This window comes from Loxodonta africana, chromosome 8, assembly GCF_030014295.1.
Source record: "Loxodonta africana isolate mLoxAfr1 chromosome 8, mLoxAfr1.hap2, whole genome shotgun sequence".
NCBI classification, from domain to species: Eukaryota; Metazoa; Chordata; class Mammalia; order Proboscidea; family Elephantidae; genus Loxodonta; species Loxodonta africana.
The window spans coordinates 90,844,435-91,057,925 of record NC_087349.1 but is presented as its reverse complement, the minus strand read 5'-3'; the positions used below and the strand labels follow the sequence as shown (position 1 = coordinate 91,057,925).

Genomic DNA, 213,491 nt, shown 5'->3' with positions numbered 1-213,491 from the left:
CACCAGCCGCTCCTTGGAAACCCTACGGGGCACTTCTACTCTGTCCTATAGGGTGGCTGAGTCGGAATTGACTTGATGGCAACAGATTTAACCAGAAAGGGAGGGCAGATAGGAGCTAGTAACGGGGTCTGAGGACACTGAACTCCAAAGGCCAGTGTGTCAGAAGCTTCCGTGGAATCAGCGGCCCAGGATTGGCGGACAGGCCCTGTGAGGGCTTCACGAACCCGTCCCCACCCCATCAGTGATCATGAAATCGTAGAACCTGATGGAGGGCAGTGAGAATTCACCAAAGATTCTTTTACAAAGAGAGTGGTCACGCAAGAGGCCTTGTGGTTCCAGGATCTCTGCGACTCTGAGAATAGGCGACCGGGGGCTAGATGTGTAGATGTAGTTCTAGATGCAGAAACCTGGGTAGCTTTATTAGAACAGTGGACCCCAATCTCCCACCACTGTATGGGGGGACACCGGGCATCTTTCTGCCCCTTGGCTGCCCTGCTAGAACAGGACAGTTTCCCTTAGAGAGCAGCACCAGCCAGCAGTGAGCACTCTTGTGCCTAGGGCAGCCGATTCTAGGTTGGAAATTGTACAGAAAGGAGGGGTCCACAGCATATTCTCTGCCTTCCCACCAGGAGGCATTTAGGGCTGCACCGCTCCGGGGTTTTCCCATCTGCTGCAGGTACTTCCTGGAAGGTCATGTAGAGACCATGAAGTGGGAGACACAGAGACTACCCACCCAGCGACTCCTGTTCCCATTCCCCAGTAAACTCGAGAAGTCTCGGAGACTTACCAACAGCATTCCCAACTCCTGGATACAGAGAGTTTCCCTGAGACAGGAGGACAAAGCAGGGCCCTGGGATATAACTTGTGTCTTGCATGCAATGTAATTCCAGAGCCTGGCACTGAACATGTGAACGAATGAGAGCAGGTGACTGTGGAGTGATGCTGGTGCCCCACCCTCCCGGCAGAAAAAATAACAGTGCTTTTCTTCCCCTCCACGCCTCATTCATTCCTTCATTCCACAAAGCTTTGTTGAAAGCCTACTATGCACCAGTACTGTGCCAAGCATGGGGGATACAGTGGAGAACAAGACAGCATCTTTGTCCTTGTGCAGCTCAAGATCCAGTGGGGTGGTCAGGCAATAAACAAGTGAACAAAGAAATGAGTGCAATAATTACATATTTAAATGATGGAGTCTCCTGCCCTGTGCCCTCTGCTGGTAAGGGTCATCTTCAGCTGGCCAGCCTGAAGGCACAATTACACCATGGGCAGTGTAGTAAATCTCAGGGGTCCTCTGATTCAATCTTATGCTTGCCAGTCCCTTTGAAATACTTTCAGTTCTTTCCTGTTGGGGCTGATGAATGTACTGAGACACTTTAGTAGTTTTTAGCTGTAATAAAGCACAATTGCCAAATACATCTTGGCCTCGGCCCATTATTGTTCCCCAAATGCCATCAGAGCTACGGGGTGTCCCGTGATGAGAGACCAGGCTGCGGAGTCAGCAGATCACACTTCTACTCCCAGTTCTGTTCCCATATGAGCTTAGAGGAAATACTTTCTCTCCTCCAAGTCTTGGGGTTTTAACTCATTAAAATGGGGATAATTGTGGGAACTCAGTAAGGATTTTTCTTTTTGTGGAATAAGATGTTTTAAGATCATGAAGGCATTTTGCCCAGCATCATCTACATGGTAACAGCATAATAAATCTTGGTTCCTTTTCTAACGTGACAAATGGTTTCTAGCCTGGAGGCAGGCTCAGTCCCAGGGTTTCTCAGAGTGTGGTCCATGGACCACCTGCATCAGGACCACCTGGAGTATTTGTAAACACACAGCTTCCTGTGTCCAGTAGGCCTCTGGGGTAGGGCCCAAGGATCTGCATGTGTCACAGGCTCCTCGGGTGGTTACTTTTCTTTTAATTTTATTATGGTAAAATATGTATAACAAAACATTGGCCACTGTGGTGTGATGGATCACTTTCATGTGGCCTTTCTAGCTATGATCTTGTAACTCCCACCCAAGTGATTTGGTGGGACTGTGCAGATATGGTAATTGTGGCCCACCAAAGGATTGGTCAGTTTTGCCACCCTGCTGGGCTTGAGGTGGGCCATCCCAGAGCCAGGAAAGAGAATAAATAATACTACCACCAAGGAAGAAGAGCCAGCACATCCTTTGGACTTGGGATCCCTGCTCTGAGCTCTTGGAAGCAGGAGGGCAAGCTGTAACCCTGAATACAGTGAGAAGCGGTGGCAAGAGAGACAAGGCAGGAGAGACCCAGCAGCAGGAGACGGCACAGTGGGCTTCCCAGCCCATGGAGAGAGAAAGCTGAGGGCCTTTGGGCAGAGGCCTAGCGCCAGGGAGAGGCATGCCTGTGAGCACGGCTGGGAAAAGGCCGTCCTGGTGGACGAACTGTATCCTTGAATGTTCCTGAGCCTGAATTGTAATCTGTTACTTCCCTAATATGCCCCATAATCATGAGTATGGTCTGTGCATTCTGTGTGGCCACTGCAACGAATTATCAAACCCAGCAGAAAAGTAGAGAGTGCCGTGGGAGGGACGGTTGGTGTCAGAGTTGGTAAAAACAGCAGAGAGAGGAGACATGTTTAACCTCGACCTCACGAGACTCAGACTTGGGCTGTTGATCTTGATTCTCTGTCCCCCTTGTGAAGTTAGAGGAGGTCAGACCCTGCCTCCATGCCATTTTTACAGCTACTTTAACTATTTTTAAGTGTGCAATTGAGTAACACTAATTACACCCTCCATGTTGTGCAAGCATCCACAAACCAAACCCGTTGCTCTCCAGTTGATTCCAACTCATAGCGATCCTATGGGACAGAGTAGAACCGCCCCATAGGGTTTCCAAGCAGCAGCTGGTGGAATCGAACTGCCGACATTTTGGCTAGCAGCTGAGCTCTTAACCACTGTACCACCAGGGCACCGTGCAAGCCTCATCACTATTTCCGAAACTTTTACATTACCGTAAACAGAAACTCAGTTACCCTTCAGCAATAACTTCCCAGCCCCCTTTCCTCCCAGCCTCTGGTAACCATTACTAAACTTGGTCTCTATGCATTTGCCTGTTCTAGATATTTCACAGAAGTGGAATCATACAATATTTGTCCTTTTGTGCCTGATTATTTCACTCAGCATAATGTTTCCAAGGTTCATCCAAATCATAGCATATAATAGGACTTCATTTCTTTTTATGGCTGAGTAATATTCCGTTGCATGCATGTACCACATATTGTTTATCCACTCGTTCACTCATGGACACTTGGCTTGTTTGGGCTCTTGTGAATAGGCTGCAATGAACATTGGTGGACAAGTAACTGCTTGAGTTCTTGCCTTCAAGTCTTTTGGGTAGATACCAAGGAATGGAGTTTCTGGGTCATATAACAATTCTATGTTTAACTTTTTGAGGAGCCGCCAAACTGTCTTCTACAGCAGCTGCACCATTTTACATTCCCAGTGGCGATGGATGAGGATTCCAATTTTCCCACATCCGTCCAAGAGCTATATCCACCCTATTTCAGGAGGATGGCAAATCTTAGCTTACGCCATTTCTGGACATATTACGAGGACAGGAAGGTGGACCTGCCAGGAGCTTGTTTACAGGAGGGTCTGTGGAGCCTCCTAGGACAGAACCCATTTAAGAAAAGCGTCAGGCTCACAAGTTGGATTCAAGGATGACACTGGGCAAGGTTGAATGAAAAGGTGATTCTGAGTCTGTCACTCAGGGCATTGCCTAGCTTTTTGCAGCGGCTAGAATAAGACTAAACACTGCAAGAGCATCACAGGGCACATCCGCATCGCTGCAGGCAGCCTCTGAAGTCACTGGCCATGGCGCCCTGGCCCAGACACCCTGGTCCTCACCGTCTCACACCGCAGCCTCAGGACCAGCACTGGCAGTGGTAGTACCTTTGGTGGATGACAACTGTTCCCATCTGTGGGCCCTGGCAACACAGCTGCCGTTCTGGAGTCCTGCAGCATTGGCAGGGACTGCTGTGAGTGAAATCCATGAAGGAGGAAAACACCAGATGCCACAGGGTGCCTGAGAAGATGAGTTTGTGAAACACAGAGGAGGCACCGCCTGAGGACCACAGCTAGAACATGAGGAGGAATATGAGGGGGACTCGGAACCCCCAAAGGGGGTGTTACCAAAACCTAAACCAAACCTGTTGCCATTGAGTTGATTCCATAGGGGTTTCTTGGCTGTAATCTTTACAGAAGCAGTTCACCAGGCCGCTCTTCTGTGGCACCACTGGGTGCATTTGAACCATATACCTTTAACTGAATGCAAACTGTTTGCACAACTAAGGGACCTTAAAGGGGGTGTCAGAGCCAAAGAAATGTGAGTCTGTGACTGCTGGTGTAATTCTTTTTACCCCAGGCTGGTGGGGGTTGGGGAAGAGGGATGACATCAGTAATGGAATTAGTCACCCTGCTGCTCAAGAGAATGAATTCCCTAGTTCCTGGCTCCTTGGTGACATCACTTCTCCAAATGTAGCACACTGTGGTGCCAGAGGAAAAGTCTATTTCTAGAGGAGTCACCGAACTGCTGTTACTTGATGGTGGGCTAAAAACAGGCTAAGGTCACCATGTCCCCAGCAGCCGCCCTGCTCATCTCCACATCTGTAACCCTCTCCCGTAGCAGCCGGCCAGACTGTGCTGGGAGACCAACCCTAAGTAGCAGGCGGCACACCTGACTCAGCGTTTGCGTTCTTTTCTCAACATTCCATCTAGAGTCATCAACGCTAACTTCCAAAATGAATTTTTTAAGAGCTTGTTGACGATTTTGTTTGTGCCCTCCCAGAGTTTAAGAGTGCAGGGTTTGTCGTTCCCTGCTCCTCCCAGAGCAAAATTTGAAGTACACCAGGGGGAATATTCTTTCATGTATCAAACAGCTTGGCCCTAGTTCTACAGAGACTAGACTACAAGATGGGTCTGATCAGTTCATTAGCATCGAGCTAGATGTCGTCCTGGGCTTGCTTCTGGGTAACAGATCTTTTTCAAAGGCTTGAGAGGTGTTTGTGAAGGTGCTTCCCACCCACCACGAGAAAGGGACTGGGTTGTTTCCAGCACAGCAATAGCTTTAGACAAACCACTCTGATTATCTCACGTCTTATAACCAATTAGAGGAAGGAGGCATTTGGGAGCAGGCTAGGTCGGAGATAGGATCTTTGAAGAAAGGAGAAATAAAAAGTTTTAAATTATAATTTTAAAAAATTAAATTAAAAAAATACAATCGATAATTTTAAAACACACATAGAGGTCAGGGTAGTTTAGCTCTACTACCATGCATAACCTACCCTTCAGCCAATGACTAGGTTTTTTTCTTTTTTTTTTTTTAATTGTGGTAAATATACATGTACCAAAACATCTGCCATTCTAACATTTTTTACATGTACAATTTAGTGACACAAATCACCTGTTTTAATTAGGGAGAGTGGATGGGCAGGAAAGCGGGAGAGAGAATGGAGGAAGGGTGGGGAGTGGGCAAAAGAAAGCAGACCTGATAACAGCCCTCATTTGTTATCAGGATTTTGGGCAACTTTAATCATAATTGGCCAAAAGTAAGCAGTAAAAAAAAAAAAAAAAAATGGCTGAAGCTCCTCTCCTCCTTTACCCAGAAAACTTGGCAAGGTGAGTGCCAGACTCCATCCAAGTAAGCTGGTTGGCTGGCCTAAGGCCCCCGGAGCTGAAATCTCCACAAAACACTGGAGAAACAATGCGAATTAACTGATGCCTTCATTCATCCCTTCCCTGACTTTTCAACACCCTCTTCCTCACTCTTCCCAGGATTCTGCATGGAAAAAAAGGATGGTTAATGTTAGTCCTGAAGGAGTCCCTAGGGGTGAAAACAGCTCAGCAGCTAACCAAAAGGTTGGCGTTTCAAGTCCACCCATAAGCACTTCATAAGAAAGGCCTGGCGATCTACTTCCAAAAAATCAGCCATTGAAGATCCTATGGAGCACAGTTCTGCTCTGACACACACGGGGTCACCATGAGTTGGAGTCAACTTGATGGCAACTGGTTATGTTACTGCTCAGTACTGTTTCCGACCATGCCGGGAGCTCTCAGGTATAAGCCAGCTCACAAATGGCATGGCGTCAATAACAGGATCCCTGGTGTTGCAGTGGTTAAGCGCTCAGCTGCTAATCAAACAGCTAGCAGTTTGAACCCACCAGAGAAAGATGTAGCAGTCTGCTTCCATAAAGATTTATACCTTGGAAACCCTATGGGGCAGTTCTACTCTATCCTATATGGTCGCTATAAGTCGGAATCGACTCAATGACAGTGGGTTTAAATGATGGCCCTTTTTCACTAAGGGATTTCTGAGTACAGTTTGGAATCTAGGACCACTTGCAACAGGAAGGACATGCTTCTGTAGTGCAAATGTTGCCTAGTAAAGAGTTTAACTGTATCTCCGTATTAAATTTTTTTTTAATTGTACTTTAGATGAAGGATTACAGAGCAAATTAACAAATGAGTTTCTCATTAAACAATACACATACTGTTTTGTGACTTTGGTTGCCAACCCCGCGACATGTCAACACTGTCCTCCTCTCAACCTTGGGTTCCCTGTTAGCGGCTTTCCTGTCCCCTCCTGCCTTCTCGACCCTGCCCCTGAGCTGGGTGCCTATTTAGTCTCATTTTGTTTTATTCCCCATATTACATTTAGGCGATAAACCCTGAATTGTAAAGGGCTCAACGTGAGGCAAGGTGGGAGAGGATGGAATGGAGGGAGAATGGGGTGTGGCAGGAAATACAGACAGCTGAGGACAGCCCTAATGAGATGTCCCCTGATGAGAGGAAGAATTCAACTTGAAATCATACTGCACAGTGCGATTTGAGGGGGGACTATATATTCCGCATCCTTTTCTGTTAACAGATTTCCATTTCTGACCACGGGGAATATTTAAGTCAGTTAATCTTAAAATTCGGACACTTTCCCGACCCACTCTAAAGCAGACTGCCCACAGCAGTTTGTATTGTTATAGCTCCTCATAGCCCGAGGCTCAAAGTGCTCCCTAACATTTCAGAGTGAAGAAATGGACGATCTAAAAGAACAAAGGTCATTTGGGAAGCAAAGGTCAGATCCAGAAAACTGGTCTTTCTTCATCACCACGGACACTGTTTCCTCATCTTTCTAAAACTGTGTAGCTTTATAATCCTTGGAGTGTTTATATTTTTCGAAGGTTTATTTTCATCTCACTTGCATTTCAAATTTCATGTCCTTTTTGTTTTTCATTTTCTCACCTGTGCATCATTGGAAAAAAGCAGAATGCACTGGCCCTGAGGTTTACCGTGTTCTCCCTGTAGCCACTCACACTCACGTCCCCGAGGGTCATGCAATCATAAGGGATCGACGTGATGACACTCAGAATCTCCTTGTCGTTAGCTGCTGTGGAGTCAGCCCTGACTCACCGCGACCCCATGCAAAACAGAATGACACTGCCCGGTCCTGCACCATCACCATGATCGGTTGCAGATCAGACCGTTGCAACCCACAGGGTTTTCACTGTAGATCACTGGGCTCTTCTTCCTCGTCTTAGTCTGGAAGCTCCACGGAGACCTGCTCAGCATCATAGCAACACACCAGCCTCCACCGACAGACAAGTGGTGACTGCACATGAGGTACATTGGCTGGGAACCGAACCCAGGTCTCCTGCATTTTTTTTTTTTCAATTGCCAGGGCAAGGCTGAGGAAACCACCAGCTTACCTACCTTTTCTGGACCTTTCTTCTTAGATCTTACTACCTGAAAAGCCCTTTATGAGAGCCTTACAGACTACTACGTGTCTCCTTCCTCATAAAAAAAGGGCTTTTACCCAAACTTAAGCTGAAACAACCAGCAGCAGGAGTTTACCCTCTAGTCAAGCCAGGGCCTGAGAGCAGGAAGAAAGCGCTCCTCTGCTGATCCCGAATAGAGCACAATTGAGTCACCGTTACACACACTGGGGATTTCAGCCTCCATGTGCCTTCCTCGCATAATCCAAACATACTTCCAGCCTGCCTTCCAACCCTTTCCTTTCCCACCTCCGCGCAGATACAACAACGTGGGCACGTAATGTCAATACCACCACTGCTACGTAATTGCCACATTTGTCTATAAAATGCTGTGCAGAGGGAATGAACGGGAATTAAAAAATGCATTTCAAAGGCAAATTCAATTCCCGTTTAAGCTCATCTGCTTGTGTAGATGATCTCAGCCATTGTTACCTCCACTGATGCAAGGGAAGTCCATCCATATTAGTATCCAAGAAGAAATGCTGTTGGTGCACCAAACCTGCTTTCCTTGCTTCTGAGATTCCGAGTGGGGGCAGTGGTGGCGTAGCGGTTAAGAGCTATGGCTGCTAACCAGAAGGTCTGCTGTTGGAATCCACCAAACACTCCTTGGAAACTATGGGGCAGTTCTACTCTGTCCTGTATGGTCACCGTGAGTCAGAATTGACTTGACGGTAATGGGTTTGGGTTTGGTTACATAAACATTTGTTAAATAAAATAATGTTATATATGTAACAGCATATACATTTTGCGTATATCCACTCGGATTCAGGACAAAACAATGGAAAAGTCACCAGGCTGTTCTGTACTGGCAAAGGATATGGCCAACAACAGGGACACAGTAACGTAGAACTTTTGTCCGTATTCACCAGGATCTACAACCAACATTTCAAAATCTAATGTAGCAGTGACGCCACTGTTGAGCCTGCTGAGTGTTAGGATGTTTTTCCACGGAGTCTGGGCTTCTGCTGTGCTGGTGCCATGTTTGTTGTTCTCTCTACCAACAGCAGTGGGTGGGTGGTACCAATATTCTTTCTCAGCGAGTGGGCCCTAGGCTCATCCCGATCACCCAGCAAAGACTGATCTTCAATGTCGTCTGATTGTGGTGCGGATCGGACAGGAACCATAAAAACGCTGAACACAAGGGGCAATGGAGAGTGAGGGGAAGAAGGCCTTTGTGTGGTTTCTCCTTCCTGTTCCTTGTTGGGAAACCCTGGTGGCATAGTGATTAAGTGCTAGGGCTGCTAACCAAAAGGTCAGCAGTTCAAATCTACCAGGTGCTCCTTGGAAACCCCGTGGGGCAGCTCTACTCTGTCCTTTAGGGTCGCTATGAGTCAGAATTGACTCAACGGCAATGGGTTTGGTTTTTTTTTTAGATTTGGTTCCTTGTTAGGCTAAAAGGAAACCGCGGGGCAACTCTAGGAGCCTTTGGGAACTCCCAGGGCTGCCTTTGGCCTCTGGTGGTCTGCAAGGCCTGTGGCCATTCCTGCAAGGTGCTCTTGAGTTTGTACCTCAGAGGCCCCAGGAGAGCTGACCAGTTTTTAGGGGCTCCCAGCTACCTCAATTCTGGCCAGAACTCCTATGGATCACCAAGCCCCCCCACCACTACGACCACCTACCTAGGCCTTACGGAACCCGATCTGGGCTCCAAGTAGAAATCTCTGGTCCCAGTGCTGTCTACCACACCTACGTGTGATTGGAAGCTGCACGATTTAACAAAACCTGTTGGCTAATAAAGAGGAAGGTCTCAGAGCAGAGTAGCTTTCACCCTGCTCAAAGCAAAATGAAATGTGCCTTCCGATGTCATCTTTGGCATTTTCCCCGGCCCTTCTTACAGCGAGTTAAATGCCACGCTTCATCGATTGGTCAATAAGTCGTGTTTATTGAGCTGACAGCGTGTGCGCACACGGGCATGAGAGCTGCAGAGAAAGATAGATGAGAAAGAAAAAAATCAACCCGAGCCAAGTATTACGTATTTGGGTATAAGGGAAAGGACTCTCCATCTTCATGTCCTGTGCACAGCAGAGCTATTTACTACTCTTTTCCCACTTTGGGAGTTGCTAGCCCTCATTTCCCAAAGGCTCTGTACAGACAGGGCGGCTAGACTACCCTGAACTCGGAGCCCTTTCTTTATGTACTGCTGACCTCTAGAGGCTTCCAATTAAAAAGCATCCCAAAGGACCAGCTTAATTTTACTGCCCGTTTTTGGGTTTTTTGTTTGTTTCTGACATACAATGTTGTTGCCGTATTTTCCTAGAAAATCTGTCTGCTACTTTAAAGGTTCCTTATTGGGAAATGCCTACTTTGTTCTTTGACTGTTTAATTACAGCTCGTCGAGATTTTTATAAATTACATTGTTTTCTTCTCCAAAAAAAAAAAAAAAAAGTAGGTCAGAGATAAAGTATTAATAGTTTAATACTTACTAGCTGAGAGTTTCTTGTGGTAGTTGTGAGATGAAATAAAACCATGAAGAAAATCTTGTGTAAATAAGAAACCAAAGGCTAAATCTTCGGGAAACATACCTATATGTACATGTGTAATTAGAGAAAGCCAGTCAGCTGATGGGACAGAGAGTCAGGACAAAATGCGAGAGAGAGATGGGATAATAGCTTTAGAAAAGAAAAAAAAATTGAACAAGACCTTTTAAATGACAGATGGGGTTATGCATGTTTGTGAAATGAGCTATTTGCCTACTTCAATATTAAGAAAAAGCACCAACCAACCAACCGGCTGCTGTCGAGTCGATTCTGACTCATAGCGACCCTACAGGACAAAGTAGGACTGCCCCATAGAGTTTCTGAGGAGCAGCTGGTGAATTCGAACTGCCGACCTTTGGGTTAGCAGCCACATCTCTTAACCACTACACCATCAGGATTTCCAAGAAAGAGCACAGTGCCAGCTATCTCAGGACACGCATCTTGAGTTTCCAAAGTTCCAGATGGCCGGGCTTGTCAAATGGAGAGAGGACTGTTCACTCACCCCATCAGCAGGCACCAGGCAAAACTATCCGCCAGATACTCCTGCACACACATGCACCACTGTTTGCTCCCACCCTGCTGCAGGTTCAAACACTGGGTAGTGGGGTTTTGTTTTGCTTATTTTAATTCAACCCATACACATTCACAATGAAGAGTAGGGAAATGTGTGCCCTACCCAGCCTGACTTTACCACATAAAAGAGTCTCATTTCTAAAGGAAATGAGATTTATCTCATATGCCTAAGCAAAGGGTCCCAAAACTTCCTATTTTGTGTAGGTTTTTATATCTATTATTGATTACAAAGAGAAGGGAAGTGTAGGAAGAAAGGAGAAAGCACTCAGGGACAACCTAGTTGGGCTCATATATATTTACTACAGTATTTTTTTTAAAAAAATAACATGCCCACATAAATAACACGCCCACATGTATAGTGTGCAGAAATGATGAAATTAAATTAGTTACCACTCATGTCTCATGACCTTTCCAGAAGTGAACTTCTGCTTCATTCACCCGTCCTCACATATTACAAGTAAATCATTGTTACTTTTGATGATAAACGTAAAGGTATTTTTTTAAAGGTATAAGCTATGGTCGAGAAGTCATGGATCAAGTCTGGTAGTCCCCCTAGTGTTACGGATTGAACTGTGTCCCCTAAAAATATGTGTTGTAAATCCTAACCTGCATGCCTGTGGTTATAAAATCCCATTTTGGGAAAGAGTTGTCTTTGTTATGTTAATGAGGCAGGATCAGTGTAGGGTGCATCTGAGTCAATCTCTTTTGAGATATAAAAAGATTAAACAAGCAAGCCAGTAAGCAGAGATGGGGAAAGAGAGATGACAAACCATGTGAAGATCATCCAGAAACAGGCTCCGAAGAGACAAGGACTTTTCTCCAGAAATGACAGAGAGAGAAAGCCTTCCCCCCTAGAGCTAGCACCCTGAATTTGGACTTCAAACCTCCTAAACTGTGAGAAAATGAATTTGTTTGTTAAAGCCACCCATTCGTGGTATTTGTTATAGCAGTACCAGGTAACTACCACACCTGGTCATCGGAAAATAAACAACCAAAACTGTGTGTTTGTGTCTACTGATTTAAGTTGGTATTATAGCTCATTAGCTCAAGTTGATCTACACGTGAACACCTTTGGCTTACATTTCAAGGAATATATAATCAATACCTACCTTAAGTGAAGTTTCCATGTGAGCAGAATTAAAAACTGAAGGCAGCAACATGCAAAAAACAAACCGGCACAGCATGCTTACAAAGGTAATGTGTAGAGGAAAGGAGTTGTGTAGTTGACAAAATACATGTAACACATACATTGTTTGATAAAAATACGGTATATCAACTGGGACCTTTGTTTCTAAAAGTAAAAGGCAGAGGGGTTCAAAATCAGAGAATACCATTTTGCCAATACCAGTCGCCCAGCCCTGGTTTGGTGAAACAGGGTTTCCCTCAAAAACTACGCTCTTCATCCTCCACACCAACTCTACTAGTCAAGATGAGATACATTCCCAAAATGCCAGTGCCAGAGGGGATAAGGGCCACACAGCTGGTTTGTACAGATTAGGAAATAAAGACCAGGGAGCCACGTGCCTACCATCAGTCAGTGAGGGAGGAGTCTGGCCTGGGCTAGAATCTCTGCCTCTTTCCCAGCCAACTGACCAAGTGATTTCAGAAAGATTAATTGGACAGGTGTCGGTATTTCTAAAACCTGTCCCTATACTTAAAGAAGCCAATCCGCACTGTAGAAAATAAACCTATAAGAGTGCTCAACTAACAGTTACAAAGGCATTGTCCCATAAGAAAGGCTTTGTTTGGGGAAGAACACACCACCAAGGAGCAGTCAGCCTCCTAGGTCCAGAGTGAGGTTTGGAAAGGTGCATACTGTCCCCCCACTTCAGTACACTGACCACAGCTGTACTGAAAACCAAGAACCACAGTTTATCTAAAATGTACACACTGCGCCCACTAAACCGATCTCTAAAATCTAATTTAACAATCTATGGAGAATCATTTGTTTAAGAAACATCTCTTCAACAAATAATACACTTACCAACAACTTCCAGATTTATTCTTTAAATGCTATTTTTGTAAAGTGAATAACAATACCTGAGAGGAACGAGGTGGGGAAATGGTGTCATGTCATCCATAGAATGACCGTAAGATATAGATTTCTAATTGGTGCCACAAAAGGTTCCTGACATCAGTTGCTGTCAATTCTGACTCACGGCAACCTCATGTGTGTCAGAGTAGAACTCTGCTCCATAGAGTGTGATCTTTTGGAAGTAGATCACCAGGCCTTTCTTCCAAGGCACCTCTGGGTGGGCTTAGCTACCAACCTTTCAGTTAGGAGCTAAGCGCATAACCATTTGTGCCACCCAGGGACTCCTGATTCCTGACTAAAAAAAACCCAAACTCATTACCACTGAGTCGATTCCAGTGTATTACGGAGCAGAATCACAGGGTTTTCCTGGCTGTAATCTTTAAAAAAGCAGATCACCAGGCCTTTCTTTTGCAGTGCTGTTGAGTGGGTTCGAACCGACAATTTTCTGGTTAGCAGCTGAGCACAAACTGTTTGCACCACCCAGAGATTTTGGGTCCTCACGTACAAAACTAAAGTACTAGTTTAAAGGAGAAATGGAAGATTACTAAATGACAGCTATGGCATCAGCACAGATATATTAATATCCCAAAACACATGAATTATTAACATTTGAGTCTACATTAATGTTTTATGTAGCCTCCTTCCTCCTCCTCTGTCTCCCAGCTGTTCCCCTTACCCCAAGCAGCAACCACAAAACTAGCTGATGCTCCTTACTCCTCATTTATAAACCACATTAGATTTTCTTTAGAACCAAACATTGTGGATGGAGTAAAAAAGAGACAAACATCACAGGATTTTGGAAGGCTCTTTAATAGCAAGCGTATGGTAATTACATCATTGGATGAGATCCTCACTCTCAGGAGGGAGGAGGGCGCAGATGTGGACAGGGTTCAGTACAGGATTTACACTGTTTAAAGCATCTAACAAAGGGCAATAGTTTTTGGCAACCCATTTCACAGTTTTGTAATTTACAAGAGATTTCTCCGAAAGGAAATATAAAGGCAAAGAAAGCACAGACACCCTACATGAAACAGTTCTTGCCTAAAAAAAGCTGCTCCGTGCTTTTGCGTCTCATGTAGATGGCTGAATCTTGCTCCCATCCACAAATGAAGGCTGGATCACCAAGAATTTCAGATTTCCCCTAGAACTGAAGATTTACTTTCTCTAAAAAGCTGACATCTGTACACAGTACTGCTCTCATCTTTACCTACCTAGATATCAGAGGGTACTTAGTAAAAACTAATCTTTAATAAGGCAAAGCAAAACAAACAAAAAAAACCAGGAAAATGTATTTTTACAAAGAACAGACTGTAGGCTTTCTCTGCGGTACCAAATACCTCTAATATGTTTTTAAGCAAATTAAAAGTTTATTTTTACGTGGCCTGACAAAGCTTTAACTGCCTGTGCCTGTTCAGCTTAACAGTGCTTAAATGGGGTACTGAGCATGAAATGCTCATAGGCCCTCTACTTTTGTAACCTGAATTTAAATAAAAATATAAAGGACAACATGTTATTTAACAGTTCGCCCAATGAGCATAAGCTATAGATATTTTCCCCTGGACACCATATTGCCATGGACACCACATGCTACTGGCATCCTGGCAAGGTGTAGAACTATTCTGTATAAAATCTATAAGACTTCAGCTTTTCATGTCATATCTGGTATCATAAGACCAAGGTAAGTGATTGGGTCTTTATGAAAGAGAATTGTTTTATTTTATTTTTAATTTAGGCTTCTCTGGTAATCTGAAGAATAAGCCATCAGCAATGGCCGCTCTTTGGAGTCACCACTCACTATAGGGAGGAGGGATCTGTGAACCACTTTTTACATTGTGCTCTTCCTACAACCCTGAAGCAAGCTGGAATAGGCGGGCTCTGCCCCTGCCTCGCTGGCCACTGGGTTATTCCTGACCCATGGCCTCCTTGGCAGCTGCCAGTGAGACCAAGACCCGAGTTTGGCTCATGTTCTACCTGCCAGATGATTGGACTGTCTCTTGGATCTATTAAAACTCAAAAAAAAAAAAAAAAAAAAAACCGTCGCCATTGAGTTGATTCCAACACATACCGTGTCTACAGGACACAGTAGGACTGCCCTGTAGGGTTTCCAAAGAAAAATGCCTCATGGATATGAACTGCCAACCTTTTGGTTAGCAGCCATAGCTCTTAACCACTACGCCACCAGGGTTTCCTTGGATCTATTAGCACTTCGTAAAGACAGGCTTCTCTGGCTGGCAGCTTGTTTAATGGAAGAAAAAAAAACTCCACCATATCTGCAGAATACCTGCTGTCTCCTTGAGCTGGGGGGCACTTTCAAAGTCACAAGGCCATCACCAACACAAGACCTTGCTTCTCAACATCTAGTCATCCCTCTGAGGAAAGCAGGCCTCTAGCAAGACGGCCATGGAAAGTTTTTCTGCACATTACATGAGAATTTGGTCTCAGCTGGTCTTTCCAAGTCAGAAGCTAACTTTGCCATCTCCCTTACTCACCTCCACCCAGCCCAAATGAAGTCCTGGCTCTTCCTGGTCTGCCTCTCAGGCCAGGGTACATAAGAGTTGTTCCTTCCACAGTTCCCACCTTGTGGATTTTATGTGCAAGGCAGCTTCCTAGGATATAAAGTCTGATGGCACCCTGGTATCACAGCTCCCCTGGGTCCATACGCTTTGTGCTCTTATGAAACAAACAATATTCAGAGATGGAATTGTGCTAGACAATGGTTTCTGTGTAGATGTGAAAAACGACAGGAACTATCAAAGGAGAGAGGTTTTCACTTACATCCACTAGAAACTTAACTCTGGCACCAGGGCACAAGGAGAATCCCTAAATGAGACTTTTCAAGTACTAGTTGTGGTGAAAGAAAAAAAAAAAAAATACTATGTGCTCCATGGGCCCGGGAGACATGAGTGGACGCCTCAGTATAACTGAATCCATGGTGGAGACAGGTATTGCATGGGGGGGCGGTGGGGGGCGGGGCGTGGATCATAGCTTACTCTCTGATTCCCAAAGTCAGCTTGCTCTGATTATTAGGCAGAGGGAAGTAATCAGGTAACCACAGAGAAATGTCACCATGACCCAAACCCAGGACCAAGATTTTGTAACATTACCTTGAACATGGTTGCACAGCTGGCCCACAGTGATTAACAATTAACCAATCAATCATCGCTCCCTCTCCCTCATTCTCTCTCTCTCTCACACACACACACACTCATTTACTCTCTTTAACTCTCACTTCTGTTTACTGGATGACATGGCAAAAAAATGAAAGTGCTCATCTTTCACTCGCTTCCAGCTATTCTTCCTATAAAACCTTTCTTTTCAGTTATGTTAAACTTAGACCACGTCCAAAGCCCCAATCTGTCAGGGCATAAAAGAAACCTGTCTTCCATAGGCAGGGCATGTACAATTGGACAAGGACATTTTCTATAAGCTTTATCTTACCCTCCATCCAGCTAAGGAACAAAATTTCACCAGCCCCACAGGATCGAGCACGAGAGCACATGGACCCTAACACACCAACAGAAACACGTTTTAAGGTAGCTGTCGTGTGGCTGGGACCCTAAGGAAAGCATGTTGGCAAGGTTCAATTGTCTCCCCTTTTCATTCCCCTAAAAGTTTCCTTGATTGTTGCTCTTTACACACACACATATCATAAGGCAGTTAGAGAAGCATAGTGTTAAGCTAGAAGGGCAGATACCCCTTGATTCACAGGGTAGTTGAGTGACTTGCCCAAGGTCACGCAGTCATTGGCAGAGTCAGGACTAGAACCCAGGTCTCTCTCCTAACTCCCAGTTCAATACTCCTTCCACAACACCATGCCACCTCCCAGGGAGTATGTTTATAGATTTGTGGAAGGTCAGGAACCTGTCTAGCCATGGAACCGTTTCCATGACAAAAATCACAGGTTGCCTGACCTCTCTGACCAGGTGAAGCTTCATCCCATCCAGGACGCATGACTCTGTTAGAACACCCACAGTTTGGGAGGGAGTGTGTGTGTGTGAGTGTAGGAGTGTGTGTGTCTGTAAATGTGTGTGAGAGATTATGTGTGAACAGTGAGTAAATGCGAGGTATGAGTGTGAATGTATGTGTGAGTGAATATGTGTGTACGAGTACGTGGGGTGTGTGTATGTGAATTTGTGTGTGTGAGTGTATGTGGTGTGTGCGGTATGAGAGTAAGTGTGAGCGTGCAGTGGGAGCACTGGGAGGGATATGCACACAATAAGAGAAAAAGCACGTTTTAGAGGGAACAATCCGGATTTGCTAATGCCTTTTGGGGTTTTGCCATGAAAGTAAATAACATACAGCGGTTTTATCCCTTACCCCTGGGGCGGAACAAAGACCAGAATTCTTATCAGCCCACTGATGGCTGACTCTCTCTCAGCTTGGATTTTTATAAACAGAGAGCACTAACCTAATAATACAGAAATGTATTTGGTCAAAGTCTAAACACTTTTTTGATAAAATACATTTTATATTAACGTCCACTCCATTTTCAAACATATGTAAATTTAAATTTTAAGCCTCTCTCTATAAAATTCCAGTTCACCTTCAAATGGAGCAAGCTAGTTAAGTTTCTTGATTTCAGTCGCAGGAGTCCCTCTTACAGCCTATTGTGTTTACACGGAGGTGACCACACCTGGGCGATATCTACAGAATTTACAGCTCACAACTGTTTCAGCTCCTGAAGAGAGCCAGTTAAAACACAGCCAAGGCAGCCAAGCGGAATACGCTCGCCCCACTGGATGAAACACTAAGTTTTGTTTTGTTAATAGGCTACGCTGAAAGACATTCATTTCACTTGAAATCAACCTTTAATACGTTTTCTCATGAAAAGAACAAACGTGGGTAGTGAAGCACGGGTGGAAACCACTGTATTACTTTACCCGATGACTTAAAACCGCGGACACTGTTTTACCACGAGCAGCTGCACTCCTCACAGCACCAATCAATTAAAACAGAAAACAGTGAGACAATCAGGTTTACACTGACATGCCTGGAAGATATACAAGGCTCCCGTTCGCTCTACGCCCTCTGCTTTTCACCCCTCCTTAACTCAAAACTGACAATCTAACAGGCATGTGTGTGTGCATGTTAACGCACTCCCACCCCAGATGCTAGGCAAGGGTTGGACAAAAGGCATTCTGCATCCTACGTTATTAGGACCAGAGATGGGAAGGCGTCCAAGAAAATGAACGTTTCAAATAATTCCATTTTAGCATTAGAATTTCCCCAGTAAGAATCTGACGGCCAGATGACAACAGCAGTGTTTCCTGTTATTACAGCAGGTGTTTCTGTGAGTTGTCCAATTTTGATTAAAACTTTTCCTTTTAACCAAGCTAACCTACGATAAAGGATTCCTACTTTTGTATCGCTTTAAAACTTTACAGAAATTAGGTTCTTTGAAGAACTTGATTACAAATTTTTAATAAATTATACAATGGGATCTTTTTTTTTTTTGTAAAGAATAAAAGTTGAAGAAAGGCTTCCATCATATATATTTTTTTAAATTATCCTGGTTTATCTTCCTATTAAATTTATCTACGGCTTCAAAATTTAAGCGGCACTTGGATTTTGGAAGCTTTCATGATTTCACAAGTTGCCATCTCGTTATAAAGAAAATAAAAGTTTCACTTCACATGAGGGATGGTTTATAAATATATCTAAGAAATAATTTGTCTTTCACCCCATTTTCCATGATTAGACTTTTAAAACAGCTTTGGACTTAGCACATTTTGAAAGAACTGAACACATCGGTAATGTTTACACTTAACCACAAACCAGTTGCTACATTTCCAGGTAATTTAGCAATTTAGGCAGAACGCTTGTTTGAACAAAGGCTTCTCCGCCTCTCTAACCCTCTTAATCCAAAACGAAGTGATTATCCTCCTCTGTCCTGGTATTCGCACTTGTGCAGTTTAACGACTAGATACTAAAACTCATGCTTTATAAGCAAAACCTTTCACTTATGGACACTGAAAAGGTACCTCAAAAGTGCAGACTGCCACTTCTCTTCTGCCACGCTTCCCCTCAGGAGGGTCACCTGTGAGGACTCGAAACATATCCTTGGTACACTCAGAGTTCTCTACATTCAGGTCAGCGAAGGTGAATTCTCCAGCATAAACTCGAGAGAGAAGAGTCAGCCACAAAATGGACTCTAAATTTAAAATGGCAAAGGCTACCGAGACAACTCCATAGAAACCCCACTGAAGCAGGAGTGAAATTCAGGTCACTTGTGAGCAAAGCTCATCACAGATATTTTGTGGTCATCAAAAAGGTATTTCATTTTAATTTGGATGCCAGGAGTCAGACATCCTGTTTTGAAGCACTAACGCAAAATGCTAACCCGGAGCACACGACCCCACCTAGGGCACCACCGGGCTTACTCTTCTCAGGTACAAGCCCTCGGAGGTTTACTGCTGACTGACCCCCATCTGGGGGTGGTCCGCCTCTGGCTCCTCTTCTTCCACGTCTGCGTTGTACTCTTCAAATGCATCATCGTCCGCATCCGGAAGCCCCAGTAACTACAGGGGAGAAAACCAGAATCAGCCGTGAGTGCCAGATGGACCACGAGCAGGAAGACGACCGAGGGTACCTGATCCAAATTAAACAGGACTTAACACAACAGCTAAGGATTTCCCACTTGAGTCAAGTACCTACAATGGTTTTTATACTCTGGTTTGACAGAACTGTCAATCTTTTCAAAGGATCAGGTTCCAAAGGAGCCTGGAGATCCTCTATTTTTAAGTATCAGAACATGGAACCACATACAACATATGAACAATCTTAAAGTCGTCCAAAAAGTAATTCCACACACTCCTGGGATGTTAGCAGTAGTACAGCTGAACAGTGCTGTCTCAATCAAAAGATCTGAAATCTATTCCCTACTATATTTTCCCCCTAAAAATACACAATGCCATTATTTATAACACACTTATAAAAATGTGGAAACTACTAAAATGTTCAACAAGAAAATTGGTTAAATAAATTTAGGTGCATAAGTCAGATGGAATCTTATATATCCACTTAAAATAGCATTTTACAATAATTTAATGATATAAATATACACTCATAAGAGTAAAGAGGGCACGATGAAATTGCATTTTCATTACCATACAGTTTTTCTAAAATATTTACACATACATGCATAGAAAAAAAGACTTCGATGAGATACATCCCAAATTTAAGAGTTCTTTTTTAGACACTGATGTAACGGGGAATTTTTTTTTTCTTTTTGTATTATCCAAATATTCTACAAGTATCGTGAGAGAAATTCACAATCAATTCGCAATAAACACTACTTTTTAAAGGACTGACTGATCTCTGGTTAGAAGTGGCACGCCATTTGCTGAGTCTGATCAGTAAGAGCAACATGAAGCCACGGCCTTCAGGGTTCCTGGTCCTTGTCAGTGACAACAGGCTCCATCTACAGCACCATGATGAGATCTACAGTCTGCATGCGGCCAAAGAGCTTTCTCACATAGTGGCCCCTTGGTTGGCCACTTTCAGGTGACTTCACTAAATGGCCCCAATGACCCAAACACTAACGACATTAAAAAAAAAAAAATTTTTTTTTTTTTACTGCATTAGAACACTAAAATAAGACAGACCTGTTTACTCTGCAGTGCCTTTCTGGTCCCCTGCTGCCCCCTTCCTCCCCCTCCCTCCCACCTGCTTAAATGAGGAAAAGTTAAGCAGAATCTCTCATCAAAGTAATGCCTTTACTTTGAAGTTCTTGAACCACAACTTTTCTAGGTCTTACAGAGTCCTATGAGCACACTCAGGCCAAAGTCACCTGCTAAGCATTACTGGTCACATTGTGCATGTGGCCTGCCAGGGTGGATGCGGCTGGCTGCAGACACGTGCTGTCCCTTAGAGCTCCGTGTGCTGCAGCTGTCTCAAAGAGGGCACTGTTCGCCTGGAGGGAGGGACAGGAAGAGCATATTACAGCTTGTATGGACACCCATTTAGTGTGTGCACGCGGGAGGAGGGAGAAGCCCCTTTCTCCTACTACTGTCTCCCTTCCAGGTTGTGGGGGATGGAATAAAAGAAGAACTTTGCCTCTAAAGGGAGGGAGGATGGGTGATCACAATGAACATGATTAATATTCTGGTGTTCAGTTTTTATTTGAGGAGCTGCTCATGACACAGAAAGATGAGAAGTGTCAAATGAGCAGTAACATTTAAATACCTGGTAAGATATAAATGGAGTCTTTTTTGGGTGCTGCACACAGTTAATGCACTTGGCTGCTAACCAAAAAGTTGGAGGTTCAGGTCCACTCAGGTGGCTCGGAAGAATGGTGTGGTGATCTCCTTCCCCAAACCAGCTACTACAAACCTTCTAGGGCACAGTTTTACTCTGACACACATGAGGTTGCCATGAGTCAGAATCAACTTGATGGCAGCTCTTTTTTTTTAAAAGATATATATACATATATATACCCACACATGCGCGCACACACACACATACATATATATATATAGTTGCCACCACCAGGAACTTAAAAAATCACCTAAACTCCAGAAGACAATGCATTAATTCAACAACAGATGTAACTGCTCATTGCACTGAAGGAATACCCCTAAAAGGGGAATGACCAGAGGGTGTCCTCTCACTTAACAAGTCTGACTGGTAACGGCTGCCTGAAACCCTGGGTTCAGGGGGATTCTGAGGCTCAGTGGGAAAGGTCATGGTCAATTAGCTATGTCTACCATGGGTAAAGAGGAGGCAACTCAGGCATGCATCTACATGTGCCATCCTTGTCCTAGAGAGATGTGCCATCGATTCTTCTTCACAATATACTTACGTGATTCACACTGACCCAAACCAGAGGTCGCATTTAACACCCTCCCTCTCAGCTTCGGGTAGCTTAAAGAAGGGGATCCTGCCAGCCAAGCCTAAGAAAGCTACCCTCCATCCCCTCCTTGTTCTAGTTCCCTACCTTACCTTACATTGGCATCCAAAACACCTTGCTAAAGGTCCTACAGCATCAATCACATGGGAGCCTTCCCTTTGGCGGGAAGTATTTTGTCTATTTCAAGAGCTTCTCTCCCCTTTCCTTTCAGAAGCGGTAAAAAGAGAAGTAGTTCTCTATAGTCTTCCAGACTCGAGGGTACCTGAGTACAGGGTCTGCAAAATCACTGAGAGGCTGTGTGGAAATGGTACTGGATCTGAAGCCAGGCAGCCAGGGCTCTAGTTAGTTTGGGGACCTTTGTCAAGCCACCACCTTTGCAGAGCCTCAGCATCCTCATCTGTAAAAGTGGGAACCATGACACCTGTTTTACCTCACACAGGAACTACGGAGAATAAAGAAGAAAATGAATGTGGCCATGGTCTGCAAACTGCAGAGTCTTCTATCAGTGTATTTAGTTATTTTATCTTGCTTCTCAGACGTAAGTCAGTTTTAAAGCGAAGCACTCAGCTGCTAACTGAAAGGATTGCGGTTCGAACCCACCCAGCAGCTCTTCAAGAGGAAGCCCTGGCGAATTGCTCCCTTAAAGACTGAAGCCTAGAAAACCCCAGGGGGCAGTTCTACTCTGTCACATGGGTGGCTATGAGTAGAAATCAACTGGGCACCTAACAACAGTTCAATTATTCAAGAGGAATTACTGCTGCGTTAGTAGGTGCCTCTGGTTCCTGATGCTCCTCCTCTCTTCTGCTTACTGTGCTTTTGGACCCCTCTGTTAATTAGTACTGCAGGAAGTGAGAAGAGGTGAAACTCCATTCTCTCACTCTCCTAATTTGATTTATTAGTCCGTTTAACCAAGCAATTTTGTCTTATTTCAGGATTTAATAATAGTAGTTAACATTCATTAGCTTATCATTTGCTGGGCACTGTCTTAAGCAGCTTTGTACATATTAACTCTTCAGTTCTCAAAAAACCCTACGGGGTAAGGCATTATTATGATTACCATTTTACAGGTAAGGTCTAGAGAGATCAAGTACATTGCCCAGAGCTACTCATTAAACAGTAGAGCCAGGATTCAAACCCAGGCCATCTGCTACGCAGGAAATTCCTTTCTAACTCTCAATGCTATTCCTATTAGTTGCAGGTTTCACCGTTTTCGACTGGATAGTGCACCTTTTAATAAATATGTAATTGCTAGTGTCTACATTTATGAATATGTATGATTTGGAAACGTGTAAGAGATCAAAGCACTAGAGTTGGAATTTGCCTGTAATTTCAAAGGACATCATGACATGTAATAATCTAGTGTCATCACTTCTCTCCCCACTCCCATCTATGGTGGGCAAATCCACATTTAACTTCTGGATCTAAATTTGCAACACTCAGGAAGGGGTATCAGTCACAGGAGTAAAAACAGACTGGTTCGAATCCTGGAGTCCTTGCTTTTATTGCACCTACACATTCTTACATGGAAAAGGAGACAGTCTAAAAAAATCTGAACCAAACCAAAACCAAACCCATTGCCGTCGAGTTAATTCTAACTCATAGCGACCCTACAGGACAGGATAGAACTGCCCCGTAGGGTTTCCAAAGAGTGCCTCGTGGATTTGAACTGCTGACCTTTTGGTTAGCAACCAAGCTCTTAACCACTGCTCCGCCAGGGTTTCCAAAAAATCTGAACAGCCTGGTATATTTAAGTGATTCCCGATAATTACAATCATTGGTTCCTATTTTGATAACATTTTTTTCAGCTGACTGGAAAGAAAAATGCATATGCTCACTCTAGACAAAGGCTTGGGATTTGCCATGTCTTGCTGGCCACCAAGACTCCTTTGCAGAATCTGTGATCACATAAGAACTGCTGGGCCCGCTTGTCCTAACAAGGCTGCACTGGGAAGTTAGAGCTGCCAACCCTTGAAAATTAAGGTTTTCAGACCAAGAGAGTATCAGTTTTCTGAAGGACCAAATCAATGTCTTCTTTAGTATCTGCTGTTTCTGAAGGTGGAGCTCACTGGGCCCAGTGGGCTAGATGCCTTTATAAAAACAGAGGAGGAGGTATCTATGCCCTGGAGGAGCTCAATCAGTTATGGCTTGGGGTGTCCAGCAAGCACCCTGTGGCTTCAGAGGCCCCTGGAAGCTCTTTTCAGAGAATTCCTTGAAACAGCCCCTCTCCCACTTTACCTAAAATGCAGATTTGGACTCGATGGGTCTTGGGTGGGCCCTGAGATTCTGCATTTCTAACAAGCCCCAGGTGATGGTGGTATTGCTGGCCTGTGGACCATACTCGTAGTGAGATTCTAAAGCATTTGGGGGATTTGACACTATTTATTTTAATTTATTTATGATGCTGGTGGTACCAAGAAACCCATGAAAGGGATCTTGGTCAGTCTGTCTTTTTGACAGAAAGATGGATCTAAGACTCAAATACAATTTACTGCTAAATTGGGCTAAGAGTAGTAGGGCCTCTCTTTTAGGGACTATTTTACTTTCTAAAAAGATAAGGGTTTGAATGTTCACAACATGAGTAAAAAACAAAAGCAATGATAAATTATCAACATTCAGTGTCTTTTATTAACACCCACGTTTGTGCATGGGAATCCCTGAGTGGTGCAAACAGTTAACGCGCTCAGCTGCTAACCAAAAGGTTGGAGGTTTGAGTCCACCTAGAGGGGCCTTGGAAGAAAGTCTGGCAATCTATTTCCAAAAAATCAGCCACCAAAAACCCTGCGGATCACAGTCCTATTCTGACACACACGGAGTCCTTGTGAGTCGTAGTCGACTCAACGGCAACCAGTAACTGATATGTACATTATCTTGGCTTATCGGACATTCTGACCCACTGAGGTGGCTTCCCACAGGTGGGTTCTTCCCCTTCTTCCAGGCTCTTGGTAAGGCTACAAGAGCAGAAGCAAGAACTGTTCTTTTTCTGTGCCACAAAGGGTTTTCCTGTGGGGGTTACTTCCCGGCACTCCAGCCATCAGTGGCAGACCAAAAATATCAATCTTGCTCATACTGGTGAGCTACAATTAGGCAAATTTTTCTGGCAGAACTGTCTCTGGTTCTTAAAGGAAGAAATGTAGAATCACATAACCAGCAACCCCAGGGAGGGGGCCAGGATCAACCAAAGTGAAACTACAGAGAAATCACGGGCTCTAACTCCAGGTTGGGCCATCAAAGAAACGTCAACCCAAACGGCAAACAAAACTGTAAAATCAACAGGTGCCTTGTGACCCTCACGCTAGCAAAGGGGAGAAGAGTAATTCTAGGAAAACAAGAATTCCCTCTTATGTTTACAAAACCCTGAGAGAATCGGAACGGGCAAAGTTAAGGTTTAGCTTTATAGCTAAATTGGACATATTAGACCATCTCTTCTCTTGTGAACTGCTTTTCAAGCAGGGGTAAGTCTGTCAATCATCACTAAATAAAAAATATAAAAACACTGAGAAAAAACGAGTAACATGACCATCACTATTCAGATCCATAACCACTATTTTATTATCTAGCTCAATCATGAGATGACCAGCAACTGTCAACCAAGAGTCACTTAAACAAGAAAAATGTGGTCTCCAACGATTATCCAATTCATATATTCTAAAGCTATTGATCGGTATCTTGGAAGCCATTGTCGGTAGTAGTACACGGATAAATCTACCTACTCAGGGATGGTAACCGTAGTCTGCTGGGCGTTATTACTTGCATACATATACCATCGGGTATGGCAGTCCAGCAAGAGGGAAGGTAACTAGGTAAAGATCATACCTGATAGAACATCCTCTGCGAGACAGAGGGCCGCTGGAGTGAGACAGAATGTGGGTCACTCTAGGAGGGAAATCAGCCAGGCACATCCACTGTCATTTTTTCATCTAATAAGCATTCTCTGAATACCAGTTATAGGCCAGAAATTGAGGCTAAACTCAGCATGGTGGCTGGACTCTGACAGTCCCTTGTGTTCTCAGTCTGATCTTGAAGCTCCCCATGAATTCATGAGATAAACAGGCATTACCCCATTTTGGAGATGTGGACACTGAGGCTGTATGATCTGCTTGAGGCCACATGGCATGGAAGCACAGCAGGCCAGTGCAGGGCTGATCCACCCCCACCCAGCGACAGCTCTAAGGACTCTTTCAGCTAAGGGGACCAAGATGGGTCCTTCCAGGACTTGCTCCTTAGCCAGTCCTCCTCCTTGTCTGAGCTTATCTAAATCCTGCTAATCCCTGTAGTCCCACCTCTTCATGAAGCTGTCACCCAGCACTTTACATTCCACAATGAGACTATTATGTCTGATAATTCTTCCCCTTCTGATATATTGTAAACAATACAGCTCCTTTAAGAAAAAAAACAAAAAGCCAACATATTTTTGTATTATAAATGTTTTCTGTATTCATCATAGAAAATCTGGAAAACATGGAAAAGAAGAAAATAAAAATCACTCATCACCCATTACCCGGAGCTTCTTTGGTCATATGCAGACCCTGCCCCTTGGGGGAGAGAAGCATCCGTTCACCCTCCTCGTAGTCCTAGCATCAAACACAGTTAGTTGTACGATTAGGTACTCAATGAATGTTTATTATTTTGCTAAAATCAATGTTGATAAACTTTTGGCTTATCCCTCCAGTACCTTTTAGCCAGATGTTTCTGTTAGCATGTGTTGAAATCATTTAGTAAACTTTCCTCTCTACCAAAATTCTAAGGGTGCCATAAAAGGTTTCCTTAAATACGGCTCACTTCTCAACAGCCTAGGGCCCCCATCTTGTTCACATTAATGCTAACATTTATGGAGAGCTTACCGTGTATAATGCGCTGCACTGAGTCCTCAACAAGAATGGCATCATTCAATCTTCACAGAAACCCTAAATAAGTATTGCCACTAGTTTCCTGATTTTACAAATGGGGAATGTGAGAGACAGAGAGGTTAAGGAACTTGTCTGAGATCACACAGCCAGTGGCAGAGCTGGGACTTGAACCCAGGCAACCTGTCCACAGAGCTTCAGTTCTTCATCACTGTAATATACTGACTCCACACACTGGGATAAGAGACTACAGATGACATCTAATTCACATGCACAATGTTCTCTCAGGAAATAGTTCCCCAAAGAACCAGCAAAGCTGTATAAGCAGAGAAGAGAATGGGATTCCTTCATTTGCTCTACACAGCATCTGGATCAAAATAAATGCTCTGCCTTTTAACGCAGGGTTTCTCGGTAGGCCTATGTGTCTGCCTCTTCTACTAGGGAGTCAGCTCCTTGAGGGCAAGCATGGGGCACTTCATGCCCTGCCCCTTATCCTCCAAAGCAGTGCTCTGGCAAATAGCAGACGACCAAAGCATTTTGTTGAAAACGTGATGAAGAAGTGCAGGAAAAAGAAGAAGTGTAAGATGGTGAAAAAAAGAAAAAAAGACAATATTTTTCTTCTTTTCAAACCTAACAAGCGATTTCTTTAGGGGAGTCTGTGAGGTGTTTCAGCGGGAGAGAGGCAAACACGAGGCAAGGGGGAAAAGTACGCAGTCTACAAAGTTTATATGTTGACATAGTAGCGCTAAAGTGGCATGGCCTTGGCCTTGCGGGCAGGATCACCGAGGAAGGCCTGGACCCTGGCCTGGCCTGTGGAGGTAGAAGTGCACCAGTTTCAGCAACGTTAATTGAATCTGCTTGGCTGGTGCCCACAGGGCAGCAGACGGCTGTCAACAGATAGGTAGTTATCTCTCTGGAGAGACTGCACAGGGCAGGGGCAAGCAATGAGGGGGCCAAGGGAAAGCAAGGATTCAAAGCCAGTGATGGGAATTGTTCTACAGTGAACACAAAAAATATTCCTCCCGTGGCTTCCGCACTAGAAACAAAAAGCAGCTGCGTGAATTGATCACATCACCACAGATTTTCAGGGAAACGATATGCTGAAGTTTTACCCACTTGATAACCTTATAGCGCCTGGGTATCTGTTTTTTCAGCAAACACTTTCAACTACAACAGCAGCAATGAAACCCTTTCCCATTTCTTATTTCTAAAGTAAAAGCTCCTTTATATAAAACAAAAAGCTAAACAGCACCACTGGGAAGAAACGCACTATTGAGCGGAGGCGGAGCAGGTAAAAGTTTCCCAGGTGATCTCCAGCAGTCCTTTATTCAAGCTTATAACACTCCTCATCCAAACTGGGGCACATCCCGACTGGAGAAATCCAAAGCCCCAGTCCGGTGTGCTACCTTCACTAACCCTGAGAAGGCGCCTCTCACCGGCCTTTCCCTGAGGTGCAGACAGGCCCAGCCAGGGGGCGCCCCAGCACTTAAACCCTTCTCCACCAACAGGGGGGCTGTACCAGGCCACGCCCGCCTCACCTCAGCAGCAACAGTCCCTGCCCACAACTAAGGCCCCACATTAGAAACAAAACCTGGAAGCCCAACAACATTAAATCAAATCGGTGTGTCTCTGTGACACACAGCAGCTTGATCTGAAAGAAAACAGTCAACCAATCTGACCGCTCTCAGCTATGCACCTGGATTTTCTGGGCCGCATTTTTTGTCCATTTACACATGGCTGCCTCATTACTGGAAATACAGCCATAGACTTAGTGGAGAAAAACAGCAAAATGAGTTCTGGCCGGAGCTTACCTACTTCAGTGGAGCCAAGTCTGCATGTATTTTGCTTTCTACCAGTGATTTCCACGTAAAGAGAACCAGGTGGCTGGCTAATGAATGGAGCGCCTGTGAGCAAACCAGCTGCAAGGTGAGTAGCATTTGCTTATCTGTATTTTTCTGGCTAAGATTTGTGGGAATACATTTTTCAACAATGTTGCCTAACTTGATAGCTCCACTTGAACATTTAATGGGTATTTAAAACACTAACATGCCCAAAACTAAGCTCCTGATAGTATTACTTCTTCCCCGTCTCAGCAAATGATGACAGACAAGAAATGTTGGCACCATACTTGTGTTCTCTCTTTTTCTCACACCCCACTTCTGATCCATCAGCAAGTCCTGTTAGATCTACTTTCAAAATATATCCAGCATCAGATCCCTTCTTACCAGCTCCACTATGACTATCCTAGGCCAAGCCACCATTGTTTCTCACCTGGGTAACAGCACTAGCCCCCTCCATGGTCTCCCTGCTTCTACCTTCCCCCCTTACAGCCTATTCTCAACAGTCATCAGAGGGAGTCTTTCAAAGTATGAAGTCAGGCCACACCATTCTGCTGCTCAAACTCCTCCAGTGGCTTGCCATCACACCAGAGTCCTTACTGTGACCTACATGGCCCGTTATTCCTCTGACTCATCTCTCACACTTCCCCACCTCCCCTCTACTCCAGCCACACGGGCCCCTGTTGCTCCCTGAACACCAGGCATCCACCCACCTATGGCATCCGTACTTGCTTTTCCGTCCACTTAGAATGTTCTTCCCCCCAGATTTCCTCATGGCCTACTTCTTACTTCAAGTGTTTATTCAAATGTTACCTTCTCAGTGAAGCCTTCCCTGTTTCCCTTATCAAAGCTGTCAGTATCCCTGACACTTCTTACCCCCTTTCCCAGATTAATTTTTTTCTTTTTGGCACTTATCACTGTCTAACACATCACATGTTAGAATTATTTATCTTGTTTCCCCACCACTATAGGGAAGCTCAATCAGGTCTGGGATTTTCATGTATTTTATTCAAGTGCTAGCGAACAGTGCTGAACACCTAGTGGCTACTCAATAAATATTTACAGAACGAGTAGATTACAGTGGGGGAGACTGTACTTTTCAATCAAACATCTATTTGAATGACACAAACTGGCTTAGAAAATTAACAAGCAAAAAGTGAATTCTTGTTGTTGCTGTGTACTGTTGAGTCCATTCTGACTCATAGCAACCCTACAGGTCAGAGCAGAACTGCCCCACAGGGTTTCCTCGGCTGTAATCTTTTTTAATTTTTCACTGTGCATTAGGTGAAAGCTTACATAGCAAATTAGTTTCCTATTCAATAGTTTGTACACACAGTGTTCCATGACATTGGTTCCATTCCCCACAATGTACCTGCCCTGCCCCCATTTCCGCCCTAGGTGCCCTGTTTCCTTTTGTCCTGAATTGCTTACCTTCCTGCCTTCTCATCTTTGCTTTTGGGCACATGTTGCCCTTTTGATCTCATATAACACATTGTTCTAAAGAATACGTTCCTCTCAAGGCCTGTCATTTATTTTATGGGCCTGTGTATGGTTTGGTTGGTGGGTTGTCTCTGGAAATGGCTTCAGTTCCAGTTCAGAAGGGTGTCTTAGCGCCATAGTCTCGGGGGTTCCTCCAGTCTCTTTCAGACCAGGAAGTCTGGTCTTTTTTGTGAATTTGTTTTTTTGTTCTGCTAGGCTATAATCTATACAGGAGCAGATTGTCAGGCCTTTTTTCCCGCAGAACAGGTGGTGCGTTCAAACCACCGACCCTCTCGGTTATCAGCCACCAAGCACTTAACCACTGTATCACCCGAATGATACAAATCAGAGAGTATGGCAAAAGCCACTGAAATTCCATTTCCTATAATGGTGGACTAAGTGACTGGAACTAACTCTTCAGAAAAATTTAAAAAGCTGGATTAAATATGAACAAAAAAATATGAACAACACCTTAAATATATCGAAAATCAGAACAAGCGAGGTAAGCCTAACATAAAAAGCTCCTTTGTCCTGAGGGCATTTGCTGATCTGACAGAAACAGCTAGAAACTTTACTGCATTCTTGGCCTACTCAAGGAGGTAGGGGGACAAAAGTTAAAGCCCAGGGTTTTCCAAAGGAGAAGCAGCAAACAAAAACGCTCTCTAGATGAAGATGCCATCATCTTAGGCCTCAATTTATTCCTACAAATAAATTCTCAAATTGTACAATAACCAGCACACAGCCAGAGATAATTCAACACACAAGAAAACAAGATACCAAGAGTGAGAACCAGCAGAAACAAAAGACAAAACAGACTTTCAAAGACTGGAGATATTGGAATGTCAGACACCATCTATTATGCAAACAAGCCTACTATGTTCCAAGAAACGAAAGCTTGAAAATTTCAACAGAGATGTAGACATCATAAAAAAATTTTTTTTGGAAAAGAACAGAAATTCTAGAACAAATACCACAGAATATGTAGAGTATTTATGGTGGCAGGGAACTGGCCCTGGGGGAGGTGGCAGGACATTAGTAATCTGACTCTGTTTTCCAATAAAGATATAGGAAAATGGGTGATCTTCAAAATAGGGGTGGGTATTCATTTTATATGTTTAGCAGCTATGAAAGAAACTGTCAGCTAGCCACAGACATACAGATTCCTAAATCCCAAGAGAGAAGGGGGGTGGAGGAAGTAAGAGAAAAAAAGCAGGCTCTCTCCAAGAGAGTTTGTATAAAGAAAAAAGAACTGGCTCAATGTCCAATTTCATCTTTCTCCACACCCACAGACATAGAGATAGATCCTTTATATAGCCTTCTCCCAGCTCCCCAAATATAGGTTCCACTACTGTAAGACAAGGGGTCCTGGTGGTGCAATGGTTAAGCACTAGGCTGCTAACCAAAAGGTCAGTGGTTTGAACCCACCAGCAACTCCATGCGAGAGAAAAGACCTGGTGATCTGCTCCTATAGAGATTACAGCCTAGGAAACCCTATGGGGCTGTTCTGCTCTGTCCTATAGGGTTGCTGTAAGTCAGAACCAACTCCATGGCACACAGAAACAACAGTAACATTATAAGAGAACTTCAATAGCACTTCCAAGCATTTTGGTGTTAAGCCTACTGGGTGAGAAGAGGAACACTCAGCTGTCTCACAAAGGATCTGTTTGCTTCCCACCCTATCAGGGATTCTCAAGTGATGCTAGAAATAACCATCACCCCTGCAACAAACAGCTGTGTCACATCCTTTCCTTCCCCTCTCCGCCCCGCTCCCATCCTCCCAGCACTAGCTGCTATCTTTAAGCCACAGGGCAGACAAGAGAAAAACAATTAGTCATCCCAGGTTTTGCCCACTTTCCCCACAATCCACGTGATTCAAAAACGCAATGGCTGTGGCAAGCAAGCCATCTTTAGAAGCCAAGTAGGCACCTACGGGTCTGAAAGACTTGAAGACTTTTTCCAAGACTTCCTGGAGCGTCTTCTTGCCGCAGGAGGAGATGTAATCCTGAGCTAGCTGCAAGAAAGGCAGGCAGTCCTCGCTCTCACTCCACACGTGCTAGTGCCCACAGGAAGGGAAAGGAGAAAACAGAGACACACACGTCATTACACTCAGTGGGAAATACACAAAGCCAAGCAGATTTTTTTTTAATTAACATGAATTTGAAGACAACCTTCATTCCAGAGTAAAACCCACACATTTGTTTTTGATTCATTTGCACTGAAAAGCATCAGAAAATGTATAACGTACAGAAAACCTGCACATTTGGGGTCCATCATCTCACCTGCTGAATTCGCCATCAGATCTAGGTAGCAAAAAGGGCAGGGGGACTGATATTCTACCACCCATGGTTTCCGCTCTTCACCTCTAGTGCAGGTTAGTGATGTCTCCACAACAGGAGGGAGGAGAAACCACCAGCCTGCACAATCCTTTTAACTGGAAGGATTCATTAAGAGTAGTTTGTAGCCATTAACTCAGAACCTGGCATTCTTTACCCGGGTCAGTCTGTGAGTGGAGGTGATGGTAAATTTACTTCAAAATGAAAAGAATTTAGGGGAACACAAAGTCACTAAATCATTGGGAAACGAAGGCTTTCAAAAAGCTCATCTTCACTTAAAATGCTCTAAGAGGACAATACACCCAAGCATTGTTTCACAATGTAACACGTACTGAGAAAATAGTTTCAGGTTTTTTTTTTTCTTAAGGCTAGGCAAGTTTTTTTAAACGTACGGATATCGTTTTAGCATAGCTTTAAGACTAGGCAAGCCTCTCCCATAAATGTTCAAGGATCTGGAATAAACCCAAGAAACAGGCTTGAGAGACCTAGCTGCAGAAGCCCCCTGCTCTGTATAGCTGCACATATGCTCTGCGCATGGGGCTAACCCAGATTATCGGGTTTCTGTCAGGTTCCATGAATCACAATTTAGAGGGGATGGATGACAGCCCAACACTGGTGAAAACGGGCTCAAGCCTGGAGGAAGGAAGACAATTAGCAGACTGAGGGAGACACAGAGATTCGGCAGCAGGAAACCAGGTCTATTTGGAGAAGTGGTCCGTGTGGAGCACACACTTGCTCCTGTTAACACAACTGATCAGGGCATCTTACCAGAAAGTTACACGCCTGCCACTTAACACACTTCACCTCCTTTTTTCTCCCTGCATAATTCCTGAGAACTAGCTCTATAAACTTAAAGTGCTGCTCAGATCTAAGACAGACAAGGTGCTCATGTGCCATCTTTTCACCCCAATTATCTGTGTTTCATGAATGGAAAGTCCCATTTCTGACAACTGCTGCTCTAATTCCAGCAGACTTTTACAGTGGCTTTTTCCTCGACCTAATAAAGACAACTTCTAGATTGTCTAACTTTAGAGAACAGCTCAAATGCTATTCCCTATTAATTAGAGACCCTTACAGTTGTAACACCATTGAAATGTTTATGTAACAGCCTCTTACATGGTACCAAAGTATAACAGCACAAAACACTTTTATATCTATATCCATTATCTCACTTGATTCTTACTGGGGATTCAGTAAGAACATCAAAGTCCTACTTTAATAAAAGTTCTGCTCAGCATCCACTTTCGTGCTAAATTTTTTTTTTCATACTCAAATTTTTTAAAGTTGCAGTATATTTCAAATTATTACCCAAATTAAAGATGGGATTAAGATAGTGCAACACAAACTAGAGCCTTGCCTAGACTCGTAAAGATTAGGCAAAAAGCCAAAAGTTCATCAGATGCCTGGCTGGTGCGTAGGAATACTCAATAAACGGTGGGCACAAGTACACTCTTTCCCCTGATGCATCTGTGGAGGGGTGAGAAATGGCGACGGGGCGGGGATCCCACAGGCCCTCCTGCCACAGGCTAAGGTCACACACCAAGCCAATCAGGCACCCAGTGTGACTTTACGGAGAACATTAGCCAATGCAACGTGGGTTGAGGTTAATTCAGAAGTAGGTAGATCTATGAAAAACTTGAATATCTACTTTTTTAAAACTGTGAGAGTGTTTTAAATTAAAAAGTAAACCAAGCAAAGTATATCACTCAAACAGTTACAGAACTGCAATGTATTTACTACCATTTGGTAATCAGACAGGTTCTTTAGCTAAGGGTTTCTGGGGCATCCCCAATATCAGGAGCAAATTGTTCTTGCCATAATTTAATTATTCCACTTTTAGAGCTGTTGATTTATGGACAAATATCTTAGAAAAGGATGATTTAACACCTATTAAAAGGTCTTCTGTCCTGTCTATCTTAAATGTCCCCATCTGGCTGTCTACATCACCCTGAATTCTCACTTTGTTGGTTTTCTGAGTTTTAAAAAAGTTTAACTGAATCCGTGCCCACATGGTACAGAGAAGAAGCCTGGGATTTGGAGTCAGGCAGACCTTTGTATAAACAGCCACTTAAAAGACATCATCTACTAAATGCTAATTGTTTTATATTTTATATCAAAACAAAAAATAATGAATTTTATTTAAATTTCTTCTTTACGAAATGAGTCAGTACATTTGACAAAGGTTCGTAGAATACAATATAAGACAGACTAAAAAAAAAGTCTATAGTTGGGAAAATAAGGTCAAAGAGAAAACAATGGAAGGAAAATATGATAAAACCAAGAGTGAGATTAGGTCAAACAGAATAAGGGCCTAGCCATGTAGTAGCTTGCATGTTGCTATCATGTTGGAAGCTTTGCCACCAGTATTTCAAATATTAGAAGGGGTCACCCATGGTGGACAGGTTTCAGTAGAGCTTCCAGACTAAGACAGACTATGTTATGGACTGAATTGTGTTCCCCCCTAAAACATGCATTTTTTCCCCCCTAAAACATGCGTTTTAAATCTTAATCCCTATACTTGTGGTTATAATCCCATTTGGGAATGGGTTTTCTTTGCCATGTTAAAGAGGCAGTATTAGTGTAGGGTATGTTTTAAATCAATCTCTTTTGAAACAAAAAAGAGCAGATTAAGCAAGCACAGACAAAGGGGAGGATACATACCACATAATCACTAAGTAACCTAGGAATAGAAGCTAAAAAGAGACAAGGACCTTCCCCCAGAGAGGGCAGAGAAAGAGAGCCCTCCCCTAGAGCTGGTGTCCTAAATTTGGACTTCTAGCTTCCTAAACTGTCAGGAAAACTAATTCCTGTCTGTTAAAACCACCCACTTGTGGTATTTGAGTTACAGCAGCACTAGATAACTAAGACGACTAGGAAGAAAGGCCTGGTGATCTACATCCAAAAATTAGCCAATGAAAACCTCATGATCACAACAGGACACTGTCCAACTTCCTTGCTTTAGACACATCATCAGAAGGGATCAACTGCTGGAGAAGGACATCATGTTTGGTGAAACGGAGGGCCAGTGAGACCGAGGGAGACCCTCGGTGAGACGGATTCAAACCTGGTGATTGTGAAAATGATGCAGGACTGATCAACATTTTGTTCTGTTGCATATAAGGCTGCCATGCATCAGAGGCAGCTAACAACAACAACACGCAAAGAAGCATTGACAGTCACATGAGGTGGTGTCCACCAGATAAAAACAGACCAGCTGCTCAGGAGAATTAACAGGAAAGGAGCTGGGGGCAGGTTGGCAGTTCTCTTAATGTGACCATGCGCCAGAGAGCATGGTCACAATAACCTCAACTTGGAAAATATTTTAAGCATGTGTAACCAAACACCCACTTTAACCATGAAAAAAACTACAGCACACATCAGAGAACCTCATGCCTTGAACAATGTAACTTCCTGGTAAGTATAAACCCAGGTACAGAATGTATTGACTTTCCAGTAGGGTGGTTACAGCAAAGGCAGATTACAGACCTTCGTGTTCTAATAGAAGAAACGCCAAGGAAGGCCCAGGAAAGACTTCATGGGGGAGAGGAATGCAGAGCCCACTGGTTCCCAAGCTTCAGTAGGCATCAGAATCACCTGAAGTTAAAAACACAGATGGCTGGGCCCTACCGCTACAGTTTCTGTTCCAGCAGATCTGGGGTGGGGCCTAGGAATCTGCATTTCTAACACACTCCCAGGTGATGCTCATGCTGATTGTTCTAGGACTACATTTGGTAAACTACCAGCAGAGCTAGAATTTGGGCTAACTCCATATTTGGGGAGTGTGGGGGCAGGGGGGACGGACAAGTGCTACATTTAAAAATATTTCCAGAAGAACTTGAGCAATACCATTACCAACTATCTTAGTCACCTAGTGCTGCTGTAACAGAAATACTACAAGTGGATGGCTTTAACAAAGAGAAATTTATTTTCCCACAGTCCAGTAGGCTAGAAGTCCAAATTCAGGGTGGCAGCTCCAGGGGAACGCTCTGTCTGTCAGCTCTGGAGGAAAGTCCTTGTCATCAATCTTCCCCGGGAATAGGAGCTTCTCTGCGCAGGAACCCCGGGTCCAAAGGACTCGCTCTGCTCCTGGCACCGCTTTCTTGATGGTATGAAGTCCCCTACTCTCTGCTTGCTTCCCTTTCCTTTTATGTCTTTAAGATAAAAAGTGGTGCAGGCCACACCTCAGGGGAACTCCCTTTATTTTGGATCAGGGATGTGATCTTAGAAAGGGTGTTACTCCCACCCTAATCCTCTTTAACACAAAATTACAATCACAAAATGGAGGACAACTACACAATACTGGGAATCATAGCGCAGCCAAATCGATACATATTTTGGGGGGCACAATTCAATCCACGACACCAACTAAAAGCAGCCCCAAATCTCAGGGCAGCATGAGTTTCAGTGAAGTGGCCCTCCTTGTCCCTACTCTTCCCTGGCTGTTAAAAGTTGAAAATCCCTTGTGAGAACCTGACTTGTAGAACAGGCCATCTGTGGCTCTTCTTTCTGTTATTAAGTTGGGCCAGGGTTTATTATAAAAACTCCCCAGCTTAAGACAATACAATCATGTCATCTTAAGTAGGAAAGTGAGCACCTTTCTGTCTTCTATACTGTAGATGAGAATACCCAGGTTATCAAAAAATGGTATTAGATCATTAAAATGATTCAATTCTACACATATTTTTTAAGCACTTTCTGTGTGGCCCTACTGCTCCAAGCACTGGAGGGTACTATGGTGAGCAAAACAAGCTCAGTGCCTGACTTCTTGGTGCTTAAGCAGGATGGGAAGTAGGAGGAGAGTAAGAACACAGCCCTGTTTCTCAATTTGGACACAGTTACTTGCTCTGTCAAAGGGCCATTCTTACTCTCCCTGTGGTATTGAGGTGTGGGTGCCGTGCTGTCATCTGTACTGGAGAAGTCCATCTTGAATTGGTGTGGCTTAATTCAAAACTGACTCCTGTCCACAGAATTGACACTATAAGAAGATAAAAGCCATAAACCACCTCATGCCACTAACAGATGTCTGCACTGGATGGGAAGAGCATGGTTGGCCATACCTACATCAATCTACTCATTGTGTTGTCTGTTGACCTGTTTTACCAATGAGGAAACTAACGCTCAAAGAGATTAAACAATTTGCCTATGGCCACACAGACAGCAAGGGGCAGGGCCAGGACACCAACCTAGGTATGTACGCTAGGTACTCAACTCTACCCTGTGCAAGATGTTTAACCTGAGCCTCAACATCTTTGTAAATCTGAGAAAATAAACTACTCATACGGTGGTTATAAAGATTATAGAAGATTACCTGTAGGCTGCCTCTCACCATAGCTTTACTCTCTTCAGGATTTCAGGAATCTACAAAAGCCTTTTCTTTTTCCCTGAAATAATCTCTATATGAATAATGCACAGCCATTGCGGAAAGCTTCACAGTTCACCAAGCACATCCACATACACTATTCCTCATTTAATCCTCATAATAGTAATATGATTATGCCCATTTGACAGATGAGGAAACTGAGGAGTTTAAATCAGATAAGAAAGTGCTTTCTCTTTACTATACCACCAGTAAACATGATTTGACCTCATTTAAACATGTTATATTTACTTTCTCCAAAATGACAAAGGGTGTCATTTGGTTACCTAGTTAAGAACAGCGACATGCCTAGCTACAAATATGGAAACACACACATACACACATTACACCACACAGTCCTTCCATAAGTAAAAACTGTTTTCTTAACCATGGCAATTGCTGTCTTTTTTGTATTGAAGAGTGATCATAAAAAATTTCAGATCCAAACATGTTTTTGGGGGGTTGGCAGAAAAGATATGACAATAAATGAGCCTTCCCCCCCCCCCGCAAAAAAAAACATTAGCACCCAGGCACCACTAAGTGACAGCTGGTGCTCCCGTGCCCAGTGGCAAGTGCACACACACACGCGCGCGCTCCTCTGTCTGTCCAGCATGCCTGCCTGCACTCTACTCCCCAAGCTAACAGAGCCCCAGGACCTCCGACTGGCAGAAGGGTGGAAAGAGCCAGCCTGTCTGCGAACTCACAGGCCCCTCCTGCCTGGCCCCAGAAGGCAGTGGAGCCCACCCTGTCACACCTGTAGGCAGGTGTAGCTCGGCCCCTGAGCTCTTGCCACAGACAGGACACTCTGTCCTAGGACTGTGGGCTGTACAGAGAGAGGCGCCCGAGTTAGGGCAGGAGTTTGGAAAGGGATGGCATGGATGGGTGGCCTGTGAAGCAAGAAGGGGAAAAAGTGCTCAAGGGACTCAGGAGCCACCAAAGTGGAGGAAAAATAAAAAGAAGTCCTTGTTTCTGGGCCCCTGGAGCTACTGGGCTGATCCTGCCTGTGGGACATTCTGCATGGTGGAAAGAACAAATCTGAGGCCTGGACTCAAGTCCTAGCTCAGTCAGTCACCTTTTGGTGATGCAGTCCTGGATGAGTCCTTGAACACTCCTTGAGCCTCGGTTTCCTCACCTATACTTCACTGATAAAATGGAGATAATAATGCCTACCTCGGAGTTTCTGCAAGGCCGGGTAAGAAGCTGCCCTTGAACCCACAGGCTGGCTTGGGTCACCCGCCACTACTCCTGCGATACTATGTACTCGGTATAGGGCTACGGTTCAAGTCGCTCTACACTAACTGCTCTCACTGAGTCTCTGTTCCTTCATTTGTAAAATAGGGGTAATCATACAGCATTCCTTGTGAGATTACCACTAAGATTAAACGAGCTCACATATACAAAGTGCTGAGAAGACTGATACAGAGTAAGGTGCACATAAGTAGTAGTTATGTTGTTATTCTTTGCAGCTATTATTCTTGAAATTTAACATGTCTCCTACACTAGTCTGTAATTCATTCATTATTACAAACCCGTATTGAGTGTTATCACATCCTAAGACTGTTCCAGGCATTGGGATACAGTGATGAATAACACAGATGAATAAGGTCCCTGTTCTCATGGAGCTCATAGGCTAGTGGGTAAGGTAGAAAATAACCAATAGCAAGTACTAATGAATGCTATGACAGGGATAAAAGAGGGTGAAGTGTGGAGTGTGTGGTCAGAAAGGCTTCTCTTAGGCCTGAGTTACCATGTGAAGATCTGTGGGAAAAGTGTTCTAGGCAAAGGGAACAGCAAGCGCAAAAGCCCTGAGATGGGAATGAGCTTGGCATGTCTGAGGACCAGAAAGGCCAACGTGGCAGGAAGAAAGTTCCAAGATGATGCCAGAGAGGTGGCAGGAGACAGCTTATACGGGGGCCTTGAGGCCAGGGCAAGGGTTTAGGTTTTATTGTACCAGTAACAGGAAGTCAGTTCAGACAAGGTGGGGCGTGGTGGTGAAATGACCTAGATTGTATTTTAAACAGGCCCAGGGTGTTGTGTGGGGATGGGTTTTGGGTGGCAGGAGGTGAGGGTAGGGGAGATTATAAGTAAAGAGACAGAAAAATTAGAAGATACCATTAAAAGTACTCATGGCTTAGGCTAGTCTGACAACACAGGGGTGAAAAAAAATAGATGGATATTGGATATAATTTGCAGGTGACATTGGCAGAATTTTGAATTGGATGCAAGAAGTGGTAAAGAGTGAAGTCAAGAACATCACCTAGATTTTTGACTTGAGTTAGATAGGTATTTACAAAGATAATTACAGTAACTTTTTTTTTGAGCATTTAATACAAACTAGACACTGTTCTCAACTCTAGAGGGAAGCACTAGGATTAACATCCCCATTTTACAGATGTGGAAACTATGGCACAAGGAGGTTAAATAACTTCCCCCAAAGCATACAGTTAGAATGGGCTGTTGAGGTACAAAGCCAAGTAGTCTGACCCCAGAACCTGTGCTCCTAACTACCTACCACACTGGCTCTGTGATGGATAAAATGGCCCCAAGACGAGGAGGGCAAAGACCCTACTTTTATTCTAGAAAGTCCTGGCCTGGCACAGAGTAAGCCCTCAATACATGCTTGCTGAATGAATAAATGACGTGAGAACACTTTGCAAATTGAGAAACGCTATGCAAATATTAATTCTTATTGTTAACAAATCCTTCAAATAACAGGTATTCCCCTCACCTCAAATCTTTGAAAGCTTAACAGATTCTCCTGGAAAAAAAAAAAAAAGAACTGAGGTAGGACACTTGCTTCATCCTGTTAACTAGAGGTAAACAATAGGTTCACAAACCTGGCCTGGGACAGGTTTGAGGAGAGAGTTGAGCCAAGAATCCCACGGTTGGATCTCATCCACTATGGCTTCCAGAAAGTTTGAGAAAGTTCCAGTCTACCCAAGAAATTATTTCCTCCCCCATCTTCTATCTTCCTTATCTGTTTTCACTTAATTCTGAGCAAATGAATACTTTCAAGCATTTTACTCATTGCTTGGGAAATATTTAAACTATAATACGGTGCCCTCAAAAAAAGGCCTAATATAAATAATGTTTGAGAATGACGGCTTGATATACATATTTAAGGCAAGAGAACAGCTCCATGTTTTCCTCTGTCCACCTACAGTATTCTCCTCGGAGTCATTTCTTTGAAAACCCTACGGAGCAGTACTCTGTAATGGGGTCGCCGTGAGTCCGAACAAGCTGGACGGCAACGGGTTTAGTTTTGCTGCGCTTCTGGGCTGTTAGATGCCCTATCCACCTGATTACCTGGGCGCTAGCATTTTTTTTTATATTATTGCATCCATTTTTTGGATGTGGAAATCGCGCTCAGGGGAAGGCATTTGCTCAGAGTCACACACAGCCAGAACTCAAACCTGGCTGTCACTCATCCCTCTTCTAGAGTGCCGCTCGGCTGAGGCCCAGGTGGGTTCTTCCTTTCCGAGGGGGTGGGTGGGAGGGGAATGCTTTATGGCCAGTCATACGCAAACCTTAACCTGTCCAGTATCAAGAAAGACAATCTTGCAGTCTAACTCCCTTGCGAACTTCCCGGGGGTAACTGGGGGCGCGCGGTGGCCGGGATCACGGCCTGGCTTCGTCTCACCCCCACCTGAGGAGCCAGCTCAGAGGCCGCGCCTCCGCGCCGCCCGGCCCCGCCCGCGTCCGCAGGGGCAGCAGCAGCAGCAGCGCCAGGCTCAGGCCGGCGACCACACGGTAACCCGAGCCCACAGCCGTCTCCATCTTACATTTGGGGACCATTATTTTCCCCTGTCCTTACAGGCACCTGAGGAAGGGCCTCCCACTCCAACTCCCTTGCTTTCCGCATCCCCTTCCTAAACTGCCAGCACCAAGATCCCAAGTGGGCGCAGAAAGCAAAGTCGAAGGTGTGGACACCGCAGTTCAAGGTCCCGGTCCCTCCGAGCCCAGGGTAGATAGCTGGTGAGTGAATTCCCCCTCATTCGGAAAAACGAAGGGTTTTGGCATGGCCGTGGCCACCACCTTGACCGGACAGAACCCATCTGGGTCACACACACCTCGCTAGCAGCTCCAGAGAGCGGTGGAATCACGGAGGGGGGAGGTGACAGGCGTGCCCGTGTGTGTGTGTGTGTGTTGTGTATGTGCGTGTTGAGGTGTGTGCGCACGCGCGCGTGTGGTTTTAAGATCCGGGGTGTAATTCCGCTAAGAAGGTCCAGGAGATCGGGCATCGCTAGCGTGGACAGAGGCTTTGTGTCCAATCACGCAGTGCTGGCAATAACCCGGGGGGTGTGTGGAGGGGAGGGGGTGTCTCCCCGGCGGGGAAATTCGGGGAGTTGTGTCTGTGCCTTGGGAGGGGAATGGGATTCCCTGTCCCAGACGGGACGCTGGGTGTTGGAAGCTCCGGACTCCGGATGCTGTGGGAGGGGCCGTGCGCCCCGGCCACGGCGGATGGGACGCGGGGACATGCCCTGCATGCTCGGGGCCAAGCACCATGCACTGGCCGCGGGGTCGCGTTACCGAAAGATCGTCCACAGGAGGCAGGGGGTGCACTCCATGGGACGCGACGCCTCCCGCCCCAGCCCAGCTCCCCGGCCTCAAAGTGCGCCCCGCGCGCCTCCCCCCGCCGCGCCCCTGCCCGCCGCCCACCGGGCCCCACCCGGGGCCTCTGGCGGAGCGAGAAGCGGAGGGCGCGGCGTCAAGCCGGTTACGCCCCCCCCCCCCCACTTGTGCCCCACAACCTCCCCACCGCCCGGGAGCTCGGGCGCGGAATAGCCGGTGCGGCGCTCCGGAGCGTCCCCACTCCCGCCGGCTCCAGCGGTCCCTCCACCCGGCACTCACAAAATTGTCCCCGCAGCCGTTGTCCGGACACAGCACGTAGAAGGAGACGCCGGGGTCGGCGTAGAAATCCATCCTGCGCTCGGTCTCCTCGGTGGCGATGAGATCGAAGGGTGTGTTGGAGCACCATTTCTCCGCAACGTCAGCCAGCTGCTGGAAATCCATCCTGGCCGCCGCGCCCGCGCTGCCTCGGCTCCGCGCTCGCTGCCTGCCTGCCTGCCTGCCCGCCTCCCTCCGCCCCTCTCCCTCCTTTCCGGCTCGGGCGCCCTCCTCCCGGGCGCGGGCGGGTGGGCGAGCGGGCGGCGCGGGCTCTCCGGGCGGGCAGCGGGCCGGGCGCGGCCTCGGGCCGGGCAGCTCCGCTCCCTCCGGGTCCCTGGGCACCTCCCGGTGGGGACTGTTTACATGCTGGGTGCAGCGAGGCGGCGGGCGCGGCGGGGTCGATGCGGCGCCTTGGCCGCGGCTCCTCCTTCTCCCCGCCTCCCCGCCCGCCCCCTTGGGCCGCCCGGGAGGCTGGCGCGGCCGGGACGGGCACCAGCTGGCGGCGGGCGCGGGGCGCGGCGGGAGGGAGCTGCCGGCACCTCTCGGGCTCCTCTCCCCGCCTCTCTCCCCACTTTCTTTTCAACGCGCCCGAAGGTTCCCCGAGCCCTGGCGCGCGCAGAAACGCCCCGGCTGGTGACGTCATAGCCCCCAGCCAATGGCCGGAGCCCGGAACCTGCGCCGCGGCTGCGAGCCGGGTGACGTCATGGCCCGAGCCAGAATTTAGCGGCGCCGCACCTACCTCCGCAGGTTGCGGTGAAGTGGGGGAGCGCGGGGCTACCTCGCAGTGTTTATCTAGAGCTAGGAGGCAGGGGTAAGCATTTTTTCCGAATGTGTTTTAAGTGCACTGGGCGCCCACATAATTGCAGATCACTTGTACTTTGAGGTTAGCAGTGGAGGAGCTGAGGAAATCTAAGGGAAATTGAGCTTTAATTTTTCCAGAAATCAAAGCTCTGTTCCTGCTGGGATGTAAAAAAAAAAAAAAAATCATTTTTACCCTCAATACGTTTACTAGACACCTGTAGGTATGTCTGTTTGGAAAGGAAGATGGAAGAGTAATTTCTTTCCATTAACAAAAAGCTGAGTGTTTCTTAGAAATAAGCCTTATGTCGCTAGCATTAATATTCAGCTTTAGTTCATGTTGCATAGCCTAAAATGATCAACTGCTAGTTTGGAAGAGCAGAAAGTACATTTTAAAACGTGAGTACATGGCCTAATGATTCCACCTGTTGAATGCTCGCTGGTTGCCTGGTGCGAACAGGCATAACTCGATTGTAGAAAATGCGTTCAAGTTCTTGCTCGCAGGACTGGAATGACTACGTTAAATAACATTCACTGTACAAACATTCAATCAGCTTTTATTTTTAAAGCGTGTCCTCGGAACCAGGCACCGCTCTAGCCCTGGGGATATAAATATGAGTAATATGTGACCCCACCCTCAAAGAGCTGGCACATTAGCCAACAGAAGCTTATGACACGATGAACGCACTGCACATACCCTTTACTCAATGGAACAGATGTGATTTCGGAAAATTGTCTGTTTTTAAATTTCTGGGATAAGAATTATTTTTCCTTTGACTTCCCTTAATAAAGCTGCATTCCCATAGTGAAAATAGAAACTCCACCTAACCTTTGGTAAAAGAAGAGGTTAGTTAGTTTAGTGATTAGCCTAAAAATCATCCTGGGCATTGCTTCTTAACTGAATCTTTTTTCTGCTGGGAATTGTTTATACCTAGAAGTTTATGCTCCCGTGTAGCAATTTCTTGGGAGTCCCTGAGTGGTTCAAGCAGTTAACCTGCTCAGCTGCTAACCAGAAGGTTGGAAGTTCCGATCCAAATGTGCCTTGAAAGAAAGGCCTGGCAATCTACTTTTGAAAAATCAGCCATTGAAAACCCTATGGAGCACATTTCTACTCTAACACACATGGGGTCGCCAGAAGTTGGAATGGACTCCATGACAACTTTTTTTTTTTTTTTTTAACAATTTCCTAATGTCAGAATGTCCCATATTCCTTTAGAACAATTCCATTCAGTGAGTATCGTGAAGCGTCTGTTGTATACCAGGCATAAGATACAATTTTTGCCATTGAAGAATTAGAGACTGTAAACTAGGCAGAATTCTAAGATGTCCTCCAAGATCCCTTCTTACTGGTATACACCACACACGTTCTCCCAGTTACTCAATCAAATACTCATCTAGGTGATGTGTGAGGAATTTAAAATAGGGAGATTGTCCTCAGTGGGCCTGACTTAATTACGTAAGTCCTTAAAAGCGAGTGGGCTGTTCCTGGAGAGAGATTCAAAGCATGAGGGGGATTTGGTTTGCCAGTGGTTCTCCACTGCTGGCTTTGGAAATGGAGGGAGCCACGTGGCAAAGACCAGACAGAGAGCAGTCTGTAGGAGCTGAGCACAATCCCCAGCCAACTGCCAGGAGGGAAACAGAAGCTTCAGTCCTACAACTGCAAGGAACTGAATTCTGCCAACACCCTGCATGATCTTGAAAGCAGATTTTTCCTCAAAGCCTCTAGATGAGAACTCAGTCTGACTGACGTCATGATTTCAGCCTCGGGAGACTGGGTGCCCAGACTTCTGATTTACAGAACTGTGTGCTAAGGAATGGGTATAGTTTCAAGGTGCTAAATTTGTATTAATTTGTTGCACAGCAGTAAAAAGGGAACACACAGGACAATGAAGGAGACAGTTACATGAACATAAAAATGCAGCCTGCTGTTGTAAATGATACAGATGTTCCTATTTTCTTTTCTTTTTAAATATGGGTTCCTCGAGTGAGTGATAAAGCCACCTTCCTTGCAATTATACCTACTTCCATCATTTAAAGCATAGTATGTGTTGGTCTGAATATTTCAAAAATAAACATTTCTTAACTTTGAGACTAAAATATGTAAATTGTTTTTCCCCTCTTTGATTAAATACATTTTAAAAATCCATGTATCAAGTTTATTCTAAGTGATGGATGACCATAATTACAAAGATATATTTATTTAACAAATACGTTTTGTCAGAGATGAAAAACTCTCATAATGAAAAATAGGATTTGGGGTACAAAGCAATTGCTCAATGAATTAACTGAACAGCAGCTTTGGGGTTAGATAACTGGGTTGATTCCCACCTCTGTGATTATAAGACTTATGTATACATGCAATGTACTTAATCACTCTGAGCTTCTGTTTCCTCTTCTGGAAATGGGAACAACAGCGATATAATGTAGGTGAAGTAATGAGAACAATAGCGATACAATGTAGGTAAAACCCTATGCCAGGACCCAGCACATAGTAAGAACTCAGTAAATGCCATTGTTAGTCTTAATCTGCTTTTATGGAGGATTTATAGTACGATCAGCAGATGAATTGCAAAAGTAAAATCCAGGAGTGATATGAGAAATGACATGACGAGTACTGGTCACAGATGAAGCCAAATCTCATTTTTTCCAAGTGTTTAGAGCAGTTTCTCAACAGCAGCACTGTCGATATTTGGCACCAGATGGTTCTTTATTGTGGGGGACTGTCCTGTGCATTGTAGGATGCTTAGCACATCACTGGCCTCTACCCACTAGGTGCCAGTAGCACCCCCTTCGCCGGGGTGGAGGTGGGGAATAGCCCCTAGTGGAGAACCACAGATTTAGAGAGAAAAGTTTTGCAGCAGTTCTGTTCCAGTCACTCTTATTAACTAATGGAAAGGGTGTGCACATAAAGCAGCCAGAGTTAGTCCTGGAAAGCTCATCCACAGAAGATGTTTGAACCATGGTTTCCGTAATGCAACTGAAAATTCACCAGTTGCTTAGACAAGAAGATGATAAATCCTTACTCTGCCTCTCCCCTGCTGTGATCGTTGATTTTATGTGTCGCCTTGGCTAGGCTATGGTCCTACTGGTTTGGCCAAACACTATGCTAATTGCTCTTCCATAATGTAAACTAATGAAATGTATGTAATCACCTTTTGTAATATAATCAGTCAATCAGCTGAAAGGGGAGCTCTTTAGGAGGTAGTCTGCCTCCAGACTATAAATAGGTAGGCTGGTAGAACTTGCTCTCTCTCTTGACTCTGCACTGTTCCCATCATCTGACCTACAGACCTTGGGACTCAAGCCTGCAGAAGTCTCCAGCCTGCTACCTGAACTGTGGAATTTGGACTTGCCAGCCAATCCCTTGGTGTAAATGTCTCTCTCTAAATATACATATGTTGTTGTTAGGTGCCCTCAGGTCAGTTCCAACTCATAGCAATCCCATGTACAACAGAATGAAACATTGCCTGGTCCTCCGCCATGCTCACAATTGTTGTTATGCTTGAGCCCATTGTTGCAGCTACTGTATCAATCCATCTTGTTGAAGATCTTCCTCTTTTTCACTATTTTACTGTACTTCCTCCAAGACAGATTTCTTCGCTCTTCTGGCAGTCCCGTGGTATATTCAATATTCTTCACCAACACCATAATTCAAAGGCATCAATTCCTCTTCGGTCTTCCTTATTCATTGTCCACCTCTTGGCATGTATACGAGGCTGTTGAAAACACCATGGCTTGGGCCAGGCGCACCTTAGTCCTCAAAGGGGTATCTTTGATTTTTAACACTTTAAGGAGGTCTTTTGCAGCAGACCTGCCCAATGCAACATGTCGTTTGATTTCCTGACTGCTGCCTCCATGGGCACTGACCATGGGTCGAAGTAAAACGAAATCCTTGACAACCCCAATCTTTTCTCCGTTTATCATGATGTTGCCTATTGGTCCAGCCTCGAGGACTCCTGTCTTCTCTGTGTTAAGGTGTAATGCACACTGAAGGCTGTAGTCACTTAATCCCCATCAATAAGTGCTTCAAGTCCTTTTCACTTTCAACAAGTAAAGATGTGTCATCTGCATATCATAGGTTGTTAATGAGTCTTTCTCCAAACCTGATGCTGAGCTCTTCTTCATATAGCCCAGCCTCTGGTTATTTGCTCAGCATACAGATTGAATAAGTATGGTGAAAAGATACAATCCTGATGCACACGTTTCCTGACTTTAAGCCACATAGTATCCTCCCCTCCCCATTCTGTTCGAATGACTGCCTCCTGGTCTATGTACAGGTTCCGCATGAGCACAATTAAGTGTTTTGGAATTCCAATTCTTTGCAATGTTATCCATAATTTGTTATGATCCACACAGTTGAATGCCTTTGCATAGTCAATAAAACACAGGCAAGAATCTGTCTGGTATTTGATGCCTTCAGCCAAGACCCATCTGACATCAGCAATGATATCCCTTACTCCATGTACTCTTCTGAATCTGGCTTGAACCTCTGGCAGTTCCCTGTTGATGAACCACTGCAATGGCCCTCAAATGATCTTCAGCAAAATTTTACCTGTGTGCAATATCAATGATACTGTTCAATAATTTCCACGTTCTGTTGGATCACTTTCTTAGGAATGGGCACAAATATGGATTTCTTCCAGTCGGTTTGCCATAGATGAGTGTTTCCAGTGTTGCATCTGTTTGTTAAAACATCTCATTTGGTATTCCCTCAATTCCTGGAGCCTTGTTTTTCACCAGTACCTTCAGTGCAGCTTGGACTTATTCCTTCAGTACCATCAGTTCTTGATCATATGCTACCTTCTGAAATGGTTGAACATCAACCAATTCTTTTTGGTACAGTGACACTATATATTCCTTCCATTTTCTTTGATGCTTCCTGTGTCATTTAATACTTTCCCTGTAGAATCCTTTGATATTGCAACTTGAGGCTTGAATTTTCAGTTCTTTCGGCTTGAGAAATCCAGAGCATGTTCTTCCCTTTTGGTTTTCTAACTCTAGGTCTTTGCACATTTCATTTATAATACTTTACTTTGTCTTCCTGAGCCACCCTTTGAAATCTTCTATTCAGCTCTTTTACTTCACCATTTCTTCCTTTCACTTTAGCTACTCTATGTTCAAGAGCAACTCAGGGTCTCTTCTGACATTCATTTTGGTCTTTTCTTTCTTTCCTGACTTTTAATGACCTCTTGCTTTCTTCATGTATGTCCTTGATGTCAGTCCACAACCCGTCTGCCCTCCAATCCTTAGTGTTTAATGAGTCAAATCTAATCTTGAAATAGTCTCTAAACTCAGGTGGAATATATTCAAGGTCGAATTTTGGCTCTGTGGACTTGTTCTAATTTTCTTCAGCTTCACCTTGCACTTGCATATGAGCAATTGATGGCCCCTGGCCTTGTTCTGACTGATGATATTGAGCTTTTCCACTGTCTCTTTCCACGGATGTAGCCAGTCTGATTGCTGTGTATTCCATCCGGCAAAGTCCATGTGTATATCACCATTTATGTTGGTGAAAAAAGTATTTACAATGAAGAAGTCATCGGTTGTGCAAAATTCTATCATGTGATCTCTGGTGTTGTTTCTATCGCCAAGACCATATTTTCTAACTACTGTTCCTTCTTTGTTTCCAACTTTCACATTCCAATCACCAGTAATTATCAATGCATCTTGATGCATTGTTTGATCAATTTCTGACTTTAGAAGTTCGTAAATATCTTCAGTTTCCTCACCTTTGGCATTAGTGGTTGATAGGTAAATTTGAATAATAGTCGTATTAACTGGTCTTCCTTGTAGTCGTATGGATATTATCTTATCACTGACAGCTTTGTACTTCAAGAGAGATCTTGAAATGTTCTTTTTGATGATGAATGTGATGCTATTCCTCTTCAATTTGTCATTTCTGCATAGTAGACCATATGGTTGTCCAATTCAGAATGGCCAATACTAGTCCATTTCAGCTCACCAATGCCTAGGATATCAATGTTTATGCATTCCATTTCATTTTTGACAACTTCCAATTTTCCTGGATTCATACTTCATACATTCCATGTTCTGATTATTAATGGATGTTTGCAGCTGTTTCTTCTCATTTTGAGTCATGACACATCATCAAATGAAGGCCCCAAAAGCTTGACTCCATCCACGTCATTAAGGTTGACTCTATTTGAGGAGGCATCTCTTCCCCAGTCATATTTTGAGTACCTCCCAACCTAAGGGGCTCATCTTATGGCACTATATCAGACAATATTTTGCTGCTATTCATAAGGTTTTCACTGGCTAATTTTCTCAGAAGTAGACTGCCAGGCCCTTCTTCCTAGCCTGTCTTAGTCTGGAAGCTCTGCTGAAACCTGTCCGCCATGGTGACCTTGCTGGTATTTGAAATACTGGTGGCATAGCTTCTAGCATCACAGCAATGTGCAAGCCACCACAGAACAACAAACTGACAGATGCGTGGGGTAAGTATATATCTATTAAAAAAAAAAAACAAAAAACCATTGCTGTCGAGTCGATTTTGTCTCATAGCAATCCTGTAGGACAGAGTCAAACTGCCCTATAGGGTTTCCAAGGAACGCCTGGTAGACATGAACTGCTGACCTTTTGGTTAGCAGCTGAACTCTTAACCATTATGCCACCAGAGTTTCCCAATATATATATGTATGTATGTGTGTATGTGTGTGTGTACATATATGTATATATGTACTCAGACACCTGCTTCTGGAGAGTCCTGTGAGGCACCCCTTACAGGGATGTATTCAGGCCCCAGGTATAGGACAATGGTCATTTCAGAGTTTCAGCCAGGTATTTGTGCAGCCGAATATGAAGGAATATCAGGGGCTCCTGAACCCCATTTCTAAGCCTTTTTCCATGGTTTGGAAATAAAAGGAAAATTCAAATGTTATCCCCATTTGTGGGCAGAGAGTTGTGCAGTCTTTACTGCTTAGAGAATTGTTTCTCTTCCTTTATAGAGTCTAGACTTTTCCCTCTCTGAGGGCCATTGTTTGTCCTTGGCAGATGTGTGTTGGGAAGAAGAGAAAATATGTCTAAACCCCACAGTGGAAGAAAGATCTCAGGAGCCCACCCTACACTCTGCTGCAAGCTGACTCACCCACGCACCCTTCTTCCCAAAGTTCTCTGTGGTTTTCATTCTAGCCTGAATAATGTTGACTTTAACATGTAATTTTACCTTTTATTCACTCCTACACTGTAAGTTCATTTAATTAGCCCTGCCTTTTGGTAAATCGGCTTCATCCACACAGCCTTGTGGTTATATGGTATGAGGAATTAGGCAGAAAGGAAGTGTGGCTGGTTCCACGTTTATCCTTCAGCAGAGCCTGAGGAGTAGCATTGTATCAAGGGGGACTGTAGACCCCAAGATCTAGGAGGTGATGGTTAGTAGAGAAGTATATGGTTTGTCATAGTGGTTCTAGGGAAGGTGTAAGGACAACAGGACATAGAGAAACAACACCCAAGAGAACAACATAGGAAGGATAAGAGCCACTTCTCAACACACTCAAGAGGGGTGACACCTCAGAAGTGGGGTGGGGAAGATAGTATGGGGGATAGTACAGGGCAGACTTGTGAGTTAAGCTTATGCCAAAGTTTATGTTTTCATCGTACCTGGAGTTTGAAAAGAAAAATGAAATTGCAAAAACCCAAAAACCGACATAAATGAGTTGTGTGATTTACCCCAAATGCCCGATAAAGCTCAGGAGAAGGATTTCCTGCCCTGTGGCCAGGAAAATTCATTTTGAATTTTGTTTCTGAATCTGTCAACCTTAGTTTTTTGTTTTTTTTTTAAGTATTTATTTTTTATCCCTCTAAAAGGCTTCTATAATTTCAGGGAGCTTATGGGTTACATGGTTTGGCTACATTTGCCTTCAAAACATGTCTATCTGATTAAATTCATCTGGTGAACATTTTTCTTTTATATATGTCAAAGAAATTCAGTTATGATTTGGTTTTTTATTTCTTTTTATTCATTTAAACATTTCAATATTCTTTGTCTTTCCATCGTTCCTCCTCTAGCCCTTATTTTCAACTCAGATAGTTTCTTAGGCTTCCTATTTCTAAACATTTTCCTTGCCTTTCTTCAAAAAAGTACAACACATAAAACTTTCTTTTCAGCAATATCTCATGGGTGGTGCTGAGAGGCAAACACAGACTTCAGGGGGAAGAAACAGTTGTTTTAACAGTTTTCCCTTTCTGGTAATAGTTATAGTTCTGCCTCTATTCTGTTTGTCTGCTGAGGCATGTTGGGAATATGGTAGCACTGAAAAAGGACCCAGTTCTATTAGCTCATCCTCTAGAGAGGTGTCCCAAGAGAATACTTCAGTACTCTTATGAGGATGTGGAATTTCTTCTAGGAAAAGGCATGTATCCAGGTAATTTGCAAAAAAAGGAGTTGCTGTCATTGTATTAGCAATGAATCTCTTTTGACACAGCCACTCAGTAAGATCAGATGACCTGAGTGAAAGCACAGGTGCTTCCCCTTAGCCTCTCCTGAGCGTGTGTAATCAGCATTGTGGGGAAAGGAGCTGACAGAAGGGTTGCAGCTGAGAGTTGTGATGCAGTGTGAAGGGTTTTGGTGTTAGAAAGATTTCAGATCATGACTTTTCCACTTATTAATTGTGTGACCTTGGATAACCCCTTATCTAACCCCTGTGAACCCCAGTTTTCTTATCTGTGAAAATGAAATAGTAGTATATATCTTGATGAACTTGTTATGAAGATTTGAGAAAATAACTATGCGAATATATATCCATGGCTCCTGCATTTGCAGTTTCTTCCTCTTGGAGGAAAACTCAGAAAAGTAGTTTTTCAGCAAGGCATGTTTTCCAGAGTTTTGTTACTAAAGAATAAATTGCCTGGTGCAATCCTTGTGTTGTAGGCGGAAAAATTAATCAGTAAACCAAAGCAACAGCCCATCAAAATTAGGCAAACTTTGCTAAGACTTTAACACACTACATAGCTACTTTTCAGGCTCAAGTATTATAAACCAATCCAAATGAAGTTCATTTCCCAAGTTTTGCCCTCCATTATACCCTTTCATATTTATTTTTACTTTACTAATATTTTACGTTAGAACGCATCTCAGGGGGTCTGCAAGGTCAAATCTAATTTTATAATACTACTAAGATGTTATTTATGTTAACATGCACTGTATTCATCATTGCTACTTCAAATGAATCAGTAAGATTTTTCTCAGTCTCTATTTTTAATACAGTAAATATTAGTAGTTATAAGCCACATAAACAAAAGTTCTTTGGGGTCCTCAGTAAATCCTAAGAGTGTAAAAGGGGTCCAAAAACTAAAAAACAAAAAAAGTCTGAGAACTACTGCTTTGGGACAAAACTACACTTTTTCCTCAAAGAACAAGAACACATTTCTTTGTCATTGTTGCTCCTAATGTAGTCTCAGCAACTCATACTAGTTATAACTATTAATCAAAATAACTAACCTATTTGAAATCATTTTACCTGAACACTTTAGCAGATAAGCCAAGCTTATAAAACAGCTTTCTTTAGTCACATATCCATTTTGTACTTTTTAAGGTGGAAAAATGAGCCTAGTCATTACCATGACCCAAAGCTATAGTCTCTCTGTAGCATATAAACAGAAGAAGCCTAAATATATAAACTTAAAATTATGGTTAATAATGAATGTTCTGGAATTCTACCTTAATTGGTTTTATATACTAGGAACCCAACTCAAACTAGCCTAATTAACCAAAAAAAAAAAAGAAAGAAAAGGAAAAGAAAATGCACTGGGTCAGAAAACTAAGAGGTTTAGAAATTGGATAACTTCAGGGATGGTTGAATCTAGGTGCTCAAATAAAGTTGACAGGCATCTGTCTCTGTGTCTCTTGGTTCTGTTTACTCTGTGCTAGTCCTGTTCTTCAGCAGGGTGTCTTATGCTAGAAAGACAACGCCTAGCAGTTCCAGGCTCACATGGTCCTTAGTGTCTCAGAACTCAGAAAATGAAAGATTCATATTGAACCTACCTGCCTACCTATCTAACTACCTAGGGCTCTGGTGGTACAGTGGTTAGGCATTTGGCTGCTAACCAAAAGACTGGCAGTTCTTTAGGTGAAGGGAAAGAAAACACACAATATAGGTGAGGTCAGCACAACTGGACTAAACCAAAAGCAGAGAAGTTTCCTGAATAAACTGAATGCTTCGAAGTCCAGCGTAGCAGGGGCAGGGGTTTGGGAACCATGGTTTCAGGGGACATCTAAGTCAATTGGCATAATAAAATCTATTAAGAAAATACTCTGCATCCCACTTTGGAGGTTGGTGTCTGGGGTCTTAAATGCTAGCAAGAGGCCATCTAAGATGCATCAATTGGTCTCAACCCACCTGGACCAAAGGAGAATGAAGAACAGCAAGGACACAAGGTAATTACAAGCCTAAGAGACAGAAAGAGCCACATAAACCAGAGACTACATCAGCCTGAGACCAGAAGAACTAGATGGTGCCCAGCTACAACTGATGACTGCCCTGACAGGGAACACAATAGAGAACCCCTGAAGGAGCAGGAGAGCAGTGGGCTGCAGACCCCAAAATCTCATAGAAAGACCAGACTTAATGATCTGACTGAGACTAGAAGGACCCTGGTGGTCATGGCCCCCAGACCTTCTGTTAGCTCAGGACAGGAACCATTCCCCAAGCTAACTCCTCAGACAGGGATTGGACTGGACAATGGGATAGAAAAACATGCTGGTGAAGAACGAGCTTCTTGGATCAGGTGGACACTTGAGACTATGTTGGCATCTCCTATCTGGAGGGGAGATGAGAGGGCAGAGGGGGTTAGAAGCTGGAGGAATGGACACAAAATGAGAGAGTGGAGGGAAGGAGTAGGCTGTCTCATTAGGGGGAGAGCAATTAGGAGTATATAGCAAGGCGTATATGAATTTTTGTATGAGAGACTGACTTGATTTGTAAACTTTCACTTAAAGCACAATAAAAAAAAAATCGGCAGTTCGAATTCAACAGTCACTCCTGAGAAACCGTATGGGGCAGTTCTACTTGTCCTATACACTCACTATGAGTTGGAATCAACTCGATGGCAACTTTTTTTTTTTTTTTTAAATCTATCTATGAATCATTTATCTAACTAATTCCCTAAAAAAAAATCCTTAAACAGCTCTTCTTGGAGCCAAACCCATCCGTGGGCCAATCTCTGCCACCAGAGCTCTGGGATACTCTAGATGGCCAACTTGGATCACCTATTGCACCCTTGTGTTTGGCGAACAGGGCTGGCTCCTTGATGGCCAGGCCTGCCACATCATTCAGAATAGGGAGTAGGTGTTCTCTGCACCAAGAGTGATGCTAAATATTTTCATGAGAAGGCAGTCTTGTTTAGTGGGAAGGCCATCAGACTGGCATTCAAAAGTCCCAAGTTTTAGTTCTGACTCTGCCACCTCCTGTGTAACCTTTGACAAATCATTTCACTTCCTTGGACACCATTGTTTCATCTACAAAATGAATGGGCTGGATTAGATGATTCCAGATGTAAACGTATATAACAGTGATTTATTAATTCAGAAAGAATCAAGATTAATTCTTCTGCATGTTTGTGATTTACGACCCAGCTCTCCTAGCCAGGAATGGACACCTGGCCCAAGATGTGCCAGGCAGATCCAAGTTGAGATTCAGAGCCGATAGAATTGCCCTATTAGTGGGAATGAGTGTTATGGAAGCTGATGAACCAAAGCCACCATCTTGAAAAATCATTCTCATCCATGTGCCTGGAGAAGCAGAGGAAGCATACATTTAAGGAGAGGAATGGAGCTGATGTGCAAAGTAAAGGAAAGATTAATAATAATAAATAATAATAATACTATGGCCAGAGAGAGAGAGAGAGGAGGAGAGATAAATCAGGACCAAATCAAAGCCATAGCCATAGAGTGGATTCCCACTCATAGTAACCCTATTAAAAAAAAAAAAAAAAAACCATCCCCCCGCCCCCCTTCCCGTTGAGAGGATTCCAACTCATAGCGGCACTGTAAGACAGAGACCTGCCCTATAGGGTTTCCAGGGAGTGGCTGGTGGATTCAGACTGCCAACCTTTTGGTTAGCAGCTGTAGCTCTTAACCACTATGACACCAGGCCTCCTTTGGGCCCAATAAGGTGGAGAAATAGGCTTTAGTCATCTTAGTCAATGGTCATCTGATTGTAAATAACAGAAGCCTGTTCAAGCTAGCTTAGGCCTGGAAGAAAAAAAAAAAAGGCCGTGAGAAACAACCTAAATGTCCATCAACAGATGAATGGATAAACAAAAGGTGGTATAGACAGACAATGGAATGTTATCTATCGTGAAGAGAAATGAGGTCCTGATACATCTGACAACGTGGATGAAACTTGAAAACATTATGGTCACCCACAAAAGAACAAATATTGTAAAAATCTCACACATATGAAATAGGCAAATGTATAGAGACCAAAGCTTATGGGGGGGGGGCAGTGCTTAGGAAACATTGAGTTTCTGTTAAAAGTGGTTGAATAATTTGGAAAGGAATAGTGGCTCTGACTGCACAATACGATGAACATAATCAACATCATTGAATTGTACATGTAAAAATTGTTGACCTGGCAAAAGTTAAAAGCTATTTAAAAAAAAAAAAAAAAAGCCAGGCAACTTTGTGTAAAAATCCAGATTGTCTCACAGAGCCCAAGTACAAGTGTGAGCCTCATGAGAACTTAGAACCAGGAACTTCTTTTCTTCTATCTTTCCTCCTCTGTCTCTGGCCATATTATTATTATTTTAATCTTTACTTTTTACATCAGCTCCATTCTTCTCCTTAAATGTACACTTCCTCTGCTTCTCCAGGCGGATGGATGAGAATGGTTTTTCAAGACGGCAGTTTTGGTTTATCAGTTTCCCTAACCCTCATTCCCCCTAACAGGGAATGTCTATTAGCTCTGAGTCCCAACACCAACCTGATTAGCTCATCTTGGGCCACGTGTCCATTCCTGGCCAAGAGAGCCTGGTCCTTCAGTCACAAACATGGCTGCCCTATGCAGATGGAAATTCTCAATGGAGGGCATATTGAGCTGGGAAGACACCCCAAAAGTTATATATTTCAATAGTTTGGGTAATTTTTCTATGCAGATAAGTGCAAGGTACTACCGTAAATAAAGAACTTTACAATTATAAGGTTCTTAGACAAAAACAAGCCAAAAACCAAACCCACTGCCACCAAGTTGATTCTAACTCGTAGAACTGCCCCATAGGGTTTCCAAGGCTGTAATCATTACAGAGGCAGACAGCTACATCTTTTTCCCTTGGAGCAGCTGGTGAGTTAGAACCACTGACCTTTTAGATTAGCAGCCAAGTGCTTAACCACAGCACCACCAGGCTCCTCTTAGGAAGATGAGCATGATAAAAATAAAACAAAACAAAAAAACCTCCTTGGAAGGGGGTAAGTTGATAGAGTACAGGAAGCTGAAGATGAGTCATAGTAACACTGTTTTAAAAACACAATGGGAAGTGTATCCAAAAGTAAAACACATAAACAGTTTTAGTGTCTCATCATACAATCCATGTATATTTGGCAGTGAGGACACTGAGAGCTCCATATGTGGATGACATGGTGTTTCTTTTTGGAATCCAACGAGAATAGCCAGATGGACCAACTTCCAACAGCAGCTCCTAGGATAAAGTGTTTTGACTCCACCTCTTAGAAGAAAGGCCCTTTGATGGAGGCCCAGGGAGAATCATGAGGAGTTTCATATTGGAGCTTTCATCTTTTTGATCATAACTCTTATGTTCTTTATATTAAAAAAATCCTAGGCCTATTGCCTTCCTTTATAGGTCTGTAAGGCCCACCTGGAATCCCTGGGTGGTACAAATGGCTAACATGCTCGGTTGCTAACCAAAAAGGTTGGAGGTTTGAGTCCACCCAGAGGCACCTCACAACGAAGGCCTGGTGATCTACTTTTGAAAAATCTTGAAAACCCTATGGTGCACAGTTCTACTTTGACGCACATGGGATTACCATGAGTAGGAATTGACACAATGGCAACTAGTTTTTTGGTTTTAAGGCCCACCTATTTGGGGCCTTCCTCAAAAATCCTTGGGGCCTTCCTCAAAAATCCTTTGTGGCAGTCATTGCAAGCTAGATGGATGGAACTTCATCTGTAGAATAACTCCAAACTCTAGACCTGAGAAGGAAAAGTGAAACACCCTGGTACATGGAGGGAAGAGTGATGTTAACAAGGCCAACTTATTTTCCTGAAATTGTTACAGACTAGTTTGGTATCTTTGACCCTGTTTACTTATTGATTTGGCATTTTAAATAGCATCCTCTTGAAAATGTATCTCTGGGCAAAGATACAAAGATTAAAAGTCACAAATGAATGCAGCCACTCATTTTCCATAGAAAGCAAGGGTAAGGAAGTTAATAAAAAGTTTTGTAAGCTCTTTATCCCTTTGGCTGCCCCTCTTTTACCAAGGTGGCCCAAGTCCCTCCCTTGGTCTGTTTCTGACATCCTTCCTGACTTTTTGACTAACCTCTTATGGAAGGAAATGGCAGCATGTTATCGGTAAGAGAAAACACAGGCCTAAAAAAGACGAAAAGATATATGTATTTTTATGTTGTTGTTGTTGTTGTTAGGTGCCGTCGAGTCAGTTCTGACTCACAGTGACCCTATGCACAACAATGAAACACTGCCCGGTCCTGAGCCATCCTTACAGTCGTTGTTATGCTTGAGCTCATCGTTGCAGCCTCTGTGTCAATCCACCTCATTGAGGGTCTTCCTCTTTTCCGCTGACCCTGTACTCTGTCAAGCATGATTTCTGTCTCCAGGGACTGATCCCTCCTGACAACATGTTCAAAGTATGTAAGACGCAGTCTCGCCATCCTTGCTTCTAAGGAGCATTCTGGTTGTACTTCTTCTAAGACAGATTTGTTCGTTCTTTTGGCAGTCCATGGTATATTCAATATTCTTTGCCAACACTGCAATTCAAAGGTGTCAATTCTTCTTCGGTTTTCCTTATCCGTTGTCCAGCTTTCACATGCATATGATGCGATTGAAAATACCATGGCTTGGGTCAGGTGCACCTTAGTCTTCAAGATGACATCTTCGCTCTTCAACACTTTGAAGAGGTCCTTTGCAGCAGATTTACCCAATGCAGTGTGTCTTTTGATTTCTTGACTGCTGCTTCCGTGGCTGTTGATTGTGGATCCAAGTAAAATGAAATCCTTGACAACTTCAAACTTTTCTCCGTTTATCATGATGTTCCTCATTGGTCCGGTTGTGAGGATTTTTGTTTTCTTTATGTTGAGGTGCAACCAATACTGAAGGCTGTGGTCTTTGATCTTCATTAGTAGTAAGTGCTTCAAGTCCTCTTCACTTTCAGCAAGCAAGGTTGTGTCATCTGCATAACACACGTTGTTAAAGAGTCTTCCTCCAATCCTGATGCCCCGTTCTTCTTCATATAGTCCAGCTTCTTGGATTATTTGCTCAGCATACACATTGAATAGATATGGTGAAAGGATACAACCCCGACGCACACCTTTCCTGACTTTAAGCCAATCAGTAGCCCATTGTTCTGTCCGAACAATTGCCTTTTGATCTATGTAAAGGTTCCTCATGAGCACAATTAAGTGTTCTGGAATTCCCATTCTTTGCAATGTTATCCATAGTTTGTTATGATCCACACAGTCGAATGTCTTTGCATAGTCAATAAAACACAGGTAAACGTCCTTCTGGTATTCTCTGCTTTCAGCCAGGATCCACCTGACATCAGCAATGATGTCCCTGGTTCCACGTCCTCTTCTGAAACTGGCCTGAATTTCTGGCAGTTCCCCGTCAATATACTCCTGCAGCGGTTTTTTGAAAGATCTTCAGCAAAATTTTGCTTGCATGTGATATTAATGATTTTGTTCTATAATTTCCACATTCAGTTGGATCATCTTTCTTGGGAATAGGCATAAATATGGATCTCTTTCAGTCAGTTGGCCAGGAAGCTGTCTTCCATATTTCTTGGCATAGACAAGTGAGCACCTCCAGTGCTGCATCCGTTTGTTGGAACATCTCAATTTGATATTACATCAATTCCTGGAGCCTTGTTTTTTGCCAGTGCCTTCAGAGCAGCTTGGACTTCTTCCTTCAGTACCATCGGTTCCTGATCATATGCCACCTCTTGAAATGGTTGAACATCGACTAATTCTTTTTGGTATAATGACTCTGTGAATTCCTTCCATCTTCTTTTGATGTTTCCTGCATCATTTAATATTTTCTCCATGGAATCCTTCACTATTGCAACTCGATGCTTGAATTTTTTCTTCAATTCTTTCAGCTTGAGAAACACTGAGCGTGTTTTTCCCTTTTGGTTTTCCATCTCCAGCTCTTTGCACATGTCGTTATAATACTTTGTCTCCTTGGGACACCCTTTGAAATCTTCTGTTCAGTTCTTTTACTTCATGAATTCTTCCTTTTGCTTTAGCTGCTTGATGTTCTAGAGCAAGTTTCAGAGTCTCCTCTGACATCCATCTTGGTCTTTTCTTTCTTTCCTGTCTTTTCAGTGACCTTTTGCTTTCTTCATGTATAATGTCCATGATGTCATTCCGCAACTCATCTGGTCTTCAGTCACTAGTGTTCAATGCATCAAATCTATTCTTCAGATGGTCTCTAAATTCAGATGGGATGTACTCAAGGTCATATTTTGGCTCTTGTGGACTTGCTATGATTTTCTTCAGTTTCAGTCTGAACTTGCATATGAGCAATTGATGGTCTATTCCACAGTCGGCCCCGGCCTTGTTCAGACTGATGATATTGAGCTTTTCCATCATCTCTTTCTACAGATGTAGTCAATGTGATTTCTGTGTGTTCCGTCTGGCGAGGTCCATGTGTATAGTCACTGTTTCTATTGGTGAAAGAAGGTATTTGCAATGAAGAAGTCGTTGGTCTTGCAAAATTCTATCATTCCATCTCCGGCATTATTTCTATCACCAAGGCCATATTTTCCAACTACTGATCCTTCTTCTTTGTTTCCAACTTTCACATTCCGATCGCCAGTAATTATCAATGCACCTTGATTGCATGTTCGATCAATTTCAAACTGCAGCAGCAGATAAAAATCTATTTTTCCATCTTCGGCTCTAGTGGTTAGTGGGTAAATTTGAAGAATAGTCGTATTAACTGGTCTTCCTTGTAGGCGTATGGATATTATCCTATCACTGACAGCATTGTACTTCAGGATAGATCTTGAAACATTCTTTTTGATGATGAATGCAATACCATTCCTCTTCAAGTTGTCATTCCCAGCATAGTAGACTATATGATTGTCTAATTCAAAATGGCCAATACCAGTCCATTTCAGCTCACTAATTCCTAGGATATTGATGTTTATGCATTCCACTTCATTTTTGACAATTTCCCATTTTCCTAGATTCATACTTCATACATTCCATGTTCTGATTGTCAATGGATTTGCAGCTGTTTCTTCTCATTTTGAGTCGTGCCACATCAGCAAATGAAGGTCTAGAAAGCTTGACTCCATCCATGCCATTAAGGTTGACTCTACTTTGAGGAGGCAGTTCTTCCCCAATCGTCTTTTGAGTGCCTTCCAACCTGGGGGGCTCATCTTCTGGCACTATTTCAGACAATGTCCTGCTGCTATTCGTAAGGTTTTCACTGGCTAATTTTTTTCAGAAGTAGACTGCCAGGTCCTTCTTCCTAGTCTGTCTTAATCTGTAAGCTCAGCTGAAACCTGTCCTCCATGGGTGACCCTGCTGGTATCTGAATACCAGTGGCATAGCTTCTAGCATCATAGCAACATACACTCCCCCACAGCCTGACAAACTGACAGACATGTGGGGGATTTTTTAAGTTACATATATATAATTCAATCATATACTCAGGAAAAAGAAAACCGCTGGTGATGATTTTTTCAGTGAGTCTTAGTCCCAAACCTGCCATGAACTTTTGAGGGATAGTTCTCTGGCTGCCAATTTCTCACTCAGTGTTCCCCTGGCAACTGCGACCATGGCCATAGGAATAGCTGGGCCCGTTGTCCTGGCTTATGCCTACTATCTGGTATCCTTTCTGTTTAGCGTTTGACTTGGATAAAAACTGTTCAAGTTTGGATGATCAATTACATGATCACCGTACCTGTGCTACTAATGTTGGAGAAATAGTAGATTGGAAACCCACTAACATTGTGTTGGAAGTCACTTATTTTATCCTATTATCTTTAACCAAAGCAAGTCTGCTACCAACCAAGCCGGTCTGGATTGTAGGAGAGGTTTCAACTAATGTCCTCAAGTGAACATGATTAATTTCACCCAAGCTAGACTTGACTGGTGATTTTAAAGTCAATCCTTAGGTGTTTTATTTGTTTATTTTAATTGTGGTAAAATACACATAACATAAAATTTGTCATTAGTGACATTTCATACATCTACAATGTTGTGCAGCCATCAGCACTATCTAGTTCTGGAACATTCTCATCGGTCCGTACCTATTAAACACTCATTCTCCATACCCTCCTCTACTCCCCAGCCTTTGGTAAACACTAAGCTTCTTTCTATCTCTATGGATTATCAATACTGGATATTTCATATAAATGGAATCATAACAATATGTGACCTTTTGTGTCTGGCTTCTTTCACTTAGCATAATGTTTTCCAGGTTCATTCATGTTACAGCATGCATCAATACTTCATTCCTTTTATGGCTGAATAATATTTCATTGTATGGATATACCATATCTTATAATGCATTCATCAGATGACGGACATTTGGGTTGTTTCCACCTTTTGGTTGTTGTGAATAATGCTGCAATGAATAGTTGTTATGAGTTTTGTTTGAACACCTATCCTCAGTTCTTTTGGATATATGCCCAGGAGTGGAATTGCTGGGCCATATGGTAATTCTATGTTTAACTTATTAAGGAACTGTCAGCCGCTTCACATCCTTGCCAACACTTGTTATTTTCTTTCTTTCTCTCTGTTTTTATTATTATTATTACAGCCATCCTAGTGGGTGTAAAGTGGTATCATGTGATCTTGATTTGCATTTTCCTGATGTCTAGGTTCTCAGGATTTGGATGGCACAGAAAAGACTGTTTGCTCTCAGAGGCATGGATTGTGTCTTAGAGGTATTTTGTCTCAGGGCTGAGATACGGTAGGTGATTAATCATTACCCGTTGACAAATAACTCATTTGTCTAACACTTGTAGACAGAGTCTGAGATTTGTGTATCAGCTCAGTACCAACCAAAAACAGTTATATTTAGCTTCAGGAGGTCAGCAGATCAGAGCACATATATACATTCTAAAAGACTGTAACAAAAGCTCAGCTCCTGAGCTGGCAAATCGACACCTCTGCATGAAGCAGGATGGAAGCTTTGGAAACTCCCTAATCCATTGCACCAAATGGTGGCTGAAGGTCAGTTACCTTTAAAACTGGCATTGGCTGCTGTTTTCATCTCCCCCTCTCCACTTTTCATTTTTAATAAAACGTATCTTGGCAAAAACCTCTTGAGGAAGATGTGTGCCAACTTCTAGGAGGTGTTTGGTGGATTAATGTGAGCAAAACACTCTGTGATGATAAGACTTCTGCTGTAATTGAAGGGTGAGGTGCTTTTATTAATAAGACTTTCAATTCTGAGCATTTACTACATGCAAGATACTGTCCCAGGCAATTTATTAATAGCTGAGTATGTAATGCACAGCTCTCAGACATTATCTCAATCTTAATAATAGCTCTTTCCCCTGCTGTAGCACCAAGTTCTGTCTGGGTTCAGATCTGAGTTCTGCCACTTACTAGCTATGAGATTTTATCTCCGTGAGCATCAATTTCCTCATCTATAAAGATGGAAATTAATATGCCCACCTCTTAGGGTTGTTTTCAGCATGAGCTAAAATAAGATAACCTGGTTAACTTTCTACAATGCCTGGTGCATAGAAAGAAGCCAATCTATGTTAGTTTCCTTTTATTGTTATTGTTAGCTGCCATTGAGTCGATTGTTGTTGTTGGGTGCCATGGTGTTGGTTCCGGCTCATACAGACCCTATGTAAAACAGAACAAAATGCTGCCTGATCCTGGGCCATGCTCACAATCATTGTTATGCTTAAGCCCATTGTTGCAGCCACTGTGTCAGTTCATCTTGTTGAGGGTCTTCCTCTTTTTCACTGACCCTGTACTTTACCAAGCATGATGTTCTTCTCCAGGGACTGGTCCCTCCTGATAACATGTCCAAAGTACATGAAACAAAGTCTCACCATCCTTGCTTCTAAGGAGCATTCTGGCTGTACTTCTTCCAAGACAGATTTGTTTGTTCTTTTGGCAGTCCATGGTATGTTCAATATTCTTCCACCAGCACAATAATTCAAAGGCTTCAATTCCTCTTTGGTCTTCTGTATTCATTGTCCAGCTCTTGCATGCATATGTGAGGCAATTGAAAATATCATGGCTTGGGTCAGGTGCACCTTAGTGCCACCTTTCCTTTTCAACACTTTAAAGAGGTCCTTTGCAGCAGATTTGCCCAGTGCAACATGTCATTTGATTTCCTGACCACTGCTTCCATGAGCATTGATTGAGGACCCAAGTAAAATGAAATCCTTGACAACTTCAATCTTTTCACCGTTTATCATGTTGTTACTTATTGGTCCAGTTGTGATGACTTTTGTTTATGTTGAAGTGCAATCCATACTAAAGGCTGTAGTCTTTGATCTTCATCAGTAAGTGCTTCAAGTCCTCTTCAGTTTAACTTTCCCTTTAACTTCCCTTAAAGGTAGGGAAATTATAGATATTATTCCTCCTGCTTTGTAGGTAGGAAAAGTGAGGCACAAGCTCCACAGTGAATTAGGATTCAAACTTTTGGTGTGTCTTCCCAGCTCAAGACCATTTCCAATTCCCTGTGAATTGCACTGGTCCAAGGTGATGGGCCTACAGCAGCCATGTCTGTACCACGTGCCACTGTCCTCAGGCTACCTGTCTTAGTCATCTAGTGCTGCTGTAACAGAAATACCACAAGTGGATGGTTTTAACAAAGAGAAATTTATTCTCTCATGAAATAGTAGGCTAGAAGTCCAAATTGAGGGCACTGGCTCCAGGGGAAGGCTTTCTCTCTCTGTCGGTTCTGGAGGAAGGTCCTTGTCATTGGTCTTCCCTTGGTCTGGGAGCATCTCAGTGTGGGAACTTCAGGTCCAAAGGACATTCTCTGCCCTCGGAACTGCTTTCTTGGTGGTATGAGGTCCCGAACTCTCTGCTTGCTTCCCTTCCTTTTATTTCTTGTAACATAAAAGGTGGTGCAGGCCACACCCCAGGGAAACTACCTTTACATTGGATTGGGGATATAACCTTAGAAAGTGTGTTACAATCCCACCCTAATCCTCTATAACATAAAATTACAATCACAAAATGGAGGACAACCAAACAATACTGGGAATCATAAAAAAAAAAACATGGCCCAGCCAAATTGATACACACATTTTTGGGGGGACATAATCCAGGACACCACATTTGCTTGAATGGAGAGAGACAGACATGTGACTAATGTGGGCCAATCAGATTCTTGCCCAAGGATTTGGAATTGAAACCAAGAAATAGAAGGTTAGAATCTGTAGGTGGCTACATTATGCCAGGTAATTTAGGATCTTGATGACATTATATTCTGGTATCTGGATGCGGAAAGTGGAAAAAGGCTGGTCCTCAGTGAAGAAGGAAGCATATATGCAGAGAGAAGCAGCAGTGAGAGCTGAGATCCCAGTGGCTTTCCAGTTCTTGGTTATAGCCTTTTCTAAGCTGAGTCTACACTTTTTCCCTTGGATTCTGTGAGATACCCCACTTGTGCTCTTATAATAAATCCCCTCCTTTTTCCTTTTGTTAGTTTGTTAGGCAAGATTTTCATAAACTACAGATTCAAGTGGGCAAGCAATTGAACTTTAGTTCCCTGCAACAGAATTTAATTTCTCCTTGGAGTGTCCATTTCACCTACTGACAGAAGAACAACCAAGAGTAAGCTCCAAGTAAAGGCAGTCATTTCAGCATTTGCTTAGGCATTTTAGGTTTCCCTCAATTCAGGATATTCTCACATGCTTCTTTTTCTTCAGGCTGGCATTTTGGGGCTTGCCGGGTATCCTGGCCTCAGGGACGTATTTCGTCCATGCTCATTCCCTGGATAGAGGTTGCGTCCTGTTTGGTCTCAGGTCCCCATGTCCTTATGGACACTCTCCACCTATTGTATTCTGAGTTAGAGCCCTCCACAGACCTCTGGCCGTTCCCAGGCATTTTTGTGCCCCTTTAGAAAATTTTTTTTTTTTTTTAGAAACTCACCAGACTCTTAATTTTTTTTTAATAAAAAGGTTTATTCTTTTCATTTTCTTCAGTGGAAAAAAATAGTCTTTCAACAAATGGTGTTGAAACAATAGGACATCTACAGGCAAACAAATGAATCTAGACACAGAGCTTACATCTTTCACAAAAACTAACTCAAAGTGGATCACAGACCTAAATGTAAAATGCAAAACCATACAATTGCTAGAAAATAACATAGGAGAAAATCTAGGTGACGTTGGCTTTGGCAATGACTTTTTAGATACCATCCATAAAAGAAAAAAAATGACAAGCTGGACTTTATTAAAATTAAAAACTTATGCTTTGTGAAAGGCATTTTTGTGATAAGGAAAAGACAAGCCACAGTCTGGGAGAAAATACTTGCAAAACATATATTTGATAAAGGACTTGCACCCAAAATATACAATGAACTCTTAAAGCTTGACAATAAGAAAAAAAACAACCCAATGGCAAAATGGGCAAAAGATCTGAACAGACAGCTCACCATAAAGGATATAAAGACAGCAAATAAGCATATGAGAAGATGCTCAAAATCATATGTCATTCTCATTGCCATCAAGTCAGTTCGGCCTCATACCAACCCTATGGGACAGAGTAGAACTGCCCCACGAGGTTTTCTAGGCTGTAATCTTTATTGCAGCAGATTGACAGGTCTTTTCTCCTGCAGAGTAGCTGGTGGGTTTGAACCTCTGACCTTTCAGTTAGCAGCTGAAAGCTTAACCACGGCACCACCAGGGCTCCTTCATATGGCATTAGGGAATTGCAAATTCAAACAACAATGAGATGCCACTACACGCTTATTAGAATAGCTAAAATCCAAAACACTGGCAACATCAAATGCTAGTGAGGATGTGGAGCAACATGGTAAGAAACTGCCAAAGCTAAACATAGACTTACCATAGGATCAGTCATCGTGCTCCTAGGTATTTATCCGGATGAGTTGAAAACATATGTCCACATAAAAGCCTGCACACAGATGTTTACAGCAGCTTTAGTCATTATTGCCAAAAGATGTTCTTCAAACAAACTGTGGTATATCCATATAAAGCAGCTGAACTTTAGTTCCCTGCATCACTAAACATCCACGATATGTTCTGTGAACCAACATGAGATTGGATGTTCTGCCTACAAGTCGAAGCATACACTGTTATATGGAAAACTTTTATTTGTAAATAGGGAAAGTTCACATTAAAATAACTATAGAAAGTACAGTACAGTGAATACATAAGCCAGTAACATAGGTGTTTATTATGACTATGCACACATACGTATTATAGGTTATATATGCACTGTACCATTATACGCCTGACAGTGCAATCGCTCTGTATACCAAGAGACATGAGATACATGTGTCGCGTGCAGGAAGCTGTTGCGTTTGCTACATCTGCTACCTCCCATTCTCTGATCAAGATTTCTGAACTCTATTATAACCTTATGGGACCACAAATGTACACGTAGTCAGATATTGCCCAAATGGACGTTATGCAGCACATGACTGTATTTATTATTCAATGATAAAAAGAAATGAGCTGTCAAGCTGTGAGAAGACATGGAGGAGCCTTACACGTATATTGCTAAGTGAAAGAAGTCAGTCTGAAAAAGCTACATGCTGTATGATTCCGACTATATGACATTCTGGAAAAGACAATACTATACCAAAACAAACAAACAAAACCCGTTGCCACCCAGTTGATTCCGATTCATAGTGAGCCTCCAGGACAGAGTAGAACTGCTCCCCAGTGTTTCCAAGGCTATAAATCTTTACAGAAGCAGACTGCCCCATCTTTCTTCTGTGGCGCAGCTGGTGGGTTCAAAACGCTGACCTTTTGGTTAGCAGCTACCACTCTGCCACCAGGGCTCCTTGGCTATACTCTAGAGACAGTAAAAGAATGGTAACCAAGGGTTTAGGAGAAGAAGGGGAGGGGTGAATATATGGAACTCAGGATTTTTAGGGCAGTGAAACTGTTCTGTATGATACTGTCATAGACACATGACTTTATGCATTTGTTAAAACTCATAGGACTGTACAACACAAATTGTGAACCTCAGTGGGGCCCTGGTGGTGCAACAGTTAAGCGCTCTTCTGCTAACTGAAAAGTCAGCTGTTTGAACCCGCCAGTTGCTCTGAGGATGAAAAGACCTGGCAATCTGCTCTTGTAAAGATTTCAGCCTAGGAAACATTATGGGGTGGTTCAACTCTATCCTATGAGTCAAAATGACTTCAGGGCACACAACAACAACAAGATAAACTATGGACTTTAGTTAATGTATCAATGTTGGTTCATCAATTAAATGTACCACAGGGATGTAAGATGTTAATAATGGGGGAAACAGCATGTGGGGGGAAGGGACATATGGGAACTCTGTACTTTCTGTACAATTTTTCTGTAAATCTAAAACATCTCTAAAAAATAGTCCATTAAAAAAAGGCATTTGAATAAAAGTTGAGTAACCTTTAACTACTAATCTGCAAGAAGTAGAATTGTCTAATTCTTCTAATTTCTGGTTTACAACATAAAATTTGTGCATTGATTCTTTTAAGGTGCAGCCTTTGAAACGAAAAATTACTTTTTCTCTCCTAAATCCTGGCTGTTGTAAATCAAAAGTGTTGGATTTCTGCCATAAATTTCAAGCCCTGATGTATAACTAATTTAAGTCTCAAACATCTAATTTGGAACGTGGGGGCAGTGGTGGTTCGGTGCTTGGATTCTTGTCTTCCATGTGAGAGACCCAGGTTTGATTTCCAGCCAGTACACTTGATGTGCAGCCAACACCTGTCTGTCAGTAGAGGCTTGTGTGTTGCTATGACGCTAAATGGGCTTCAGTGGAGCTTCCAGAGTAAGACAGACTAGGAAGAAAGGCCTGATGATCTACTTTCAAGAAATCAGCCAATGAAAACCCTATAGATTACAATGGGGTTGCCATGAGTCAGGGGCCAACTGGATGGCAGCTAACAACAAGAACAATAATTTGGAACTCAAATCCACATGACTGTGTAGGGCCTGTCTGAGGCATCGCATAGTGCTGATTTAACAGGGGAGAGACGTGGAGTAACTTACAGAAAACACACAGGCACAATATCACAATGCTGCATGTGTTTGAGTTGATTTCTTGGTTCCTGGGAGCTGAGAACCCAAGTCTCCCAAGCATACTTTTCATCTTTCAGCCCTGCCTGCCCCTTGCAATTTCGAGGAGTCCCTGGGTAATGTAAACAGTTAAGCGCTCAACTACTAGTCAAAACGTTGGCAGTTCAAACCCACCCAGAGGCTCCTCAGAAGACAGGATGGGCGATCCCTATGGAGCAGTTCTACTCAGCACACATGGGATCACCACAAGCTAGAATCGGCTTGTTGGCAAATTACAACCCCTCTCTAATGTCCAATCTGTCTTCTCCAAGCCTTATGCCCATTGGGGCGTGGATGCTGGAGAACAGATGGAAAGAAGGACTGTGCCAAAAATGACATTTGCAAGACCAAGTAAAATGCAACACTCATTCTTTTGAAGCCAAGCTGCTTTTAGAAGGCAAGAGGGGAGTGCCATCCTGTCAGGCATACTTGTCATTCCCAAGCTTGATTTCAGATCATCTTTATACTCTGTCCAGTGGAGAGAATTGCTATTACATTCTGTTCCTTCACAGCCCTTACATAGCAACTGTGTTGGGGGATAACTCAGACATATCAGCTTCACCAAGAGAGCAGTGTTCAACAAGAAAGCTAGAATTGGGCGTATCTAAGATTTGGTTGCAGCAAATGGGATCAAATTATTCAGAATAGTTGATGAAAATTAGATCTGTGGGAGGCATACAACTTTATCCTTCTTTAAACGTAAGGCATCTGTCAGCGGCCCAAATTACTTAGTGTACTTCAAATGGCACCATCAAGAAAGTGAAAAAACAACCCACAGGATGGGAGAAAATATTGCAAATCATATAACTGATAAGGGACTTGTATCCAGAACATATAAAGAACTCCTACAACTCAATAGTAAGACAAATAACTGAGTTTAAAAGTGAGCAAGGGGTTTGAATAGACCTTTCTCTAACAATGATACACATATTGCCAATAAGCCCATGAAAAGATGCTTAACATCATTAGTCATAGGGAAAGGCAAATCAAAACTACACGGAGATACCATGTCACACCTACCAAGATGGCTCTCCTAGTTATCTAGTGTGGCTACAACAGAAATACCACAAATGGGTGGCTTTAACAAACAGAAATTTATTTTCTCACAGTTTAGGAGGCTAGAAGTTTAAATTCAGAATGCCAGTTTTAGGCAAAGGCTTTCTCTGTCAGCTCTGGAGGAAGGTCCTTATCTCTTCAGCTTCTGCTTCCTGGTTCCTTGGAGATCTCCATGTTTCTTGGCATCTATCTTACCCCATCTTAGCTTCTCTCACTTGCTTGTTTAACCTCTTTTATATCTAAAAAGAGATTGACTCAAGATATACCTTACACTTAATCCTGTCTCATTAACATAACAAAGACAACCATTCCCAAATGGCATTATAACTACAGGCAAAGAGGCTAGGATTTACAACACATATTTTTCAGGGACACAATTCAATCCATAGTAAGGGCAAGGATGTAGAGAATTTTGAACCCTCAAACATTGCTAGTACATTGTAAAACGGTGTAGTCACTTTAGAAAACTGTTTGGCAGTTCCACAAAATGTTAAACATAGTTACCATATGACCAAGCACTTCTACTCCTATGTATATACCGAAAACATATGTCCACACAAAGACTTGTATACATTCATAAAGTGCTATTCATAATAACCCAAAAATGGAAACAATCCAAATGCCCATCAACTAGTGAATGGCTAACCAAAATGTGGTGTATCCATATAATGGAATACCGTTTCACAATCAAAGGAATGAAGTATTGATACATACTACAGATGAAACTTGAAAGCATGTTAAGTGAAAGAAGTCAGTCATAATAGACATATCTAGTATGATTTCATTTATATGAAATGCCAAAAATAGACAAGTATATAGAGAAAGAAAGCAGATTAGTGGTGGCCTAGGGCTGGAGGAGGAAGGAGTGGGAAGTGACTGCTAATGGGTATGGGGTTTCTTTCTGGAGTGATGAAGAGTCTAAGATTAGATTATGGTAAGAACTGTACAACTCTGTAAATATTGCAAAAACCATTGAACGGTACACTTTACAAAGGGTGAATTTTGTGGTATGTAAATTTCACTCAACAAAGCTGTTTTGAAAAAATAAATTAAAATGACATTAAATGCAATGCAGTATCCTGGATTGGATCCTAGAACAGAAAAAGGACGTTAGTGACAGAACTGCTGACATCCGAATGGTGTCTGTAGCTTAGTTAATAGTATTGTACTAATGTTAATGTCTTAATTTTAACGAATGTACACGGTTATGTAAGATTAGGGTAAGCTGGGTGTGGTAATACTGAAATTCTGTACTATCCCTGCAGTTTTACTATGAATCTAAAATTATTCCAAACTAAAACTTAATAAAAACACACATGACAAACCTTTAGTATCCTTGATCAACAGAAGAGAGAGAGGGCACAAATAAATGATTAACAAAAAAAAAAAAAAAAAGTTACCGTCGAGTCAATTTCAACTCACAGTGACCCTATAGGACACAGTAGAACTGCCCCTATAGGGTTTCTGGGGAGCAGCTAGTGGATTCGAACTGCCGACATTTTGGTTAGCAGTCGAGCTCTTAACCACTGTGTCACCAGGGCCCCAAATAAATGATTAGGAATGACAAATGGGAAATAAACTACAAAACAGTAGAGACATAATCGTAATATTAAGAATAAGTATACATCAGTGTTGTGCAAGATAGTTTCCTTCATTGTTCCACCTGTCAGGGCTCAGGATGAATTCCACAATGTGACACGGTTTGAGAAAAGGAAAAGGCTCTCTTGGTGGAAACTTACGACACAGGATCAGCCAGAAGGGAAAAGGTAGGTGATCCACTGTCCTTCCATCACTGCATGGAGATTCAGGTCAGGACCTGGGCGATGAGCTGGACGTTCGGCGGGTTTGCATTTTATGGGAAGTCATTAGGCCCTGGCTACTCTATCTTCTTACAGTGCAAGTACAGAGTTAACCTTGTCAGCGGGGAGCAAACAGACTGCTCTGGATGTAAGTGCTTGCTGCTTGTAGGAGTTGCTGAGAAAGCCAGTTGCCCAACATCTAGAGACCTGGGGGACTGTGGGGAGCCACAGGCTTTCCAGTGGAGCTACTGGTCCTATGGGGAGCTGAGTTTGGGTGCAGCTCGTCCCTCTAGGAGAAGGGGCCAGTCCTAGCTGGCTTCTTATCCAGACTACAAGAGTAAGATCTCAGGGTCATTTGTGCATAGTTCTACTTGCCCAAACCAGTTAATTCAAAACACAGACAAAACATACAATATCTTAGAAAAACATAACAAAATGACTCAAGAAGAGAGAGAATTTTTTAAACTAGATTTATAACTTCAATCAGGAGTTAAAAAATCTACCTTCCTCGCCCTTCAAATAGGAAACAAAACCATTCGTTAGGCCCGAGAGGTTTTACCAGTTAGACCCAACTTCAAAGAACAGATTCTCATTATCTTAGACAAACTGTTCTAGTGAAAATAAGGTGAGGGAACACTGCCCACCCCGTTTCATCAGGTATGATAATTCTGATGGCCCAACCAGATAAGGAGAGCATGAAAAAGTAAAAATTAAAGACCAATCTTCTAAATATAGATGCTACATTCCTAAAGAAAACTTCAGTCAGCTGAATCCAGACATGCCTGTTAAAAATAAAATATATCATTACCAAGTTGGAGTCATCCTAGGAATGCATGCAGGTTAAAATGAGAAAATGTATGAACGAAATTTACCTTATTAATTGGTTAAAGGAGAAAATCACACAATCATCTCAATTAAGGTAGAAAAACATTTGATAATATTCAACATTGTTTCATAACTAATATTCCTAGCAAACTAGAAACAGAAAGCAACTCCCTTGGTCTGGTAAGTGGTACCAGTACCAGTTGCCATCAAGTCAATTCTGACCCACGGGGTCGCCCTGCTAAACGGTAGCTACTAAAAAAGTCTATAGCAGAAATTACACTTAACAGTGAAATACTGAAAGCATTCCCTTTAAGATCGGGAACACAATGAGAATGCTTCTGTCATCACTTCCATTCAACATTGTACTGGAACTTTTATAAGTGTAATAAGACAAGAAAAAGAAATAAAAGTTATAAAGATTGGAAAGAAACAAAATAAGAAATATAGAGGAATCTACAAACTATTTGAAATAAGAGTTTATTAAGGTTGTTGAATGCAAAACAAACACATAAAAGCAATAGCACTGCTATTCACCAGCAGCAAAAATCAGAAAACATAATTTAAAAAAGATATCTTTTTCAATGTAAAGAATAAAATATAAGGTGCCTAGGAATAAATCTAAAAAAGATGCACAAGACTTTCACTGATAAAAAAAAATATTCATTGATGGGAAGATGAAATATTGTTGAGACAGCAGTTTTCCCAAAATTAGTCTATAAATTCCATATAATTCCAATAAAAATTCTAACAGAATATTTTTCAGAATGTGACAAGGCGATCCTTAAATTCATATAGAAGACTAAAGGGTCAAGAATAGGCAAAACAATTTTTAAGAGGAAAAGTAAAATATGTGTGTGTCTCAACTCAAACCTCACTGCTGTTAAGTCAAATTCCATCATATATCAAGACTTTCTTTAAAAATAGTGCAGTGTTGGCCCAGAGATAGACAATTAGGCAAATGAATAGAACAGAAAACCTAGAATTAACCCATTTATATGATAGTACCTCAGAAGAAAGATCTGGCAATCTATGTCCAAAAGATAGCAAAAAAAAAAAAAGAAAAAGAAAAGAAAAAAAGATAGCAGCTATTGAAAACTCTATGGAGTGCAGTTCTACTCTGATGCACATGGGGTGACCATGAGTCAGAATCTACCTGATGGCAACTGGTTTGGTTTTGATTTTTATACATGTTAGTGGTGGCATTTAAAATCATTGGAAAACGACAGCCCCAATGGTGCTGAGAAAAGTGGCTATCCCTAAGAGAAAAGAGAAAATTATATTCAAACTACACTTGATACACAAATAATTTCCAGGTGGTTTAAAGACTTAGCTCATTGCAACCTTCTAGGACAGAGTAGAACTGCCCTCATAGGGTTTCCAAGGATGTAAATCTTACAGAAGAAGACTGCCACATCTTTCTCCCGAGGAGTGGTTGGTGGGTTCGAACTGCTGACCTTCCGGTTAGCAGCTGAGTGCTTAACCACTGCACCACCAGGGCTGCTATGAGTTGGAATCAACTGGATAGCAATGGATTTAAAGACCTAAAGGTAAAAAAAAAAAAAAAAAAAAAAAATTAAAGAAAAAAGTGTTATGTGAGATTTTAATAAAAAACTTTTTTTTCTTAAACCCAACAAAGGAAAAATATTGATGTATTTGGCTATATTAAAATTCAAAATTTCTGTGTAACAAAAGACATGAGATACAAAGTGAAGAGACAAGCCAGCATTTAAGAGATGATGTTTGCTACTCATATAACTGTTGTTGTTAGGTGCCCTTGAGTTGATTTCGACCTATAGCGACCCCAAGCGACAAAGTAGAGCTGCTGCATAGATTTTTCTAGGCTGTGATCTTTACCCGAGCAGACTGCCAGGTCCTTCTCCCACGGAGTCATTGAGTGGGTTCAAACTGCCAATCTTTCGGTTAACAGCCAAGAGCTTCACTGTTGCACCACCAGGGCTCCTATACATGTAACTGGAATTTTTTAAAAAGATAAGCAACCAAGAGAAAAATGTTAATATATATATATATATATATACATGAACAAGCAAATCCCAGAGGAAGAATTCTGAATAGCCAGTAAACATACGAAACAATGCTCAAACCCTCGCCCTTTTTTGTAGCCATTTGTATTTCTTTGTGAGTTTAGTCATATCCTTTGTATGTTTTTCTGTCGTGTTTTGTGTATTTTCTAACCAGGGTTTTTGAACAGGTTCCCTCTGTTGGAACCTCTCCTGGGAATCAGAATTTCTAACCAGTTCCCAGGCGATGCTAATGCTGCTGGTTAGGGACCAATTCTGAGAACCACTAGTAGAGCAGTGGTTCTCAAACTTTATTACACATAAGAATCACCTGGAGATCTTGTGAAATGGAGATTCTGAGTCAGTATATCTGGGGTTGGAAACCCTGTTTCTAACTTACCAGTTGCTTTGGCTCGTGGTGACCCCATGTGTGTCAGAGTAGAACTGTGTTCCACAGGGCTTTCAATGGCTGATTTTTCAGAAGTAGATCACCAAGCTTTCTTTCTAAAGCACCTTTGGGTGGACTGGAACCTCCAACCTTTTGGTTAATGGCCAAGGGCATTAACCATTTGCCCCACCTGGAGACTCCATTTCCTATTTGATTTGTAGGAATTCTTTATGTTTAGAACTTACTGTCTGATCTGGTTATTCTGACCTTGAAATATTGACCTTGTGTTAACCACACTGTTCTTGGGAATGTGTTTTTTTACTTAATGTTTTAAATTCAGATATAATTTACATAGAGGGAAGTGAGCAGATCTTAAGTGGGCAGTTTGATAAGTTTTAACAAATGCCCGTATCCATGTAACCCACATCACTAGCAAGATATAGAACGTTCCCATCATCCCAGAAAGAACCTTGGTGCCTCTCCTCACGCAACACCCCACCCTTATCACCCAGACAACCATTGTTCTGATGTCTTTTACTGTGGATTAGTCTTGTCTCTTCTGGAATTTCACATAAACGGAATGACATAACACTTACTCTATTGTGCCTGGTTTCTTTGCTCGGGATAATGCTTCTGAGGTCCATCCACGTCGTTGCATATGTCAGTAGTTTGCTTCTTCTTATTGCTGAATAGTATTTCACTGTTTGGCTACATCAAAATTTGTCTACTCACTAACGAAGTGAAGAGAAAAGCCAAGATCTAGGAGAAGATGGATCATTTTGGGGCTATTTTTTTAAAAAAGTTTTTATGAACATAAAAATGAAAATGAAACAAGGGTGTCATTTATCCTGCTTAAATACCTAGTGGTGTTATTGCTGAGTCATAAGGTAGGTGCTGTAGTCTTTGATCTTTGTCAGTAAGTGCTTCAAGTCCTCTTCTCTTTCAGCAAGCAAGGTGTTGTCAACTGCATAGCACAGGTTGTTAATGAGTCTTCCTCCAATCCTGATGCTGAGCTCTTCATATAGTCCAGCTTCTCAGGTTACTTGCTCAGCATACAGATTGAATAAACATGGTGAAAGGATACAACCCTGACACACACTTTGCCTGCTTTTAAACCAAATCATTCTAGGTAAAGTAGGGGGTCAGAGGAAAAAGAGAAAGACTCTCAGTGAGATGGATTGACATAGTGGCTGCAACAATAGGTTCAAACACGGCAAAGATGGTAAGGATGGCGCAGGACCAGGCAGTGTTTCATTCTGTCACACGTAGGGCTGCCATGATTCAGAACTGACTCAATGGAGCCTGACAACAACAAACGCGGTAGGTAGGTGTGTGTGTTTAACTTTGTGAGAAACTGCCAAACGGAAACAGCCAGACTGATTTCCGAAGTGGTTATACCATTTCATACTCAGACTAGCAATGTGTGAGCATTTCAGTTGCCAATATTTGGTGGTTTTTGTCTTTTTAATGTGAATCATGCTAGTGGATGAGTAGTGGTATCTCAGTGTCAATTTGCATTTCTCTGATGACTAATGATGCTGAGTCCTGTTTCATATTCACTGGCATTTGTATGTAATCCTTTGTAAAATACCTGCTCAAATCTGCTGTGCATTTAAAATTGCTTTTTGTCCGCTTTTTATTATTGAGTTGTAGACATTGTTTATATATTCTGGATACAGTCTTTTGTCAGAAATATACTACATATATTTTCTGTAAATATTTTATTCCATCTATGGCTTGCCTAAAAGTGTATTTCTTATGAGCAAAAGTGCTTTGATGAAGTCCAATATATATTTTTTTCTTTTATAGTTAGTGCTTTTTGTGTCCTGTCTAAAAAATGTACCCCAAGTTCACAATTGAATTTGCCTGATGTTTTCTTGTAGGAGCCTTGGAGTTCTCACTTTTACATTAGCTATGATTCATCTCAAATAATTGTGTGTGGTGTCAGGTATGTTTCGAGGTTTTTTTTTTTCCATAGAGATAGTTGCTCCTGTACCATTCGTTGAAAAGGTCTCCCTCTCCCCATTGAATTCTTTTAAGATGTTGATCAAAAATCAATTGACCTTTTAAGTGTGTCTATCTCAAAATTGTTTTGGCTCTTTTAGGTCTTTTACATTTCCATATGAATTTTGGAATTAACTTAATCAGTTTCTACGAAAAAGCCAACTGGTATTTTGATTAGGATTGCACTGAATGCCTAGATCAATTTGGGAAGAATTCACATCTTATCACATTGGATCTTCTAATCCTCCATGAACATCATATATGTCTTCATTTATTTTAGCTTTTCTTTAACCTGTTGCAGACATGTTTTATAGTTTTTAGTGTAGGGATTTTGTACTTATTTTATTAAATTTATTCCTGATTAAAGGCAGTTTTATTTCTTCCTTTTCAATCTGTATACCTTTTATTTCCTTTTCTTGACTTACGGCACTGGCTAGGAGCTCAAGTTCAATCATGAATAAAAGTGGTGTGTTGAGAGCAGACATCTTTACCTTGTTCCTGATCTTGATAGGGAAATATTCATTATAATATTGTTAAGTATAATGCCACCTTGTTTTGTACTAAATGCGGTTCATAAGTGTTTGGTTTTGCTATCAAGTTGCCCCGTTTTTATCCAGAAATTGGCAAAGACTGAAAAATTATGCTGCTGCTGCTGCCATCTTCTCAGAACCCTTCTTCAGATTAATGATTTTAAGCTTGGAAAAAAAAAAAAAATTTTTTTTTTTTTTTTATGGTCTAGCCTATGACTTAATTTGGTGAATGTTCCCTGTATACTTGAAGAGAATGTATATTCTGCAAATGATGTAGTGTTCTATAAATGTCAGTTAGGTTAGGTTGGTTGACAGTGTTGCTCAGGTCTTCGATCACTTGCAACCAAAAGAGTCCTAATTGGTACACCATTTCTTATGCCCAAGGTTCATTACCACCCCCTCCAGGGTGCCTTTGTCCTATGCCCTCAACTAAAAGGACATACTCCCTACTCTGGGTTCCCAAAGCATTTTGTTTATACTTCTTGTAGAGTTTGTATTACATTCTGTTTTATAGCACAATTATTCAAGAACGTGTCTTATCTCCCTTGCTAGATTGCAAATTCCTGGAGAGCATGGAGTGTATCTGATTCATTCTGTGTCTGCAAGGCCCCCAGCATAATGCCTTGCATAGTTGTTTTCATTTGTTTGTAGTGTTTTGTTTCTAGCCTGGTTGTGAGGCACTTATGCTAACAGAACTCAGTCTTATAATGTTAGAAACTAGCAAGCAATTAGGTAGATAGTACTCTGCTTTAGTGTTTGATTGAGCATCTTATTTTCTGAAATTTGAGAGGTTTTAAATAATTTTCTTTTAATAGAAACTTGCTTTCCTATCAATCCTGACTATTTAGCAGACTCAATGAAATAACTAAATTGAAGTTGAAAGAAAAACCCTTACGTCTAATATAAGTGATGACATGTAGGCTCTGAGGAGCCAAGGGAAGGCAGGTTGCAGATGCTTCATTCTGATGCCATCCCAATTTGGTAACCCTAGAGGAAAGGGTCACCCTCTCTCCGTGTCCAAACACGCAGTCCCAGGGAAGGCTTATAATGGCCCTTTCTGGGTCGCATGCCCACTGCTGTGGCCAAAGGGCTAGTTGCTGTGATTGGCAGCCTAGCCAGAACTCAAGAAGTGGGGAAGGGGTAGTTCACTCAAGGAAATGAGAGTGTGTTCCAGAATAAGGGGAGAGAGAGGGACAGGAAAAGATATCAGGTGTTCTGTGGATTGGACGTTAGGGAGGGGTCCTATGGAAAGTGCCGGATCGACCCCAATGCCCAATTAGCCATTCCTTTGGAACCCACTAACTGGGATATGGCTGTGAAGCATCATAGCCGGCAAGAAAGAGGAAGTGCCGCAGTCCACCTGGAGAAACGATTAGCCGAGGGTCTCTTCCTTGAAGGTAGTGGGGCATTTAGCACAGAGGGAGGAGACCTGTGCTGATGGCAGCAGTGAACCCTCTTTAAGAGCTGGGGCAACTGGTCCAAATAAGAAAAGACTTACTCAGCCAGGAAAACTCCAAGCATGATGAAGCCACACTTCCTTTTAAAATAATAACTATTACTATTACCATCACCATTTATGGAGCTCTTGCTCTGTGCTAGGAGTCCGTGGGTGGTGCAAACAGTTAATGTGCTCCACTGTTAACTGAAAGGCTGGAGGGCTGAGTCCACATGGAGGCACGCTGGAAGAAAAGGTTGGAGATCTTTTTCTGAAAAATCAGCCATTGAAAACCCTGTGGAGCACAGTTCAGCTCTGATACACCTAGGGTGGCCATGAGTCAGAATCAACTCAATGGTAACTGATTTTGCTCTGTGCTGGGCTCTATGCTATTTATGTGCTTTATGCACAGTTCCCTATTTGATCCGTAACAATCTTTTGCCATAGCTATGATCACCCCCGCTTTACAGGTGAAGGAGCCTTCCAGCTCTGTGATCCTGTGATCATTTTTTCATACTAATCAACTTAAGAATGTGGGATTTTATAAAACTCTTTGTATGATGCAGAGGGAGAGAGAGAGGGTCTAGAGTTGTTCTCACGCATGCCACCATAGAACATAAGGTTTCCACAAACATAATGCCAAATGGTCCTTAAAACAAGCTCTTACTGAATAAAGCTTACTGCTCCATTCTCTCATCAGCCACCACTGGCTGGCTGAGTTTGATCAGCATAAGCTAACACTGCCCAGCAATTTCACTAGGGCCGAGAAAGGGTTGACATTTCATTTTCAAACTCGCACAAGCACAAAGAAAGAAAACCTTTCAGTTCCTCCGGTGGACTGCAGCCAATTCATGTGCAAAATTCCCATATTGCTAAGAGTCTTTCTGGCTTCTTCCTGTAAGATGACTTGTCAGCTACTCCCAATGGCTTCTTTTTCCATTTTTTCATTTGCTTTTGATGTACTGGGCAAATCCTTAGGTATCACGCTGGTGTTCAGTTTTTTCCTTTACCCCTGAAAGAGTGTCACGACACTTACATTTGTATAAAATGGGATATTTAGATGAGTAACAATGTTTGTGGCAACCACAGTGGCATAGTGGTTAAGAGCTATGGCTGCTAACCAAAACGTCGGCAGCTCAAATTCACCAGGCGCTCCTTGGAAATCCTGTGGGGCAGTTCTACTCTGTCCTATAGGGTCGCTATGAATCACAATTAACTCGGTGGTAACGGGTTTTTGGAACATTATTTGTGTTGGTAAAGGGATTGCAGCTTATGAGTAAAAAATAACCGGTGGAAAAAAAGACGTGTGGTGAGATAAAGTTAGAATTTTCAAGTATTTTGATAGGGGTTATAAAGCAAACATCCTAAGTAGCAACATTTACCAAGATTCTGCCCAAAATATGTTGTTGTTGTTAGGTGCCGTCGAGTCGGTTCCGACTCATAGCGACCCTATGCACAACAGAACAAAACACTGCCCGGTCCTGTGCCATCCTAACGATCGTTGTTAGCTTGAGCTCATTGTTGCAGCCACTGTGTCAATCCACTTTGTTGAGGGTCCTCCTCTTTTCCGCTCACCCTGTACTTTACCAAGCATGATATCCTTCTCCAGGGACTGATCCCTCCTGACAACATGTCCAAAGTATGTGAGACGCAGTCTCGCCATCCTTGCTTCTAAGGGGCATTCTGGTTGTACTTCTTCTAAGACAAATTTGTTCGTTCTTTTGGCAGTCCATGGTATATTCAATATTCTTCGCCAACTCCACAATTGAAAGGCATCAATTCTTCTTCGGTCTTCCTTATTCATGGTCCAGCTTTCACATGTATATGATGCGATTGAAAATACCATGGCTTGGGTTAGGCACACCTTAGTCTTCGAGGTGACATCTTTGCTTTTCAACACTTTAAAAGAGGTCCTTTGCAGCAGATTTACCCAATGCAATGCATCGTTTGATTTCTTGACTGCTGCTTCCATGGCTGTTGATTGTGGATCCAAGTAAAAATGAAATCCTTGACAACTTCAATCTTTTCCCTGTTTATCACGATGTCACTTATTGGCCCAGTTGTGAGGATTTTTGTTTTCTTTATGCTGAGGTGCAATCCATACTGAAGGCTGTAGTCTTTGATCTTCATTAGTAAGTGCTTCAAGTCCTCTTCACTTTCAGCAAGCGAAATTGTGTCATCTGCATAACACAGGTTGTTAATGAGTCTTCCTCCAATCCTGACGCCCCATTCTTCTTCATATAGTCTAGCTTCTTGGATTATTTGCTCAGCATACAGATTGAACAGGTATGGTGAAAGGATACAACCCCGACTCACACCTTTCCTGACTTTAAGCCAATCAGTAGCCCATTGTTCTGTCCGAACAATTGCCTTTTGATCTATGTAAAGGTTCCTCATGAGCACAATTAAGTGTTCTGGAATTCCCATTCTTTGCAATGTTATCCATAGTTTGTTATGATCCACACAGTCGAATGCCTTTGCATAGTCAATAAAACACAGGTAAACATCCTTCTGGTATTCTCTGCTTTCAGCCAGGATCCATCTGACATCAGCAATGATATCCCTGGTTCCACGTCCTCTTCTGTAACCAGCCTGAATTTCTGGCAGTTCCCTGTCGATGTATTGCTGCAGCCGTTTTTGAATGATGAACAGAAAAATTTTGCTTGCGTGTGATATTAATGATATTGTTCTATAACTTTTGCATCACCTTTCTTGGGAGTAGGCATAAATATGCATAAATATGGATCTTTTCCAGTCAGTTTATGCCCACAATATATGATGCTTTAATTCTCTGTTTTTACAGTAATTCCTGGCCCCCTCCCTGTAAAATAAAATAGTAGCATGGTTATCAAGGAAAAGTCAAGCAATATAGTAGAGTACAAAGAAAAGAGTAAAACAAAATCAAAACAAAATCAATACCCACCTAATAATAACCATGACATCATTCACTTTAGGAGAATATCATTCCTTACTTTCACTTTTTTCCACAAGGATACAGATAGAAGGATAGATGTTTTTGTTTTTTCATGTTCTTTTGTATTAACAAACATTTATATGTTTCCAGATACCTATGCTTATTTCTTATAAACATAGAATCATACTTTCATTTATCATAATTATTTGTCATATTTATTTGTAAATAAATAGCATTAAGTTTAATTTCCTTGTATTTAAGGTAAGAAACTAAACAGAAGCAATTGCTGAACTTTAAATATTTCTTTATCTTAACAAGTATTTCTTTAAAAATCCAAGTTTATTTAAAGATTAAAGATTACAGATTACCAAAAAACATTGAGGTTAGTCATGTGTTTTTTCTTTCAGTTTTAGAGAGTATCAATTCCCTGCTATGAAAATAAGAGATTAACACTCTCATATTTATTCTATCTCTCTTCTTCTATTCCTGATTTATTATATTACTAAGGTTTATATTTGCCATCTGTATCTACAATGTAACTATAATTTCTGGTTGGGTCCTGGTTCTTTATATAAATTCAATGCCCACTTTCAGTCCTTTTACTATAAACCCCTCTCTTATTGAGTTACTTGATTCATCTCACCTATGAAGTAGTTTCCTTAAGAAAGGCTCATGGCGTTGTGTGCCCTGAGTTCTTGTATGCTTAAGAGTACCTGACATTATGTTTGACAACCTGGCTGGGTATAATATAGATAAGTCACTCTTTTTTTTCCCCCTACTCAGAACTTTGGAAATACTCCTTCATTTTCTCCTGTCATTGGATGTTGTGGTAAAGAAGTTTGAGACCCTTTGGTGACTTGCTTTTTCTGCCTGAGTGGTAAAGAATTCTTTCTTAATTCTTGAAGGTCAGTGACTTAATCAGGATTGGTTTTGGTGTCAAGTGTTTTCTGTCAGATATCCTAGAACATGTTTCAGTCATTCCGTCTGCAGATTTATTCTTTTATTTCAAGAAAAAGTTTTCTGTGTTATATCTTTCAATACTTTTTTAGTTCCATCTTTTTTGGGTCACCAAGTACCCTCAAAGAGCCCTGGTGGTGCAATGGTTAAGCACTAAGCTGATAACTGAAAAATTTGCATTTTGAACCCACCAGCTCTCCACAGGAGAAAAGACCTGGCAATCTGCTCCCATAAAGATTTAACCTGTTGCCTTGGAGTTGATTCTGACTCACAGTGATCCTATAGGACAGCAGAGCCACCCCACAGGGCTCAGAAGGCTGTAATCTTTATGGAAGGAGACTGCCACACCTTTTGGTTAGCACTTAATCACTGTGCCACTAGTTTGCTGACAGATTTGCAGCCTAGGAAACCCTGTGAGGCAATTTTACCCTCTCCTGTAGGATCACTAGAAGTCATAATTGACTCCATAGTACACAATAATTACCCTTATGTTAGAATAACTTTATCCTCCTACAATTCTCTAATTTTTTTTTTTGGTTTAAAAATATTTTGCCAAAAATATTTGCCAATTCAGCATTTTTCATATGTACAATTTAGTGATATCAATTACATTAATCATATTGTGCAATCACCGTCCACAATCATTGCCAAGTTTCCCGTCACCATAAACAAATACTGTTTCCTAAACAATGTCCCCCCCACTGCCCGCCCCCAGTAAACCAAAACCAAATCTGTTGCAGTTGAGTCAAACCACTAATAAGCTTTGGTCTGTATACACTTGCCTATTCTTGTTAGTCCACATAAGTGAGATCATACAGCACTAGTCCTTTTGTGATAGGCTTTCACTGAGCATAAAGTTTTCTGGGTCTAAATAATGTTTTAATCTTTGTTTAAACCCTTCATTCACTGCCATCATCTCAAGCCTTTTCTTGTTACCAATTCAGTTTACAATCATGTTTCTTGCTATTTCTAATTTATTTATTTGTTCTGTAATAGTGTTATTTTTGTCAAGTTTCCTTCGCTCTGCAATCTTTTTTTTTCTTTTAATCTCCTGTGTTTCCTCACCTCACATTCAAATGTGTTTTATTGAATTCATGTTTTTTTTTTTTTTAAGCTCTTTTACAGTACAATACACTTGGAGGAACTTGTGTTTCTTAGATTATCTTTTCTTCCAAATTGGTGTTATCTGCTCCCCACCCCATTGCCCTTTCTGGCTGTGGTATATTTTGCATAGTTGCCAGGTCATTTCAATTTGCTTGTGCTTAAGGTGAGCAGCTCTGTTCAGACCATCCTTTTGCTTTGATATAGTGTCACCGTGTTCTCCTAGACGTACCTGCCATCTTATCTGATAGCTATTTCTCTTCCCCTCTGAGCTTGTATTCTATGTGCTTCCCTGCATGGGTGATATTCAAAATATTCAACAACCAACATGATACACTGAACGAGCAGAACAAAGGTTGGCCATGGCTCTGGAGCAGGGGCCTGAAGGTTTGTTGCTGAGCCATATGTTACTCCTTTAGTTGCTGGGTTGTGGGGCGATCCAGGGGGGAGTTCTTGGGTGTCAGAGCAGCATGGGACGCTTCAAATAATGGTTATTTACTTTCTGGTATGGACATGTTTCATCATTTTAATAACCAACACAGCCATACCAGTATGCATCAGCCAAATATCAGCCCTGCTTATTTGTGTCTTTGTATGGGGGAGGGAGGAACTGGGCTCTGCTTTGTTTTCCCATACTAGCATTAAATCCTGCACTGGGGTTAATTCCAAATGAGGAGACACCCTTGGGATGTGGATTTTTCCTCTTAATTTAGGGATGAACCAGTTGTTTCTATCCCTCGTTTCATCCATCTCTCCCTATCAACACTCTTCCCTCCAACCCCACTCAGATGAAGTAAGAGACAGAGCTACCCACCCTGACCTAACCCACTGATCAATTTTTTTCCAAAATCTGAGATTTTAATGAGATTCTAGATTTTGCAAGTTTCTCAATGGTGGTGGGATTAGGAGCTCTTCTCATTCTGTCCAGAAAATCTGGTCTCTTTCTTTGGCAATCATCTGTTGAAGTTTATGGCACAAGGACAAAGTTAGGCTTGCAATTGCTGGTGATATTTTTTGAAATTGGTTTTTACTTTTTTAACTTCTTTTTTGGTAGTTTTTTTTTTTTTTTTTTTTTTAGCCTTTAGGGTATAGAGGTTCTGTGACCTGGCCGTATTTATCCTGAGATCCTAAAGTTCAATTTTTAAAGGACTAACCCAGTAGCTCTGGGGTTCTCAATCTGGGCTGCATATTAGAATCACTGGGGAGATTTTTACAATACAGGTAGTCCCCGATTTATGATGTATTCAAGTTACAACAAATTGCACTTACAACTGTCAGGTTTTTTTTTTTTTTTTTTTTTGGGTACATCTTACCGTTAGCAATATGTTGCAGCATGTAATCTGCTGTTATCATTCTCAGATGTTCACTTGCAGATGTCCAATTTTAAGATATACTGTTCAAAACACTGCTGGATTTATAAAGTTACTGACAATAAAAGGCAATCATAATGAAAATTAAAAAAAAAAAAATGACGTATTTGACTCAAGCCAGAATCGACTTAGGATGGAGTCATTGGAATAGAACCCCTTCTTAAGTTGGGGACTAACTGCACCCATAACACTCCCCATCCCAGAGACTTTTTTTGTGCATTAGGTGAAAGTTTATAGAACAAAGTAGTTTCCCATTCAATAGTTTGTACTTAAAGTGTTCCTTGACTTTGGTTTCATTCCCTACAATGTATCAGCACTCCCCCCATTCCCATCCTCGTCTCCCTGTTTCCTTTTGTCCTTGTATTCTATTCCTTTCTTCCTGCCTTCTCATCTGAGCTTTTGGTTAAATGTTGTCCTTTTGATCTTGTATAATTGATTGTTCTAAGGAGCACGTTCCTCTTAACTGTTACTGTTTATTTTACGGGCCTGTCTATGGCTGGCCTGAAAGGTGGTCTCCAGGAATGGCTTCAGTTCCAGGTCAGAAGGGTGTCTTAGGGCCATAGTCTCAGGAGTTCTTCCAGTCCCTGTTAGACCAGCAGATCTGGTCTTTTTTGTGAATTCGATTTTTTTGTTCTATAATTTTTCTCTTGCTCTGTCTGGGACCCACTGTTGTGATCCCAGTCAGAGTGGTCAATAGTGGTAGCGACCACTCTTGTTCTAGACAGAGTTCTAGCTTGTTCTTCGGGTCTCAGGGTTCCCAGAGACTCTTGATTAGCCTGGGTGAAGCCCAGGCATCAGTGGTTTTTAAGGCCTCCAGCGATTTGCAAGTGCAAACAGGGCCGAGAACCATAAACTGGACTTTGCTCTCTAATTGTTCATAGTTTAGATACATTATAAGTATCTGTGATACAAAGATTTTATACTTGCACTGACAAAGCCAAAATATAAAAGAACACATACATTATTTATACTGAGTAGTCAGTCACTCAATTTCTTGTGTAGCCACGGAAGTAGGAGGGAATATAAAAGATATGTATGGTTTTGCTTCGAAAATATTTTTCGTAGCTCGGTAACAGAACCCACTCATCTGCAAGAAGCAAGGACTGCCACCTGAGGTAACACCCAGCTCCTGAGACAGGTATGGAACTTCTACTATGCACAAGGCAGGCACTGCCAGGTGCTGGGTGCACTGACTTGAATAAAGTGAAGTTAATGATTTAGTGAGGGAGGCGGCTAGCCAATAACTAAACACCAATACTAATACACCAAATAATTTGTCTATTCACCTTGGAATCATGCTTCTACTCTCGAATTCTAAGTAACATGGTATAGTCTAGAAATGTAGTAGGTGTTTAGAAATTAAAGAGATGGCTTGGATTTACTGTATCTGATTTGAGGAGAGACTCAATCGAGGCAGATTTCCAAACATGCTCTCTTTCTGAGTGATCTCAGTTCATCCTCCAGGAAGCTTATTTTTTCACGGTCCTCAGTACCCCAGAGGGCAGAGCAGAAAGACAGAAACTGACTCCCTTCACACAACTTCCTCCAGAGCATACTGGCATGGAGACGGCAGTACTGATGTTTATGATTTAAAAGAAAAGAGCAATTACACAAAGGATCCTGGTGTTTAGTGGGGGGAATTGTCCATAACTTAGAATAAGCAAAGCTCACCCAGGCAGACTCCGGGTCTGAATAGATACTCGCATTTTACACCATGAGGATGACAGTTGTGGTGACTCTTCAAGGTAGGCCATTTTGGTTTTTCTTTAAGGTTTGCCCATATTCAGTGTGGAACAATGATGCAGGTACTTGTCATAGTGATAGCTTCAAGGGGCAGAAGTTCACTAAAACTAATGTAAGGAAAAGGTCAGGGCAGGGTATTGTAAAGGTACAGATATCTCAAGAAAACAAATCCTAGGGCATAAAACAAGACTTCCTGAGATCTGGAACTAGGAAACGGGAAGTCAGCATACAAGGAAACTGCTGGGGCACCCCTGGCGACTACCCGATCGACCCATCCTTGCTTCTTTGTGCCTGCATCCTTTCTCTCTCACCAGCTTTCTCTTCTTCCTCCTCTTGGCCCACACTTGGCCACTCCAGCTGGACTCCACATGACCCTTTTGTTCTAGCACCTAGCATACTTGACTCCAGTTTCTCTCTCTTCCTTCCAATTTCCCAGAAATCCTAATAGGCCCAGCTCATGTGCTTAAAAGGCTGGAAAGGAGGGGTCAAGAGGGCAATAGGTGGGAAGAGTCTCTGAGAAGGGGGTGTACACGGGCTAGCATCCCAATACAAGTTATACATATCTATACTTCTACATATATCTTAACATCCACTGGGAGGACTGAATTGTATCTATCTCCTAAAAATATGTGTTGTAAATCCTAAGCCCCTGTACCTGTGGATGCAATCCCATTTGGGAATAGGACTTTCTTTGTTATGTTAATGAGATCATATCAGTGTAGGGTGTGTTTTAAGCCCATCACTTTTGAGCTCTAAAAGAGTAGATTAGGCAGAGAAGCAACCACAGATGGGGAAAGACAGATGCTACACCACCTGAAGATCACCAAGAAATTGAGGAACAATTTCTGTTATTGCAGCACTAGATACCTAAGACATCCATGAAGTATATTAAGAGAGAAAACCTGACAAGTTCAACCTACTCTGGTATCCCATGACAGGCAAAAAGTATCTGCTATTGAATGTAAACTGACGTAGCACACAGCCAGGCAAACATACTATTCTCAGCAAATCTATCTCCCACCTGTTCAGCAAATGTTTTCTTTGAAAACAAGGAAACCAGGCCAAAGAGGAGCACGTCACCTGTGGAAGAAGCTAGTCTCCCTAGAGTCCTTACAACACCCAGAGTAGGGCAATTACATAGGTTGTTTGATGCTTCAAAATTAACTTTTGTTTAGGTTTTAAAAAGGTTCTGTAAGGATTTTGGAGCTTGGCTGCCTGGGTTTGTAGCCTGGCTCTACTCTTCTTTAGCTATGGGACCTTGGGTGAGAGGCATGCCCTTTCCGTGCCTCAGTTTTCTCCTTCATAACACGAGGATAACAATAGCTCCCACCCTACAGAGGTATTAGGATCAAACATGCTAATACTGGTGAAGGCTTAGAACCGTGCCTGGCAGATAGCACTCGTTCCATAAATTATACTTATTATTGACATATTTCATTAAGCAGAAACATACACACACATACACTTGACCAAATACTTGAAAAATAAGTTTATTATAACGAACAAATATAAAATCTGACAGATGTCTTCAGACATTTTTGCAAAAAAAGTAAAGCCCTCCCCGGTTACCCTCCCCACAAAATACAGAGTAAGAACCTTGGCAGAGAAACAATGCAAACCTAAACATGAAATTATCATTCATTGCTTGGTCCTGAAAGGTTCCAACATTATATTCTAAGTAAAGGTCCATTATAATTAAGAAATCGACAAGCCACTTGACATTTCTGTAGTTTAACTTGCCTTCTACTGTCATTATGATGCTCATTCGAAATGCTGAGGGACGACAACAGGTAAGACCGTGTGACAGATACTCAAAGTGCATGGATCTATGAAACCACAAACATTTGAGGTAAGAACACTGGGTGTGGAATTAAATGCTGACTTAAAAAAATTAATCCAATGACATCTTTCTATGTACATTTTAGCCTTTGGCATCTGGTCTCACATATTCCTTCTCTATATAGACTTCATTTTGCTCAATCTCTAATCAGGTTAAATTTATCTTAACACATTTCTCATCTCACACAGATTGTCCACAGCCAATTCATATGAGGTAGTTGGGCTGTTTAATGACATTCTTCTGCAATTCTCATGACACATGGGAATCATACATTAAACATGTCATGGAACTATCTTGTTAACCTATTAGGAAGCAAAAGAATTACTTCTAGATCCCCTTCTTAGCGTCACTGATTCCACATACATCTATAAACAGACACACCTACGCAGGAGTCTGTGTGGATGAGATCGGCTTTGCAAGGGGTACTGACCATGCCAGGGTGCTTTCTTTTATAATGTATCAGGAAGAAATACTGACCACATGTTAAAATATGCAAATATTTAAAACAAGCAGGATTTCCTTCTTACATTCTTATATAGATCAGCTGAAAACATTGGTTCACTCTGAAAAAGTAATTATTAAGGGTAACCAAAGACTTCTTTAAACTTTCATATTACAGAGTAGTAGTGTTTTTTCCTTTCAATTAAGGGCTCTAAAAAAGCAGCGGAGGAAAAAGATCGACACATGCTTCCACTGTTCCCGAGAGGTACTGTCAATGATCATTTCAGTCATGCTCTGGAGTGCCTTGATGCAGCGGTGCAACGAGAACCCATGCAAACAGGACTACAGATGGGGACAGGATGGGAGCTGCGAGTGTTTACAGGGAAAGTCTAGTGAACAGTATGCTTATGGACTTGTTGAAAGGTCTCCTAACGATTTTGTAATAGAAGCAGTCTTAAAATACCATTAGACAGCTAAGTGAATTTTTTTTTATATCATTACTATGAAACCCCTGAGTAAGCAACTGCAGATTACAAAGGGACACACAGAAGCAGAACATATTTCTAAATAAAGCATTCTATGTGCATTTCACAGGGATACAGGCTTATTGTGTACAGGCTACACAAGACCACAAAGAGCATCTGATATCAGGCCCTCTAAGACCAAACACATGAGCTCCGCTAACAGAAAAATGGCTTAAAATAGATTGTATTTACTTAGAAATTCTAAATCTAAAAAATTTTAAATTTAAAAAAGGTTGATGGGTCACTTTTTAAAAAGAAACATTACGGTGGGTCAGCTAGTTTTAAAACCTCTGACTAAAATCAGGAGCAGCTGATTTTAATCGATGATTCAGAAATGCACCATTATGTAACCAACTTCTTGTAGGACATGGTAATTTAGTAGGAAAAAAAGTAAAAAGAGTTTTCCTCCAGAAAGTTTCCAAAATGCCTCACAGCATTGTACATCGCTCACGACCCTCTGGCTTTCTCTAGTGCCTCACCTAAGATTTCTCTACATGTATGATTTTCACAATCAGGTGAAATTTCCTGAATAAGAATTCTCTTACCTTAGTGGTTTCCTTCACCTCAGGGCGAATGAAATGTACTTTATGTATTGGTCCCCTACCACATATTTTTCATAATTAAAGACACTGTTCTGAAAATATAAACTTGAAAGCATTAACCTTTTGGACATATATGTGCAATTAGTAATCCAAGAGAAGACGGCCAAGGTTTGAGCAGCTCTCATTTCCTCACGAACCGCCGTTCTCACCTTGTGACGCTCCCCTACTTTACAACTACAGATGGGAACAGGACTCTCTAAGATGCTCTTGCAATCTGACATGGGAGGGGAGTGGAATCCCTAACCCTGGGCTAGGTGTGGACCACATGCTCTCTGTATGTGTAGAAGACGCTGCTGAGGAACGAGGCAGAAAGAACAGCTAAAAGGGGGCTAGATCTGGTGCTCTGATGGGGGCAGTGCCGGCAATCTTCAGTGGCAGAGGGGAGGAAGAGAGAGGAGCAAGGCTGAACTATGGAGTTACCCAGAACCCTGTATCCCTTCTTGTAGAGTTTGGAATCCACCAGGCACTCCTTGGAAACCCCATGGGGCAGTTTTACTCTGTCCTATAGGGCTGCTATGATTTGGAATCGACTCAACGGCAACGGGTTTGGTTTGGTTTTGCTTATTGTGGAATATTATATTTGGGAAGCTTCATGTTCAGAATGGCACACAAATAATGGTGACGGGGCTTCTTGAACCACTACTTACATCCTAATGAGTACTGCCCTTCAAGGTAGATTTCCTGGGGACTGACACTCTCCGCTTTGTGACAGCCCCTCTTCTGGAACTCGTTTAGAAGTTGTATCAAGAGCTGATGAGAAAATCATCTCTGCTTGATAGTTAAAAGTTGGTTTTGCAACAGGTGTCCCTCCAACTTAACATTTTCCCCCAGGATTACGTTTAATAAATCAAATGTGCCTTCAAATGACAAAAGACTTGCCATCATCGAAAGGACTTTGTTCAGTTCAACAAACAACTAGTATGTGTGAGGCCTTGCTTCTACCAGGGGAGACATGCAAGCATGATGAAGTAATGTGCGTGAAGCACTCTGTAAGGAGTCATCTACATGTTGCTTATTGCCTTCTTCTAATACATAGAAGACACATTACCTTTTTCTTCAGGTATTCTCTAAAGGTTACTCTAGAAAAGGAATCCTAAAAATATTTTCAGCAATGAGAGCAAAGTGATTACTCAGGCAACAAACATACTAGATTTTTCTTATCTCCTCTTAATGTCAGGGTAAAAGAAAGCTTAGGTGTCCCAGAAACCTTGGAGGATTATGGAGAAAAAACTTCAAGTATCTTTTCTCATTGCCCCCCTCTTAGAAAGTAACTGCAAATTAGCACAAATTACTACCTTAACTAAAATGGGGAAGCAAATAACGCAGATTCAGGCGGAAGCTCTGACTCTGCCAAGCTTCATTCAGGTCAAGTTGAATTTATAGTAGAGTATTAGACTCAATTTCTAATTATTTTGTTTTAAGAGCTTCATATATCTTAGGTAAAGCAAACAGGCTCTAGTGAGGAAAATGCCTATCAAAAAATATTATCCCTTTTGATTAGAAAATATAAACTTAATCGGGTTAGTCAATTATTCTGATCTGGGTTTCCAATGATCTGAGGTAATATCAAATGCTTCTTTCCCAGAAAGCGGAGTCGAATACATCTAGGCAGTACCTACACTGCGAAGTGGCCAGGCGGAGCAGCTTTCTTTTTGGCTGCAGTCAGAGCAGCAGCTGCAAATCTGAGGAATTTTCAGTGTGCCCACCTCCTCTCCCAGAGATTCCATGAGTTCAGCTGAGGTGACTGGGAGAACCAACAGTTTCTAGAACTGTCATGTTTCAGAACACTTATAATCTCCTGCTATCATACCCTCCAAAGGGCACGATACCTAAAGTACCTTCATTCAAAGTACAAGAAAAAGACTAGCTGCTTTCTCTTTTCCCCCACAGGAGGCTATGTCAAATGCAGAAGTCTCAATTATCCCCTCATCCCACCATCATACACATGAGCCAGAGAAGGAGCACCACAATAGATACTCAAGGGAGTGGGGAGAAAAACAACACACAACACACACATCTCAGCAGCTGCCAACAGCAAATGGTAAAATACAAAATAATCGACATCATTCTAGCACCCCAGTCTTAAAACATTTGATGTTGCTTTTCTAAATTTAAGTATTTTCCAGAAGACCTTATGTGGGCAGAGTACCTGCTCCATTAATTTGAGCGAAATAAATGCCTATTTGTTTAGAGACAGACAAAAGACAAAATCTGCACCCCTCCCTACAAGAGCCTCTCTGCCTAAGAGGGGGGACTCTCTTTGCCCCCCAGGGATTTGCAGCCTAACAGCTGCCTCAGGAGCTGCTCAGGTGGCCTCCACCTGTGCCCCCTGGAGAACTCACCTGCCTGGGGAACACTCTCAAGCTGGAACCTCCATCCTGTGGCTAGAAGGAAGTCGTGTCTAATGGGGGAAGGCACCCGTGGCTCTTCTCCTATGCACACTCCTGGCAGAGTGGCCTGCTACAGAGCAGGGCCACAATTTTGGCATCGCACTTTTGAAGAGACTGCCTATTCAAGGTTGTTTGATGAAATATTCAAGTCCCATCTTTAAACTCTGACACTGTCCTAAAGCTTTCTGAGATTGCTAAGCAGCTGCATTTCATTTGCTTTGCTCTGGTACTGAGTCGAAGCCAAGATTTATCAGAGTGCACACTCAGAACCGTGGTCCCTGATGCAGTGCCAAGCTTGCTGGCTGGGCCCGATGCTGCGTCAATTAAAAATGCTGCCAAGTCAACTCGCACCCCTTCTCGTTCTCCTTTTGATTATTTTATTTAAAGGACAGCCTTTGGAACAAAAGGGCACATAATTTAGTTCCTGCAGAAGACTGGGGAGTCTGTACACTAGAATTTAATCTAGTGGTTCTTCAACTCTGGTTGTGGAAGAATCACCTGGGAAGTTTGTTAAAATGCAGATTCCTGAGTTCTACCCCTAAGGTCCTGGTTCTTCAGGTCAGGGTAAGGCCTGGGAATCTACTTTTTAAACAAGCACTCCATATGATTTTGATGCAGAGGTGGTCCACAGACCACAATGAGAAAAACACACAACATTAAAAAAAAACAAACAAACACTGGCTTTCCTGAAATTTCTTTCCACTTTGAAATCTTTGGAGACATGTGTTTAAGTCCTGGTTCCTCTATTTAGAGGCTGTGTGACTGAGCAAATCACTTAGCCTCTAAGCCTTACTTCTGAAATAGGGTAATGGTCCCTTTGGATGTCACATTTTTGCTGTGATGCCCAAATGAGCTCATGCGTGAGAAAGCACTAGATGTGTGTCATCTCAGATTGTGTGCCCCACCTCTCCTGGCCTGGTGTGAGGGCATGCCAGTCATCTCTAGGGAGTCACAGTCTCCCAGTTGGAAACAGGGATGGTACTCCTTGTCACTGTCTTATTCACCTCCCACAATCACATGATCACACCTGTGACTGTGATCTCAACACCTTGACTACACAGGCTCTACTCGCCAACAGAACCCTAGAGAAGAGAACCCACTGAAGAACCAAGAATAACAGCAAACTCTACCTTTCAATAGTTTCAACAAAAGGGCTTACACTCCCTCTGAGTGTTGAGTCTAAGCTGGTTTAAACACTGGCTATAAATTATACTCACTGATAGAGAATTTGTTCATTTTCAGCTTGGGTTTGGGTGGCCCATTAAAAATAAAACAAAACACAATGTTAACAAATTCATTTGTCAAATCTGCTCCTGTAACTTGCTGTTGAAGTCTGTAATAGCAAAACAGAGCTTAGCTATATGATTTTGGTTTCCAGTTGGCCCTTTGAACTGAAATATATAGCACCTTGATTTTTAAACACACAAAACACATACGCATTTTTAAAAATTATATATAAAAGCACTGAGTTTTGCCTCCTGCTCTCCATCCCCCAAAGGAAGGGGTTGGAGAGGATAGAAGGTGTTGCTGAAAATTAAGTGGGGCAACAAAACACTTTAGCAAACTTTATTCCCTGAAGTTAGGAGGAGGCGCTGTCCTGCAGACGTCATACCACCTCGTCAGACTCTAGTCCATGGACCTCGTATAAAGTGTCCAGTATTGCCAGCTGCTTTTCCATGGCAGGGAGGTAAAGGCTGAGGTCCCTCTGCATCCCAATACTGAAGGCTTCTTTCTGGTGGTCACCTTCCTTTATGGTTAATGCAGCCACAAAATCTTCATAAGATGGAGCTGCCCTCAGAGCTAACTGCAAAAGAACTGCCCGTGAGAATCTGCAGCGTTTGTGTCTCTCTTGCACATTCATTCTTGAGTGTGTACAAACACACACACACACACACAGACGCAATGCTAAGGGTGAAGAAATAGGAATATACTCCTCTAATTGCTAGACTCTAAAATTATGTGTCTAGCACCAAGTCAAACACCTTTAAGGCCAGAAGAGGCAAGTGTGCACTAGGGCCATTTTAAAGAATAATGCCCTGAAGTCAGGGAATGCTGAGAGAGAGCTTGAGCAAAGTTCCCTTCTTATTTACAGTATAATCTTGGACCCTTAAGTTCATCTACATGCGTGCTACTATCACAATCTTTGTTCCCACACGGCCAGCCTCCTAGGGCACCTAGTTCTCCAATCTGCATCTCATCTCTACATATGCTTCTCTGTACATCTCCTACTTCCCTCTGCACCGATAATACTTTCTTTGTACCCCTGAATATTTTCTAAAAGGGAAGGGAGCTAACATTTGTTGTTTGCTTGTGTACTGTTTTTTTTTTTTTTTTAACATTATATAGATTATATAAAAACCCTGAAAAATAGATGTTATTACATCTCCATTTTACAGATAAGGTCACCCAGCTTATGAGTGCCAGAACTGGGATCTGAATTTGGAATCATTTCTGTGCATTTTCAGCTTGACCATGTTTCTTCCCTGATGGAGGATTTCCTAGGCTCCTTATACTCCTCTTCCCTCTACTGGCCAACTGTTATTCCCTAACCTTGCTAAATCCTGCTTTCTGACATTCACCAGTTTGGCTCTGCTGAGATCTCTGGATGCTTTTTGTATTATCTTGAATTATCATTTCCAGTTGCTTCCCTGAGCTTTCTTATGCTTTGGAAGGCTTTGAGAATCAGTCTAACTCTTCTTGCAGTAAGAGAGTGATGGTGTTATCATACACCGGCTAAAGTACAGGCTTAAGTCAAGCAGACCTAGATTCGGATCCCAGAATTTTCATGTATTTTTTTGAGAAATATGAGCAAAGTACTTAAACACCTAGAACCTCAGTTTCTTCATGGGTAGACAAGGACTAACATCACTTTCCTTATTTTAAGGATTAATGGAAAATGTATAGTGTCTAGCCTATTGCCTGATGCATAATAAAATATTCAAATAATGTTTGGTACTCAAGACAGAGAGAGAACAAAAAACGAAGGGATGACAATTATCTAAGAATGTAACATGAGAAAACCTCTCAGAACTGAAGGATGTGAATCTCTAGGTTTAAAGACCTAACCAAGAGCTCAGCACGATGACTGATAAGACCAAAAGGGTACATCATGAAATTTTAGAACACGGGGATAAAGCAAAGATCATTAAAGCATCCAGAACTGGGGGTGAGGAACAGTTTATATACAATGGAGCAGGAAATTGAATGACACTGGATTTTATAATTGTATCACTGGAAGCTGGAAGACAGTGGAGTAATGACTTCAAAACTGTGAGGGAAAATTATTATTAACCTAGAATTCTATACATAACTGAACTATCACTATAGAAAAAGAGGCAGAATACAGACATTTTCAAATGTGCAGGAACTAAAAAATCTAGTTCCCTTGAACCTTTTCTTAGGAAGTTACTGCAGGATGGACGTCACTGAAATGAAGACTTAAGTCAAAATAGTAAGTTGTAGAACCTAGGAAATGATATTGGGATTGGGTAGGGAATCTAATGTAGAGTAAGTTGTGAGGGAGAGTCCTAGGCCAATAGCAGTACATCAGGCCAGAAGAACAATTAATTCAGAGTGGACTAAAAGTGTAGAACTTTCTGGAAGGGATATTGGGGAGGGGGGAAAGGGAGGAAGAACAGACAATCTGATATATTTGCAAGCTCTGAATGATGGTCATTTTAGAGATCTGATAGTAAGGGGGAAAATATAAAAACTGTGTAAGAAAAAAATCATAGAATTTTGGCGCATCATAATAACGTTAACACTGACAACTGACTGAACCAAAATTTGTGATACACCTGTACTGGGAAGGTGGGACAGGGGACGTGGGCTAGGGGCAGGGAGGTCTAAGAGGGCTAAATTCTAATCTATTGTAACAGAAAGTCAACATTAGTGACTAAAATTAACAAAGCTACCAAGAACAGGGAACAGTTTTAGAAATGCAGAAGCAAATACTGGAAGAAATAGCTATGTTGTTGAAAGTGGTAGCATTTGTGGAGTAAGTCTGGGAAGTAGGGATGCTGTTTTTGTTAAAAACCTTTTTTGCACTTTTATTTTGAAAAAAATCCCATGTATATGTGTTTAAGGAGAATAAAACATTTTTAAGTTTCTCCAGAGTGGGGCCCAGAACTATGTACTTCTCAAAGGCGCCTAGGGGACTGTGATACAGCCAAGTCCACTTGGGAACCAATGACAGAACTCAACTCTCTGGTTTGACTGAAGAGGAAAGTAAAGGCCAAAAGGGTCACATGAGGGCTGGTTAGAGACCAGGCTGGAGGCAGAGCCTGGACCAGGTGTCAGTTCAGTAGATTACAACTGCTTCAAGATAAAAGTTCATTATTTGGCTGGCAAGTAAGTCAAATTTCCTTGTGCAACTTAGATCAGCTGAACTGAATTTGGCTCTGCTAACTGGCACATGTTGGGACACCCAAAAGAACCTTCCAAAGTAGCGATTATTTGTAGAATAATAGTAGAGAAGCTGAAAGGGCCAATCTAACTACAGATTTAACTCCTTATTCATAACTCTGTTGCCAAATGCCTGACGTAATCTATCTTCTTAAAAAGCAGCAACCATGGCCAAAATGGCAGAATAGACAGACACTTCTGGAGAGCCCTCTTACAACAAAGACCTGAAAAAACAAGTGAAACGAGTATATTTATGTCAAGCTTGGAGCCGTGAACATCAAAGGCCAGGCCAGAAAATGAACTGAGGGGCAGGGGGAAGAAGAGACGGTTCAGAGGCAGAGAGGAGTTACCGGACCTGAATCGCAGGGAGCCCTCAGGCACCATCCCCAGGAGCGGCGGCAGGCTGGAACTAGCCTTCAGCTGCAGTTTCATCAGGGAGAAGCAGCCAGCCACACAGCCTACTCACATGCCTCCGGAACCTGAGTGCTCTCGGCAAAAGCTAAGGGCTTGCGTATATCTTCCCGTGCCTCCCCCCCACAAGCAGGCTTCAGCGGCTGATTTCCCTGGGCCTAAGATAGGTCCTGTTGAGCACCTAGAGCCATCTTCCCGGCCTTGGAGAAGGAATAAATTTGCAATTTGGGGAAAAGATAATTTGCCAGCTCCACTAACTGGGGGAGCTCAGGACAAGCGGCTCCTGTCCAGGCATAAATGGACTTTGAGTACCTTTCCCCTCTGTATGGACCTGTGTGGGCCTATTTCAGAACAATAGGCCCTTGTTGGTAGACTACAACTGTTTTAGCTGTGTGGTGGAGAGGTGGGTGTTTGATGTTTGACATTGTTTTGCCTATTAAACAGGGTCCTCACCTACCCACACCAGGGGCCTAAGGGCTGGTGGCTCCATTCAGGTCACCCAGCCACCTGCGACAGGGGTCCAAAGATAACTGGTACCTCCTAGTCCTTATAACCAAAAACACTGGGTGCCCATGGTCTGTCTGCAGAACCCACCCACCTGTACGCTGTAGGGAACAGGGACACGCTTTCCTCAGAGACACGTGAGGGACAATTCTCAGCTCCCTGCCTTGTTCAGATTGTGACCCCCTGCTGCAACCAGATACTGGTACATACACCAATCACCCCTGCCCCTCTAAGACTGTAGGACAGAGCCTGTACCACACTCTTGGTGATCAGCTACCTGGAAACCTGAGCTGAAGTCATACAAGAAAAGTGAATGGACTCCTAGACTGATACACCTGGTAACAGGTCTAGCCATCTGGGGACAGGACGTCAGAGCTCCAAAGGCAAAAATAATCAAGCTAGCTCACTCAAGCAACCCATTTGGGCATACCAAAACAAAGCAAAGCAAGAAGCTACGACACAGTAAGCAACCATAAACTAATACAGTAACTTATAGATGGCTTGGCGACAACAGTCAATATCAAGTCACATAAAGAAACAGAACATGATCACCTCAACAAGCTCTCAAAACAAAGAATCAAGGGATCTTCTCGATGAAAGTGCTTCCTGGAATTACCAGAGGCAGAATACAAAACATTAATATACAGACTTAATTGTCTGACTGAGACTAGAAGGACCCCAGTGGTCACGACCCCCAGACCTTCTGTTGGCCCAGGACAGGAACCATTCCCACAGCCAAATCTTCAGACAGAGATTGGACTGGACAAAGGGATGGAGAGGGATGCTGGTGAGGAGTGAGCATCTTGGTCAGGTGGACATTTGAGACTATGCTGGCATCTTCTGTCTGAAGGGTAGAGGGGGTTAGAAGTTGGGAGAATGGACACAAAAGGAGAGAGTGGAGGGAGGGAACGGGCTGTCTCATTTGAGGGAGAGCAATTGGGAGTATGTAGGTTTTCGTGTGAGAGACTGAAACTTGATTTGTAAACTTTCACTTAAAGCACAATAAAAAAAAAAAAAAAGCAGCAACCTAAAAACAGTTATTGGCAATACTATCAAGAGTCTTCAAAACGTGCTTACTCTATAACCTTGAGTATATTACCTCATCTCTGTGTCTCAGATTTTTTCATCTATATACAGAGAAAATAAGAGAATCCATCTCAGAGTTATGAGATCAATAACTTTATGCATATAAAGTGCTTAACACAATGTCTAGTAATGGAAAAATATATAAAAAAATTATATATGTATGTTTTTTTATAAATTACTCAAAAATACAAGTTGTTGTGGCTTTTGGTATCAGACACAGCAATTCTTTTAGGAATTTATTTTGGGGAAATAAAAATTTTAGTCAAAGATGCATATAAACAAATGCTGTTCTATTTGTAATAACCAATTTAGAAGCGGCTTAAATTTCCAACACAGATTAGGCAAGGAGTCCCTGGGTGACAGAAACCGTTAAGTGTTTGATGACTAGCTGAAAGGTTGGTGGTTCAAACCCACCCCCATCCAACAATAATCAATCGTTATGAAAATCTAGGATCGTTTTCATTGGGGTGAGAGTCTAGGTCTGTGCTGAGTCCCTGGGTGGTGCAACTGGTTAAGCACTCAACTACTAGTCAAATGACTGGCGGTTTGAATCCACCCATAGGTACCTCAGAAATCAGGCCTGGCGATCTACTTCTGTAAGGTCACAGCCCTGAAAACCCTATGGAGCAGTCCTACCCTGCACACGTGGGGGTTGCTACGAGTCAGAATTAGCTTGACAGCAACTAAGAACAACAGATTAGGAAAATAAATTATGATACCTCAATATTAGGGAAGTATTATGCAGCCACTAAAAAATAATGATTTTCAAAGACTCTCATGGCATTTTAAAAATGGTCATGATGTATTAAGTGGGCGGGGAAGAACGTAAAATTATACCACAAGGTAAATGTGGGAGAAAACGTGGAAATCACATATATACAGTGTACATATGCAGATATATACAATAAACATGTGTATAGATAGATGGAAACCCTGGTGGCGCAGTGGTTAATAGGGTCGCTGTGAGTCAGGATTGACTCGGTGGCAATGGGTTTTTTTAATAGGCAGATGTTCACGTAAATACATCAAATCAAACAGATCAACATTTAAAAGACTTCATAAATAAAAAAATATAGATATAAAAGCTAAGAAGGTAAAACACAAAAAAGTTAAAAATGGTTATTCCTGGGTGGTAAACATCTGGACAGTTTTAATTTTTTCCTTTTCTATTCTTCCATGATTTCCAAAACATTTCGCAGTGAGTCTAAAAATCACTATAAATCTGGGATGCCGTAATTAAAAAATTCTTCTTAAAGACTCACGCCAATGGTAACTTCCCTACTAAGCTGCGTTTCTGTTGGCAGCATCTCTTGGATCATCAATATTTCAGGATTAAACTTTGCCTTCTATACTGAAAAAACACATTACACTTTTTTTAAACAGGGCAACTCAATGTCTGTACTTGGTCATCTCACCGAGGGAACTCGGGCATCAGCACGTGCAAGCAAGCACGCCATTCACTCAGAGACCTCAACAAATGTAGCAAGCTTCCATTCCACTGCCAAACAACTCACCATCGACTTCTCAATTATTCTACTTTCACTGCAGAGAGCTGAGATGTGGGGGGATATGCACTAGCCTGGGAGACAAAAGATCTGGGTTCAGATCTGGGCTTTGCCATAGTCTCTCTCAGGGACTTCAGGAAAGTGAATGAATGAACCTTTCTGAACCTATAAAATGGTGGGAGGTTAATCCTGAGGATTAACACAGACAGTGAACATGAAGCATCTGGTACACAACAGGTGTCCAATAGCTATGTGGCAGCTATTATGTATTATGGTTATTAAATATGCACTAAAGCTGAATGTGCACAGGTATTAGCCCCAGTTGGTCTGGCTCCTATTCCACTGCACAGGTGGATTAGGAGATAGTCATCTTCACGCTTTCAAATATTTGATTTCTTGAACTATAAATTCTTTTCACTTTCTTAACTTCCTAATATATCATGACCTAAAGAGCTCTTACCACCTTAGGCAAATGATGTCTCCTATCCTTTAAATTAGTAGAAGATATTACCTGCAAGGCTATCTTTATCCCCCAACCTTTGAAAGAACGCTCACATTCTATGACGTTTCCTAGTGCGCCACTACATTTGACTAACACTGACCTTTCCCCTGATGGAAAGAACCACAGAATATTACCGCTAACCCTAAAGGGGCCATGTACTCCTTCTGCTATTTCACAAAACAGGCTAAGTGATCTGTCCCAGAGACTTCACTCCCAGACTCGTTTCTTCCTAGTTCAACATGCTGGAGAGGAGGGGGTGGTGGGTAACAAGCACTCAAACACATAAAGACAAACACCCTCACAATGAAAATAACCGGGTAAGAAAAGATTTCTAGCCCTAGCTGCTGGCACAGTCAATTTAGTTAATATTCCAACAGAAAATCCAAGTAAGATCTGAGCATTAGCTAGACTGAATGCCATGGTCAGCAGAGGGAGCTATTGGCTTAAAGGCATCACTGGCTTTCATCAAGGGCAAGTATTTGGGCCCACTGCTTCCTGTCTGCCTCTGCCCTGATACTACTTTCTAGGCAACCGTTTCTGGGTACATCTCAACAAGGTCACTGGAATTAGAAGAGGGCAAAGCACACTCTTTAACGGAGTTTCTAGACACTTTCTATTATTGACACTTCCACACACCAAAGGCCTACAGACTTAAAGGAAAGAAGCAATATTTTTTTTTTTTTTTTCTTAAAAATAAACCACACACACACACACACACACACAAAACAAAAACATGCTTGTAACCAGGAAAACTTCAGGAAGCTGACAGGTTACTTACCGCAAAAACCCCTCGCACTACCCAGCCGTGGTGTTGCCGTAAAGTCTTACCATAGGCGTTATCTTGAAAAGAAGAAAGGAAAACTCCATGAGGAGCAATTTCATCAAAATTTGAAGTATCATTTGTATTAGGAACTCTGAAGATTTTGTACCCAAAAAGACTTAAACTGGGAAAAATGCCCATATAGAATTTTTTCTTTTTAAGAATAATAGACACTACTGCAATAGACAGCTGCAAACATCCACTAATAATTGGAACACGGAATGTATGAAGTACAAATCTAGGAAAATCGAAGTCAGCAAAAATGAAATGGAATGCAAAGATTGATATCCTAGGCATTTAAAAAACAAGCAAACCCACTGCCGTCGAGTTGATTCTAACTCATAACGACCCCATAGGGTTTCCAAGGCTATAAATCTCTAGGAAGCTGACTACCACGTCTTTCTCCCTCAGAGCTGCTGGTGGTTTTGAATCGCCAACCTTTCTGTTAGCAGTGCAGCTGAAATGGACTGGTATAGGCCAGGAATGACAAATTGAAGAGGAATGGCATCACATTCATCGTCAAGAAGAACATTTCAAGATATATCCCAAAGTACAACACTGTTAGTGATAGAATAATACCCATATGCCTATAAGGAAGACCAGTTAATACGACTAGTATTCAAATTTATGCACCAACCACTAATGCCAAAGATGAAGAAATTGAAGCTTTTTACCAACTTCTGGAGTCTGAAATTGATCAAACAGGCAATCAACATGCATTGATAATTACTGAGTATTGGAATGTGAAATTTGGAAACAAAGAACAATCGGTAGTTGGTAAATGTGGCCTTGGTGACAGAAATGACACCAGAGAGTGCATGACAGAATTTTGCAAGACTGATGACTTATTTATTGCAAATTCATTTTCTCAACAATATATACAGTGACTATACACATGGATCTTGCCAGATGGAATACACAAGAATCAAATCAACTACATCTGTGGAAAGAGATGCTGGAGAAGCTCAATATCATCAGCCAGAACAATGCCAGGGGCTGTCTGTGGAACACATCAGTTGAGCATATGCAAGTTCAAGTTGAAGTTGAAGAAAATTAAAACAAGTCCACAAAAGACCCTGAGTATCTCCCACCTGAATTGGGACCATCTCAAGAATAGATTTGACACATTGAACACTAATGGCTGAACACCAGAGGAGTTGTGGGATGACATCAAGGACATCACACATGACGAAATCAAAAGGTCATTAAAAAGACAGAAAAGAAAGACCAAAATAGATGTCAGAAGAGATGCTGAAACCTGCTCTTGAACGTAGAGTAGCTAAAGGGAATGGAACAGATGATGAAGTAAAACAGCTGAATGGAAGATTTCAAAGGGCGGCTTGAGAAGACAAAGTAAAGTATTACAATGGGATGTACAAAGACCTGGAGTTAGAAATCCGAAAGGGAAGAACACACCTAAGCATTTCTCAAACTGAAAGAACTGAAGAAAAAATTTAAGCCTTGAGTTGTGACACTGAAGGGGATTCTATGGGCAAAATATTGAATGACATAGGAAGCATCAGAAGAAGATGGAAGGAATACACAGTCACTCTACCAAAAAGAACTGGTCAACATTCAACCATTTCAGGAGGGAGTGTATGATCAAGAAACGATGGTACTGAAATAAGAAGTCCAAGCTGCACTGAAGGCACTGGCAAATAAAAAAAAGGCTTCAGGAATTGACCGAATACCATTTGAGATGTTTCAACAAACAGGTGCAGCACTGCAGGTGCTCACTTGTCTATACCAAAAAATCTGGAAGACAGCTACCTGGCCAACCAACTGGAAGAGATCCATATTTGTGCCCATTCCAAAAAACAGGTGATCCAACAGAATGTGGAAATTATCGAACCTCATTAATATCACACACAACTAAAATTTTGCTGAAGATAATTCAAAAACGGTTCCAGTAGTACATCAACAGGTAACTGCTAGAAATTCAAGCTGGATTCAGAAGAGGACCTGGAATGAGGGATATATCATTCCTGATGTCAGATGGATCTTGGCTGAAAGCAAAGAATACCAGAAAGATGTTTACCTGTGTTTTACTGACTATGCAGAGGCATTCTACTGTGCGGATCATAACAAATTATGGATAACATTGCGAAGAATGGGAATTTCAGGACAATTAAATTTAAAAAAAAAAAATTTTTTTTTATATTTAATTGTGCTCATGTGAAACCTGTACCAAGACCAAGAGGCAGTCATTCAAATAGAACACGGGAATGAGTGGTTTAAAGTCAGAAAAGATGTGTGTAGGGTTGTATCCTTTCACCATACTTATTCAACCTGTATGCTGAGCAAATAATCGAAGAAGCTGGACTATATGAAGAAGAATAGGGGCATTAGGATTGGAGGAAGACACATTAACAACCTGCATTATGCAGATGACACAACCTTGCTTGCTGAAAGTGAAGAGGACTTAAAGCACTTACTGATGAAGATCAAAGATTATAGCCCCAGTATGGATTACACCTCAACATAAAACAAAAATCCTCACAACTGGACCAATAAGCAACATCATGATAAATGGAGAAAATACTGAAGTTGCCAAGGATTTCATTTTATGTGGATCCACAATCAACATCCATGGAAGCAGCAGTCAAGAAATCAAACAACGTACTGCATTGTGAAAATCTGCAAAAGACCTCTTCAAAGTAAAATGGACTATGGTATGCCCGATCCAAGCCATGATATTTTCAAATGACTCAAATGTATGCGAAAGTTGGACAATGAATAAGGAAGACGGAAGAACTGATGCAACTGAATTATGGTGTTGGTGAAGAATATTGATATACCATGGACCGCCAGAAGAACAAACAAATCTGTCCTGGAAAAAGTACAGCCAGAATGCTCCTTAGAAGTGAGGATGGTGAGGCTTCATCTCATGTACTTTGGACATGTTATCAGGAGATGCCAGTCCCTGGAGAAGGACATCCTGCTTGGTAAACTAGAGTGTCAGAGAAAAAGAGGAAGACCCTTGATGAGACGGATTAACACAGTGGCTGCAACAGTGATTTCAAACATAGGAAGGACTGTGAGGATGGCCTGGGACCAGGCAGTATTTAGTTTTGTTGTACAAAGGGTCTCTATGAGTTGGAACAAACTAGATAGCACCTAACAACAACAGATACTTCTACCCCTTACCCGGTGTCAATGGATCTGAACTTCAGCTATTTTCATTGCAATAAAAGTTCAATACATATAAGGTAATAAAGACAGAGGAAAGGATATTGCAAAATTGAAATGAAATACAATTGGAAATACACTATAAAATATAAAACTGCAGTTGAAATTTGCATGCCCCTGAGCTGGTCACTTACCTGCCCTTTCCAACTAACCGCTTTTTCTCCCTTTGTAAAATGATCTCTAAGGTGCTTTCTAATTCTGACATTCTATTCTGGAATGTAAAATGTTTGTCCTAAATGTCTCTATGACCTTGAATATACAGCATTAAAGCTAGAAACCTTTAAAAAAAAATTCTGGGAAGAATGGCCTGAAGTTAAGCTGGTTGTAAAGTAACAGGTGAGGCCTATTCATAAACATCACTCATATTGTATAGTTTAAAGACCACAACCTATTATTTCGGTCTCCAAGTGCTCTGTTTTGTTGGCCCCAAAGTATTTTAAAATGAGATTTTAAAACTGGTATATGATAATTTTATTTACAAACACAAACTCCCCAAATGCCCCAAGAATAAGACGGTTGCATGTTATGCACGGATGTGGCCACAAAGACTTTCAATAATTCAATATCCGCAAAAGTCAAAACTAATTTTCCTATAGGAATAAATACATTCTCAGGGGGCACAGATCTGTATCACCAACCACAGTGGATTTTTATTTCAATGCTCCATTTTATTTTCTAGGTATTATCTCTGGTAGTTTCCAGAGTTCTCACTCTTAAATGAACAGCACAGTATATTTGGGGGTTTTATCTTCATCATGTTTTATCACATCTAAATTCCATTCCAAACTTATTTATTTTCATGTGCTACCTTCTGTATTGACCCTTTACTCTGCCAAGCATGATGTCCTTCTCCAGGGCAGAGTACAGGGTCAGCGGAAAAGAAGACGACCCTCAAAGAGGTGGACTGACACAGTGGCTGCAACAATGAGCTCAAGCATAACCACGATTTTAAGGATGGCGCAGGACCGGGCAGTGTTTCGCTCTGTTGTGCACAGGGTCGCTATGAGTCAGAACCGACTCGACGGCACCTAACAACAACAACAACCACCTTCTGTACTACTCCAAGTACCGTCACCATTTAATGACTGCTTGGGTGATATTACAATAGGATACAAAAGATACTTTAAATTATAAAAATGCAGATATTAAAATAACAGAAAAACAAGACACCAAAACCACAAGCTTAAGTTCCTACGCAGTAAAGAGCAATGGTGGCCACAGAAAATGCCCAAGGATGTTGGGTACCTGTGTTCACTGACAAAATGGCACTGCCATGAGGCTGCAGCTTAAAAACAGTTTACTTATTCAAGCCCTCCAACTTTGAAATGATGCAATTCTTCTCGACTTTTCTTTGAAAAGTTAGGGTGAGGCTTCATTAATACTGTTAATATATCCTACTATTTTAATTTTACAAAATTCAAATCAGCATTAAAAAAAACCCATATTTTGTATAAAAGAATGCTGTACAATCGAAACACAACAGATTTCCTTCACTATTTAAAGTTTGGGGAACAGGGTGAAAATGTCAGCTTCCAGTGTGGTAAAACTAAAGCAGAAATGGTAAAGAATTAGTGTATTCCAATACAGAGAATTTAATTTTTTTCTTAGGGGAACAGTCTGAGTAGACTAGGATATGCTCAAAGATATAAGTCTATAGTGTAAGCCACATCTAAAATCTAGCTGGTTCTCTGTAAGGGGACATCATGGTATCAGGGAATTTTAGATGGTATATGAGGCCTTTGTGAAGATATGTTGAGAAACATGAAGAAAAGGGTTCCTGGCTCCCAAAGTGTGTAGCACAAAAAGATGGCCAGAGAATGCTGCGCACAGTCTCTGAGGTAAACTGTAAAGACAACCAAATTTTCAACCATGTAAGGAGCTATCTGGGCTGACAAAATCTGGTACAGGTCCACAGAAAACATCCTGAGGTGAGTTACTGAGGTAAAATAGTTAAGATGCTTTCTTTTTTATGACCCTAACCCAAGCAGGGCAGGGGCTATTTAATACTGTTAAAATCTGCTGGTAAAACTCAGGACTAAAACCATTCCTGAAGCCCACTCTTCAGACAAAGATTAGACTGGACTATAAAACATAAAATAATACTTGTGAAGAGCATACTTCTTAGTTCAAGCAGATACATGACACCAAATGGGCAGCTCCTGTCCAGAGGCAGGATGAGGAGGCAGGAAGGGACTGGAACTGACTGAATGGACACGAGATACCTGGGGTGGAAAGGGGGACTGTGCTGTCACATTACAGGCATTGCAACTAATGTCACATAACAATATGTGTATAAATTTTTGTATGAGAAATTAACTTGACCTGTAAACTTTTACCTAAAGCACGAAAAAAAAAAAAAAAACCTCTGCTGATGGACAGCACAGTAGAACTACTGCTCCAGTCAATAAGATTCACTAAGAGCCAACTATACTCCCATATACTGTGCGAGGCAGTGGAGGCCTTCTGGTAATTGACCTCAGTCCCCTGCCTCAAGAAGTTTATGGTTTGATAGGGGAGCAAGCCATTTAAGAAATCGTTACTATACAAATCACTCACTGCTACATAGAGATTTGTGCACAGTGCTCCAGAAGAAGAAAGGAGAGAGAGTCTCATCCAGCCTTGGGGGAGTATGGGCAGAGAGAATTCTCAGGAGTCCTGAAGGCTGGGTAGGGCAGACAGAAGGGCAGTGGATGGTGCTCCATGCAGAGAAGAACCACGGAGTTGTGAAAGATCGTGGCATGTTTGGCAATGGGGAGAAATTCACTAGGGCTGAAAAACACTGAGGCCAAATTTTGAAGGCCTTTCTGCCCACGGATTCTGAACTTTCACGTGAGGAAGAGCAGCAGGCTTTCTTTTGTTGGTTAAATTTTTAATTATACAAGTGATACACAATTTTATTTTTAAAAATCCATGCAATACCTCCTTCCCATTACTACCTCTCCCCGGCCTTCTCCTGGTGGTAACTACAGTTAGGGGTTTGGTGTGGACCCTTATAGACTGCCTTCTTATGCATTTTACAAACAGAAAAATGTAGGGTCTTTTGTCTGTTTTTTTAAAATAAATGATAAAATATGGTATATATGGCTTATACTTTGCACTTTGCACTTTATAGTATAAATTGGAGAGATTTCAATTTTACTACCTATAGATCTACCTCATTTTTCACTGCTAAACAATATTCCATGATGTATGTAAGAATGCGTGTGTGTGTACACACATATATATGTTTAACCGTTTTCCTTTCTTGGACATCTGGGTTGATTACATTTTTTTGCTGTTGCAAACAACATAAAAAACAATTTCATCCAAGCTTTTCTGTACATGAGTGTTTCTCTAGGAAACATACCTAGAAGTGACATTCCTGGCTCAAGGGTAGGCACGTATTTGATTTGAATAAATACTGCTTTGCCAATTTATATTCCCAAAAGCAGTGCTTGAGACTTCTCCCATTTCCCCAATACCCCCTTGAACAATGGATATCATCACTATTTAAATTTTTTGTCAAAATAAATTATTTTATATGAATTTCCCTGATTTCTAGTAAGCATTTTATATATGTCCACTGCTCATTTATATTTCCTCTTCTATGAACTGAGTGCCAATGGGCTCAAACGTAGCAACAATTGTGAGGATGGCACAGGACTGGGCAACATTTCCTTCTGTTATACAAAAGGTGGCTATGAGTCGGAACTGACTCGAGGCACCTAACAACAATGTGAATTACTGGTTCAATTTTTTTGCCTATTCTTATCATTTTGATATTTATACATATATATATATAAAAAAAAAATTTTTTTTTTTTTTTATATATAAAATATGACACTTTTTTTCTGATTTCTCAAGTAGGGTATGTTCAGTCAAATATACAGAAAATATAAAAAAGGAGGAAACTAAGGAAACCCAATCATGCCTCCCATTATTATTTTCTTCTGATATATCAGAATGTAACCAGAACATTCTATTACATGGGAGCAGGATCATTCTGATACGGAATTGTGGAAGGGAAGGAACATGCTGAGAGTCCCATCTCTTTACAATATGCAGCAGATGTAGCTGGCCTGGCCCCTGAGCCTTCAAGCCCAAAGCCCACAGTCAGCCAGGCAAACTGTCTGTATTAAAGGGCCTGGATTCAGTGCTAAGCCAACCTCAGAGACCTTATACCTTTCCCACATTTTACTGTTCAAGGCAATATTCATAAAACCCTACAAACCCTTCTCCATAACCTCCTTCTACAGGACAGCAAGAAGACAAGGTTTCCATGAGGCCTAGGCCAAATAACACGGATAGCATGGCTGGTGGACGGGTGAGGGGAAGTTTGTACAGCAGCATAATCTGTGCCCTCGTACTTGTCCTACTAGAGGAGGCAGCTCTTCCCTGCTGCACTGCACCTTGCCAGAGGAAAGTCCCACCCAGCAAAACATGGGCCAGTCTACTGGGAGGAGGGGGAGGCAGAGAATTTTGACTGGGTCCTGATTCAGTCCCAGGAAGACCACTGCTGCAATTTAAAAACAATGAATGAAATAAAACTTATTAAAAAAAAAAACAAAAACAGACCTGCCAGAAGTCCTTAGCTGACTTCTGGGGCTACAAATATCCCTGCCATGTGAGACTGCATTAAAATAAGATGAAGTCTAAGCCTGACCTATTTTAGTTACCTAGAGAAGATTAGATAATGAGATACATTAATCTTCACTGTAATACCCATTCATTATCATAATGCATGTTCTATAATCTGAGAGTATTTTTGGTCCCTGAAAGACATAAATGATACCCTTCTTCCAGTTCTTTGAGATGTCAGTTCCCCAGAGAGAATGAGTCAAAATTTCCGAGTAGGACGATCTGACAATTATTTTGTCCTATTCTCTTCCTTTTACAAAAATGAAGAAACAGATGACCCCAGTAGGCAGTGACTTGCCCAAAGTCACAAAGCTAAAAGCAATAAAAACTCATAAAACTCTCTGCCAAGAATTTAACGTTGATTTTTTTGTGAAACAAAATAATGAAAATGAAAGCTGTGCCTCTTCCAGCCATCTCCTGAATGAATCAGCACCTTATCATGATTATGGTAACAGCACAGATCTGAATTATTTACTAGTAACATCAGACACTTGCTATGAAGTATTTAGAGACTATGCCTAAACCTTTTATAGCACCTGAGAGACAATAACTTTTCCATTACTATTGAGGGGCAACTATTCTGTCCAGCAACTGTATATATGAATGCTTTTCTACTGTAATGTAATTGGTAAGAATTTGTTTGGATCGTGGAGAGTACACCAGAGAAAGGTGAGTCCAAGTCTTAAGAGGCAGCCGGAGAAGTAGATAACAAAAGTCAGGAAAGGTGGAACCACTCTCTGAGCTCAGGAAATGACAATCATTTCATCTCTGCAAATGAGCTAAACTAGACACTCCTTAGACAAGAATCAGGAAGTAGGAGAGGCTCACATAAGGTAGTTAAGTTTGGCAGGAGGCTGGTGGGAAACATATAGGCATTAAGGAAGTGTACCTGCTCTGAGGTCCTATGACTACTAGAGAGATTAAGTCCAGTTGTTCACTTAGAGCAGTAAGAACCTTTGCCCTATGAGAAATCATGTCTTATTATAAAGCACTGGAATAGACAAATAAACCAATGGATCTGAACATGGCACCCAGAAACAGATCCATACGTATGTAAGTCAAAGGTGGTATTACATACAAGTGGGGGAAATGATGGATGATCCAATAAATACTGCTAATGCTAAAGGGTTTTCTGAACAGAAAAAATAAAATTATATCCCTCCCCTACAATATTCTCAGAGCCCTGGTGGTACAGTGGTTAAGAGCTCGGCACTGTTGGCAGTTCAAATCTACCAGTTGCTTCTTGGAAACCCTTTGGGGCAGTTCTACTCTGTCCTATAGAGTAGCTATGAGTAGGAATCGACTCCACAGCAAAGGGTTTGGTTTTTGGCTAAGCCATTTTTTTATTCCCAAAAATAAATTCCAGGAGGGTTAAAGGCATGAACATGAGAAGCATACCTATAAAACTTAGAGAAGAAAACATCAGAGAATATCTTTGTGACCTAAAGGTAGAAAGGATTTTTTAAACAAGATACAAAAAGCACAAACTACAAAGGAAAAGAATGACATGACTGACTAAAAACTGAAACTTCCATTTACCAGAAGGCAACATAAATAGAAGAGAAATAAATTTAAAAAAAAACAGCATTAAGATATTTATAACCCATCATTGAAAAATAAACTTAACATCCAGAATGTATAAAGAACTCTAGTGCATTGAAAAAAAAAAAAAAAAAACTAACAGAAAAATAGTTAAAGAACAGAACAGGAAATCCAAATTTCCAGTAAGAATAGGAATCTAAGAACGTAGACTATGGCAATATTATATCATTTCACAACCATCAGAAAGGCAAAAATTAAAAAGTCTGACAATGACAAGTGCCAACAAAGGAGGTGGAACATTGGGAACTCTCCCTACTCTGCTGGTAATTACACACTTTGAAGAACAATTTGACAATATGGGAATACATCCAAGATATTGCAGGTTCGGTTCCAGACCACTGCAATAAAGTGAGTTACAAAAATATTTTGGTTTCCCAGTACATATAAAAGTTATGTTTATACTATACTGTAGTCTATTAGGAAACCCTGGTGGCATAACGGTTAAGTGCTACAGGGGCTAACCAAAAGGTCAGCAGTTCGAATCTGCCAGGCGCTCCTTGGAAACTCTATGGGGCAGTTCTACCCTGCCCTATAGGGTCACTATGAGTCGGAATCAACTCGATGACAGTGGGTTTGGTGGTTTTTTGGGTAGTCTATTAAAAGAGCAATGGCACTATATGTATTAAAAAAAAATGTACATACCTTGATTAAAAAATACTTTATTGCTAAAAAATGTTAGCCATCATCTGGGCCTTTTCAGAGTTATAATCGTTTTTGCTGGTGGAGGGTGTTATCTCGCTGTTGATGGCTGCCGATTGATCAGGGTGGTGGCTGCTGAAGGCTGGGGTGGCTGTGGCGATTTCTTAAAATAAGACAATGAAGTCTGCCGCATTGAGTGACTCTTCCTTTCACAAAAGATTTCTCTGTAGCATGTGATGCTGTCTGGTAGCATTTTATCCACAGCAGAACTTCTTTCGAAATTGGGATCAATTCTCTCAAACCCTGCCGCTGCTTTGTCAACTAAGTTTATGTAATATTCTAAACCTTTTGTTGTCATTTCAACAATGTTCACAGCATCTTCACCAGGAGTAGATACCATCTCAAGAAACTACTATCTTTGCTCACCTATGAGAAGCAACTCCTCATCCATTAGTTTTATCATGAGATAGAAGCAATTCAGTCATATCTTCAGGCTCCACGTCTAATTCTAGTTCTCTTGCTATTTCCCCCACATCTGCAGTTACTTCCGCTACTGAACTCCTGAACTCCTCAAACTCATCCGTGAGGGTTGGAATCAACTTTTTCCAAACTCCAGTTAGTGCTGATACTTTGATCTCCTCCATGCATCACAAATGTTCTTAATGGCATCTAGAATGTAGAATTCTTTCCAGAAGGTTTTGATTTACTTTGTCCAGATCCATCAGAGGAATCACTATCTATGGCAGCTATAGCCTTACAGGGAGTATTTCTTCAATAGTAAGATTTGAAAGTTGAAATTATTACTTGATCCATGGGCTGCAGAATGAGTGTCATGTTAGCAGGCATGAAAACATTAATCTCCTTGTACATCTCCATCGGAGCTCTGGGGTAACCAGGTACATTGTCAATGAGCAGTAATCTTTTCAAAGGAATCTTTTTTCATCTGAGCAGTAGGTCTCAACAGTGGGCTTAAAATAGTCAGTTAACCAAGTTGTCAACAGATGCGCTGTCATCCAGGCTTTGCTGTTCCATTTATGCACAGGCAGAGTGGATTTAAGAGAATTCTTAAGGGCCCTAGGATTTTCAGAATGGTAAATGAGCACTGGCTTCAGCCTACCATCACCAGCTGCGTTAGCCCCTAACGAGAGAGTCCTTTGAGGCTTTGAAGCCAGGCACTGACTTTTCTCCAGCTATCAAAGCCCTAGGTGGCATCTTCTTTCAATATAAGGTTGTTTAGTCCAAGCTGAAAGTCTGTGTTTACTGTGGCCGCCTTCATCAGTTATCTGGCTGGAGCTTCTGGATCATTTCCTGCAGCTTCTACATCAGCACTTACCGCTTCACCTTGTACTTTTATGTTACAGAGACAGCTTCTTTCCTTCATCCTCATTAACCAACCTCTGCCGGCTTCAGACTTTTCTTCTGCAGCCTCCTCACCTCTCTCAGCCTTCACAGAATTGAAGAGAGTTAGGGCCTTGCTCTGGATTAGGTTTTGGTTTAAGGGAATGCTGTGGCTGGTTTGATGTTCTATCCAGACCATTAAAACTTTCTCCGTGTCAGCAATAAGGCTGTTTAACTTTCTTATCATTCGTGTGTTCACACTGGAGGAGCACTTTTAATTTCCTTCACAAACTTTTTCTTTGCATTCACAACTTGGCTAACTGGCGCAAGAGGCCTAGCTTTTGGCACACCTTCTTCACTAGGCTTAATCAGTTCTAGCTTTTGATTTAAAGTGAGAGACATGCAGAGGCTCTTCCTTTCACTTGAACACTTAGAAACCACTGTGGGTTATTAATTGGCCTAATTTCAATACTGTCATGTCTCAGGGAATAGGGAGGCCTGAGGGGAGGGAGAGAGATGGGGAACGGCAGGCTGGTGGAGCAGCCAGAACATACATACACAATGTTTATCAATTAAGTTTCCCCATCTTACATGGGTAGGGTTCGTGGTGCCCCAAAGGAATTACAATAATAGCACCAAAGATCACTGGTCACTGGTCACCATGACAGATAAAATAATAATGAAAAAGCTTGAAACACTGCAAGAATTACCAAAATGTGACACAGAGACATGAAGTGAGCACATGCTGTGAGAAAAATGACGCCAATAGACTTGCTCGATGCAGGATTGCCACAAACCTTCAATTTGTAAAACACACAGTATTTGCGAAGCGCAATAAAACAAAGTACGCCAGTAACTAGTAATGTGACTTCTTGTTGTGTGCTGTCAAGTTGATTTTGGACTCACTGCGACCCTGTTTGGCAAGAGTATAAATGCCCCATGGGGTTGTAATCTTTACAGGATCCACCAGGCTCCTTGTAAACTCTATGGGGCAGTTCTACTCTAGCCTATAAGGTCGCTATGAGTTGGAATTGACTCGACAGCAATGGGTTTTTGGGTTTAATCTTTACAGGAGAAGATCACCAGGTCTTTCTCCTTCAGGGCTGCTAAGTGGGTTTGAATCACCAGCCTTTGGGTTAGCAGCTGAGCACGTAACCACTGCACCAGCAAAGCTCTTATGTGACTTAGCCATTCCAATTCTATTATATACTAGAGCAGTGGTTCTAAAAGTGTGATTCCCAGACCAGCAGTCTCAGCATCACCTGGGAACTTGTTAGAAGTGCAAATTATTGGATCCCATCTCAAACCTTCTGAGCAATCTATGTTTTAAGAAGCCTTCCAGGTAATCTGATAAAGACTACAGTTTGAAAACCACTGCTGTGGTACAGCTTCCCAACTAGTGAGTCCCAATGAATTACAGGTGTAACGTTCAAGTATTATCATTTTCTACATCACAAAGGTGTGTAAAAGGAACACGTACACTGTAGAAGTGTTCTTAACAGTGAACATTTGGAATTAACTTGGGTGTCCATCGACAGCTTATTAGCTTTAAAAAAAATATATCTATTTCTAAAAAAACCGGCCAGTGAAGATCTTATGAATATAGCGGAACTTGTCTCATATAGTGCCGGAGGATAAGCCCCTCAGGTTGGAAGGCACTCAAAATATGACTGGGAAACAGCTGCCTCCTCAAAGTAGAGTTGACATTAATGACGTGGGTAGAGTAAAGCTTAAGGGAACTTCATCTGCTGATATGGCACGACTCAAATCGAGAACAAACAGTTGCAAACATACATTAATAATCAGAATGCGGAATGTACAAAGTATGAATCCAGGAAATTTGTAAATTATAAAAAATGAAATGGAATGCTTAAAGATAGATGTCCTAGGCATTGGTGAGGTGAAATGGCCTGGTGTTGTACATTTTGAATTCGACAATGAGATGGTCTACTACGCCCGGAATGACAAACTAAAGAGGAACGGCACCACATTCATTGCCAAAAAGCACATTTCAAGATCTATCCTGAAGTACAACACTGTCAGTGATAGGATAATATTCTGCGCTTACAAGAAAGACCAGTACGACTACTATTCAACTTTATGCACTAAACCCCAGTGCCAAAACTGAAGAAACTGAAGATTTTTGTCAATTTCTATAGTCTGAAATTGATCCAACATGTGAGGATGGTGCAGGACTGGGCAGCGTTTCATTTCTTTGCACACAGGTCCACTATGAGTTAGAACTGACTCCATGGCACCTCACAACAACAATCCATACGATAGAATGCTAAACAGCAGGGGAAATGAATGAGCTAGAACTAGGAGCTGCAACAGTGGATAAATCTGAAAAATACAATACTGAGTGTGATAGGAAGAAGGCGTACAACGTGACACCGTCTACGTGAGTTCAAGGTTCCCTGCACAGTGGTTAAGAGCTATGTATGGCTGCTAATTAATGTGTTGGCCGTTCAAATCCACCAGCCGCTCCTTGGAAATCCTATGCACCAGTGCTACTCTGTCCTATAGGATCGCTGTGAGTCAAAATCGACTTGATGGCAACAGGTTTGTTTTTTTTTTTGCTTGGGGCTGTACAAAGTTTGCGCTCAACTATTAACCTAAAGGGCTGCGGTTTGAAGTCACCCAGCAGTACCACAGAAGAAAGGTCCAATGATCTGCTTCTGCAAAGATTATGGCCAAGGAAATCCTATGGAGCAGTTCTACTCTGTAAAACATTGCACCACCATGAGTTGGAACTGACTTGATGGCAATGGGCTTGGTTTGGTTTTTATACAAATTTAAAATATGCAATACGATGCTAGGTGTTTTATATGGATGCATAAGTATATAGTAAAAGTATCAAAACATGCATCATATAGTGATAAATAGCAAATTCAGAACAATAATTTCCTCTGGAAAACAAAGAGGATAATGGGATTAAAGAGTGATACATGGGGCACTTCAACTGTACTGAACATATTTATATATATTTGGCCACATGATGGCTATCCGTTGAATGTTTAAAATATTTATAATAAGTAACTTAGCTACTAGGAAAGTACCTTCTGAATTCTTTACATTGGCTATGCTTCAGGCAAAAGAAACTGTACGTGGAAAAGCCACAGGCATAACCAGTGGACAAGCTGAAACAAGTGCCCAGAGATAACCCGTTACCTTCAGGCACCATCCAGACTAGGACTTGTACTGTAAGCCAACCGTGCCAGTAGAGGCACACGCTGTGAGTGGTTTTGGAGAAAGCAAGGCTTGATTCATGTTCCATAGTATTTTTGAAACAAATGAGTCAAGTTATAATTCGATGCTAAATTTCTGGTTATGAGTTCTGGCTTTATTCCTCTCACATAGCTCTCCTGTCTATGAAAACCCTTCATATTAAATACATGACAGAACATCCTTTTTCATTTTTTCTATCCTGTGCCAGGAATCTTTGCTGGGTTAATGTTTACCTGACATTTATGGAATCATTCTGAGGTGAGGGATGAGGCAATATGCTCCCCTGCTGAGGGAACAGTGCAGAGCATGTAACATCTAATACAGTGGTGCGTGAAATGCCAGGGCAACTCTTCGCCCTTCCTCTTACATAGGTGTTTTCTAAAAGCTCTTCTGATGTGACATCTGTGAATGGAGAGACTCATCTCTTGGGCGGGCGGGGGGATCATTAAGCGTACTGGCTTCATGGATCCAACAGTTTCCTCAGAATGACCTCTAGAGAATGTCATAGGACACTATGGGTACAGAGCAGCTCTTCAAAAGAGACCACCCAAAATGTTCCAATCTGATCATCATTATGGGGAATAGAAGTAATGGTTTAAGTACAAGCAGAGGCAATATAAAGCCTAAGGTCTCCTTTCAGATGCTGGAAACTGTTCCGGGTCACAGAATGGCAGCAAAATAATGACTATAGATGACTTTGCCAAAGAATTAATAGATATGAAGGCTTCTATTGCATCATCTGGAATTTTTACACACTGTCTGCCATCTCCAAGGCCACTAAGACTGTACAAATTTTATGAACTTTTACCTTAAACCTTTCCTAGGCAGTGTTTTAAAATTTGGGCATGCCATCCAAAGTTTATCCTTAATTTTATCTCATCTATGCCAAGAGGTTTGGAAGACAGCTATCTGGCCAACCAACCGGAAGAGATCCATATTATACCTATTCCAAAGAAAGGCAATCCAACAGAATGTGGACATTATTGAACAATATCACACTCAAGTAAAATTTTGCAGAAGATTATTCAAAAGCAGTTGCAGCAGTACATTGACAGGGAACTGCCAGAAATTCAAGCTGGATTCAGAAGAAGATGTGGAATGAGGGATATCACTACTAATGTCAGATGGATTCTGGCTGAAAGCAGAGAATACCAGAAAGATGTTTACCTGTGTTTTATTGACTATGCAAAGGTATTCCACTGTGTGCATCATGACAAATTATGGATAACACTGCAAAGAATGGGACTTCCAGGACACTTAATTGTGCTCATGAGGAACCTGTACACAGACCAACAAGCAGTTGTTCGAAGAGAACAAGGGGATACTGCGTAGTTTAAAATCAGGAAAAGCGTGTGTCAGGGTTGTATTCTTTCATCATACTTATTCAATCTGCATGCTGAGCAAATAATCTGAGAAGCTAGAGTATATGAAGAAGAACAGGGCATCAGGATTGGAGGAAGACCATTAACAACCTGAGATATGCAGATGACACAACCTTGCTTGCTGAAAGTGAACAGGACTTACGGATAAAGATCAAAGACCACAGCCTTCAGTATGGATTACACCTCAACATAAAGAAAACAAAAATCCTCACAACTGGACCAATGAGTGACATCATGATAAATGGAGAAAAGCTTTAAGTTGTCAAGGATTTCATTCTACTTGGATCCACAATCAGTGCCCACAGAAACAGCAGTTACAAAATCAAATGACGCATTGCATTGGGCAAATTCGCTGCAAAAGACCTCTTTTAAGTGTTACAAAGCAAAGATGTTTCTGTAAGGACTAAGGTCCACCTGATCCAAGCCAAGGTGTTTTTAATCACCTTATATGCATGCGAAAGCTGGACAATGAATAAGGAAGACCAAAGAAGGATTAATGCCTTTGAATTACGGTGTTGGCGAAGAATACTGAATATACCATGGACTCCAAAAGAATGAACAAATCTGTCTTGGAAGAAGTATAGCCAAAATGTTCCGCAGAAGCAAGGATGGCGAAACTTCATCTCACATACTTTGGACATTTATCAGGAGGGACCAGTCCCTGGAAAAGGACATCATGCTTGGTAAAGTAGAGGGTCAGCAAAAGAAAGGATGACTCTCAACAAGATGGACTGACACAGTGGCTGCAACAACGGGCTTAAGCATAACAATGATTATAAGGATGGCACAGGACCGGCAGTTCTGTTGTACACAGAGTTCCTATGAGTCAGAACTGACTTGACAGCACCTAACAACAACATTATCTTGCTGATGCTAGGCCATAAAAAAATTTTCAGTGCTTGGAATATTATCTAATTATGGTGAAAAGGAGGCAAAATAAAATTGGCTTATGCTGATGGTTGACTAACTTCAGCACTTTCGTTCCTGCTTACTTAACAGTTGCTCAGATGCAGTAAAAGTTCCCAAACAATCAAGAGGTAGCCTAGTGACAGGACAGCTTCAATGTCTTCTTCTAGAGAGCAGTTCTCAAACTTTAACATGGATTAAGATCACCTGGATGACTCATTAAAACATAGGCTGCTGGGCCCCGTCCCTGGAGTTTCTGATTCAGCAGACTTTGGGGTAGGGCCTTATAGTCTGCATGTCTAATAAGTTTCCTGGTGATAAAGATACCGTAGTCCTTGGACCACTTTGAGAATCACTGATTTAGATTTTGAGACTTTTGGTGGCTAATGTGGGTAGGCCATGATTTTCAGTGGTTTGGCAGACATTATGTACTCGTCCTCCATTTTGTAATCTGATGTGAGCAGCCAATCAGTTGAAAGGCCGATCAGTTGAGAGCCAGTTTCTGTGGGGGTGTGGCCTGCATCCAATATATGTGGATGTTCTGGCAAAACTATCTCTGGATCCCACAACTAACTGATCATCCTCTGACCTCTGGTTCTTGGGACGTGAGCCAGCAGCCTGCCTGCAGATCTTGGGATTCGCCAGCACCTGCAACCCCATAAGCCAGTAGCCTTCCACCTGACCTGCCAATTTGGGGCTAGTTCATCAGCCCCTGCAATGCCATGAGTCAGGAGAAGCCTCCAGGCTGATACCTGACCCATGGACTTCCCAGCCCCCACAACTGTGTGAACCAGTTCTTGAGATAAATCTCCATGTGTGTGTCTGTGTTTGCCTGTGTGTAAGCTTTACTGCTTTTGCTCCCCTACAGAATCCAACCTAAGATATTTGGTACTGAGAGTGGGTCTAGAAGAACAAAATCATAAGGATGAGTTTTCTGAATTGGTTCTCAAGTCTGGCTAGTCTGAAAGGTGCTGATGACTGTGCTTCCAGGAATAAAGAGGGTACTGCTAATCCATGGTTTGAAGTGGCAATAGAAAGACACAAAATATCACTACCAATAGATTAAATATTTGTGAGAAACAAGGCCCTAGGTGATTGCATATTCGACACTTTTCTACAATTTTGTCAGAGACGAATAGGGAGGCTGGTTGGTTGGTCTTGCTTTCACTAGATAAAAGTGGTAAAAGAAAGAAATGAGTTCAGAATCACGGCTGAAGTACCACATGAAAGACCTGACAGTAGCCACTTGTGCCCTGAAAGAAAGCCTTATTTGTAGTAGTAACAGAACTGATATTGCCAAAAACCAAACCCTAAGTCTTTTCATAAGAGTGGCTGAGTTACAACACCAACTGAATCCCTTACATGTTAACTAATGGCTATTATGGTAGGAAGGGCCAAGTGGAGGCCATCAGAACTGACCCCACCTAGGAAAACAGTAAACCAACAGCAATACTGTGTTGCTGGAGGAATTGCAGAGATTACTGCCACCATCGAGAACTTGAAGGATGCAGGGCTGGTGATTCCCACCACATCCCCATTCAACTCACCTATTTGGGCTGTGTGAAAAACAGATGGATCTTGGCGAGTTTAACAGTGGGTTATCGTAAACTTAACCAATGGTGACTCCAAGCTGCTATTCCAGATGTGGTTTCATTGCTTGAATAAATTAATACATCTACTGGTACCTCGTATGCAGCTATTGATCTAGCTAATGCCTTTTTCTCCACACCAGTTTGAAAGGACCACCAGAAGCAGTTTGCCTTCAGTTGGCAAGGCCAGCAAAACATCTTCACTGTCCTACCTCAGAGGTATATCAACTCTCCAGCCCTATGTCATAATTTTGTCCACAAGACCTTGATCACCTTTCCCTTCCACGAGATATCACACTGGTCCATTACACTGATCACAGTATGCTGATTGGATCCAGTTAAAAAAGAAGTACCAATGACTCTAGACTTATTGGTAAGACATTTGTATGCTAGAGGGTGAAAAATTAACCTGACAAAAATCCAGGTACCTTCCAACTCAGTGAAATTTCTAGGGGTACAGTGGTGTGGAGCATGTTGAAACTTTCCTTCTAAAGTAAGAATAAGTTATTGCACTTGGCCCCTCCCACAACTAAAAAGGAGGCACAATGCCTGGTGGGCCTCTTTGGATTTTGGAGGCAACATATCCCTCATTTGGGTGTGCTATTCCAGCCTATTTCTCATGTGACTTAAAAAACTGCAAGTTTTGAGTGGGGCCTAAGAGAAGGCTCTGCAACAGGTTCAGGCTACCATGCAAGCCACTCTGCCACTTAGGCCATGTGATGCAGCTGATCCAATGGTGTTATGAAGTGTCAGAGTCAGATAGAGACGCTATTTGGAGTCTTTGGCATTCCGGTATTAATGAATCACAGTACAGACACTTAAGATTTTGGAACAAAGCTCTGCCATCCTCAGCAGATGAAAACAGCTTCTGGCTTGCTACTGGGCCTAGTAGAGACTGGACACTTAACCAGGGGCCACCAAATCACCATGCGGCCTGAGCGCCCCATCATGAACTCAGGGTTGTCTGATTCACAAAGAGTCATAAAGTTAGATGTGCACAGTAGCATTCCATCATTAAATGGAAGTGGTATATATGAGATTGGGCCTGAGCAGAACCTGAAGGCACAAGTAAATTACATGAAGAAGTTGCCCAAATGCCCATGGTCTCCACTCCTGTCACATAACCTTCTCTCTCCCAGTCTATACCTATGGCCTCATGGGGAATTCCTTATGATCAGCTGACTGAGGAAGAGAAAATTCATGCCTGGTTTACAGATGGTTCTGTGTGATATGCAGGCACCAGCTGAAAGTGGACAGTGAAGGCCCTATAGCCCCTTTCTGGGACCTCCCTGAAGCATAGTGCTAAAGGGAAGTCCTCTCAAAAGGCAGAACTTCAAGCAGTACACCTGGTTGTTCACTTTGCCTGGAAGAATAAATAAATGGCCAGATGTGTGACTATATACTGATTCATAGGCCGTGGCCAATGGTTTGGCTGGATGGTCAGGGATTTGGAAGAAACGTGATTGGAAAATTAATGACAAGGAGGCATGGAGAATAGGTATGTGGATAGACCTCTTTGAATGGGTCAAATAAATGAAGATATTTGTGTCTCACGTGATTGCCCACCAAAGGGTGACTTTGGCGGGGGAGGATTTTAACAATCAAGTGGATAGAATGATGTGTTCTGTAGAAACCAGTCATCTTTTTTCCCCAGCCATTCTTGTCATTGTCCGGTGGGCTCATGAACAAAGTGGCTATGGTGGCAGGAATGGAGGTTATGCATGGGCTCAGCAACATGGACTTCCTCTCAGGCCAACTTAGCTACAGCCACTGCTGAGTGCTCAATCTGTCAGCAGCAGAGACCAACACTGAGTTCTTCATATGGCACCATTCCTCGAAGTGATCAGTCAGCAACTTGGTGCCATGTTGATTACATTGGACCCCTTCCATCATGGAAAAGGCAGCATTTTGTTTGCACTGGGATAGATACTTACTCTGGATATTGATTTGCCTTCCCTGCACACAAGGCTTCTGCCAAAACCACCATCCACGGACTTACAGAATGCCTTATCCACTGTCATGGTGTTCCACAAAGCAGCACCTTAAATCAAGGGACCTACTTCACAGCAAATGAAGCAAGGCAATGGGCCCATGTTCATGGCATTTACTGGTCCTACTATGTTCCCCATCATCCAGAAGGAGCTGGCTTGACAGAACGATGGAATGGTCTTCTAAAGACACAGTTACAATGCCAGGTAGGTAGTAATGCCTTGCAGGATTGGGGCAATGTTCTCCAGAAGGCTGTATATGCTCTAAACCAATGTCCAGTACATGGTGCTGTTTCTCCCACAGCCAGGATTCGTGGGTCCAGGAATCAAGGGGTGGAAATGTGAATGGTACCATTCACTATTACCCCTTGTGACCTACTTGTGAAATTTTTGCTTCATGTCCCTATGCTCTATGGGTCTAGAGGTCTTAGTCCCAAAGGGAGGAATGCTCCCACCAAGAGGCACAAAACTGATTCCACTGAAATGAAGTTAAGAATGCCACCCAGCCACTTTGGGCTCCTTATGCCTCTGGATCAAGAGGCAACGAAAGGAGTTACTGTATCAGCTGGTGTGATTAATCCTGATTACCAAGGGGAAATTGGATTGATATTACATAATGCAGGTAGAGAAGAGTATGTCTGGATTGGAGGAGATCCCTTAGGACGTCTCTTAGTACTACCATGTCCTGTGATTAAAGTCAATGTAAAACTACAGCAACCCAATTCCTACATGACTACTAATGGCTCAAAACCCTTCAGGAATGAAGGTTTGGGTCACCCCACTAGGCAAAGAACCATGACCAGCTGAGGTACTTGCTGAGGGTGAAGGGAATATGCAATGGGTGGCAAGAGAAGGTAGTTCTAAATACCAGCTGCAACCACATGACCGTTGCAGAAATGAGGACTATAATTTTTAGTATTTCTTACTTGTTTTGTTATACCTCTATTTGTGAATACATATATATGTTTGTGTGTGTGTGTGTGTGTGTGTATGGTAAATACCTTTGTTTTCTTCCCTCCCTTATACCATTATTTATTATAAAGTATAAAATGTAAATGGGGCTAGTGTGTTTTCAACTGTATGTGTGTTAGTTGTATCATCTTAGATGCAAGTATGAATTTATAATTGTCTTTATTTAAAGGTTATGCATGGTTTAAGGGGATAGGCATGGACCGTGATGGTTAAGGTTGTGTGTCAACTTGGCTAGGCCATGATTCTTGATCACTTGTCAGATACTATGTACTTGTCCTTCGTTTTGTGATCTGATGTGAGCAGCCAATCAGTTTCCTCAGAGGTGTGGTCTGCATCCAATATATATTTGCCAATATATATTGACAAAGCTCTCTCTGGATCCTGCATCCGACTTGTCATCCTCTGACTTCCAGTTCTTGGGACATGAGCCAGCAGCCTGTCAACTGACCTGCCGATCTTGGGATTTGCCAGCTCCTGCAGTCCTGTAAGCCAGCAGCCTTCTGCCAGACTTGCCAATTTTGGTTTGTCAACCTTTACAACCATGTGTGTCAGGAGGTGCCTCCAGCCTGATGCCTGATCCACGTATTTGGTTCTTGCCAGCCTCCACAACTTCATAAGACATTTCCTTAAGATAAATCTCTCTCTACACAGACACAGGCACAGACACAGACACAGACACTTCACTGGTTTTGCTCCTCTACAGAATGCAACCTAAGACAAGACCCTAGGGAAGTTATTTATCCTCTCTAAACCTCAGGTTACTCACTGCAAAAGGGGAGTGCTGGGTGCTCTATAAATGGTAGTTGTTATTATAGTAACTCAACATCAATTCTAGAATAAAAAAAAAGGGGGAAGCTAATCTGCATATGGTATTAATTTGCACACACTTTTTAATGTATATACCCACTCTCCCTCATTTCAGATATCAGTTCCACTTACAAAGCCTATGACTTTGGAATGAGAAAACAGAAGCTCTTATCTGGGAGAAATATGCATCAGGGAGCCTAGGGGTTATGAATAGCTATTATGTAACCATTCCTCATAAAACTGTACTTTGCAGAGTGTATAGTGTCTTTATCTGGGGGAGGGGAGGGAGGAAGTTCACTTAGAGAATGGTCATCTCCCTACATTGAACAACAGCAGGAAACTAGGGACTGCTGCAAGCAAAGATTTGATTTAAATCATGAAAATTTTCTTCAAAATTGTCCTGAACATCGGGGTGAAAATCTCAAACATATAGCCCCCTTTTCCTTGCCAATGAAAATAGCACTAAAGGGGAACAGGGGGAAAGAAAAGCTGAGATCGGCTGTGATCACTTCAGCTGCAGAACAGAATTTGCCCTTCAAGTCTCCTCTCTCTTCACAAGGTCAACATCTTCACAGACCCTTGGGGCCCAGTCTCCAAATCAAGTAAAAAACACCAGATAGGGGAGGAAAAAAGAACCTGATGGTATAATGGTTAAAAAAAAAAAGCACTTGGCTATTTACCAAAAAGTTGTTGATTTGAACCAACCAGCCATTCCACAGGAGAAAGATGTGGCAGTCTGCTTCTGTAAAAATTTCAGTCTTGGAAACCCTATGGGACAGTTTTCGACTTAATGTCAATGGGTTGGGTAGAGGAGGAAAAGCAGCAGAATGGGGTAAGTGAAGAAAGGGCAGAAAGCGTATATCCTCAACTTCTTCTCCACCCCCTGGGATCAAGGCACTTCTTTTCACTTGTTAGTGTCCTTTAAGTACCTGGGTTCTAGTTCCTCTCAGTTTCAGCAGTGGAGTAAACAGAATTAGCATTCCTGTCCTCCCCTTACACAGACAGCCATAATAAAGCATTAGCATCATGTGACATGTGGACTCCACCAGGCACACAGTGCTGAAGTCCACATTTCTGCATTTCCTGTAGGTGAAGGAGTCTTCCTCCCAGTGGGAAATACCCATACTAAGAAGTTAGCCTGGGGGGAGGTTTCTGGTTTGGGATTTGAGATTTATATGGGACAAATAAGCCTCATATTCTGGCAGGTCATCAACTTCATATGCCACGATGATGATGATAAAAATATAAACAATAATAGAAGCTAACCTCTGTTGAGCACTTGTTATGTGCCAAATACTTTCTAATTTTTTCATGTGTGTGAACCTATTTAATCTTTACAACAACCTTACAGATGAGGAAATTGAGTCACAGAGAGGTTAAGTAACTTGCCTAAGGGCACAATGCTATCCCATGGTGGGACTCATAGAGTCAGTCCAGAGCCCATGATCCTAACCGTTCTACACTCCCTGAAGTTTGAGAGATACTGGTTAGGGGGTATGAATAAATATGGTGAACGTATTTTTAGTACTTGAAATCAGGACACACAGGGGAAAATATAACCGAGATTGTTCTGGAAATTCAGGGACATATGGGGAACCAAAAACTGCAGCCTGCCCAGTGATGGTGGAGAAGACGCTCTGTGGGAGAAATGAGTGTGGACTTTGGAGGCAGAGGCTCTGAAGTGATCCTGCATGAGATGCTGGGTGTCCTTAAGAAAATACCTTAATGTCAGAATTTCAGTTCCCAAGCCTGTAAAAATGGGCTGATGTGAGGATTAAGTTGTCTAAGTTATTCATAAGGCGCTACACAAAAGTCAGCTCTTACTGTTTCATGGCATGTTGACAAGCTTCCTGACAGGGCGGACTGGGGAAATCACATGGGGGTCAAATCCCTCAAGACCTGTGCCCCAGAGGGAGGACCAACATAAGGAAGCAGGATTTACTCCTGATACTGACAAAATGCTGCAGTAAACACTGGCACCCTACCCCCCACCCCCGCCAACAGAAACACCCAGTTAATACATTTCACTGTTTATAATCATGGCTACTTAGAACTTGACCGTGTAGATCTCTACATTATAATAATACAGGGCTTCAAAATAACATGGAATTCCCTGACACATTCCTCAAGGCTCATGCTGGAAGAATTTCCTATAGGCCAATGGGGAGAGTTCAGGCACTCTGATAAGAACACTGGGAGAATGCTTCCATCCATCGCTCTACCCACCCATCGTTTATTAAGTAGCAGCAATGTTGGAATCACTGCATTAAGACCCTGGAAACAGGACAATCTCCTCTGACCAAGGCCTGCACCCCAGTCTCAGCTCTACCACTACAAAATGGGACGTACAGCGCATTTGAGGAGTACGCATGATGACTAACCTTAATCTCCCTCCCATGCAAATCCCCAAGCTTCCCCACACCCTCCCTTTTCATGGTCTCCAAAACTAAGTAAAAGTTTATCTTTGGGTATTGATTTTGGAGGACTGCATTGTACTTGAAAATTAATTTAGGAAGAATTAACCACTTAATACCAGGTCTTCCTATATGAGATTAAGGTATAGCTCTTCATTAATTTAGCTCTTTTTAAAAGATATTTTCATTTTTAATAAGTTAGATTTAAATTACCAGGTCATTGTCTCATGGGTTCTTTTTTACCAAAGTACACAGGAAGCAAACAAATAATAATAATGTAATAAGAAAAGAATCGAAATCAAACCTGAAAAGCAGAAACTTTCCCTCTAAGGTGTCTTGTCTTACAGGGGTCTCATTACATAGTCTATTCATCAATCAAGATCAAATGAACACTTACTCAGGGCTGTCTGGATATCCTTTTCTCCGTTTTTCACTTCTGTCAAAAATCCCTTCAAAAATTTGAGACCTCTAAAACAAAAAAGAAGAAGAAACATTACTTTCAAAGTTCACTTATGTTGAATGGGTATAAAGAAATGGTAGATACCAGCTTCTATTTTAATACCTTGTAAACAGCGGTAAACAAGCCAAGTCACATGGCAGTCCTTTCTGAGTTTCTTGGTATTTCCCTTTATCTGACTCAGGACCTTTCCCTTCTCCCATCTGATATATTTAAAGCAGTGTTTTTCCAAGTATGATTCCAGGACCAGCAGCTTCAGCATCACCTGGGAACTTGCTGGAAATGCAAATTCTCAGGCCGAATAAGAAAATCTGGGGATGTGGCTCCCAGCAATCTGTGTTTTTAGCAAGCCCTCCACTGAAATTTGAGAACCACTGACTTAAATAAAAACTGGTTGATTTTACCATCTTTTAAGAGTTCTTAAATACACTATTAGTTGAGGCCTATTTATTAATACTATTAATCGCCATCAAGAGGGAAACAAACAAACGTTGGTGCTACATGCATTGGGCCTTCTAGGAAGGCCTATGTAATGAGTATACGTAATGAGGATAGCTCTTCACTGACAAGTCATCTCCTCTGTTCAACGAAGTTTTTTCTGGTGGCATTTCCACTGAGTTGGATTTTAACTGCTGCTGCCCACTCTATGGGGGCAGTTCTACTCTGTCCTATAGGGTCGCTATGAGTCGGAATCGACTCGATGGCACTGGGTTTGGTTTTGGTTTTTGGTTTGCCCCAACTCAGCTGCCTCACCTCTTCAGCCACAAGAGGGCTTCTGTTGCCGAGTTCCTGATCTGGGCTACATCCGCCTCCACTTCATGCAGCACTATCTTCTGGAGGGTGGTAAACTTTTCCTTGTTGGTTATATACTTCTGATTTACTTTCTGAAGGAAAAGCAGGGGAAGAATCTAAGTTAAGAACTGTAATGCTATCAAGCAAATTAGTACAGTGGTGAGATTTATAATGCTGGCAAACAGGCCTCTAAGAAATCAAAATAAATTAAGCCTCTATTACCTTTTTCCTTATGTTTCCAAGGCAATATGTTTTTGTTTGAGAGTTCTTATGAGGTTTAAATGGGAATTAAATAAAGTTAGTCTCTTAGGGTTTTAAGGCATTGTTCTTTATTTTTTTCCCTCTCAGAACCTCTCTCACAGCTGTCCTTGGAGATACTTCTTATGCTGAGCATTATGCTCAACAATCGCCTATTCCTGAATAAGGAATTACCTCCAAGTATACAGTTTCTAAAGAAGCTAATTCTAATCACCTGTCCAGACAGGAATTCCTTAAACTGCTCACTTAAAGAATAGTATCTATTGACAAGGACAAAAGATTTTCACTGGCTACTGTATTCTCAAGAAGGTAATGTTCAATCTACACTTAAAATGGGACACAAACTTTAGCGGAAGTTATGCATACAACTCCCTCATTTTACAGGGGAAGAAATAGGCTCAGAGAATCACTGAGTTGCTGACGGTTCCACAGGTGCACCTCAAACTCTGGTCTTCTGAGTCCTGAGCCCTGGATGGCTATTTCACTACCCATGCTCTTTGGAAAAATGTGACTTGTTATCGTTTAAGCTTAAAAAGCACAGTATCAGTGTTGACATAAGGGTAAAATCTCACTCATTCATGCTCTGGGGCATGAAAAGGAAACCCTGGTCTCAGGTTTCAAATGAATATTCCACCTCCAAAAGAGTTCGCCTCTAGCTCACAATAAGGGCTTAGTTACTAATTCCCTTATCGAGGGTTCAAAATATGGTAAGATATTTGCTATCTTAAAGAGCTTCGGTACATTTTTCACTCTTTTATTCTTGTCAAACATAAAAGCTTTAAGAAACTTTTCCCCTTTATTTAAAAATTTCCACAGAGACAAACCAGTATACTCACCCTAATGTTTCCAACAAGATCCATTTTAACAGGAGCAAACACTGTAGGGCCAAGTTTGTCTACAGAAAAGATTGAAAACACCTTTGGAAAAAAATTTTTTTACGGTAACAACAATTTGGCAGATCTTTTCCCCAATTACTTTTATTTTTGCTTCTAAATCATTTTCGAAACAGAAGTTTAAAAGGATTCCAGGACACTGTCATCATCTTTTTATATTACAGTACTCTGAGTAACTATAATGGGTCATAAGTGGCTTATTCACTGTAATGCTTAGGGCTACATTGCCCAATACGGGAGCCACCTGACCCTGGTTATTGAGCACGTGCACTGTGGCTGGGGTAAACTGAGATGCATGGCAAGTGTAAAATACGCACCCTATTTTGAAGACTTAGTTCCAAAAAAAAGAATGCAAAATATCTCATTAGTGATTCTTTTATATTGATTACATGTTGAAATGATAGCATTTTTGATATATTAGGTTAAATGAAATAAATAATTAAAATTAATTTTATATGTTTTACTTTCCTATTTTATTGTGCCTAATACAAAATTTTAAATTACATATGTGGTTCAAATATTTCTTCTGGACAAGATCAACTACTAAAAAATAAAACAAAGGTGAGAACAGAGAAATGTAGCTAAAATGACAAAAGAGGAAATAAAATAGAATGCTCAAAAAGTACTCAATTCATTTGCTAGAAATCAGGAAAAGAGTTAAAAAAAAAAAAAAAGAACAAAGAATAGATGGGAAAAATAGAAAGTAAACATCAAGATGGTAAGCTTAAATTCAACCAAACAATGTAATTCACTACATTACCAAAATATAGGAAAAAACATGATCACCACAATATATGCAGAGATGGCATTTTATGTTAACTCATGATTTAAAAAAAATAAATTGTATCTATATGCTATCAATGAACAACTGAAAAATGAAATAAAATACTTTTTACAGCAGCATCAAAAGCATAAAAGTTTAAAATTTATACCTAACAAAAGATATGTAAGACTTCTACACTAGAAGCGATACAAAACATGGTTGAGAGAAAAGAAAGACAACCTTAATAAATGAAAAGATATAGCACATTCACGAATCAGAAGACTCACTGTTGTTTAAGATGCCAACTTTCCCCTAACTGATTTATATTCAATGCCATCTTAATCAAAATCCCAATATGCTCTGCAATAGAAATGAAAAGCTAAAATTTTATACGGACATGCAAAGAACTCAGAATTGCCAAAATATTCTTGAAAAAGAAGAACAAAATTGGAAGACCTACATTATCTGATTTTAAGCCTTTTTTTTTTTTAAGGTACAGTAAGTAAGCCATTGTAGTATTGGCATAAGGAAAGCCAAAGAGATCACTGGACCAGAAGAGAAAGTCCAGAAATAGACCTACACTTATAGAAGATTAACTGCTTTCAACAAAGCTGCAAAGCAATGTAAAGAGGAAAGGAGATTTTTGCAACAAATGGCTCTTAACAGACAGGTATCAAAAGGAAAACCAAAAACATTAACTTCAACACCCTACCTCACACCACATACTAAAACTAATTCTAAGATGCATTAAAGGTAGGACTTAAAAACAAAATCTAGAGTCTTAAGGAAAACAAAGGAGAAGATCTTTATGACCTTGGCGTAGACAATGATTTCTTAGGACCCTGAAAGCACTAACTATAAAAGAAAGAAAAGACATAAATTAGAATACTGAACTTCATCCAAATTAAGAACTTCTGGAGCCCTGGTGGCGTAGTGGTTATGTGCTTGGCTGCTAACCAAAAAGTGGCAGTTCGAATCCACCAGCTGCTCCTTGGAAGCCCTATGGGGCAGTTCTACTCTGTCCTATCGGGTCGCTATGAGTCGCAACTGACTATATGGCCACAGGCTCAGTTTTTTGGTGCTCTTCAAAAGACATCTATAAGAAAAGAAATAAGCAAGCCACAGTCTAGGAGAAAATATTCACAATGCATATACCTAAAATGGAATTTTATTCAGAATTTGTAAAGAACTTTTACAACTCAATAATAAGACAAACAACCAACTAATAAAAATGGGTTAAAGATCTGAACACACTCTTCATAAAGGAAGATATGGTAATGACCAAATCACATGAAAAAGTGTTCAATATCATTAGCCATCAGGTAAATGCAAATTAAAGCCACAATGAGACACTAACACCACCGAATGCTGGGGAAGATGTGAAGCAACTAGAACATTCGTACATTGCTGGTGAAAGCGTACAACTGCGTAACCACTCTGTAAAACTATTCAGCAGCGTCTTATAAAGTTAAACATGTATCTACCCTATGAACCAGCAATTCCACTCCTAAGTATTCACTCAAGAGAAATGAAAACACAGATCCACAAACAGATACAAAAATGTTCATAGCAGCTTTACTTGTAATAGCCCTGAATTAGAAACCACTTGTATAGTAAAGAATTTGGCCCTGCCCAAAGACAGGTCTGATCTTTGTCCCTGGCTCCTGGGAGGTAACCTCTAAACCCTTGGAATTTCCTGAGTGACAGAAGTGTCTCTGTTCATGGTGGGTTCCTCAGAACAAACCTAATAGTTTACGGTGGTAAGGGGACTCATGGTAGGCTCCTCGGGCCACGTGATATCAGCTCAACCTCTGGGTTCAAGGGTGCTGGAGACTGAATTCAACCACACAGGTAATCAATTATCAATCATGACCATATAATTTGTTGTTATTAGCTGCCATCTAGTCGTCTCTTACTCATGGTGACCTCATATATAACAGAATGAAACGTCGTCTGGTCCTGTGCCAACTCCATGTAATAAAGCACCAATAAAGACTCTAAACACTAAAGCCTGCATAAGCTTCCCTAGCTGGCAATGCTCTGTGCCTATTTTTTACACATCGATGGCGGGGAGAGTAACACGTCCTGAGGACAATGGAAGCTTCGCATCTGGAACCCATCCAGACTTTGTCCTAGGTATCTCTTTCTTTGGTGGACTTTTGTTTTGTTTTTTACCTGTATCATTTATGCATAACAAACAGTTAACTGTGAGTGTAACAGCTTTTGGTGAGTTCTTTGAACTCTTCCAGGGAATTATTAAACTTGAGGATGACTTTGGGAACCTCCCAAACTTGCTGTTGGTACCAGAAATGAGGGCAGTCTTAGGGGCTGTGCCCTCAGGCTTTGCAGTTTAGCTAACTTTGGGTACTACTCAAATATCCATTAACAGGATAATGAGTAAACAAACTGTGATACAGTCATTCAATAAAATACACCTCAGCAATAAAAAGGTATTAACAACCATAGCAAAGATGAATCTCAAAAACACACTAAAAGAGAAAAGCTAGACACAAAAGACTATATACTACATGATTCCACTTATGTAGCTTTTAGAACAAACAAAACTAATCTATGGTGACAGAAATCAGAAAAATGGCTTCCTCTGGGTGGGTGGTCAGCTGGGAAGCAACTGGCACAGGGAACTTTCTAAGGTGATGGGAATATTCTACGTCTTGCCAGGGATATGGATTATACAGGTAGATGCACTTGTCAAAATTCATTTAATTATAACGCTTAAGTTCTATGCATTTCACTGTAAGCAAGTTATACCTCAATTAAAAAAAAAAAACAGATGCATAGTTAAACGGGTCATATAGCAATTTCACTACATTAATGATCCCTGGTACTACTAACTTTATATTAAGTAAATTCAAGTTTGAACTTAAAATAAATTTATATTTTTTTAAATGTGTAAAAAAAATTTTTTTTTAACTTGTAAATTTTTCACAGTATCAATGGATAAAAGAGCCCTGGTCGCGCAGTGGTTAAGCGCTCGGCTGCTAACCAAAAGGTCGGCAGTTCCAACACACCAGCAGCTCTGTTGGAGAAAGGCATGGCAGTCTGCTTCCATAAAGCTTACAGTCTCGGAAACCCTATGGGGCAATTCTACTGTGTCATAGAGGGTTGCTATAGCAGGAATCAATTCGACAGCACACAAAAACCACCACACTACCAGTGGATATAAAGGTCTATTTTTCAAATACTTTCATTTTTGTTTTTATGTGAAAATCTTCTCTTCTCATTACACTATTCTGAGGTCAATGTTAACTATAATTAGAAATGAGATGGAAATATGCAATAATGCTTAAGGTCATATAGTTTTAACTGTATGGGGCTGGTGATATGAAGAGGTAGCTAAGAAGACCATCTTGCTGTACACATAGTTCAGGGAAACAGACGTCAGAGAGTAATGAATGACAGGCAACTGCAGCGATCTTACCTAATACTGGAACCACAGCATAACATGACGCCAAGAATGCTTCTGTGGGAATGCCACTGTCTTCCAGAAGTTCAATGTCACTAAAGCTAAACAATTTGATGATATAGAGGAGGAAAGGTTGAAAATACAAAATCAGCACTCTGCAGTTCAGAGGCAGTCATGGGAACAGCTGCCCCTCTGTAGGGCAAATCACTTGGCCTGATTTCACAGATATGCCCACTGATTGTTTTTCCATTATAAGGTCTAATAAAATCAGTTTTCAAAGACAATCCCCCAAAACAAGTCAAAATCTGTTCACAGAGTGTACCCTCACATTCCAATTCCTTCTCATCCACTGCTTCGGACAAGGTAAACAGTAAAGCAGATACTTGGCATAGCATGTTCTTTATTCTCTTAGGACATGCCATCACATGAAAGGAGTACCAGGACTGATTTTCCAGAAGGGAAGCTAGTTTTCAACTGTCAGTGCCTTTAGAAGGTATAGACTACCTGGTGTTCATGGTACTAAAGAAAGTCGGGAGAACTTCGTTGCCTTCTTCCCAGTGGGATTCCGAGCTGTTGGAGGAGGAGTTTGATTCAGGCTGTGCCAAGCTGTCATGATTTCCTAGGTTTTCCTCTCCATCTTCCTTCATTATTTCACCTTGGACTGCAAAGCAGAAGATATGTGTTACTAACCTATCATATACTTATTGCAAAAATTAATATACGGTCATTGCTGAAAATTTCTAAAACACAGAGAAGTATAAAACCCGCTGCCGTCGAGTCAATTACGATTCATAGTGACCCTATAGGACAGAGTAGACCTGCTCCATAGAGTTTCCAAGAAGCGCCTGGCAGATTTGAACTGCTGACCCTTTGGTCAGCAGCCATATACTTAACCACTACGCCACCAGGGTTTCCACAGAAAAGTATACAGAAATAAAAATCTGTGAAACATTATACATATACGTTTACATACAAATACACATGTAAACAAAACTGGTTTAAAGTATACGGAGATTTACATCCTGCTTGTCTTCACTGAACAGTGTATCATGAATACTTTTAAATCATTTAATACTTTGCAAATCATGATTTTAATGACTGTGCAAGATTGCATCATACTCATATGGGGGGCATTTAGGTGGTTTACAAAATTTTACCTGTATAAATAATATCATAAGGAATATCCCTGTCCACAGATCTCTGGCTTTAAATCTAACTATTCTCTGAGAACAAATTTCTAGAAATGAAATTATAGGGTCAAATAAATGAAAGTACTTTTTTGATGAAAATTTTTTGGTCTGTATTATTTACTCAGTGACTAGGAAAAGAGATGTGTGGACTGCTTGTCTGAGATTAACAACTAAGAAAACGAACCTTCTTTTCCCCCCAACTCACCTATAAAAACAGGGTCTCTTATTTCAGGGGAAATAAAGGGAGAATTTTCTTTAAAAATTTTAATTTCAAAATACTTAAGTACCTACAACACAGTTAAAAGCTCTTGAACTGACTGGAAGTGGGTTTTAGTGATAAGCAATGCTTCAGTGCCAAGGGAATCAGCAAATTCAAAAGGGCAGCACTCTCAACTACAGGCTTGTTACCTGAAATGTGGGATTTGGTTTGATGAACACAAAGAAGGTAGGTGAAGAACGGTGGCTGGTAAATTCTGACAGCCCCGAGCCCCATCAGAAACCAGGATGAGAAACTGAATTGCTCTAATTTTACATTCTTATGGCTGACTTTATACTCTAAGTTCAAAGGATTTTGAGATTCAGGGTGGAAGGCCAATGAAGTAGCCACACCTTCAGAAATGAGCACAAGCAGCTACTGCTGACTATATAACTCATCATGGCAGGGAACACTGACAGGGAATTTTCTCTTCATTGTGCCTCCTAAACACAGGGTCAGATGGGATGGCAGAAAATTGTTTAGTCAAGCAACCTGCTGTTAGCAAGCCAACATCCTAATACACTGTTTTGAGGTCACTCCCTATCCAGTGTTGGGTCACACTTAATGAATCTAACCCCAAGATCCTATTATTCAAAGGCTTGCTTCAGACATCCAACACTTTTGTTTTTACCTGTTATATTATCGATATTTTCTTCACTTGATATACTGCAGTCTCTCTCCGCAGATTTCAGACATAAGGGCCTCTTGTTTTTCATTAGGATTTCTTCATCATCATTTATTTCCATATTTAAAGATCCATTTTCACAGCTGTTCATCTCCATTTGTCTGAAAATTTTTTAAAAAGGAAAAAAGCCAAAAAGTCTAATTATTTGGTTATAAATAGATTGCTCAGGTAGATCTTATTCTGAGGGTTGGGGGAAGGGATCACAGTCTCCAACTTCCTTTAACATCAATTAAAAGACGGAGTTGTTGAAGACAGGCCTTCTCACTCTCCTGCCTCCCAAGATAGGCTTCTGCCTATGACAGGGGTGGGTCTGTCTCAAGGCTGCAGTTTAGAAATCAAAGAGCCATTAATGGTTCTTCCTGCACCCTCAGTTGACCCAATCTTCTTGCTTCCACTAGTATCAGGAAATAGTCATTGACGGTTCCTTGGTTTTCAATCAGCTTTCTCCAGGTGCCACACTGAACAATTCTCTCACTTTCCTCAACTTCTTCCTAGGTGGTGTTTTTCTGCCTCAGCTCTCAAAAACACTGGGCCACTTTCATGTGTTTGCCTAGCAGTTAACTGTCTAGAAGCCACATGTGGTGGTCAGGGGAGAGTACTCCCTGCAAAGTTTCTGACAGAAAAAAACAAACAAATACAACATATCTGGAAGGACCTGCCGCTCTTTGGGGTAACTGAAAAGGCTATTCAATACACAAGAGGAAAAGCCGATTCTATTTGTTAAAGGAAAAATCATATCTTATTTTAGGTGATTATATCCAAGCAAATTAAATAAAAATATTTTCTTCTAATAAAAATAAGGGACCAAGCTACATGTTGATTCCAAGGAAAACATTTGTTATTTTCTAAGGAAATACCATAGATCAACCTAGCAATTCAAAATTTAAGACTATACCCAGGGAATACCTCAAAAGAAAAAAAAACTATAAAGATATTCCTAGAATATTGAGGAGAAAACTAGAAACGACCAGAGTACAATCCTTGTAACAAAGAATTAACTAGGCAAACAATAGTGTATAAAGGAGATGAAATATTAAAAAATATTTGAGATGACCAACATATAGACTATGTCAATACATGGGAATGTTTACATGAATAACTGAATAAACACCCCAAAATAACATGAATACAACTATATAAATGTACACTTTATTTTTAATCAAAGGTACATCTAGAGGAATAGAAATAATTTAGACTTTCTTTAAATTCTTTTTTCAACCTGAAAAATACCTAAGATTCCTTTTTTTAAACAAACGGCATTTCCTTTTCTGGATAAAAGCATGCGTAAATCAACCATCAACTCCTCCACAACAGAAGTACACTCCAAAAACCAAATCCGTTGCCATCAAATTGATTTTGATTCACAGAGACCCTATATGACAGAGTAGAACTGCCCCATAGGCTTTCCAAGGCTATACTCTCTATGGAAGTAGACTGTCACATCTTTCTCCCGCAGAGCGGCTAGTGGGTTCAAACAGCTGACCTCCCGGTTAGCCAATGAGTGTTTAACCACTGCACCACCAGGGCTCACTTATCACACCACACTAGGTGCGACAAGATCCATACCCTAGAGGAAATGCAAACATCCTCTTCATTAGACAGTGCTGAGTGAAGGGGTCTCCACTGCTTTGGGCTCACTGAGAAGAACTCAAGACGCTGTTTCCTCCTGGTATATCTCAAATCATGACAAAAACCACCATACCATCAAAATATCCTTATTTTCTTTAAACAAGGAGTAATTAATATCCTTATTTATTTTTAGAAATAAGAACAAACAAAAAAAAGTTACTGTACCTTTCCAATGAATTATGAATTGGTACAATAGGATGTTTCATCTTTAAAAGAAGCAAAAGAAAGTTTATATGTTAAACTTCCAGTAGAGCATATTTAGAATTTTATCACACATGACAAGCAGTAAATATGACTATAACCTACACTGCCTCACTCAACAGGGACAGTTTTAGATCCTCCCAAAAGAAGAGAGTCATTGATCCAACAAGCTTTCTTATTTATTCATATAAGGGTAACCAAATTTCTGAGGAAACGGATGTTAGTCTTTTTTTTTTTTAATTGTGGTAAAATATATATAAAACGAAATAGTCGCCAATTTAACAATTTTTCCATGTACAATTCAGTGGCATTGATTCTATTCACCATGTTGAGGAAGGTGGTCTTTTGAAGGACCTAAACTACCCTTGGGGATTGACTTTCTTTGTATTTCAGTTATGCTCACTAAACATTAATAAATAGCAAACTATGACCCAGCATTGTATCAAACACTGGAGGTATAAATACCATGGGTTCCTGACCTTAAGATAATTACAAAACAGAGTAAGGCTAAAATAGGGGTATGTATAAGAGGAGCCCTTAGCCCAACTTAAAGATTCAAGAAAGAGGAGGTTAAATTTTGAAAGATGAGTTAGAGCTAACCAAGGAAAGACAGGTGAGAAGGCCACTCTTGGCACTGGGAAATGGCACAAAGATGTGGGGGCAACCACAAGCAGTTAATACTAATAAGTCGCCTTCAAGCCAGGTAATGACAGGGAAACAGGCTGCTGATACAAAGTTTTGACTTCAACCTGTAGGCAATGGGAAAGTCACTGAAAGGTTTAAGTAAAGTGCTCCAATTTATATAGTATTAATAGAAATACTGTAAATTGACTGACAAGGCTGCAGGCAACTAGTTAGAAGTTACCACAAGTCTGGGCAAGACTCAATCGGAGAAAGGAGGTTAGAAAGAAGATGCTATGTTAGAGCCATGTTCAGGTGGTAAAATTGCCAAAAGTGGCTGACCGGATTTGGGAAATAAGTAATTCTCACATTTCTGTCTTGAGTCACTGAGGCCAGACATAAAAGTGCAATCCATTAAAAAATGTCTATAAATCACCAAAGGGTGATGGCGATCATAGTCAGTGTAATAACTTTCTTGACTTTTCAGCTTTTCATTGTGTCCTGTTGCAGCCAAGCTGGACTTTACCTTGCTGGGCTTGAGCATGGCCAGCTGCGGTGACCCCGGGGGAGTGCGATAGAGGAGCTCCGAGGTGAAGGCTGCGTTTGCGATCTGCATGCATTCTTCCAGGGTCTTCAGAAAAGTGCTGCAGGTTGATTTCAGCAGAGTTCCCACATCTATTCCCTCCTACGAAACAACCAGAGTGGAAGACTCCTTTACCTTGCCAAAAAAGAAAAAGCCCAATTGTGGAATGTCCTTGGAGGTTTTTATCCACAAAATAATAACAATGTACACACCCGTTTTGCTGGACAAATATGTACATCAGGTCATTAAAAACTAACAAACAAAAGATTAAGTGAGTCCAATGCATCTATCAACTTTATACTAGCCTTGCCCTCAATCTCCTTGGAAACTCTGTCCTATAGGGTCGCTATGAATCGGAATCGACTCGACAGCGCTGGGTCTGGTTTTGGGTTTTTTTTTTTTTTTTTTTTGCCCTCAGTCTGACCCTTCACACTAATCCACTACTCTAGGTTAACGTAACAACTCAACAATATTAAATGCCTGCACTGTGCCAGGAGCTGGGCACTGAGCCCCCACAGAAGTGCGGTCTCCAAGCGGTGACACACATGAAATGGAATCACAAGCAGCGGGACCAACGGAAAAATGGCTCTGACTGCCTGAGTAACAACGAGGTTCTCGTGGTTGTGAGAAGTCAGAAATCACCCATCGCTTGCTTTCAGAATGGTTTTCTGGCTTTCAGCACTGATGAGCCCAAGTGGTTTCAGCAATTGGGACTCGGTATCATATTGGAACACTTAATCGATTTTTTTCCTCCACGTTATTTTCCTCTGGGTATTGATAATTGTTCAGGAAACCGAGCCACACCTCAACTACAGAGTGCAGAGGCCACATCTCAGTGGCCTGTTTTCCTCAGTTCTGTATTTCTAACAAGCTACCAGGTGACATTGCTCATCACGTACCACACTTTAATCAGCAAGTTCCCAAGGCACGTACTGCTAGCACTTCCTTCCTTGAATTACAAATTGCTGGGCTCACGTTTCCCTTCCCTCTATACCAGGGCTTCTCAACCTCGGCACCACTGACATTTTGGGCTGGCTGATTTTGGGGGGTGTGTATATGGGGGCAGGTTCTCCTGTGCATTGCAGGATGTTTAGCAGCACCTCTGTCTCTACTCACTAGATGTCATAGCACTCCCTCAGTTACAACAATGAAAAATGTCTCCAACAATGCAAACATCCCCTGGGGGGCAAACTGTCCTGTTTGAGAAACACTGCTCTGGACTATAAACTCTCCATGAGCAGGACTAAAATGATTATTAGGTATCCTCCCTCTCCCACCCCCCAGCACAGTGTCTTATACACAACAGGCAGTTGTTGAGTGAATAAAAGAGCCCAAAAGGAAGAGAATGGAAGTGAGTTAAATCACCTTTATTAGAAAAACTCAAAGGATATACCCTAGTAATAGCATAGTGCACCGTCTGCCTAAGAAGAGTAGCTATTAAAACCATTCATTATAATCTGCAGGTTCTTCATTTTAGAAGCATTGTTTGTCAGGCGATAACGTTCTGAGAGCAGACCAGAAAACCTCTCTGGTTAGCATGACTCATTCAACATGTGGCTTAATACCAGGCAGGTTCTTTAATACACATTTGTAGGATGAGTGGACAATAACTTTATTAATGTTAAAAATTTCAATCCTTGCTGATGGTGGAAAGAAAAAAGCAGTGTCTCTATCTTTGAAAGTACCAAACTATTCCAATGCATGACAATTACAACAGTGAAATAAAATTCTGTGAGTCTCTTCAAAGGTGACAGACACATTATTCACAGGTCCTACGCTGGCGTCTTAGTAGCCACACAAATTGAAATGGCTCTGCAAGACAGATAACACTGTACTAAAGAAAGTGATGCAAAATGGGGTAGAAATGTTATCTTAGTAAGTCAGCACTAAAGTTAAAAGTTCCAAATATTATCACTTAATTAACCTCAAATGGAAAGAAGGAAGGGAGGGAGGGAGGGAGGAAAAAAGGGAGCCTGTATGCTTCCATATGTGGGAATGCACACATTACTTCTCTTTGTTGAATTCTGTTACTTTTTCTGTAAAAAATTATACATTCCAAGATAGTCAGGGATTATGTGGGAGTAAGCACCACCTGTGTGTTAATCTGGTGCTATTTTCATGTAGCCAAGACAATAATATTTTACCTCAGAATTGGACACACCAGTTGTAGTCACTTCTTTTGTTTTATCTACTTGCTGAACAAGAAGGTCACAGTAGAGTCTCAGTTCCGACATTTTGGTTTTCAAGTTTTCAGTGTTTTCAGCAAACTCTAAATAACAAAATATGACAATAAAGTTTCTTAAATGCATAAATTATTTGTAGTTAGTATACTACAGACAGTGGAAAATGTAACTCATACCCAAAGTCATATGTTCATAGTATGAGTTATAGATGTGATACTGTTGAAGATATGGGTATAAGAAAAGCAGAAAAACAAGATTTCCAGTCTTTTGAAGTAATCTACATTATTTCATGAACCAACATGCTGAATAACCACCAGTACAGGACGTAGACAACATACCATCTGACCCACTCATGTGAGGGATTAATACAACTCCAAGCAAAATCAAGGATTCAGAATTTGGGGTCCAGCTCTGCCGCAGACACTTTTTCCCATCTGTAAAATGGGGTCATGGCTATTTATCTAACACAGTGCTCTGCTCCTACCTCAGTAACAGCGTTCTGTACTGTTCAATTATCACTAACAATACACTTGTTATTTCGGCAAAGGGCTGGCTCAGCACACTGCCTGTTGAGGCTAATGGTACCCTCGTGCACCTGCTGTTCCCTCATTAGCAAGGCATTTCAGCCACCCTGGCGCTGAGGTCTCACTACAATTATTACCACCCCTGTTTTCTTCTCCATGAAAAAGCTGCACATTACCACCTGCTCTGAGTCAAAACCAAGAGTCTAGAATTCGTTCCTGATTTAGCATTAAAGGGAGCCCTGGTGGCATAGTAGTTAAGAGCTCAGCTGCTAACCAAAAAGTCAGCAGTTCAAATCCACCAAGCTGCTCCTTGGAAACCCTATGGGCAGTTCTACCCTGTCCTACAGGGTAGCTGTGAGTCAGAATCAACTTGAGGGCAATGGATTTTTTGTTGTTGTTAGCCTAAAAAAACACCAAGGAGGGGGGGTCTTTTCACACATCTACTTGATGAGTGAGCATACCAGGCACACCTGTCATAGGAAAGACACTTTCCTCAGAGCTCCCTCCCCTCTGTAATCTCTTTAGGTATACATATGGGGCTGGGAGGCTGACTGGGCTCAGGCAATAGGTCCTGGCACTCTTTTCCCAGTCCAAGGAGAAAGCTGTGCCATGGCTCCCAGGGGGCCCAGTGACATTGAGTTAATGAGCAGCAACCTGACAATTAGGCATCCATCTCACCCCTGGGAAAGGGAGGGGCAGGCAGTGTGTTCCTGCACAAAACACTCTGATTCAAGGCTTCTCCGGCACAGTTACTCTTTGCTAAAGGTCACATCTGTGCCAGACAACGTGCTAGGCAGTTTGCGTATCACCACAATCCTCATGGCAATCCTATGTAGGTACTATTATCTCCTTTCAAAAGATGAAGAAAATGAGGCTCACAGAGGTTACCCATGCCAAAGTCACACAGCTACCAGGATTTGAACCCAACTGACTGGCTCCAAAACCTGTATTCTTTCCACTATGATATGCTAAGGAAGAAGAATTAGAAATAGGTCCTGGTTTAAATTCCACTGACGTATACAACTTGTATGCAACAAAAAGCTGGCTAGGCAATCAGAGACAAGATAAGCAAATAACGGAACCCAGAGATGCCAATGAGGGGTTCCCAAGGTTCCCAGACCAGAGGACAATCACCACTTGCCTTTCTCCTTCTGGGTCCTACTGTCAGTCAGGCAGGCCTTGGCTGACCCTAGGGCCACCAGCCACCGCTGTCTCTCAGCCACACTTCTGGCCTTCAGGTAGAAATACTGTTCCCCGGGGATTATCAGGTCCATGCGTGTGTTATCTACAGAATGAACTGGGAGCAAGGCACAGGGAGGTGAAAGACTAGAAGAGCCTTATCTGGAATAGCCTCCAGTCAACCCAACTTCTTGATCTCAACAGTACCAATTACTGTGGGCTTCTTCCAAGAAAGGATGCCAGCCCTCATAACATCTCCTGGTTTACACAAAGCCCCTTTTATTTATCTCTTCCTAGATGCATCCAGTGATCTAGAGGAAAAACCTCACAGTTGGTTTCAAAGCATCACCAAGATGTTGGTTTAAAAAGGAAATCATCTAGTCCTCCTTACAATCCTTTATCAAAACAGAGAAGGAATCTCTCTGTTGGCTGGTGTGTATGTAAAGTATGCTGATCAGAGGCCAAAAAGGCTTGTATGTCAACAAACAAGGTGATGTTATTTGTCCCTTTAGGTTTATTGAAAAGCAATCGAGAGTGCAATATTTATCCTTTTCTACTTCCCTGACAAGTCAACCAAAAATGTGAACATTCCCTCAGAGGCCTTCAGGAGAAGAAACAAGCATACTACACCCTTCCTCCTCTACCTACCCAACCCTAAATTCCCTAGGCCTAACCTGTCTCACTTCTGAGTCTCACATCTTCTCAGCATGTCTCAAAATTCCCAAAACCAAGAAAACTATTGTTTGCTTGTTTTGAGTGTGTGGTGGTGGTGGCATACGTCATGATTAAATACAGAAGTTCAGTCACTGCAGTAAAAAGACTTAAATTAGTTTTGCACATAGACACCCGCCCCAGAGAAGCAGGCGACTAACGAATGAGCACCAGAGGAGTGGTAGAGTACACCACCCTTACTTATTTTGACTACGTCTTAACTAACTTTCTTGTAAAAACTGGCTGCAATTTTAGGTTTTATTTGCAAGGCTCTCTTTCAGAACATGGGGCAGTTCTACTCTGTACTATAGGGTCGCTGTGAGTTGGAATCGACTCGACGCTGATGGGTTTGGTTTTTGGTTTTTCTTTTGGAATGTGCACTGTGCATCTTGATCTGTACCATGGGAACAGCAGACAAGGGCGTGCAGAGGCTAGCATTTTTTTTAGTTGGTTAGGGAGACAGAAAAATAAAGCCTGCAAGTCTTCTGGTTCCTCACCTTGAATTTCACAGACCGCCATTTGGATGCTCCCTTTGCAGCCCTTCCAAGCATCTTCAGGAGAATCATAATAGGATAATATTCCCCCACAGAGAAGGAACCATCGGGGCTGCCAACCTGAAAACAGAAGACAGAGCATTGTCTCAGTTACTGCCTGTACGTAATGTTCCTCCCAGGATGTGGGAATAGGACCTAACATCGGACTCTGAGTCCCAGTTCCCAAGGAGCTTACATTGTAAGGAAATTCTATGAGGTAGAAGCAAGTTACAAAAGACTTATATGTTTGATTTCATTTTTATAAAATTAAATACACCCCTATTTTTTAGTTATACAATGCACGGAAGATGGCATATTTTTTAGTTACACAATGCAAAAAAGTCTGGAAGGATCAGCAACAAGTACAATGATGATTCTCTAGGTAGCAGGACTACCGATGTTAGGTGCCATCAAGTCAGTGCTGACTCATGACAATCTTATGTATAACAGGATGAAATGTAGGTGATTTTTAGTCTCTTTCCCTAATACAGTACTAGTAAACCATGATTTTTCTAAAATAAATGATTATTGTGTTCTGAATGGAACGTTATCACACACCCGCCTTCCCTAGTTCCAGTTAAGAAAATTTATCTAAAACTTAGAATTAAGGCAAAAAAAAAAATTTACAATGCCCTTCCAACGTTATACTACAGTGCTGTTTAATAAGCCTTAGATCATATGACCTCTAGGAAAAGGTAAACGTTTGACTTACTACTTAATGTTGATTCACTGTAATAAAGTAATCTCAGGACATTTAAGAACTTTTACTTCAATATCAGAAAATCTCATGAGACAAACTGTACCCAGCAGTAGTATACATCTCATCCAGTCCTTTTACACACCCTACATTCTACTCAAACCAAACTTCTTTGTTGTATTCCTGCCTTTGGGCCTTTGCTCAAGCTAGACCCTCTGCCTAAAATACCATCTCTGATTATCTCTGCATGTCTAAATGCTACCATTTTCTCCATGAGCCTTGTCAGGTCTCCTTAGGTGGGTGTAGTTTTTTCCCTTTCTCTGAAATGCCATAGCCCTTTAGGGATACATTTCTCACACAGGACTCTGCTGTGGCTGAGGGAGCCAGAAAGAGGGCCAGTGGTGGCTTTGGCTGAGCCCTAGGGCTGCTCAGGTACAGAAGTCTGATGGGTCCTCGGTCACTGATTCATACAAACCAAGTGTATACACACCAAGTAATGTCAAAATGGTATGCATTTATTACGTTATGGCAGGACATTAGCATACTTTCTGGAGTCCCTCCAGCCGAGGACTATGGTATAGGCAAACAGAATTTGTAATTGGGCAGCTGAATAAAACTGACAAACCCATTGCCGTCGAGCTGATTCCAACTCAAAGCAACCCTGTAGAACAGAGTAAAACTGCTCCATAGGGTTTCGAAGAAGCAGGTGATGGATTTGAACTGCTAACCTTTCAGTTAGCAGCCGAACACTTAACCACTGTGCCACCAGGGCTCCAGAGGTTGAATGGTCAGCACTAAATCTGAGCACAAACTAGGTGGGCGGGCGAGATGTTTTATTCACTGTTTACTTCAGTGTCTGCTTTTCTAGGGATCAGAACATTCAGGCCTGCCAGGTACTATGTCTCTCACCTTCTTAAACAAAATTAGGTAAACACTAATTTTCTGCATCCACCCTGGTGGTGTAGTGGTTAAGTGCTATGGCTGCTAACCAAAGGGTCAGCAGTTTGAATCCGCCAGGAGCTCCTTGGAAACTCTATGGGGCAGTTCTACTCCGTCCTATAGGGTCGCTATGAGTCGGAATCGACTCGACGGGCACTGGGTTTGGTTTTTGTTTTGACCCTCCAATAACGCATTGCAACCACTGGCATACCCTGTGATCAACATTTTCTTGCCAAGGATTTAAGTAATCTTTCTCTAAAACTACAGCTTATTTTCTCCCGCTTACATTTTATACAGGATGCTTACTTCCCAGGGAGGCAGCCTGACCCTATATTGGATGTCAGGAGCCAGCCTCATGGCCTTATCTCCACACTGGCACAAATGAACCCCTGGCTGGTAAACTTCTTGGGATGAGATTGTAAATTTTTATTTCAGAAGGTGACGTTTCCTGATCCTGGTTTCATAGTCTACAGAAACTCCCAACTTGAAGGCTGCCGTTCTTTGCATAAACGTTAAAACAACAACAAAAAACCAGTTGCCATGGAGTTGATTCCGACTCCCGGCAACCATATATGTGTCAGAGTAGAGCTGTGCTCTGCTCTTTTCAACAGCTGAGTTTTCAGAAATAGATCACCAGGCCTTTCTTCTGAGGTGCCTCTGGGTGGACTGAAACCTTGAACCAACTTTTCAGTTAGCAGCTGAGCACACTAACCACGCGTATCACCCAGGGACTTCGCATAAACATTATTACTAGGAAACCAAACCAATCACCAGATGATGGCTTGCTGAGCAAAGAATTAGTGCTCCTGAAATTAGACATTACTGATGATGTTTTAAGCCCTTTTCAAGGGAGTCTGAAGATCTGCCTTAGGCCATCCCCCTTTTCTGAAACAAAAGAATCAATTCCTGAGAACCTGAGAAATGGAAGCGCTTTTGAAATCACCTTAGTCCAACCAGTTAAGGAAATTAAAATCAGGCAGATTAAGTGACCTACTTAAGGTCAGGCAGGAAGCACACAGCAGAGCTGAGAAGAAAGCCATATCTTCCTACACTGTCCCTCCTGGCAGAGTAACCCCCAAACTTTGGCTCCTCACTTCTAGAAATCTACCCAGGTATAGAACAGTAGCAACTTCTCACTTACCGCTCAACTCCCATTACTCTGGTTGGTGTTAACATTCCCCAAAACCACCATGACTTTTGGGTAGAAGGCATTCAAGACATCCTCAATTACACTTTATCAAATTTGGGACCCCATGAATTTTTAGACACACATTTTTTTACATAACATAAAAAAGAAAAATATCTGCCAGTTAAACAATGACATGGCCCTGACTGTAAGATGCTTCCTGATTTCAGAGTTGCTGAAATATGAAACAATGTGTCTTAAACTGGAAAAAATGTGGTACTAAACTAGTCTTAGCTTACAGGGATCTGAAAAATGTTAACCACACACATGCACACACGACACTGCATAACTTCAGTTAAGTTTTGAAAGTGGCTGGTAAACTATAATAGTAACTGAAACAATATGTTTCCTATAACAGGTTCTGTATTTATCTGGGGGAAGTTCAATACACCACTATTTTTACTTTATAGAGTTTGGAAGTACAGAAACTATAACCAAGAGAAACTTCTCTTTATAAGCACAAAGTTCCTGGAGTTTCAGAAGCCACATGAAGAGTCTCACTTCCATTACACGCTATTTAAATGCAGACTGATGGACAGTCCAGATTAGTACAGGGACACACTGCTCTTTCACCATGTCCACTGCGAGGATGCTGGAGTACAGCTCAGGAGTGATGAACTGTATAAGGAATGAGGCATGGAGGATGAAGGGGCCATTAATCTGCTTTCTGTATTAAATTAATCTGCAGTTTCTTCAGAAATCATAAGACATTCAAAGTAAGAAAAGGGCAGGTGAAAACTGTGGGGCTGTACTAGTCCCTGTTCCCTTAGATTGCTCTTAGACTATCCTTCTGTTCCTCCCCTCCCTCTCCATCTTCTCTCCTTTTTTTTTGGTCATCCTCTACTTGAGACAGAATGAAAAGGTTAAATGAGAGACTTCAATGAGCAGGAAAAAGTTTTATCCTAGCTACCAATGCCAAGGATGGAATAGGTGGAAAAAAAGAATATTTAAATGCTGGTTTCCTACAATATGTATTATCCTGGATTATTTTACTGTAGAAGCTATACTGGACACTTATTTTTGGCAACCATGCCTCTAACCCCCACACTTCCACTGCTGAAACCTCCCTTATCCACACTTCATCCATTTAGTCTGGGTGTGGCTGACCCACCCCTAGCACCAGGATGGGTACCTGATTCAGGACTGACTGGAATTTCACAACCCCTTAACAATTATTAACAATAAGCTTCCAGGACAAGCAAGTGATCCAAAGATAATTCTGGGACTTTTGCTGAGACTAGGGAAAAGCAGAAGGAAATAGAAACCAGTCTCTTTTCTTGTTGGTCTTGTGGATGTATGCCTGGAATAGCAATCTCCACTAGAATCTCAGCTGACTTCTTTGTAGAAATTGACAAGCTGATCCTACAACTCATATGGAAACTCAAGGGACCCAAAATAGGCAAAACAATCTTGAGAAAGAAAAATGTTAGAGTCTCACACTTCCCAATTTCAAACTTACTGCAGAGCCACAGTAATCAAGACGGTGTGGTACTAGCATAAGGACAGATATATAGGTCAATGGAATAGAATTATGATTCCAGAAACAAATCTTTGTATTTACAGTCAATTGATTTTCAACAAGAGTACCAGGACAATTCAATGTGGGAAAGAATAATCTTCTCAACAAATGGTGCTGGGACAACAGGATAAGTCACATGCAAAAGAATGAAGCTGGATCGCTACCACACACCACATAAACAAAATTAACTCAGAATAGGTCAAACAGATAAATGTAAGAGCTAAAACTCTTAGAAGAAAATATAGGAGTAAATCTTCCTGACCTTGGATTTGGCAATAGTTTCCTAGATACGACATCAAAAGTGAAAGTAACAAATGAAAAAATAAATTGGACTTCATCAAAATTAAAAACTTGTGTGTGTAAAAGAATACTGCCGTAAAAGTGAAAAGATAACCCACAGAACAGGGGAAAATATTTGTAAATCATACATCCAGTAAGAGGCTTGTTTCAGGAATATATACAGAATTCTAACAAGTCAATAATAAAAGGACAATCCAATTTTAAAATGGGTAAAGGATTGGAATAGACATTTCTCAAAAGAAGATATACAAATGGTCAATATGTATAAGAAAAGATGCTCAACATAATTAATTATAAGGAAATTCCACTCCCAGGAATATACCTAAGAAAAAACACGTATCTACAAAAACACTTGTACATGGATGTTCACAGCCTCATTACTCATGACAGCCAAGCTGTGGAAACAACCCAAATCTATCAATTGCTGAGTGAATAAACAAAAAGTGATATATCCATACAATGGAAAGCTATTTTGTCGTCAAAAGGAACGAAATACTGATATATGCTTCAACATGGATGAATCTGGAAAATATTATGCGAAGTTAAAGAAACCAGTCAAAAAGACCACACATTGCATGGATCCATTTACATGAAATGACCAGAATAGGCAAACTGATAAAGACAGAGAATAGATCAGTGTGGGAATGCAGGGATTGGAGGGTGATAACTAAAGGGTATGGAGCTTCTTTCTGGGGTGATGAAAATGTTCTAAAGTTGACTGTGGTGCTTGTTGCACAACTCTATGAATATACTAAAACCCACTGAATTGTACACTTCAAATGGCAAATTGTGCGGTATGTAGATTATATCTCAATAAACTTGTAACACAGGGGCTGGGGGAAGGTGGGAACGGGAAGTTATTGCTTAATGGGTTTGGGGTTTCAGTTTGAGGTGATGGAAAGGTTTTGGAAACAGATACCTAGTGGTGATGTTTGTACAATATTGTCAAAGTGGCTGTTGTTGTTTAAAAAAAAAAACCCAAACCCAGTGCCGTTGAGTTGATTCCAACTCATAGCAACCCTACAGGACAGAGTAGAACTGCCCCATAGAGTTTCCAAGGAGTGCCTGGTGGATTCAAACTGCCGACCCTTTGGTTAGCAGCCGTAGCACTTAAGAACTACGCCACCAGGGTTTCCCTGTTGTTGTTAGGTGCCATCAAATCAGTTCCAACTCATAGTGACCCTATGCACAACAGAACAAGCCAAGCATGATGTCCTTCTCTAGGGACTGGTCCCTCTTGATAACGTCCAAAGTATGTAAGATGAAGTCTCACCATTCTCACTTCTAAGAAGCATTCTGGCTATATTTCTTCCAAGATAGATGTGTTCGTTCTTCTGGCAATCCACAGTACATTCAATATTGTTCACCAACATCATAATTCAAATGTACCAATTCTTTTTAGGCCTTCCTTATTGACTGTTCAGCTTTCACATGCATATGAGGTGACTGAAAATACCATGGCTCACAGCCTCCGCCAGACTAGAGTCCAGTACAACTAGATGGTGCCCGGCTACCACCACCACTGACTGCTCTGACAGCGATCACAATAGAGGGTCCTGGTTAGAGCTGGAGAAAAATTCAGAACAAAATTCAAACTCATAAAAAAAAAAAAAGAATAGACTTGCTGGTCTGACAGAATGGAGAAATCCCAAGAGTATGGCTCCCAGACATCCTTTTAACTCAGTACTGAAGTTACTCCTGAGGTTCACTCTTCAGCCAAAGATTAGAAAGGCCCATAAAACAAACAATAATACATGCAGCTCTACCTTGTATATAAGACTAAACGGGCATTCCAGCCCAGGGACAAGGACAAGAAGGCAGGAGGGAACAGCAAAGTTGGATGAATGGAAATGGGTAACCCGAAGTCAAGAAGGGGAGAGTGTTGACACATCGTGGGGTTGGCAACCAATGTCACAAAACAATATGTGTATTAATTGTTTAATGAGAAATTAATTTGCTCTGTAAACTTTTATCTAAAGCACAATAAAAAAACATATGCACATACACAAAAATAAGACTGAGAAAAAAAGGAGCTTCATATGATCTTTTATGAGATATTTATACCTATTTCATGAAGAAAAGCAAATACACCCCACTTTTGTCTTCAAAAGTCTAATACAGAGACTTCTAATTGCTAACAAGTACTTAAAATTCTTCAGCTCTGTGAAATTCAACATTTCAGAATAAAGTTCAATATTTACATGCAAATTTTTTTTTTTTTTTAATAGGACAGAGTAAAACTGCTCCATAGCGTTTCCGAGGCTGTAAATATAGGAGTAGACTGCCACATCTTTTTCCCACAGAGCAACTGGTAGTTCAAACCGCCAACCTTTCAGTTAGCAGCCAAGCTCTTTAGCAACTGTGCCACTAGGGCTCCTTGAAAATTACCACAGCTACAGGTAAGTCATGGTCCCTCCCTTTCCTTACCCACAGCAGACATCATTCTTCAATCACATTACTCTTTCCCCTCCAGCTAGGAAGCAGCCTAACAGTGCCTCCAGCACCCACTTTAACTGGCACTGACATGGCTGGTGTCATTTGTTTGACATTGTTCCCAGGGATCCACAAAGTTCCATGTTCTGAAGATCATTATTCTAGAACTGCTACCAGCTAGTTCTTTTCCCACTTACCACAAATGCCTTTCTATACTTAATTAATGGAGTCCTTAGATGGCTGCCTGTGAGTCTTCTCCAACACATAGGGTTACTGAGTCGGAATCGGCTTGAGGGCAATGAGCAGATGGTGCAAACGGTTAAGAGCTCAACTACTAGCCAAAAGGTTGGCAATTCCAACTCATCTGGAGGTGCCTTGGAAAACAGGCCTGAGGATCTACTTCCGAAAAGGTCATTGCCTTAAAAACCCAAGGTAGCTGTTCCACTCTGCACGCATGAGTTAGAGTCAACTGGATGGCAATAACAACAATAACAACTTCATTGATAAGCAATTGTTTGCAAAATTCATTTTATCTTTAGCCAAAAGGTTTTCCAGCTCAACTAATATTGAACTATATTATTTTTTCAATTAGTATAATTTTCTTGTCAAAAAAAAAAAAAAAGCATACTTATTATATTCGGATCTATTCTGGCACCAAAACCCAAACCAAACCCACTGCCGTCGAGTCAATTCCGACTCACAGCGACCCTACAGGACAGAGTAGAACTGCCCCATAGAGTTTCCAAGGAGCGCCTGGCGGATTCGAACTGCCGACCTCTTGGGTAGCAGCCGTAGCACTTAACCACTACACCACCACGGTTTCCATAAATTCTTCATTTTTTAGTTTACAACAGCAGCCACCATTTTTAAATCAAAATTTCTAAAAGGAGATATTCCTTTTCCTTTAAAAATCCAAACCAAAAACATGATTCCTTGTGAGTCATACTCACATCTGAAGAAAAAATACTGTAGCTTCCCTTTTTAAGCAGCCTCATGACAAATAGCTCATCTAAACACATTCCTATAAAAAACTGCACTCCATTAAACAGATACTTTTAAAACTTTCTAAAAATTACTTTTAATTTACAATGACATTCCTTCTTTGGTGAACAGTTCTGAATTTTTATAACCGCATAGTCCTCTAACCACCACCACAATAATCAAGATACAGAAAAATTCCATTGCCTTTCTATCTCAATTCCCTTGTGCTACCACTTTGTAGTCAAACCCTCCCCGAGCCTTCACCCCTGGACAATCACTGTTGAGTTTTCATTTTCCTTAAGTTCAAAATATTTTCCAATTTTCCTGGAGACTTCCTCTTTGACTCGTGGGTTACTCTGAGGTGTATTATTTAATTTCTTAACATTCTGTTATTGGTTTTTAGCTTAATTCCACTTAGACACAGAACATTCTTTTAAATTTGCTAAGGTTTCTATATGGCCCAGTATGTGGTCTATCTTGGAGAATGTTCCATGTGCTTCTGAAAAAAAAGTGCAATGTTCTGCTCTTGTCTGGTGGATTGTTCTATAAATTTCAGTTAGGTCAAGTTGGCTGATAGTGTACAACATCTTCTATATCCTTGCTGATTTACTGCCTACTGTTCTATGGATTAAGAAGACCTGCTTGCCAGGTGGTTAAAGCAAATGACTGCTAACTGAAAGGTCGGCGGTTCGAAACGACTAGCAGCTCCGCAAGAGAAAGATGTAGCAGTCTGCTTCTGTAGAGATTTACAGCCTTAGAAATGCCATGGGGTCATTATGAGTTGGAATCGACTTGACGGCAGTGGGTTTGATTCTATGGATAACAGAAAGGATGTTGAAGTTTTCAAGTGTGACTGTGGATTTGTCTATTTCTGCTTTTACTTTTATCAGTTTTTGCTTCATATATATGAATATTTTGATGGCTTTTTCTATGCATAAACACGATTGCTATTTTTTTTAACTTTAGATTCATATCAGGTATGCAAAGATGGTTCAACTTTAGAAAATCAATCAACATAATCCACCACATAAATAAAAGGAAAGAAAAGAATCACATGATCATCTCAATCGACGTAGAAAAGGCATTTAACAAAGTCCAATACCCATTCCTGATAAAAACTCTCAATAACATAGGTATAGGAGGGAAATTTCTCAACATAATAAAGAATATCTATGCAAAACCAATGGCCAACATCGTTCTCAATGGAGAGAGGCTGAAAACATTCCCCATGAGAACAGGAACAAGACAAGGATGCCCTTTATCACCATTTCTATTTAACACTGCGTTGGCAGTCTTAGCTAGAGCAATAAGGCAAGAAACAGAAATAAAGGCATCCAAATTGGTAATGAAGAATTTAAACTGTCCCTATTTGCAGATGAAAATCTAAAAGACTCCATGAGAAAACTACTGGACTAATACAAAGATTCAGCAGGGCAGCAGGATATAAGATAAACATACAAAAATCAATTGGATTCCTATACACCAAGAAAGGGAATGATGAAAAGGAAATCAGGAGAACAATACCATTTATAATAGCTCCTAAAAAAAAAAAAAAAAAAAAAAAAGCTTGGGAATAAATCTAACCAGAGATATAAAAGACCTATACAAAGAAAACTACAAAACACTACTGCAAGAAACCAAAAGAGACCTAAATAAATGGAAAAACATACAATATTCATGGATAGGTAGACTCAACATTGTGAAAATGACAATTCTACCAAAGCGATTTATAAATACAATGCAATTCCGATCCAAATACCAACAACATTCTTTAAAAAGATGAAAAAAAAACTCATCATTAACTTTATATGGAAAGGGAAGAAGCCCTGGATAAGTAAAGCACTAGTGAAGAAGAAGAAGAAAGTAGGAGGACTCGCACTGCCTGACCTCATAGCCTACTTTACAGCTATGGTAGTCAAAAGAGCCTGGTACTGGTACGACAACAATGACGACAACTGACATTGATAGCCTTGGCGTTTTCCAATGTCCAGCTCTGGGTGCTCAGCCACACCCACCCCATCCGATCCCTCCCCTGGGGGAGCTCCAGACAGGACAATGGATAGCCAAGCCTTAGGTTCCTATGCCAGGTCAGCCAGTAAGATCCTTGCTGTGGCTGGGGAAGAGGAAAAAAGGAAAAAGAAGAAGAGACACCCCTTGTGGTAATGGATAATAACCAAGTATTAGCTAAATTACAATCTTGTTTATTCACCATTAACTAATTCACAGAGAGTTTCTAAGCAGTTATACTTTGCCAGGCTTGGAGATATACAGAAAAGAAGATCCCAGACCTCAAGGAGTGCCAGTCTAGTGGGGAGTCAGGCATGCAGATGCTGACGAGACTAACCACAAGTATAATGCATTACATCAAATTCTCTTTAGAATCTTCTGTTACAGCCTGCTGTGAGTCACTTCTCCTGTGGGCTTTGGGCTGGCGAGCTGCATACTTATTTGTTCTGGACAGTGCCTCCTATATGTCCTACCATCACCTTACTCAACAGAATAGTCAGGAAACCTTGGTGCACATCCAAACTCATAACACCCAGATATGTCATCTCGAACATGTCACTTAATTCCTCTGGGCATTATTTTCCAATTTATAAAGTTCCTTCCAGGTTTAACACATCACCTTTCTCCTGATTTTGATGTCTCTCTCAAGTCTCAGCTTCCTTTCACCGTCCAAGTGCCAAAACCTAAGGATTACTTCTGCCCCACCCCTTCAGGTTAGTCATCAGGTCCTTCCAAGACATCCTCATTTCTTAATGGTCTCAACGTTTCATTACGCTCACCCTGGGGCACAGAGTGTCAAGCTATGAAAAGGGCATGAAGTCAGGCCCTTTCCATATGCTGTATACCTCTAGTTATTTATCTTATGAGCCTCCATTTATTAATCTGTGAAATGGGGGATAATAACTTCCTCCTCCCCTTCCCTCATATCTTGCCCTTTTATTTCAGTTCTCCCACCTCCCTTATCATGTTTCAACCAGTTTAATCTTCCTTAAGTACTGCTTTTACCAGTTCTTCCCCCTATTCAGAAAGGTGGAATGACTCCCTACCACACCAATTCTAAACTCTCAGACTTGGCTTAACAATCTAATCCCACCCCATAATAACACCTCGGTATTTCCTCCTACTCCCAGAAACAAACCCTCCTTTTTAGTCCTACTGGTTTCTTCAATGAGTAGTCCCCTCAATCCTCCTCCCTCTTTCTAGGCCAATTCTACCCGCCCTTTAGTTTCACCTCCTCCATGAAGTTTTCCCTGACCACTCCTGAAAAGTGGTTCTCTCTACTTTTTTTTTTTGACCAAGGTATGCCTGTCTCCTTTGGTCAATTTTATATCTACTTCTCTTTACCTTCTTCCCACTAAATTTCTGGCTGCTTAAACTGGCCTCAAGAAGCCCTTGTGACACCAGTTAAGTGCTTGGCTGCTAACTAAAAGGCTGGCAGTTGGAACTCACCCTGCAGCTCCATGGAAGAAAGACCTGGCAATCTGCTTCCATAAAGATCACAGCCTAGGAAACCCTATGGGGTAGTTCTACTCTGTCAAATAGGGTTGCTATGAGTCGCAAATTGACTCAATGGCACCTAGCAACAATCAACACTGGCCTTAGAAGTGGAAAAGCTAGTCTCCGTTCAAGTCATGTATACTGGCCAAAGCAGCAGGACATTAGCGGTGGCAACCTGGGATGACAAAGATCTAATGTTCCAGCCTGTTAAAGGTGCCCCCAAATTGCCTTAACCAGTAAAGACACCAGAGGATGATAAGTAACACCTAACCACCTTTAGGGACCATCTATACGTAATGTGGTCCCTCTAAGCCTTGTCAGGCCACAGCTTTGGGGCAATCACCTGAAAGGTTAAAGGTCAAAATAACTAATTTAGCTGGAAGGGAATTTTCATGGTTGAGAAGCATTTCTACTAGACTACGATCTTCCCTTTTACTTGGACCCACAATCAACACCCATGGAAGCGGCAGTCAAGGAATCAAACAATGCACTGCACGGGGAAAACCAGCTGCAAAAGACCTCTTTAAGATGTTAAAAAGCAAAGATGTCACTTTGAGAACTAAGGTGCACCTGACCCAAGCCACGGTGTTTTCAGTCGCTTCATATGCTTGTGAAAGCTGGACAATGAATAAGGAAGACCAAGGAAGAATTGATGCCTTTGAATTATGGTCTTGGTGAAGAATACTGAATATACCATGGACTGCCAGAACTAACAAATCTGTCTTAGAAGTACAGCCAGAATGCTCATTAGAAGCAAGGATGGTGAAACTTTGTCTCAAATACTTTGAACATGTTATCAGGAGGGACTAGTCCCTGGAGAAAGACAACATGCTTGGTAAAGTAGCCTTGCCAAACCAAACCCACTGCCGTCAAGTCGATTCCAACTCATTAACGACCCTATAGGACAGAGCAGAACTGCCTTGTATGGTTTCCAAGGAGCACCTGGTAGATTTGAACTGCCGACCATTTGGTTAGCAGCCATAGCACTTAACCACTACACCACCAGGGTTTCCTGGTCAAGTACAGGGTCAGCGGAAAAAAAGGAAGACGTCAATGAGATGGATTGACACAGTGGCTACAACAATGAGCTCAAGTATACCAGAGTGTGAGGATGGCGCAGGACTGGGCAGCTCTTCATTCTGTTGTACATAGGGTCGGTATGAGTCAAAATCAACTCGACGGCACCTAACAACAATGACCTCCTTGAGAACAAGGATCACGTTTTACTCAATACAGTTTCCCCAATACCCACACAGGATCTGATAAGAAGATGGTGCCCCTTAAGTATTTCTTGAATGGATGAAAAATGAGTGGGGGCTATTAAAGTGTTGAAGGTGGATTGCTGAAACCATCCCCCTGGAATTTAAAAATCAAGACAAAGTCATCCTCGTCTTGGTCTACCATATTTTTTGCAAATAACACACCCACATGAATAATGCGCCCACGTATAATGTGTAGAGATGATGACATTAAGTAAAAACAGTTCTAGCATAGTGCGTCCATGCATATACTGCATTATGTCTCATGACATTTCCAGAAGTGAATTTTGATCTTTCACTGGTCCTCCCATATGACAGGTAAATCTTTTCATTCTGTTCACTTTCTTTAATCTCCTGCTTACGTGTATAAAAATAGTCCAAAAATGTTACTTTTGGTCCTAATCATGTTTCAGTTTGAGATGTATGACAGTGATAAAATACACACAAATTTTGTTCTTTTAGTTTTAGGCCTATGATCGCTTCTTACTTACTAATTTTGTAGTTCTTCATGCATTCATTCTCTTTGGTTTCAACATAGTATCCCACTGTTCCATTCATGAGAATGATGATGATATTTTATCAGGAAATTACAAAAGTTAAATTTTGTATGTGAACTTTTGATCTACCGGTAAAAACTTTTGGCTTAAATTTCAAGTAATATAAAATCAATACCTACTTTAAGTGAAGTTTCCATGCGATCAGAAATAGAAATTGAAGGCAACAATGTGTTAAAAAAAAAAAAAAATTGACATAGTGTGCTTACAAAAATAATGTGGGGGGTGAACGACTGGCAAAAAAAAAAAGTATAACACACATTTGCAAAAAAAAAAAAAAAAATACCATATACAGAAACAATTCCATCTGAAGGAAAAGAAGTAGATTCTCAAGCAAATGATATTTTGCTTCATGTGATACGAATACTGAAAAAAGACCAGCCCTCTCTCTGGCTAACTCTATAAGCATTATCCATTTCTCCATTTCTCCTTGTACTGTCACACACCCCACAAGCCAACCTGAAAATGAATCCAGGGAGAGAAATGTCCTAGTACATTACCATGGTGTTTTTTGAACATCCCTGTTGTCTCCTTCATCTGTCTTGTGCTCAACAGTAACTAGCCTGTTTTACTGTCTCAAATCTGTTTCTAATAGAATTTCACTGGCTTTTCTTCAATCTACACAAGATGAAATTAATGGCAACACGAAGTGGTTAAGACTAAACACTGAGAGTGCAGTCCAAAAACAATGGTTCTCAGGCTTCTTCAACGCACAGACCACTTCAATGACGTAAAAGGCTCCATGGATCATTCCTGGTATCTCCAAACACATCACATGTTGGAATCAATGGGAAAGCTAGTACTGCTTTTGATGGGGTGCCAATGAGGAAATGGTCCAAGATCTCTTTAAGTTTCTTAAATTATTAATTTTTGCTGGAAGCAAAAGTACAGACCAGTGGTACACAGAATTAAACTACATGATCTATAATCATCATTCATCCAAAGGGGGCCACATGACTGTCACAGACCTGTAGAGTCAACTTCAAAATTCTGATACTGAGTTTATCTGAGCCTTTTCCTGTATAATTTACACCCCTCTCATCTCCAAAAGAGGGATTTAAGGAATTCTGGGTATATACATCCTCAGAAACCACAGGAGCCATGATTCGCACCCAGGAAAGGTTAAACACACACAAACTGAATTTTCCTGGCATCATTAATCTAAACAGCTACTCAGGCATGTTCATATATGCTTCATCCTCACAACATACCTAGGTATGCCCATTGGCTCAAGGTGTCAGCACTATTAAGCAGTAGAGCAAAGGTTTGCATTCAAGGCTTTCTGACTCAAACCTTTTGCACTTAGCCACTCAAATACAGCACTGGCCCAGGACCCTGTCAGTGAAACCATGAATTGCATAAATAAATGGTTGACCACATGTAAAAGAATGTTGTACCTCACGTGATATGCAAAATTTAATTAAAAATGAGTCAAAGACCTAGATGTGAGAGCTAAATCTATAAAACACCTTGAGAAAAATAGGCGTAACTCTTTGACCTTGGGTTAAGCAGTGGTTTCTTAGATGTAATACCAAGAGTACACGCAATAAAAGAAAAATTGACAAAACGGACTACATCAAAATTAAAAACTTTTTTGTTGCAATAAAGTGAAAACACAACCTAGAGGATAAGAGAAAATATTTGTACATAATATACCTGATAAAGGACTTGTATCTAGATACATAAAGGACACTTAAAACTCAATAATGAAAAGAAAAATAGCCCAATTAAAAAATGGGCAGTTTGTGTTCGTCTACTAACTGAAAGGTTGGTGGTTCAAACTCATTCGAAGAAAAGCCTGGTGATCTGTTTCTGTAAAGATTATAGCCAAGAAAACCCTACAGAACTTACTTCCATTCTGTAACACGCGGGGTCACCACGAGTCAGAACTTACTCAACAGCGATGGGTTTGTTTGTTTTTAATAAAATCCACCACCATTGAGTCAATTCTGCCATAGCGACCCTATAAGACAGGGTGAAACTACTCCATAAGGTTTCCAAGGCTGTAAATCTTTATGGAAGCAGAGTGCCACATCTTTCATCCATGGAGCGGCTGGTGGATTTGAACCGCAAACCTTTCGGTTAGCAGCCAAGCTCTTAACAACTGTGCCAGCAGAGTTCCTTTCAGAGTTGTTGGAGGGGGGTACTTGCCCCCAGGGGCACAAGTTCAAGGGGCACCAGTGGCTTCACTAGGGAAATGCGGGGGGTGCAGACAGCACTGGGTCACACTGTCAGAGGAGGTGACACTACATGGTCCAGAGATACATCCAAGACCAAACTATGCAGGACTTGAGCTGCCCCAGAAAGGCCGTGCCTGCTTCAGCCACGTTTTGGCACTGGTCTCTGCTGCTGTGGCTCTTGGTGTCTGTGTCTGCCAGGAAGATTCACCTGCCTGGAGGCGTCACTTGTGCCACTGCCATTACCATGGCCTAGGCGTCCCTCAGAGCCTGCCTGTCAGCCCACCTGCCGCCAGGGCTGTGGGCGTGGTGGGAAATTGTGTGTGGCTGTGGGTGCTCAACTTCTCCTTTTTGTTGTTGCAATCAATGTCTATTCATCTTGAATTTGTGGGGGGGGGCACAACTCAGAGATTGCCCCGGGGTGCTCGTTACCCTTGCTATGCCCGTGGCTCCTTTCTTTAGTCCTTAAACCAAATCAAACGCAGTACCGTTGACTCGATTCCGACTCATAGCAACCCTACGGAACAGAGTAGAACTGCCCCGTAGGGTTTCCCAGGGAGTGGCTAAGGTGGACTTGAACTGCCGATTTTTCGATTAGCAGTCAAATGCTTAACCACTGCGCCATCAGGGTTCTACTCATTAGTCCTTAGGGAAATATAAATCAAAACTACCAAAAGATACCACTTCACACCCACCAGGATGGCTATATTAAAAAATACAGACAATGACAAGTATTGGCAAGGATGTGGAAAAATGAGAACCCTCATTCTCTGCTGATGAGAATGTGCGATGGTGCTACGCTTTGGAAAACAGTTGGCAATTCTTCAAACCGTTAAACAAAGAGTTACCATATGACCCAACAACTCCACTCTTAGGTATATATCCAAGAGAAATGAAAACATACGTTTACCCAACAACTTATACACGAATGTTCATAGCAGCATTATTCATAATAGTCAAAAAATAGAAACAACTCGAATGTCCATCAACACACGAATAAACAAAAGTGGTATATCAATACAATGGAATATTATGTAGCCACAAAAAGAAACGAAGTATAAATACAAACTGCAACATGGATGAACCAAAAAAAGCATGCTTAGTAAAATAAGCCATCACAAAAGATCACATATTGTATGGCTCCATTTTTATGACATGCCCAATATAAGCAAATCTTTACAGACAGAAGACTAGTAGTTGCCTAGGGTAGGGTGATGGATTGGGGGATGAGCAGTGCTGTGCAGTGGGTTTCCCATATATATGGCCTTTCTGGTCCTGAGTTTACAATTCTGCTAAAAATGATTGGTTGGGCCACAGCTTGCCCTGTGATTGGTCTATTTTACACAACTTGCAGCAACTAGTCAGTTTACTATGCAAATAAGGTGCTAAACCACCCAACAGGATTAAGTGACCTTACAGGGATTGGTCAGTTTGTGGCCTGGCTGGGAAGGCCATGCCCTGAAATTGACAAGGAGCTTGCTTATATAAGCAGGCAACTGGACAGAGGTTTTTAAAGAGAGACAATAGGAGAGAGGGAACCTCCTAAAAGAACAGGTCAAGAGCTGTAGCACTGAAGACAGCATGAGATGGCAGCAGCAGTACAAGCGTGGCAGGAATCATGAGTGGGGAGACAGCTGCAGTGATTCTTGCCAGCCATGGAAACAGAGAGAGCTGAGTGCCCAGGAGGCCTGCTGGCGGAACAGGGTGTTTCTGGGCACTTGTTGGTGGAACCAAGCAGGACAGAGGCAGGGAATGGCCCAGTGGCAAAGGTGAGGCCCAAAGGTTGAGCAAAGGGCCACCGTCTTGGTAGAGAAGAAGCCGAGAGCTATCTTGGTTGGAAGCTGTCCTGATTGACGAATTGTCTTCTGTGTTGTATCTTGTTACTTCCATGTTGATCCTGATCCTAAGTTGTAGCTTGTTACTTTCCTAAATCACACAATTTTGAGTATGGTCTGTGAGTTCTGTGTGGCCACTGCAACAAATTATCAAACCCAGCAGAGAAGTAGAGTGCTGTGCAGGGTATGGCCGGTGTCAGAAACAGTGAAAAAGTTGGAGCTTTGTACTGATTCTGATTCTTGTCCCTCAGGAATCTAGGTGATTCCTGATGCTAGGTTACAGATTGTTGTATTTAGGTGCCGTAGAGTCAGTTCCTACTCACAGTGACCCTATAGGACAGAGGAGAATTGCCCCATAGGGTTTCCAAGGAGCAACTGGTGGATTCGAACCACCAACCTTTTGGTTAGCAGCTGAGCTCTTAAGCACTATGCCACCAGGGCTCCAGATTACAGGTAGTGACTGCTCGTGGCTGCTGGGTTTCTTTTTGGAGGGATGAAGATGTTCTAAAATTGACTGGGGTGATGGCTGTGCAACTGTAAATACACTAAACAACTATTATCTTGCACACGTTCAATGGGCAAATTTTATGGTACGTGAATTATCTCAATAAAGACATTAAAAAAAAAAAAAAAGTTGACCAGTGGCTGCGAGACTATGAGAGTTCTGCTCTGGATCACTGGCATCCCAGATGTCGTCCTGGTGCTGCTTATACAGCACAAACATATGGGGTAAGAGTCACCAGTCTCCACTTGCAGGGAAGCAAAATTATAGGATCTTCTCAATGACAACCATCTGCCCAGTATAAGACAAGTTTTTGTTAGTTTTGGAATGAAGTGCCACAGTTGGCTTCTGCCCTGACCTGCTGGAGGGGCCCGTGAAGCCTGCAGCTGGCCAGAGCTCACAGCCCTCCTGTCTTCTGAGGAGGCACGAAAGAGAGGTAGAAGTGCAAAGCAGAAAACTCAAAGCACAACTCACAACACTTCCTTGTGCCAAAACATGCAAACGGCACAATATTGGGCGCTCAAACTTTCTTCACTCCAGACTTCCTCCCTACCTCTCACCCCCAAATACTCTGCTATTCTGGGTTAAACATGTAAATATAGGCATATTAAGAATCAGCTAAATCATATAACGAGCAAGCACGAAGGATCTTTAAAAGCATCATGTGTGATGTAGCACTGAACCTGGAGCCAGACACCAGGAAGCCAATTCCCAGCTCTGTCACTGACTGAATTTATGAGTTACTCTACCTTTCTATGCCTCAATGTCTTCATGGGGAAAATGAGGATAATAAACGCAACTGCTTCTCAAAATTGTTAAAAAGATTAAATAAACTAATCCATGTGAAATGTTTAGAATAGTGCCCGACACACTGTGTTAGTAAGGTTTTTACTATTCTTACAACTGATAAATGCCATCATTTTTATGGAGAAAGAGACGAAAGCTGAGAATGGTAAAGTGACTCTGTGGCTGGCAGTGACACAGCTGGGATCAGAATTTAGGTCTCTTTGCCCCTGAACCAGTGTTCTACCACACAGTATCAATATCCAACCTTGCATGTATAATGGCCCTTGGCTGACCTACAGGGCTGGAAAGATGAACGTATTAAGAGCATGGTGCCTAGCACTATGTCTCACACAACATGGGTGTCTGTAAAATATTTAATGGATTCGCTTTTCATCCCAGTTTTAATATTCTAACCTCTAAAGAGATGGTTTTCTGGATCAAAGGAGAATGAAGAACACCAAGGTCACACGATAACTAAGAGCCCAAGAGACAGAAAGGGGCACATGAACCAGAGACCTACATCATCCTGAGACTAGAAGAACTAGTTGGTGTCCGGCCACAACCGATGACTGCCCTGACAGGGAGCACAACAGAGAACCCCTGAGGGAGCAGGAGATCAGTGGGATGCAGACCCCAAATTCGCATAAAAAAACCATACTTAATGGTCTGACTGAGACTAGAGGAATCCCAGCAGTCATGGTCCCCAAACCTTCTGTTGGCCCAGGACAGGAACCATTCCCGAAGACAACTCATCAGACATGAAAGGGACTGGACAGTGGGTAGGAGAGAGATGCTGATGAAGAGTGAGCTCATTATATCAGGTGGACACTTGAGACTGTGTTGGCATCTCCTGTCTGGAGGGGGGATGGGAGGATAGAGAGAGTTGGAAGCTGGCAAAATTGTCATGAGAGGAGAGACTGGAAGGGCTGACTCATTAGGGGGAGAGCAAGTGGGAGTACGGAGTAAGGTGTATATAAACTTATATGTGACAGTCTGACTTGATTTGTAAACATTCACTCGAAGCTCAATAAAAGTTAATAAAAAAAAAAAATTAAAGAGATGGTTTGACACTAAATCCCAGAATTTCAAACATTCTGCTGCTCAAAATGATAGCTCGGGACTACTGAAGAAAACACACATAAGCTTTTTTTTTTTTTCCACTGAAGAAACACAAAGCACAGGAGTACCTGAGTGTGCTAGCCTTTTAGGAAAAAGATACTTTTGTTCCTTTCTCATCCAGTATCCTAGGAGTACACTCAAGCAAGCAATTTAGATGCTATTCTCAGGGCTTAATAACATTTTCAACTTTCAATAATTAACACTTTAAAGAGGGAAGAGAAGTTTACAAAATAACTATAACACCTGGCAAAATACAATAAATGTAGTGGAAGAGATACAAACATGTAGTCAGAAACTCTCTATACTACATAGTAAGCTTTTAAAGAATCTCATCATTTCTTTCTCTCTTTCACACACACACACACACACACACACACACACACACACACACACACAATCACTCCACAGTGTTTGAACCAGCCCAAGGCCGTGCCGTACCAAGCTTCTCTTCCACCCACCCACTCCTGTATCCTTGTCAGAGCCTCACTCTCATCAGGATGCCAGCCAGGTAGACTTTATGTCCTTTCCTCGAATTCACCAATCTTTATATCCCGCTTTAGGGGCCTTCACGTTAGCGTTCCCTGGGCCTGGAAAGTTCTTCCTTCCAGCCCCCAACAGCAATTCTGCCTTGGCCTCCCCATTTAGCTAGCTTCTATTTATCCTCCAGGCTCTGCTTAAGGGTTTCCCTCAAAGAAGTCTTCCCCAACAACCCAGACCATATTAGTCTCGCCTTCCTTCAATTACACACACCTGGAAAATGCTACTAACCACTTACAAATGAATGCCTGCCTTCCCCACCAGGCTGTAGGCTCAAGGAGAGCATAGTCTGTGCTGCCTTGTTCAACGTTGCCTCTCCTGTGCCTAGCACGGCACCCAGCACGCAGTAGTTGGCAAATGAGATGAACATCATCTTCAAAGGACTCAACAGGTCAACTGATAACTAATTTCCTAACTTCTCCTCTCAAATTTGATACAAGCATCCCATATGAAGCTGCCAGCATGAAAGGAATATACAAAAGCATTGGCTATACACTCTTTTGAAGAAAAATTCAGAACAAACAAGAACTCTGATTGGGATTACATGTATTTTAAAGTCATCGTGCAAAACCACAAGGAAAAAAATGTTACTTTTAAAAACAAACTTCAGAAGAAGGGAAAATAGTGATGTCTCCATCAAACCTTGTCATTAACACAACACATAGTCTTTTAGGAGACCATTCACACAGAAGGGTGGAGGAAACAAGAAAGCATTTGTTCCTCTTTGGCATTTACTGCTCCTTAATTTATCTCCTAATGAAAGAGAATGTGCTGAACCACAGTTTTAAGGATATCCAGGAAAAGTGCCCAGCGGTGTGATGGGCTTCTATGAACAGTATGTCCAGCAGGAGGTGGGCCCATGCTGAGGGAATAAGCAGCAGGATGTAAAGACAGCTGCCTTTGGCAATGGCTCCAGCCAGTTCCCCTCTTCTTTAGAGCCTCCAGCCTGGCACCACTCACAGGACTAACTTCTTACTTAGGAAGAAAAGATAGAACCTTCCAACAGAACAGATGGTACAGGTTGATCACATGACAAAGATTCCAAAGGATCCTCCTAGGGAAATTTTGCTTTACTGAAAGATACACAAGTACAGACAGCAGAAAAAAAGAACCTCGCTACCGGGAAATAATGTACTAGGGCAAACCAAAAAAACAAAACCCACTGCCGTCAAGTCGATTCCGACTCATAGCGACCCTACAGGACAGAGTAGAACTGCCCCATAGAGTTTCCAAGGAAGAGACTAAAATTCCCATATAGAAGACAGAATGAAAAGAGGAAAAGCGAGAGGTTAAAAAAAAAAAAAAAAGTGGGGGTGGGGGGAATCATTGAGGATGAAAGAAAAGAAAAAGTGTGTGTGATAGAAATGGGTGAAGGACCAGCAACTAAATATTACTCAAGGACATAATATCCATACATCTCAGAGCTTAAGAGAAGAGACCTCAAAAGAAAACTCATCCAGTCAAGCCCTCTCTAAGTGAACGGAGTGTTAATTAGCCTTTGGCGGTTCACTAAAGCCCAACCTTTAGTTATCCACATCTAATCTAATCAATGGGTTTAATCTAATCACTGACAGTCCTTGAAACAAAAGCAGTCTTCTAAACCCCTCACCTTACCTAGTCTCTACTAACCAGTACAGGAAAAATAAACAGGAACTCACAGCTAACCACACTGCACAGGGAAGTAAATCTGGGCACACCCAACAGGTGCACTTTTTGGCTATGCCGGGTAACCTCTTCAAAGTCACAATGCCAAGTTGTAAAACTGACGTGGCAGTGCCGTCTTCTGACCTCCTCCCACTTTACGAGGGGGAAGGAGAATCAAGATCAACAGGCCAAGGCTGACTCCTTTAAGGCGGAGGTCAGATATACCTCCTCTCTCCACCATCTTTACAAATTCTGACACCAACCATCCCTCGCATGGCGTCTTCTACTTCTCTGCTGAGTTTGATCGTTGCAATGGCCACACAGAACTCACAGACAATATCCATGATTATGGGGTTATTAGAGAATTAACCTGCCGGTCTCTTCTGCCACCATTTCTTGCCATCTTCAGTGTTATAGCTCACCCTCTCTCTGTCTCCTGGTTCCAGGAGCTTCTCAGCACAGGGATCCCAGGTCCAAAGGACATGCATTCCGCTCTTGGCTCTTCTTGATGGTGAGATCCTCTCTTCCCACCCCTGGGATGGCTCATTTTAAGCCTAGCACGGCAGCAAAACTGACCAATCCCTTTGGTGGGCCACAATTATCTTATTTGCACAGTTTTTAATCAGCAAGGCCACACAAAAGCAAACCACCACACTGCACAAGTGATCCTTCCAGACACACCCATTCTTAAAACATTCCAGAGCATCATACACTATAACCTTTAGAATGCTGCCCCATCAAAGGAAGGATGGGACAAATGTATATCCTGACTCTGAGAGATACTAGAAATATTTGTGGTTTCAAAATAACTGCTATTAAATTTAAGAGTAAGCTCATTTTTCATAATAAAATTTTTTTTTTTCCCAATTCCAAAACAGTGCTGAGCAGTTTCCAGCACATAACCAAAAACTTCCACTTGCGGCAACCCTGTGTGTTTCAGCATAGAACTACTGCACAGGGTTTTCAACGGCTGATTTTTCAGAAGTAGGTCACCAGACTTTCTTCTGAGGCAACTTTGGGTGGACTTGAACCTCCAACCTTAAGGTCAGTAGCTGATGGTGTTATGTTACCTGTTTGTACCACCCATGGACTTGTTCCAGTACTCTGCTGTTGTTGTCAGCTGCCATCAAGTCAGCCCCAACTCATGGCAACCCCACATGTTATGGAGTAGAACTGCTCCACAGGGTTTTCTAGCTGTAATTTTTATGGATTGCCAGGCCTCTCTTCCTCAAAGTTGCTGGGTGGATTCTAACTGCCACCCTTTAGGTTAGCAGCTAATCAGAAAGTGCTTGTGCCACCCAAGCTCCTTGTTCCAGCACACAGTTTTTTTCCTACATTTTATTTTGTTATTGAGAATACACACAGCAAAGCATATGCCAATTTGTGTCTACATGTACAACTTAGGGATACTGACTACATTCTTCGAGTTGTGCAATCATTCTCACCCTCCTTTTCTGAGTTGTTCCTCCCTCATTAATATAAACTCACTTTCCCCTTAGGTTCCTACCTAATCTTTCGAGATGCTGTTGTCAGCTTGATCCCAAACAGGTAGTTCTTGAAAAGAGCAACATGCTCAAGGCAGGCCTTTTTCTACTAGTTAAGCTAAACTATTGTTTGGTTTTAAGAAGACTCCAAGGGATGGTTTCATGTTTAAAGATTATCTCAGGGCAATAGTTTCAAGTGTTCATCCACCCTCCATGGCTCCAGAAAGTCAAGTCCATGAGAATTTGAAATTCTGTTCTGCATTTTCCCCCTTTTAATCAGGATTCTTCTACGGAATTTTTGATCATAATGTTCAATAATGGTAGCCGGGCACCATCCAGTTCTTCTGGTCTCATGGCAAAGGAGACAGTTGTTCACAGAAGCAATCAGGCACACATTCCATATCCTCCTATTCCTGACTCTTCTTCTTCTATTGCTCTAGGTGACACAGTAGGCTTTTATTAAACACTGATTGCACAAGTGGGGGGAAAAAAATCCTGAATCATCTTCACAGTTGAAGAATAGTTGTGTTATAACCTTCTCAGGATATAAAATACATTCACAAGTTGAAATGGGGAGTGGGTACTATTTTCAAGCCGTTCTGCACATTAAGGCAAGGAAGTATGTACTACTATTTGCATTCATTTTAAGGCAATTTTTGAGTCTGTAAAACAAAAAGAACACTGCGTAAGAAAACCAAAAAACCTTAGGGCTTTGAAACTGTTGAGGTGGAACTCTGATATCTTGGTCTGCTCGCAGTTAAAACTGAAGGAGACAAAGGAAAAGTGTTCCATTGGGGACTTTTTTTTTTTTTTTAATACAAGATCTTGTCATCTCTGCAATTCCAGGTTACTGATGGCACTTGCTTGAAACCTTTTAACCTATCTGCGAGCCAGGCGAGACCACGAGACCAGCTCCTTCAGCAAAATTCCAGACACTCCCAGAAGACCCGAATGAGGGGCGTAAGCGTCTTCCTCCCGCTCACACGGAGGTCATCGTGCCATTCGAGTCACCCCAAATCTCAGCTTTTCCTTTTTGTAGCTTTCCTTGAAGTGAGTGGGCAGCTACTGCTCTCACCCAGCCCCGAGAGGGCTATACCGATACAGCAGGGGTGTCAGTGCTGTGAGAGAACGGCTTTTGAGAAATATTCCCGGTCCGGGCAGGCCTCTGTGGCCTTAGAAGGGACCCCGACCCCGACCCCCGGGAGGCGCGTCCGGACGCCGTCCACAGAGACACCGCCCTCGGGCCGCTCAGACAAAGGACCCGGCCCCCGGCGCGCCCCCGGCCCCCGGCGCGCCCCCGGCCCCCGGCGCGCTCCCCGGGCGGGCCGGGCCACTCACCGCTCAGATAGTTGGTCCATTTGTACAGCACCCCCTCCATGGCACTCGCAGCCCCTTCTTCCCCGCAGCGCCGGGGCCGCTTCCTCACGCCCGCCCGCCCGCCCGCCCCGTCACTGCCCCAGGCCCCAGGAGGCGAGGCGCACCGGCAGCAGGGCCATCGCCCGGCGCTGCCGAGAGTCCCAGTGCCGGTACCCGGGCTCGGTTCAGGGACGCCCAGCGGGCCTCACATCCTCGGCCCGGGGGCGGGGTCACTGGGGCGGCCTCGGCACGTGAGGACGCGGCCGGCTGGCAGACCCGAGCGGCAGCCTCCTCCACAAGGAGGCCAAGGCACCGGCTTGGTCCGAGGGGCGCCTACGCCCCCAAAGCGCGGCAACTGAGGGAGCCGACCGCTGCCAGCGCCACGGCCGCGCTCCCTGGCCCTTTCCGCGGCCGGGCCCGGGGCACGCTCGCGCATGCCCAGAGCGCCGCACGCGCGCTCGTTCCCCAAATCCAGTCCGTGGTTTCGCTGCAGCGGCGGCTAACCTGACGTAGCGGGCTGAGCCCGCAGGGAAACTGAGTCCTGGGGAAGCGCTAAGACGCGGGCTAGAGTGTCCGCTCTGGGTGAGAAAGAGGGGTGTCCCTGAGGAAAGGTTATGGGACACAGCTTTGACTCTTAATGGTGCCATAGATGGGTCAGACCCCATTTCCCGATGTTTGGCACCCACTGGGCTCTAGTCCTCAGCATTCAATACTTATTTCAATGCTATTTGATCCCACACCCTCCAGGTATCCAACCACAAGACCTACGGAGATGCTGGGAATTTCATGATGGGCTACTGTGTGGCCGGTGTAAATACATGTTGTCTAAACTCTGGCGCAGTGGTCAAAATCTATGGCTGCTAACCAAAAGGTCAGCAGTTCGAATCCACCAGCTGCTCCTTGGAAACCCTTTGGGGCAGTTCTACTGTGTCCTATAGGGTCGCTGTGAGTCGGAATCACTTCACGGCATCGGGTTTGCTTTGGTAAATCCTAAGTCTTTCTTAGTCGAGGTCCCAGAACCAGCACCATTGGCTTCACTTGGGAGTTTGTTAGGAGTGCAGAATCTCGCCCCCAGCCCAGACCTGCTGAATCGGAATCTGCATTTTAACAAGATCCCAAGGGAATTTCTATGCACGTGAAAGTGTGAGAAGCACTGTGCTAAGAATATTTGACCAGGGAAAATGTCAACTATAGATTTAAGTGGAAAAATCAGATTACGAAACAAAAGTGTACAATATGATCCAAATTGCTTTAGTCATAAGGCACAGAACAGCATGTACCAAAATGTTAAGATGACTATTTTGGATGTGGGTATTATAGACGATCTTTTTCTTTTGCTCGTTCCTTTTTTTTCCCCCAAAGTAAATTTGCCAGATTTATAAAATAAAAATGCAGGACAATTACTCGCTGTTTGTCTGAAATTCAGATTTAACTGGGCTCCTGTATTTTATCTGGAAACCCTACTTTAGTGCTTTTCAGTTTCTTTCAAGTTGACTATAATGAACACGTTTGCTTTTGAAATTAGGCGAAAAATGTAAAACTAAAATTTAAAAATTAGGAGGAGCATATATAATTGATGACAGTGATTACCATTTCCTCTTTAAAGCGAAAGTCTGCAAGACTTTAATGCAGCCGTGTCTATATTATTTGCCCGGTACAGTACTCAAGTCACCCTGGTGATAAATTATTAGAAGCAATAAAGTTAAGTCGTGGAATGAATCAGAAGACTTGGTTTGAAGTCGGAGCTCAAATGAATACCTCCCCTAGCCTAAATTTACTTATCTTTAGAATGGGATTAGAAAAGCAAAACAAGACAAAAACCTACTTTGCTAGCTAGAAAGACGTCCATGCACGGGGACGCGCTTTGTAAACCCTAAGGCACTATGAAATTAAATAAGGAATAGCAGGAGCCTTGATGTGGAATCCTGGGGGGAGGTGATGCTCACCAAGGGAGAGAGTAAACGAGCCTTTCCTGAAACCCATACCGTTTCACTTGGCCTAGGACGCTTCCTAACCTCGCCCTTTCCAGGTTCTTAACAGAAGTCAATCGGCTGGAGGCGTTTCCGGTTAGCTCCTCCCCTCGCATAAAGCCCAGGGACCGCCGAGCTCTAGGACCACTCGGTGTTATCCTCCGCCGGGCTGGCTGCCCAACCTTTGCCAGACTGCCAAGTACAACGTTGCGGCGCCATTGGCTCGAGAGGCACCTGAGGGACAAGACCGCGGGCCAATGGGAGGACGCTCTGTCCAGGCGGCCGCAGTATAAGAGCCATTCAGGCCTTGGCTTGGATTTAACTCTTTAGAGGTGAGTTTGCAGTGCCTGGGAAAGTTGTTGGTAGTAAAAGTGCCACGTCTGCGAAGAAGGGAGACTCATGAACTTGCCAGGAGCTGTTACCCCTAAGCCTAAAACTACATTCTTAACTCTTTGAAGTCAGGGGCCCTTTCTGTGTTTTTTTAGAGACTCTTTCCTGTTCTACTAACATGAGGCTTTTCTCGTGGAACGCTGTCCTGACACTGTTAGTCACTTCTTTGAGTGGGGCTCTGATCCCTGAGCCAGAAGTGAAGATTGAAGTTCTCCAGAAGCCATTCATCTGCCATCGCAAGACCAAAGGGGGAGACTTAATGTTGGTCCATTATGAAGGCTACTTAGAAAAGGATGGCTCGTTATTTCACTCCACGTAAGTAATTTTTTTTTTAAGTAATTATGCCCCACAGGTGAAATAATAAAAAATCCACCCTCCTAATTTCTCAAGCAGGCAAGATTGCAGATACCTGGTTTTACCAGTCTTAAAAATATCCTGTTTACTTCGTTGGGAGAATGAAATTGTTTAAAGGCAATCTTATGTGACAAGGCCTGTAAAGGTCTTATTGGAAACGTGTGGTCTGGATAAAGCTGTTAATTTTTTTTTATTATAAAAATTAGAACTAGAAGCTTTTAAATACTGCAGAAATATCAGGTTATAATTAGGCAATAAGTAGCAAAAGCATAAAAGAATTCTCGTATTTCAAACTCCTTTCCTTAGGAAAAATTACTTAATTCGTTTTTATTTGACATAGATATTTACTTAAAACTTTTCAGAGCAACTTTACGAGAAAAATGCACAATCAGTTATTTGCCTCTTGAAGGATATGTTAATGCTACTCAATGACCTATTAACTTTTATTCTGACAGACAATATTTAGATCATGTACCAAGATTTTGAGTAGTGATTTACTTCTTTCTAGAATTCAAAGACTTAATTGATGGGTGTGGGTGTGGTTATGGAAGTTAAATCCAATACCTACAGTGAGAAATTTTCAGGTGGTTACATTATCATTATTTCTATTCTAAAATTGCAACATGGAAAAGTTTTACAAGTGTAATGAATTTCCATCAGGCATTACTTCAATTCATTCCATTCTGAAAGTATTTATTGAGCATTTCTTCATGTTAGGCTCTTTGCTGGGTACTAAGCAGATTCAGAGATTTCGCTGCTGTTTATCCTCATCCATTTATTTATCCATCCATCTTTCAAACTTTTATTGAGTGGCCACAAGTCAGGCCTTGAGGAGACAAAGGTGACTAAGAGTAGCCCCTTGTCATCTAGCAGCATACAGTCCAGAGGGGGAGAGAGGAAGACAAGTAATTAACTCATGATATAGAGCTAGCAAAGCATATTGGAGCCTACAATTAGTTGTGCTCTGGGAAGTGAGGAAGGAGACAGACTTTCGAAGACCATAATTGAATTGGGCCTTGAAAGATGGGTGGGGGTTCCCAGGTTAGTGACGCGGGAGGGAAGATTTGCTAGGCAGAGGACTGGCATGAGCTAAAGCAGTGGCCCATCCTAGACCTCATTTTCTGATCGACTACCTTTACCGGCATTGAGACCTGGTCTGTCCTGGGGTTTTAGGGAAGTGAATGGCACTCCTCTCTGAATTCTGTTAATCGCAGGAGTATAAAGCAGCCTTGGCAAATGTTTCAGAAAGAACTGCCACGGAACTCTCAACACTCCTTTGAAATTTTCTTCTTGTCACCAAGGCCAGTGCCACAATGATTTGATTTGCATATGAAACAATATCATAATTTGCATTTCTAATTTTCACTTACATTCTTATTTCCAGTCTGATCTCTTTAAACCCAGCCTGATTTCTTCGAAGTCTCATAATCAAAATTTGTGCCAACTTTGGTGGTCACCATGGGACATTATTTAGCAGTTCGCTACTAAATTTCTAGTACCGGATGAGGTGACTGCTGTCGTGGAGACTGTCAGAAGCTGATAACTCTGAGTATTATGAAGAAGTACCATCAAATGATTGGTTTATAAAGTCTTTGTCACCTCATTTGGCATTTCTAGAACCATAGTCTATATCACCTCCAGCTTAAATCCTTTAGCCTTGACAAGAGATGTATAGAAACTGTAGTCAGTGCTGGGTGGCAGATTGTTTTATCCTGCTTTGTTTTTTACCAGATTTGTTACTTTGTTCATGGGGGAAAATTAACACCTGCTCCAAAAAAAAAAAGAAAGGAAATGTCACTTACCTAGATTTAGTAACTGTGATACCCATGAAGTCCAGTAGAGTGATTGCCCTTTCACACCTACAAGACAGGTATTGCACCAGAAGAGAGCTAACTGGGGCTCAGACAGCACTCAGCCTCAGGCATCTGTTATAGATTGAATTGTGACCCCCCAAAATATGTGTTGGAATCCTAACCCCTACACGAGTGAATGGATGTAATCCCATTTGGGAGTAGGGTTTTCTTTCTTATATTAATGAGGCCATAATAATGTAGTGTGTATCCAAAACCTGATCACTTCTAAGTGACATAAAGAGCAGATTAGACACAGAGACAAGCAAGCACCAGGAGAAAATGTAGATGCCACATGGAAATGACCAAGGAGAAGCTAAGGCAAGGATTTTCCCCCACGGTGGACAGAGAGCCTTCCTCTAGAAATGGTACACTGAAATTGGACTTCTAGCCTCCTAAACTTTGAAAAAATTAATTTCTGTGGTATTTCTGTTATACGAAAACCAAAAACCAAACCCAGTGCCATCGATTCGATTCCGACTTATAGCGACCCTATAGGACAGAGTAGAACTGCCCCATAGAGTTTCCAAGGAGCGCCTGGCGGATTCAAACTGCTGACCCTTTGGTTAGCAGCCATAGCACTTAACCACTATGCCACCAGGGTTTCCAGAAGCGCTAAAAAAAACTAAGACATCACCCAGTAGCTCAGCAGATTGGTTTTCTTAGGTTGGCCTCTCTTCAGCTCATGAGCCAGGGTACCTTAACCGTTCCCTTCCTCCCTAGTCCTTGAGGGGCCACTTCTCCAGGCTTCCCTGCAGAGCCCCATGGTAAAGACCTGGGGAAAGAAGTAGAGACCTGGGGATTCAAGGGTGAAGAGCAGCCCTTTTCACCCGTTGGAGCTGTGGGGAGGCTATAAACCAGGAAAGCTTGTAGGTGGGACATAAGACATTGTGCCCTGACTGCCTGACATCCATGTGAATATGCATCCATGTGTGTTGGCCGTAAGTTCTCTTCAGGCTCTCATTCTTCTTCCCAGAGTAACAATTTTCCATTATTTTTTGCCTGTTCTGTACCATGGTGGTTTTCCTGGTATAGCATCACTTTGTGGTTACAACGTTGGGCTTTGGAGTTAGGCACATTTAACCTCAGTTTCTTCTTCTGTACAATGGAGTAATCATGGCATTTACCTCATAGAATCATTGTAGCATTAAAAGAGGCAAAGCACTTAGGATAATACCTGGTATATAGTAAATGTTAAAACAGTTGTTAATTGTTTTCATCACTATTCCCTCTGCCCTTCTCTGAGTCAGCTGTGTGAAATTTGCATCAGGAAAGATGGACAATCAATTGAATTAGTATAAAGTTGCACACTTGTATGTGTGCAAATAAAGAATAGCTGTTTTTTAAATTAACTTTCAAGCTAATAACTTAACCACTTATGAGTAGAAAAATGTACCATATCAATAAAAAATAAAATTACAGAAGAGTTCCAATATGTTTTCTTTCTACCATAGTCACAAACATAACAATGGTCAGCCCGTTTGGTTTACCCTGGGCATTCTGGAGGCTCTCAAAGGTTGGGACCAGGGCTTGAAGGGAATGTGTGTGGGGGAGAAGAGAAAGCTCATCATTCCACCTGCCCTTGGTTATGGAAAAGAAGGAAAAGGTAAGAATACTTCCATGTTTCTTACCTTGGCACTCTGGTTCTTCTCCGGATTAGGTAACAGTGTGACTACTAACTTCTTCCATTCCTTTGGGAAACGTGTCTTGGTTATCATTTAAAAAGGCCGGTTAACGTAAAATAATATCTAAACTGGCAACTGAGCTAGCATAGAAGAAAAGTTCTGGAACCCTGAACTCTATTAATGTTCAACCACTTGTTTTAATAGTATAAAAAGAAACATTAATTCAACATTAGTATCTTAAATTGAACGTTTGAAACACAGACAATTAAGGCATTAAATGCAGTGTTAGATCTCTGCTTTGCAGGACTGACTTGCAACTATAGGCTCCAATAGCAAAATTTTTCTTGGGGGTTCTTTTCACTTTTATTTTAAAGATTATTTATAAAGCTTTAGATGATTTAAAAAAAAAAATGGGTGACATAAGATGGTTTAGTTTCCCATGTGCCACAAAGCAAAAGAAAGCCAGCTAGCTGGTCTGGGGAGTCTCCGGCTGTGCCAGTTCCAGGGCAGGCTCAGGAACCTGATGTTTGATTGAGAACCCATGCAACTTTCCAAAGGGCTGTTTGACGATATGTATCAAGAGGCTTAAAAATGTTTGTATACCTTTATCTTATAGTTCCTTTATTGAATTCTAACCTAGGGAAACAATTCAGATGTGAGGAGAAAGATTTGTGAACAGGAATGTCCATCACTGCATTGTTTCCAATAGCAAAAAAATTGGAACCAACCTACTACATGTATAATGATAAAGGTTTAGCTAAATAAAATATGGCCCAGTTACTAAGAACAGAATCTTCAAAGATTTTAAAAATTGTCTCTAAAATGCATGATACAATCTTGTATATACAAGTAGAAAATAAAGCTATACTGTATCTACTGTGGTACTAAGTATTAGAAAAAAGTATATATATACACACAGAAAGTGAATCACAAGGAAATAAAGTAGAATATTTATTGGATTGTGGGACTGGGCATTATTTTGATTTCCGGTTCTGTCTCTTCCATATCTTTTTTATAATGAGCATGTATTGCTTACATAATGAAGAAAAAGGTGTGTGTGTGTGTGTGTGTGTGTGTTTTAAGTAGTCATCAGAGCAGCACAAAGAACCACACTGATGTAGTGTAAATATTAGGTCTAACCTTAGCATTTATGACTGTGGATCAGGATTCCTAGCCTCAGTTTCCTAAGAATGAAAAAGAAGGTGCCATACATGAAGCCCTGTATATTCTAATGTGGAACTTGTCATATTAATCTTACGCATAGAAAAGGATTTACTAACCAACTTCCATTCTTATATTAATTATCATCTTTAGAGAAGAAAATCAAAGATCTAGAAAATGTTTCTCTAGTGCTTAAAAGTATTCTTTGACTTTCCTGTATCTTCATTGTCTCATCTTTCATATCTATGTATAATACTGTTCATTACTCTGTCTCTATACTATAATTAACTCAATTTTATTATGTAACAAGTAGAGATCTAAGTTTGGATCATTTCCTTCAAACTAAGTGCCATGAAACTAATTCTACTGTGTACTTAACACTAATTTTGTAGTTTTTTAGTACCATGCTTGCATGCCTTCTTTGGAAAGATACCAGTGTTAACGACGGCCTAGTGCATGCCCCTTCTCTGTCTGAATGTGGAATGGTAAGCTCCAGCACACAGTGTAAGTGTTCTTCTCTTTGAGACTTACAAATGCTCTTTCATGGAAATACTTGGAAATATTTAGAAATGTTTATTCCAAATCTGCATGTTAAATATGGTATAAGGAAAAAATTTTGAAACAAATTATTTGTACTTCCCAGAAAGTTTTTTTTTTAGGTCCTTGGGACTTTAACAAAGCTCTTTTCACTTTCAAAGACTTTTATCTCCCTTCTCAGAAATTCATTTTAATTTCTTCCATTCAAGTCCCATGAAATTTCTTAAACATATAATGTTCTACATCAAAGGAGATGTTAACTTTTTAAGATTCCTGCATTGTTTTTAAAGCGTGTAAGAGAATTATTATATCTAAGTAACATTTATCAAAAACTTACTGTTTATCATGCATAATGCTAAGTATTTGTCTTAGTTATCTAGTGCTGCTATAACAGAAATACCAGAAGTGGATGGTTTTAGAAAACAGAAATTTGTTCTCTCACAGTTTAGGAGGCTAGAAGTCTGAAATCAGGACACTGGCTCTGGGGGAAGGCTTTCCCTCTCTGTCAGCTCTGGGGGACAATCCTTATCTCCTTTTTACAACTGTGGGCCCGGAGTTCCTTGTAGATCTCTATGTGTTTTGGCATCAATTATCCCCTGGGTCTAGGAGGTTCTCAGCACAGGGACCCCAGATTCAAATGATGTGCTATGCTCTCAGCTCATCTTTCTTGGTGGTAGTGAGGTGCCTCCTTCTCTGTTTGCTTCTCTCAGCTTTTATCTCTTGTAAGATAAAAGGTGATGCAGGCCATACCCCATAGAAACTTCCCTTACATCAGATCAGGGCTATAACCTGAGTAAGGGTTTTGCATCTCACCCTAGTCGGTATTAACATGACCTAATCCTGCCTCAATGATATAACAGAAGGCTCGCTCACAAATGGGACTGTATTCATAGGCATACCAAAACCAAGCCTACTGCCATGAAGTCAAATCCAACTCACAGCGACCCTATAGGACAAAGTAGAACTACCCCATAGGGCTTCCAAGGCTGTAAGTCTTTTATGGAAGCAGACTGTCACATCTCTCTCTTACACAGTGGGTTCAAACCACTGACATTTCAGTTACCAGCTGAGTGCTTTAACCACCATGCCACCAGGACTTCTCCTAACCACTGGTAGAGAGGCTAGGATTTACAACATATGGCAAAAATGGAAGATAATCAGATCACAAAACTGACAACCACACAATACTGGGAATCATGGCCTAGCCAAGTTGATACATTTTTGGGGGACATAATTTAATCCATGACATTCTACCCTTTGGCCCCCCAAAATTCATGTCCTTGACACACATAAAACACTTTTACCCCATCGTATCATTCTAAGTCTTAAATCAACTCCAAGCCCAAATTCCATCCTGGGGCAAAATTCCCCCCATCTGTGGACCTGTGAAATCTGAAATACAGGTTATCTGCTTCCATGTACAATGATTTATGGGACATGTACAAGGTAGATATTTCCATTACAAATGGGAGAAATTGGAGGGAAAGAAGGAATAACGGGCACCAAGCAAGTAAAACACCCAGGAGAACAATTTACATTAACTCTCAAGGCTTGAAAATAATCCCGTTCTCTGATTCTCTGAGACCATCTATGCAGTGGCCCTGCCCTCCAGACTCTGACTGCTGGCCATGCCCTCTGGATTCTGGGTGGAGGCCCCTTGGTCTTGGGCTTCAGCTCTACATTCCAGGCTCACTGGGATGGTAACTCTTTTCCCTTGGTTTTGGGCAGCACCATCCTCCTAGTCCATCTGAGTGGTGACCCTACCCCTGCTGCCCCCTGCAGGTCCTGTTCTTCTGCCCCTTGGGCATGGCAGCCCTGCCTCCTCAGCTTTGGGCAGTGGATCCAGCCCCATGCCCCTGGCACTTATGAACGGCAGTCCCACACTCCAAACCCAGTTGGTGAAGAGCTGACTCTTTGAAACCTAAGAGGCTGTGGCCCCAGTCTTTGAAACTCCAGAGGCCATGATCCCACCCTTCGAGGCCCCAGAGGCCATGGCCCTATCCTTTGAGACTGAGGTAGCTCTGCTTCCCATGCTCCTTGTCTCTTCAGCTTCTGCTTTCTGGTTCCTTGGCTTCTCGGCCCCTTGGGCCTCTTGTGTCGGCCGGCCTCTGCCCTGCTCAGGCAAGTGTTACAAAGCTCTTTAGCCCTGCCCTTTGTCCTCCCAACAGTCTCATGAGATGGGGCAATATTATCTGTATTTTACAGATGAGGAAATTGAGACTTAGAGAGGAGCAGATACAAGCTTCACTCCCAGACAGTCTGTGACTTGAGCTGACTTAATTATATACCGCCTCCCAGTGCTAGAAATGGCAATTCTGTATGTGCTTCCAGGTCAGGACTTGCTGACTCAAAAGTTAGTAAATCATTTGTAATATGATTCTGAATTACCTAAGCACTTTAAGTCAATCTTAACAGGTAATATCTTTTGCTTTTTTTGGTGAAAATATACACAACAAAACATACACCACTTCAGCAATTTTTACATGGGTAGCATTCTTTAAGTTGTGCTACTTTTCCCGACAACCTTTTCCAAATGATTTCACCATCATTAACACAAACTCACTGCCCCCCATGCTTCCCATCCATCCTTTCGAATTGCTATTGTCAATTTCATGATATATAGATGATTCCTTAAAAGAGTATAATGCTTAACGCAGATATCTTTTTCTAATTATGCTAAGCTATTTTTTCTTTTTTATTATTTAGTTCAGAGATGACTTCAGGGGATGGTTTTGGTTCAGGTGTAGAGATTTCCTCAGGGTAATAGTTTTGGGGGTCATCTGGCCCAGTGGCTCCAGAAAGTCTGAATTCCATGAGAATTTGAAATTCTTAACAGGTAATATTAAGGAGCCCTGGTGGCACAATGGATAAGTGCTTGGCTGTTAACCGAAAGGTTAGTGATTCGAACCCACCAGCCACTCTGTGGGAGAAAGATGTGGCAATCTGCTTCTGTAAAGATTTACAGTCTTGGAAACCCTATGAGGCAGTTCTACATTGTCTTCGAGGGTTGCCATGAGTTGGTATTGACTTGACGGCTACAGGTTTTGTTTTGGAATATCTTAACTATATTTTAAATTTAATACCTAGGCCATTAGGCACATCTGTGTCTATATATTTTTTTAATTGCAAAGCCAAAAATAGATTGTTTTTAATTTACTGGACTGCATTATTCCTTCTTTTTGCATTTCGACTCATGGCAACCCCATGTGTGTCAGAGTAGAAATGTGTTCCATACGGCTTTCAATGGCTGATTTTTGAGAAGGAGATCGACAAGCCTTTCTTCCAAGGTGCCTCTTGGTGGACTTGAACCCCCAACTATTTATTTGAGTAAAATACAATTATACTACAAATGATTTCCTTATATGTGACAATCTTGGGAAGGCTCTTCACTGAATACAATTAAAAGAATACTTTGTCCGGTATCATAAGTTTCATAATCACTAAAACTTTTGGCTCTTTTTAATATAACTTTCCTCCCCTCTCCTCATGTCAGGTAAAATTCCCCCAGAGAGTACATTGATATTCAACATCGATCTCCTGGAGATTCGAAATGGACCGAGATCCCATGAATCATTCCAAGAAATGGATCTTAATGATGACTGGAAACTCTCGAAAGATGAGGTGACCTTCCTTCTCCTCTTTTCTTGTAGCTTAATTTTTAGAAATATATTTTTAAAGAAAATTTACTTTTATTTATGTAAAATGCTATTTTTATGTTTTCTTAAAACACTGATGCTTTGAAGGTTGATGTTTTCATAGGAAATCATTATTTTGTAGACTTTTAAAAATCAGCCTTTTGATTTTTTTCTCTTTCTTCCCAATGCTTCTTGTTGCTTTCATTGTTGTTAGGTGCCATCAAGTCAATTTTAAATTCACAGTGACCCCATGTGGCAGAGTAGAACTGCCCCATAGGGTTTTCTAGGCTGTAATATTTATGGAGCAGATTGCCAGGTCTTTTTCCTGTAGAGCCTCTGGGTGGGTTTGAATTGCCAACCTTTAAGTTAGCAGCTGAGGGCTTAGCCATTGTGCCAACAGGGCTCTTTTCCTAATGCTTAAAATCAAAAACTCATTGCCGTCAAGTCAGTTCTGACTCATAGCCACCCTGTAGGAGTAGAACTGCCCCGCAGGATTTCCAAGGGGTGCCTGGTAGATTTGAACTGCCAACCTTTTGGTTAGCAGCCAAACTCTTAACTGCTACGCCACCGCGGTTTCCTTCCCCATGCTTAGGGATGGCTATATCTTGCCCTTGCTCTGGGTTTTTGAAAGATCCACTTTGCCAAGACAATTCCCACTTGGAGCTAGTGTATAAGGAACATGGATGTCCTGAAAAGTATGTTACATGGACAGTTTCTGATTAAAACTGTAGACTGGCTGTTAGATGCATGTCTTAGTGACTTCCTAGCAACTGACAGGAATCAACTCACTTGTTCAGTTTTGTTCAGGTTAACACGCGGGGAAAGGAGACGCCAGCCTGGATTTTCCATAGCAGAAGACCTTTCCCAGTCCCCTCAAAGTCCTGGGGTTTGAGTAAACAGAAAGGAAGAAGTTGTTTCTCCCTACAGCTTACGTTTCCACAGCCATTGCTGCACATACCTGTGTAGCTGATTGCTATGGGGAAAGAAGTGAGGCAGATATTTATCCCTGTTTTCGTGTACCCACACTCTCCATTCTGGCCTGGCTGGTCACAAATCAAGACCCCTTGATCACAAAGCTACTTCGCTGTATCACAAACATTGCTTCTTCCCAGCACAGCCCACAGAGGAATACAGTCTTAAGTGTGCTTCGGAGGCACCTGTTAAAACACAGACTACCAGGTTTCTTCCCACCCCTGCCCCCGAATCTTGCCACCAAAGTTTCTGATTTAGTAGTTCTGAGGTGAAGTCCAAGAATTGCATTTCTAACATGTTCACACTGTCCTCGCTAATATAGTGGTGAGTATCCCTGCCTGTCACTGGGGAGACCAGGGTTCAATTCCCCAATGGAGAGGCAGATGCCTGTTATGGAGCCCTGGTGGCGCACTGGTTAAGAGCTCGGCTGCTAGCCAAAAGGTTGGCAGTTCAAATCCACCAGCCGCTCTGGAAACCCTATGAGGCTGTTCTACTCTGTCCTATAGGGTCACCATGAGCTGAAATCAACTCAACAGCAACCATTTTTGTTTGTTTGTTTTGGGACCATGTTCCCAGGTAGTGCTGGTCAGGAGACCATGCTTTGAGAATCGCGGGAGTAGAATAAAAAACCGCAATTGCTGCGGAGTCAGTTCCAACACCTGGCAATCCCATGTGCGTCAGAGTAGAACTGTGCTCTATAGGGCTTTCAATGGCTGATTTTTTCAGAAGCATATCTCCAGGCCTTTATTCTAAGGTACTTCCGGGTGGGCTCGAACCTCCAACCTTTCAGTTACCAGCTGAGCACTTTGACCATTTGCACCACCTAGGGACTCACTGGCAGAGAATAGACTATGGTGTGTCCTTCTTTTTCAAATCAAAAGAAAACACTCCCCCCTGTGGTTTAGAGGTGGAGTTACAGTGAAGTGAAGGGCTCGCCAGACCTTTCAGGGATGTTGGGGTGCCTGTGATTTTGTACACACTGCTGGGAAAATAGGGAGCATGCCTCTGAGGGCTGAGGAATAAGAACAGCACCTTTCATTGAAAAAAAAAAAAAAAAAACAGGTTGCCGTCTATTCCAACTCATAGTGACCCTACAGGTCAGGGCAGGACTGTCCCATAGAGCTTGCAAGGAGCACTTGGTGGATTTTAGCTGCCAGCCTTTTGATTAGCAGCTGTTGCACTTAACCACTACGCCACCAGGGTTTCCATTCATTGAGGAGTTACCAAATCAGAAAAGGAGATAGAAACTAAACAATTAAGTATCCTACGGAACATAGATTGGTACTCCTCCTTTAGGGAGGAGAGGATAAATGATTAACTGAGTGGTCAGAGGAGGAATGATGCATAAACAGGTTATCGCAGCATGGAGCCTTGGGAGCATCATCCTCACCGTAGTAAGGTTTTGTTCAAGATAGCTCTTTCTTTTGGACCTAACTATAGGGTTGCTATGAGTCGGAATTGACTCGACGGCAACAGGTAACTATATTTCATCAAGTCACATCTAATTTTTTGGTATAAAAAAAAATAAGACTAACTGTCAACCTGCCCAAATTTTAAGTTATGTGTTATATGTAGCAGTTGGCTCTAAACGTTTGTGACTATTTACCCTCACTGGAAGTAAATACTTGTCTAATTTGTAAATAAATATGCTTGCATACTACTGTTATTTACATTAATAAAAATCAACAAAAGTAGAAAAATTTAAATGAGGAAAATCAATACAAATTAAAGGCCTATTATTTCCTTTTCTCCTCATAAGAGATCAACATTCTGTAATATAGGACAGATAGAACTGGCCCATAAGGTTTCGTAGGCTGTAGTATTTTTAGGCAAATAATGCGCACGCCTCCTACATTTGTTTTTTGCTAACCAGACCCTGTGCCCACCTCCCCGTATTTTCCTAAGCACACTATGCTTATTTTTTTTACAGCAACATGTAAAAAAAATTGGTGTAGCAGTGCTTATGAAAATGCCTCCTGGGGGAGGGTGGAGTTGGCAAACACACATAGAAGATGACTGTTATTTGCATAAAACATGCTAATTTTTATGGGAGCAGATCTCTAGGTCTTTTCTGCCAAGGAGCTGATGGACAGTTTGAATGCTTAACCACTGGGCAACCAGGGCTCCTTAGTTTAATTCTAATGACCAGGAAATGATTAAGCCTTGAATAAGCTAAGTTGTTATGAACCATGGGGTCACAATCCACAGCCAATAAATTTGTAACATCTCATAGTGTTACCAGTTATAGGACCTTTTTCCTAAGATAAATTTTAATTCTCTTTATTTAGAAACCTTAGCATATAAAATGGATTTACAAAAACCATCCCTGAAGCCAGCTCTTCAGACAAAGATTAGACTGGACTATAAGACATAAAATGATGCTTGTGAAGAGTGTGCTCCTTAGCTCAAGTAGATACATGAGACTAAATGGGCAGCTCTTGTCCGGAGGTGAGATGAGAAGGCAGAGAGGGACAAGGGCTGGTTGAATGGGCATGGGAAATACAGTGTGGAAAGGAGGAGTGTGCTGTCACATTATAGGGAGAGCAACTAGGGTCACATAACAATGTGTGTGTAAGTTTTCATATGAGAAACTAACTTGAACTGTAAACTTTCACTTAAAGCACAATAAAAAAAATGCATTCACATCGTCCAAAAACACTATATAAAAAGTCTTATTTATTAAGAAGTCTTCCTCCACCCTGTTGCCCCCCTCCCCCCAAAAAAACCACACACCATATTTTATTAGTTTCTAATGTATCCTTCGGAGCCTTGGTGGCAAATGGTTAAGAGCTCAGCTGCTAAAAGGCTGGCAGTACCAGTCTGCCACCTGCTCCTTGGAAACCCTGTGAGGCTGTTCTACTCTGTCCTTTAGGGCCACTATGAGTCAGAATTGACTTGAAGGCAACGGGTTTGGTTCTTTTGGTTTTAATGTATCCTTCTAGTGTTTATGCAAATTCAAGGAAATATGAATACAGATTCTTCTCTCCTTTACACCAAAGGTAGCATACTATATTAACACAAACAAACATTCCAACCGAGTGTGGAAATTATAGAACAATATCGTTAATATCATTCAAAAACGGCTGCAGCAGTATATCGACAGGGAACTGGCAGAAATTCAGGCTGGTTTCAGACGAGGACGTGGAACCAGGGATATCATTGCTGATGTCAGATGGATCCTGGCTGAAAGCAGAGAATACCAGAAGGATGTTTACCTGTGTTTTATTGACTATGCAAAGGCATTCGACTGTGTGGATCATAACAAACTATGGATAACATTGCAAAGAATGGGAATTCCAGAACACTTAATTGTGCTTATGACGAACCTTCACATGGATCAAGAGGGAGTTGTTCGGACAGAACAAGCGGATACCCATTGGTTTAAAGTCAGGAAAGGTGTGCGTCAGGGTTGTATTCTTTCACCATACCTATTTAATCTGTATGCTGACCAATTAATCCGAGAAGCTGGACTATATGAAGAAGAACGGGGCATCAGGATTGGAGGAAGACTCATTAACAACCTTTGTTATGCAGATGATACAACCTTGCTTGCTGAAAGTGAAGAGGACTTGAAGATCAAAGACCACAGCCTTCAGTATAGATTACACCTCAACATAAAGAAAACAAAAATCCTCACAACTGGACCAATGAGCAACATCATGATAAATGGAGAAAAGATTGAAGTTGTCAAGGATTTCATTTTACTTGGATCCACAATCAACAGCCATGGAAGCAGCAGTCAAGAAATCAAGAGATGCATTGCATTGGGCAAATGTGCTGCAAAGGAACTCTTCAAAGTGTTGAAGAACAAAGATGTCACCCTGAAGACTAAGGTGCGCCTGACCCAAGCCATGGTATTTTCAATTGCATCATATGCATGTGAAAGCTGGACAATGAATAAGGAAGACCGAAGAAGAGTTGACGACTTTGAATTGTGGTGTTGGCGAAGAATATTGAATATACCATGGACTGCCAAAAGAACAAACAAATCTGTCTTGGAAGAAGTGCAGCCAGAATGCTCCTTAGAGGCAAGGATGGTGAGACTGCATCTTACATACTTTGGACATGTTGTCAGGAGGGATGAGTCCCTGGAGAAGGACATCATGCTCGGCAGAGTACAGGGTCAGCGGAAAAGAGGAAGACCCTCAACAAGGTAGATTGACACAGTGGCTGCAACAATGAGCTCAAGCATAACAACGATTTAAGGATGGTGCAGGACCGGGCAGTGTCTCGTTCTGTTGTGCATAGGGTCCCTATGAGTCGGAACCAACTCGACGGCACCTAACAACAACAACAACATACAAACACAAAAATACTGTTTGGCATCTTGCTTTATTCACACAGTGATATGTCCTTGACATATATTTATACATCAATCCATAGAGAATTTCATCGTCTTTGTTTTCTCTTTTAAACAACTGCATCACCTCACTTTAATCTTAGAAATAAGTATATGCTCTGTGGTTGCATGTTGAGGGACAGGTGTGAAAAGAAGGTTTGAAATTGCTGTTCTAACAGAAGGAGTGAGAATTGCACTGTAGTGTATCCAGTGGGTAATTGGCAGCAGTATTTTATTTTTGTTTTTAAACATCTGAATGAAAAGGGAAGTTTTAGGCCAAGCATTCATCAGACTAGACTTTGCTTTGATTTCTGAGATTGCATGCAATCATTGTGAATAGGTGTGGCGTGATCATGGTCAGGCCCACAGACACTGATCAAGTCAAAAATGCAATCATTTAATCTGCTTTTAAGAGAAATATGTGGAATACTGGTGTTTGATAGGAAAAAAAGATCTGAATAATGCATTGGATTTTGCCATCTTTCAAATACTTGGCTTTATTTAGACTTAGATTAAGAAGGTAATGTACTTTCATTGGGTTTTTTTTTTTTTTTTTAGGTGATATAAGCCTTATGTTTGATGTAAGGATTATACACATGATACAAGGCTTATGTTTGCCTCTGAGCAATATTCTGAGTCTCTACTGTAGCAACGGTTTTCAAGGGAAAAAATTTCTTCTAATTCTTTTACTATCGTTAGAAACATATAAAGTAGATGTTTAGTAGTTATTTAAATATATGTGTAAAGAGCTAAATATATATATTTAAATTATATACATATATTTAATTACTACTTCATATGTCTGTGATATTGATTGGCTCAATGAGGGTTTTATGAACCAGAGTCACTAATGAAATCCATTATTTTATAGGTTAAAGTGTATTTAAAGAAGGAATTTGAAAAGCATGGTGCGGTGGTGAATGAAAGTCATCATGATGTTTTGGTGGAGGATATTTTTGATAAAGAAGATGAAGACAAAGATGGATTTATATCTGCCAGAGAATTTACATATAAACATGATGAGTTATAGAGACGTAGCTGCTCGTTTTATACATCAAGAGGGTGACCATCTTTAAAGAAAGTCTTATTTTTTAACAGTGTTCTGTTCTTAGTTTTTTATTTTTATACATTTTTCTAAATATTATTTAAAGAACCCCTTCAGGTTCCTAAGTGCCCATTTCTTTCTGGTTAGTTATTGGGAAGAAAAAATTAATTTGTCTTTGAATGGAAGACTTCTGGACCATTTTCCATTTTCCCGTATGAAGCCTTATGTTTTACTTACTCTCTTGTAATCTTAAGATATTGCAACTTGGTACATGCCATAACATAAGACTAGGTCAACACGCTATATTTCTCCTTCTCTCTGTTTTCTCCAGATGCTGATGTATTTGAAAAGCCTTTTGCAATAGCCCAAGGCTTACTATTTTCATTTAATAACGAAATAGTTTGGCTTCAATTCCCTTTAAGTCTCTGCTTAAGGAAAATGGCTTTGGACTTTACTAGTTAACAGCTACTGCTTTACTGAGGAGATGTGCAATGCTGATGTGGGTAACAAAGGTAATAACTTATAAATACGTATGCATTCAAACACTCTGCCTAGGACTTAAGTGGCTTGATTAAGTTCATTTCCTAGTGGCTAATGACCTATCCTGATAAATAGGACAAATTATTGATGTGTTTGTTTCTTTGTAATGAATTGTGTCAAAATATTGTAGACAAGGTAAAGAGTTTTATTTATTCACTGTGTTCAAGGCTAGTAGATTTCTCATTTCTTTGATGAATAAAATCTGTAATGAGAATGTTATGCTACAATGGTATTGTATTATAAATTACTAAGCTAATAATGACTTAACCCTGTTCACACTGACCAAATAACATGTTAAGGCAAGTATTTTAGGCCAGAATCGCCATTATGAAAACTAAGGAGCTGAGGTTTCTAGGCTCCTAGCTGTTGGCGTTTTCTAGAACTGTGCTTGTACTGGCAAGATAAAGCCAAGCAGAGATCTTGCCGTAGAAATGTTCTCATTTCTGCCTCGTCAAAAGATGAGGCCTACCTATACCAGTTACTGTTGAATAGAGGTATAATCTGGGTAAAAAAATTGATGATTTTATAGTTTTATCTTAAATTGGTTTTTATCCTTAATACTTTTACAACATGACCAAAGCTCCATTTACTAAGAAAAGTCTTTTGTGCTTTACAAAGTGTTATCAAGTGCATTGTTGTCTTTGATTCTTATTGCTCTGAAGTCTTTAAGTGTGGGTCTTACTGTACCAATTTTATAGATGAAGAAATAGACGTTCAAAGAGATTGCTTGTTATGCCCCTGGTGAGCAGCTAACCAGTAGAACCAGTTTTTAGTCCTCAAGGTCAGTGTCTTTCTTCTGCCCTCTAGTATTGAAAAAGTGAAAATTCTCTTGGAATTCTTTGAGTCTGATTGTCTCTTCCATTTGTTCTTCAAGCAGCCAGATCTGCTGTTTGTCTTTAGGTTCTTACCCATGAAGATGGTATGCTATGTCTCTGGCACTTTAGAATTCTTCTTATGGTACAGGAATGACTGGTTTCATATGATAATCTTGGGGTTAGCACCAAATTGCCTCATAAACCCTATGTGGTGAGAGAGGTTCTAGGTGTGTACCTTATTCCTTTCATTCCTATTTCCCCACAGGTTTTTTGTTTTCTTTCTTTTAATTTTTATTCTGCTTTAAGCGAAATTTACAAATCAAGTCAGTCTCTCATACAAAAATTTATATACACCTTGCTATATACTCCTAGCTGCTCTCCCCCTAATGAGACAGCACACTCCTTCTGTCCATCCTCTATTTCCATGTCTATTCAGCCAGCTTCTGACCCCTTCTGCCGTATCACCTCGCCTCCAGACAGGAGCTGCCCACATAGTCTCATGTGTCTACTTGATCCAAGAAGCTCAATCCTTACCAGTATCATTTTCTATCTTATAGTCTAGCCCAATCCTGCCTGAAGAGTTGGCTTTGGAAATGGTTCCTGTCTTGGGCTAACAGAAGGTCTGGGAACCATGACCTCCAGGGTCCTTCTAGTCTCAATCAGACCATTAAATCTGATCTTTTTACATGAATTTGAGGTCTGCATCCCACTGTTCTCCTGCTCCTTCAGGGGTTCTCTGTTGTGTTCTCTGTCAGGGCACAGGCTGATGTAGTCTGTGATTTACGTGGCCCTTTCTGCTTGTTTTCAAAGAATCATGAGCAATCATTGCATCACATATAGACTACTTTCACAGATTGTATGTTGATATATACCTCGCTAAATTGTAAAGTTCTCAAAAAGAACATACTATACTGCCTTCCCCTGACAAAATCATCTCTACTTGAAAACTCGTATGTCATCAGTGATATTTTCCTTGACCTGGAGGAGTTATAAGCCATGATACAGAAAGCCTTATACTGTCTTGTGGGAGGAAGGAAAGCAGCTTGTCCTATGGTGCTACTTTGTGTAAATATTACTGATGATGCTATCCATGGTAGAGAAAGTAAAGCAGAAAGAAGTCTGATTATTCAGGCAGCATATTTCTTGATCTTATGAGTTTTTAGCAATTCCTATATTTAATATTTAGATATAAGTATGAAATTAAACCAAATAAATAGCTTATGATTGTTTTTAAATTATCTGCCCTTTTGGTTTAGCTGCAGCTTTGTACCTTTCCATTACAGGGAATAAACAGAAATGGACTGTGACCTCCACTTGTCTCTAATTTGACTCCTTAATATTGCTAAATGTGTCATATTTACATTTATGTGAATATGTTATGGTATTCTTTTCAAAATAAAGTTTATTTGGAAGTAATTTGTTTTGTGAAAAATTCTTAAAAGCATTGATTTCTTTAGCAGCTTTTTCAATTTTCTTAACTGCAATTCTGGGTTTTATGTTGAAATCAAGTGAGAGGAAGATGAACAGGTAGTAAGAGGAGAGAGGTATAGTAACACCCTGAGTGTGCCTCTGATTGTATACCCTGTTTAGATACATTTGTTAGCAAAGCTGTGCCTTGGTGTAAATTGTTTTGAAATAAGCATGAAATCTTAACCATTGAGAGTAATAGTTAACAGAGAATTTTTAGTGCTGGAAAAATTTAGAGGCTTTTTTTCTATTTTTTAGTGGTGATAGTGATTATCACTATTGTTTTAGTCTGGGGTTTTATTGTGCGTTACGGGTTGACATGATGATGATTACTGCCTACTGAGCAAATTAGTGCTATAAAATGCCTTCTGTGATTAAATGCAATGCTGGGTTGTCAAAAATAATAAGAAATGATGATTCCCAACTCAGATGAAATGATTAGCCATTTTTATCTTTCCGTGTGGAAATGCATATGCACTTTCCATCTTATTCATGATGTAGGATATTGTTTACCTCTATAATATTGTTCGGATATGCCATCATGCTACCTCTTCCCATCAAATGGGTGATTTCTCAGTGCTCAGAAATTGCAAGAGGAGAAAAAGGAGCTTGGTGGAATGCTATGGGAAAAAATTTCTTTTCTCACCTTTTTTTTTTTTTTAATAAAAAATCAAATTAGCATTGTAGGATTTTAATTAAATAAGCCTGGGGAAAAAAAAATAGCAAAGAACCTCTTTTCCAGAAATGCAGAGCACTTGGACACGAGATTTTTGTTTGTTTTTAACCCACTTTAGCTTGAATTAAAATGTCAAACTTGGTTATAAATTCATATTCCCATTTGAAAGCAGTTATAACTATGGTTGTTAATCACCATTGAGTTGACTTTGACTCATGGCAACCTTATAAATATCAGAATGTAACCTACCCTGGTCCTATGCCATCCTCATGATGGTTGGTATGTTTGAGTCCGTTGTGGCTATTGTGTCAATCCATGCCATTGAGGGTCTCCTTAGTTTTTGCTGACCCTCTACTTTACCAAGTATAATGACCTTGTTTAGTAATGGGTCTTTCCTGATGATGTGTCCAAAGTGAGTGAGTCAAGGTCTTGTCATCCTTGCTTCTAAGGAACATTCTGGTTGTATTTTTTCTATCAATATCTGTAACATTATTTTATAAAATGATTCTTTTTAGTAGGATTTATATATTCTCTTTAGTACAACAAAAATCTATATTCTTATTTATGAGTTTGGAGTCTTTATTTTCTCTCTTTAAAATATTGTTTTGGTCTCTTTTCAGCCTGGCCTCTACTGCCTCCAGCTCTTCATTCCAGGGTGACAGCAGGAAGACTCCTTAGGAAACATTAGATTGGTAACTTAGTCCTCAGATTCAATGAGAGTACTCCTTGGTTCCTAAAGGCAAAACGTAGCAGTGATTCGCAAATTTTAGTGCATGCCAGAATTACATGAGGTGTGTGTTACAAGCGAAGATTTCTTTCCCCAGAGATTCTGATTAATTAAGTCTTGGATTGGACCCATTCATCTGCATTTTAACCTACTTGCCAGGTGACACTGAAGTAGTGGTCCAAGACCTTTAATTTGAGAGGCAGTTAACTAATTCTTTACCCTTGAATATGTAGCCTGCTATGCTGAAATCTCCTGGGAACCGTCTTTCATGCATTTTGGAAAGCATTGTATATTGGGGTAACTAATTGTGCCTAAAAATGAATTTATAGTCTAAATGACGAACTGTGTGGAGATAGCATTTTCCTCAGGGTTAGAAATTTTTTATAACTCTGAATTCTTACAGCAAAAAGTTTAGGTGGTCAGTAAATATGTTTTTGTGAACATCTTACTAAAAAAGGGAAATGAACTTCAGACTTTCTCAAAATTACTCTTCTATATTATTTTTTCAGAATTACCTGCAACCTACCCCTTTAGAAGAATATACAGTCAGGAGATTTGGGAGAAAAAAGCTATTGCTATTGTCTAAAAAATATATATATGTGTATGTGTGTGCATGCATGCATATATGTAGTGTGTCTATATGTGTATGTGTGTGTATATATAGAGAGAGAAAGAAGAGTTTTGTACCAAAGATATTAATTACTGATATGCTCTCTTTAGTACATGATTCCCCTTCTGAAAACTTCTCTTTACTGTGGAGTTAAGCTTCCTTTTGTCCATTTGGATTCTGCCATTTTATACTTTTCCTACATCTCTGTGTTTCATTTATAATTAACATAAAATTTCATGATAGTTCTTCATATGAAACTAACAATAATCTTTTTTTCCCCTTCACTTGAGGTTTACCAAAGGGATCAAGAGGGCTCATTTTGATACACTCAGATTATTGTTAAGGAAAGGGATAAAAAGAATTAGGAGATTTGGGGAGCTCTGCAACATGTAGCACACTGTGGATTCTTTTGCCGACAAGTTCTTTATGTTCCTGTACTGCTATGAGTCAGAATCAAATCGATGGCACTGGGATTGCTAATCAAGCCGCTGGTATAAAATGGATGACCTTGGTGAGTATGAGTCAGCCGGTAATCTACAAAGCCAATCTAAGTGCCTGTGAGCCAGGCTAACATCCATTTTGTTTTATGATGATTGAAAAACAAATGACGTGAGAGATGCTTGCTGAGGTTTTACTCTAAAAACCTAGAGTAAGGTGAATGATGGCCCCTTGGTCTCCAGTAACAGCTAAATTACCATATATCCCACTTGGGGATTTCTGGGAATTTACAAATTATTGTATCAATTTAAAATTCCAGACTGTAGTAGGATAAAGGTAATTTCCTTTCCAGTAAATGGCTGCAGTAAAAACAATTCTATGTATAATGTAAATCCAAGGATTGAGGGAGAGTTTCATTATTATAAGAATGAAGTAAAGGCAGGGAGACCCTGCGGGGCTTGTTTCCAGTTTCTTACAGCATTTTCTCATTCATTTGTTGGGCTTATTCTGCAGAGTACATTTTGTGTTACTGTGACTCTAAATCTCTGACATCTGGCTAGGAGAGTAGGACGTGATAACACTCAACCACATGTTGGTGGTTCTCTCCAATCATTATGATCATATCTGCTGGAATTGTGTAGCTATTTTTGTGTAGAATACATTTTATTTAAGACATTCTAGATTTTTAAAGTGGTTCTTAATATTAACAGTTAAATTTAATTAAATGGGTGACCTTATATAGGGTAACCAAGAAAAGTGGTAATACAAATAGAAGGAGATTTGCCTTAAAGCAGGAGACAGCTTCTTACTTGCAGGGAAACGGAGAAGACCTTAAAAAGGCTCTTGCTGTAAAACCCCCATTTGGAATTGCCAAATTGTCCCACAGCATAATTGTTCTCTCCCGCTGTCTTTATACCAGTGGTTCCTTGAAACTCTTCACTTAAGATTTCCTTTACATTATTTTGGTGAAATGCTATAAAGTGTATAATCTTTTAAAAAATGACATGTAGATACTTCTTTTTTTTCTGCAACATGCAGTAGTCAAGGTTTTCTGTTTTGTAGCATAATTTTTTTTAAGAAGATTAAGTGGCCTACTAAACGTGATTGATTCTTGTTCACATTAAGACTGAGCAGTAAATCAACTGTGCTCCTTGAATTTTTTTTTTGAACACTTTACTAACATGACAGCAATAAAATTATTAACTCTATCTTTGCCATTCACCTCCTTACTCTTAGTTGGGCAATATTCAATTCTAATATGTCTTTGTGGGGGAAAGTGTATTTTATTTTCTATAAAATTAATATGTAGAGAGGCGGAGCCAAGATGGCGGACTAGGCAGACGCTACCTCGGATCCCTCTTACAACAAAGACACGGAAAAACAAGTGAATCGATCACATACATAACAATCTACGAACCCTGAACAACAAACACAGATTTAGAGACGGAGAACGAACTAATACGGGGAAGCAGCGATTGTTTCCAGAGCCTGGAGCCAGCGTACCAGTCAGATACGGCACAAGCACAGAGAGCTGCTCCACCCCCCGAACTAACCCCGGGAGGGGGACCAGCCGGTTCCGCGGGCGGCGTGGGACGCAGCCGGTAGGAGAAGTCCCCGGGAGGCAGTGACTGGTCTTGGAGCAGGGAGAGCAGCGTCCCAGACGGGGAACCGTCTCACCGGGATTTGGATTGGACGCAGGTACGGCATAAACATGGAGAGCTGCTCCACCCCCCTGAACTAACCCCGGGAGGGGGCCCAGTTGGGTCGCGCGGGCGGGGTGGGATGCAGCCGGTAGGAGAAGTCCCCGGGAGGCAGCGACTGGTATTGGAGTGGGGAGAACAGCGTCCCAGCCGGGACACTCGGTCACGGCACAAGCACGGGGAGCTGCTCCACCCAGCTGAACTAACCCCGGGAGGCGGCACGGCAACGCGGCTGGAGGGACTAGAAGTCCCCGGGAGGCAGCGACTGATTTTGGAGTCGAGAGTGCACCGTCCCAGTAGGGGAGACTTGACGCTGGGCGTGGGGCTGGAAGCGGAGGATCTGACCTTGACTCCAGCGGGCCAGACCCCCCGGGGGCAATCTCCACACAGCCAACACACATAGGCGACGCGCCCCGCGGGAATCTCAGATATAATATTCATTCCAAGCAAGACAAGCAACTCTGGCTATATTCTGAGGTGCTACTCTCCTATCTCTCTGTTCCCTCCCCCACCCTCCCCAGGCGGCTTCATTAACATCCAAATAGCCTAAGCCAGAGGGAGAACTCTGATAGGGATCTGACTGCATTTTTTTTAGCTGATTTTCTGGAAAAACTAGTTTCCCAGTGATGGCTCGGAGACAACAACCCATATCAAACCACTTAAAGAAGCAGACCATGACAGCTTCTCCAAGCCCCCAAACAAAAGAATCAAAATCTTTCCCAAATGAAGATACAATCCTGGAATTATCAGATGCAGAATATAAAAAACTAATTTACAGAATGCTTCAAGACATCACAAATGAAATAAGGCAAACTGCAGAAAAAGCCAAGGAACACACTGATAAAACTGTTGAAGAACTCAAAAAGATTATTCAAGAACATAGTGGAAAAATTAATAAGTTGCAAGAATCCATAGAGAGACAGCATGTAGAAATCCAAAAGATTAACAATAAAATTACAGAATTAGACAACGCAATAGGAAGTCAGAGGAGCAGACTCGAGCAATTAGAATGCAGACTGGGACATCTGGAGGACCAGGGAATCAACACCAACATAGCTGAAAAAAAATCAGATAAAAGAATTAAAAAAAATGAAGAAACCCTAAGAATCATGTGGGGCTCTACCAAGAAGGATAACCTGCGGGTGATTGGAGTCCCAGAACAGGGAGGGGGGACAGAAAACACAGAGAAAATAGTTGAAGAACTCCTGACAGAAAACTTCCCTGACATCATGAAAGATGAAAGTTTATCTATCCAAGATGCTCATCGAACCCCATTTAAGATTGATCCAAAAAGAAAAACGCCAAGACATATTATCATCAAACTCGCCAAAACCAAAGATAAACAGAAAATTTTAAAAGCAGCCAGGGAGAAAAGAAAGGTTTCCTTCAAGGGAGAATCAATAAAAATAAGTTCAGACTACTCAGCAGAAACCATGCAGGCAAGAAGGGAATGGGACGACATATACAGAACACTGAAGGAGAAAAACTGCCAGCCAAGGATCATATATCCAGCAAAACTCTCTCTGAAATATGAAGGTGAAATTAAGATATTTACAGATAAACACAAGTTTAGAGAATTTGCAAAAACCAAACCAAAGCTACAAGGAATACTAAAGGATATTGTTTGGTCAGAGAACCGATAATATCAGATATCAGCACAACACAAGGTCACAAAACAGAACGTCCTGATATCAACTCAAACAGGGAAATCACAAAAACAAACAAATTAAGATTAATTAAAAGAAAAAATACACACAACAGGGAATCATGGAAGTCAATAGGTAAAAGATCACAATAATCAAAAAGAGGGACTAAATACAGGAGGCATTGAACTGCCATATGGAGAGTGATACAAGGCGATATAGAACAATACAAGTTAGGTTTTTACTTAGAAAAATAGGGGTAAATAATAAGGTAACCACAAAAAGGTATAACAACTCTATAACTCAAGATAAAAGCCAAGAAAAACATAACGACTCAACTAACATAAAGTCAAACACTATGAAAATGAGGATCTCACAATTTACTAAGAAAAACGCCTCAGCACAAAAAAGTATGTGGAAAAATGAAATTGTCAACAACACACATAAAAAGGCATCAAAATGACAGCACTAAAAACTTATTTATCTATAATTACGCTGAATGTAAATGGACTAAATACACCAATAAAGAGACAGAGAGTCACAGACTGGATAAAGAAACACGATCCATCTATATCTGCCTACAAGAGACACACCTTAGACTTAGAGACACAAACAAACTAAAACTCAAAGGATGGAAAAAATATATCAAGCAAACAATAAGCAAAAAAGAAGAGGAGTAGCAATATTAATTTCTGACAAAATAGACTTTAGACTTAAATCGACCACAAAGGATAAAGGACACTATATAATGATAAAAGGGACAATTGATCAGGAAGACATAACCATATTAAATATTTATGCACCCAATGACAGGGCTGCAAGATACATAAATCAAATTTTAACAGAATTGAAAAGTGAGATAGATACCTCCACAATTATAGTAGGAGACTTCAACACACCACTTTCGGAGAAGGACAGGACATCCAGTAAGAAGCTCAATAGAGACACGGAAGATCTAATTACAACAATCAACCAACTTGACCTCATTGACTTATACAGAACTCTCCACCCAACTGCTACAAAATATACTTTTTTTTCTAGCGCACATGGAACATTCTCTAGAATAGACCACATATTAGGTCATAAAACAAACCTTTGCAGAGTCCAAAACATCGAAATATTACAAAGCATCTTCTCAGACCACAAGGCAATAAAACTAGAGATCAATAACAGAAAAACTAGGGAAAAGAAATCAAATACTTGGAAAATGAATAATACCCTCTTGAAAAAAGACTGGGTTATAGAAGACATCAAGGAGGGAATAAGGAAATTCTTAGAAAGCAACGAGAATGAAAATACTTCCTACCAAAACCTCTGGGACACAGCAAAAGCAGTGCTCAGAGGCCAATTTATATCGATAAATGCACACATACAAAAAGAAGAAAGAGCCAAAATCAGAGAACTGTCCCTACAACTTGAACAAATAGAAAGTGAGCAACAAAAGAATCCATCAGGCACCAGAAGAAAACAAATAATAAAAATTAGAGCTGAACTAAATGAATTAGAGAACAGAAAAACAATTGAAAGAATTAACAAAGCCAAAAGCTGGTTCTTTGAAAAAATTAACAAAATTGATAAACCATTGGCTAGACTGACGAAAGAAATACAGGAAACAAATAACCCGAATAAGAAACGAGAAGGACCACATCACAACAGAACCAAATGAAATTAAAAGAATCATTTCAGATTATTATGAAAAATTGTACTCTAACAAATTTGAAAATCTAGAAGAAATGGATGAATTCCTGGAAAAACACTACCTACTTAAACTAACACATTCAGAAGTAGAACAACTAAATAGACCCATAACAAAAAAAGAGATTGAAACGGTAATCAAAAAACTCCCAACAAAAAAAAGCCCTGGCGCGGACGGCTTCACTGCAGAGTTCTACCAAACTTTCAGAGAAGAGTTAACACCACTACTTCTGAAGGTATTCCAAAGCATAGAAAATGACGGAATACTTCCCAACTCATTCTATGAAGCCACCATCTCCCTGATACCAAAACCAGGTAAAGACATTACAAAAAAAGAAAATTATAGACCTATATCCTTCATGAACATAGATGCAAAAATCCTCAACAAAATTCTAGCCAATAGAATCCAACAACACATCAAAAAAATAATCCACCATGATCAAGTGGGATTTATACCAGGTATACAAGGCTGGTTTAATATCAGAAAAACCATTAATGTATCCATCACATAAATAAAACAAAAGACAAAAACCACATGATCTTATCAATAGATGCAGAAAAGGCATTTGACAAAGTCCAACACCCATTTATGATAAAAACTCTTACCAAAATAGGAATTGAAGGAAAATTCCTCAACATAATAAAGGGCATCTATGCAAAGCCAACAGCCAATATCACTCTAAATGGAGAGAACCTGAAAGCATTTCCCTTGAGAACGGGAACCAGACAAGGATGCCCTGTATCACCGCTCTTATTCAACATTGTGCTGGAAGTCCTAGCCAGGGCAATTAGGCTAGACAAAGAAATAAAAGGTATCCGGACTGGCAAGGAAGAAGTAAAGTTATCACTATTTGCAGATGACATGATTATATACACAGAAAACCCTAAGGAATCCTGCAGAAAACTACTGAAACTAATAGAAGAGTTTGGCAGAGTCTCAGGTTATAAAATAAACATACAAAAATCACTTGGATTTCTCTACATCAACAAAAAGAACACCGAAGAGGAAATAACCAAATCAATACCATTCACAGTAGCCCCCAAGAAGATAAGATACTTAGGAATAAATCTTACCAAGGATGTAAAAGACCTATACAAAGAAAACTACAAAGCTCTACTACAAGAAATTCAAAAGGACATACTTAAGTGGAAAAACATACCTTGCTCATGGATAGGAAGACTTAACATAGTAAAAATGTCTATTCTACCAAAAGCCATCTATACATTTAATGCACTTCTGATCCAAATTCCAATGTCATATTTTAAGGGGATAGAGAAACAAATCACCAATTTCATATGGAAGGGAAAGAAGCCCCGGATAAGCAAAGCACTACTGAAAAAGAAGAAAGTGCGAGGCCTCACTTTACCTGATTTCAGAACCTATTATACAGCCACAGTAGTCAAAACAGCCTGGTACTGGTACAACAACAGGCACATAGACCAATGGAACAGAATTGAGAACCCAGACATAGATCCATCCACGTATGAGCAGCTGATATTTGACAAAGGACCAGTGTCAATTAATTGGGGAAAAGAAAGCCTTTTTAACAAATGGTGCTGGCATAACTGGATATCCATTTGCAAAAAAATGAAACAGGACCCATACCTTACACCATGCACAAAAACTAACTCCAAGTGGATCAAAGACCTAAACATAAAGACTAAAACGATAAAGATCATGGAAGAAAAAATTGGGACAACCCTAGGAGCCCTAATACAAGGTATAAACAGAATACAAAACATTACCAAAAATGATGAAGAGAAACCCGATAACTGGGAGCTCCTAAAAATCAAACACCTATGCTCATCTAAAGACTTCACCAAAAGAGTAAAAAGACCACCTACAGACTGGGAAAGAATTTTCAGCTATGACATCTCCGACCAGCGCCTGATCTCTAAAATCTACATGATTCTGTCAAAACTCAACCACAAAAAGACAAACAACCCAATCAAAAAGTGGGCAAAGGATATGAACATACATTTCACTAAAGAAGATATTCAGGCAGCCAACAGATACATGAGAAAATGCTCACGATCATTAGCCATTAGAGAAATGCAAATTAAAACTACGATGAGATTCCATCTCACTCCAGCAAGGCTGGCATTAATCCAAAAAACACAAAATAATAAATGTTGGAGAGGCTGCGGAGAGATTGGAACTCTTATACACTGCTGGTGGGAATGTAAAATGGTACAACCACTTTGGAAATCTATCTGGCGTTATCTTAAACAGTTAGAAATAGAACTACCATACAACCCAGAAATCCCACTCCTGGGAATATACCCTAGAGATACAAGAGCCTTCATACAAACAGATATATGCACACCCATGTTTATTGCAGCTCTGTTTACAATAGCAAAAAGTTGGAAGCAACCAAGGTGTCCATCAACGGATGAATGGGTAAATAAATTGTGGTATATTCACACAATGGAATACTATGCATCGATAAAGAACAGTGACGAATCTGTGAAACATTTCATAACATGGAGGAACCTGGAAGGCATTATGCTGAGCCAAATGAGTCAGAGGCAAAAGGACAAATATTGTATAAGACCACTATTATAAGATCTTGAGTAATAGTAAACCTGAGAAGAACACATACTTTTGTGGTTACGAGGCGGGGAGGGAGGGAGGGTGGGAGAGGGTTTTTTATTGATTAATCAGTAGATAAGAACTGCTTTGGGTGAAGGGAAAGACAACCCTCAATACATGGAAGGTCAGCTCAATTGGACTGGACCAAAAGCAAAGAAGTTTCCGGGATAAAATGAATGCTTCAAAGGTCAGCGGAGCAAGGGCGGGGGTCTGGGGAACATGATTTGCAGGGACTTCTAAGTCAATTGGCAAAATAATTCTATTATGAAATCATTCTGCATCCCACTTTGAAATGTGGCCTCTGGGGTCTTAAATGCTAACAAGCGGCCATCTAAGATGCATCAATTGGTCTCAACCCACCTGGAGCAAAGGAAAATGAAGAACACCAAGGCCACAGGACAACTAAGAGCCCAAGAGACAGAAAGGGCCACATGAACCAGAGACCTACATCATCCTGAGACCAGAAGAACTAGTTGGTGCCCGGCCACAATCAATGACTGCCCTGACAGGGAGCACAACAGAGAACCCCTGAGGGAGCAGGAGATCAGTGGGATACAGACCCCAAATTCTCATAAAAAGACCAAACTTAATGGTCTGACTGCGACTAGAGGAATCCCGGTGGCCATGCTCCCCAGACCTTCTGTTGGCACAGGACAGGAACCATCCCCGAAGACAACTCATCAGACATGAAAGGGACTGGTCAGCGGGTGGGAGAGAGATGCTGATGAAGAGTGAGCTAATATATCAGGTGGACACTTGAGATTGTGTTGGCAACTCTTGTCTGGAGGGGGGATGGGAGGATAGAGAGAGAGAGAAGCTGGCAAAATTGTCACGAAAGGAGAGACTGAAAGGGCTGACTCAAGAGGGGGAGAGCAAGTGGGAGTAGGGAGTGAGATGTATGTAAACTTATATGTGACAGACTGATTGGATTTGTAAACGTTCACTTGAAGCTTAATAAAAGTTAATTAAAAAAATTAATATGTAGTACAATGATTCTTTTTCTTCTTTTACATCAGTAGCTTTTTAGAATATTCAGAGTTGTGCAACCATCACCACAATTTTAGAACGTTTTTATCACCTCAAAAAGAAACCCCCATATCCATTATTCATCACTTCCCATTTTTCTCCTTTCTCCCACTCCTAGGCAATCACCAGTCTATATTCTTTCTCTATGCATTTGCCTAGTCTGGACATTTTCTTTCTTTCTTTTTTTTTTAATTGTACTTTAGATGAAGGTTTAGAGAACAAACTAGTTTCTCATTAAACAAATAGTTAGTGCACATATTGTTTTATGACATTGGTTAACAACCCCAAGACATGTCAACACTCTTCCTTCTCAACCTTGGGTTCCCTATTACCAGCTTTCCTGTTCCCTCCTGCCTTCTAGTCCTTGCCCCTGTGCTGGTGTGCTCCTTTAGTCTCGTTTTGTTTTATGGGCCTGTCTAATCTTTGGCTGAAGGGTGAGCCTTAGGAGTGACTTCATTACTGAGCTGAAAGGGTGTCTAGGGACCATACTCTCAGGGTTTCTCCAGTCTCTGTCAGGCCAGCAAGTCTGGTCTTTCTTTTTGAATTAGAATTTTGTTCTACATTTTTCTTCAGCTCTGTCCAGGACCCTCTATTGTGATCCCTGTCTGGACATTTTCTAATAATTCTTAAAGCTCAGTCTCTTCTTTGTAATCAGAGTAAAGATGAGCTGATCATCTGATACATTCATTTGATGGTAGAACAATTCCACTTTTACTTCTTATTTTAAAAAATATGATAGGCACTGTAATAGTTTCCTAGGGCTGCCATTACCAAAAGCCACAAACTGCGTGGCTTAAACCAACAGATATTTATTTCCTCAGAGTTCTGGAGTCTAGAAGTCTGAAATCAAGTGACAACGGGGCCATTCTCTGAGGCCTCCAGGGGAGGATCCTTCCTTGCCTCTTCCAGCTTCTAGTGGTTGCTGGCTGTCCTTGACACCCTTTGGGTCGTAGCAGCATAACTCCAATCTCTGCCTCTATCTTCACATGGCTTTCGTTTCTCTGCGTGTCTTTATGTCCAAATTTCCTTCTTTTTTTAAGCACACCAGTCAGATTGGATTTAGCACTCACCTTAATCCATTATGACCTCATCTTGATTACATCTGCAAAGACCTTATTTCCAAATAAGGTCACATTCTCAGGCACGAGGGGTTCAGGACTTCAACATATCTTTTTGGGGAACACAGTTCAATCCACAAGAGGTGCATTTTGAAATTCAAATGTGAAGCAGATGCAGATTCTAGCCCTATGAAATAAATCATCCTGTATATGTACAAAGTCACATCCTTTGACCATGTAAGAGTTAGAACCAATCATATAAGGGACATAACAAGGAAAGTAAAACCAAGGGCTAGGTTAATGATTAAGGTAGAAAGTCAAAGCAAAAAAGAGTAAAGAACAACCAGGAATTTTAAAAAGAAAATATTTTCATATATCTAAGTTTTTCCTAGTTCTCTAAAAGTCAAGTAATTAATCCAACATGAATAAAATTATGCCAGTTTTCTGGTCTCTCATACAAAATAGAAAAGCACCCAGAATACCTCTTTCTCTAGAGTTAAGACATTTCATACATTCTTGAAATAGGTTGAATCCTTGTGTAATCACTCATAGCATGAAGGAAGTCTTCCTAATGAACTCAAAATTCCTACAGCAATTTAGACAGACTTTCTTTAGTTCTTAGAAGAATTGGAAAATAGCGTAGAAGTCACGTATTATCTCAGTAGAGCACTAATGTTAAAATTGCAAAGATGTAAGAGGTTCACCTTTCACAATTCTGGGTAATCATTAGTCAATTAAAACCCAGCCTCTGATGTCACTCAGTGAATAAGGGAGACTGAAGACAAACTGACTCCTTTGAACTATGGCATTGGCGAAGAATATTGAATATACCATGGACTGCCAGAAGAACAAACAAATCTGTCTTAGAAGAAGTACAGCCAGAATACTCCTTAGAAGCAAGGGTGGTGAGACTTCATCTCACGTAATTTGGACATGTTATTAGGAGGGACCAGTCCCTGAGGAAAGACATCATGCTTGGTAAAGTGGAGGGCCACCAAAAAAGAGGAAGATCCTTAATGGGATGGATTGACACAGTGGCTGCAACAATGGGCTCAAGCATAACAATGATTATGAGAGTGGCGCAGAACCAGGCAGTGTTTCATTCTATTGTACATTGGGCTGCTACGTGTCAGAACCAACTCGAAGGCACCTAACAAAAATGAGATGTCACTAGACTCTTAAAAAAAAAACCAAAAAAACCCTATTTTAAAACTATACATAGGGTGAGGTAGACCTTTACTACACATATAAAAAATGTCAAGGAAGGGTTAAGTTGAAACTCTGAGCTGGTCATAGAATCTTCTAGTCTGCTGTTTGATGATCACAAGACAAAGGCTCAACAATTCCCCTTTAAGTTATCTGTACAATTGGTTAAAGCCATGAATGACTCCAAGAGTTGCAGCAATGAGTGCGACGAATACATAATAATTTGTTTTTAAATGAGGTCCAGGATATTCATTAATCTTTATCATATTTTAAATTAAATAGGTGCTATTCATGTGAAATGATACATTTGAATGATTGAACTTATAAACCCATCACCCAATAATAATGAACAGGATTTTATATCTTCCTTTTGCCAAAATATAATTTATGGTTGCCTAAATTTTATATCCAAAGTGCTTGATGGATCATTTAAATTCTAAAAATAATTTTAAAAATAGATTTTAATACTTATAACCTTGCCGTGTTGTCTGTACCCAATATACACAGAGAGTAATTCTGTAAATGGATTTAAGAGCATTCTCAAGGTCTGTTACTATAGTAACCAAATGCAGAAAGCTAACCTTCTAAGGCAGGTGGCTGATTAATCTTGACTAATGTTTTTCTTCATCTTTCTGTGGCTTTTCTGTCAGCTCCTTTCTTTGATTCTCATGAGATTCTACAAAAGGCAATTTGCAGGCTTTTTTACCCGTACATAAGTATCTTATTCACATAATACTGTCAGTAGTTCATCCCCATGAGATTTGCCCAGTGACAGATCTTTTTTCCTCCTGCTAAGATTATACACTAAAAGAAGCACTAAGTGGAAAACACCTCTGTTTGCAACGTGCTAAAGGCATTTCTCAGTTATGCATATGTACTTCAAGTTCCTCAAAATTATTGCCTACGATTCTACAGACAATAACACTGGATAGAAGAAAAGGCAAAGATATCACCAATAATTTTTTTTAATGGGCTAGGTTTCAGTAAATTTCATTTCTGACCATCTTTTAAAGTTGTTTACATTTCCAAATATGCTAGAGCAATGTATTATCTGTGTATAACCCTTATGTCACCCTGACAGCAACATATAATACGTGCATATATTACCACTACACGTAAGCAAATTCCTTGCTTGATTCTGACTTTTTGAGACAAGGGGCTATGATATGCCCTTCCCATCTTTGTAGTAATAGCACAATTCCTGGCAGATATTAAATAAATGTTTCTTGTTAAATTAGTATGTCGAAGTTCTGTAAGTAGACCATTGTCGTGGATGGAATTGTGTCCCCCCAAAATACTGTCAACTTGGTTAGGCCATGATTCCCACTATTGTGTGGTTGTCCTCCGTTTTGTGATTGTAATTTTATGTTAGGAGGATTAGGGTAGGGTTGTAACACCCTTACTAAGGTGACATCCCTGATCCAATGTAAAGGGAGTTTCCCTGGAGTGTGGCCTGCACCACTTTTTATCTTACAAGAGATGAAAGGAAAGGGAAGCAAGCAGAGAGTGGGGACCTCATACCACCAAGAAAGCAGCAACAGGAGCAGAGTGTGTCCTTTGGACCTGGGGTCCCTGTGCCTGAGGAGCTCCTCGACCATGGGAAGATTGATGACCAGGACCTTCCTCCAGAGCCAACAGAGACAGAAAGCCTTCCCTTGGAGCTGATGCCCTGAATTTGGACTTCTAGCTTACTGGACTGTGGGAAAATAAATTTCTCTTTGTAAAAGCCATCTACGAGTGGCATTTCTGTTATAGCAGCACTAGATGGCTACGACAACCATGTACTTGTAGTTCTTAGAATAATGGGTCTAGGTTTGAGCATATATCAGAACATTTGTTTCCTCAGAGGCATTAAGATTTGTGTTTCCCAACTTCAGTATCTGCTTATGAAGGAAAAACTGCTATGGGGCTTGCTATCCATTATGAACAACTGGAAAACTGGAGAAAACATATGCAGCAACAGTCTTCAGACATTGGACAACAGGATTGTGATTCTCAAGAGAAGGGAAGCAAATGAGATGAGACCTGCAATCTCCCCAGCTTTCTTCCTGGAGGCAAATTCTAAATCACATGTGGCAAAGAGAAGGAAAACAAAATAGAGCCCTGATGTCTTGCTGAGTTGAGAAGATAGAGATTAGAGTTCAGGGAAGCCAAGGCAGCTATAATTTGTGGGGCAGAGCTTTGGAGCAGAGGAAGCTAAGCAGAAAGAACTTCAGAAGTTTGCATAAGGGTCCCCTTGAGTCTTCGAATACCAACCTGTGCACCCATATGATGAAACTCCACAAGGCTGGGCAAAACACAACTCCCAAGGAAAGAACAATTACTAGGGAACCGTAAACCAAACAATTCCCAGAGCTTACACAAAACTGGGAGTTGTTCAAGTTCCTACCAAACAGAATCACATTATTGATCACATGGAACATTCATTAGAGATGCTAAGTGAGTCATACCTTAGTAGTGGGACTAAACTAGCACTAGAGTTAAAGCTGACCGATAGGGTTGGTCTGAGTCAGAATCGACTCGACGGCACTGGGTTTGGATTGGTTTTTGGCTTAGGGCTGTCTTAAACAGTTTATAGACAACCATCAAGTGGATTGGGCTGACTCCTAAGTAACTGGCTGCCAGAACAAAGTTCAACACTCTTTAAAGGAATTAAAAAATAAATAAATTTTAAAAAATCACTCAATAATGTAAAATTCATTAAGTCTGGCATCCACTGAAAAACTACTAGACATTCAAAGAACCAGTAGATAAATTATGCAATAAATACTGACTAAAATTTTGTATAAATGGTGGAATTAGCATACAAGGACTTTAAAATAGCCATTAAAACATTATACTAAAAGTGCATTTCTAGTCAACATGATCGGGTACAGAGAAAATTCTAATGAATCAAGAAAAAAGTAATGGAATATGTATATTCAGCAAGGTTACAGGCTACAGGGCCAATATACTAAAATCAATAGTATTTCTATATACTAGCAATAAACAATTGGAAAATAAAGTAAAAAAAATTAGTTATAATGTTGTTGCGTGTCATCCAGTAGGTTCCAATGCATGGTGACCTTACGGGTCAGATAGAACTGCCCCATAGGGTTTCCAAGGCTGTAATCTTTACAGAAGCAGATTGCCACATCTTTCTTCCTCAGAACAGCTGGTGGGTTTGAACTGCCGACCTTTAAGTTAGCAGCTGAGTTCTTAACCACTGCGGCACCAGAACTCCTTTCAGTTATAATAACATCCAAAAACATGAAATACTTATTTAAAAAAAGAAATATGTTCAAGACCTTTATGCTGAAAAGTGTAAAACTTTGCTGAGAAAAGTTAGAGACAAGCTAAGTTAATTGAGATATAAACCATATTCTTAACAATGTTAAGATGTGCATTTTTTTCAAGTTGATCTATAGATTCTATGTAATCCTAGTCAGGATATTTTGTATAAATTGACAAGTTGATTCTAAAAATTTTAAGGAAATTCACAGGGCCTAGAATAGCCAGAACATTTTTGAAAAAGGACAATGTTGGAAGACATACTGCCTGATTTCAAGACTTCCTAGAAAGTTACAGCTATCAAGAGGTGGTGGTATCAACATAACAAAAGATACATAGGTCAATGACAGAAGAGAGAGCCAGGGAAATAGACCTACACTTACATGGTCAATTGATTGGACAATGTCAAGGTAACTTAATGGGGAACAGCACAGTCTTCAACAAATGGTGTTGGTACAACTGAATATTCTTATTAAAAAAATGAACCACAAACTTGACCTTCCACCATACATAAAAATTAACTCAAAATAAATCATGATATTAAAAATAAAAACAGAGTATCAATGTTCTGGATATAAACATAGGAGAAAATCTTTGCAAATTTGGGGTAGGCTAACATTTCTTAGATAGGACGCAAAAAAGCATTAACCAAAAAAAAAAAAAGAGAAAGCTGACAAATTTGGACATTGTCAAAATGAAAATCTCTTTAAAAGACACAATTAGTAAAATTAAAAGGCAAGACATAGACTGGAAGAATATATTTGCAATACATATATGTGACAATGGACTTGTAGCCACAATATATAAAGAATTCTTCTAATTCAATAATAGTACAAATTAAAAATCCAAATTTTTAAATAAAGGGCAAAAGATTTGAGCAGATACTTTACAAAAGAACGTATCTGAGTGGCCAAAAAGTATAAGAAAAGCTATTTACCATCATTACCATCAGAAAAAAACAAATTAATGCCACAAAATAGCCACTAAACGGATAAAATTTAAAAGGCTGACAACAGCAAGTGTTGGTGAGGATGCAGGGCAACTGAAACTCTCATATATGGCTTGTGGGATACAAATTGGTAAAAATCACTTTAGAATACTGCTTGGCAGCTTTTCTAATTAGTATTTTATTTTATTTTTGGTTAAAATATACATAGCAAAACCTGCTCTCATTCAACAATTTCTAGATATAATGATCAGTGACACTGGTTATATTCTTCACATTGTGTCAACATTCTCATTATTTCTCTTCTAGTTGTTTCATGCCTATTGCCTTAAACTCCCTGCCCCTCAACCTTCTCGTCTATGCTTTAAAATAGCTTTTCTCCATTTGGTCTTATATAGATAATTTTTCAAAAGAATGCAATATTCAAGGGTGACAATCTTTACTTTTTGAGCTAAATGGCTATTTAGTTTCAAGGTGACACTGGGGGATAGTTTCGATTCAAAGTTTGAAGTGTAGCTCAGGGCGATAGTCTTGGGGACCCCTCCAGCCTCAATAGGTCCAGTAAGTACGGATTCTTTAAGAATTTGAAGCTGTGTTCCACATTTTCTTCCCTTTCTATCAGGATACATCTGTTGTGTCCCTGATTAGAACATAAGGTAGTGGTAGCTTGGCACCATCTAGTTCTTCTGATCTAAGGGTAGAGGAGGCAGTGTTTCCTGGAGACAATAGGTTCTATAGTCCAGTTCCTTCTTCGATTCTTGGGTTTCCTTCTTTCTCTTTTGTTCCAGATGAATAAAGACCAGTAGTTGTATCTTAGATGGCTGCTTGTAAGCTTTTAAGACTCCAGATACCACTCACTATACTGGAAGGTGAAACATAAAATTTAAGAAGTATATCATGCCAGTTGACTGGATTGTTCCATGAGATCATGACTCTAAGCCTTCAAACCAAGATAACTAATCCTGTGAAGTGATTGGTTACGTCTAATTAGTATTAGCATCTGTAGTGTTCACCCCCTCCCCCCCTTGAGTCATTGTTATTGCTGCAGAATTATATATACTATATTTTTATGCAAATAATGCATGCCTTCTACATTTATTTGCCAACAGCTCCCCACCCCACAGGTATTTTCATTGCTTATGAAAATACCTCGAGGGTGGGGGGGGGGAGCAGTTGGCAAACAAACATAGAAGGTGTGCATTATTTACGTAAAAATACAGTAATCTAGCATTTACCAATTTACACTTTTTTTGTAGTCAGCTTATTAACATCAATTACATTAGTCAAGCTGTGCAAACTTCATCCACATTTGGTACTACCTTTCCCATCACATAAACAAAAAGTGACTACCACCTAGGGAGTACTTCTCCCTCTTCCCCCCCGCCACCCTCCCCCCCACCCTGGTAACTACCAATGAACATTAGTCTCTGTATATTTATCTGTTCCTGTCATTTCATGAAAGTGAGAACATACAAAATTTGTCTTTTTGTGACTGACTTATTTCACTCAACATAGTATGCTCCAGGTTTGGCACCTTCTTATAAAATTAAATATACACTTGCTATGTGGCCTTCCAACTCCACTCTGAGGAATTTACCTAAGAGAAATGAAAACATTCACTCACACAAAGTCTTGTAGATGAATGTAACAGCTTAACTCATAATTGCCCCAAACTGAAAACATTGATATCAGTTGCTGCGAAAATTGATTGTACCTTCCAGATGTGGTCTGCAGAGAGCTTCTAGCTTTCAGCTCCTTCTGCTTCAGCTGCAGAGAACAATCTCTCCAGAGATTATGATCTTTCCAGGGCAGCCCACTTCTACTGAATGAGCAAGGTGGGGGTATAAAGACCTGGCCATTTGGCTTTATATTGGACACTCTGCTGGTGAATACTTGCTCTAGAGCTCCCTGCCAGGTTGACTGAAGTTTGTTGGGCTTGCATTGCAGTTCAATATCTTCTGCCCTATCCTGCTTTCACTCCCCTCCCTACACGTGTTGATCCCTGTGAATCTTCGTACGCAAAATACCATGTGTTATCAGTTAAATTGTGTCTACCCAAAAGGTATGTTGATGTCCTAACCCCCAGTACCTGTAAAAGTGACCTTTTTTGGAAGTAGGGCATTTATAAATATAATTAGTCACGTTATCATGTAGTCATACTGGAGTAGAATGGGCCCTAATCCAGTATGACTGGTGTTCTATAAGAAGAGGAGAAGAAACACAAAGCACAGAGGGAAAACAGCCATGTGAAGTCTTAGGCAAATACTAGAGTTAATGCTGCCACAAGCCAAGGAATGCCTGGGGCTACCAGAAGCTGGAAGAGACAAAAAAGGATTCTCTCCTACAGGTTTTGGAGGGAGCATAGCCCTGCTGACACCTTGATTTCAGAATTCTAGCCTCCAGAGCTATGAGAGAATAAATCTGCATTGTTTTAAGCCACCTAATTTGTGGTACTTTGTTACAACAGCTCTAGGAAATTAATACAGATTTGGTTCCAGGAAGTGGGGTGGTACTATAAAAAATACCTGAAAATGTGGAAGTGATTTTGGAATTGGGTAGTGGGTAGAGGTTGGAAGAATTTTGAGGTGCATGATAGAAAAAGTCTAGATTGTCCTAAAAAGACTGTTGGTAGAAATATGAATATTAAAGGTGCTTCTGGTGAGGCCTTAAAAATTAAATGAGGAACATGTTTTTAGACATATGAGGAAAGGTGATCCTTGTTATAAAGTGTCAGAGTACTTGTCTGAATTATGTTCTAGTGTTTTGTGGAAAATAGAACTTATACACAATGAGCTTGGATATTTAGCTCAGGAGATTCCCAAGCAAATTACGGAAGATGTGGCCTGGTTTCTCCTTGCTGCTTACAGTAAAATGTGAGAGGAAAGAGATAAACTGAACAAGGAACTATTAAGCAAAAAAGATCCAGAACTTGAAGATTTGGAAATTTCTCAGCCTGTCCGCATTGCAAAAAGTGAGAAAGCATGCTCTGGAGAGAACGACAAGCACGTGGCTGGACGAACTTTTGCTGGAGAGATTAGGCGTGTGATATAGATTTAATCGATCATCTCAGCAGAAACACTGAGAGTTTGTCCAGGCTTAATGGGCCAATGGAAACTAGGGGACTCCCTGAGACTATCACTCTGAGATAGTCTTTAAACCTTGAACTGAAACTATCCCCTGAGGTCACGTTTTAGTAAAATAACGGATTGGCACACAAAATAAAGGATATTACCCATGAGTACAGTGCCCCATTAAAAAACCATATATATGAGACCAAAAGGTCAACAATTACTCTAAAGCAAAGAAGAGAAGAGAAAAGGGCAGGGAAACTAGAGCACAGGAAATGGAACAACAAGAACACAATTAAAGAGAATGCTGACGCATTATGAAAAATGTAACTAATGTCACTGAACGATTTGTATAGAAATTTTCAAATGGAAACCTAATTTGCTGTGTTAACTTTCACCAAAAACACAATAAAATATTACTAAAAAAACAAAGAAAGAAACACTGCCAGCTTGGATTGATGGATACAAAGACAGGATGAAATGAAGGAAGGCTGTCAGACTTCTCGAATTCTACAAGCAGGAAATGGGCTGACAGAGCTACTCAGTTGTGAACATATGTTATCCTCCAAGAAGAGGGAAGAACAACTCTGAGAATGGCGCAGAGGCTAACTGGGCAGCAGCTATCACCACAGACCCAGAGAGTGTCGGCAGAGCTACTGCCTCCTTGGTTCCAGAGAGTGAGGCAGCCACTGAGGAGCCAGAATGGGGGCTGGCAGGGCCTCTATAGGCCCAGAGGACACAGAGGATTGTTTTCAAGCTTTGAAATCTAATGGAATTTGCCCTGCTGTGTTTTGGACTTGCTTACTTGCTTGAGGCCCGTGACCCTTTTTCCTTCCAATTTCTCCCTTTTAGAATGGGAATGTCTATTCTATGTCTATCCCACAGAGACATTTTGGAAGCAGATGAGTTGTTTTCTAGGTTTCATAGGTCCACAGATGGAAAGGAATTTTGTCCTAGGACGGATCATACTCAGAGTCTTACCCATACCTGATTTAGATGATTTATGATGAGATAAAGGAACCCTGGTGGCACTATGGTTAAGGGCTTGGCTGCTAACTGAAATGTTGGTGGTTCAAACCCATCAAACGACTATGTGGGAGGAACACCTGGCAATCTGCTTCCGTAAAGATTACAGTCAAGAAAATCCTGTGGGGCAGTTCTGCTCTGTCACATAGGGTCGCCATGAGTTGGAATCAACTTGATTCTATTTAGGTAAAATTTTTGGATTTAGAGTTGATGCTGTAATGGGCTAAACCTTCTGAGAATGTTGGATGGTGTGAATATATTTTGCACATGGTAAGGATAATTTTATTCCCCCAAAAGATATGTTGAAGTCCTAATGCCCAGTACCTGTGAATGTGACCTTATTTAAAAATAGGCTTCGTAGATGTAATTAGTTAACATGAGGTCATACTGGAGTAAGATAGGCCCTGCATCTAATATGACTGGTGTCCTCATAAGAATAGGAGAAGAGTCACAGAGCCAGACAGACACAGAGGGAAGAAGACCATGTAAAGAGGGATGCAGATATCTGAGTGATGCTACCACAAACCAAAGAATACTCGAAGGTACCAAAAATTGGAAGAGGCAAGAAAGGAGGCCCCCCTAGAAGCTTCAGAGGTAGCACAGCCCTGGCAACACTTTGATTTCATACTTCTAGCCTTCAGAATTGTGAGAGAATAAATTTCTGTTGTTTTCAGTCACCCAATTTATGGCAGTTTGTTATGGCAGCCCTAGGAAACCAATACATTATCTCACTGTCTGCTTCTGGAAAATTATGACAGAGACCGAACCCAAACAGGCCCTCAACTGGCATGGCCACTTTCTTTGGTGTTAGGCCATCCTCATGCCTTCTTATAGTCCTGGCCAACTGATTATTCACTTTCAGGATAAATTAAAAATCTGTGAAAAAACTTAATAGTGATAGAACTTGGGTAAAGAAATACAGCTTTGACATTTTCAAGATGTTCTGGGATTGAATATTTTATGGTCCCCTCAGTAAATTCACTTTCATACTGCAGTTTGTAAATAGAGCCAGAAATGTTTCCATAGTGCTTTTCCCCGATACAGATAACTAGAGAGAGATTTTATGAGTGCCTCTGCATGACAATGCAGAAAAAGCAGAAATCACTCCCACACATCTCTTTCTGGAGAAGGAGAAACCTTCCCTACTTCTGTGGAAAAAAAGTTTATTTATTAACTCTTAAATCTCTCAACATGGCTAGATAAAGTATAAATGACTGTTTACACGCAATTGCAGTTTGTTTAGACAATTTTTTTTCTTTGCAAGCTAGCTCATAGAAACCTTGTATTTGACCCACACCTAAACCTCACGTTTGGTAGTTGCCAATGATCAAAGCCCTTATTGATGTTTCTTGGTGCTCTGAGTCTCTTGGATTGTTCTGTTCTCTTTATTTGTGAGTCCGCAATGGCAGCAGGCTCAGCCTCTCACACGCAAGGCATAGACAAAACGTATTGCTGCTCCTTAATAAATGTTAATCCCATTATAATGAACTTCTTCATGCAGGTCCTGGGCAAATCAGGTGTCTATCTTCGCATGTTCTTGGGCTCCTGGCCTTGCAGCCCCTGTGGCTGTGTAGGGACACATCAACAGGCTTCAAAGCTTTCATGCCAGGCAGATCTGCCTGCAGGCCCACATGTCTGTATACTGAGGTCACGGCTGCCACCAAAGGTGTGCAGGCTCTGGCCTTGATAGTGACATAGTAAAGCTCCAGGTAGGCATAGAATTGAACTTGCTTTTCTAGTAGTGGTAACTTACTGAGTGTGCTTAAACCGGGCAATTAAGCCTGTGGTTGTCAGGCTGTAATAGACAAGAGAATCAGCTAGGGAGCTTGACAAAATGTAGGTTCCCTGGCTCCAGCCCCAGAGATTCTGAATTCAGTAGATCCGGGTCAGGGCCCAGAAACAAACCCTCTAGAAGTTTCTAATACTGATTATTTAAACTCATTGGACTACAGGCTCCTCCACTGGACTAAATGAATAATAAAGTCCCTTCGTGCTCTAGGAGTCTATGAACCAACTCTCTATTCTAGAGTATCTGCACTGATTCCCTTGGTCCTCTCCCACTATTCATTCACTCAGGTGGCAAATGACAAGCACAGGAGCACCACTGGGAAGACCTGGGAAAAAGTCTCCTGCCCTCCCCTGCATCTGGTCACCCAGTTCTCCATGCTGGCATCTATCATTGCCAGTTTCTTATGCATCCTTCTAAATATATCCTATGCATTTGTAAATATAAATACAGGCATGTAGTTTTTCTTCCTACAAATGAAAATTGTTATTTTGAGAGACTTTGCCAAATTTCTCTCTACGGCCGTTATAAAATCTTTTGATATTTACCAGTGGGACAGGTGGGGGAAAATGCTATCTTGTATGTAAGATTTCCAGTTAAGTGAGCTTGAATATCTTTTCATGTCCCTGACGGCTATTATTTTTCTGTAAACTATGTCTTCATAGCCTTTGAGATAGTTTTACTAATTTATAAAAGCTAGAGTCTGTGTTTTGGCAACAGTGGGAAGGTTGTGTCCTGACCAATGACCTTGACTCCGGCATCAACATACACACGTATGTAGATTTATTAACCTAGGCGTGGAATCTCGGCTTTGCTACTCATTGTGTGACTTTGGGTGAGTTACTTAACCTTTTTGAGCCTCAATTTCCTGCCCTAAAAATTGGGGATAATAAAAACCAAGGCACCCGGCATAAGGTCTGGCATATCAACACGGTCTATATAGGCAGGCACCTCTAAAACCAGGGAGACCGCGTGAACATATGAGTCAACAGGCTCAGGACACGTCCGTGGGGAGAACCTGGGGAAATCTCGCTTATGCGCGGAGGCCCAGACATCGCAACCGAAGGCAGTGTCCGGGAGGGGCCCCCGGAGGAAGCGGAGCCTGACTC

The 213,491-nt window shown here is 41.4% G+C and overlaps 3 protein-coding genes across 6 annotated transcripts; 1 reads left to right on the top strand and 2 right to left on the bottom strand.

Annotated features, from left to right (window-relative positions):
* Positions 1-10,149: 10,149 nt before the first annotated feature.
* MTURN (maturin, neural progenitor differentiation regulator homolog) lies at positions 10,150-42,696 on the bottom strand. 2 transcript variants are annotated; one of them, XR_010322725.1, is made up of 4 exons: positions 42,416-42,673; positions 31,806-31,928; positions 18,848-19,384; positions 10,150-14,013 (listed from the first exon to the last, which is right to left on the bottom strand). XR_010322725.1 is itself a non-coding variant. In XM_064290111.1 (4 exons), the coding sequence occupies exons 1-3, from the start codon at positions 42,575-42,577 to the stop codon at positions 19,274-19,276; spliced, it is 396 nt and encodes a 131-aa protein (XP_064146181.1). In that variant the 5' UTR covers positions 42,578-42,696; the 3' UTR covers positions 10,150-14,013; positions 19,247-19,273. The 2 variants fall into 2 exon arrangements, 1 of the variants encoding a protein (XP_064146181.1); XM_064290111.1 differs by having other exon boundaries at positions 19,247-19,384; positions 42,416-42,696.
* Positions 42,697-85,032: 42,336 nt separating this feature from the next.
* PLEKHA8 (pleckstrin homology domain containing A8) lies at positions 85,033-168,279 on the bottom strand. Of its 2 annotated transcripts, XM_010587190.3 has the most exons (14): positions 168,197-168,279; positions 143,367-143,483; positions 142,121-142,276; positions 140,417-140,541; positions 138,216-138,374; positions 137,033-137,073; positions 135,185-135,339; positions 133,612-133,768; positions 133,123-133,208; positions 128,864-128,922; positions 127,731-127,861; positions 126,918-126,988; positions 101,808-101,869; positions 85,039-94,421 (listed from the first exon to the last, which is right to left on the bottom strand). In XM_010587190.3, the coding sequence occupies exons 1-14, from the start codon at positions 168,234-168,236 to the stop codon at positions 94,224-94,226; spliced, it is 1,557 nt and encodes a 518-aa protein (XP_010585492.2). In that variant the 5' UTR covers positions 168,237-168,279; the 3' UTR covers positions 85,039-94,223. The 2 variants fall into 2 exon arrangements, with proteins under 2 accessions (XP_064146180.1, XP_010585492.2); XM_064290110.1 differs by lacking the exons at positions 142,121-142,276; positions 143,367-143,483; positions 168,197-168,279 and having other exon boundaries at positions 85,033-94,421; positions 138,216-138,407; positions 140,417-140,526.
* A 1,576-nt stretch (positions 168,280-169,855) lies between these two features.
* Positions 169,856-189,555, top strand: FKBP14 (FKBP prolyl isomerase 14). Of its 2 annotated transcripts, XM_023544319.2 has the most exons (5): positions 169,856-170,516; positions 170,670-170,889; positions 174,233-174,384; positions 179,595-179,722; positions 185,919-189,555. In XM_023544319.2, the coding sequence occupies exons 2-5, from the start codon at positions 170,693-170,695 to the stop codon at positions 186,075-186,077; spliced, it is 636 nt and encodes a 211-aa protein (XP_023400087.1). In that variant the 5' UTR covers positions 169,856-170,516; positions 170,670-170,692; the 3' UTR covers positions 186,078-189,555. The 2 variants fall into 2 exon arrangements, with proteins under 2 accessions (XP_023400087.1, XP_003407078.1); XM_003407030.4 differs by having other exon boundaries at positions 169,859-170,889; positions 185,919-189,554.
* The last annotated feature ends 23,936 nt before the right edge of the window (positions 189,556-213,491 follow it).

Coding starts and splice junctions, on each gene's coding strand:
- MTURN (XM_064290111.1), bottom strand. CDS start 42,577: ATGGATTTCCAGCAGCTGGCTGACGTTGCGGAGAAATGGTGCTCCAAC. Junction 31,929..42,415: donor ACGGCTGCGGGGACAATTTT/GTGAGTGCCGGG, acceptor TGTGGGCACTAG/CACGTGTGGAGTGAGAGCGA. Junction 19,385..31,805: donor TCTTCAAGTCTTTCAGACCC/GTAGGTGCCTAC, acceptor TCTCCCCTGTAG/TTACTGGGGCTTCCGGATGC.
- PLEKHA8 (XM_010587190.3), bottom strand. CDS start 168,236: ATGGAGGGGGTGCTGTACAAATGGACCAACTATCTGAGCG. Junction 126,989..127,730: donor GCCCTCTTGTGGCTGAAGAG/GTGAGGCAGCTG, acceptor TTTTTGTTTTAG/AGGTCTCAAATTTTTGAAGG. Junction 101,870..126,917: donor GGATATCCAGACAGCCCTGA/GTAAGTGTTCAT, acceptor CTTCTTTTCAAG/ATAACGCCTATGGTAAGACT.
- FKBP14 (XM_023544319.2), top strand. CDS start 170,693: ATGAGGCTTTTCTCGTGGAACGCTGTCCTGACACTGTTAGTCACTTCT. Junction 170,890..174,232: donor GGCTCGTTATTTCACTCCAC/GTAAGTAATTTT, acceptor TTTCTACCATAG/TCACAAACATAACAATGGTC. Junction 179,723..185,918: donor GGAAACTCTCGAAAGATGAG/GTGACCTTCCTT, acceptor ATTATTTTATAG/GTTAAAGTGTATTTAAAGAA.